Here is a 287,758-nt window from a genome sequence, read left to right on the forward strand (position 1 = left end):
CACACAGTGGAAGGGAGCTTCCTGCCTGCCATCCAAGCACAAAAATTTTGTTTGGGAATATAAACACCACATGTTCCCTGCTTTGCAAACTGATGCTGCATTTCATGGTAACAACAGAAGCATTTTGGCTCTTTCCAACTTTATAAGTAGGGAAAGCAAAGAAGAGAGACTTAGCTTAAAAAACATTTCAGCAGTGGAATGTGTGAGATGTGAATTCCTGGCTCTTGTGCCCTTGACATTAAGCCAAGGTGGTCTTTCCTTCATTTTATGTTTTGGGGTTTTTTTATGAATTCAAGAATCAAGATATCTGCTACTTTGTTAGTTTCTGATGATTATGGGAACTACATGTTCTGGAAAGCCCCATAGTGTAAGTCTTGTTTCATGGGAAGAGAGAGGTGAGGGGAGGATGGGAATGAATGGGCTTCCTACACAGAAAGACTGACATAGAGTGAGAATGCAGAGTACTGTATCCAAATCTTTGGAGAATGTGATATAATCATAGAATCATGAGAATCATGGAATCATTTATGTTAGAGAAGACCTCTAAAAACATCGAGTCCAACCACTAACCCAGCACTGCCAAGTCATTTTGAACAGAGGGAGGAGAAACGGGCATTCTTAAATATTCCTCTGAGTCCCCTTGGATATCAGTGAGGAGAAATTCTGTCAAAAATGAGCCCTTTTTGAAGCCAGCACCACAGGGGAGAGGCACGGCTGGGAGGGCTCCTCTGCTGCACTCACCACTGCAGTGGCAGATTAACAAGGGGCAGATGCCAGGTGTATTTAAGGTTGCCTTCTCTTGGGTTTAAGCTTTACTTGTGTACCCTACAGTCTTGCTCTGTGAAGGACTTCCCCTCTGGGCTCACTAGGATAAAGCCTGCTGTTTGTTTTAATCCTGATTGCTGCTTGAAGTAGGAGAACATGATTCCTCTGGATAGAGGGGTCAAGGGATCAGTGGTTTTTTTTCATCTGTGCTGTACAAGTCAGTTAGAAGGCAGTTAGATGGTCCCATGCCAGAAAAGGGGATGAATCCCCTAAAGCAGGCAGTGCTCTGTGGAGACTCACTCAGCTCCAGTGCCATAAATGCATCTTCCTTTCTTTCAGTACAAGTATTTTTGTCTGTGGTTCACTCGGTGGCTCTGTGAGCTCTGTTTGTCTTCTCCCTGATTTTACTCAGGTAAAATTCACTCTGCTTTCCCTGGCTCCACTTGATTGACACCATCCTTGGGAGGGAGGTGTGTGGGAAGCAAATCCAGGTGTTTGAGGCAGCAGGATATAAAGCCCATCTATGTTACACCTGGCTCCTGGTGTACATCACACTGATAGAACAAGACCTGACAAGGACTACAATCTACTGATGACAACCACACTTCACTTTTTGGCCCATCAGGATTTCTACAAAGACTCTTCCCACGGGAAAGATGTAAAATAAATGGCAATGAAATACAAAATCACAGATAAACCTGGGTTGGAAGAAACCTCTGGAGATGTCGAGTCTCATTGCTGCTCAAAGCAGGGCTGACTTCCAAGTCAGGCTCAGGGATTTTTCCAACGAGGTACAGAAAATCCCCAAACTTAGTTTTCACATACATTAGTTCCCTGTGGCACTGATAGGAACTCTTTGAATCTCTTTTCCTTAAATAATGTAGAATACATTGGAGTTCTTCTCAATTTGGATCAGAAGAGATGTGCTAGCATGGTAAGAGACAACGTGGGTTTCATTCATTACTGCTGGTTCTTTCTGCCTCTGTGAGGGGAATTGCAAGATTTATACTTTCTATGGAATACTGAAAGACTTGGAATTCTTGTGGAGCACCTGCACACATATCCAGACTTTTAATTCAAGCCCTGGTAAGGATGATATGGTTTTGCAGTCCAGTTGAATTTTATCCTCACACCTATCAGAGATTCCCAGGCTGGTGTGCAGGAGCCACTGTTCTCAGGGCATGAGTTGTATCTCTACATCCCACCAGCATCCTAAATTTTTTCATGTGGGTGCAGAGAAGGGTCTGTGCGGTCTGTCTGCCATTCAGACACTAATATTGGCAGCTGCAGTTATTTGGGGAATATTATTCTGCCCATCCTTATATGCTTTACCCAGCTTTTTCAAAGATTTCAAATTACACTGAACAAAGCCTTTGTTAAGTCTGTCAAGCACCTTCTGTACCTGTTCTTGGAGTCAAAAGGAAGTTGAACCATTTTAGACACAAAATTTCAGTCTTCTACAGACTAGAACTTGTTTTGTTGTGGTTTTTTTCTGGGAAGAAACTCAAGATTCAGTCAACTGCTCCCATCAGCTTATTTGGAAAGAGAGTGTCTGGCTTGCTTTCCACCTAAAAAAAGAACACAAGACAAAAATTACACACCCTGAAGCATTTCAACTGCAGGTGTCTTTAGCTTAATCTCTCTACCTCTGTTTTCATTAGAGGGTAAATTGCCTTAGCACTGGCAATAATCTCTTCCTTTCCTTTTCATGCCTCAGGATGTAAAGCAGCATTTATTGACAAACAAGCAATACCCAGAAAACTCAATTTCTGAGCAAAAGGAAATTCTTTATTACCATTTCTCTGATAAATAAACATGAAATGATTCATCCCCTTCCTGCTACCATAACTCACAAAAATGCTGCTATGCAAAGGGTGCTGACACAGCAGCTCAGTACAGGCTGGACTAGAAAAATAGGAGAGGAGATGGATGAAAAGATGGTTTAGAAATGCAAAGTGGCGAGCAACCAGCATAAAAATCTTTTCCTTAAAGTGCTGGAAGGAAATTTCTCTTAAGTGCTCATGTAGCTTCAGCTCTGCTAAGATGAGTAAGTGGTGGAATTTTAGAGGAGTGTCTTCACACTTTTATGAGATGTTTTCCTGGGTAATCCACAGGCTGAGTCCACCCACTTTGCCACCTTCTCTGCAGTGTCCATGGAAACACTGGGGTAAAGCTAGAAATTAATTTTGTGGGCCCAAAAAGCCAAATTGTTTTTACTGACAATGGAGGATCCCCTGCTCACTTCATCCGACCCTTCAGGTGAGAGGTTCCAATCCTGACACAGGATGTGCAGCCTGGAAAAGGCTAAACCACCCTAATCTAAGGCAGTGTGAGCAAGGCCATTATTTCTGTGTAAAAGGAGTTGTGAGCTAAAGAAATCCGATGCAGTGAACTGCTGTGGAAAGGGATTTTGACTGATAGTCAGCAGGGCCAGAGAAAATAAGACAAGCAATCCTGGCTGAGCCACAGTAGGCCCGCCAGCATGTGTTTTAATTAGGTACTGCCTGAGTGAAGCATTATTCTGTAACATTTCAGACTCTTTGAAACTGCTGAGGCTGATTGTTGCAATATTTAGGGGAGTATTAACATGAGTGACTATCAGGTCCTCCAGCTCTCCTCCCTGGAAGAGCTCTCATGTACAATAAGGCAGCACACACAGCTTTGATTCACAGTCTGGGAGCCAGATGTTCATCGCAGGGAAGTGTTGCCAAAGGTGGCACTAATTAATTGCTGTGAACAAGACGGGCTTCAGAAATCAAATGCTCTCATGCCTAAAGCTGGTGCTTCTCTGTGAGGATTTAAGGGTGTGGGGCCAGAGCATCACTCACTGTAAACTGTCATAATCCTGTGGCAATGAGGAACAGCAAAGTGTATGGCAAGTTGTAACATCTGCAGGGTGGTTTCTTCTCTTGTTAAAGATTGGACGGGATTCGTGTCACCTAATTTCAGTTATCTACCATTCCCATCTGAACTCACTGTTTTCAGCTTCTTCCACAGTCAAGGGAAGAAACAGACAAAGGTGGGATGTGAGTCCTCAGATGGATTGTAAACACTGAGTTTAGGGCATTGTGGAGTGAAGCTGGGCTGCTCCGTGTTGCTCAGACATCCACTGACTGCAAAGGGGGAGTGGAGAAACCAGATCATTTGTAGGCACTTTATAAATAATGGCTTTTATTCAGCCCAGTCTTGCCTATGATGGTAATTTGTTGAGCCAGAAGATGTCTTAGGAACTGACATCTCATTTCCTACGTCCTTGTTAGAAGTTTAGGGTCCTATCTTCTGAATGTCTTATGCAGAGACTGAAATGCGAACAGAAACCTCTGCTTAGTATTCAGTCTATGTGCTGGAATTTATTTCTATTTATCAACATAATTGCTAGACTCACTGTTTACCACATGGAGCTTTGTGCTGCTGCTGGCTCCAGTGGCTCACAACACTGAGACGGCTGAAGCACAAGAAGAAAAATCATGATGTGCAAGGCCCTTGTTTCTCCTTTCTACCAGAAGATAAATAAGTTTTTTGTTTAATTATCAGTTTCTTGGCAGCAAGATTTCTGCAAGCAGTTTATATACCAATGGAAATACTGCAAAAGCAAACTCTATGGTCACATCCAGGATAAGTTTTATATCTATGTGTCCAACCTGAGAGTCCTAACTCACAAGGATGCCTAATTCTAATTTATTTAGAACATATAGCACTGGCACAGGCTGCCCAGAGAGGCTGCTCCATCTCTGGAAGTGTCCAAGGCCAGGTTGGACGGGGCTTGGAGTAACCTGGGATAGTGGAAGGTGTTCCTGCCCATGAAGGTGTCATGGCAGGGATTGGAATGAGATGATCTTTAAGGTCCCATCAAACTCGAAGCATTCTGGGATTCTGTGATATTTAGTTTTAAGTCTGAAGTAACACACAAATGTGTTTGCTTCCATGCTTTGAGTCACTTCAGGCACTCAGAACGGAAAAAAAACTGCAGCAAGCACAATCCAAAATAGAAGGCAGCTATTCTTGGGAAAAGAGTGGTGCTTTTCTTCAGGGATGACACAGCACCATTAGGCTAGTGATGAAGAGAGATAAATTATGTTGACAGCTGAATTCTCGGCAAGTGGATGATGAAAATCCCCATTTCATGCATTCTTCCGCTCACTAAACCTGGTTCTCCCGTGTGTACCTCCAGTGTGGATTCACTGAAACCCACATGGCTACAGAGTGTAAAATCAGAGTATTATTGCTGTGACTGACAAATGAGTATTTGTAAAACTGCTTCTGAATAATTTACTTGCCAACTGCTGAGTCAAATTTCCAATCCTCTCCACTAAAGCTGACAGCGTCAGGCAAGAATGACAAGAAATACCATGAACCTTCTTGTTTGTTTGCTGTGCTGTGAGCTCCCAGACACCCTGCAAACGGTTCTTGGGGGACAAAAAGAGAAAAATAAGTGATTTTCAAACCTTTCACTAGAAAAGGTAAGCAAGCAGCATTGTCAGATGATGGCATGAAATAAAACAAACACTGCACTGGCAAAAAAAAGTTTTTCCAAGGAAACTCCTGACATGCTGAGTGATAACCCCACACAAGAAAATCCTAAAGCCAGAAATTGCTGACAGCTCAGCTGCTAAAATAATTGAGACCTCAAAGAATTCAGAGCAGCTTGTCAAGGGAAGGATCCTCTCAAAATTTTGTCTGGTGAAGCTGCTCTTCGGCAGGGAAGTTTCTAAGGCAATGATGAAGCTTGTCAGAAACGAGAGTGAGCCCCAAGAGACATCTCTATTTGGCAGAAAAGTACTTTTTTGGCTTCACTGGGTTCACTAGATCTCCACTGATTATGATATGAGCTCAGCATTAAAATACTGAGACACCTTCAGTTATTTCTACAAGAGTATTTCCACAAGAGAAATCCTGTCCATAATAACATTTAAACTGCAGGACTAGGTGTCCTAGGTGTCTGAGCCTCAAGACAGAATGAAAGCTACTCAGGCTTGTAAGGGGACATGGCAAGCTGAAGATGAATAACTTATTTGAGCCCAAAAATCCAGACATAATAAAGATCCAAAGAGGAAGGGATATGGGAGAAGAGAGGAACAAGTTACATGAATTTCTTTGCAAAGGGGTAAATCTCCCAGTTTTACTTTACGTTCCCAAAAGTATTGTAATAAAAGTTCTTTTTATTGAAGCCTTAACAGTAACCTATAAATGATTTCAAGCTAAAAGGACTGGGGTTTAGACCTTAAATTGTGTTGTTTATTTTATGACTGCTGGTATTAAAAAATCATCCCTTGGAAAGTGAGCATTGTATGAAGACATTGCCTGTCAGGTGGGAAAACAAACATAAAATTTAGGAAAGAATCCCAAAAAACTATGCCCTGAAGAAAGAACTTCAGCAGAAAATACATCAGTCAGATTTTAGTGTAATCACAGTGGATTAAAGCTGGATGCAGGAACTGTCTCAGTCTTAATTTGATTGTCTAGTGCCAGATCTCGTTCAGTGTGGTAAAATACATGTGAACACTGCAATCTAAATGCAAAATGCAGAAGGCATTTCTGGTAAAAGAGTGAAGGAGGGAGGCTGAATCACACATTTCTCTCTGCTATCTGGAAATCCAAGATTTATTTCCACAGAAGTAACTTGAAAGTTATTTGGAAATAATCAAGTTGTACCAAGAATCCACAAAAATATCAGCTCTTCTTAGAGGTGTGGCTCTACTCACTCAGAGTGGGTTGAAATTCTGAACCCAAATTAGGTGATTCCTCTCAAAACACATTTTCCTCCTCCCCCAGTTTTAAGGTGAAACATCTCTTGATAACACATTTAAACATATTTTTTAAATTTATCTCTGAAACTGCTTTGCCAGGGAACTTTGAACAGTGTCCAGGTTGCCAGTTGTCCTTCACAGCCTGGAGCAAGGCACCTGAAAGCCCCAAATACCCAGATCAGCATCCCCAGATGTGGCAGCTTTGCTGTCCCACAGCTGGCTGGGGACAGGGGAACATCTGGCAGGGCCTGCAGCCACCAGAACAGTTCTCCCAGCCCATATGGGCTCGGTGCTCGCTGAGCTTTGTGGTGCCCTTGGGAAGTGAAGAATCCCAATTGCATCTCCCTGGCAATAGGATATGCCAAACACTAAGCACCAGGAAAAGTCCTGTGTTATTCCATGAGAATACAGTGGCCACATGAGTTCCACAGTAAAGAAAGCCAGAAAATCTATTTTATGCCAACGGGGTGATGCTTTCAGTTCATTTTCCTTCTTTCTCCCCACTCCCAAGGTTCATACTACACCCCAGAGACTTCATTATTAGGAACCATTTCAGACAATGGAACTTTCTTTAAATATCACCATTTTTTCCTCCATCCTACTCACATCCCTCCTTCCAGTGCAATTGCAAGTACTGACCTACTGAAGAGGAAGAAGCTCCGTGCTTCTGCTTTGTCAGAGTAATCTCTGTTTTCCTGAGCCGTGCTCGTTACCAACTCTGACCCACCATTATTTCAGGAAACCATCACATTCATAATTAATAAGAACCCTCCAGCTAACTTTCCTCCCTTGCAGAAATTATTCTGGTTTCAAATGTCATCGTGGCATTCAGTCATTCTGCAAGAAGCAGGGAGAACTCCTCCTATTCCTTCTCCCAGCCTGGCCTTTTCCAGGTCTGGCACACCCAGATTAATTCCCCTGCCACTCTGAAACAGCTGAAACCGATGCAGTCAGGAGGAAACAGGGCAGCACAACACTTCCAGAGAATTGTAGCTGTTCTGAGCTGTCACATCTCTGAAAGGGGTCTAACTTTATTCGTTTAGGGGATGAATAAAACATCTGATACATAATTAAAACTGGACTTACTCAGATCCTGCACAAGAGGCCTAAAACCTATCCAAAGTTCCAAATGGGGACCCAATTTGTCCCCAGATGGGGACCCATAGAAGAGGGCTCTGGAACTCACCTGGAGGGATGTATATATATGATATTTTCTGATGTTTCCCTTTAACTGAGAGACATCTCATCCCTCTGAGAGGTCCTCCTGTGTTTCAGACAAAGTTGGCACCTGATTCAGCCTGATTTCACCCTTTGGTTGCTCATGTCTTGTGTGATGCTTGTGGTTGCTGCTGAAACTGTTTCTCAAGTTACTTCATTGTATTGTAGAAATTCCTCAGGGTCATGGACAGGGCAAGGACCTTGCTGTGTCAGATGTGACATCAAGAGCTGGCCATTCCCTTCTTCCAGCATGGATTCTTTCTGTACATCTTCACCACTGAGAGCAGTGGGAATACTTAGACTTTAAGTTCTTTCAGGAGCTTTAAAGAGGAATAAAAACCACCACCAAATAAGCAAAGGGGGTTATCCTTGTATGGGCATGACTGCAAGCCATGTCTGAAAGTCATTTGGGCAAGAATTGAGCAACTGGATCCTTGCCATGCTCCCATGTGGAGACTCACTCCATCCAGCTGATCAGGATTGTCTTCTCCTGCATTCCTGAGTCTCTGAGCATTGATCTCCGTAGTGATCTCAGGGGTCTTGGTGTGTTTCCTGAAAGAACAAGGCTTACATTCCCCATGCCATATCCACATGTGGGTGTGTGGGTATCTGTGTCTGTTTCCATGTTAACCTTGACCAATCTGACCCATAAAGCCAGCCAGTAGGATTAATGATCCTACAGGTTTTATCAAAGGACAAGACTGGGAGAAGATTCCCCTCACTGAAGGAAAAGCTGCAACATGAGCTCTGCCCTAAAACAACTCCAGAGTATCCAGAGGGGACTGACTGTATAACCAACCCAGACAATGAAAATCTTTGGTTGGACTTTGCAATCCAGCTGCAAGGGGAAAAGCCCCAGGCACAAGACTGTGGGAACGATTTGTTTAATCCTTAGATAGTCACAATTTGGGATTGTTTTGCTCTGTTTCAATACAGCTTTTAAGATTACGAGGCTCTGGACAGTGCAATAAACACAGATAAATCATAACAGAAAGTCATGGAAAACCTTCCTGGTTCCAGGGCACTTGATATCTGTGCAGATGCAGCTCCAGGCCTCCTTTACCAATTCCCATGAGTTCATGGAATCCTGTTGCGTGTGAGTTTCCAGTCCCGGAGGTGGATGTTTAAATGCAATAAAAATTTGGGCTGGATTTATTCCTCCCTTTTGCATTTTCATGAACGAACTCATATTAATTGGAAGCATGCAACTTTGGGATATGGCTTTGTTTTCTTTTAATAATGAAAGGAAACAAATGCTGGTGTGCAAGAGGCTGAAAAGGGAAAACTAGGCAAGCTTAAATATTTAAATATATTCAAGCTGTTGAATAACCAGAGGAAAGGGGAAAATAATGCTGCTTTGTGAAAACTTTTACCAGTCTCTTAGGAGGATTCCAAGTTTTCTAGTACATGTAAGTGCCCATCTCCTTGCTGTGATGTTCATGATGTACCAAATGGAATTCCTGACGGAAATTAGGAATGTAAGCATCCCCATAGGTGTTTTCGACAGGGTCAGAAGCTGTTTTATGCCTTTCTGAGCAAATGACAAAAAGCAAAATAATTCAGCAAGGCCTCAGAGGAAGATGTCCAGGTATTTCTGTATCCTGCTAAGCTGTTGTAAACCCTGAGAATTTGTTGCAACTCTTTCCTCTGTGCCACTGTGACCTTTATGGCAATTGATTTTGATTTAAAAAAACCCCAACAAACAAGGAGGGTGGTGGAAAGACACTGCTGTCTTGGGGAGGAAAAGGCCCCATCTCCCTGAAGGAAGCAGCTGGCCACAGGTGACTACACAGACAGTGCATGGCACTGCTCCCTGCAGAAATCCAGCTGGGATGGGAAGGAGCTGGTCCTGTCTGCTCCTGCCCCAGAAGTGTGACAGAGGGCTGTGTGCCTCAGGACACAGCTGGGCTTTTGGGGACAGTCCCAGCTGCAGCTGGGGGAAGATCCTGACTGTGATTCACACACAGCTGGCTGTCCTCTGGGCAGATGGGATGGAGCAGAGGGGAAAATAATCTTATTAGGCTCATTGCTGGCACTGGAAAAAACAGGGTTTGGCCTGATGCCCACACCTAACAATACCACAGACACATCCATTGTATGGAGAGGCCCAACTGGATGTGGAGGGAAGGGAGTGATAACTCTGCTAGACCCAGGAACTGGGCCCCAACAGGGTCAGGCATCCAAATCTATAAGATTCCCATTCTCTGAGCATCAACATCCACCTCAGAGCAACCAGAGGGCCAGAAGTCCCTTGGGCAAGTGGGCAGGAAGATAAGGGGTGACCTTGTTCTGCCTTTGCTTGCACAGGGGTGTAGCCCAGCTAGTATCTGTAGATAAGAGCAGGATAAATGCCTTTTGTTTTCAGACACCAAGTGCACAAGGAGCAGCCAAAAAGGCAGGTTTTACCTGGCTAGAAGGGTGTATGTACTGTTGGGGAGTCTTAAACGGCTTAGTGCTGGGGAAAAAAGGGCTTCCCATGGCAGCTGAGGAACAGCAAAGGAGATGCCCCACCAGCTTGGAGACTTCAGGAAAGGTGTGCTGATGAATTTGGTGACCAATAAGCCAGAACCTTTTCACCCTGGGGTACAGAAGAAGATAGGAGATTTGCTTCTCATTATTTTGGAAGTGGAGATCCTCATCACACCTGGTAATGTTGCATCGTGGGCTTGGGGGGGTGTCCCCTTTACTCCTGGAGGATCAGCAGGTGGTTCAGAGCACACAGTGTCAGGGAGGATTCTTCCTTTTCTTCCCAGGCTTGTAGGGGGTCACAGAATCATAGAAAGACTTGGGTCCTTAAAGATCATCTCATTCCAACCCTCTGCCATGGGCAGGGACACCCTCCACTATCCCAGATTGCTCCAAGCCCCGTCCAACCTGGCCTTGGACACTTCCAGGGACGAGGCAGCCACAGCTTCTCTGGGCAACCGGTGCCAGGGCCTCACCACCTTCATAGGGAAGAATTTCTTCCTAGTATCTAACCTAAAGTTTTAGCTTAAAAAGTGTCCTATCACTATCTGCTCAAGCAAAGAGTTGCTCTCCATCTTTTCATAAAACGCCTCTAACGCACTGTGCGCATAATGCAGGTTGTACCTGGGCAGTGGGGGAAGCCTGTTGCTCCTGAAAGTTTAAGGGCAATGGAGTTAACATTTTACCTAATTCCTGACAGGATGGGGTGTTGGTGAAGGGATTATTAATGCTCCTGGGGGGCTGTGTGGGGGGGTGTGTGTGCACTGCACCTAATTTTGGACAATGATCCCCACTGCACCCAGAGCCTGGGCAGGGAGAATCCTCTTGTTCCTGGAAACTTTGGAGGCAGTGGAATTTCCAGTACATGGGAGGGTGGAGGAGGATCCCCGTTATTTCTGGAAGCTGGTGTGGAAGGCATCCCCATTGCTTGGGGAAGAGGGATCTCCATCACTCTCAGTGCTCGGGGAGGGGGCTCCCCATCGCTCCTGGACGAGTGCGGGCGGTGCGGTCCCGCTTCCACGCAGCTCCCGATGGAGGGGGGAATCCCTCTTGCGCTCGGCGCAGGGAGAGAGGAGGGTCCCCCTCGCTGCTGGCGGCTGTGAGGGTCGCGCTCCCCCGGGGGCCCCCCGCCGCCTCCATCCCCGAGGCATCCTGGGCGGAGGGCGGGCTCGGCTCCCCCTTCTCCCTCCCTCCCTGCCGGGGGTTTGCCCTGGGACGCGCCGGCGGCGCCGGGCTCGGCTCCGGGACGGCGGGCAGGGGTCAAGGGCAGCAGGCGGGGGGCGATGCCGGCGCCGGGGCAGCGCCGAGGGTCCGGCTGAGCCCTGGGCACCCCCCGAGCCCTCATGGCGGGGCGGGCGCCTCAGCGCAGCCTCCCCGCGGCAGCGGCCGCCGCGCTCCTGCTCCTGCCCGTAAGTGCCGGGGACGGGGACGGGGCGGGGGGTGCGGGACAGGGACAGGGACAGGGAGGGAGCGGGGGGGACGCCCCAGGACCGCGGGGAGCACAGCGGGGCTGCCCCGGGCGCTCCGGGCTCCGTGCGGGGACCGTGCCCCGCGCCCTCGCAGGTGCGGCCCCAGGCTCTGGGACGCCCCGGGCGGGCGGCACCGCTCCCGGCCAGGTGCTGCCGGTGCTCGGGGATCTGTCCCCGCGGCCCTTTCCTGCTCCATCACTGGTGCTCTCAGAGATACCCTCTGCCCGCTCGCCTCTGGGTCCCCGCGCAGCTCCTGGGCTTAAGCACAGCCGTTCATAGTGTCCCCTGCCCTGTGGAACAGCCACCTTTCCTTGCCAAAGAGGTCCCAGCACAGGGACCGCACTGGGGTGGCAGCTCCTTGCCCCAGCGGGAAGGGGTTTTCCCTTCATCTCCCCGCTCCCTGCCGGTGCCCGGTACCCCCGGGCTCTGTCCCGGTGCCTCTCCTCGCACCATGTGCTCCAGCAGCGATCAGCAGTCAGGGGTGGCGAAGGGCAGGGCTCAGCCCACGCATCCAGCCAAGCATTTGCTCCGAGTTCCTCCGGAGTGAAACGTGCAGGGAGCTTTTCCGCGTGGTTCTTCTCCATTCACTAGCATCCCCCTGGGTGATGCTGGGATGAGGTGGAGATCAGGTTGGCCTCTGTCGGACTGGACTTCAAAAAGCTTTCCCAGTGCTTTTTAGTGGCTTGTTTGTTTTGAGCGACGGTTTCAAGTGTGGTTAAGTCAGACTTGAAAAGAAAACGTGAGAGGTTAAGCAGGAGTAGTAGCATTGATCCTGTGCAGAATTTGTAAAGGTTGTTCCCACAGCTTTAAAAAAGTGGCAGTGGCCCTTCTGAACTGCAGTGTAATTGGTCTATCTTTAACATTTCCTCAGATAAATAAAGAAAATCTGTTCTATTTCCTTAAGCTCCATCTATTTTGGTTTGGTTTGGGTTTTGTTTGTTTCTGGGGGTTTATTTGTTTGTTTTGGGGATTTGTTTGGTTTTTTTTTCTAATTTACAAAGAAAGAGAAAAGCCAGGTCAACATCAGGCTTCAGAGAGAAGCAACAATTTAAACTCTTTTTTGCAGTAGCTTTCTTAGAAGTGAGAGAATACTTTCTCACCTCTGCCAATGTCTTTTTTTAATCCCCAGAAAAAGAGAGAGATCAGTACACATGGGATCACAGTGGCATGTGTCTACACACTTACTGTTTTCAACCCCAAGCCACTTCTTCCTAATCTTTGTTTCTTAGTCCCTTTTCTCTTCCAGGCTGTGTTTTCCCATATTGATTTATTTTGGTCCATAAAAATATCTCAGTTTGTCTTTAGAGTGTGGGACTTACCAGTGTGGTTATCAAAAGTACTCAGGTACCAAATATTTAGTCAGACTAATTCTTTCTTAATGAACCAAAAATTATCATGTGCTTCCTCAGTGGATATAATCTATGGATTTTCCAGGTTTCAGGTTCTGCTGCAACTTTGCGTTTGAATTAATTCTGCAAATTTTGGTAGGTGTGTCACTGCTTTAAAAACAAAACTGCCTCAAAAGAAAGGGGATAAAAAGGTAGATTAAGGATCAAAATGCGAAATTTCCGTCAAGTGTGTTTAGTCCAAGAAATGTGAACTCTGAGTGTGTTCTGTGTGTTTTTATAGAGGAGCTTGTTTGGCTGGAACATGCTGGTCTCTGGTAGGGGCTCGTGTACACCTGTGTGGGAAATAACATTTTGAATCTTCAGCCTCAGGACAGCTCTGGTTGCTCCAGCTGTAGCAGAAGCTTTCATTGCTCCTTTGGGGAGTGTTTTAGTCCCTGAATGTTGTCAGTAAATCTGGATCTCTGCTTTACAGCTGGAGGAAACCTTGCACCAAGAAGCTTAAGAGCAGTGTTTTAAGACTTTGGCTCAAAGCCAAAGCTCTTAAGTTCTTGTTTAACTTGAGAACACTCGAAAGTGGACTCAAAGTCAGTGACTTTATTCACATTTGTGGATTTGAGGAAAGGAATAGCTGCTTGTGGGAGCAGGCCCTTACCCAATGAAGGGAGTTTTAAGTTCTCACAGCAGCCGAGCAATTGTGTTTTATGGGAGCTGCAGGTTTGCAACGCCCACGAGATGAGGCAATTTTCTGGTACAGAATTAGATCTGCCACATGAAAATGCTGGTGCAAATGACCTGACAGATTTCACAAGGCTGGTCAGCAAAAGGGTGAAGACTTTCACTGAGATTTATGTTCTCCTAAAGCGGTTCTGGACGTATGATACACTTGAAAACACATCTAACAGAATGTGGGTAACAAAAAACAAACCATAAAACCAAGGCAGATGAATCTTACGACATTTTTATATAAAGTCCTTGCTAAGTTCATGTCATTTGGAGAGGGGGGATTATTCATCAAACCCAAAAGCAAAGCCTGCTATAATTTATTTGTTCTCCTGGAGCTGTTAAAAGAGCCAGGGCAGTGTGAGTGTATCAGGCAGTGATGACAAGTTAAATAGTGTTCCTGGTCTGAGGCTGCCAAAATTCAGCCCTATTGTGAATTAATGCAGCATAAACATCTCATCAGGAGAAGCCTTTCCTGCGGCAGTACTTTGTCAGGGTCTGTCTAGTCTGTAACCATCCCATGGCACTTACTGGATGTTGGAGGGAGGTGGCTGTGTGCTGGTGTTGGCTGGCTGTAGTTTTGCCATAAAACGTTTCAGTGATGATGTTCATCGCTGCCCTTAGCCAGCAAGAAAGCAGCTTTAGCTTTTGTGCATATAAGGCATCTGCTTACATATCATTATCCTGTCAAGAGCAGAGGAAAAGTCATGATTAAATCCTCTCAACTCTCTGACCCTCATATTCCAAACCAGAGCGTGGTTGTGGAGGAAGAGAGAGCAGGAATCTCTCTGCAGGCTGCCCATTGTCAGGTGCAGAATTTTAATTTCAGCCTCACAGGTTCTAACTCCACTGGTACATCAGTATCTCCAGGAAAGCTCTCCAGCCTTCAGAAGAAATGCCAGAGAGTGACTCGTGCTCATGTGATTGAGCTCCTTCAGCTTCTAAAACAGGGAGATGCTGTGCAGGCTGTGCATGGAAAAGGTCCATGGTGCTCCCTAGCTCCCAGATCATTCCCAGGAACTGTTTGAGATACCACCAGATTGCTTGGGGCAGAAATGTGGCCAGGAGCCATTCTAAAAATTTAACAGTAGAAATGATTAAGGACTTAAACCAGGCCTTTGCACTGCTTGATTTATTGGCTTAGATGGAGAGTGCTGTGCTGCCATTGCTCAAGGTTCACTGTGAGTGCCCCAGGGAGGGATTTTCCTCTAAGGCCAACTCTTCATTGCTTTCAATTTGGTGATCAGCTCTCTTTGTGTCAGGGATCACTGCAAGTTCCTGCTGCTGATGTCCTGCTCTGAGAGATTCACCAGGAGAAATACAGGGTAGTGGATGATACGGACTTTTTAAGGAAGCGTTTTTCTGTTTTCTTTTTATTTTCATTTTGCCCCATATATTAGTAAGCCAAATATTTTAAAAATACTGTATTAGAACAAACATTTGCACATTTCTAGGTTCTTTTAATAGTTCTGCAGATCTTATTTTTTGGGGAGAGGGGGAGGTGAGGAAATGTGGGTGGCAACAACAGGCTGCACATGCTGCTGAATCTGTTCTTTTTTAGTTTATATCACTTTCAGGTTTTGCAGCACTGTGAACCCAGGAAGGAGATTTGGGGGAAAGGTGATTTACTCCAGATTAAAAGTTTATCCAGGAGATGACTTTTTTTCAGGAATTTTCTTTTCCACACCATATCTATAAATTGCAACAGATCATGTCCATATCCTTCATTCTTTTAATTTAGAGCACTTTTAATCCCAAATGAAGTCTGCTCTTCCCTTAAGTGCAAACATTAATTGTTGGATGTAAAGCTGGAGCTGTCCAGCGAGCCACTGGCACCTCCCTGCCTCCTGTGGATACTCAGTGACCTGTGTTAAGGCGTTGCAAAAACATTGTCTTTGCCTCCTTATCTTTCTATTCATGACAACTAAATACTTTGTGATGGTTTCCTTTATTAAACTATTTCTTTACACAGAATTACGTTTTTTTACTGCTGATAATTCTTTTAATCTTAACATCTTTGAAAATAGCTGTATTTAAGTTGGCAAGTGTGGGGTAAAATGTTTTCATTTTCTACTCTGAGGAGTTGGATAAATTTGGCTGTGATCCTTGTTACAAGAGAAGACAAATAGAAAGTAGATGAGTCAACTGACAGAACTGTCCTTCAGGTGACTGCTTGGATCTCATCAGTCACATCCAAATACGTGAAAATTTCATTTCCAGTTTGTGGTGCCAGCATGAGGATATTTGTTACCATGTGCTGTGGTAAGCACTGCTCAGTTCTCTGGCCCTGGGGTCACCTGGGTTGGCTCTCACAAGCAGATGTTCTGCTGGATCTTCTCGAAGCCTGGTCCGTTTGGAAAGGGCTGTGGAAGGGACAGAGAAAACCACTTCTCAGAGATGGATTTCAACATCCTGTCCTGACTTCTGGCTCACAAGTCCCTCATTGCTGTGCAGGAGAGCCCACATTGAGAGTCAGGTGCTGGGAGTGTGCTGCTCTTTCCCCAGACTGGCAAGCTCTGTTGGGGAGCCCAATGGGTGGAGAACTTGGAATCTGCCTTTCCAAACATCCCTGAAGCCTCATGTGCTTGCACAGAAACTCAGCATGTTTTCATTAAATAAGAAAGAAAATCCATTTGATAATTCAAGAGCTGAAAAGTACTTCTTCCACGGAGCTGTAAGAAAATGAAAGTAATTAAATGAAGCCAATTAAAGCTCTATAAACTTTTGCATAAGGCTGGCTGAGTAACTGTCCACTCTGGGCTGTGTATGCTGGGAAAGTAAATAGTGAGTAATGCAGCTGGAGATTAAAATACTTTAGCTGTCCTCACTGCAATGCTAAACCCTTGCCCTGGTAATAGCAGCTGAAGTGCCAGAGGACTGGAGAGGAGCCGCTTGCCTCCCAGGGCTGTGGGATCATCCCTGTTGCTGTTCCCCCGGTCTCTGGGATGTGGGACTTGCTCAGTGCTGGTACCTCTGCACTGACATAGTTTGGGAAGTTCTGTCCTCTGCCTGGAGTGGCTTTTCCAGCACAAAGGAAGGAGGAAAGGAGGCAAAAGGGAAGGAAAGGAAGTGTGCTGATGGGCCTGGACAGGTTTCCTGTGGGGCTGCCAGCCAGGCTCTGCTCGCTGAGGTATCGATTCCCTTTGAGTGGCAGGAGCAGATCCCAGGGCCCAGGCATGGCTTGGGTTTCAGGGGGCTGATGCCAGCAGAGGCTCCTGAGCCACGCCAGGGCTGTGCTGGGCAGTGTGGCCATCACAGCTCTTCCCTTGCTGCTTCCTCTCTCCAGTGCACAGGGCTGCTGAGAGGGGTCCTCCCACTGCTTGCTTGTTTTGTGGGCAAACATCCCTGCCAGGGACCAGGCTGCTCCTTCCGCTCTCAGCTGGCTCTTTCAAAGCAGAGAGGAAGCCCAGGGTGTCCCTCTGGCTGCTGAGAATGGTGTCTCAGAGCTCAGGAAAGAATTCTGACCAGGTGTGCTTCCAGTCAGATGCACTGAGCATCTTTCCTCATCCTGCCTCAAAACCCACCTGCTGGGAGATCAGCTGTTTAGTCCAGCTTGAACTTGAGACACCTTCCAAGGTGTGAGAATCCCCTACTTTATCAAAACAAGTGTGTTCATGAAGATTTTGAAGTCTTGCCAGGCTTGCAGTATTTCTTTCCTTCAGGCAGAAAAGAATACTCTATCTTTAAATACAGAAATAGTTTTAAAATGTCTTTTCCTAGTATTTGGTATAATATTTTAATTATGATTATGTGAATAGAGTCAATAATCTTAGAAACGTGAGTGAGAGCAACCCCAGAGCCTCTGGATTGCTGATTATTGTTCAAGATACAGTCTGTAAGCTGTTTACTACATTGCCAATGGGAAGGTTTGGGGAATAATTGTTATCTGTGATTCTTTTTGCCATAGGGACTATAGAATCAAGGCATGAAAAAATAATTTATGCTGGAAGGGATTGCCAGAAGTCTCTTGTCCAGTCATCTTCTCAAAGCAGGGTTGATTCCGAAACCAAATCATTCTCCTCCAGTTAGGCTGTAAAAATCTGCAAAGATGGAGCTCTCACAACATCTCTGAAATGTCTTTTTACAACTTCTCTTTTCCAGTGCTCCGTCGTTGTCATGGTGCATAATTTTTTCTTTATGTTCTGTGAGGTTTTCCCTCACTTCAGCTTGTGAATGATGCCTGTCTTGTTGCTCTGCTGTCAGCTCCTGAGAGGAATCTGACTCCTCGGAGAAGAGTCTGTGAATCCCCTTCACATAGTGAAAGATAATTCCAGACCTGGAGTTGAATTTCACTGTGATACTTGGTTTTCAAATCTAAAGGTGGGCTCCAGACCAAGAATTAGGAGTTTAAGGAAAGATGGAGAGAAAGTTCACTGCTGATATCCAGTGCCACCTCACTGGCTCATTTTTAAATCACTGTCAGGAAATCTTGGGTCAGAGGAACATTTTGTGGAGGATACAGAGGTACCACTGTTGGCATTCCATGGAAAGCTGAGCAGATATCATTAGCTCATAAAGTCTTGATCCAGATGGGTTTTTTACCTTTTTCGGGTGGCAAAGACCTGACAAGCAAAGATCAGGAGCTCAGATTTGTTGAGCTGCAGCTGGGAGAGCCTGTGAAGGGAGGGCATCCTTGGACATGTAGTGGCAGTGGTGACAGTGGATGGGTGAATGATCCTTGCAGAGGCTCTGCATGTAGGTAGGAATTAAATGAGGTACTGGCATTCGCTTGGGTAAAAATGGCTTTTAAACTTGAGCTGGTCTGGATTCCTTGAGTGTTTTGTCTCCAGTGCATGAGTTATCTCATCCTGAAGTACATGTTTAAAGCACAAGTGATGGATTGTTCCTTGGCAGTGCTTCCCTCTTCCACTGAGCATTAGGGAGCCTGAAGCAAAGCCTGCTGGAATAGTGGGGTGAGGTGAATGGTATTTGAGCTGCTGAGAGGATTCATGGGAATGGGAATGGGAATTGGGTGGGAAAAAATTACTCACAGGTTTGGTGTACAGACCTAAGGAGAGGGCAGACATGGAGGCAGGAGCGCTGTGAGGGGCTTGCTCCCCTTCCAGACTCTGAATATGATACCCACAGGTGTGGGGAATGAACAACAAAACCTTTCAAGGATGTGAAATTGAAAAGTCCTTCTGTTAAACAATTTCATTTAAAGAGAGCTGCAGCTTATCATTCAGATGCTGTTATGATCATTTTTATAACACCTCAGGTTGCTTTGGAAGGGCTTGTAGTCCTGGTTGGACAAATCCAGCACATGGGTGGCCTTAAACAGGTTTGGTTTGTATCTTGTGACTCAGAAAATCCCTCAGCACCTACGTGGCTTTCAGTGGATGAAGAACCTCCCCTGTAAAAGCTTCTCCAGCAGAGAATGTAGGCAGTGCTCACTGAAGGCAGATCTCCAAGTTTCAAAGACAACACTGAAGTTCAGTGGTGGGCTCAGTGTAGCAGATGCTCGAGGGTTTTTTAATTTATTTTTGCATAAAGATTGATTTAATTTCATGCCTTAGAACCGAGCATGTGTTTAGTTGCTTTTTGCTTTATTGAACTGGGGTCCTAATTCCCATTCCATGCAGACTTTTAGTCTCTTTTTCCAGACTTGCTGGAAGAGCTGCAGAATACATCTGGCCTCTAAGATCATGGAGCAGTGTCTCCTGGAGCATTTGGTGTTCTCTAACAAGTAGCAATGTTTTATGTGGCCACTTGGATTAACTGAGAGGGAGTTTAAAGAGCTGAAGGATGACTTGAAAAGGAGCCTGTTTTTCTTGAGCTGTGCTCAGAGTCTTTCTCTCTACTGTAACCTTAGCTGGCTCAGGTTTCAGGTTGCAGGCTCCTGTGAAAACTTGTATTTAGACTTTCTATCCCAAATGGAAATTATTTTTATGGTGAAGCAGAGCCAGCCAGTTGTACACTGCCAAGTGCTGCTGCACGAGCGATTTTAAGTTACTGGGTTGAGAAAGGCCAAAAGCATCTTAATGCACAGGGCTGACCTTTTTGGGTCTCTGAAAAGCAAAGTATTTCCAACACACAAGCCCTCTTAGTACTGTTCCTTAATAAGCATCTCTTTCACATGCATCTTGTGGATGCAGTAACCTCATGGCAGTGGATATAAATCCATTCTGGCCACTGTAAAGATGACCTTCCCCTCCTCTCCTGTGCTAATCTCTGTTTTTCTCCTGAAGTAGCAGCTTTCACTCTTCTGATTGCTCATATTCCTTCAGGTGATCAGTAGTCTGCAAATATTCCAGATCTCCTTGTTCTCTCCCATGTGTTGCCATCTCTTAGAAGGAAAGAGCTGCTCACATGAATGCTGGCATTTGTTACAAGAGCATTCCAAGGAATATCTGATGGTTTTTTCTCCCAAAGCATCTGTTTCCCCACACCAGTGATGTAGAACTTGCCAGATGCCCACCTGCCCTGGAAACTCCTCAGCTGTGTTCAGAGTATGGATTTTGTCAAGGAAGTGTGGGATTCTCTTTGATTTTGCTGCGTTGAACTCTTTTACTAATTACAATTTCATTGTGAAGTTAGAACCTTGTGTTTCCCAAAAATGAGCTTCTGTGGACACAAACTAAGAATTTTTGCATTTAATAGGGCCACTGCTCTGAGCATGTCCATCCCAGAAGCTGGGGTGAGAACTCAACCTCATTGTGGAGATGGAGTTAATTTATTTGCATTGCCTAATTGAAGAGCTAAAAATTAAATGCAGGTTTCCCTTTTCTCTCTCTCTTTTTTCTCTCTCTTTTTTTTTCTTTCTTTCCCCTGAGTTCTGGGGCAAAACTACTAAGCAGCAGCTTTTTTGTGTGCTGAAGACAGTTCTGCTGCAATTTTGATGCCAAAACGAGGTAGCATTTGCAGCCTCAGATATTTTAAAGAGACCCATGGGAAAAGCTGAAGCAGGAGTCTTAAGAGCAGTGGAGCTTCCCAGAGATGAAGGGTAGGAAGAAGCATCCTCGTGACATGATCCATGCCAGTGCCAGAGGTGGTTTCTCAGGAGTGGAAAATGCTTTGGCTTTGTAGAGAACACAGTGCATAGTTCAGGCTGAGACTTCACTCTTGTGTGGCAAAGACATGAGACGGACCCTTCTCTTGTCAGCTGTGGAGTGAGCACATTTTTTGGTTGATAACTCCCAAATTTTTCCATGTTGGAAGGTCACTTCATCTTGCTCAGTAAAAGAAAGAGCGCAGATGATTTTATAAGATGGTGATGTCCTTGTGTCTTCTTTAGCCGTCATCTAAAGGAATGTTGGAATGTTTTTACCTCTCCTTTTACGTGTAGTGTCTAAGGAAAACTTAGGAAGGATTCTTGTCCTTACAGTGGGCATGACACAGCTGACGCAGTCAATGGAGGTTATTCCAATGTAAGGATTTAAAGTACTCCAGATGAACTGCATCTGGAAAATTCCTGCTTCTCTTCCTGAATTCCAAAGGAATCAGTGATCAGCTCAGCTGCTGCTCTCTCTGTTCTGAAGTCTGAGCTATTCAACACAAATCCCACTGCTTTTCTGGGAGCGGCTTTCTGATGAGATGCTGTTGTACATGGGATGGATTTCTCTGGGACATCGGGAGTACTAGGAACTACATTTTTTAAGAGTTTTTGCTCTGTTGCTTTGAGGCTGTGTCAGATGTCAGCATCTCGCAGCATGCCACCAGCAGATGTTTGACAGGGAGGCCTAAGAACTGGCTTTTATTAGACCACTGGAATATGGCATCTGGGAATTCTTGTGTGGGAATGGGAAAGGGGAGTGTGTGCATCTGTCCGTGTTGGGCAGCACTCACTGCCTCCAAACTCACCTCCACCTTGGCAAGGGGTGTTCTGCTGTGGTGGGTCAGCCTTTTCCACTTCAGCCCTTCTCTTCAGCTTTCACTCCTGATCTCTTCTCCCACTCTCCTCCTACCTACTGTGAGATATTTTAACTTAGCAAATGCTCCATTGTGTTTCTGTGGTAGCCCCATGTCTGTATTGGCATTTTTGGATCCCATCCTTAGCTTTGAGGGCTGGTTTCTATTCCTGTAGCCATTTCTTCCATGTTTGAGAGGAGAAAACAACCTCTCCCATGCAGGTGAATTTTAAAGCACCAGTGTTCATTTGGTTTTATATTTCTATATTGCTACATAGTGGAACTCAGTATTTCAAACCAGGACTCTTTGTTAATTGTTCTTAAAACTTACAAATCCTCTCTAACGTGGATGAAATAACCTCAAATTCTGGTGGGAACTGAGAGTGGGCAACATTTGTGTCTCGTAATTGATGTCCTCTGACAGAGATGAAGATCTTCCATGAATTAATGAAGAGCCGTGACCATGTCCAAGGGGAAAGGTCCAACAAAATGCCCATGAGAGAGGCAGACAGTGATGCACCAGAGTAATTCATCCACTCCTTTTCCCGAAGTCCTCTCAGATGTGAATGGGCAGTTGACCAAAGGCTCTGTACTGTTTTCTGAAGACTCAGATCTGGCCTGCTCTTAGTTGGTGTCCCTGCTTTGGAAAGGAAAGGATTCATTTCCACCTCAATCTTTGGCTCAGCACATTAGTTTTATTTGTTCATAAATGTCCACAGTGGCTCAGAGGAATTAAGTTGGACATTTCTGTGCATGATTTAGGTAAATTTGCAGGACAACAAAGAACTGATTTGGCGGTCAGAGGTCATGGAATAGCTTTTTTTTAAAAGAAATGCAGTTTGAGTAAAGTAGTGCATTAGTAACCCAAAGTGATCATTTTAGTACTTCAAAATATAATTTCTGTGCTGTCACAGGCCCAATTATTTATCTTTACAATTCTGCATTACTGAAATGTTTCTCTTTTTTTGTTGTTGCTGTTTTTTATTATTGTAAGAGGGCTTTTTAGTCTTTTGGGGTTTATTTGCTTTAAATCCAACTGTTTTTTCAAAAGTTTCACGCACAGCAAGGCTGTTGACTGTGGTTAGCGGAGAGAAAATGAAACCAAAAGTAACATAATATGTGGAAGGCACTTTTCCCCCTAGCCAAATTAACCTGAGCTGACCCTAAAGCAAATGTGACATTTAACCTTTCTTGTTCCTGCCCAAGCTGTGCTGAGCTTGACCTCTGTGCGTTCTTTCCCATCATCTTGGTGGGGAGACAGCTGAACACGCAGCGTATTTACAGTACATGGGGAGGGCTCGAGTTTCTTCTTTGAAGTGAGGCAGTGCTTTGGCCTGGGAGGTGGCAGAGGGGTGAGGGATGGAGGGGAAGAAATGCCTCCGCTGTGTCGACTCACGTGACTGGGTCTGACATGAGACATGGCCACTGCAGAGCCTGGGTTTTGGGAGCTCTGTGCCTCAGGAGAGGGAATCTGTCCTGGCTGCACAACAGCCACCGCCTTTTTCTCCTTGACCTGACCATTCGTGGAGGTTTTGATACGGGAGGCAGGAGTTTTGGGCCTCCCTGGAGGAGAAATAGCACCTTCGTGGTGTTTGTATGAAAAGAATAAAGTCTGAGAAAGGCTTTCTGTTTGTATTTCAACACTTCCTATTTTGTAAAATAGCAGCAAAGTGAGAAATAGGTAGAAAAAGGTGCTGTACAAAGAACAGTTGTTCTTTAGAGACCAACATTGCTGATGGGTTCTATTGTCATGAGCATTTACCCTCCTTTTTATTAAGTGACAGAGAATTCAGTGACATGAAATGGGATCCTCAATCACTTAACACACCTTAAAGCACTGAAATGTAACATCAACATTCAAGGAGTAGGGTTGTTTCCCTGTGTAAAAGCTGCCTGAATTGTGTTGGAGTCATTCTGTGTAAATAGAAAGGCAAAGGCATTTTGTGTGTTACCATGGCTTTATATCCCCCTCAGAAACAGTCAGGAAGATTTTGATTCATAGTTTGAAAATGGAATTTTCTGTCATTGATTTGTCACTCCTGAATTTTCCTGCCATGTTTCGTTCTGCCTTTCTTAAAGGGCTTTCCAAGAGCTCCACGCAGGATCCCAACTTGGCTCTGTATTTTGATGTACAGCTCTGTGGGCTTCTCTCCTCTGTCTGCAATGGGCACTTCAATAGTTTCAGTTTGACTGTGAAAATTAAAATATCCCCATTGATTTTCAACTCTGTTTCCTAAAATTTACTTGGGGATTACTATTGTCTTGTACTGACTGCAGCTTTCTCTAAGTGTCCGTGTTGGCATTACTGCTCTTTCTCACTGTTATTTGCCCTCTGTGGAAGGCTCAGCCCTGAATGCTGAGGGTCAGGAACTTGTGTGTCTTTCACTGGCTAAAAAGAGCCACGGGACACCTTACAGGAGTGCCCAATTATCCTGTATATTCCGTGGAAACACTCTTCCTCCAGCCCTCGGAACTGCCCTTTGCCAATTGCTATCTCTCTTGGATGTGCAAGGATCTTTAGCACCCAAGTGCCAATTAAAAGTTCACTGAATCAACATATGATATTTAATGGGATGTGATTCAGCCCTGCTATTTCAGGCATCTACTTTTAGGTGAGACAAAGTGGATCCTGAGCTTTGTTAAAGGTATTCAGCAGCTCTCACAAGAAGAGATCCAGAATAGGTGGTTAATTTGTAGTTGCCTGCATTAGTCAGGTGAATTCCACCTGGAGTTGAGCAAGTATAAACACAAACCTTCTATGTCAGGGGGTGTCTGTACCTGAATAAATAATGAATGGGAACTCTTCTGAGAGTGCTGGGGGTTGTTGTACTCGTGAATGAGAAAATCTGTTCTAGGTTGCTGCTTTACCTGCTTGGTTTCTTTCTGTTTATCCAGATAGTTCTGCACTGTGAGTCCTCTGTGAACCTGCCCTTGTCTGTTCTGCTGGAAAAGTACTGCGAAGCTTTGTCAGCCCGCGCCAATGTCACAGGTATTTATTCCTCCGTTTCTTGGTGGCTTCTCGTTACTGGAGGATCCGTTTTCAAAGTGTCCTTGCTCCAGGAACATCTTTTCCTGCTGAGATAAACAGTGTCTCCAGCCTTGGCTTTTGCTTGGTGACAATGTGCAGTGGTGTGACAAGGACAGAGAACTTGGAAGTTTACACACCTGGAGAGAGCTTCAGGGGAACTAATGACAGCCTGCTCTCATAGTTTAATCTGTTGAATTTGCTGTATTTACTGACTGATATGATAGTTGAAGACTGGTACAGTTGACATGTCTTATCCATTTATCCAGACCAGTTTTTAGAAGCAGGGCAAAGCACTTGACTCTTGTCTAAAATACACCAGCACAAAAGGGATTCTTTAAGAGATGTGAAACTGGATCCAGCTTTGCTTCAGAAGTAGAAGAAGCACACTCAGAGCCACTCCTCTTCAGCATTATTTGGGGGGTGTTTGCTGCAATGAGTGGTGCTTCTGGGGGAAAAATTAAATTTCTTCCCTTCCTCCTCATTTTTTTTCCCCTGGTGAATCTTCATGGAGGGAGGAGTTTAAAATATAATGCAGGTATTATCATTCAGGCAGTTCTCCAGCCCTGGGAAATGGCAAAGGAAACGAAGCTCAGGGAATTAAAAATCTTTCTGTAAAGTATGTCGGATCAACGGTGTTTTAATCTGACTTTATCAATTCCTTAAGGACAGTAAGCTGATCTAGATATCAGACTGAAGTGTGAAAGTTGTGGTGCCTTAACTGCCTCTCAATTTGCATATAAATGGGTGTGTTGACCTGGATTATGAATCTGGCCCAAGCTCTGCCCCTTGTGCCATTGTGTTCCAGGGAGCAGCTCTGCCTCGTGTAGTAGATTTGTTTACATCAATTTCGTAACCATCTATTCCATTCTGAAGCTGGGAACAAAGGGAAGATAAATGAGGTTCTATACTTGGACCTTTCCTTTAGGTGTTCTTTGCCTTTTGAATGTGTTTGTAAATATTACCGTAAAACTTGCCATTTATTCATGAAGTGTTTTTCTTTGTGCAAAGCTTCTATTTTAGAAAAAAAAAAACCAAACACAAAACAAATTTCACATCAGGCTGTCTTAGAAGTCAGCAAACAATTTCTTTTTCAGTTGTTGACAAAATATCATTTTCTGGGCTGTTTACATGATGCATGAACACAGGGCATCTTCTCCAGTGGAGTGTGGCTACTGGAACAGAATTTTAATGGGAAAAGGGAAGGCAGAAGCCACAGAAGCCTCTCTTCTATTCCACTATCGTTGTAAGGTATCACTGATAAGAGGTAAAGCAACACTCTGAAGTTGATTTTTATAGAGTCAGTCCAACCTGCAGCTTTTTTAGAACAAACCTTCCTAAGATACTTCAAAATCCTGTAAACCTGTACTGTGCTTTGAGAGTGGGTTTATACACATAATAAACCCCAAATATAGTAAACCCCAAATCTGCTTCATGGCCAGCCTCAGGCATAAGCATGAGGTGAACTTTGGGACATCCTAGGGACAAAAATTCACTCTTTTTGCTTAGCACGGACCAATGTTCTTTTCTCAGTGTGGTGGATCACCAACAAAAACACGGTGATTCTAACCCTTACATGTTGGTTTTGTGCTCCATGAACGTTGGAACTTCCGAACAGTCTGGACTATTCAGCTATGAGCCTTCTCATTAAAAATGGAGGTCTGCAATATAATCATCACCTCTTCATGGTCAGTAAAGCTCTGGTTGGTACAGTTAAAGACCAAAGCACGATTTCATCCTAAATTAAAACCTAAAATGGAGAAGAAATTAAATGCTTTTTCTTTATTGAGATCCAAGGATAATGAGTTCCTGTGACTAAGTCTGCTCTTATATTTCAATGTCCCAAATGAGGTGAGCTGTGTTGCATCCCTCATTTTGAACCCTGGTAATGACAAGGTTGTGTCACACGGGGACATTGGTGTCATTCAGCAGCGTGGATGGAGAGAACCAGACCACAGAGCCTGCAGTGTCTGAGTCTTTGGCTGCTGTTCTTGGACACAGTGCAGATACCATATTTTAAAAGGGAAAAAAAAATCCGGAAAAGAAACCCAAGGAGAGCCATATTGAACAATCTTTATTTAGCTGGGAGAACAGTAAACATTAAGCTTTGTAATTCGTTATCTTCCCTGTTTCCTTTCCAGAAGATGCTGTTAATTAGTCCAATATGTTAATTTCCTCCTCTTATAATTACTAATTTCACCCCCCAAATATGTTCACACTAAGTATCCCAAACAGATGGCATAAAATGCTTTTGAGAATGTAATGCATGGGTAATTTCACAGAATGGCTGAGGGAATAACATTGTAAACTCATTCTGAAGCAATTTAAATCAAGAAATAATTTTTCAGAGTTGGAAGGCAGCATAACTCATTCTCTCTTTTGGGCACCATTTCCTTGAAAAATCCCTGGATGGCACCTTCCGGATTGCTTGGATTCAGTTCCTGAGCTTGATGGTGTTGTCGATGAGTGGCTTAGGTTGTTAAAGAATCACCATCAAGGCTACTAGCAGAGGTATATTCAGCCTGAATTTGTAAAAGTGGGAGTTAGCAAAGTTCAGCATCAAGGTCCACTCCATCACTTTTTACATGGATGAAACACACAAAGGAAAATCAAGTTAGGATTGAGATAGAATTATTTAAACAGAGATGAAAAATGCAAAAGGGTAAGAGGCACCCTGTCGCTGTTGGGGTGGTCATGACACACATGGACAGTGCCTCGGACAAAGTGCAAAAAGCCCTTTATTAAACAAAGCAGCCTCTTTTATACACCTTTTGTATGTTATCATTCGTGTTACAGAGTCACTGGCTGCTACACTACTACAATAGACTTACTGGCTACTGTTAACTAAAACATATAGTCATTGGCTACCATGGCATAAGTGTTCAAGCATTCAGGAAAATAACAGGTTGTTGGGGTTTTAGGAGCTCTCCTGGTTTTTGGGGTTTTTTTTTTTTTCTGTTAAAGGAATTTTCCCCATACATGTTGCTAGGGGGACAAATGGCTGGGTACTTCAGAAAAACAAAAGAGCTGGCTACTCTTTTGTTTCACCTGGGTGTGTGGGCAATCGGTCTCAGCATTTGGACAGAGAGGGAGGCTGCTTTCTTCGGCTGCTTGTCCTTCTGCTGGAGAAGCCCCAGGATCCCAAGCCCGCCTTCCCTGCCCCACTGTTGCTTCGAGCCTTCGCTGCGTTGTAGCCGTGCTCGCCCTGCCTGCCCAGACCTCTGGGTGGTTCCCCGTTTGGATACATCTCGTCTGTCCTCCCGGGATTTGTGCTCGTCCCTGCCGTTCCAGCCTGCTGTTCCCGAGGGTCCGGCCGGACACTGGGATCGGCTGCCCAGGGGTTTGTGAAGCCTTTGTCCCATCCCTTCCCGGATCCCAGGGCACCGGTGCCGCGTGCTCCCCGAGCTCGCTCCGGAGCGCCCCCTGCAGCCGCGGGGGAACCATCGCACCTGCCCTGCTCACCGGGAGCCGCCAGCGCCCCTGCCGGCTGCGAGCGGAACTGCACCCGAGGGGAAAGGGCCTGACAGCCGAGAAGGCTGGCACTGGGTTTGTGATTGTTTGCTCTTACTGCCATGGTTATTGCTGTTTGTTTGACTGGTTATACACATACAGATATATAATAGTAAAGAACTGTTATTCCTATTTTCCACATCTTTGCCTAAAAACCCCTTGATTTCAAAGTTATAGTAACTCGGAGGGAAGGGGGTTGCATCTGCCATTCCAAGGGAGGCTTCTGCCTTCCTTAGCAGACACCTGTCTGTCAAACCAAGACACAGGTGCAGATATGTTGCTGATTTTCTCCTTCTGTTGTTTAACTTTCATGCTTCTGTTGATACTACATTCTCATGGGCAAAAGCTAACTGCTTTTATTTTCACGGGATTTTCTCACGAATAGAAGTTAACCATGTCCAAATTAGAGTCTGTGAAGCCTCCAGACCTGCTGTCAACAGCACCCTTCTGCTGAGTCACGAGGGTCAGAGTAGACCCCCTCTTGCTTGTTAAACTCTTGATAGGTCTTAGGTGCAGCTCAGTCCAATCTTAGTCCCAGACCAGGTCAATGTTTTTTATCTAAAGGATTACACATGTAATTAATTAGCATCACCTTAAGCACCACCATCAAACATATCAGTAAAAGGGGATCTCAATAAGATGCTGTAAAAACACCAATTCAGCACAGATGGAATTTTTACACGGCTTCTGAACCAGCAGCAGTGTGAGGTTTGTTCACAGCTTTTAGGTGGATCACAAGATTTTTAGCAGCTCTTAATCACTGACTAATTCAACATTTACAGAGGGAGTTAATAGAATTTATTGCAACTGCAGTAGTCAGTCACAGAGCCAAGATGGCAACATTGCTGTAGGTATCTAACTTTCCATCCTGGCCACAATCTGGGCAGGTAATTACTGGAATTTTAAAAATTCCAGTAACAATGGAAGGTAAGGAATCTCCCAAGGCTGTGAGGGAACGACTGAATATTCCCACTGTCTTTCCTCACCCAACTGCTCCCACCTTGGCCACACCAAAGTCCTTGGTAAGGGTCAAGGGACACTTCACCACCAAACTCATTTCACAAAGGCCACAGCCTAGCAGGAATTCCCAGGATCATAGAGCAATCCAGAGGAGAGCTGGTGAATGGGGGAAATGCACCAGTCCAGATGGGGATGTGTGTTTGTGAACTTGAAGAAAAACTGTGTTTAATTATTATTTTGCCTTTGCATATAAGAGGAATTGGTTGAAATATCAGATTATTTTTTTTAGGTGACTCAGCTGAAGATGTTTCTGATGTTGTAATCTCCTGGTCTGGTTTGACTAGAATTACAGTGATATCCAGGATGAGCAGGTGGCTGTAAGTCTATATATCTGTATGATACAGGCACTGAGTTATAGCTTGAATTTTTATAGGAACTTAAGAGACATGGGGTCCTCAGTTCATGCTGATATTCCGTGTGTTTTTGCATTATTCCCTTCACATCCCTTGACTTTCCCATCTTAATGTGTTTCCACAAGAGACTGCAAGTCTCGGGTTACATCTGATCCTACCTAATTTTGATCTGCATGGAAATCTTTTGATCCCCCTATTTGTTCCATTGACACATTTGACCACACAATCTTTAAGATCTTCTCAAAAGGTCTGAAAACAGGAATTTTGTCCAAAAAAGTAGACCAGCATGTGACTGGCCAATGCTACTGTGCTGTATCAGTAAAAGAATTACATTCTCTGATTTTCTTCCTTCTCCCCCTTCAGTCACTTTGAAGGTTGCAGTTTGCATTTATGGTGTTTAGGTGTATGCAGACAATCCACTAAAGGAGGGGCAGTAAACTAGATGTTGTGCATTTCATTTCCAGAAGTCCTGGGATGCACTGAAAGGAAAAATGATTTGTTTGTCCTGGTGACTGGATCCTCTTGAGGTGGGGCTTGGTTCCCTGACCTCATTCTGGTCACTCTGTAGTGAAAGGCTGTTGTCTCACAGAAATGGTGTAAACATCCTGATTCTAAGTGGTGCGGGATTGCACCTGCACAAATTCAGGGTTACACTACTGCTGTGTTGTTTCCTCAAGTCTCTGGGGAAGCTGTGGTTTAAGGAAGTGTTGGTGGGTGTGGGAGGAATGTACCCAGGGATGGATCCACAAGTTATCAAAGATGCTCATCAAGTCTCCAGCTAACCTGGAGATTGCCATCATTTTCCCAGTTGCTGGGACAGTGTTTTATACTAGAGGCTCCTCCAGCACTTACAGAAGCACAAAACTGAGAATGTATAAATAGTGTTCCTCTTGGTTGACTTGTTAGTTTGAAATAATCAATTTCAATCATTCTTGAGTCAATCATTCTTGAATCAATCATTCTTGAATCAATCATCCTTTTAGTGGATGAAAGTTTTATGACACACAAGCGTATTTGATACCTTGCTTTCCATCCTGAACTACGAAGGTGAGACCCTCTCTGCTCCAGGGCTTATTTATACATCACACTGTTCTGTACATCACACTATTTGTTTCTTGGAAACAGAAGTCTGGCATCATTACACCCCTAAATATCCCTCCAGAGTAATGGCATGGCAGCAGTTCTCGCTGCTTCCCTTCTGCTTTTCCCAGCAGGTCACATCAATGAGCAGTCCCATTTAGAATGAGACTTGGATGAGCTATTTATTTTCACATATGCTTTCACTCCCTTGGCGTCAGCCTGCTGGCTGCGGCTCCCCACGCTGCTCCTGCAGCTGCCTGGGGGACAGGATCACATCCACAGCACCCAGTCACTGCTCCCAGGCATAAAGATAACCTCAGACATCAGTGTTTGCATGGTCACCACTCGAGCTGGACACCAGCAACCTTCCCAGCACTTCCTATTTTCAGAGGTTGCAACAGCACTATTTAAATAGAGGTGATGATGTTGGTTTACTTTCCCACTGCCCCAAATGACATACCAGGCAGTCTGGCTCTGCTTGCTTGTGCTTCCCAAAATAAAGCTGACAACGCTGGGTGTTGTTGAACAATTTGTATTATTGCCCTTATAATTTAAAAAGTTGGATTTTTTCAAGTCTGGTGTCCTTCCAAACTGAGGGTATGGAAATCCCTCGTGTATTAGGAAACTGTAGACATCCCAGCAAGTTCTGTGGTCCACTAGAGAGGATTATTAGAGTAATAGAACAACTTAATAATGCCAGGGTTGTGGGTTTGATCCCTGTATGGGCCATTCACTAGAAAGTTGGACTCGATGATCCTTGTGGGTCCCTACCAAATCAAATTATTTTGTGATTTAGGTTGGAAAAGGCCCTTAGTATCATCCAGTCCAACCATTAAGATAACACCTCCAGGTCTACCACCAAACCGTGTTCCTAAGCACCACATCTATTTCTACATTTGCTGCAGAAACAAAATATTTATGAGGAATTTGGGGTATGGGGGTTTATTTTTTTGGTAAATGATTTCTGGATGAGATAGATGAACATATCTAAAGGTTATCCACATTTATTCTAGGTGTCCAGAGGCTGACAAGTTCTTCCAAATTTACAACAACAAATCTTTAAGCTGTGTAAAGGAGGCTGTAAAATGCTCAGCATGAAACATGCTTCAGTAAGAAGTTGCTCCAGTGTCTTGATCCCATGGAAAGATGCTTTTGCAGAATCTCAGTAAAGCACCAAAGGAAGTAATCTGCCCTCACATTTTACGTTATACAGGAATGTAAAGACTCTGGGAACACACTGCTGAGATTTCTTTCATATTTCAGAAGAGTGGCACACCTCAGTCGTGGCTGTCATTTCTGCCTGGTGCGTTCCTAGCAGACCCTCAGTAGTGACTGTTACAATGCCCCACTCTATCAAATACACTTAAATCCTTGAATTTATACAGTTGGTACAACAAACACCATTTGCTGAATGTGGTTTCTAAATTAGATACCATTTTTTCCACACTTGAAAGATGATAATACACGCTGTAGAAGCTCTCATTTTGTCGAGTTCCACAGAACAGATCGAGTGCCTTTTCTTTTCACACAGAATCATGTCAGTGTGTCTGCTCCTAAATGAAAACACCCCCTGTCCTTTAAATCAGCATTTCTCTCTGGTTTTGGGGGATGATGAGCCCTCCAAGCATTGAAATAACGCTGTGGGCAATCTAAGAGTAAACCCACGAGTGGTACTACAGACCACACTGTTCTGAAGGATGGGTGGTTCAAGAGGATGTCCAGCATCTACAGTGGTGCAGGATAACTGTTACCAGGAAATGGGAGAAATTGGGTAAAATAGGCAGTTTTTTTGTTGTTTCTGATTTCAGTAAAATGCCCAAGAGCTCATGAACCCGTGGCTGAGTTGACTCTCCAGGTCAGGAATGAGCATCTGGATGTGCTCTTGCTGACATGCAGTTGTGGTCTCGCCTTTGTCTCCCTGCTTTGGACAACATGGATGTTTCCATGCTTCTTTTGGAGGGGTGTCCTGAGCCACACTCAGAGCCAGATTCACCCCAGAGCCAGACCGAGGTGAGGCTGAGCTCCATCCATTTCTTTGTGAGGATGAACTCTGTGTGTCTTAGGCCTCTGTGTGTAAAATTGTACCTGGGGGTGCTGCCTTTCTTCACTAGCAACTAGTGACAGCAAAAAAAGAGGGTAAGCTTCCACCATCTGTTCTTGGTGTGTTCCAAGATGTGCCCAAAGCTGTTTGAGAAGCCAGCAGTGGCTGGTTTGAGGAAGAGAAGGTGAAAGGATGCTCCGTACTTGCAGGTGCTGTTCTGGCCTATCCTGGACCAGAATTTGAACACAAAACAGATCAGAGATTCAGCTTGAAGAAATCACCTGCTGTAAAGTTGGAGCTGACAGCTCATTGTTTGAGTTGCATCACTCAGTTGAACTTTTAGGAATAAACTCTGTTATGCAAGGAATTAATTGGCCTTGGCCTTCAACCCTGAGATGAGAACATCTTACTGTATAGTCACAGAACCACAGAACAACAGAATTGTCTGAGACCTTTAAAATCACTGAGTCCAGCCCTTAACCCAGCACTGCCCAGTCTACCACTAAACCCTGTCCCCAAGTGCCACATCTACACCTTTTAAATACCTCCAGGCTGGTGACTCAGCCACTTCCCTGGGCAGCCTATTGTCCCGTGTACACAAAAATAGTTAAGCACCAAAGCTTGTCAGAATGGAAAGCAACCTGTAAAGCTCCAGCTCTATACTGTTCAGCTTTCTTATTCCATTACCAAATAAGAACGATGAGGGTTGTTTTTTTTTTTTACCTCTGGGCATTCATCTTACTTGTTAAACTGTCAGAGGGTGGACACTGCTGTGTAAGAGATAGATAATGGAAAATGTTAACATGGTTTATGTAAGCCACTTGGACTTGAGCTCTTCAACCTTCGCCCTCTCTGCATCTTTATTTGTAGCAGATTCATTCTCTTTGTGGTGCTACTGCTGTGCATAAATGGTCAGACAAAAGGATTGTTTATGAATGCAGGTATTTCAAATTGCACATACTAGTAGCTAAGAGGTGACACAAATGAGAAACAGATTCCTAAGGGTATGAAATGCTGGGTGGTGTCTCAGCTCCACTGATGTGGGACAGGAGTCTGATTTCAAGGCTCCCTCTTCACCCTCTGGACTCTCCACCTTGTGCAGATGTCCCTGGTACATCAGGCCAAGCATTCAGAAGCTGATCTCTTGCCTGCTGTTACTGTAAAATACACAGGGGGTTATTACCATGCCAGAGGAACCTGGTCCTGTTAAGGAAATCCTCTGGGATGAGCATGGAGCCTGGGAGAGTGTTCATTTATCTCTTGTCTCTGTGTTGTTCCCTAAATATCCACTGCTGGAGACTGGAAAATGCAGTAGGTAGACCCTCAGGCAGAACCAAAAAAGGCTGCTCTGGTATTTTTAAACAAGCCTATTTTTCTTACTTATTGAGTTTAGCGGCAGCCTAAGGCCCGCTCAGCTGTAGATGCCTACTTTGCAATATCCAGAGTTACAGGAAATTAACCATTCCCCTAAGAATCTGCTCTTTCTTTGAAAGTATCCCTGAGGTAATTCCACAGCAGGTGGGAGACTGTCACTCCCTGCCTTCTGTGCAAATAAAAGGGAAACAGTTAATACCAGAAGCGAGATGTATTTGCAATTTTGCCATTAATCTGTTCAAGGAGAGTGCTGGCGAGTTCAGCCCTGTGAGCGCGGGTGTGAAATCTTTAGATGAATCCTCAGTGTGCAGCCACACCTCAGTGGGCATCAGGTGTTTGAAATTGGTATCAGCTAAACACAAGACTTCTGACTGAGGTGGGTGGCTTCTTATCTGAGCAATTACTTGTGGGTCGTTAAATATACCTATACCTATATATGTATAAAAATATACACATACAAATATATGTTGATAGCTGATTATTTTAGAAGTCAAGAGTGTCCTTATGCTGAAACTGTCCTTCCAGTAACCACTGGGTAAACGTCCTAGTTCTAGGATTTAGGAGTATCATTGGTATTTTTTGCTGTCTTCTCTCCAGAAAAATATATCTGTTCTCTTGTTCTAGTTAATTTAAAACTTAGCACAGATCTCCATTTTCTTCATGGATAAATAAACTCAATTTACGCATTTATTTATGCAGGATGCTCATCAATATTTTTTCCCGTCATTCCTAGAGGTTTTAAAAGTCTTGAGTTTTAGAGGAGGGAAATGCTGTTTTAATGCCACAGTTGCCACCTAAAGTGCTTGTCACTTCTGCTTGGGTGAGTGCCCAGTTCACTCAGATGTGGCTGGTGTTCTCTCACATTATTTTGATGGATTACTCTTCTTCTTTTGCTGAATTTCTTAAGAAACCTTCTCACATCCAAACATAAAATTCTTACTAGCAGAAAAAATACAGTTTTTTAGGTTGCTATAAAATAGCTTGTTGTGCTACGAATCTTTGAGACAAGTGAGACAGAAATTCACCCAGCAGATGTACTTTTTACAAAAGCAATTATTTTTTACAAGATGACAATGAAAACTAATGTAGCTATGCATGTTAATAAATTTTTGGCTATTATTTCCCCAACCTGAAGGATAAGATTTTATGACCATTTTCAACAGGGAGACAGAGAGCTCAGGGGCAGCAGTGGACACGTGCACAATAAAAATTGTTACGTCTTCTATTTTCCTGTTACAATCATCAGGATTTTATCAACATCCACAAGACTGCAATAAACGTGTCTGTTTGATTGGGAAAACACACAGTAAAGGAAAAATCTATGCAGCATTACATGGTATCTGTTACCTTGTTTTTCTGCAGTCCCATAGTCCACAGACAGAACAAGCAAAGAATACTCGATTTTTGATCTGCATTGCAGATTTCAGAGCACTTTGTAACTCTTTATCTCATTCCAGGAGGCCTGACTGGAGTGGGTTATTTTAAGTCAACAATTTTGCAGTTACTTCTTGCTTCCAGTGTTACAACAAACAGAAATACTTTGTTCTGGTTAACTTTCCATAGTTTAAGATTTTGAAAACACGTAGCCAAAGCAGAATCAGTGGAAGCTGAGGGGTGTATATTTTTATTTCTGTTCTATGTGTGGTGAAAGATAAAAATGAAATGATTTGCCAGGAATTCAAAGCCAATCACCAGAGGAATATCAGAACTTGAGGCGTTCCCGCTCTGCAGGCTGCCTGCAGTACTCGGTTGGGACTGAACCCAGAGCAATTAAAAGCAAGCAGCTGACATTTTTGCATTGCAAAAGTTTTAAATACTCCGTTGTAGCCTGGCAAGCCCACACCCAACCTGAGAGCTTTCTAATTGATTGGTGCAACTGTTCTTGCTTTTAGCTGCATATCTTAAGTGTTGATATCTTCATTAGATCTTCCTCAGAAATGCTGAAGGCCCTAAAGGTGAAGCTCATAGTTATAACTCCACGCTAAAAGAATGGATTCCATTTGAATTTTTGGTGGCTGGTGTGAAATTCCAGGGAATAGAAGTAATGGTTCTGGACAAGGGAGTGCTGAGGTGTTCACAGAGAATAATTCAGTGACTATTGGAAGCTCAGGTAAGGGCAATGGAGATAATTTGCCCAACATCCCAGCATTAGCTGGAGCTGGATTTGAAATTCCTGTCTCTCTCCCATGCTCTAATAACCACTCTCTTCCTCTATGAAATGTGTCACATATTTTGATGTGGAGAAAATAGGATATAAAATGTTACAACACTGACAGTGCCTGCCTTGTTTTGTGCTGTAGAAACACCTTTATGCCCTACAAAAGATGGTATTTAAAGGTTTTTATGGAGCAAGGGTGAGGTGATCAGCGTTATAAAAATATCTGTCCTCTTTGTCTGTGCCATGGATACAGCTGGTTATTGATACAGAAATGTTAATGGTGGATGCTCTGGATTGCCCTGGCTGCGGGTGTGGTTAGTGGGTAAATATATTTGCTTACTTAATTAATGGTCAAGGTGGGCAAGGCTGTCACGGGAGAGAATAAGGATGTGGGCAAGGCTAAAGTCTTACATGAGCATTTCCAGCCTTTGATCTGAGCAGTAGCTGGAAAGTCTCAAACACGTGATTAAACCTGACAAGGCAAACTGAAACCCAGTCCAAGTGAGTTAAAGAAAGTTGTTGAGTCACTTGAGTCCTGGCAGACCCCACTGAACTGTTGCAGAATATGCTGGCACAGAGCCTAGGAGGGAGTCAGCTATGGGCTTTACCTCAAAGAGAATTTGCCCAAACACCTCAGCACACACAATTGCAGGGTTTAATGTGTGACAGAAGTGCTGCTAACCTTGTTACCATGACAGCCTTTGGTCTCTCCAGCACTTCTCTTCCCGGAATCTCTCAGGGTGTCCGTGAATAAGCAGCAGAAGTGCTTCATTCCGAAGCTCCTTTTTTATTCCTCCTCGTGTTAGTGCAGTTTGAGTCAGTGTTTTTCTTCACCTTCTATACCCTATTCCTGAGACAGTAAAGATTCAGTGCTCATTTGGAATTTTCACTGGATAGGGAGGGGCTGAGCAGTTGGGGGACAGATGAGTGTCTGTCTTTCTCCTCCAGGCTTTTCTCTACTCTCCACTTTTCTCCTGCTCCTTCCCAAACTCCTGAGATAAGAGACATCCATCTCTCACTCCATCCTCCTCTTTGGACCCTCAGGTCCTCCTATACATCTTGTTCAGATTTCTAGACGTTCCCACCAGTCCTTATTCATTTTACAGAGCCTGCTGGGCTGTTAGAAAGATGGGGGTGGTGGAGATGAGGAGGAGCAGGATCTAGAGCTGGACATTGCTCTGAAGATCAGGGAATGGATGGGCATCTGGGACTTTTTAAGGTTTTCTTCTCCTGCTGCCATTTCTGCACAAGCTCAGTGGTTTAAGACTTAATGGAGAAGCAGCTGCCGTGGGATATTCCAACGAAAGTTTTCTTTCAGTTATCCTAATGCACTGAGGGATTCCCAAGCACTAAATACAAGTACAGCCAGAGCGTTTGCTGCTCCTTTCTTTAGGAATTTCCAGCACAAATTCTTAGGGCAATGATAATATAAAATTACCCATAGGCAAAAAAAAAATTAAAAAAAAAAATTCTACTTAAAATCTTAATACTTCTGGCTGCTAGTAGTTGTCTATGTGAGAGTAAACCAATTTTTACCTTTAGGAAACTCCAAATCATACAGATTTAGGAATGTGTTTCATTTTCAACAATTACTGCTAGAGATTAAAAAAAAATCTTGATTTCCATAAGTTTAAATGTTTTCCTTTAACAAGGTAAAAATTTTTACATGCCTGGAAAATCCATCTATGCAAAAAAAATCATACTAAATACATAAATGAAAAAATGGCCTTAAAATAATTTTTTTTACATTGTTTCTAATCAGAAAATTATTAGAAAATGATTAGAAAGTTAAAGGCTTGTCTGAGTAAATTCAGGCATTTCCACACTTTAAAATAATGAGGATAAAGCTCACTCTCCACTGTGGATGCCAAAAATTAGGAGAGAATAATTCTACCCCTCTTTTTTATTGTCCTCTTCTCTGCTTACGTCCATTTTAGTGCAATTAAGGTATTATCAACATTTCGTAGCCCTCGGCTTGCATTTTTGTGTGTTGTTCTCATAAACTGAATATTAAGTATCCAGGGAAAATGCTGCTCTGAACAACAGGGGTTCAATTAGGGAAAGCAGCAAATGCATTTCTAAGAATGATCCTAAAATTATGGGAATCATTTGAGTGGAAAAGGCCTTTACAATCATCAAATCCAGCCATAAATCCAGTACTGCCAAGCCCAGCACTCAACCACGTCCCCAAGTGCCACATCTACAGAATGACTCCACCTCTTCCCTGGGAAGCCTGTCCCAATGCTTGCAACCCTTTGGATGAGGAATTTTTTCCTAATATCCAATCTAAACCTCCCCTGGTGCAGCCTGAGGCCGTTTCCTCTTGTCCTATCACTTGCTACTTGGCATGCAACATTTATTTTCCATTGCTGTGGGCTTCTGCTTCCACAATTTGTGTGCCACTGAAGACCATTTTTGGTGATTCATAATGAAGGAATCTACTTCAACGCTGAAAAGACCAGTTTTTGTGTCATCAGCACGCTTTGGTGTAGATGATGTAGTTCAGAAACATAAAGGAAGGGGCTGTTCAGACTTTTGGCTCCTGAGAACTGGAATGGTTGTTAAAGTGCAGAATTCTTTGAAAACATTTCAAAAACCATTTTGTCAGGAGTGAGAGGGACAATTTGAGTCAGGTGCTAAAGCCACGGAGGGCTGGTTGTGTTGCTGCAGCTGGGAGAGGAGGACACCTCATGTCCAAAGGCAAGGGAACAGCCTGTAGGCAATGGAGCAAGGATGAAAACGATGCAGAGTCTGTTTCTGGCCTGTTCATGCTTCAATTTAAATATTTTGTCTACCTGCAGAGGGCCAGGTGACCCAAATGTCTGCCTGTCTCTTAAGCAGCCACTGGTCTTTACTGATTTACAGTCAGTATACAGAAACAGGCATCTCCAGAGGGATGGCTCCTGTTAGGAGCAAATCACAGGATAAAATAAATTCATTCATGAAGGCATTTGTATTCCTTGCTGGAAGGTTACCAGCTCTTCTTGGAAATCTTAATTTTCTATACCTGGTTCTCTGCAAATCCATGTAAACTCTGCACTCATAGACTCCCAGCTGCTTTCTATTTTAATAGAAATAGTTTTTCCTTTGTTTTTACTATTTCAGCCCACTAATGAAAGCTTTTAGGAGACCAATGAGTTCTCATTTCCTGGGGCACTTCTAATCTCAGAGATGGAAACTCCAAATCTGTCTCATGGTTATAAATCATACTTTTATTGTTAGGATTCATTTTCTCATTAGGATAGGATCTAGAAGCTAAACCAGATCAGCAAATCTCTTGGGATAAACACTGCAGATCTCAACATTATCAGAATGGAGGAGAATTTATCCTTTAAACAGTAACAGTTTATAGTTGCTCATTTGCCTTCTTCCTTCCCTTTGTATTTATTCTGGAAAGGATGTGCTTTAATGAGATTTTTCTTCTCTTAACTGCTGCTCTTAAAACTACATCAGTCCCAAACTGATGGGCTGGATTAACAGTACACGTGTTAATGCTGAAAAAGTAAAATCTCTTTGCTATGCAAATGGAAGAGACTCAGCAGAAAATCCCCAAACTCAACACTTTGCAGTAGCTGGGTATTTCTTGAGTGCTTTGTAGGAACCTGGCGATGTTTAGTTCTTAGTCCTGAGCAGTTCAACTCCCACTGGGTCCAAAAAATGGGGCAGAATGGGTTGTTCCAGTGGTTGGTTGTTACAGCCTCCCACATGCTTGAACACAGACCATGGATTTGTGAAGTCAGCAGGTGCAGTTATAAGACACAGCTGGTTATTTCTAATTATTTCTTCATTTCCTCTTAGTTGGTCCTGTTGGTTGGTAAAAACAAATTGTAGAGTCCTAGAATGGTCTGGGTTGGAAGGGATCTTAAAGACAATTTAGTTCTCCCCCTGCCATGGACAGGGATAACTTCCACTATCCCAGGCTGCTCCAAGCCCTGTCCAACCTGGCCTTGGGCACTACCAGGGATCCAGGGGCAGCCACAGCTTCTCTGGACAACCTGTGCCAGGACCACACCACCCTCACAAGGAAGAATTTCTTCCTAATATCCAATCTAAACCTTCTCTCTGCCAGTTTGAAGCCATTCCCCTGTTTCCTGTCACTCCAGGCCCTTGTAAATCATCTCCCTCCATCTTTCTTGTCAGCTGCTTCAGTTACTGCAAGGCCACTGTTGGGTCACCCTGAAGCTTCTCTTTTCCAGGCTGAACAATCCCAGTTCCCTCAGCCTTTCCTCCCAGCAGAGCTGCTCCATCCCTCTGATCATCCTGGTGCCTCCTCTGGCCTCTCTCCAGCAGCTCCATGTCCTTCCTGTGCTGGGGACCCCAGAGCTAGATACAGGACACCATGGGTAGGAACAGCATTCCTGCACAGACACCATAAAGATCATCACGGAAAATTGTACAAATAAAAGGAAAGCCAAAGCAAAGCCTCAGTGGAAGCATTCAGCTCTGCACAAACTGAGGCTGTTTTTGCAGGAAAGACCTTCCAGGCCTGATTTCAGTTTTATTTTCCCTACAGATGGAATTCCTGTCCCTCAGTTCAGACATTTATAGCACAGACATGTCCCAGGGAGCAGGTCAGCCCAGGTTGTCTTTATTGTTAATGGCAAGAGAGAGACACTTTTAGAAGACAATTTATCTGATCCAATTTAAGTGTCTTCTTTATGGTGACAGAAATCATCCCAGAGAGTCCACTGACTTCACTGAGTGGATCCCCCTTGACTTTTAAGGGAACCTAGAGAGTTCTCTGCCCCTGACAGCTCCTCTGCAGACCATAAATGATCCCAGCCACATCAGCTGCAACTCAGAGGAGTGCTGGCAGGAGCAATGGCCATCTATCAATTTTTTATGGACTGTTTGGTTTATATTTTCTGCAGGTTTTGCCTCCAGCAAAGACTTTTAGGGAACATAATCCATAAAAACCAATGTAATTCTTCTGAAGAGGGGCAGTGTTTTCTTCTAAAAACCATAAATTTCTTCTTATTCTCAGAAGTTTCTTATAAGGACATGATCATTTTTCATCTGAAGAGGGTAAATTGGGCTGCTCTTCCATCTCCATAAAATAATCAATTATTTCAAATGAAACCATGGCTTCCATGGTGTGAGGGAGCACTCAAGTTATTGAATTCTGTGGAGAGTGGAATTTTAATGTTAAACTCACAGGACTGTGTTGGAGGAATAATCTTTGCTCATAATCATAGAGTGGGTTGCAAGGAACCATAAAGTTCATTTAGTTCCAATGCCATAATAATAATAATAATAATAATGTATATAAATAAACCAAAATATATAAATAAACCAAAATATATAAAATAAGAAATAGAGATGGAAAAGGAATTCAGCTTAAAAAAGTTAAATAGACATAATGTAGACAACCACAGTTAAGTCAGACACCTCAGGCTCCACTTGTAGGAAATTGCAAATGTTGGATCAGGTCTCCAACAGGTCCAACCTGCCCTTGAACACTTACCAACATCTAAAAGTTAGGGATCCCAAGTATTTATTTCATTTGGGAAGCTGCAGATTTCAAAAAAATCTAGGAAACTGATGTAAATTCCTGCTCAAAATTTTACACCTTTGTTCTTCTGTCTACATTTTCTGTCACCTGGCAAACTAAAAATCCAGTACAATTCAGACTAAATAATTAAGGTGTAATTTAAATGACCCCTAGGATGTTTCAGCCCAACTCTAGCTAATTTTATATTCAAAGACAGAAGCGGAGTCACAGAGGCCAAGAAAATCCATTTGTCCATTATCACTGGTATTTTTTCTATCTGTGTTAGACTATCTCAAAGGATTTGGGATAAAATGACCACAGCCAGGGCTCTTCGTTCAAAGCTACTTCTAATTCATGGAAAATAAAGTATTTTCTGCCATGCCTGATGGGCTGGCTGGCTTATATCTATCTCACTTGGAATTAAAGATACTCAGAGTAACTCAGAGAAGCCATACCAGGATAATGGCAAAGTCCACATCCCTCCCTAGCTGGTAGTGACAAAATGGATTTTGATTCAGGATGTACCAGAGAGTTTGGTGAGCTGTGAGTGACAGAGGTGAAGGGAAAAACTGAGTGAAACAGGGCTCTCCAGCTGGCTTTGCTTCATCAGAGGGGAAAGTTCATCCCAAATTGTTGTTCTGGGGTAATCAAAGCTACTTGTCTTTTATTTGGGTACTCGATGTGGCCTTAAGAAAATACAGAAAAAATCGTTCTGTTTCCACAAAACAATTTAGGTTTAACTAACTGAGCCCTTTTAATCAAAAAGAAGCAGGGGAAAAGGAAACAGTGAGAAATTTTCATTTGGCAGTAGTCTGCAGGTACTCACAGCAGTGTGGACAGAACATCCCTCTTCCCACACAGGAATGGAAAACCTTAAACAATCTCCTCTTTCCACAGGAGCAGCACTAATACGGAAAGGATAAAGATGATTGATCCATCAAGAGCAAATTGAACCAGCCCAGGAAATTGGTATTGAGGTGGGATATAAGTTAGAAATGAGCTGGCAGAGGGCTGAAATCACACTTAGTTGAAAAAGGAATTGAGTTGTGCAGTGATTTCAGAGTGAAACGATGCGGCGTGGGGAGGAATGGGGGATGAAGGCAAACACTGCTGGCCATCTTAAACCCATAATCTCTTGTGCAGTTGATAAACTGGTGTGGAAAAGGAAATTTTCTCTTCAGGGAAATTCATCTCTTACTGTAGCAACACTTTTTGCTGCCACAGACAGGGCAGTAAAATGCGTTTTTTTCCACATGTGGATCTCCGGATGAACCAGTGAGCTCCTCCTGTTTTGACAGCTGCTGTTTTTGCATGCAGGTAAGCACGAGCAGGTTTTCTTTTGCAGTGTTTCTGTACTCCGTCAGACGTTTCCTTTGGAGTAATAAAGAATTAGGAGAGCCCTCCAGTGGCCGAGGGGAAGGGCTGAGCTCTGGCAGAGAGCCAGACCAGCCCAGAAACCAGGGACAGAAATATCGGCCGCATATTCCAGAGGTAGGAACTTCCAGCCCTGTTAAGGATGACTTGTACCCTGCTTACATTAGACCTTTGATCCAGAGGAATTCCACAGCACTTGAAAAACTCTGTGAGTGAAATAATATGTGTGTATTCCTTCATTATTTCCATCTGAGAAAAAAAGGCTAGTTGCGTGAAGGGGATAAACTTGAGAGATAAAATAATAGCTTTTATATCTAATAGCTTTACAGGAATTGAAAATGAAAACAACTTGGTCCTCACAAAATTAATTTTTAGTATTCAGAATGCAATAGCTGCCAAAAAAAATCTCTTCAAAAGAAAATTAATAATTATTATTTCTTCATTTTGTAGCCCGTGAAGGTAAAGCTGTGATGACCAGGTGCTTGTTGTGCAAAATATTGTTGTAAATGATGATTCTGATGATCTTATTAACTGGGAAAGGGAAGAAATGCTGAAAAATAACCTTTTCTCCCAGTCATTAATCATGGATTTTGACATCTGCTTATGATAACTGGCAGTTAGCAATGTCATGGATGGGCACTCTGAGGAGTGGTAAGAGATTTTGGAAGGTTAACGAGGAGATTTGAGTCCAGAAGAGAAGCAGCGCTTGCTTAGCACTAAGATGTTGTTATCTTCCCTTTTCATTGAGTGTGAGAACTTGTGAGTGACAAAATGTTTAATCAGAATGTTACATGTTTTCCCCAGACTCATTCTTTAATATTCATTGGGGTGAGACGTGCAGTTTTCCAAATAAAAAACACATTAACACATCATGGGGAAAGAAACCCAGCTGTGCTGTCAAGCAGATTGGGAGTGCCACACTTCCCAGGATTAATTTGTTGCTGCACCTGTTATTAAAATATCTATCCTATTATCATCTACTTGATGATATTTACCCATGTTTTACATCTACGCTGAAATAAATCTGTTTCAATGTTGGTGCTTATTTCAATTTTCAGCTGTTTTGCTTTGAATTCTTGTGGATTGATCCATGGCTTTTGTGAAAATCCACTGTAACCAATGCTGTTGCAAGCAGTTATAGATTGAGATCTGAGTATCCAAAGTCTTGATAAGAACAGAGAACACTTGGGTTTTGAGGCTTTAAATTGTTTGCCAAGGTTTATACTTACTGTGAAAGTTCTTTCCCATAAAACGGACACAGACAATTTACAACTGGCTCAAAAGGGATGATTTAGAATAACAAGGTTCTGTAAGCTTTATACAGGGTCAGTAAAATTCAAAGGAAAGCACAGTGTTTGAACAAATATGTGTGCATTTCAAAGCAGCATTAAAGTCCTAGTTCTCAATTTCTTCCTGACATGTAAGTAAAACTCCAATACCCATCTCAGATACGTGATGTGTTGGCAGGTGAGAGCACTTTGCAAAGTACAGATGTATCTTGTGGTGAATAACATCCTACTAAGTATAATATCTAAGAGTTGTAAATTTGAAGGAGGTATTTGTCTCCAAATTAAATGAATCATCATTCTCTGAAAGTGGCCGTTTTCCTGGAGACTGTTAGAGAACCTGGTTTAGTCTAGACACCCAAATTTTAGGTGGCTGGAATTAGGTGAGATGAACCCCTCTGCCTCTGTGGACCTCTCAAATACCCTAAACTGTGCAAGACCTGAAGTACCTTGAGCTGCAGAATCAGAAATACTGGCCCTGGTGGTAAAAACATCAAAGGGTAGTGAGCCAAGCTAGGGAGGAGATCTAGAGAGAGGTAGAGGGATTTTTTTATCCCAGGAGGTATCCAAAATTATGTGAGGTCACTGATTCCAGACACAGGCATAAATTATTGCAACAGAATTATTGTTGACATCCACTCTGTTCTTCTGGGGCTGCAAATGTGTACGGTAGTGGTTTGAAAATCACAGATCAGGCATTCATTACATTCTTTTTCCTCAGTTATCATGGCCATAATAATATTATGATAATCCATTTTCATGCCTAATCATTCCAGCTGGTGTCTGGTGTGACTGGATCCTCCCCACTGTCTGTTGAAAATGATGTGTTTGAGAACCACTGTCTCAATTCTCAAAGTCAGTATTCTGCTCAGGATTCCTTCCGTTTAATTTCCAGGGCTTTTCTTTGGTGTTTGCTGAGTGTCCCGGAGTCCTTACAATAATCAGGTGGCTGGCAGAGAGATGCAAATCTATTATACAGTGTTTGTGTTGCATTGATTTCCTCTGGTAAATAATTACATTAAATCTAAGACATGGAATCTCTAAACATAATGCTGCTGGCATTGTGATAGTCCTGTCCTAACAGGACATTTTTCTTCTCATATTTTTTCCTGATGTGTTTAATTTCAAGTATTTTTGTTTGCTCTCCCATGAAATGATAGGCCCAAAGTCATGGGATTACAGTTACCAAACGCTCCAGGGAGATGAGGTGGGCCAGTGGGGAAGAGCTCAGCAAACAATTTGATCTTTGTTCTGGGCATCTGGAATGGGATTAATCTGATTAATGCAGACATTTACATCAATCCAAGTTGGTTTTCATCTTACAGACAGCAAAGGTCTACTCAGGATATTGGTTAGAGCTGGGGACAAAATCAATCTCATCAGGTGAATCACATTACAAAAGTTTTTGGTTTTTTTCTGATGGCTGCAAACCTCATTTAATCGGCATCTCTGGAAACATTTGCTCTGGAGACACCATAAGAGATGTGATGTGTCTAAAAATTGTTTCCTCTCTGAAGATGTTATAAACATAACAGTTCAACCAAGGGAAAGAAAATTGTCACGAAAACTTCAGTCGCTCTACAAGGCTACTGCTTGTGCTACTCTTTGTTTTAGCTGCTTTCCCATATTTATGAAGGATTTAAATTAGGTAATCCAAGGAATGAAAATCTACTACATAGAGTAAAGCCTAAGTAATAATACGAAAGACTCCCTGTGGCATGCTTCTGGTAGGATTCTTCCCTTTTATGAGAGGCCCAGTTTTTGCCCAGTCTAATATCCACAGGTGTCCCAGAACATTTGAGGTGCCTCAAGACAAAATGTTTGCCCTGTGGCTGCTGCTTCAGAAGGGATGGATCTTCCCAAGATCCTGAGTTTCTCTGCCAGCCTCACGTGGCTATTAAGAAATGCTGGAGTATCCCAGATCTTGCAGGTCACACACTTTTGGGCTGTTGAATCAAAGTCTAGATCCTTCCATCCTCATGGAAAGCAGAGAGTCAGAGCACTCTTGAGAGCTGGCAACTCTACAGTGTTTCGATCTGTTACAAGTCCTCGATTTTTCACTTGATTTGGGCCCAAAGGAGTGCAGAAGCCATGAGCCCAGGGTCCCAAAGCCAGACTGATGGTGCTCCCCCAAAAAAACCTGAGCAAATATGAGTTGGATGGTTTAAAACTGGGAGTCAAGACACTGTAGCTACCATGTGTGCTGGGCCATGAAGGCAGGACCCAGATCCCAAAGGATTAATTCTCTTACTGCTTCTGTCAAAGTTCCTTATGAAGCTGTACTGATTTAATCATGGCAGTTTGGAGCAGGCTGGTTTTGTTGGTGGCAGCTGATCTGGGTCACTGTCAGAGCTGGGATACTGGGCAGCATGATCATGTGTTGTTTCTTTCTGTTTTCTGAGCTACCTGATGTTTCAAAATCAGTCGCCGTGCAGTGCCTGTGAGTTTCCAGAGGAAATGAGGGATTGACTTCTGAACCTTTTGGGGCCTTTTATTTCTGTACATCCTCCCAGCTTATGATGCATGGGATGACTACTCAGATCCTCCCAGCATGCACTGAAATGCAGCACAACAAAGCAGAGTGGGAGGCAGGGAGAGCAACAGTTTGGCATATCCTGAATTAAACCACAAGGAATTTTGTGGCTGATGTGCTGTGAGGAGGAGAACAGGACAAGGCCCCTGAATCTTCACCTCTTATTTGGCAGTGGTCCCATTGTCCATAACAGAAAGAGTGGGACTAAAGACACATATCATCATGGTCACCATCTGTTCAGATGGGACTTAATCCCCCTTTATTTTTTCTATTTTTTGTGCTTATGCTCTAAACAGAGCACCAAGCCATTGCCAGGCGTAGATAAATATATCAAATGGGTTCCTTTGTGTTCTTGTGTGGCTGTGAAGCGCTGACTCTGAATTTGACCGTGTATAAAATCAGGAGTTATTCTGGGGTGCTGCTGTGCTCTTACACAGTAGATGATGTTCTGCACATCCATCTGAGACCGCTCACTTCAAGAAAAATAACTTTGGCAGTTTATTAGTATGTCAAGATTGGTTCTTTTGTGTGTTTTGTGTTCTTGTAATCTCTCTGCAGTGTCTCATCATTTGTCTCATGTAACATGATTCACTCATGCAGGTTTTATAGCTGAAGTGAATGACAAGTGTATTAATGTGCCAAAACAAATATATTGATGTTATATTGAAATACATTGATTTGACAGCATAAATAATAAATGACTAGCCATTTATTATTTATGCTGTTGGATCTTTTTACACCCCCAGTAAATATTTTCTGGTATTGATGTAGCTGCAAAGACTCATCACCACAGACCTGCATTTATTCATTTTATCTTTGCTCAGTAGAGTCATACTTCATTTCTAGCAATAAGGGATGTCTCCTGTTTCTAACAAATGAGTCAATCAGCTGAAACAAAGATCTCTGTTTATCTGTGTCTGATCTTCCTCTCCACATACAGCAGTTTTCAACTCTGCATGTTCAGTGTAGGTCTCAAGTACATGCATAAAGGACCAGATTTTGGTTAAAAGTGTAGTCCTCAGTTTGAGAAGGGGTTTCCTCTAGCAATCTACTCCTGGAGCAGAGTGAAATTCATTGTGAGGAGCCACAGTGTGGTGTGGCAGAGAAATCAGCCATATATGACATTCCCATGGCAGTTCCAGAGCTGTCTGTGGAGATCTTTAAGCTGTCCTCAATCTCTTGCTGCTTGAATTACCTTGCTCCCTGTGGTCTGAACGTGCTCCCACTCTGAAAATTGCATTTACATACCTGGAATGGGAAGGGAAGATAACTGTTCTACCAGATAATGGTCACGTTGTCACTGCATTTGAAAAGTGCTGTCAGAGCAGTTTTGCAGTGCAGGTTGAGAAGGAGGACCTTGAGCTTTGTGGTCCAGAAGCCACTTTGGTAAAGTTGTACCTTCCTCAAAGTCTTGCATTCCTTACCAGGCTGAAGAGTCCCAGTAATCTGAAAGTCAGATGCTGGAAGGGCATTTCAATAATACTGGGGGATTACTGGGGGACACTTTTCAGAGAGAAAAAGGAGATGAGAAAAAATTTACTGTGCTATTTGAAACCCTCCTCATATTTAGAAGTAATAGATCCATGACTGAGCTAACAGACCAGTTTATACATTAGGTGATGAGTCTGGATGTGGATATATATGTATATATACACCTGGGTTAGGAGGAAGAGACCTAAAGAGCCAACACTGGCACCATGACTCTGTGTGACACTTCCACACTGATGAGGTAAAATTCCTGGAAGCCAATGGCACTGGTGTTCAGAGGACTTTGGTGTCACCAGGTTGTTTGATGGATGATGTGCATTTCCTACCCTGAGCCTTGTGTTACAAAGCAGAACAGAGGGGTGACTGCTGTGCCTGGAGAGCAGGAGCTCTTCACATTGAGAACAGAGAACATGAGTGATAAAACTGTCTCTGTGGTGGGAAGGGAGCCTGAATACAGTAGCTTTTCTTCCTCTGAAGAAGGGAAATGAGGAGAGAACTGGTCTTTTTTATTTCCTTTTTGCTTTTTTTTTTCCTCCCCTCAATATTCATCCTGGGTCTTGAAATACACAGTGGTCTCTTGATTTTGTGTCGATTGAATATCTGAGGAGAAGTGAGAGGGTTCTGGAGCTCCTTCCACCATTCTCAAACACACACAGTGGCTGTTTGAGTTTGCATAGGGCTTTGGTGTTGCTGCATAAGCAGAGCTCATCCTTGTTACTCACTGCTAGTGGGGCAAACTAAAAGCTGTGCTCTGGCTAATTCCATCAGCTGTGGCTTGGAGTGGGTTGTAGATTAAGAAAGCAGCTGTGTAACAGTGGTGTGAGGGCTGCCATACAGAGGTTTCCATTGCCATTTATGAGCAGAGCTCGTTCCTTTCCCAGAAGAACTGTAGGTGACCTTTTAACATGTCCTCTTGAAAGGGTCTTACTGAGCTGTGTGAGTGCAGACAGCTTTATTTGTCTGTCTTGTTCACTTCCAGAACCTTGTACGTGCGCCCAAACCAACCAGTGAAGCAGCACAAGCCTGCTTTGAAGCTGGCAAGGTTTTTCTGCCTGCCAAGCACCAAATGCCAGCTTTCTTGGGATGCTGAGGAATTCCTAAGGCAGATCTCTGCTGCCTGCTGCCTGGCAAGGTCTGATTTGTCTCATGTGCACCATGGCATCGGCAGAGAAGCAGCAGTGTCAGCAGCTTCAGGATTTCTGTCAATCTTTCATTGAATTGAATTTGCTTCTTGCATAAAGAACAACCTTTCCACATGAAGTGAGTTCAACTAACACAGTCAGGGTTTGACTAGATCCAGTCAGAGGGAAACTTTGATGAAGTGATTAATTGTACCCAGGGATAGCTGCAAAAGTAGTTCTTCATCAAGAGGTTACAGTAGAACTGGGATTATTAAAAAATGGTGCTGATTTGTGGACTGGGGAACAATAAATTACTTTCCTCATTCAGACTTACTCCTAAGCAATTCCTTCATCCCCTCTATATTTATTTTTAAGTGGGTTTTTTTGATTATTAAATATATGGAACACAACAGGATTATCTGTACAATGCGTACTGCTTCTGGTTTTCTAAAGTTTGAACTGAAAACATGGAAATCAGTTCAGACTGAAGATTTTCTAGCTCTTCTCACTTAAATGGAGAAATCATTCTCCTAATCCTGAAAAAATATTTAGTTTAATTCAGGGCTATTGTTTCAGGTGTTAACCACTATAAAGAACAGAATTGAAATGATATCCAGCTTAGTGTTCAACTCTGTAATATTTGAACCATCTTTGAAAAATCTTCAAGTGTTTATGCTGGAAGACACAGGCCAGCATTTAGGAACGTGAAACATTTACCAAATTTAAAAGTAGTTACTTTTTTTTGAAACTGTCATTCTTTTTTGTAATTTATGAAGTGATGCATTCCTCAAAAAATTCAGGAAACTCCAGTGCCCAAAGCCTCCAACCAGGATTTTGATTCCAGTGTGCTGAACAAACAATGTGAAAAAATAGACAGGGCAGACAGTAGGTGAGAAATGAAGACTTTTGGCTGGGGTGTGTGATTTTTCTCCTGCAGAGAGGCAGCAGAAGCAGAAAAAAAAATAAATTTACAACATCCTGGACCAGTGTCCTGCTGACTGCTCAGTCCTGCCTGTGTGGGAGTGGCCACTGGGCTCGGTGGTGCCACTGGGTACCTTCAGATGCTGTCCTGTGAGGTCTCAAAGCCACCACTGAGAGGCTCTGCTTGAGGAGCAAAAAGGAGTTTTATGAGCTCAACTGCACTGTCAGGAAGGAGAAAAGAAAGTTTAGAGCACCCTTTATCCCTCGCTCTTGAAAGTTCAAGAAGAAGGGTTTTCTCCTCAAAGCCCTGTTCAAAGCCAACCAGCCAGGTTACATGACTGATCTCTCCTGCTTTTTGGGGTTAGAGGTGCATAGCGCAAAGATCTGGTGGTGTTGGAGAGGGTTAATTTGTTGCCATTGAGATTTCTCAAGAAGGGCTGCAGTTTTGGGAACATTCACTTGGGAAAGAGATCAAGGCTCCAGAGAGAGAAGCAAAGAGATGGATTCACTTGCCTCAGAATATCACTGTGTCTAGAGAGTTAGTGCACTTGTTATTCTTGTGGGTTTTTACATATTCCAAATAAAAATACTTATCCCAAAACCGCAGTGGCACTCCTCCCCTCTCTGCCATTGCAATCTGAAAATGTTTAAAAATCTCCAGATTCCCAGATGGCAGAATAACATCCTGGCTAGTTCTCTCCTCTGTGCATGTTGTTAATTTATTTGTTGTTCTAACCCAGTTATTTTTTCTTTTTCCTCTCTTTGGATGCCACAATTCTTTCAGTCCTTCAAAAGTAAAGAATAAAGCCCTTCAATCTTAAATATGAATAAAGGGAAAGTCCAGGCCTTTGCAGGGTGGGAGACAGATGTTATAGGAAGTCCTTTACCACTGCTTTGAGCTCAGTGTAAGCACCATGTCCAATCTAAAACTCTGAACAGACTGTAAAAATTTCATTTTGGGATCCATTCCTGTCTGTCAGAGCTTCTTTGCTGTCCTTGCCTTCTGTTTCTGCATTCCTCTCTGCCACTTCCATATCTACTGATCTTGGTGTACTCCCTTACAAGTCAGTTTTCTGTTTGCTTCCCAAAATCCTTCTGAATCTGTGATCATTAATGATCCTCCTTAGCAACACTATTTTTTAGGGATTTCCTCATAGCATGATGTAGCAAGTCAGAAAGGCTGGTGAGGTCTGAGCTGCTCTCCAGCATGTCCCAGAGTGTGGAACTTCACCCAGTTCCCACTCTACTGAGCTTTGATTTTATTATGGCCAGCCTTCTGGGCAGCTCCTTCCCGACTTCTCCTCCTTGCCCTTCACCAGACCCTTCTCATCGTGTCCCATATTGACCTCAGTTTGTCAAGCCCTTTGCTCTTCCCTCTCTCCCCACACCAGGGTTTCCTTGTTCAGAGGTTCCTCCTCTTGCTCCTGGTCAGTCTGGGTGCTCCTCCCTTCTGAAAACCTTGCTCTCTCCTACCCCTGGAAAATGAGAGGGGCATTTCTTTTCTTCCTTATCCCCATAATGATCCATCCTTTGCTTCACAGCTCTCAGTGCCTTGTCCTGCTCTACTGTCCACCCCATCCCATCCGTGTGAGTGGCTGAAGGATGTGTTCCCTCTGTGCCTTCTCCCCGGCTGTGTTCCCAGCCCTTCCCTACTCTCCCCACTCTGCCTCTTCTGTGGGTCATTATTCCAGATTTCTTTATCCCAGACCAGGCTGGACAGGGCTTGTAGCAACCTAGTCTGTTGGAAAATGTCCCTGCCCAAGGTAGTGGGGTAGGAACTGGATGGTCTTTAAGATCCCTTTCAACCCAAACCTTCTGTGATTCTGTGATTACTCCAGATCCCCTTATTCCAATGCCTCTCTTCTCTCAGATCATCTCCTTCATCCCTGCTTTTATTATTTCTCTTCTTTCTCAAGGCCTGCACAGCATCCAGCACTGCAGCTCCTGGACTGGGTCCCTCCTTCCCCCTCCCTGCCCAAGCATCCCTGCTCATCCTCAGTTCCACGCAGCAAAGGCAGGAATTACTTTGCTGCACAAAAAAACCCGAGGAGTTCTATTCCTTTGATGGCTTTTCCTGTTCTCCCTGGCTTTAATTTGCAGCGAGTATTTTTGCAAAAGTGCTCATCCCTGGAGCTAACAATAAAACTGCCTCTGTGTGTCAGAAAGAGGGAGGGAGAGGGAGAAGAAGAGGGAGGAGATGCAGCAGCATAGCGGTCTGGCAAAGTGAGGCGGCATCTGCGAGCCCAGGGACACCGAGGAGACGTGAGCCCCTCACTCCGGGCTCAGCCCGATCCCATTGGCTCCCGAGCCGCTGGATTTAAAGGGAAGAAGAGCTCGGAGGGCTGAACTGCACAGGCAGACGCAGACTCTCAGCCAAGTTGTCAGCACGCTGCGAGCAGGAGAGGCTCGCACACACGAGACTGCAGGGTGCCCGCACCTTGATGCTCGCTTGGCTCCAGAAAGGGAAAAAGAAGAGGGGACAAAAAAAACCCAAACCAAAACAACCAGAAAGGGGTGAAGGAGCCTGATCCAGTCCAGCAGTTCCAGGGGGAATAATGGATGTGACCATCTCTCAGTTCATCTTAGAAGAATTTGATGTGAACTGCAGCCTCCTGGATCGTTTACACGAGACTTTTTTAGAGAGTTCCTCTATCCCTTTCCTGGGCTTTGATGGTAGGAAATGTTACCTGGTGCAGGGCTCGGGGAAAGCTTCAGAAGTGCTGAGATCTAGTTTGTTTTGTGATGCAAAGTGGGTGGCTTTTGTGCTTTCTCAAGTGCTGCTTCTTCCCTTTCTGTGTCGTTTTTCAACCCCAGGTCCGTACTGCAATGCCACCACGGATCAGATCGGGACCTGCTGGCCCAGAACCTCTGCGGGGGAACTCGTGGAGAGACCCTGCCCGGAGTTCTTCAATGGGATCAAATACAACACCACGAGTAAGTACAAACTCCTTGCCTTCTCCTGCAGATCTCGTGTTCAGAAGGCGCCTGGGGACACCCAAAATATATTTCCATTAAGGAAAAAAAAAAGTAATAATAAAAGAAAAAAAAATTGCTTGCTTGGGAATCAACATTTCCTCCACATTCCAGCCTGTATATTCAAACTTCTTGCCTGGAATGATGCAGATTTCTCAAAAGCGCAGACTTGTGGACACTGTTTCCTCTTTGCTGAAGTACATTTAGGGAGATCTGGGCAGAAAATATCCTCTGCAGTCTGAGGAGGGTATGTTGCGCTTTGTGTTTGTGCTACGTACAGCTCAGTGCGTTTGTAGCAGTGCTTCAGACACCTGGATAATTTAAGATCCTTTGGCTCATGAAATACTCAGTCCTAGCACCTAAAAAGTGTATTTTGCTAGGACAGTCCCTTTTCCAGGCTGGCTGTGTGAGCAGGGGTTCAAACCGTGCTGGGAGTTGTATCTCACAAACAGAAAGAAGGCTGAGGTCTGGAATCTGTTTCAGCAACTTCATCAGGGACTGGCTGCTGAGGCTGGAGCTGCATCAGCTCTGCAAGGGAGACAGGAGAGGAAATTAGGAGGCAAATAATATTCAAAGCAAGGGAGCACGGGGGCTCCTTAGAAATCTCTTCGGTGCTTTATTCTTCGAGGTAAACAATCACGATGACTCACTGCAAATTTATTATTCAGGCTGTGGGACCCAGGCACTCATTTCCTTTTGCTTATCTGTCAATACTCTTTGGACCTTTCATGAAGAGTTTTTAAACATATTCGTTCCAAATATGTGCACCCACTTGTTTGTCACTCATTTTTTCTGTGTGGTTTTTGACTGTAGGGATATTTCATTCCATGTTTCACTCGGAGCTGTTGCTTGGGTGTTGGTGGTCTAATTTGCAGGTAGCGTTAATCTTGTGGGGCCAGAATTCTCCCTAAGTCCCGTAAAAGAAGCACCCTGATATTTTAGGTCTTATTTTTCAACTTGTAGAAAGTGAATTCATTCTTTCCCTAGCTCTGGGTGTCATGGTCAGATAACTGGCCAAAAGTTTGGTACATTTGCTCCGTGAAACAAAGTCCTCTGCCAGGCTTGTTCTTAGGGACCAACTTCTGTCACCCCAGACTTTGAGCAGAGTAAAAGGTTGCCTCAGAGAACTGCAAAATCATCCTCAAGCCCTCTAAGCTCAGACCTGGGCTCTTTGCAATAAAATAGGTGGGAACCTGGAATGGGCTGGGCAATGCTGGCTTTGATTAGAGCAGGTAGTTCACTATTTTGACAAGTCTCAGTTGAGACCAGAGGAAAATTTCTGAGAATTAAGGGCAGCTCAGACAAGAGCAAATGTAAGAATGGATCCTAAAAGAATTTTGCCTTTCTTTTTTTCTTTCTCTTTCTTTCTTTTTAGTGGGGAATGTCAATATTTTACCACCTGATTTTTGTTTCTCCAAAAGACAGGAGGAAAGGAAGCAAAAAAAAAAAAAAAAGCATTATGACTGACTCCTGTCACAAACATAGTGGAGAGAAATTAAATGTTTTTCCTGTGTATGGAAGGAAAAAAAAAAATGCTGAATACTCCAGTTTGGTTTTTATAAACTCTGTTGATGCTTTCCAAGTTCATCAATGACTTGATTTAAAGTTCTTCCCAGCTCCTCTCCTCACTGGTGGCTGATGCTTGTATTGCAGTGCTAATAAGAGTTCTTAAATTCTCTGCTCTTAAAACAATGGCATGTTAATTAAAGACTGATGGAAATATGTTATTGAAATGCTGAAGCATTATTTTCTGAGGCAATGGATATTTTTCTCCTTTCAGCATAAAATGTGAGTAGCTACCTCCAGTTGATCTTAGACAGTTCCATGTGTGTAGTTCCTCCAAGCTGTAGTGCAGAAACCAGAGGCAAGAATTATATCAAAATCTGATCAACTTTTGCAATCAGTAGCCTCTTGGGAAATAGCAGTTAATGATTAAAGCTGGGGAAAGCAGTAGGAGAGCAGGTTAAGGTTTGAATACACAGGTGCAATCTCTTTTGGCATTGAAAAATATAATTACTGCGTGCAGAACACATACAGAATTTGGGAAAACCAAACAATGACACATTCTGACCACTTGCATGATTTCCCTGAGTTGATTTGTGGGCTGCCTCGTTTGTGAAGAGGCTCATTGTGGTGAAAACCTGGGCTGTGTTCCCTGTGCAGATGATAAAATAAGCACAGACAACTGATTAAAGAATGGGAAATGGATCTTGCAAATCTCAGAGGTGAATAATACAGCTCAAAATGAAGGTCTGATAGGAGAAGGCTTGAATCAACATAAGGTTTCAGCCTAGGACATGAAGTTTTGTTCTCTTTTGTTTTGCATTTTGATGAGGGAGAGGGAGAAATGATGGCTTGTTATATTATACTGGTTTTGGGGGGTTTTTTTGAGAGCAAAATCAGACCAATTTAGAAAAAGCACCTTGCACTGCCTTTCTTCTACTGAGAGCTTATCCAGCTCTAGGTTGTAACTCAGCTATTTATTGTACTGTCAGGCATCCCATGTTCGTGAGCTGCCACCTTGTAGCAACTACAGCTTCTCTTTGCATTGATTTGGTATATCTGAGAGTGTATTTTGTGTATCTGTGAGTATATTTATCATTTGAAAGCGTGTAAAAGTTTTGGATCCGTTTCAGTGATTTCTTTTTCGGTTTTAGAAATCAGGCTCTCAAAGATTCCAATTTCCCACCAATTTCCTAAAAGCAGCTCGTCAGCTGGAGGGAATGAACTCAGTTGCATTCCCTGTCAAGGAAAGCTTTTGCATTGTAGACATTGGCATATCCAGACTGGGAAGTGCCCAAACTGTATGAAAAGCTTATGAAAAACTCAGAGAAGCACAAGACACTGATCCATGGCCAACTTTTGGTACTCGTGGGGCTATTTCTGCCCCTCCATGTAGTCTCTGTGCATGTAGGGATGGAATTCAAGACAAAATCAGACACACAGGTTCCTCCACACATCAGCTCATCAAAGGCTTTGGATGCACCTCCCCTGCTTTGTGTCCATCTTGTCACCTCTCATGCTTTGATGTTCACTCTAGCTCGGATGGGGAATGCTGTCAAACCCTGCCAATGCCAGCAAATCTAATGAAAAAGCATTTGAGGCAAAAAAACCCCCTTAAGAATAAGAACTTGTGCTTAAAAAACTCCCCTTCTGTTTGCCATGCTAGAATAAACTGTTTGCATAAAATATTCCCATCCTAACTGCAAGAAATTCCCGTGGTGATTCTGTGCCTGGGTCTGTGTTTCTCTGTGTCTCCTGGGAGCTGCTGAGTGACTCAGATAAGTTTCAGCTGCATCCGTAAAACAAAGTCTGTCAGTCTGTGAGGATTTTTCATCTTGGACACTTTGTTATTTTGGTGATATATTGGGTTTTTTTCCTCCCTCTTTATTTGGGAAATAAAATTATGTTGACAAATCATGCTGTGGTTACCCTGCAGTATCATTTGTGAATATGGGCAAAATGCTCTTTGACCAAGGATCTGAAAATTGTACCATCCACTTAAAACGTTGCAATTTTATACCAAAGCTTATGTATTATCCTCAAAGGGGAAAGAAAATTAAAAGAAACAGGAAAAAAATAATCTGTGTTGGTGCAGTGTGTGACTGTGCACTTGTCTCTGCTCAGGTTCTATATTTAGCGAAAATAACAATAGCATTGCTGCCCTCTAGATGTGTTTATGCTTTGACAGTGTGAAGCTTGTAGTCTTGTTTTAGGAAACATATTAATTCACTTATTAGGATATCCTAAAGCTTGATTAATTCAGCAAATGGCCTGTAATGAGTCTGGTTTTGCTGCTTGCTAAAAAGCAGTCGTGCAAGCACGTACTTAGAGCGTGTTACAGGCTAAAGTATGGTAACACTTCCCCTACAGATTTCCCTGTGCAAGGGGAAAATCCAGGGTTAAATGTTCATCTGATGGACAAAAGGTGTTGACTTTTGTAACCTCAACTGACTGGAGTTTGCCTCAAACACCTGGTGTGGCAGGGGGTGTCCTGTGGTGACACCCGTCCGTCATGGGCTGCTCGCTTTGCTCTGGGCTGCAGGCAGGAGCTGGAGGTATTGGAAGGTCTTGCAGATCAAAACACACAAATCTAGGTGTTTCCAAGTAATATCAACAGCTAACTTAAGTATTTAAGCTCCAATACAAGTCAGTGGAGCTCTGATTGACAGAAGGAGTGAAGCCTAGGGAGTTTCTGAGCTCAGCCTAAATGTACAGCTCAGCTCAGCAGCTCCTGCAGAAGTGATAGTGCTGTTTGATATGCCCAGGAGTATTTTATTCCTGTTTCAGAGGGCCCAGCCTTGTTGTAGGTTTGTGTTTTATCTCCTGGGCCACACAGGTGTTGCAGATGCTCAGTGACAAATGATCCAATGCCCATGTTCAGGCAGCCGAATTCATCCCTGGGCATGCGTTGTGCTGAACTGATCCCACACCTGGGGATTGAGATCAAACTGCTTTTGTGATCAACAGGAACAAAAGGTCTCTGTAGCTCCAACTCCCTGCCTGCAAATCCCCCCTCTCTCTCTCAGTGAAGGGAAGCTCTTTGACTGAAATAGCCGCTTCACAGGAATGTTTTGGATATCACAAAAAGCATCCTACTCACCTTCTCCAGGGACTGTGCTGCTGAAAACGGGCACAGAATCGCTGCTAACCTTGCCCTGATGGGGCCTTGGTTCATTCTTGTTCTGAGGGGTGTGCACCACCTTTTCCTTGGCCCTACAACAAGCTGCCTGGTGGGAATGCTTTGGAGAGGGTTGGTGGCTTAGCAACAGGGCTGTTGTTCCCGTGGGTGGGCACGGGAGAAGGAGCCCCTGGCACACGGGGCACACCTGTACCTGTTAGCAGGCTTGCTCCACACTGAGAGAAAATTCCTGCAGCTCATGGTTGCCTCATCTTGAACACAGAGAAATAATCTTTTGTGCGCTGAGGGAAGGGTGAAGAAGTGAATTAATTGCTCTTCTGGTTTGCTTTTCCCCTCTTTTGAAAGGGTTTAAAGGGATGATTCGATTGTTAAAAGAGCTAATTTTCACAGGTTAAAACCCCATTCTTTTATGGACATCTAACCTTTGCTGCTTTTCCTTCTGATTAATTGTTGTTCAAAGTTCTTCTGGAGATGTGACTCCAGCCTGCATATAAAACATGAGCCTTGCTAGGAAATCATTGGTGTCAGAGTCTTGTTCGTATTTTGTGGGCAAACCCTGTCCTGATAATTACAGAAATGTGCACTTTTATAAGTGGCTGGCCCAGAGGCTCAGTTAACATTTTCACTTGTGTTTTATCTCATGTATTTTAGTGACTTGACCACTTCTGTTGATCACATTCACGTGACTTGTTCCCCAGAGGATTTTCCAGCTTGATTTCTAAAGGCCGCATTTTTGAAAGCAAAGTCCTGCTGTAAAAGACAGAGAACCCTTAACTTCTGGTGGCCTTTCATCATTACTGGAGAGAAATAAAATGCCCATCACGGGCATGCATGTGTGTTTCCAGACTCAGAAAAATTACTATGAAACCCTAAAACTACTCTCACCTCATCTGTCTTCTGTAACCTTGTTGGATGTCCAGAAGGCTTTTATCCCACTGTTGAATGACAGGGGATTTGGGATAAAAATTAATGTTTTGTAGTCAATTTTAGTTATGGAGCCACTAGGAAAAGACCTTTTTTTTGTTATAAAATGTCTGCAGCCTTGCAGTAGCCATGTATTAGCCATCCTGGGGGGTAAAACACAATATTTTCAGCTAGGAAGTAAAGAGTACGTGAAAGTTAAAGGAAGAGGACTGATGAGAAATGAAACAAACACGACAGTGGAAAAAAAGAAGTCCTGAACTGGAATTCTGGGGGAGGAAATAAAACATTATTTTTAAGCTCGTAAAGGTTCTCTCTGAGGAGATCAAATCTGCAGCTGATTAGGTCAGCTTGTCTCCAACAGCTCTGTATCCAGATTAAGATTTCAACCATTTTTGTGCATTTTCTCTTGCTGGTTTTGCAAGAGAAACACAAATACACAAATACACACATCTTCCGCAGATACAGTGGGAGGCTCTGGATTTCAGTCGTGCACAGATGGGAGAGGCTTCACTTGGTTCCCCTCAAGTTTTTCTTCTTTTTTTTTCTTTCCTTTGTGAAGTGTAATTTGTGGTACGAGATGGCTCTGATTTTGCAGTTTGGAAGAAAAATATTGGAATGTTGGAGTGTTGGAAAAAACTATTTACAAGGAGGAATGAAAAGAATCCATTTTTCTTGCTCCCACTACTGTCATCGTGTAAAACATGTGATTTCTTCATTAAGCACAGAACACAAGTTAATTGCTGTAGTAAAATGAGGAGATTGTTAATGTTCCTTCAGTCAACATTCAAGGACCTTTTCTCCAGCCAATTAAACACTGATTAGTACTTTTGTTCTTTGCTGATAAGTTAATGAGGTGGCTTTGCTGTGGTCCTGTTGTTCCTGATTTGGGTTCTCTTCAGTTCAGGCTTGACTTTCGAGGCAAGCTTCACCCCCACTTTACCAGAACTGGAAATGCAGCTGCCATTCTGCACCAAACCTTCCTGATTCTCCACCAAAGTCAGTCAGACCTGAGCAATGGCACATCTTGGAGAGGGCTTTTAACCTTGGGCCTTCGGGAGGGTCAGCAAACAATGGGTTGCCCACATTATTTTGGAGGCTTCTTTGTGAGTCTTTCTTTCCCTGAGGCAGCTGCCCCATCCGCTTCTCTGGAACTTGCTGTTGTCTAAGCTGGCAGTGACTGCCAGCTGGCAAACAGATGGACTGAGGTCTGTTTCTTTCCACAAGTTTGGAATTAGATGATACTTGCAAAATTGTGTGCTTCTGAAGCCGGGGAGGAAGAGGGAATGGCTCAGGAGTAGATGAGGAAGGGAAAGAATTAAATATCTTATAAATCCTCATCTCACCATATCAGAATGAGAGGAGAAATCCCACCCAGCTGCATCCAGTGTGGGAACTCTCTCGTGGATAGGGATTTCTCATTTTACTGCGCCTTATGACCCCTTTTCCATCCAGACAAGCTGTGAGAGGCTGAGGTGAGGCCGTGAAGGTGGAATGGGGCTGCTCTCGCCGGTCGTGGAACACCTGAGATCCTCTGTGACTCGGTGGGTTCCAGACTCTGTGGTCACAGCACCTCGGGGACAGTGCCACCGAGGGAATGGCCACCCGCCATTCCGCCTGCCAGCCACAGGGTGTCACTTAGAGTGCAGGTAAAGCGAGTGTCCCCGCGGCTGCTCCGAGTCACCTGCGGGGGATGGATGGATGGATGGATGGATGGATGGATGGATGGATGGATGGATGGATGGATGGATGGATGGATAGAGGGTGACCCTGGGCTTGCTCTGGGACGGAGCTGTTCCCATCCTGCTGCATGGCAAAAGAGCCTCACTGAGGAGAAGCAGGGACAAGGACACGTCGGGGAGGGATGTTCTGGGAGGGATCCTGTGTCCCCTCTTGTGTGGAGTGTTAGTGGAGAGCAGGTCACTGCCTGAGGGTGGGTGGTGCCTGCTTTCACCAGGGCTGCTCCGAGAGGCCGAGGGAAGGGCAGTGCTGAGCTTTGTTCCCAGGCAGGTGAGGGTTGTGGTGAGGATGTGGAGCCATTCAGGGGTGAAACAAATCTATCAAAGGAGCTTCACCCACCGACAAGAACCTGCCCTTGGGTGAGGCAGGGATCGCTCCTGGCTGGACACACCGTGTTCATCACTGCACTGCTTGCCTTTGCATCCATCTGATCTCTCCTGCCTGGGTGCTGTCCCCTGGCAGGAGCTGTTGGATTTTCCCTCAGCTGCCTGACAGATGCTCCAGGTGCTCCCACTTGACAGGAATAACTCACAGGTGTGTTAACAGTGGGGCAATATCACCTCAGCTGTGACCTGCCTGTTGCTCCTGTTCTGCAGAACAATTAAATCAGTTAAATTAGTCACATTTAGGTTCTTTAAGTTTCCCTCTGTGCTCTGCCATGACATGAAAGTATCTTTGCTGTTCATATAAAGGTGAATCTGTGCAACTTCTGTGGCTTGGAGGAACAGAACTTCAAGCTGCATCCTCATCCAAATAAAATTCTCCAGCTCTTACAGTCATTCAAGGCTTTGCCCAAGGTTTGCTGTCCTGGGAAAGGGAATCTCCTGTTCAGTTTTGGACCCCAACATCCAGACTTGACACCCAGATTAGAACAGCCATTCTTAGCTGCCTGAGAAGTGGATGAGAAATAAGGTTTCCCATGGAAATTGGAGGGGAATGGATTTTTAGTAGATATTTTCTTTTTTTTTTCAGTGTGGTTTTCATTCCCCTCAGATGTTATTCTTGGAGTTTGTAATTGGTAGCTCTTGGGACAAATTCATAAAATCAATAAAACTCAAATTGCTTTATGCTGACTCCTTTCTCTGCAGTGCTGGGAATAACAGAGGGCCAGATGCTGCTCCATATGAGACTTGTGCAGGGAGAAGCAATAGTTTGAAGCAAATTATAGGAATAGAAACTCAGTATTAAAAAAAAAAAAAAGGCAACAACAAAACCTCAAGTCTCATGAAGAGTTTTCCCTGGGAAAACAGAAGAAGGAAGAACCTTTCCCAATGTGGTTGTATTGTCCCAAACCCCTGGTGTTTGGAAAGCACTGACCATGCTGTGACAGAAGAATTAATGCAGAGGAGCTGCATCCTCCTCAGGCAGCCAGGGAGCAAAGAGAGCTTTGGAAACCAGAAAATGTGTTATGGAAATGAGACAAACACAGAAAATAGGAAATTACTTTGCTAGTGCATCATCACCATTTTAACTAAACTTAGATGTGACTTCCTGGGGATTCTTTTTCTCATTTCTAGGAATTTTTATTAAACTTAAGAATTGCTAAATTATGCCAGTAATCCCTGAAACATCAGCATTTGTGTATTTCAGAGTACATGATGAGCAGTCAGGACTTGTTGCAGAATCTCCAGACTCCACATTGATTCCTTCTTTGCAACTGGAGGAGCAGATGCAGAGTTTGGAAGCAGAAGGATTTCTAAGATTGTTGTTTCTGGGCTGATCTTAACACACTTGAACATGAAAACTCCAATCTCTGTGTGGGAACCAGTGTGGAAAACAGGAGTTTGGTTGCTGGAAATGGATTTCTAGGATTCATAAGGGGGGACACCCTATTCCTTTGCAAGACAGCAGAGTAAGAGGCTGGGAATGAAGGGGTCAGTGAGAAGCAGGGCCCTTCAGAGAGATTTCCCAGTGTCCTCCCAGAGAAAGCTCCTCACAGGTTCCTCCTGGTGGGAGTTTCTTCTGTTCCAGGAGGTCTGGGGGAGAGAGGGACCCCTGACTTAGGAAGGTCTTTTTCTTCAAGGTCTCATTTTTCTTTTCAGGATGTAGATGGTGACACCTTGTGTGGGACTGCAGGGATTTGGACAGGGGCGCACCTGTCTGGGGGAGTGGGACTGTGTGGGGACAGTGACCCCATCACCAGCTCACAAGGCCTTTGCAGAGAAAACCCCTTTCATTCTTAATTGAGAACACTTTGTATTAAAGAAAGACAGGATCCCACAGACCCACATTTTGGGTAATTTTGGCCATCTAATCCAAACTTCTGAATTTCCCACTCCACATAAATCTCGTGTATAAACTCACCCACTTGCCCCTATGTCATTAATTACCAAATCTCTCCCTCCCATTTGGCCTGTCTGAAGATGCACATTTCCACCAGAGCTGCCTGGGACTCAGGAAGCCTCTTGTGCAGCCCAAAAATCAGGCAGCTTTTGTTTTGTGTGAAAGTGAGGGAACAAAGTCCCGCTTGGATCTGCTTTCTGTTTCCAAGCCTGTCTCAAAAGGGACAGGGATAAATCCAAGTGCAGCTGTGGTGGTTCACTGCATTGCCCAGTTCCAGAGAGAGGCTGTAGCAATAGAATACTGGATTTTGCTGCTGCTTATTCCTTTTTGGGGAGAGCTAAAAGATCCCCACAAAGGTCTTTTCACATAGTTAAGTCATCCTTGTCCACCTACAAACCCATTCTCAGTGTGGATTTATTTTTTTCATCCTGTTCTGTTTTTAATCCCTTCATCTCTCCTGTGTTCACTGCATGTTTCTCCTAGGGGAAAAAAAAAATCCATCAGCAGTAATAACAGCAGTTTTATTCTCTGTGAGCACTTTGGTTTATTCCTTCTGTGAATGCTGAGGAGGAATGAAGGGTCTCTGAGCTGACCCAGTGAGGGGAGTGTGACAGAAGAGCACAGACATCACAGCAGAGTGGTTCAGTTTATCCTGGGAATACGTAAAAAGCTCTCCTGAAACTAGAAATCTGCTAATCAATAGCTGGATTTTTCAGCAAACAGGTGCAAAGTCTTTCCCAGAGATTCCTATTTTACTGATTCTCTGTTAGATCTCAGCTGCAAATCCATGGCTGAGTTCCTGGGATTACAGATGAGCACCTGACCACACTCACTGTAACTACAGGGCTTCGAGAGAATCTGGGGGGTTATTTTTTCATCACTTCTTGGACTGGTCACATTTCTGCCTGTCTCCTGTCTGCCTCCAGTGCATTATCTCTTCTAGGCTCTTTATCCAACCCCATTCTCATTTTCCCAGTCCCTGAGCAGGGACAGAAAGAGGCACGAATGAGGTAGATGTGAATGAATCACTGATGCTCTGGGACCAGATGAAAATCAACTGTGTGTGCACTCAGCTTCTGGTGCACCTGAGCTAAAATTCACCTCCTGAAATCTCAGGGAAAGAAATTGATTTTTCTGCGGTAGGTCAGTTATGTGTGTGTGAGTCTTTAGGTTCATTAATAGCTTTGAAAACTGCACTGGGATTTTATCAGTTCCTTCTTGAAACTGAGCATTTCTAGGGATTTCGAGTGCAGAGCTGAAGAAGCTCTGGCTTTGCTTGGTGAAAATAAACCTGGTGTGGCAATATGATGTTGCAGTTTGGACTAGATGAACTCTCCTGCTCCTTCTAACCCAGCATTTCTGTAGTTCTGTGATATCCCTACAGATCTCAAATGGATCCTTTTGTGGCCTCTCTCACCAACTGTTTGTTTTTCATGGTCACCTGTGACTTCGTGATGGTGGTTTTTATATGAAGAACTTGTGTTACGAAGTGTGCAACAGAGTGAGAGTCATCTCAGGCTCTCGTTTAGATTCCGTTTACCTGTTGATACGTGGTTTTTCTGCACCATTAAAATAGTTTAGTTCATCCTTTGCTTGCTTTTAGGGGAGTAGAGTGATACTCACGGGCCACTGACCTTTGTCTAGTTGCCATGTTACCTCAGTGACAATCAGCTGGAAAAGGCAGGGCTAATTGCTTTGATTTAATCCTGAAATGTCAATGACTCAGTGATGGCTCATTCATGGAAGCTCTCTGCTCGAGGCAGAAGGACTGGATAAAAATAGCTTCCTTGGGATGAACTTTAAGCGCTGGAAGTTTCAAATCATAGCATCAAAGAATGGTTTGAGTTGGAAGAGGCCTTAAAGATCACCTAGATCTGACACCTCTGCCATGAGAAGGGACAAGGGAATGGGGCAAACCTGTGGGAAGCATGCAGAAAGCATATGTGCGAAAGAACTGCAGTTGCCTCATTGCCAGCTGTGGCACGTCAGGCAAAAATCTGAGTTGCCGCCCCAAAGAGCAGCAGGTGAGAGAAGGGAATTGAGGGTTAAATACCAGATGTAAAGAATAAGGGTGATACTGTCTCACATCCAAGGCTGGCAGCAGAGAATAACACAGACAATTCCTGATGTCAGGGCCACCAGATCCTCTGAGCAAACTAAAACTCAACAGAAGAAAATGTCAGACCCAAAGTATTTGTCTTGTAAATGAAAAGGGGATGTGCAGCTTGATTTTTCGTGTGTTTGGCCCAGCTACCTTCTCTCCTCCCACGTCTCAATGGGCAAGGGATGCTCATAAACTGATTTGCTTCATTATTTTTCTTGCTGCCTCTCCTCTGGCATTCTTGTCCCCTGATGTGGTGGGCAGGCACATGACACGACCCCAGCCATAGAAGCACTCTGGTTCTGGCTGTGTTGCCTTCAGTGTGAATTCCAGGACTTCCCTGGCCTCAGCTGGCACGGATCCATCTGGGGCATCCACGTGGGGTAGTTCTGGAGCCCTGCTGCAGCCAAGAGGCAGCGTCTGTGGCTGTGCCAGTTTGAAGGGGAAGGGATGGAGGCAGTTCCATGCTGAATGCAGCTTGTTTCAGTCAGAAGAGACAGCAAATGAGACCTGTTCATACCCTGCAGCTGGCCCCGGGCGAGCTGCTTCAGGCTCCCGTCCTTCAATTCTGCCCTGTGTAAATTAACTCCAGTATATCAGGGACTCTGAGGCTTTCCAGCTCTGTAAAGAGTTCTCTCCTCCTTTTTTTGGTTTAGAGTGCAAGAAGTTCCTTGTTAACATGCCACCTTTCTTCCTCAGTGTCATTAATTTCAGCCAGGAGAGTTTTGAGGAGAGAATCTGTGTTTTGCAGTGCTTCGAAAGAGTTTTCATACAAAGGCTTTTGGGTGTACAAAGTGCTAAGCAGGCAGCTGGATGTCAGTGTCTTAATATTGTTCTCTCCAGGTCTCTCTTTCAGCAATATGGAGACGTGAACTGAATGGAAATCATCCCTTTGTGGGGTCTGGGAAAACCAGAGATACTTTCATTAACATCTTCAGAACTGCAGAAATATCCACCGAGAGCTTGGATATTTAATTTGTGTAAGTGATGAGTACAGTCACCAATATATTTGTGAGTTTAGCCATAAGATCTCACAGCTCTGTATCTCTTTTAATGCCTTCTTGTCTTGATGCAGACCTGCTGGTCTGTAGCACCTGCAGGTTTTCTGTGTGCCAGATGAAGTGCTCAGTTATCACAATCACATTTATTCAGCTATTTGCTGCTCTTCTCTGCAATGCAGGGTTGTTTCCTAGGCTACATTTTCTAGTAGAATACATGTCCTGTTGTCAGATCCCATCCAGTGGATTTGGCTTCATTCCTTGATCCGGTGAGGATAAATCAGTGAACCATCCTGCTTTATCAGTGGAGATTGGCTTCGTTTTCCATGAGCTGAGTTTTATTTTTTCAACTTTTTTTTTTTTTTTCTGAAAGCACACTTCAAATACATGGTGCAACTTTGTAGCAGAGATGAAGAGGAGTTTCAAACTCTCCGGCAAAATAATGTGAGACGAGGGAAGGAGGAAGCAGCCTTTGATCAGGCTCTGCATTGCCTTTTTCTTGCTGAAACCTAAATAACAATGGATTGATTCTCTAAAAGGTTCTTGGTGTCAGCCCCATGGGTGCAGGGGACACTTTGGGTGCGAGCAGTGCAGGGTGTGACAGGGCCAGCAGCCCACAAGTGCAAGAAATGGAGCAACAATAAAACCAGCAGCTTAATTCTGGGTCCAAAAAGTGCAGCAGTAGAAGTAGAAGGAGAAACAAAGCTGCTGTTAGGACAAGGAGGGGGAAAAAGAGGAAAACAAAATAGGAGAGGAGAGGGCTCAGGTTTTCCTGTGCATTGTGGGGTTTGGTGCCTCAGTGAGTCTGACAGCCTGACTCTGGAGCTGAGGTTTGTGTCTCTGCTCACCCCAGCTCTCATACACCCATCTGTGACTCAGCCTCTGCTTTGCTCAGCTCACAGCGAGCACTTGCAATAAATCAGCGTCTTTTGAGTGCCTCCGGTTAATGTTGATCTCAGCTGTGCTCTGGGCCACGGCAGAGGGCTGGAGCCAGGCAGCTTTACAGGTGCAATCCTTATTCCTGAATGGGTGTCATTAGCTCTCCCCTCTGCTCAACCTTCACAGCTGCTTTCATTGCACTGACTGAGATGAGCTAATTACACAGATTATGCAATTTTGCTGCACATAATACGTGTAATTTTGTAATGAAGGAGTGGTGCTATGTAATAACAGTTCACACAAACCTGCCTTTGACACAAGGGTCTGGCAGGAAGCTTGGCACGAGAAACTTTGCATAAAAGAGTTAAATAAGACCATCAGATCATTGATAGGGAAAAACTCCAGACGTTTCTGTGTTCTTTTGGAAGTGCTAAAATATCCACAAAGATTGATTTTTTTTATTAATAAGTAGGTTTCAGCTGCAGAAGTAGCAGTGTCCTGAATGCTCAGATGAATCTCATGAATACATGCAAATAAATGATTCATAGAAGACTTGATTTCTTTTTTTTGCATGATCAGGCAAGAGATTTTTTTGCTTGTTGCCCTGGTGGTGTTTGTTGCAGTCTTTTCTTCATAGAATAATAGAATAATTAATGTTGGAAAAGACCTCTGAGATCATCAAGTCCAACCATTAAACCAGCACTTCTTGTTTGCTTCTTTCTGTATGGACAAGATTATTGATTATTGATGGTAAAATTAGCTTCATTTTGCTGGCACTGCTGTGGGGTTGAAGAACCAGATTTATTTTTTCTCTAAGTTCTTAACAAACTCTGGAAAATATTTGCCCCAGGCAGCTACTGGGAGGCTCTAGGAGGCCAGAGAGGAAAGAGAGGAGCTGTACTGGTTTAACATGGCAAAGGTTTGATAGCAGGGGAATGCAGGAGTGGTTATCCTGAGAAGAGGTGGTCAGGGGCTGTCCCCGTGTTTGAAAGAGCCAAATTAATTAATTAAACTGCTAATTACTCAGTAAACTTTTTCTCATCCTTAGAGTTTTCCATCGTATTTTATACCCCTGTCCTGATGAGGAGAGGTGGAGAACAAGAGGTCTGGTGGGCACCTAGCAGTCAGCCAAGGTCAACCCACCGCAGAGGGACATCGAATTAATGCAGGAAAATTCATCCCGATACATTTTACTCAAAATTCCTCAAGCTTGGGAATACGGGTATGAGGGCTGAACCCTGCAGAGCACAGGCTGCTGTCCTAGGGAGAGGCTTCCAGAAGGCAAACTGGAGCATTTGAACGGAATTTTGAATTGGAATTTTTGTTCAGTCTGATCTCTGACTGTATTTTACAGCAGGTGGAAATGTTTTAAATCCAGCCCGTGGTTTATAGCTAAACGCACTCCCTGCTTTTGAGTCTCAGAACACAGTCAGGTTTCAGAGTGCTGACTCAGAGACGTTTTTATCTCTCAGTGAAATCATGAAGAAATTCTCTCTGCCTGTAGCAGATATCCTTTCCCAAAATAGGGACACCAGACTAAAGTGATGTTATTTTTACATGAAATTCCAGCTTAGTTGTCTCACTTCAAAGAATATCAAAATCAATCATTTTTCATAGAAACAAACGCAGTGCTCTGTGGTATCATCATCCCCTACCAACATTTTTAAATTTCCCTGAAGTTTCTGATACCATTTGCCATGACATATCCTGTTTGGCCTGGTCCTTAAAATCCCACAGGCATGTGTGTTTCTGCCTTCTCTAACGTGGCTGCAGAGCTGAGGATCTCAGTTTCCAGTCCGGTGCCATTGTTGAGGAGCTGTGCCATGACACCTCCAGGCTTTCCTTCACTAACTGCTCTCCATTCAGGAACTTCAGTTTGGACCATTTCAGCAGCATTTGTGAATCAAATTCCCTCACAGTTATCACAAGGAAAGTTGTCTGTTAAACTGCTGCTCTCTGGCTCCCCAAACCCTCCTACAAGTGCATTCTGTTTAACTCAGTGTTTCCGTTCTGAGACCAGTCACTTCAGCAGGTCACGAGCAACGCTATTTCAGGGTGGAAGAAAATGTAAGTGGAAAGAAAGTGGTAAAGGAAAGGAGAAAATAGATTGAAAGGAGGGTTTGTAAACTGGCTGTGGTCACTTGTAATCAAGCAGCATTTCCTGCAGTCTGAAGCATCCTGTGAGTGGTTTTGGTAAGTGATTTTGGTAGGAAGGTAACAGAGGCCCTTGGAGTCACTGGCATATGCATTTTGCACTGTAAATCTGTTTAAAGAGATAATGAACTGTATTCTTCTCTCAGACTGAACTAAATCCTCAGTAATCCTCTGAAGGAAATGTTTCTTCCTGACATATTAATGAGGTGCAGTTGTGCAAGGGCTAATTACAGTGATTAACTGCATTTCACAGATGATGACCAGAAGAAACAGTTACATGATGTGTATTGCATCTTATTCGTGTTTCAAAAATAATGAGAGGAAATTTTAATTACCTTTGTACTGTCATTAGAAAAATCTTCTAACCATCTTCTGTTGATTAATCCAAAGATAAATCCTCCAGCACAGGAAAGGAACAGACATTCTATTCTACACACTTCATGGGTAATTACTTAAAGAATCTTCCATCTATAGAAAGATTTAGATTCTATTTTAAGAGGAGAAGAGTTTGAGGGTGGTGCATCAAATGATCTCATTTCACATGATATAATTAAGATCAGATAGCTGAGGAAAAAAAAATCTTGGTAATCATTTAATTTTAAAAGCCATTAATGGGAACTACTCCAGCAGTTGTAGCTGCATGACAGTAAAGTCATCTTTTACTCACTAGCATTTCATTTGGGAACTGTTGTGTAGCAAATCTCTCTTTGTAAGGCACAGCAGGGGAAATGAAGGTTCAGCTGTGAACTCCCTCATCAGAGAATCAGAGAATAGTTTGGGTTGGAAGGGACCTTAAAGATCATCCAGTTCCAACCCCCTGCCATGGGCAGGGACACCTTCCACTAGACCAGGTTGCTCAGAGCCCCGTCCACCCTGGCCTGAAACACTCCCAGGGATGGGGAATCTCTGTTTTTGTTATGGATAGGATTTACAGAATCATAGAATCAGAGAATATCCTGAGCTGGAAGGGATCCACAAGGATCATCAAGTCCAACTCCTGGCCCCACACAGACACTCCAAAATCCCACCCTGTGCATCCCTCAGAGTGTTGTCCAAACATTCCTGGAGCTCTGGCAGCCTTGGGGCCGCGCCCATTCCCTGGGGAGCCTGGGCAGTGCCCCAGCACCCTCTGGGGGAAAACCTTTTCCTGATACCCAGCCTAAACCTCCCCTGACTCAGCTTCAAGCCATTCCCTCAGGTCTTATCACCAGAGAGAAGAGATCAATGTCTGCCTCTCCACTGCCTGTCATGAGGATGTTGAAGACCACAATGAGGTCTCCCCTCTGTCTCCTCTTCTCCAGCTGAACAAGCCAAGTGCCCTCAGCCTCTCCTTGTATGGTTTCCCCTCCAGACCCTTCGCCATCTTCATTGCCCTCCTTTATATGAGAGTCAGGAGCACTTCTGTAAAAGCCATCCTTGCTGTGCTCGCTGTGGTCATCACTCCTTTGGGCTGTGATGTGCAACTGGGGGTTTTTGTTGTGCTCTTTGAAGTCTCCTCACTGCCTGGCTTGGATCCTGCACTCAGCCTCCAGTTCCTTGTTCCTACACTGCTCCTTCCTAGCCATAGCTCACAGCAATTTTGGAAAGGTGCTGTTTTCAGTCACAGCACAAGGGCCTGGGTCTCTGCCTGAGGCTTCTGCTACTGCAACTGAAGCCAGCGCTGTAGAAAACCTCCAGATGCCACTTCAGCAGAAAGAATCGAATTCCTAAGACCCAAAATGTTCTCTTGTGGGTATTAATCCATCACTACACCTGCTAAAATCATAGAGGGATCAAAGCCCAGACTTAGGAAGTATTGACTTCTCTTCAGGCTGTGGCTTTCTGCATGGTCTGTGTGACCATGCCCCATCACAGGTGACCGTGCCCCATCACACCCATCCTGAAAGAATGCACATCTTCATTTAGATTTTATTACTTTCGAATTCTTCTAAGCCCAGTGCTAGGAAACTGTACCAGTGAACCTCAAGATCCAAAATAAGGGGGGTTTTGTCCATGTGAGGTGGGATTTATCTCACTGAGCTTGAGCCATCTGTGAGTGATGACTCCTCAAAGCCTTCTCAACTCCATTTCTGGTGAACAGAGAAAGGTGCAGAGACCAAATCACCTTCTGAACATACCCAGTTTTAGCAATAATCCCAAAGGTTTCCGCATCTGCACTGTTTCTGTGGCTGACAACAAGTGAGGAAGAGTGGCACCACTGCAATCCAAGCAAAAGAGGAACCTTACAGAAATACTTAGGTGTATTTTGTGAACAGATAATTAGAATGTAGCACTATGGACCTGTGTATCACATTTTATTACCTTCTAAAAAGTGCTTTTTTTTTGCTTTTTTTTTTATTCCTCTCCCCATATCTTGTCCAGAGATAAGGTCTAACCTACCTCTGGAATTACATTCCTTCAGGAGGGGCAAATGCATTCCTGAAGGAAGAACCACAGGTATCCCAGAAGGTCTTTGCCATTTGGCATTGCTCTGGGAAGGGGAGGTGACAGAGCAGTTGGACACAGACTATTGCACTGTTTTCAAATAAAACTCATAGAGCAAATCAGGAACAGTGTTAGAGCTTGATAGAACAGCACTTACTTAGTCCCTTGAAGCACTGATCCAAAATGAGCATTTCCAGTGGAACTGTTAAGTAATTGCTTATTTTTCTTAGAGAAGAGGCTTCAGGATTTGGATGCTCATTTGTGCAGAGGTTTTATGTTGCACTGCAGACCTTTTTCGTGTTCACATTAAATTAAAAGTAGGTCTAAACTGTCAAGCTAGCATTGATGCCATGAAGATTTTTTGCCTTTTCTTTTATACCCCTGTTATACCTTTTTACAACTTCTGTATTCCTAGTGCTTTTTGCCTACATTCTTGGACTTGTTTGTCAAGCTGAGAGACTAAACATTTTAGAAGCTTTGTAGGTAGGGATCAGTGTGCCCCAGACCCCAAGGTTCTGGGGTCCAGAACATATTCTGTAAGCTAAGATAGAACCATCCAGGGGAAGGTTCCTTGGGGAGGGGGGCTCACTTGAGCCTCTCATTGGGGAATCTTTGATAGATATGATAATTAGTAACACCTATAATGTTATACCCGATCTTTTGGGGGGTGCATTTTTGCGGGGTGCATTTCACTGCATTTGACCTGGACGTGTGCACCTAAGGATCCTTAAAATAAATACCAAGGTAAAATTCCTTTTCCCCTTCTAACTGTGTATGACTCTTGATTTTAAGACCAGGAAAAGGCATCAGCATAGTTTTCAAAAACATTGTGTAGCTTTTCTTTACCCCATTCATGATGTGCACGGGACGGTTTTATTGTCGTAAAACATAATTCACTGCTTTTCAAATGCAATCCTGAATGCTCGTTTCCCCCTACCTTTACAAAAACAGTGAAGTTACCTTTAATTCATCTATTAAAGAAAACAACTCTAGTATCATCATATCCCCTTTCCCACATTTGATATACAAGTCAGTAGCTCATTATTACTTGGCAGAGGAAGTCTAAAGCTGCGTTAAATTTGAAAAATGTTACAAATTTAAGACACTTTTTCATGCACTTTGGATTCTGTGAAGCCCAAAGCAGTTTATCTGCCCATTCAAGCATCTTTGTTGTTGTTTGTTGGGGTTGGTTTTTTTTCTTTTTTTTAATTCTACACCACAGTCGTTCATGGCTAACTTGGGATTTAAGGTTTTATGGTTTGGTACCAAGGAGAACTTCAATTAAGCAGTCCTCACTTGACTACCTAGTGCTTAAATATTGCTCACTCAACTTGCTCTTGGGGAGCTTGTTTTGTAGTTGAAAAGGAAATGGCACTGAGGATAAATCTGCCTGGGTTTAAGAGATGTGATGTATGAGTTTTCAGTAGTTTTTCTTTTCATAAGGAGAAGATCTGAGAAAATCTGTTAACAAAGTGTCTAAATGGGAGAGTCTCAGCTAAGTGGAAGTGAATGATGAGCACTGAACACTTCTCTGAGGTGAATGAGCACTTTCAAATATATTTGACCTGATCTAATTGCTGTCTTTGTTGAAAGGAGATGGTAAATCTTTTTCAAGAGACCTTTTTTCCCATCTAGTTTCTGAAACTCCTCTTGCATTGTCACTGTAAACAACCAGTCTTAGTGCCCAGCTTCCATGTCAGCATGACAAGAAATCAGTGGGTATTTAAAGAGCAAGGAAATTCAGCTCTGAAGGACAGGAGCTTTCTGAGGCATCCTCCCTTACAGCCCTTTGTGCAGTTACCTGTATTAAACTAAATCTGACATGTGCTGAAGCATCACCAACTCTTTTATCCTCTTTGGAACACCTGGAACGTTTCCTTCACCTCCAGTTCTTGCCTAATGTTCTTGCTGGATGCAGCTTTTCTTTAGGGATGGTGTTGGCATAAGAAGACTGCCTTGCTCCCCTCTTTTGTTGTTTAATTTCAGCCCAGATCAAATTTATTGTGCTGCTTCCAAATCCCTGGAGCCAGTGTTTATGTCCCAGCAAGGTGGTACATAAACCTGTGGCTGATGAAGCCAGCAAATTTGGGGTTTGGAAACTTCACTTCTGGATTTGAAGAGAAGATCTTCATATCAGCTTTAGGAAAAGAAGGGAAAAATTGAAATATGGGGAAAGAATGTTGAGGAAAACACTGAGCTGAGTGGAAACAGTGACAAGTGTCGTTTTTAGTGCTCTGAGAGGGGTCCAGAATGTTGGGGGGGCTGTTCTGTCCTTTTTTGGATTGTGAGGAGATTTATATGACAAAGCCTAAGATAAATGCCCTGAATGTAAAGCTGTGCAAGGTGTGCAGAGTTCGGTGCCAGCATGAGATGATGTATTCTTTCCATCCACACCCTTATCATCATGGAACTGCATGGAGAGTGAATACCCCTGTTTACTGCAGTTCCCAGAGCTGTTTGAGTGGTACAGACAGCGCTGACATCACAGATATGTGGGTCTTTAAAAGATGCGTGTGATGATGTTGGAGCTGCCACACCACGTTTGCCAGGCTACAGAGAACCCAAAACCACACGGGATGGTTCAGAGATGGCCCACTTATCATTCCTGCTTGAAATAAGCTCCAGATCTTAAGATTCATCAGGGAGTTTAGCCAAGAAATGAAGCTGGTGGAATGCTTTTCTTAGACTGTCACAGCATGTGCTGACAGCGTTTTATGCGCTATAAAATTAGAAGAGATTTTAAAATCCCCTTTCTCCCTCCCATGCCATTTCAAACCCCCAAAGAGACAATAATTACCAGGTGATAAGAAAGCACCTTCCCACATAACAGCAGGCTTTCCACATGAGAGATGCAGTGTATTAATCAGGTTATGGCAGGGGAACAGCCTCTTTTCCTCTTTTCCAGCTGCCTTTTGCAGAAGATTATTCAAGGTCTTTCTGGCCAACAAGTGATCACTCGGCTCCTTGTGCATGGAGGAATCTCTTGTGGAGGATCACTTGTGTGCGGGCTGGGAGATGTCTTGGGAAGCTGGGCTAGAACAGAGACCCAGGAGCAGTGCACAGTCCCATCTTGCTCTCAGCGAGCCAAAGGCGTATCTCTGATCTGCCTTTTCTGATTGATAAGGTGCTGTGAACATGAAAACAACCCTTACAGAACAATATGGTGCTTCACAGTTCCCTCTCAAAATTAATCTTGTACTTCTTCACTTCCTTTTTGATATCACTTGCAAACCCAATTTCCTGGTGCCTGTCCAGCACTAGCAAACATTGTATGAGATATTATTTCTCTCATGTTTCTGATCTCACTTAAAGTTTCAATACGTGCTGTCCTAGAGGGAAGGACTGGTACATGATTCATAGTCCATGCTATATTTTGGGAAAGGGTAGAAATGCAGCAGTGGAAGCAGCAATATAAAGCATGGGAAGGGGAGCCCTGGGTGGTTTAAGCAGTTGGTGAACTTTTAAATCCAGGCTTTAGCAAGGAGGTGCATCATCAGCCTAGCAATTGCTTATCTACAAACCCAGCTATTGCCTGCTGCCCTTCTTATCAGGTAAAAACATCTCTGGACACTGAGTTCCCTGTAGCACTGCTGTGCTGGGTGATTAATTCAATAAACTTTTTGGCACTATTTTCAAGGATGGGAAGAGAAAAACTGAGAGGGAGGCAGAATTGGAGCTCAAAAGCCCAGTACTCTATGGTAATTGCTTTAATGAAAGTTTCCTGTTCCTCATTGTGGCTGTGTAAGAAAGAAGATCTGAGCTGGGTGTAGCTTTTCTCCTGGCAATAGCTGTTTTTAAACCTTATTCTTCACCCAGTGGGAGAAGGAATTTATGTGGAGGGACAACCCACAGAAAATGTAGCACTGTTAGTGTCTGTAATAGGCTTTTGAGACTTAGAATTATTGTTGTGTTTCCCTGTATCTGCAGGAACTTTACTTTCTCATCTCAAACAAACCTAATCTGTGATGGCCTAAAGGAGCTATTTATAACCTCCACATCTGCAATCTCCACAGTCAAAATTCAGCCTCTTGATGTTGCTGAATATTTTGCTCATCCTGTAAAATTGTGTGATTAGGGAAGGGGTTCTACTCAGACACCTCAAGTTCACTTCACAGAAATTGGGAGGGCTTGCCCATTCTCATCCCCTTTTTAAACTTACATTATTAGAAGGGGAAATGTGGTTCAGCAAAACGAGCTCATATCTGCCAAGAAACATCTGGAATTTCTTTATGTTCCTTTTATTAGGCTTAGCTATGAAAGCTGGCAGGGGCTGCTTTGGCAAATGGTCACCCGTCTCATGTTTGCAGGCTTTTTTTGTCTTGCAGACAGTCTGTTTCTTCCCTGCCTTCTCCTGATGAATATTTAGGCTTGGGGAAGACACGGTGCTTCCTGGCAACCACACACAGCACGAACTGACAGCAGCGTATGTTGTGTTTTTGTCCAGACGTCCCAAGACGTGCAAGTGTGACAGGATCTGTCTGAATCATCCTGGAGGGCTGTGATTTTCTAAAAGACGAGGATTCTTACAAAGTGCTGGATGTATGATCTGGACAACAGTTTGAAATGGGGAAAAAAAAACCCCAAAAACCAACTAACAAAGAGAATCCCTGTCAGGCCAAGCAACTATTGTGGTTCCTGATGGGCGTTCCTGTGGTGCAGGCAAACCCCCAGTGCTGACTCAGGAATAATAATCAGGTTTTGCAGATCCTCCTGGCCTGTTAGCCCAACTCCTTCCCTGTGTTGTGTGTGGTGTTTTCTCTCACCTTCCTGGGTTGCTCTTATTTTCTGTCTCTCCCGTGTGGTGCTTTCCTCTCACAGCCTCTGCTGCTGGAGCAGAGGTTTCATCTGAATTCCTTGTCAAAAAGTGTTTGGACCCTACCAGGCAAACATCCCATTTTGGGTGCATTTGGGAGTCTGCTCTCATCCCTCCTTTTCTCAGCCACCTTTCCCATTATTTTTGCAGAGTTCTGGGAGCAGGTCAGGATTATTCCCAGTGAACATTGACTCTGTGCCATCTTGAACCATTCCTATAGCTGCTGTGCTTTGCTTTTGTGACTGTAACTCATAGATTCCTGAATAAATTCCAGGCAGCAGAGGCTCTGTGAGAAGACCATTGCATCCCACATTCCCCCTTTGCTGAGGCAAAAACTAGAGTAGAGGGAGGCTGCACACACTCATTTCTTTCAAGAGCAAAATTGTCTTCTCAAGTCATCTGTCCTGCAACCCCAGCCTCCAGCTCCTTTCCTCTCCCTCTCCCTCCTTGTTAATCAGATCTTAGTGCTTCTCAATTCCACAGTGCTTTACTACAGGTAATAAAGTACAGTTACACCTCTCATTATCATTGCTGTCTCTGTGCATTCAGTAATTATGCCAGGTGACTAATTGAATTCTGAATTTCAACTAAGAAGCAATTACCATAAAGATCAAACATCATTACCAGACTGTGCCCTTCCAGCCTTCCAGAAGGGGGTTAGGGAGGGAGTTTCGTGGCTCTGTGCTCTCCTGGTCAGTCAGGCTCAGAAACAAATTGTGCTGCAGCCCTGGGTGATGCCTTTCCTCCTCCTGGTGCTCTGCAGCAATTCACTGCCACTGCACAACAAAGGGAGAATTAATGACCTGTTGGACTAACCAGCAGAAAAAGCATTTTCTTTGGTTCTACCTTTCTCCCTCGTGTGTTTTTTAGGTGGCTGTGTAGGTGGAAGTTCCCTTCCATGTGGGTGGAAGTGTTCTGGCCTGGGGAATCTTCCCTAGTAACTTGTGCATGATCAATGCAAACACGAGTTGGATGATAGCCTGTTCCTTAAAACAATTGCATCACCCAGAATCAAGTGAGGGAAGTCTTTAAAATAAACATAAAGTGTTTGTTCCACACCAAATTACAGGCCCACCCAGGCCAGTGTTTTGTTTGGCCCAAGCACCTAAATTTATGTGTGAAGATGCTTCTATTTGCCGTAGTGATTAAATCCCTCCTATTATCAATGTGGGGTCTATGGAAGAACAACTCAGCTCCATAAAGTAAATGGCCATGCATCAGGTGAATCTGTCTAGACTGTGCTGGCTGTGATCTTGACATCAACTAATCAGCTTAAATTTAGGAATTTAAGTATGGTTTGATGGCCTGGATTAAGTAGATACCGTGGACACTGCAGGTGACCTCAAATAGTGCTGGATGTCTCTCTGTCAGCATGGACATTGAGTCTTCACTCACTCATGAACATCTGCATCAGGACATCAGGATTTAAATGGCTTAATCTTGAACTAGAGAGGAGTATAAGAATAGGAGCAGTATGAAGAAAGACTCTTCTGGGTGCTCTTTGAGTTTCCAGCAGTCCAAGTTTCTGTGACTTGCTGAAGTACAAGTGATGTCTGTGTATCTTTTTGTGTGTGTGATGCCTTCTCCTGGTCTTAAAATCAAGAGTCAAACACGGTTAGAAGGGGAAAAGGGATTTTACCTTGGTATTTATTTTAAGGATCCTTAGGTGCACACGTCCAGGTCAAATGCACTGAAATGCACCCCGCAAAAATGCACCCCCCAAAAAATTTGGTATAACATTATAGGTTTTACTAATTAGCATATCTATGAAAAATTCCCCAATGAGAGGCTCAAGTGAGCCCCCAATCCCCAGGGAGCCTTCTCCTGGATGGTTCTATCTCAGTTTACAGAATGTGTTCTGGAGAGCACCTTGGGGTCTGGGGCACACTGATCCCCAGCTACGAAGCTTCTAAAATGTTGAGTCTCAGCTTGACAAGCAAGTCCAAGAATGTAGGGAAAAAGCACTAAGAATACAGAAGTTGTAAAAAAGGTGTAACGGGTATAAAAGAAAAGGCAAAAAATTTTCATGGCATCATGTGTGATACCTGGCCTTTCAGGAAAGATTAATTTGAGTAACTGGGTGTGGAAATAAGCCCAGCATGAATGCAGGGCTTTTATTTTGCAATAGGTTTTTGGGGAGTCATGTACTTTCTGTTTTCTGTTCAGCTGGAAGTGAAGAGGTTTGGGTTGGGGGTTTGGTTTGTTTTTTATATTTTGTTGGGCTTTTAAAAATCAGTTTATTTTTTTGCCTTGTGCTGAAAACCAGGTGAAGGGAAAAGATGATAACTTGAGGAATAGAGCTTTGTAATCTCCCTCTTTCATCTTTCTTCTTGAAGACACATGGAGGTCTGAGCTGGAAACCTTTGGGTTCTGTGTGTGGTCACAGCTGGGGATGTCTCAGGGATTTACCTGCAGACTGCACAAAGCCCTGGGAGGCTGCAGGCAGGATTAGCCAAGCATTTATCTAGTGCTGCTGAGCCTCTTCACTGGGATTTCTCTCCCTGTCTTCTGGGTGTTCCCCCAGCTGTTTCTGTAACAGCCCAGCCCTGAGATTTCAGAACAAGAGTTTCCTCAATCACAAGCCGTGAAATAATTTCCTAAGGAAATTAATATTATATAGAGATAATATATAATTGAATAATTATTATTTTTGAGTTATAATAGGAAGCTTATCACAGGAGCTGTAAGCAATTTGGGATGAAGAAGGCAGCTTCCAGGATGATTCCCCAGTCATCCTTCTGAGGAGTGATTATCTTGGGAAAGGGCAAGTTTGGGAATTGCATACCACTGCCCATGCCTCAATCCTGAAACAATTCAAAATTAAGCTGTGAAGAAACAGAATATTACTATAAAAGAGTTATATTTTATGGAATTTATGTTTTGTTAACCCTGGAGGAATGAAAGGAGTGAAAAATATTGCAAGAAGTTGTGTTTCCTGCGGTGAGCCATGTGGGATTAACTTTCCAGGAATCAGAAAGTCAAACGGAATGTGTGTTTTCTTTTGTGAAAAGTTTTATAGAAGCAGGTATTGAAGGACGTTGAAAAGAGCCATTTTTCTGACAGTTCTGTACAATTCAGTCTATAGGATTTTTCTAATGGCACTGCTTGCTGCCAGGAGCCCCAGCCTGGGGCAAGGAGAGTTCAAGGCTGGGTTGGTTGGGGCTTGGAGCAACCTGGTCTAGTGGAAGGTGCCCCTGCCCATGGCAGGGGGTGAGCTGGATGATTTTAAAGTCCTTTCCAACCCAGAATATTCTGTGATCCTCTGTACAAACAGAACTGAGAACCTCAGGTACCCTTAATCTTTGTAGGTCCAACGGAGAGTGCCTTGGGCTAGAAACCCAGAGAAATGTTTTTCTGAACTCTGAAGGAGCCTGGAGCACTTCTAAACTCCTGAAAGGTTCTGTTCCTGCCTTTGCTTTTGACCTGTTCTATGATCTGGGTGAAACACTTGAGCTCTTTAGCAGCTGGGAAATCAATGCAGCAAGTGAGCATAATTAGGCTGCTCGAGCTTCTCGTAAACGTTTTTAGGATTTCTTGGCAAAGGAAAACAACAGAAAACTCATCAAAGTTTCTGATGTGCTTGAAAGCCTGAAGACACATCGAGCTGAGCCAGACAGAGCCTAGTTTAAAATATTTTTCAAGGGGAACATTTCTTGCCTAAAGTTTGATTTATCTGCCTTCCAAGACTCTCCTATAAGTGCATTATATTTCTGTACAAATGTAAAAAAAACCCCAGCTGTGACATCTGGAGAAAACCTCTCGGCACAACGCTCGGCTTTCAGGTTGATGTTGGCTGATGTACAAAGCAATAAGCCTTGGTTGGGTAACTGTTCTTGCCTCTCCTTATTTTTGTCAGAACATCCCTCATTCACAAATAAAATATGTGGAGACAGATTCTTTTTGTTTTTTCCCAGTCTCCTGGATGTCACAATTATGCCACTGTCACTTATGATTTCTAGAAATAGTAAGCAGCTGTCCTGATGCTTTGTGAATCCTACCTGGCTCGAGCTTGTCACTGCAACAATCAGAAAAAAATAAAAAGCACCAAAGAGGGAGGGTGGCACATGAATAAATAATTTATAGCCCCATGATTCAGCCCCTATTTTTAGAGGCTCACTGTTTTTCTGAGACTTTGAAAAGGGGCTAAGAATAGTCTATACATGAAGTGATGTGTCCCTTATGCAACACAGGGTTTTTTCTGTCTCATTTGATCTGACTCCTATGAAATCTGGGCAGCCAATCTGAGGAATTTGTATCACGCAGTTCCCGTTGGATTTATTGGGGATCATTGTGGATAAGTACCCAAGAGAAAAATTTTTTGCTTAATACCAAACAAAATGTCTTATTTTGAACTTTAAATGAATAAAAATAATTTGGAGGAGATGCTGGGAGAATCTTGCAATGTCCCAGCATTTAGAATCCCCTGAAAAAAAAGGAATCTTTTAAGCTGGATTTCATAATTTCATGAATTCCTCATGAAATCCAATATTGGAAAGACCTGAGTTGAACTCCATGTTGTGAGCAACTGAGCAATTGTCTTGGGATACAATATTCAACACTGGGATATTTTGGGTTGTTTTACTCCTGTTTTCTTTGAATTTATCTAAGTTTTTTCTTTGGGGGAGTAAAACCTGGGTCCAGTTTCCATTTACCAAACCTAGCAAGTGATTTTTGCTGCCCCAGAACTGTGTGTTTCAAAATCCATTTATTCAGCTCAGAAGATGTCATCCAGCTTTAATTGTGGCACTGTGACAAAATGGGTTTTCTCCACTGTCTCTTCTGATTTTGCAGGCCAGCATATCACAGAAACTATTTTAATGTATATCTAAGGTGAAACCTCACTTATTTGAGCTTGCTTTCCATTGGAAAATTTGGGATAAACATCTTCATATTGGGGGCACCATGGACTGGCTGCTTTGCTGTGCCCTGAATCCAGAGTAGGAGGGGATTGGTGAGATGTGGACAAGACTGGCTACAAGTTGATATTCTAAAATTACAAGATTGAACTCCACCTGTGGCATATATTCAGAACTAACCTACCTTGAAAAGGAAGCCAAATTGCTCAGCTTGGTCAGAGGGCAGTACAGGGGCAAAAATAGTTCAATAGTTGTCTTAAAAAGTGAAGAAAAATATAGATACAGGATATCAACAAAAAAGAATCCCAGTGGAGAGATTTAACATACTGTCTGTAATAGTTTTACAGAGTAATTACTGAAAATTCTAGGGGTTTCCACTTTTTAATGTGGACTGAAGAAGTCCTGTGGGTAGGGGGTGGATGACATGACCCACTATGCTCTTGCAAGGTGTTCGTTGCATCTGTGGGTCTCTTGAGACTGCCACCGTCACTGCTAACTCCACTTCCCAAAGCCCTGTGTGTTCTAGGGAGTGTGTTCAGTGGGGTTCTGGTGTTCTGATTGATGGACCCTTCATTTCAACCCAGCTGACAGCTGACATGGATCAGCAAGCTGTCAAAGCAGTCACACACCCTCAGCTCAGGGCTTAGCAGGCTGTTTTATTTATTTACTCATTTTTCTGTTTTTTCCCTTCACTCCAGTAGCTGATGAACTTGTCTCAAGATTCCATGGCCACTCTGTGTCCGTGGAATCCAGGAGATGAAAGTCATAAATAGCCAGAGAAGTCAGATTTCCATTTTAATGATAACTGGAAATGTAAACCTTGTCAAAAATCATCTACATGACACATGGCAAGACAACTAAAATCTCATTCAAAACCAGCTTAGTTCCAGTTGCCAGGGACAAGATCCATTATAGCAGTGCCTGCGTGCAGTGTCTGAATTGTCTTTCACTCACTAAGGACTGGGAGGATGTGGTGAACTTCCTGCTGAGAACGACATCCACTTACCTTTACCCAGTGCTCCTGTCTCCTGTTTGTGTTGTGCTTTTAGTGGACTTTCAGTGAGTAAACACAAGCCTGCCACCAGGCCAATCCATACAGATTGAGTTAGCACTACCTGAAGGGCTTTGTTTTCTTCAACAGGGTCAATAAAGAAAGAAAAACGCAAAAATACCACTCATCAAACGTTTCCCCTTCACAGATCCCATTCAGAAATGCAGCATCATTTGCAGTTAGGAATGAAATTAAGGACAAGGTTTTACCTCTTAAACTGATGTCAAACATTGTACCTGAGCTGTGTTTTAAAGCTGTTTCAGAAGATAATTTTATGTTGTTAATCACAGAACCGTGGTGTTATGATCCGGTTTAAACCCAGAAAAGCAAAAAAAGCTAAGTCTCTGTGCATAAACGGAAAGAACTTAGAAGGTTCAAAATATTCCCAGAAACGAGATTAAAACCAAACAAGGTTAGATGTTGATGCCAAAAAATGGATGTATTTTATTTAATAGTAAAAGAGGCAAAGAGAAGGGAAGAGAAAAGAAAGAGAGAAAGAAATGGAAAAAAGAAGTGTGTGGGGGAGTGGGGGAACAGGGAGAGGTGACAGGGGTTAGGTGGAAGCACATCACCCATCCGATGACCCAACGATGTCTCGTTGCTCCTCTCCATCTGCTCTGCTCGTGGTGAGGGTCCCCCATCACCTCCATGGCTGTGCTGCCACACGCCACCACACGCTGCCACACGCCAAAGAGTACAGAATCCCGTGGATTAATATATGGTGTGGGCCAGGTGGGAACGCCCACGTGCCTCCTTTGCAGGGGCTGGCTTGACACTGTCCCTTGCAACACTGAGGGTCTGCTGCATCACCTCTGGTGCTCTGGTGCAGGGTCTGGGCACCCCTTTGAGGGGGGCCCCTGCAATGGGCCATGTCACCCCCTCCTGAGATGGGCCATGTCACCCCCTCCTGCTGTGGATAAGCTTTCCCCTCCCCTGGTGAGGATCCCTCAGCTGGGCTCCTGTGCACAGTGGAGGATGGGCGGTCACTGCCCCTCTGACCAGAGGCTTCCCAAGATACCCAAAGCCTCTCCTCCCCCCGCCCTTTGGTTCCAGGGTCTGTTCGAGCCTGGCAGCTGATAGGCCTGGGGATGTGGTCTCCACCTTGGAGGCGTTAAGCCTGTGCTTTGTGAATGTCCCCAGCCCTGAGTGGTTACTTTATCTTATCTTCATCATCGAGCGGTGTAAGGCCTCAGTCAGGGCCCCATTCAGGGTTCGTTTTCTCTGCAGCTTTTGTAATACAGTTCTAAAAGTCCTTCAAGAAAATATTGAAGTCATAAATTACAATATTTCAGTCTCTGACACACGGGATGGCTGAGGTCTGGTCCAACACCCCGCAGGGCCACCTGCAGCCCAGGAGCATGTCTTTAAAAGTTTTTAAGTATCTCCTAAGAGGGAGACTCTACAACCTCCCTGGGCAACCTGTTCCAGTGTTCTGTCACCCTCACAGTAAAAATGTGTCAGTGGATTCTAAGGAGCAGAATTGCGGTTGGGATGGCAAATGTTGGATGTTGCTGCTCCGTTTTCTGTTCAGACACTCACTGAGGGCTCTTTAGAAGAGTCTCTGGCAGTGTAGTTAATGAAGTATAATGAATTGGGGTGGAATTCATTTTGCATGTGTTTAGATGACTAAAAGCCACAGTTGTGTCTGGGATAAAGGTCCTTGGGTTTATTTATGAAAAACTGCTCACATCCCGCGCACGTTTTCCCAGAGGTAGTCTGGTAATACTGGTGCTGAGTGGCAGGGATGCTGAAGAGGGTTATGGGAAAACTGGAAACAGAATTTGTATGTCTCCCCCGTTTATCAAACACCAGAGTGTGAGGAGTCCTACAAAATGAATAAATAAAGTTGGTGAGTTTCTCTCATGTCCTTCCATGTCAAATGAAAATCATTTTTCATTATTATTGATGTATGGGCTCGAATCTAGGTTGATCAGATTCTTTTTATTGAAACAACAAATATGCTGGAGTTACTTAAAAATCCTGTTTGCCCTGAAAACAGACAGAGTTGTGATTATCACAGTCTGTTTTTTTGGATAAATGCAACATTGATTTTCTTCTCCATTCATGGAACTTTTGCTCTCCACCCAGGAATTTCTCACTTGCTCTTAAATGGTTCTACTCCACCAAGAAAAGTTCAGGCTCTTTGTAGTGTGCATGTGTGGGCATGTGGGTATAAATACATAAAAGTGAGACATTCCTGTAGGTGTTTCATTGTTTATCTGGATCTGTTCTGTGAAGATTTATAAAATAATAGACTGAGCTGGACTTTCCCAAAAGCTGGAATCAGGGAGAATTGGGTATCCCAGTTGTATTCCTGCCAAGGCTTTGCTGTAGTCATGCTCAGATCTTTTACCTACTTATTTGTGATGTGGAATGAAGTTTTTTTTCAGGGGTGGAGACCCCTTTTACATCACCTTGGAGTCCATGAGAGCTGCAAATGTTGGTGCTGCTGCTGTTGTGGTGCCTCTGGGCTCTACCTGCTGTCCTTTTTGGTGGAATATGACTCTGATCAGCACCCCTGAGTCAGCCCTTAGGGGAAATAGGCATTTGTAGCCTGGAGGGGTTGAAATACGTTTTCTGAAAGATAGAAACCCTGAGCACTCCTGGATATTCCTTTGTGTTCAGGCAGTTCCCTTTTACCTCCCTGCCTGTCTCCTGGACTGATGATTAGGCAGAAAAAAACCAAGAGCCACGAATCTACAACAAAAGGAAATCAACCTTTTCAGAGAGGAAGAAGAGACCACAGACTGAGGCCCAGAAATGGATATTGGATGATGTGTCAAGAGCTCTGTGCATAAAGGCTGAGTGCTGCCTGTGCCATCCTGAGTCACCTACTGCTCGTTACTCATTTGCATGACCATTAAATCTCTTTGTCCAGTTGTGTTATATGAGTGCAAATGCACACAGAGCACAAATAACCACATGTTGTAACCACCAAATCTCTGTTTCGTGTATTTCTTCTTTAGAATAAAGTCAGGAAGGAAGGGGAAATTATAAGAAAAGTATGCTGAGTTCTTCAGTGTGTCGTTTGTCTAGGAAAATGAAATTTTACACAATTGTTTTTCAACTAAAAAAAATAGTGCTAATAGCTGCATTTCTTTCTTTTTATGATTAGCTCTTGTTGCCCTAGAAAGATCATGTAAGTGTTCTTTTCTTCCTGGGCATTCATTGTTTGTTGCTAAAATGGAGTTCTCCATTATGATTCTTCCATTTTTTTCTTATTTTTTGGTGACAGTCATTAAGAAAAACTGAACTTAATCCAGGGTCTTTCTGCACACAGTGCATGAACAGGAGCTGCTTCCTCCAGGTGCCTGCAGTGAGGTTCTTACCCTGCAGTATTACCTCACTCAGTAAATGAGATGTTTTGCCTTTAAAGCACTGAGTAAAAGAGCTGCATTGTGTCATTAAAAGATAGAGAGACAGAGAGGGAAGGAAGGGATGGAAGGGAAGGAAGGGATGGAAGGGAAGGAAGGAAAGGAAGGAGAAAGGGAGGGAGGGAAAGAGGAGAGACCTTTGTTGTAGGGTATAAATTAGTAATGGCAGCTGGAGTTTGGAATGAGATATTCCCAGAAGCCAGATCTGCTTGCTGCTGTCGTTTCTGAGAAGTGACTGCTACTGGAGGAGATCCTGGAGTAGAGAAGTTCCGAGTTTGATTTTACCCCCTCCTGTTCATACACTCACCATGTGGGAGATCTGCTGTGACAGCTCGAAGAGCTGCACTGATGTGGGTTGTACGTTCCCAGTGCTGATTGTGTTTGTGCTTTCTCCAGCTGAGCTGGAGGGATACAACCAGGGAAAATGAAGAGTCAGAATGAGTAAAACAAGGGTTTGAATGAATAAAATAGGGGTTTCATAGGAGCACTATTCTGGACATGGGACTCAACATCCGACTAAGCATCAATTCATCTGGAGTTAGGAGTTTGCACAGAGAGCTTCAGCACTGGCCAAAGGAGAGGACAAATGCAAGGGCTTTTAGGGATGTAGATCGGATCCTACCACCTAAACCCCACTCAGACTGTTTTGTTTTGTTTGGCCTCATCACTCCAAAAAGAAGCAGCAGAAAAGTGCAAGCAGACAACAGCAAAATGACATTCGGTGATGTGGGTGGATACGGTGTCATCTGGAGCATCTACAGGAACTGTTATTTGTTGACTTCCCTTCTCTGTAAGAAAAAGCACCTTTTCAAAAGCCTCTTTACCTTTTTCCAAGGCTGGTGTCAGCAGCACATTTAGGACCATTTGATTTTCCTGGACTAAATTACCATGGCAAAGGCCCAAAAAGAAATTGGGTAAAGGGCAACAGCAACATCATGAAGAGTCCATCAAGAAGTTGCCTGTATTTGTCCTTTGGGGATCCTTCTGGATTTCCTGTTTTATTTTAATTATCTTGTTTCTAAGAAACATTTCAAAATAAGAATGGAAAAAAACCAAAAACCTCTTGCTTGGAATTGGATGTGCTTTTGATGAGTGGAGGAAGGTTTGTACAGGAAAACTGCAGTTTTCTCTCGTAATTCCTCGGGATGAAGATATTGCTTGCCAGAAACTGAACTTCCCTCTTCACCCCAGTATTGCCACATGTAGTTCCCAGAGCCCTGCATGGTGACATTGAATTTGGACATTAAATCTCTGCTTCAGTAAAGTCATTTGTGATTTTACTTATGCTCTGTGAGAACTGGCACCTTGGGAAAAGACCAGGAGTGGTTTCTTTTCCACAGACAATGGGTGAACACATCCTGACCTCGATGTCCCCATTTCTGAGATAATTTTGGAGAGACTGTTGTGTGCCCCCCACCTTGCCTGCCCCAGGGCTGGGAGATGTCCTTCTCTTGCTCCTTCATGTTTTTGCCCAAGTTTTACCAGTGACAGTATTGCACAGGAAGATTCTGGAAAATGAGGATGTCCAGGAATTTTTCATCTAGCTTACAGTAGGATAAATGGGAGAGAATAGAGCAGTAAGTTTACCTTACACATAACATTGTCCTCCATGGAGCACTGAACATCTAAACCTTTCTGGGTTTGAATACATCATTTAACTGCTTTTTAAAAGACTATAATAACATTAAGCTTTCTCTTGCAGTGTTCTCATACCTTTGCTGTCTTTTGAACTCATATTCTGTATGAAAAAAACTATTAATAAATACCTTTAAACACTCATAGCTTGTAGATGTGTTTGTTATTTCTTTCTCCTCTTCTCAGTGGGCTGCTCCAGTCCTCACGGAGGTGGGATAAGTTGATTTGCCTTGTAAATAATCTGTTCTGTCAATCTTTTCTTGAACCTGTGAAATGTCTAGGCTGTTTAAAGTCCAGCACAGAGTGTTCATCTCTCTTTTATTTTGGTCTGTACCAGGAAATGCCTACAGAGAATGCCTGGGCAATGGGACATGGGCTTCCAAGATAAACTACTCTCAGTGCGAGCCTATTCTGGATGACAAGGTCTGTATTTTTCCCTTCGCTCTTCTCAATGACATTTCTCAGCATAAGGGAATGCAAAGCAAAATGTAAGGTTAACGTGCTAATTTGGGACTTCCGAGAGAGATTCCATTTCTGTCTCCACAACAAAACCTCCCTGTGAATTCAGGCAAGTCACTTATCCTCTCTCCATGTCCCCTACTCACATGGTTTTTAAAAAAGGATGCTTTATCTCACTCTGTGAGATGTGTGTGTTTATGCAGATTTTTCCTAGCTTTGTTCAGAGCCTACAGCTGCTACAGTAAATGTTAGTAATAATAACAATAAGACCAAAAGCCTCTTTGGCACTAAAAATTCAGTTCAACCAGCTGATTCCACCCTATATCTGCCCATTCTAAAGTGTCATCAACAACTGACCTTTACAGATCTCAATGTTACTTCTCCTTAAGCAAATATGTAAAGGGGCAGCAGCAGAAGAAATGCATAAAAAGCAGATTTAGGTCCCAGCTGTCTTTAAGAGATTGAACCAGTCTTGCATGATAGAGGAGTTCACAGATTTAAGTTAGTGTATGGGGTTAAGTTCCTTCAGAAGGGCTGTGAGGAATTATGCAAAGCCCTTTTCTTGTCAGATGTCTCAGAGACATCATAGACATTCACCCTCGCACAGTTTAAGCCTTCAAGCCCTTCATACTCTTCCTCCTGTGTTGAGTGCTGTGGTGGGACACAAGCCCACAAAGACTTTGTGCTGTCTCTGCCAGGAGTGGCTTTTCCCTCTAGGAGCCAAGGTGGAGCCCAGCAGCTCAGACTGATCTGTTTTGGGGTTCATTCAGCTCATTCTGTCCTTGTAGTTGTGCTATGCCACGTGCAGACAGAGAGGAGGAAGACGAGATCTTCCTCTCCACATTTAGCGCTCAGGAGCTCTCTGGAGTGGTGCTGCACCCCAGACAGCCAGGATGTCCTTTGGCTGTGGTCCAGCATCCATCCTCTCAGATCCACGTGGTTGCTCAGTGTGGGTTTTCACTCGTGAATCAGAAAACAAATAATGACACACCAGCTGCTGAGGAGGACCTGCTCTTACCCCCTGGCTAATTTAATCCCCCCTCCTCTTGCTAGAGGCTTCTAGGAATTAAGAAAAGTTGTACCAGTACCTGACTGCCACCCAGGGGGACATTCAAGGTGTTCTAGCACGGTGGAGACGCTCCCATGGCAATTTAGGCCAACCTAAGCTGGGACTACCCCAGTGCAGCCCCTCCTTACAATTCATTCCCACTTAAAATGAAAAGCTAACTTGTTCTGGGTCATTTTTGTGGATGAATCAGTTCCCTAAACCATCTCAGTGCATCGTTGCAGGAGTGCTGGGGCCAGCACAAGCTGGAGGGACAAACCAACCATCTCTTAAAAATGAGCAAGAGAGGGGATGTGGAGCAGCCAGTGCTGATTTAGAGAATGAGGAGCAGAGCTGGGCAAAGACTCGATGTCTGTGGTGTGGTTTAGGTGGTACAGGAAACCTGAGCTGGCAGCAGTGAGCTGCACCCACTCAGGACAACACAGCTGCATTTTAATAACACTCATTATGTGTTTGCATGACTCCCAGCAGTTGCTGTCTCTGCACGAGCAAATACAGAGGGGTTTTATCTGAGGAGACTGGAGAAGTGTTGTGACTAGGGGACAGGATTATTCCCTTTACTCTGTTTTTGCTTTTAAAAACTTTGCAGCTATGGTGATAGCTTAAAACTCCTTAAATAGCACGTTTCTTAGACAGATGGAAGTGCAGATGTTCCCCCACCCTCGCTTACAGCGGCTTAAAAACTCATTTATTAGATCTTTAAAGATTTGTGACAAGCTTTGCAAATATTAATATTTGTGGATATTTTTGAAATCTCTCATAATGCTCAGTGTGACCGATGAATACTTTGTGATCTCAAAAAAAAAAATAGAAGAACAAAAACCCACAGATTTGCTCCATTTTGAGTAAAGGTGAGATTCAGGCACACAGGTGGTCTATTGTTATTTATTGAGTTTAGCAGATGCTAAACATCAGCCAGGAGGTAATGCCCTGTGATTTATTTTTAATCCAAAAAAACCAACACTGCTTTTAAGCTTGACCACTCACAGGCAGAGTGATAAAGAATCACATGGTTTGATTTTTAATGTGGTGAGTGATAACAGGGGATAGAAGCAGGACTTTTCAACATCAATCCCATGCTTTATGGCAGAGTTTGGGGAATGTAGCAATGGAAATTATAGGGTTTTTTCAGCTGTGGGTCAGTCTTGGGGCATCAGCTCAGTAACACACATTCTCTGGGTTATATTAATGCATCATTGCTCTGCTTGTGGTTGAGACCTGTGGCAGTAGCTGATAAAACTCTGCTCTGGGACTGATTTGCTGCTAGATCTAGTTCTGACTGAGATCTACTTCCTTAAATGTAGTTGTGGGGTGTAGTTTAAAATGTCCCAGTGAGTCTTCATGCATCTGGCAGGTGACAGTCCTTGGGAATATGTGAGTCCTTCATGTCCAGTGGAGGGAGTGGAGCTGGGGAAGGGTCTGGAGCAGCAAGAGCAGCTGAGGGAGCTGGGAAAGGGGCTCAACCTGGAGAATTAACAGGCTTAGGGGGGACCTTGTGGCTCTGCACAGCTCCCTGACAGGAGGGGGCAGCCAGAGGGGGGTCGGGCTCTGCTCGCAGGGAACAGGGACAGGACCAAAGGAAATGGCTTTAAGTTGCACCATAGGAAGTTTAGGTTGGATGTTAGTGAAAATTTCTTCACTGAAATGGTGGTCAGACATTGGAACAGACTGCCCAGGACAGTGGTGGAGTCACCATCCCTGGAGGTGTTCAGAAAACTTGTGGTATGGCACCTGGGGACAGAGTTTAGTGGTGAACAGGGTGGAGCTGGGGGAATGGTTGGACTCGATGATCTTAGAGGTCTTTTCCAACCTTAAAAATTCTGATTCAGCAGCAGCAAGACCAGCTGGGAATCACAAAGTGTCCCCAAGGCACCTGTGTGTGCACAACTACTTCTAACCCTTGCTTCAGATGCTGGGTGGACATCCAAGTGTTGGTGTCCTCATGTCAGACTGAATCTCACCCTCTGAACAAATAATTGCCTCCTCCTCCAGGCACAGGAACAAGGTACAGAAATAGTTTTGATCCAGCTGGCTGTTTGGTGGCACAATGTGTGACAAATGGAAAGGTCCTCCTCAGCCTACAAGCTCCTGTGTTGAAAGGGCCTTTGCTGCATCCGGCACAAATCTCTGCTCTTCTGAGAAGAAAAGTGAGCATCTCAGGCAGCAAAAGATACATCTTAGCCTCCAAAAAGAGCTGTAAATCAAGAACTCTGGTCTTGTGGTCTGTGGCAGCTGGATGTGAATGTGCTTCTGCTGATGTTTTGAGGTGGCTTCAAGCTGAGTAGCTGAGTTAGCACCACGCTGGGCTCAGACTAATGTATCCTTTATAGGAGCATGGTCACATCAACCACAGCAGCTCCCAGCTGGCTCAGAATGGGAAAGCAGAGTGAGTTCAGAGGTGTCTGGGATGACAAAGACACTTCCCGGTTGCTTCTGAAAGTCTTTGGAGAGGTGTGTTTAAGCTGTGCTGGTGCTGAGATCATCCTGGCAACAGGAGGAAATGGGAAGTGACTGAACTGGCAGTGGCGTGTGGAGCCTCCCAGGGAGACATGAGCTGTAAACACTGGCAGGACCTGTCAGTAAGTCCTGTTAAGAGGAAGCAAGATCCTTGTCAGCTGGTCTAAGAGTGCTGTTATTAGGTGGTTATTGATTCAAACCAGTAGCTGAATTGTTTAGGACAGGTTAGCAGTCACGTTCCAGCTGAAGCAAGGGGAAAAGTCTCTAGACAGAATAACTCTGTCATTAGCCTGAAACATGCCTGTAGATTTGCAAAGCAAGTGCAGGTAAAGACATTGTGCTGTGCTTCCTCAGTTTACCTGGTAGAAGCTCATGGGAAACATCTCTGCACTGCCTGGTGTGACATGGTTGTGGTGCATAAGGTGTGTCATGGAACCGGATTCCAGTGGGCAGGGAGTAAAACCATCTCTCGATTCCCCATCCCTGAATTCCTCATCCCTGGAAGTGTTCCAGGCCAGGCTGGACCAGGTCAGAGGCTCTGAGCAACTGGGTCTAGTAGGTGGCATTCCTGACCATGGCAGGAATCATTGTTAAGATGCCTTCCGACCCAAACCATTCCAGGATTCTGGGATCTCCTTTTCTAGCTCTTTTCTAATCTAGCAACCCTCCTCCTAAGCCTGAACAGAATTTAAATCTTTATTTTAGTGAAGTGAAGCATCTTCCTGAAAGCAGGAGGATATTGGGTAACAAACAGGAGAAGGTTGTTGACATTTTAACTGCATCAGTGTCCAAGAGGGCGAGCCAGAAAAGAGCTGTGCAAGTTTTTCACATGAGCTGAGCTTTGGGGAACAAACATGTGATTTTCTGGGCACGTGATTTTCATCCCTGAAGGTGTTGCCTCCCATTCCAGCAGAGATGAAGACTGCATGTAGGCTGGTGGAAAGTGATCTTGCCACCCTGTCAGCTTAGTTTTTCATAAGCACCGAGGCAGTTCTTGTTTCTATGATACTTGAATTTGCCTTCAGGAAACCTTGTTAGTGTCAGAAGCTGGCAATGTGAAAGTCGTGCCTGTTTTTTCTTCAGCATCAGTGCATCAAACAGGAGCTTAAGAATTTTATTTTTCCAATTAATCTTCTCATGTTTTGAACCACACCTTCTTAAAACTTGAGTGAAGTTAAAATAGCGGTCAGGAGACAAAGGAGGATCTGACTTAAAGAGCAGGAACCTTGGAAAAACACAAGGTTTGCCATCTTCCAGGAGATTTCTAGCACTAAATGAGCAATTCTGAGAAAAGTTCTTAGTCAGATGGTTTGAGTTTTGACAGTGCTTCGAGAAGCAGTGAGTTGGATTCAATGATCCTTTTGGATCCTTTGAGATGTTCTGTGATCCTCTGGCTCTGTGAATTAAGCAGGAGTCAATGAGCCCTGCAGTTTGCCAGGGCATTGTTGAATAACACGGCATTGCACAGGTAGGCACATCAGGTCAAGTGAGTTTTCTTTCCCTTTAGGTGTGCCCTCGACTGAAGGATAAATAAAACACAGTGTGGAATTTGCATTTCGTAGCTTTGTTTTGTTGCTTTTTTTCTTTTCACCTCCAAGCGATTCAGAAAATGGGCCCATGGATGGGGAAGTTTATTTTAGGGGATTTTATAATAGGCTTAAAAATACTCTGCATGGTTGAGTTCTGTCCAGAAATAGCACATTACTCTGTGAGCTGAAGATACAGGCAGGTTTCGTCACAAAATCGATTCCAAGAGAGCTCCCTGGCTCTCTGGCAAAGTGCTGGAAGATGCTTATCTTCACAGAACAATGGAACAGATTAACTACAGCTGCTGGTTGTAGTTGCAGCCACACATTCATTCACTGACAAATTCCTTTCACTGGAGTAAAATGTTAAGGGAAATTGTTAGGAAAAAAAAAATAAAATAAGTTCAACCAAAATTTAAAAAAAAAAATGATGCCATTTATACGATTTTACTTTCATATTTTATCACAAGGGAGGAAATGTAGGTGGTTGGTTTTTAAAAGCCTCGTTCTTCTAAAGTGGGGAAAGATCTGCTTAGCTTGAAAAGAAATAAATGACAAAACTAATGAATAAATATATTTTTCAGGGAGATTTAGTCTTCCAGTAGCAAACCTCTGTCCATTTTTAGCCAGCTTCAGTATTTATCTGAATAGTGTCTTTCTACTTCTTCCTAGCCAGGCAAAGAGAGAAGATGCTTCTCTTCTCTCTAAAGCCAACAGCAGCCCACCCGTAAAGGTGTTTCTGCAAGGTCAAATTTTGGTCACATCCCTAAATTCACTAATTTAGATGGGAGCACTTTTGTACTTATTTCTTTGTTTTCAGGATCCAGAACCTACCAACAACCTCCCCTACATGCTAGGAAATAGACACTGATACAGGAAATTTCACCACATATTTGGGTTGCTGGTAGAAACAACAGGATCTCTGGTTTGTCCGGCTCTCCCAGAATTGAAGGGACACCACTGAAACATAGATTTAGAAGAAACATAAAGATTTTAGTTATAGGCTAGCTGTGTTGAGATTAGTTGGAATAGGAAAGAACTTGGGCCCAGTAACAGGTAATTAAAATAGTTAGGAGAGCTGGACCTGAAATGGGTTTTAAGATGTTAGTAACTGATTGCCAAATAACTGATGATCTGTCATTTGCATGTTTGCTTAGCTGTGCTTAGAACGAGGAATAGAAACATTGATAAGTTGGTGTAGGGAACAAGGCCAATTACCAATTTCCTCCCTTGGGGGGAACCCCTTCAAAAGTCACGCAAGAGGAAACTTACAGCTCACTAAAGTAATTAGGATTGTTAAAGTCCAGAGAAGCAAAAAGGTCAAAATGAGGAAGATGAGTTCCTTCATCTTTCTTGGGACCACTGACCCAATTCGAGACCACCGACTCCATTCAGGACACACACTACACATGCTTAATGGCATTTAAGCTCATTTCCATACAAAGCAGAGAATGGGAGGTGTTAAGGTTATGAATGTGCATTTGTATTTTGGATATTCATAATATTTGGAAATAAAAGGTATTGTGTTTGCTTGTGTCGGGGCCCTGTGTCTTAGGGAGCTATCCCACGCAGTGCCTGGCACCAATAAAACATTCACTTTCTAACTCTAAACTCTTAGAGAGCTTTTGTCCGACTCAGTTGGATATCGATATTAGATCCATATTCATATTTTGGTAAATCACCACCAGGTTCCAGCTTTTTCAGTCTGCGTTGGTTCTGCCCTGGGTTTGAAGGATTAAGATCATAGCCTGCAAGAAAAATCCCTCAGAGGAAAATCTGCCTGTATGAGAAGGGCTTGTTGTTTGTTCTTAGTGACATTTTTGTGTGAAAACCAAGCCATTTGAGTAGGAAAGTGGCATAAGCTAGCTCATTAAGATCGTGCTGTTTCCTAAGAAAAGAAAGTTTTATTTTGAAACTCTGAGGAGATGTGTCTTTGGTAGGTTTGTTGCCTAAAATGACAAAAGGTTTAAAATAAGAAAACCCAAGGAAATGGGGAAAAAAAAAAAAAGGGAAAAAAGTGGGGACAAAATAACATTTTTTTTCAGAAATTTTTAAGAAATTGTGGACAAATCCCAAACTGAAGTGACACCAAGCCTGTACTTGTGTGCCTGGGCAATACGTCTGCCTTACACAGAGGCATCAGCCCTGGGGCTGTGATGGCATTGTAAAATTGAGAAAAGTAATTGCTGTTTTGTGAAGTGATAAACTGTTCCTGAATGCCAGTGCTTGGAGATGGATGCTGATTTAATCCTGTTATCTCTTTACCTCCAGAGGAAGTATGCGCTCCATTACAAGATTGCTCTCATCATAAACTACCTGGGGCACTGTATTTCAGTAGGGGCCCTTATAGTTGCCTTTATGCTTTTCTTGTGCTTGAGGTGAGTAATGTGTTTGCATGTTTCTAACTTGGTTGGGTGACAATTTCTGGGCTGCTCAAGCCCTCTCATGGCTCTGTCCAAGTTGTGGATGGTCCTGAAAAGTGGTCGTGGCTTTTATATTCCTGAACACATCCATGGTTTTGCTGACTAATGTGCAGGATGAGTTCCTCCTGAGCGTAGGAGCTAAAGCCTGTTTGTGTTCAGGGAGAGAACTGAACATGATTTATTGATGCAGAAAAAAAAAAAAAACTTTGGTTAGCACAGTGTTCTTCGTTTAGGGAAATCAGGATCTGAGTGTGTCAAGCTGTAAGTTTGGGGGGCAAGTTTTGTTTTTTCACAAGGCAGAACATGGTAATGTTTTGCATTCCCTGACAGCTAAAACCCAGATCTAAACCAAAGGAGACAGAACGAAGTCTTTCCATTCTACTTTGGGCTAATTTCAGTTTTTCTTCCATTAAAGGGCTTAGAAGTTTTCTTAAATAAAAAGAGGAACATTGTTAATGGAGCTTAATCCCCAGCAGTGCTCCTGAGATGATGAATGCAAATCAAGGAGACTGCATAGAAACCCTTCCCTGGTCCAGGGTGCAGAAGGGAGTTTGGCAGATGGAGATGTCAGTGAAAGCAGAGTTAGGGCTACAGGGAAAAGGAGGAAAGGAAAATAAGTGGAAAACAAGAAGATTTGTATCAGTCATCATATATATTGTATGTCCACAGCCTGAATCACAGGAGTATATTTTCATAGGAGTGGCCTGGTGGGTTAATTCTGTATTATTTCTTGGATTCCCTGACTGGCATTTCTGTACTATTTGTGCTGTGTTGTCCAGGAGAGTTCAACCTGAACTTAAAACCAGCTCCACTGAGTGCTGTGCAATGATAATCCTTGAGAAAAACCTTGTCCTAGTAGCAGAGGATAAACTGTGGATGGAGGACATCCTCCCCCTGTCCAGGATTACAGCAGGATGATTGACAGTGACCTCAGTGCAAGAATTACTGGAGTGGAGCATCCCTAAAGTCTTAGCTAAGTCTTCTGAGCATTCGTAACAAGGTCTTTTCTAATAACAGTAGGAATATTCTTGCACTCCAGCATTTGTAAACAGAATAATCTATGCTAATGGAAACAGAAAGACACTTTAAAACATTCGATGGGAACTTTTATGATGCATCAATTTAAACTTCCATTTCAAGCCCTCCATAGTGAACATGAAGCTAATTCCCACAGTACTTCGAGACCTGAATTAATTTGCACTGAATAAAGAATGCAAATTATTCATTGCAATAACTATATTCCCTGCTTTTATGCTCAGTCTTTTATAAATGTTTGAGTAATAACACAAAAACAATTAGGTGGGATGGTATAAATGTATCAGCTTCCAACACAGAGGTGGCTCAGCTGATCTCTTCTAAATTGTTCTTCTGTTATTTAAACTTTAAAGTTTAGATTTTGCAGTCAGCTTCAACATTAAAAACAACAACTGAGTAGTGGCAATTAAGTACTCCCTTGATATGCTGTGAATTAAGATAGTCCATCTTTTCAAATTCCCATTGTGTCATGCAAAACATGTCCAGTGTCCAGCCAGAGTTAACCAGCATGTTTTCCAAAATTCTAGAGATGTTCCAGTGAAGGCAGCCCAAATTCCTGTTTCATTACACGTTGTCCCTACCCAGATTCTGGGTTATGCGCATCTTCATCACACTTACCTCTATAAAGTGCCCCAAGGACAAATCAGTTTAAATAATCAATTTATTTTATTTGGGGCCTTTTAAAATCCTGTTTCATTTTGGATGGAAGAAGGTACAATGGAATTGGGTGAAAGGAGAGAATTTAGGTAATTCCTGGCCAAAAAAAATACAATCTGATAGCTCCTCATCTTGACCTAAAGTAGAGATCTGCCAGTTCCTTGTTCCTGCCCCTCTCCATCCACCTCACTCCATGAGTCCCTGCTGAGAGTGAAAACAGACGAGACCTCCAGGAAGATTCCAGTTTTACATCCACTCCTTATTTTTATGCTTCTCCCTCATCACCTGCTCGATTTTCCTTTGCTCCGTCCGTGCAGGTGGATCCCAAAGGCAGCCCTGTCTCAAGGGGGAGGCTGGAGCACAGCTGCTCTATTGGAACATAACTGCTAGGAAAGCTTTGGGATGTCGCACTCTGGGGGTTTTAGGAGCAGGTGGAATGTTTGGCTGCCATGGCAAAAGGTGTTGCTGTGGTGCTCAGCTGGTCGGGAGGGTGTTCTGCTTTTGGAGATGAGCTTCACCATCGCTGGTGCTGCCCCAGCCCATGGTGCTTGGTCCTCAGTTGTGTTGAAGTGGGAAGGGGAGAGAACTGGATCCAAACCTTATAATTCCAAATTTATCCTGTCACCTTGTCCCCAGCTTCATTCTTCCTCAGTTCCTTAAACAACTTCATCCTTCGTTCACAACCTACCCTCCATTTAGCAGGAAAGTCCTTACTGCCCTAAACACTGAGGAATCACACAACTGTTTTGAGGTCTCAGATGTAGCAGGATGTGATGAAATCATCTGCCATTTGTGTCCATGAGACCCCAACACATCTGGGAAGGGATGAGAGCTCAGCCAGGGCCCCCTTTTTCCTGTGAAGACTCATTTTAGCCTTGTTTTCTCCAGTTCTGTCACATCTCAACCTGTGCAATGACAAACAAGCCAGTAAACATTTCATTTAGCACCTAAATAATAAAAAGTGAAGGACAGGACTTGATTTTTGCTGGCACACTGGCTGAATGCCAGTGAGTCATCAAGGCAGCTCCTAAAGGTCGAAGTCAACTTTAATTTCTCAAGGTCTAAATGTAGGTGGTCTTAAAATTGTGAGAGCTGTGCTGTCTGTACTGTGCAACACCAAACAAACTCACAGACAAAAAGGAATACACCAAGAAGGAAAAAGAAAGAATTTGTGCACAAAGTGTGCTGTTGAGGTGGATTGATCTCCAGTGCAGGACCTGGAGAGATTTGCTCAGGGCCCTTCACTTGGCATTGTTGAATGGATCTGCACTGCTGGGAATCTCAGAGTCTGTTTGTTCTCATTAACAGTCAAGGTTTTCTTCCTCCCTCAGGTGCACACAGGCAGCTCCCACTGACTCAGCCTCATTGTCCCACTGAATCACAATCTCACACTGCTAAAGCAGAAATTTTCCATAGGAGGAATCCTGCTGTCAGTAATACCAATCAAGCTGAAGGAAAAAAATAACAATAATAAAAAAAATATATAAAGGATTAAAATGCTTCTTTTGAATCACATTTTTCCTTTGCTGTTGCTGACAATGCAGAAACCCAAATTGCTTTGTCCTGGATTTTCCCTTGTCACTGTGCTGTTAGAGCAGCCTGTGAGGTGGAACAAGAGGCCTTTGTAAAACTCCTGACTTGTTATCAAACAAAGGTTGGCAGTGGCCAGCAGTGACCTGAGTGGATTCCATCAGATGAAGTTTTATTTGTGCAGTGGTTATCAAAGAAGAAGTAGGGGAAGAAAGGTATTTGTTCTGGGAAGCATCTATGTCCCTGCTGAGTTTTGAATCCAATAAAGGTCGGTGCTGACAGGAAGATAGGCTGGAGATTAAAAGTGGCATGTCCTTGCTGGATAAAGGCAGCTCTAAAAACAACCAAACCCACAAACATTGTCATAACATCTTTTGTCACTGCTAGGGTGGCAGTGAAAGCAAATTGAGGTTTTGAGGGAAATTCTGCTTTCCTGTTGCCCTTAAATTTAGCTCTATTTCCCCAGTAAAGCATCTGAATTGTTTTTTCTCATAGGCTTGAGGCAGTGTCCCTGTTCTTTCTTATGATTACATACAGATTTCCTAAATCCCACATAATATTTCTCCCCAGAAGACTGAAACAGTTTTTCCTAGAACAATATAGCCATTTTTCCCCCTTTTTTTCCCCCTAGCCATCTCCTATCTACTTTCCTTTATCCTCCCCTGTTTCAAGCTCCTTTGAATTGCCTCTTACTCTTCAGTCTGGTGTGCAGTTGGCAGGATTGCTGCTGCAGGCTTCTGTTAGTAAGAATGGAAGAGTTTGATTAAATGATCTGTAGAAACCTGTCAGGAGAAATGTAGAGTATCAATAAGGGACAGCTTTCATAGAGCAGTGATCCGACACCTCTCAGAACCTGCAGGCTGAGGATGTCTCAATCGGGGAGGAGATCTGTGCAATTAGTTCTGGTTTTCACTTAAAAAGGATGAGATTTCTGACGTGATTAGAGCAGAGCAGGCTCCAGATCTAAGGCAAGGTCCTTTCTTGTGGTGAAACAAGAAGAAAGAGCAAGTCCCAGGTCAGAACATCAACTAACAGAGTTCATCTCCGTGCTCCATGCCCCCACCCCCTCATCTCCTGCCTTCCCACCAGCCTAGTTCAGTCTATTCCATCTGCCACTTGGAATAGCAGAGCCTTCATTAATGACTCAGGCACGTGGCAATTTTAAAATTCCCCATAACTCCTGGGGCAGGGTGGGTGCAATGGCTGCAGGTTTGAAGACAGCTCTGTCCCACCCTGTCATAGTCCACAGTAAAGTCCACAGAGAAAGGCAGGAATGAAAATGATGGAGCTCTGTAAATAAGAGCGAATCCAATGAGAGGGCCATCTTCGAATACAAAACATCTGAAGTGCCTGTACTGCCTGAATCCCTGTGAAGCGTCTCATCTGATGAACTCTGATAAAGGCCAGAAACACTTCTCCTATTGATTAACCTCAGGCCATTGTCTTTGCTTCCCACTGCCTTTACTCGCCCCCTCTTCATCTCACATCTGTAGGACTTGTTCTTTAGACTCTTTGTATAGAGCCTACCCCACACAAAAAAAATGGAGAGCAGAGCCCTCATGAGCTCCTGGAATAATACCAGTAATTAAAAGTGTGCCTGGAGAGCTCTGTTCTTAAAATGTGAAAGGTTTCATAAGCTGCATCTGAAATCGTGGTATTGTAACCTCTCACAATGAGAGCCACTGAGGAGAGTTGTTGCTGCCTATCAATACATCACCACTGGATAAACATTGGAAACTGAAGAGCTGCTTACAAACAAGGACGGTGTCCGTGTAAGAAGAAATGGATATAGGTGTTCTACAGACAGATTTGTCAGTGAATATGAAAGGATGACTTCCAGCCCACAGAGCAGAGGAGTCCTGAAGCAATGTGGTAGAGGAAGAAATTTAAGTTGGAGTTAAACTGGAGTATCAGGAATTTATAAAATGCTTTTACTCAGTTCCTTTCTTGACCTGAGATTTGGAAGCCGCTCTTGTCCTGTGCTAGAAATATGTTAGTGCTGGTGTATTTCTGTTGCTGCCAAGATTTTGGCTGTGAATCTTTGGAGATGGACACGAACTTGTTTGAATTCTGATTATAGAACTGCTCTTAGAAGATTTAGATCTATGTTGACTGACAAGCTAAAACTTGTCTGTGTTCTATTTCTGATGATGATGGAATGGTTTTGGGAACAGTGGAGAAAACCTTGCAACTTTTCCAAGATTTCAGAGAAGGGAGGAAAGCAAAGTTGGGTCTTTGCAGTTTATATATGAATCATGCTCAGGAATGCAATTTGATTGAAAAAAACTACTTCCTGAGCCATCTCTGGGAAGAAAAATCAGAGAATATGCTTTCAAGGTGATGTTTAGAGTTATGAACTGCAGATGCACCTGCAGCTGTTCAAGTGCTAAATGGTTCCATTTCAATTTTCATCCCTGGAATTGCACATGCAGGTCCCTCACTAACGCCACAGTAGTTGTCCAGCACTCAGGAACCTTCTCTTCTATCTAATCTAAGAGATGATTTAGGTGCTGAAGCATGTCCAGGGAAGGGAACAGAGCTGGGGAAGGATCTGGAGCACCAGGAGCAGCCGAGGGAGCTGGGAAAGGGGCTCAGGCTGGAGCAAAGGAGGCTCAGGGGGGACCTTGTGGCTCTGCACAAGTCCCTGACAGGAGGGGGCAGCCGGGGGGGTCGGGCTCTGCTCCCAGGGAACAGGGACAGGACAACAGGAAACTGCCTCAAGTTGTGTCAGGGGAGGTTTAGATTGGGTATTAGGGAAAAATTCTTCCCAGAAAGAGTGATCAGGCATTGGAACAGGCTGCCCAGGACAGTGGTGGAGTCACCATTCCTGGAATGTCAAAAGGCACGTGGATGTGGCCCTTGGGGACAGGGTTTAGTGGTGCTGGGTCAATGGTTAGACTTGATGATCTTGGAGGTCTTTTCCAACCTAAATGATTCCATGGTTCTGTGAATTCTGCTGCTTCACATTGCTCTGTCAGCTAATACACAAGACATGGGAGAGGTGAAAGTTTCTGTCACCCCTAAATGGGCCATGGACACTCCTGGCAGCATCTGGGCTGCCTCTGCCTATTATGGGAATGGAGCTTCCCTGGGGAGGTGCCCAGACTGAGCCACTGGACACATAACCTACTGCCCAGTGAGCACCATGAGGCCGAGCAATTTAGACCAAGCACAGGAATGATTATTTGGAAGGTTTCCAATCTTTCCTGAATTCCTGGCCAAATGCTCCAAAATAATTAAATATTTCACACCATGTCTTGGTGTAAATGAGGCCAAGGAGAGTGTGAACAGCAGCATCAGCAACTCAGACTTTCCTCCTTGGTTTATCCCCACAGTATCTGCAAATGTAGATAATGTAATCAACTTTGCTAATTGTGTAATTGTATTAAAAGAAAAAAAAAAAAGGCGTAACCTTTGAATTCTCTAGCTGGTGATTTAAATTAATTTTGTTTCAGATTTTTTTTTTTTTTGTGTATAATCCCACAAGGGGATTGTGAATGAGGACATGATGTGCACTCATATTTCCCAAACAGTAGTTGTAAGCCAGATCAACTACTCTGAGCTCTCAATGTCAGTCTTCTGAAGTCCTTCCTCGATTTGTGCAATCCAGCTGCAGTGGTCACTCTCCATGGAAAACACTCACCCTTCCACCGTGTGGACTGATAACTACAACCCGTGTCAGAAAACCTGAGCTGCAAGGTGTTTCCTGCTCAAAAAGATACTTTGCATCCCTGTTTTCTCTTTGTACAAAAATTACTGATATCTGACCACCGTTCAGCGAAGCAAATTAGAGCAGAGTCCTAAACCTTTTTTTTCAGCCACAATCACAAGCTCCACTAAACGAAGTCATCTTTATCAGTCCTGTGAAAATAACGGGAATTTCCTCCAGTGCAAGACTTGATGGCACAGTCAAGGTTGAAGCTGTGTTCTTGGAGTATTCAGGGGCTGGGTTTCAGTTATCCCTTGATTAAGCAGTGAGCACAGCCAGTCAGGGGCTGCCCTGCCTGTCGAGTGTTGTGTTGGCTGTATCCTTCCCACCCCAGGAACATTAGTGCTGAAAGCCTTTGCATCTAAAGCAGGCAGGATGCTCCATGTCCTGGGATTAAAAACTGGCTTGAAGGCAGGAGAGTGAAATTTTGGGAAAGACAGATGCACAGATGGTTCCACAGTGGGTTTATTTTTAGGGTCTCTGCACATCCTAAATACTCATGGAAACTGCTGCTTCGCCTCTTCACCTGAGTATTTCACTCCTGTCCTCGTGATAAAGATGTCACTTCCTTCCCAGCTTTTTTTCTTCCCTTGCAACTGCCCCTTGCTTTTCCTGTGGGAATATTTACATTCCCTCAGGCAACTGCCACCAAGAAACTGATTTTTCCTGCCAGCCTCTCCAGCTGCTGTTCCCATCTGGAAGCATTAGGAATTCCAGAATATGTGCACTGATTGAGCATGGGGGAAAACCGTGGGGACCTCAGGGGAGGCTTCCATGTGGGTGAAAGCAAATAGGCCCTGACAGGCACAGAGGCTGGGAAATAACTTGCTGTTAGGTATTCTTCCCACTCTGTGCCATTTATGGGTTTGTCCACGTGCTTTGCCTGCCCTAGAAAAGACTAAAGAGGGGAAATAATTTTTTAGGTGTTGTCCATGATTCTCCTTCTGGCGTGTTCCAGTCACAGAATGGGAAGGGCTCTAGCAAAGTGCATTCCTGTTTCTCCTACCAACTGTTTTCACAGAGACTTTGGGACAGCAGTCCTAATTAAACATCATTATTAATGGAATACTACATGAATTAATAGAAGGTTTCTACGCTTCTTTAATAAAGTTTTCATTTGCAATTATTTCTATGCAGATGATTCAGCTAATTCAGCAAGCTTTCAACCACACTGGCACATTATTATGATTGTTAATGTTAATTGTTTGCCTCATGTTATGAATCAGAAAACAGTAGCTCTGTGCATCCCAGAGGAAAAATACCACTGTATGGATAGAGTGAGAAAAAACCCAATAAATCAACAGAAAGCTACTTCGAGCTTTACCAGTGCTATTTATAGACGTCCATTTCTGAATCAGTGAGGCCACCTCTACAGAAAGAGTTGATGTGATTTTCTTTCTGCTTTTCCAGATCTCACAATTTTGCAAGTCAAAAGAATGGGGTTTATATTTCTCTGCTTTCTCTGTCGAATCACACAATTAAGGTCATTTTGTGGAAATAATTAGCAGGACGTCCTCTCTCTACCAACAACCAGAAGCTCTTTCTGCCCACCCCTGACCCAGGCTGCAGTCAGCTGCTGGAGAATTTCACTTTTTTCCTCCTTTGCTGCTGTTTTCCTTGGTGGAAGCCCAGCTCTGACACCCTGCACACGAGGCAGTTCAGGATGCCGGTGGTAGGAGATCGAGTCAGGGAACAGCATGGTCTGTTCTCAGACCAGATAAAGGGGTTGTTGTGGGGAATTTCTCACAGTACACCTGGCTCTTGATTTATTCATTAGGAAGGCCAAGGAGAAGCATGTTGGCTTTCACCTTAATTGCTTCTTCATGTCCAGCCTCCTGCAGAGCTGAGCCGAGTGCTCTGTGTGTGTGGTGAGAGGGAGGCTCATCCCAGATCCCAGATTATCTCATCTAGTTTGGCCAGCACAGCCAGAGATGGGCTCTGGGACTCTGGATTCACTGGAATACACACATTTTCCTATAGACCCAGAGAACCACTGAGGCTGGAATAGACCTGTAAGATCATCAAGTCCAACCATTGCCCCAGCACTGCCAGGTCCACCACTAAACCCTGTCCCCAAGTGCCACATCTGATTGTTTTTTGAACATTTCCAGGGATGATGACTCAATCACTGCCCTGGGCAGCCTGTCCAATGCCTGATCACCCCTGCAGTGAAGAAATTTTCCCTAATATCCAATTTAAACCTCCCCTGGTGCAACTTGAGGCCATTTCCTCTGGTTCTGTCCCTTGTTTCCTGGGAGCAGAGCCTGACCCCCACCTGACTGCCCCCTCCTGTCAGGAGTTCTAGAGAGTGAGAAGGTCCCCCCTGAGCCTCCTTTTCTGCAGACTAAACACCCTCAGCTCCTCAGCTGCTTCTCATCAAACTTCTGCTCCCGACCCTCCCCCAGCTCTTTTACCCTTCTCTGCACAAGCTCCAGTACTGTTGGCCCCAAATTCCTGTAAATATAAAACAAGGCACTTCATAACTCGGTGTCCCATGAGAGTGTGCTGTCACTTGCTACACTCCTCTACCCAAAGCCTCACATCATCAGCCTTTGAAACAGGTTTGGTGTCACATAAACCAACCCGTGATGACAAAACCACAAAATTCTCCTGGTAGCGCCGTGCTTGGAGGCAGGTATTGATGATCTGCTGCTCTTCCTGTTTCTTCCTTCAGCATTCCCTCCAGCTGGAAGGATAGAGGAGAACAGTATTCATGCTCCTGATTCCTAAACCAGGTGTCTGGGTCATGAGGACATGAAAACATGAGGGCATCTCTGTGCAAGCCCACAGCAGGACTCTCGTGCATCAGGCCCTCATCAGAAACTCCTGCCCTGTCAGGGGGAGGTTCTGGATACCATTCAGCAGGGAAAGCTCTGGTTCTTCAGAAATCATGAGGAACCAATGAACCCTTTCACTTCCAGAGCCAAGATGCCTCCAGTGGCAATATCTTCTCCCTCCACGTCAGAAACTGTCTGTCCTTCTGTTCTCTCCTCAAGGAAATCCTTTTCCTTCCACCCCCTCCTTCACTCAGGGTGCCACACAACCCCTGAATGTGCCTCTCTGACCTGCTTGCTCTATTTCAGGCAGGTATTTCCTGCCCAAAATCTGCTTTCAGTCACAACCAGAAATGAAATTTCTGCATGAACTGTGTGACTCCAGGACGCAGCACCAAGCACTCCTCCCAGCTTGCTCCCACAGCCCATGGGCGAGCAGTTTCCTGCTGTCCAGATCCAGGATTTTTCTGTTCCTTCACCTTGGAAGTTTTGAGGAAATGCCTCCACATCCAGCCCTTGGGAAGTGGGCAGACAAGCAGAGAAGAGGAACCCACACAGACAAAGGGGTTCTGTTGTGAATAACGGGTTATGAGCTCTTCAATCCATCATGTTAGTGGAGTAATCCATGGTCTGACCCTGGTGAACATAAACCACAGAAGGAGTCCTGTGACTCCTGTGGGGAGTTGGGGCCACCAGCGAGGTCATTTAATGCATTTAAATGTGGTCTCTGAATCAGGAATATCTTCTGACTGCCAGAAGCAAGGAGGTAAGAGCAAGGAACAACTTGCAATCCAACTCTGCTGTTTCCAGTGCTCTTTCCCAGATTAAGTTTTACTGATCCCCAGAGGGACCGAGTCCCAGCCTAAATGGCACATTGGTCTGAGTGAACATGGAAGTTCTTATGTCTTTATGTTCTGGCCTCTTTAAGTCTGTGGTGACTGAATTGCTGCAGCTTCTCTATTCCGTCTATCCTCAGACCCATGCACCAGGGAAGAGCTAGAGGAAAAGTCCAGCCAAAGCCCTGGCCAGTTTTCTTTGTCTGAAAAGGATTAGAGTAGGAAGGAAATACAGGAGATAATTAATTTCCCCTCAGTGGAAGCCCATAGCCTCCATCTGTGAGGCCTTGTGACGTGCCTGCCTTCAGGATCTCTGGGGTGGTGATTTGTGCTGCTGTTCTTGGAAGCTTGCACCATTCAGCACACATCAAGGCTTGTAAAACAAGTGGAAATGGCATAAACGATGTTCCCTGACATGAAGAGGAATAGGAAACCTCCTATTGTCAGATCTTTTGGGCTAGGGGACTCTAAGTGGCTCTGTAAGTCACAATCCCTTCCCAGCAGTGCTGTAATTGTGTCCAGAGCAGCAGTTCAGCACCCAGTCCCCTCAGCTCCCATTTCTCCTCTCTCACATGACTCTTTCCCCGTTGAGAGGCAGCTCTCTGCTCTCTGTGCTCTCATTTTCTTCATGTTGCCACTGCCACAACCCCCAGATTGTGACATCCCCCTCCTGAGGTAAGAACAACCCTAAATTTCTTACCTTCTGGATTTTGAGGGAATTCATTCATGCCAGCCCCTGTGCCTCCAGGGAAGCTCAATTCACTAACTTGTAACACAGCTTAATGGGTTTTAAATTCCACCACCTGCCAGTTGCAGCGTGATGGGAATATTCTTTTTCAGTGCTGCCTGTGAGGGCAGTTATTGCTGCTCCTGGAGCACAGTCTTGGTTACTTTTCCACTCCACAGAGCAAAGCCAGCAATTAATCAAGGAGAAATGAACTGTGGGGCTCATTGTCATAGAAGACTGATATGACTGTTTTAAGTTTTCAAAATGGGACAGGTCATTTTCATGAATAACAGGAGTATTTACATTTAAATTAAGGCTTATAAATTTAAGCTACCTTCTATCTACAAAGAGCCAGGAAAAGACCTGTGGAGGACAAATGACTCCTATGAGTATTCTGAGATTTTTTCCTCAGGCTTTGAGATGAATATGACAAGGTCAGCTTTGTCCTTTCCGCAGACATTAGCTGTGCTGCAGGTCTCTTGTTGTTCACCACTTTTGTTGCCCAGTTTGGGAAATGTCCTTTGTTCAGTGCCCACCTCAGACTCCAGCCTGGAGTGAGGAGACCCTTACTCAGTACCCCTCCAGATGCTTTACACATACTGAATTACAATAACCCCACTCTCCAGCAGTGCCTGAAAATGAGAGCAGCTTCCTCAGGAGGCTGCCAAGAGAGTGTTCTCTTGTCTCATCCACTGCAGCCCTGCACTGCTGTGCCCTGCAGCCTCCACACACTCCATTATCCTGCTGATTCTCCCTCCCCACCACAAACCTGACACAGTTATTTCTCAAGCTTTCCCTGCCCTTCGCTGTGAATTGCATTCCTGCCACTGTGATTTCTGTGCTGGTGGTAGTTAGGAGACAGAACCATGGGCTCTGGGCTCTTTGTGAACAATAACAAACTTTCAGCCTCCAGTTGGGACTCTTATTAAAAAAAATGAAAGGGAAAAACAAAACAAAAAGAAAAGGCAAAAGGTTAAAACCATTGTGTGCCTGGGGTCACACCACTGTCTGAGCTATTTAAAAAGGTCTGTGGCACTTTCAGACATCTCTCAGATTTATCTTTCATGGTTCTGTTATCCCCAAGACAGGAAGCTTTTTAGCAGGTGAAAGCATCTATTTACCAGCCAAGCTACACACACAGTGTCTCCAAAAGGGAGTGAGGCAGTGGTATGAGGTTACTTGTACCCAAAATACGGATTTTGCTAAAGGCAGTGGGACAGGGGAGCCAACTCTCCCTGCTTCATGTCCAAAGCCAAAGCCTTCAGGCTTCATTTTGGTCAATTCCAGCCGCAGGCCACATTTATACTTTACTTAATTTTACACCAGGAGTACAACTTCCCTCAACAAATGGGGCTTTTGGAAAAGAAGGAGTGTTTTGATAATTATCTGTATAGATCGGGAGTTTCCAACACAGACCCGACCCTCTTGCTCTGGATCCTGCACAGACCACTAAAAGTCTGAAGGATGCAGAGTGCTGGGCAAAGAATACAAACCAATAGGAACCAAGAAGTAGTAAGGAGGGCAAAGACCTTACCAGCAAATAAAAACATTGAACCATAGAGTTGTTAAGGTTGGAAAAGACCTTTGGGATCACCAAGTTCACTGAATTTGTCTTAAAACACAGAAGACAATGGGTTTTTGATGATTGGGATCCTCCTGGGGGGAAAGCTCTTGTTAATGAACCAAAAATCTGCAACTCTTTATTGGATCCTGTTTGCCTGTGTGCCCAGTCCAATGTCCTGCTGTAAATCTTGTGGCAATAAGATTTCCCCTAGCCACATTTAGTGGTGTTCCAGCCTATGGGATGTTTAAACTACAGCTAAATGGATGCCTGCAGCAAGGATTTCTTCTTTCTCCCCCCACTCTTTTATCTTATCTTTGCCAAGAAATACATTCAGGTGGCAAGCGTGCCTGATTTGTTTTGTTGTTAGAGCTCTCAAAAGCAATTAATTTCATCTCAATACCTCACAGTTTGACCTGAATTTCCTTAGTTTTAGTCCCCTGCCTCCTTCTCTCCCTAGGAGCAACATTTCAAACTCATCCCTTCATCTGCTAATCCTTGACCTGGAGGGAGGGAATAAAACATGGAGGTGAAGAGCAGCTGCAGGACATTTATGTGCAGGATGATCAACAGAGGACAGACCTTAGCAGGATGTTTCAAAGCCTGTTCGGAGCCAGGTGGGCTCCTGGGGCTCAGCATGAGCAGCTTGGTTGCCTCATTTCTTAGAAAGTCAAACCCAGCTGAACCTCAAAGCCAAAAAGCTGAACCTCAGCCTTTTGTTAAAAGTGAAATTCTCGAAGTGAGACGTGTCTGACATGTCCAAGAGCAGCGTTTTGGGAGTTTGTAAGTTAAGTTTGTAGCTTAAATAAAAGAGAAAGGGTCTGAGCAGCTGGAGATTTGTTCTCCAGATTAACTCATCGTGAGTTACTGAGGCGTTCAGAACCAAATACCAGTTTCATACTGGTGGACTGAGTTGGTAAACTCAGAGGCTATTTTAACATTGGCTTAGCAGGGTTATACCTCAGAGCGTTCTCTCTGTAAGTATCTCAGATGTGGGAGGTCTTGTCTTTGGTTTTTTGCTGGATTGCTTGAAAGCTCTGAGAGATTTGTGAGGCTGAAGGACATAACAGAATTTCTTCTGGCCCTACAACTGACTAATTTAGTCCTAGGAAAAGTACAATGAGTGTTTTATGGTAGGAAAATAGTGTTTGTTGTTAAGAAGAGTGGCTTGTTTGCCTTGCAAAAGACCTGAGGCAACAAAAATTTGGTTACTGGATTGTGCCTCTCTTTTTGCTGTCCCTGGGGTGAGCTCAGTCAGTTCCAGCTGAGCAGCTTTGAGCCACTTTCTCTGTTTGTCCCACATTATCTGGCAGCTTCCTTGGCAAGCAGGGAGCCTGATATGGCCACTGCCAAATCCCAGGAAGTGCTATGGCTGTTTGAGCCTCTGTGGAAGTGATTTTCCTAAATGGAGTGGTTTGCATTTAGCCAAGAGATCATTTAATTGAGGACTCTCTAACTGCAGCGCTGCAGCTTGGCACCTGCCATCCTTTACCAGTTCACAGAGAATCAGAAGAGAAATGTTCTGGTCTTAAATGACTGAACCTGTCACGAGTTACTCTGTCTTGCTTCAGTGATGCTTTGGTTTCTGGCAGTAGCATCGTGCACTGGCTGCCACCTGGAGCCATTTCCAGCAGCAAATATATTTCAGATCTCCCCTCTTTTGCTTTATGGCACTATGTCCCAGCTTGCTGTAGCTCATATTTTACATTGTGCTCATGATTTACATCGCATCTGAATGGGAGCTGGCAAGGGACTGAAAACTGACACAAATATTTCCTGATGAAGGAGGATGTGCAGCTCTACCTTGTTTAAGGTACAGCCAGCTAAGCCCAGGACTGAAAACCAGGAAGTCTGTGCTCTCCTGTGGCATTAATTCAAGCTCACACAGGTGAGCCTGTTCAAGAACTAACCAAATGTAAACTATTCTAGCTTTGCCACTCCAGCACAAATATTTGTCACAGAATCTTCTGTAAGCAACTCAGCAGCCTCTAGGGCAGCCTGGTTGTTCAGAGGCTTTTCTATCAATTCCAGTTATTCTAGAGATGGAGGGAAGGGGAGCAAAACTAATAACCAAGGATGAAATGACAGCTTGAATATTGGATTTTTTTTTCTCTAGTAGATCCTGTTTCACTTGTTTGAATTGATTTTTGTCAAAGGGAGCTCCCTGTGTTGTCCACACAAATTGTTGTACATGGCTTTGCAGAAACACAAGCCTCCTGTTTCATAGAGTAAGAGAGGGACTGCAGGGGGATAAGGCATGCAATGAACAGAATTAAGTAGATTGTTTTACAGAGTTATTAATGTGTGTGTGTGTGTATATATTCACTGTATATGTTAACTAAAATGTGTTTCCCTGCTCAGGAGTATCCGATGCCTGCGGAATATTATCCACTGGAACTTGATCACCACGTTCATCCTGAGGAATGTGATGTGGTTTCTGCTTCAAATGATAGATCACAACATCCACGAGAGTAATGAAGTGAGTACTGGGAGGTGGCAGGGCCCTGCCCTGGAGTTTGGGGTGTGTGGGAGCCCAGAATACAGAGAACACTTCTCTGCCTGTTCTGAAGGGTTCTATCCCTCTGGACAACACCGTCTTTGACCTTCGTCCATGGCCTCTGGGAAGAATTATTGCCTGGCCTCTGGGAAGAATTAGAATCTGGTGTGAATTAGGTGATAGAATACTATGTAAGATTGTCACAGGGTGAAAAATTTAGAGGTTTTGGGTTTATTAATATAGTAAATAGATAAAAGCAAAAAACTTCAAAATGGAGGATTGTTGTTGTTCTCCAGACCTTCTTCTTCTTCTTCATCTACTCCATATTCTGCAGTAGAAGTGGTCTGGGATGATTGGATAAAGAATTCCACAGTTCCTGCCTGGGTGATTAGATAATTTATTAGACATTGGTAGAAAAGTGAAAATATCTTGCATTTTAAGTTTTCATTGTTTAATTTACCTTTAAAAGGGCTGTGCAATCTTGATAATTTGGCTTTTCCTGCATTATCTGCTTCATGCTATGTCTGGGTCACGTCAGTGGCCTGTACTTTCTAGATAAGATTTAATGAACAACTACAGAAGAAAGAGAAGGCTGAAAGTCCTGTTCAATTCTGACTCCTGGAACAGACTCTAAAAAGCCTCCCCCATCAGGGGAGACACAATTAAGGCACAGACCACGTCAGGGGTGCTGAGTTTGTTGGTATAAATATTGCAAGGGACACTTATCCACATGCTCAGAGTGACTTCCATGCTTCGCTTCATTTTAATGTCAGCTGGGCACTCACCATCCGTGATTAGCTCTTCAGACGTAAGGTTTGACATCTGAACTTCAGTCCCATGCTCTGGGAGAACAAATAGAGGAATCATTAGTGCCCAGATAAAGAAGATGTCCATGCATAAATCTCTATTATTGTTCATCCAGATGCTCCTTTGAGAAAATGGAAATTCTGTTAATTCAGTGTTCGCTCTGTCTGTGTTTCTGGCATTCTCACACTCCAGAAGATGGGGGTTTATGAGCTTCATGGTCAGTGGTTTCATGCTGTGTGACTTGCTCGCATGACAATGCTGCAAATCTTTATTGAGATTTTTAGTTATTTAGGAAAAATCTGTTGGAGACTGGCACTCAAATACCTTTTAAAATGTGAGCACAAAGTGACAATGGAAATATAAACCTGCAAATATAAGGACAGGTCATCACATGCCCCAGTTTTCATTAACTCATCTTTTCTCTGCAGCCTTTTTGGGAAAGGTGCTTTATACAAGCTCGGTGATAACTTTGTTACATGATTGTGGGATAAGTCAGTCAAAATAACACCACCAAAATGAATGGGAACATCATTTATTCTAGATCTTCATATGATCTCTTCTGTGCTGATCAGTGGAGATTAAATAGCACAGATACAGCGGCATTGATGTGGAAATATTTTGCATGAAGTTTATAATGCTTACAGAAAATTCCAGAAGGAATTGGTTATCTGGAGCCTAATGGTGGGTACATGTGGGGATCAAGAATCCTCAGTCAAATAAACAGAATGGCTCAAACTAATGAGCTCTGCAAATCTGGTTTACTATTCAATGTTGCTAAATCCACAATTCCCAAAGGACTTGCTCAAAATTCATTTTATTCTGGTCTCCTAGGGAAGTCATGCAGGGGGAGTTTTCACCACCGTTACTTGTATTTGTCTGTATCTACCAGAATCTTCCCAATCCATGGGCCAGTTCCTCTCAGTTCTGACACAGGAAAAAGTGACTTGGATATAATTGCTTTTTACAATTCCTGTAAAAACAGGGAAGGGAAGGGAAAGGGAAAGGGAAACTTAATTTGGTTTAAACTTCTGAAAACAAAATGTTTCGTCTTCTTCTGGGTTGTTTTGGGGTTTAATCCTATTTTAAGGGTGAAGCCAAACTAAATTTCAAATATTAATGAAATAATACAGTAGTGAAAGCTTTAACACATCAAAGGATTTCTTTTTTTTATTTCCATTCCATAAACAGAAGCAATCACAACTTGTGGATGGGCTGTCGTTTTGTAATTGTGCTTCTTGCCCAATAAATTCCTAATCCTCAGAATTTTACTGGGTTTCATGGTGCATCTGCTGCTCTGTTGGCTGCCTGGAGACCAGCAATATCTCCTGCATGTGAAGGCTAAGATAAAATTAACTGAGGGTCAAAAGTTTCAAATTATTATGCAGAGTTAATTAAAAGGCTGGAGAATGGTGAGACCAAAATGACCAAAATCAGTGACAGCAGAGAACCCAGGTAATTAGAGTTGTGCTTCAAGAAATACATTCCATGTATGGTAAGAAAGAAGTTTTCCCAGACTTAGGTGAGCAGCACTGTGGAAATTACCACCAGTTCCTTGTGATTTATGGCTGGGATGTTCCCATCTGGAGCTAATCGTGCTTCCCACAGCTGTGCTCTCACTGCACAGCCATTCTGAGGAGAGGCCTTTACTGGTAGACCAAAAATTCCTGTTGAGGTTGTGGCAAAATTCAGAGGTGACCCGTGGCATGGTGTGACTTAACAGAGTTGTAGTACTGACAGCAGGAACAGAGGGGATGAAGTGGCTGATAAAAACTTGCCTTTAAAGTATTTTTTTCTAAATATCAGTGGTGCTCCTTCCTTTCAGTGGAAAGGAAGCAAGATTGTGGCACTAACAGAGATCACCTGTGGTCAAATGAGCTGCAGCTCTTGGAGGCTTGTTCTGGAACCTGAATTTTCCAGACGTGTTTAGATACAGCAGACCCTGGTCGAAGCCAGCCTCAGCAGAAGGTCTCAGATGGAGCTGTGAGTTCCTGTCAGCACCTAAAATACTGTGATTCCAAGCCACAGGATAAATCTGCATCCCATGAATAAATTCTACCAATGATTTTTTTAAGGGGATAACAACATATAGAATCTCTTAAATGTTCTCACCATGACTTTGAAATATTCTTTTCTGTTCCCTTTCCAGCCCTGGTGTCGATGTATTACCACTGTCTACAATTACTTTGTGGTGACCAACTTCTTCTGGATGTTTGTGGAAGGCTGCTACTTACACACTGCTATAGTGATGACCTACTCCACAGATAAGCTGAGGAAATGGGTCTTCCTCTTCATAGGATGGTGTAAGTGCCTTTTGTGGTTAAAATGGTGCTCTGTGGTACCTGGCATTAAAGTGTTAAAGACAAGAGAGGCAAGAGTAAATATTACAAATCCCACGGAGGTGAAATCTGGATCTCTCAGTCTGAACAGACACTTCTAAGTGAGGAGCTGACTTGAAAAAAAGCCTAATTATCTGCCAGTCCAGCCCTACAGCTGTCATTTGGACTGCTGAGGGATTTGTTCCTAGAAAACAGCCTTTGGCAAAGAGTCACACGTCATCTTTGTACTGTCCTTGGGGCTACTCAGAGACTCAGCTGTGGTAAAGCTGCCTTTGGGATGCTGTGGTCACGTATGGCCTCTGAGGTCAAAAAGGGATGTGGAAAACTGGAGATTCTCCAGGTGAAAATGTGATCAGGGATCTGAAGGGCATGAGCTGTGATATGAGGCTGAAGGAGCTGAGTTTTAATCTGGCAAAGAGGAAGATGAGGAGGGATCTGTTTGGTACCAGGAGTGATTTGAAAGATAATTAAAAAGATGATGGAGCCAAATTCTTCTTGGTAGTAGCAGATGTTATAAGGAGGGACAAATCCATAAACTGCAGACTGGGAGGTTCCAGTTGGACATAAAGGAAACAGAAAATGTACCAGGAGATGGTGCAGCACTGGAATATGTGACTTACAAGCTGTGAAACCTCTGACCTTGGGGATATTGAAAATACTGCCAGGCTAAGCCCTGGCTGAGGTGGGTGAGTGTTGATAGTTCTGCTCAGAGCAGGAAATTGGAGCAAGCAGCTTCAGAGGTCCTTCCCAACCAGTATGTCCATGTTTTGAACTTGGCCAGGAGACGTTTGGCAGGACAGGCCCCGTGCAGGCAGCTTGTTCACGTGAAAGGAAATCTGAGGTCCAACTGAACCAGTGAATCTGGCAGTTCTTTTCTGTTGAAGGAAGAAAGGTGGGAAAAAGTCACCAATATTTTCTTTTGTGAAAGCAGAATGACATTTTGTTCAGAAGTGCCTCTCCCTCTCTGCAGAAGTAATTGGATTGCAGTTCTGAAGGCAGAAACAGCCTTTGAAACAAAATACGTCATTCAATCCAAAATCAAATGGGAGGAAAGAGGAGTTGTAGTCGAAAGAAAATGTTTATTTGGGGAGTTGATTCAATTTTTTCCCCAACAGTTTCCAATTCTCTCAGCAAACTGGAAAATCAGCTGCTTACACAGCTCTCACAGGTTGGTTTGATCCCTGGTGTTTTCCCTCCCTACCTCTGTCAGAACCCTCTGGGTCTCTCTTTACTAATGCAGGAGTGGTGTGAGCTACACATACCTTTCCACCCACCTTTTGGGTGCATTCTGGCTTTGCTCTGCCTCCCCATACACATTTTTTTACCAGTCTCATTCTCAAATCCCTGTTCTTCACTTCACAAGGAAAAGTAAAATAATTTCCTTCAGGAGAGAGGACGTGGCTCCATTTTCTCTGTCCATTCCTCACAAGAACATGGGAACATGAGTGCACCAGACCCTTTGAGACTGTGGTGAACAGAATGAAAGACAGCACAATCATTTGGAGGGCCACCCAGCCCCTTCAATCACTCGAGGAATCACCAGGGATGTTGGGGCAGGAGATCAGAGCACTCCTTGCTGAGGTTAAAGATGACCCCTCAGCAGCTCAGGCCCATCCCTTCTGTGTCGTGGTTCTCTTTCCATCTCTTTAAAGCCTCCATTTCCCACGAGAGATGCAGCAAATGCGAGGTTAAAAGGCTGTGTTAGAAACAAATCCACCTCTGCTCCTCCATGAGGCTTTAAGTCACGTTGCTCACACAGGGGTAGAAGCAGATACTCGTGAGAGTCACTGGATCTGGGCCCTGTCCATGCACTCACCTCAGCGATTTCAGAGGGACATGAACCTGGAGTTTGGAATGAGGGATGGAGCTGGCAAGGCTGGACTTGTTTGGGTTTTCCTGAGGTGAGGAGTTAAAGGGGGAATGGAGAGGGAAAACTCTCCCCTTCTAATTTTGACATCAGTCTAGTCCTTGCTTGAATGTGAGTCAAAAGGCCAGTTCCATTTACTCTTCCTCCCTTCCAGATTCCTCCTCCAGCAAATCCCCTTCAAACCAGCTGGTTTGGAAGGCCTAACACAAACGCTTCTTAGGGAGTGCAGTGATGTCTGTAAAGTTAAAAGTAGCTGGATCCTTCAGAAGGAGAAAAAAAACAAGAATTCTGATGCTGCAAGATATCAAACTATTCTTTCTCACAACCCTGTTTCATAGGGAACACTGAACTCAAAAAACTTGTTGAAAGTTTTGCAAATGTGCTTCATCCAAAGATCCCATTAAGTTTACAAGCTTTTTGGAGCCAGGGAAATAAAAACCTAAACACCCACTCCCAAGTACTGTCTTTTAAGATTTTGCTGTGTCAGCTGCAGGAAAATGATAAGGGACCAAAACTGCCTTTAAGTCAGCCAAAATTGTTCTGGTCACTTCTATGGAAATACAGGTATTCGTGTCTGTGTTTGTTAATATTTTTATTCCCTTCCCTTATTGGTATTGAAGTTTTGTCAAGATTATCTTTTTTTTTTTAAATTTTTGAACTAAAAATCTTAGCAGTTGTGATGTCTCAAGCAGACCAAGATAGGACCACTTGTATTTAGAGTCTCCCAGTTCATTAACTCAGACTCTCCTTGCACAAACCTGAATTTACTTTGGTACCATGGATACATCCATCCATCCATCCATCCATGATTAACTCCTGAGTTTTTTTGCTCCTGCAGGTATTCCCTGTCCAATCATCATTGCCTGGGCCATTGGCAAGCTGTATTATGAAAACGAACAGTAAGTGACGTTGTTGTTTGTGTTTGTGTGGCTCTCTAAACAAATTAGGACATGAATACACATCCAAACCATATCCCAGGGCACATATTCCTGCTTCCACTGGCTGTGCATTTCCTTCTTCCTCAGTGTGAGGAGCTCAGCCATGCCCATTCCCTGCCTGTCCTGCCTGGTTTCTTACACATGGGATTGGAGAGCTCTTGTTCTCTAAGAAAAATGTCCTTAAAGAGCTGCCAGGTCTGATCAGTTCCTCTGTCCCTAAGGACAGGTTCCCAGGGGGATTTCATCCACTAATTATTTAAACAGCTGCAAGCTCCTCTTCTAAAATCCAGGGTCCTGACGTTGCTCCTTGCCAGGGCTGTTGTCCATTTGTCCTGAGCACTGGGGGAATCATGTGCCGCTCCCAGGAGGTCAGACCCAGCCAACTGGGCATGGACAGCAAACGTGGATTTGCCTGCAGCTTCCAACACTGTTTGGGACAGCCCAAAATTCAGGAAAAAATGGGAAACTCCTCTTTCTCCATCTGAGTATCCATTTAAGTTGTTTGGGTTCAGGTTGTGTAGCTCATCGTAGTTTAAAAGCTCAAAATAGCACACAGAAAGAATGTTAAGGAAATGCTTCAACCAACTTCTTCACTTTTTAGTCTTTGTACTTCATAGAGATAATTTTTTGCACTGTGAGGCAACTATAATTGGTACTGTGGCAAATATCCTGTCTGGGGTTTACCAGTTCTTTAGCAAAATATGGCAACTCCAAGAAAAAAAAAGTACTGTCAAATCTCAATTTTAAAAAACCCACACAAACTATTAAGAATTATTGCAGTAATTTCATTGATGGGCATTTGTTAAGGGGAAGAACATTAGGGAGATCTAATGAACAATAGTGATAAAACCAGTGGTGGGTTTGGTTATATAAAGAGCTATTGGAGAAGCCTGTAGAATATTAAGTAGTGCTATTCAACAGAAATGTGTTCTATATATCTGAATCTTATCACAACTGTCTTCCTAAATTGTCCTCTTCAATATTCAGGGAGTGTTTGTTTATCCTTCCAGAGGTAAAAAAAAGAATAAAAAGTGGTTAAACGGCTCTTATTTCACACAGATGCACCAAATAATTGTCAGTGATTTTTCTCTTTTTGCTTTTAAAGAAATTATTTTATTACAGAAACAATGGTGTGTGCTGGATTTAAAGTAAGACTTCAGATGATTGGCAGAACAGTTTGCAATACCTCAGCTAAAGGTCCCAGTTAGAACAGTTAAGACTCTAAATATGAAATATTGCTAATCAAATGCAGACATTTATAGTGTCTCTGGCAAATAGCTGTCTCCTCTCGGCGTTACTCACCAGATTTCATCAGAAATATTTAGATTATAATGTAGCAGAGCTGGTTTACAGCCCATTGGGAGCAACACAGACCTAAAAATGCTGATTTTTGTTTTTTCTCCACCACCTACAAAAAGAACCTGGAGCACCAACTCCCCTGGAGAGTCCTATGTTGCAGAGTCTGCCTTTGGCCACAACGTTGTTTCCTCAGAGTGCGTGGAAGTAAATCCACATTAATTCTTCACTCAGCACAGCCTTGGTCTAATACTGGACTTCAGATAATAAATTTCATCATTTTGGTCTTCCAGCTAAGTAACATTTAAATTCCAGTTAGCAGCCTTTGCCCTGGAACCTCGTTTGTGCTCTACCAGCTCTGTTCCAAATTCTTTGCTGACTTTTTCTAGCCCACTAAGTTCTGCCACATGCCTCAGTCTGCTTCTTATTAGTCCCTCTGCTAGATCAGCCAGCTTCCCAGGAACTCTGTGCTTCTCTTAGTTCTCTGAGTTTCAGGCAATAAAAAATAGTTCTCCCAAAATACCCTTCAAAATCTTCTCTCAAATGTAGGTCTTGCGAGTTCTGGAGAATTTTGTTTCCTGCCCTGGCATATCTTGTAATTATTTTTTCTTCATATCTTTCCAGCTACATAAAAAAAAATAAAATTCAAAAACCCAGTTTCATTCATTTAAGGCTGCCCTGGGGATTCTTCTTGGATGATAACTTGGCTGGAGGAAGTACCTTATTCCAAGTCTTGCTCTCATGCCCAAATTTTGAAAGATGAGTTGCAAAATTATCAATTCACACTTATTTTCGCCAGGGCACCAGGGAATAGCAGACATCTTTCAGATTTCTGAAACATTCAAAGCTCCCTCATTCGTTTGGAACTCAAAGGATGTAGGAATTGAGCCAAGAAAAGGCAAATAATTGTCAGGTACTGAGCTGTGTTCCTGATTCCAGCTGCATACCTCAGCTCTCCTGTCCACTCAGAGCATCTTGCAATGGGCAACCAGCTCCTCCTGTTTCAGCAAACAACACATTTTGGAGGGAGGCTTTGAGGGCGTGGTGTGATCCATAAGGGTCCCATCTGAACCAGAGCTTTCCTAATCCCAGCTCATTTCCCCTGGACCTGTGAGGTCGTGTCTTACAGACTGCAACCTCTTGGAGGCAACACCTATTACATCTCGCTGCTTGTAAAAGTGCAAATCTGGCTCCATGGTCTCCTTAGCTCAGAATTCTCCTTGTTTCCATGTCTCCAGTGGCACTAAATTATCTGTTCCACAAAGCAAACATGGGGAAGGCATAACTTCTGCTGTATCGACTTGTTGTGTGGTATCCATGACAGGGAAGAAAACTCTCAGACCCTTGGACTCCAAAATCTACTTCCTGAGGGATCTGGAGCTCCAATGATCTAAGCCTTCAGGAATTATGAACGCAAATCTGTCTTTGCTTGGTGGAATCCTGGATCCAGACCCCGTGGCTGTATCTGTAATGCTAAATGAGTTGGGCCTGGATTAATTCCTGGGGCTCAGCTTCCAAATAGCATGGAATCATTCACACCCGTATTATTAAACCTTCTTGGCCTCCAAAATCAGGGGAGCTGCAGTTCGTGGACTATTGGGAATGTCCTCTGGCTGCTGATAGCTTCAGATATGTTCCCCAGGAATAGTTTTGGACTTGATTAGTTTTTGGCCTGGTCCAAAACTACCCCAAGGAAAACGGAACGGTGCGAGTTCAGACCTGAGCCCAGTCTCTCATTCATTTACCAGCATGACAGATTTATTATTCCCAGTGCAGAGGATGAAGCGAGTGTCAGTGTGGGTTGCTGTGAAATCACAGGGGTATTTTGTTGTATAACACAGCAGGGAGAAAACACTTGGAATTAGTGGAAGAGGAAGTCAAGCCAGCGCTCGGTCGCGTGCGACACCTCCAGGCTCTCTGCTGCTCTGAGGCCACTCAGTTTATCTGTGATTTCACTTCACCTGAGTCCATTTCCCTGTCCATTTTGGGTTGTGCCAGACAGTTTGGAAGGTGATGTTGGAGCAGAAATTTGGTACCATCAAAGGATGGCTCTGTTCTGCCTGCTGGCTTTGGTGGCCATGGAATCATTAAGGTTGGACAAGGCCTCTCAGCTCACGGAGCCCAACCACTCACCCAACTATGCCAGGTCCTCCACTAACCCATGGCCCCAAGTGCCACATCTACATGGTTTTTGAGCACTTCCAGGGATGGTCACTCGATGACTGGAGTCTCCAGTGGTCCCCAGATTCATTCAAAGCCAATGGGGTGACTCCTTATTCTTTCAGTATTTTATTTAGACAGCATTTCCATGCAACTTGAGATGTTTTAAGTTACAGCCCTTACTTTGTGCAATGTGTCTTCGGGCGCTGCAATGGATAACAGGGTTTTTTTTCTCTTACACAGAATATTTCTTTGATCCCTTTCTCAGACATCTCCTGCATCCTCCTTATAGCAGGTTCTCACATTTCTTGGAAGTATTTACGTAGGCAATAGCCAAAAACATAGAGGGAACATGAATGTTCTAATGGGAGGGGGAAATGGGGCTCAGATCTGTGTCCAACAGCAGGTGATTTGCAGCAGAAAACTCAATTACTTGCTGATAATTTATATATGATTAAACAATACAGTGAAAAAAGAAACGCCTCTCTATATCCAACATATTACAGTCTAAAATAAGTGAATTTACCTTTACAAATTGTTTTCTTACTTGTTTTGTTTTTTACAGGTGCTGGTTTGGAAAAGAGCCAGGGAAATATATTGACTACATATACCAAGGGCCAGTGATTCTTGTTCTCCTGGTAAGTGTTTATGTGGGTGGGAGGACACTGCCATCTCCCACTGAGAGGAGATTTGATCTATGATGCTCCACATCTGCTTTTATGGAAAATAAGATGCAAACAAGGCCAAACATCTTCAGGTGTTCTCTGAAGTGGCCACAGTAGATAACACTGCAAGAATTGAAATTAGTTGGTTTTGGCTGTTTCTTTGGTTTTGGGCCATTCTTTCCTCCTCCTGCTGCAGTGCTGTTTGCCTTTGTACAAGGTTTTGAGATGTGGGAAGGAAAAATGTTCAAAACCAGGAGGTGTAGTGCAATATCTGCTCACCCACTTGGGACTCTGGACAGCTACAGCAATTCTGTCACTCACATTATTTAGAAAAGTGTAATAATCATGGTCAGGAATTGCATCTTGCACAGTCATGTCCATTTTCTGCATCACCATCACTGCTGTGTGTTTGTTTCTAGATTTCCTTTTGTGAAGTTTCCTTCCCTGTGCTGCCCACAGTTACCAGGCTGTTTATCTGTTTACCCAACAGTCCGTCTCCTGTGCCAACCAAGAGTAGGCAGAGGGAGAAGGAAGCTCATTCATAACCCATTTCGAGCCTTCAGCTGAAGCACACTGGTGCTTTCCCAGAAAAAATCCAAAACTGGCTGTGGATGGAAAGCATTAGTTAGCTATTAGTAAGGACAAAGCTGAAAAAAATTATTCTTCTCCTCCAGGCAGATGAACCAACAGAGAATTCCCCAGGCTCAGTGGGTTCCCCTCTTTTAGGGAGCCGAGGTTTGCTGTTCCTTTTGTCACTCCAGCCCCCATGGGGAAGGTGCAGATGCTCCAGAACAGGCACCACTGGCAGCTTTCTCAAGGCTAAGGAGCCTCATGTTCTCACCTTGTCAGTGCCTGTTCATGGGATTCAGTGTGACTAAAGTTCCTGTGTTGCCCAGGAACACAGCTTGCCCAGCAGCTGATGTGAGTGTGTGCCCTGAGAGCAGGAGAGTTCATTTCTGTGTTAACTGTTAAGGTACAGCAAAAAAATCACCTGAAAAGAGGAAAAGACCCCCATAATAGTAGTATATTTTTGTGTAAAAATTCTTTTCTTTATGTTCTAAGAAGAGGAATAGCAACGGGTGTGATACACACAATATAATTTGTGTTGCTGAGGGAGCCGTCACAAAACCAGAAACAACCTCACAGTAAATTGACCTGACTGATACAGAGACTCCCTCACAAATAAATCCTATTTAGACAACACAAGGTGGGAGATTTGTGATACTCGGAGCACTTGGATTTCACATCATTGGCTGGAAATCTGTGGCTGTGAATTTACCATAAGCCTTTAGTCCACAGGACCTATAAAATCCTTGGGTAGCATCTCTGACAGATACCATAGTAATGAAAATAGCTTTTTCTCCCCAGAACAGCACTTGAAATATTTAAAGACCACAAAGAGCCACAGAAGATGGAGGTGTAGTTGGGGGCTGCCTCTTTCTATCCAGGTCTCTGCCTCTTACTTGGGGCAGCCTTGAGACCCCTCTAAACTGGGCCAGTGACTGAAGAGCCCAGACCTGAGACTGGGAGTTGAACCTTCCTACCTTGGCCTGCCTGCACGTGAGCTCTGATTAAAACACTAATGAGGTAACAGCAGTAATTGCACTGTGCAGTGGAAAGCAGCTGATAACATTTAGAGAAGTGACATAAGGGTGAGCTCTTCCTCCCCTCACTTTAGGGTTATTCCCCTCAGAAAGCACTGCTGGGGGAGGAAAATACCTCTCTGCAAACAATCTAAACAGAAAATCTGAAAGTTCCTGTTACAGCACACTCCTGATTCCTAAAATCTGCTCCCCCACTTAGTTTTTTTAATTTGCACTGTCATTTCACCTTTGGAGTGTTTCTAATTAAAACACACAACTCCACGGTGTCTTAAAGCCACTTGACTTGCTCGTGTTTTGTTCCTTATGTGAATAAATTCAAACTGCATGTGATGACTGAAGCATCACTTGCTGTTATTGGAGTCACTGACCCTTTCAAGGGTGCTGTGAAAAGTGCTGGGCTAAGAGCCCTGCCATTTGACATCTGCCGTGCACTCAGGGCAGCACAGCCAAGCTCAGATGTGATTATGTCTCTCCCTTAGCACAGATGGGGACAAAGTGCCACCTTCCTCTCCTCTCTAGTGAGCAGTGGTCACCACAAGTGGAAAACACAGAGATTTCAAAAATAGGACGACTCTGTGACCTCTTTCAGTCACAGCTCATGAGTGGGGTTTGAACTAAGGAGGAATTGAAGTGGAGCTGTGTTTTGTGAAAGAATGTACAGGACAGGACAAAGTCCTGATGGGACAGGGAGGAATGGCTTTGAGATGATGGAGGGTAGATTAAGATGGGATATTAGGAAGGAAAAAATTCTTCTCTGTGAGGGTAGTGAGGCCCTGGCACAGGTTGCCCAGAGAGCTGTGGATCCCTGGAAGTGTCCAAGGCCAGGTTGGACAGGGCTTGGAGCAACCTGGTCCAGTGGAAGGTGTCCCTGCACCTGGCAGGGGGGTGGAACTGCATGATCTTTTAGGTCCCTTCCAACCCAAACCATTCTGTGACAATTCTGTGAGACAGCTATCCCAGGACTCGGCTGAAAAAATAAAGTTACAGGAATGTTACAAGAAGAAATTAATGTTATTTCCGAAAGGGCACTAACACTAAAAGCTGAAAGTCTAAATACTCCATGAAATTACAGTTCCTGTACCCCTGGGAACACTCAGCCTGGGGTGGTTAAAATTGGGTTCACTCACCTGAGTGAAGAGCCAAGAGCTCAGTGTCCAGCTCAGGTGAGCTTTGGCTACCTCTTGGACACATCTTTGTGTATTCCAGGAGCATCATTACACCAACCAGTGGCAGTATGATTAGAGTACTAAACATTTTTAGAGGGATAAAAAATTGCTTCTAAAGATGCAATTCTGTTTAAATATTACTTTTTAAGGATTTTTTTTCTGTCCAAAATTACTTCCACTGGTTTCGATTTCTCATTTTCTTACATTGAGCTGCTGCAGCACAGGACGGTGTAACACAAGGAGCCGGCCATGCTGAAGCTTTAAGCCTCACTGGGAAGTAAAGATTGGCCTAAAAAAGGCCTTTGATTATGGCAGCAGCCCTCAAGTCCATCTTTAGATCACAATATTGTGTTGTATGTCAGGGACAAAAACTTTGAACGATGCAGTTGAGTTGTTTGATTGATTTTCTACTTGTCTGAAGAAGGAGCTTGGAGATTGACTTGGGCTGAAAACAGGGAAACAATTGCAGAGACAATTCCAGAAAAGAATGAAATGGAATATAAGTGCTGATTCTGTATATTGGGCAAGAAACCTGTATTTTTAATGACAAAAAATCTAAGGGAGAAAATGTAGGTTATCATCCTTTTTTTTGTTTCATTCCTGAATGGATTTTGGCTTGAGCACATCCCTCAAGAGATATAATAATTTAGCACATTGGATGCTTTGAAATTTAATTTCTGGTAGCACAAGGAAAACACACTCTATTAGGTATTTTCTCTTCAAATTAATGCATTGGGGTTTTTTAATTCTGATCTGTTTCCTCAGAGTCACGGAACCGAGTTTTAATCACACACCCCTCTCTGAAGCTAAACAAGGGGCAAAGGGTTCGAAAAAAACAACAGGGAAGTGAATTTCATCCTGATTTTATTAAAGAAAATACATTTATTGTGTTCAATTTTAAATGTAAACTTGCCAAAGAATTGGTGAACCACAAAAACACAGCAGGGTCAGAGGACAGACCTCAAGAGAAGAAGCACCAGAGGCAGTTACCTGAGGCTGCTTTTTCCCTCAGTAACTTCTGCTGTGAATTGACCCCAGCTATGAACCGCTCTGCAATATTTCTCAGAGCTAAGATTGTATAAATCTGTAATTTTTCAAATAAGCAGATCAATGTTTTTCCCCCCAAACCTTTCATTCAGCTTTAATAGATTTTTTTCCCCCTCTTGTGCTTGAGAACTGAACAGTTTTGCAGCCTCTGCGTTTTTATGTGTCTGTTTGAAAATAATTCACCACAACCAATTAGCTGCTGGAGTGAGTGGGTGTATGAGGTGGGGGAGGATCTGGAGTTCACTTCTGCCTCTGCCTTCATCAGCTGTTTAATTTCGAATAAGCTATATTGCTGCTCAAAGCTCAGCTTCCCCAGCTATAAAGCAACTTGAATGATTATTTTAAAATTATCTTCCTTTGCTTTGAGATTCCTGGAAGACAAGTAGAGGAGTTAAGTGTCCTTATTGCAGTGTGGAATTGTGCTCAGGAGAGAAAACCACAGATACCCAAAAGGTCTTTATGATGTGCTGGTCATTAAAGATGTCGCATTTTTGTGGTGGCAAGATCAAATCAATCAAGGTGTGACCACACAAATGGATTTTTACAGCAGCACCCTGTTACCTGGTTTATTTTCTTTTACTTTCTCAGTAATTCCAGACATTTTTTTGTTTCCTTTCTTCCACTGGCAACTGAGATGAGGCTTTCAGGGAGCCAGTGAGTGTAATTGCAGCATTTCTTTTGTGAATGAACACTCCCGGAGCTCATAACTCTCTGTGTAAAGCTGAGATTGTTTGTCTCCCCCGTGGTGTTACCTTTACATCATGTGATTTCCTGTGCCACATTATTGCCTGATCACTCAGTCCCTGGACAGCTCTTTGCAATCAGTCTTGATTTTTGCTGTTCTGAGCAGTTTGATGCCACTAAAAACCGGTCAGCCTGTTCTTCAATCCCTTTTACAGATCACTGAGATCTGTGTGAAACAGCACAGATCTGCTGGTAGCCTCTTTGCATTGAGAAATCAGAATAATATATGTGTATATATACACATATACATATGTATTCCTACCCTTTTTTCCTCATATGCATAGTGCTCTTCCCTCCAAACCCCCAACAGCCAAATTTCTGTGGGAACCTTTGGAGTTTGGAATTTGAGCTCCTTTCAAAGGATTGTCCACTGGATCCTCCTTGTCCTCATATTGACTCTTTCAGAGGACTCCACTAACCACGTCATTCTTCCCCTTCACACCTTGTTTCTCTTCTCTACAAAGAATCTGCCCAGCCCAGCTTCAGGTTATGGGATATGCCAGTATCTCAACGTAGCAGCCACTGGCTGATGCTCTGGAAGGCCATGACAGAAAGTAATTTTCAGTTAAAAAGCTGAGTTTATTCAGTTTTTCAAAAACCAAGGCTGTGGAAAGACAGGGTTTTTAAGTGTGTCACATCAGAGGGTGGAGGTGCTTAAGCTTATTAACAAAATCAGCTGATTTATTGACAGAAAGGAAGCTTTCATAAATGAGAGTTATCCTTCCATTATCCCAGGTTGCTCCAAGCCCCATCCAGCCTGGCCTTGGACACTTCCAGGGATCCAGGGGCAGCCACAGCTTCTCTGGGCACCCTGTGCCAGGGCCTGCCCACCCTCACAGGGAAGAATTTCTTCCTAATACCCAATCTAAACCTACTCTATTCCAGTTTGAAGCCATTTCCCTCTTGTCCTGTCACTGTCTTCACTTCTTGCTCCATTTAAAACACCACAGTCCACATTGCTGAAGTTCCTTTCTTCTGATCTTCCAAAGAAACAAAAGTTTGCTCACTTGCCGTTTTATGTATAGCAGCATCTCACCTGGGTATGTGGCTATAAGCATTTCATTTATGGGGGTTTTTTTGTTGAAAAGCATTCCCTGGTCCTGTGCAAGCATCCTCCTTGCTGATGCAATTGCTTCTCTGAATATTTTCTTCGTTTCTGCTGACTCTCTTCATGCTTCTGCTTCCACTTCTGCATTGTTGTGTTCAGAGACTGAGATTTTATTATTATTATTTGTATTTTTTTTCCTTTCCCCTTCTCCTTCCTAACTGAATGGCTCATGTTTTTCCTCAAACACTGATTAAATTAGTTTTCCTATTGATTTTTTTAAATTTTCTTTTTGCTCTAAAGATGAGCAGTTCCTCCACTGCTGCAGGTTTGCAGTTCATGACCTGTTGACATCCCCGAGTTCTTCTTGCAAGACTTCTATCACAACTTTTGCTGGTTTGCACGCAGGCTGTGCTGGCTGCACAGAGCACAAAGATAATGTGCTGGTTTGATTACAGTCCATCCAGAATTTATCTCAAATTTTTCCACCATTGCTGTTACTGACTTCCTGCTGTTTACATTCTGTAGTTGTGGAGTCAATAGGTGCCCAGCAAGGTGTCCAATACCACGTACATTCTACAGATTTTCTGAAATTTCTACTTCTGTTTGTGAAATAGTCATTCTTCTTAATCCCATCTCGTTATTTTTGATTGTATGTGAAAGTATTTTCCAGCCCTTTGCCCAAAGGACTCATTGTGGTGCCTGTGACCTTTGAAAAGGAAACTTTTGTGATAAAAGGCCCCGTCTGAGGATCAGATCAGGCCAGCATGGTAGAACAATTAAAACAAAGCATTAATTAACTGGCAGAGTGCTCATCTGAGGTCAGGATGGCAGCATCCAGAGCTCCCACTAAAATGACTTCTCTGATCCCAGTTTGGGTTACTTAACCCTGAGGTGATTTTACCACTTTGCATAAAAATACAAATTCTAAATAGAACAATTTTTACCGTTCCTGGGAGTGAAGAGGAACAAACATTCTGGGAAGCACAGGAGCACAAGCTTTCTGTGAGGCATGAAATAAAAGCTTAGCAGAAAATGAGCAAAATAAAAGCCAGTTGTCCATTGAATTCCTAAAAGAGAAAGAGCAGAGCTTAATGACCTCCCTTTTAAACTCCTGGGCTTGGGGAAAACTGCAGAGAAGCCTTCAGAGTCAGCATTGCCTCTTTTGTGCACTTTGGCTATTTCATCTTGCTAAGGGAGATAAATTTCCTCTCAAATGGAGTTTGGTTTTTATGAGAGAAAAATTTTATCACCAAAATCATTTACTGAAAAGTTTCTTTTGGTTCAGAAGAGTTTCTGGGCTCGTGTGTTCAGGTTATAATAGAACGGTGCCAAAACAGATGGCTCAAATACTTTTTGGATCACTGGCTTGTAACTCCATTTTGGGGGTCTGAATTTTCATCCCCATTTAGAAATGAAAAGACTAAACTTCTGGCAAGATAGGAGAACTTTTTCTCTCCCATCTGTAGTTGGAGAGCATCTTACTCCAGCAATAAGGACACTCTTAGCATGGAATAAATAAAGGAAAAGAAGAAATAATTTTATTCTGTCTTCAAGACTTTGCCTTTGGATTCATTTCATCCACCAGTAAATGTCAAGGTAAAATTCCTTAATTATGTTTTCCATTAGGAAGCAGAAAACAGGGATAAACAGAAATGAATGAAAATCTAAAATGAGCCTAAAGAGAAATAAAAAGGATGCACTGCCTGTCATCATTACCTCTCTTAAATGACCTTTCCTCGGTCTCCATTTATGGACCTGATGTGTGGGTTTTGATAGAGCTGCCCAGCTCTGAGGAATTAATCTGTTGATATAGAGCTCCAGTAATGACAAAGAAGTCCTTGACAAATAATTGTGTACTTTGCTCAATGCAGCCCTGAGGCTCTTTTCTAGGAAAACTCACTTTGCAGTGCAGTGAGATCCTTCTTCTTTTGAAACACTGTGATCTGTCTGAGGAACAAACACCAGAGGCTTCTCCTCTGCCTCTAAGTCAGGCTCAGTCTGGTAGCCACTAGAACTGTGTGGATTCTCTCCAGCTGAGAAAACAGCTCCATTTTCATCTCCAAGCCTTCAGCTCTTGCAGGCTGTGTGCAGCTGCCTGTTCCCTGCTTGATTCCCAGATCGTGTCCTCTCTCCTGAGCAAACTCCCCCCATCAGCCCCACGAGCTGTGGTCTCAGGCCCAGCAAGGACAAGCAGACATTAAAACCCCATCTGATTATGCACTGAAAATTGATCTTCAGATCAGACTTCTCTAAAAGGTCCTACTGAGCCAAGTGTCTTTCTGAAATGGAGTGAGTTTTGGGTTTTTTTGATCATTAAAAGTGAACACATTGAAATGTGCTTCTAGAAGGCAAAACCAAAAATAAGTACTTTGCTGTGCCCACATTTTCATCTTTTCCCTTGGAATTTTTTTCTTCCTAAGATGTGCATTTTAGGGGTGACCCTATCTGAGTCTCAAAGATCTCTCAGAGAAACCTTAACAGAGACAAAATGTTGGTGCCTCAAAATATTTTTAAGCTTCCACAGACTGAAATGTCACAGAACCTCAGTAGATACAGCCACGTTCATTCCAGTGAAGATCACATGGGATATCTTGGGCAACCTGAAGATCAGTGGAAGATTTGTGTGGGCAGCTGGTTCAAATCCAAGCCCTATTAGTCCAAAAACACTAATTTAAAGTATGTCAAATGAACCACTGTTGAAAAGTTCCCATTTCTTTCCACTGAATATACATAGATCCTGGGATAGCCAACTGCTTAATCTAACAAGAAATGATGCCAATCCAACTCAGTCTTATGCTCTTGCTCTTCTTATCCTCACTCTGGGATGGAATTGATTTATAGTCAATGCCAAGTCACTTGGCTTTTCTCTCTTAGCTACTAAATCTAGAATGGGGAAGAATTAGTTATTCCTTTTCCTGGAGAAACTGTGGGATGAAGCCAGCAGCAGGAGCTGTGTGTGTAACAGGGCTGCACTCATGTCCTGTCCTGCTACAGCACAGCTGGGCAGAGAAACTTATGAAAAGGTGCAAAACCAAGCCTTGAAGGAGCTTCACACATTATTCAGAGATTCTAAAGCCAGAAGGAGCTGTGAATTATTTTTGTAATCTCCCTTTATGCACTTGAAAGGCCACAGGATTCTCCTGACTTGATGGTCCTCTGCATCCAAGCCATCGCCTCTTGGACATAGACATGAGACCCTTTATTCCAGCACCTTCCATCCAACTCAGGATAGCCTCCTGCCACCTGTCCCATTTCCCAACGCTTTAAAAAAAAACCCAATTCTCTGGTTTTCAGGGAAAGGCAGACTTGTAAAAGAAGACTGCAACATTAATGGAAGAAGCAGGGTGACACTCGCTCCGAAGTTCAGACTGAGATTACTCAGGAGGAGGATTCAGTTTGAGTGGCCAATGTCACTGTTCCCTTCTCCTAGAAAATAGAATTAGAAATAATGTCCTGGCAGGGTTTTCTCAGACACCTGGGCAGTTTGTTAAAAGTCAGCACTGATGTATCTGCCTTCCTGTTGCTGAGGTCTCTTACCAGCTTTGTGTCACGTGTGCCAGTGCCGCCCACAGGCTTCAGCTGTGCAGGGGTGCCTCAGGTCCTGCTCTGCTCTGGGCTTGGGCAGCTGAACTGGGAGAATTAAAAACAGACTTTCATAGAATGAGAGTGTTTCTGGCGAAATAACTCCCAGAATTTTCAGCTAGCAATTCTTCTGGACTGATGAATCACGCTTCTGCAATTGAATTTCAGAAAAGGCCAGAATCCCTAATTTTCTGATGCAGGCTGTGGCAATTTGAATTTCCAGTTCAGATGGCAGGATGCTGTCACATCGAAGCAGGACTCGTGAAACTTGAAATGCCTTCTTCAGCCCAGTTCATCACATTAACGCCATGTGATCTGTCCTACTGATATTTGGAATTTGCTCTTACCTAGGGGTCTGTAATTCAGTCTGGCACTTTCTGATTGCAAAGTTGGCACGTTTTGGATTGGTGCCTTTTTTGCACCCTTGGTAGAAATAACCCAAACATGGCCCTGAGCTGATGGAGAACCTCAAGATTTGGCAGCAGAATATCAGAGGTGGGAGTTTTCTTTCTGTGGGTGAAGGTCACCTCCATTTACCTGCCCCTGAGCAGAGGCTGCCTGAGTATTTCTCTTTCTGTGACTGAAGAACAGTGCAATCACCAGTGTGAGGAGTTTAAGATTCAACTCAAACCACTGATACGGAGCTGGTTTTGTCTCTGGTAAATGAAGCATGAACCAGTTGACTTGAAGCTCTTAATATGACAAAAACAATGCCAACAAGAACAAACACACAAGCTGCACTGTTTTATTTACTTCTTGTACTCCCTAGGGCCCTGCTCTGCAAAGAAAATAATTTCCAAAAATGCCGTATTAACTCCTAGAGCAGCGTTTTTGTATCTCGTGTAATAAGTGTTTGCTCAATTCCCAGTGCTGCCAGTCTCCCAGTGTCTGCTCAGGTGCTTTATTGCTCCATTTGTTCTAAACCATGTTCCAGGAGCCACAGGGAATGCTCTGATGGATGCCAAGATATGTAAACATTGAAATACACCCACAGCACGGGGCAAAAAAAGCGTATTTTGAGAACACCTTTAAATTGTCAGCTCTGCTACGGTGTTTGTAAATATTCAAATGTCAATGACAGAATTGTTCAATTCATGGGCTGAAAAATGCCAGGAGCCCTGAGACCCTGGAACTGTGTGTGAGGTGAAGATTTTCTCACAAGCTGTGCTGGGACCTCAGCAGTTGTGTAGTTCTGACAGCTTTGGGGCACACCCATGTCTTGTAAGCTGCCCTGCTTTATGCTCTGAAAGCAACTCAAAACCTGCTCCTAAGAGCCAAATCCTTCTCCTGATCACAGTCTACAAATCAATCTTCTCTTCAGTTTTTTGTTTAATTTCCTGTTTATGCTATGCAAGAAACTCGCTGGCAGATGCTACAACAACAGTAATTAGAGCAAATCTCAACTCTCAGTGGTGAGGCTGCAGCCCAAATAATAATTACCCAGCTCAGCAGATTGAAAAGGTGAGTGGTAAATCCATCAGTCTCACCTTGAGTTCGTCATTGCACCCAGAAAAGGGGAAAAGGAAGTAAAAATAAGCTCCTTTCTAGGGCCAGTAATGATGCCCTCCATTTTCACTGCTGTTTTGGAAACGATAAGAGCTGTTGGATGTTTGCTGCATAATCTGGTATTTCTAGTAAACTTCTGAGTCTGTTGCAATCAATGGTAAAGCCAAAAGGCTGTTTTCAGTCAGATTGAAACTGTAAAATGTGCCTTTTAGGGTGTATCACATCCTTTAAGCCCTTATTTGGCTGACTGGTTGTATTTTTTTCCTCTCCCTTTTTTTTCCAGATAAATTTTGTATTTCTATTTAACATAGTTAGGATTTTAATGACAAAGCTGAGAGCTTCAACCACTTCAGAAACAATACAGTACAGGTAAGTCCGCTGTGATTCCTGCTGCTCTGGTGCTAACAAAGCACTGCCTTGATTGTCCTGTTCTTGTCCCATCTTTCTCTTTCCAGGTGCCACTGTTGATGGAGCTCACAAATTAGGCCCACAGTATTTATCTGTGCAGGCTCTCCATAAAAGCTTGTCTGCATTTTTTCTGTCCACTCCATTTCACTTTGGGCCTGCACGTGCCCCAGCACACACATGAAATCCCTCCCCTTTCCATGAAATCTGAAGGATTTGATCTCATGTGAGGACAAATTTATCCATTTCTATATGTACACAAGTATATATGTAATAAGTGCAGCCTCCAGCTCTGGGATCCCCAGCACAGGAAGGATGTGGAGCTGCTGGGGCCCATCCAGAGGAGGCACCAGGGTGATCAGAGGGATGGAGCAGCTCTGCTGGGAGGAAAGGATGGGAGAGTTGGGACTGCTCAGCCTGGAAAGGGCTTTGGGGTGACCTAATTGTGACCTGAAGGGAGCCTGCAAGAAAGATGGGGAGAGACTGTTTAAAAGAGCCTGGAGTGACAGGACAAAGGGAGATGGCTTCAAACTGACAGAGAGTAGGTTTGGATGGATATTAGGAAGAAATTTTTCCCTGTGAGGGTGGGCAGGCCCTGGCACAGGGTGCCCAGAGAAGCTGTGGCTGCCCCGTCCCTGGAAGTGTCCAAGGCCAGGTTGGATGGGGCTTGGAGCAAGCTGGGATAATGGAAGGTGTCCCTGCCCATGGCAGGGGGTGACACTGGATGATCTTTAACCTTCCAACCCAAACCATTCTGGGATTCTGTGATTAATGTGTGCATACAGGTATTTAATGCTCTATTTAAAGTCTAGGGGATGGGAATGAAGGGTGATTGTGTCCCTTCCCTTCAGCTGATGCCAGAATTAGAGTAACCACTCATTGGGTTGCATCACAGAACTGATCCTCAGCTAATCAGTACCTTTATTTGGGGGGTAGATCAGTTCTCATACCCAGCAGAACCCCACAAGCACTGGGATGGCAGAAAGGAAAAGTCAGGAATGTTTAGCCCAGGACAGCAGAGGGAAGGTGGCCTGGCCCCTTCAGGCACCAGTGTGGGCTGAGATCAGCATTAGCAGTCCAAAAGCAAATTTTCAGACACCAGGAGATGCTGGGTGCTCTTCTCTTACCATTTGCAGTATCTTGCAAGATATTTGGAGGACTTGGGGACGGACAGGTCCTGGCAGTGGGAAATAGCACAGGTTTTGTGGAGTGAGATCTGTTGCTCTGACTCATTTCTGGATGAAATCTCAGCGTATCATGCTAAATTGAAACTTGATGTTCTCAAATCAGGCTGCTCTTGACTTTGGAGGCAGTTTTGCTGCAGTAATGGGCTTTGTTGTTTTGCCTGATTCCTGCCTTTTACTCGTGTTGGGGTTTTGGGAAAAAGTGAAGTTAGCGCAATGGTCTGATGTTCCGACCCTTCTCTGCACATTTCCTGAGAAATGAAGGGAAAAATAGCCCTTTTTCATGTTCAAACCTCTTGCCATAAAACTAAAACTGGCCTGAAAAAGCCCTGATTCAAACCTCAGTACATTTTTATCCCTTCTGCAGCTTGCAGGGGAGCATTAGAGATATTTGAGGGAATCAATCTACAGCAACTGCCGTTGTTCTTGAACAGATGACAGTGGTCTTGTCCTTGCAGGCTCTGGGAGGGAATTGTCTTTTCCACAGCCTAAATGGAAACCTTTAGAATTCAGCAAAGCCTGGGGCAAGCCTTGGTGCTCTACAGCAGAGCAGTGCAGTCTTTTGGTAAGCAGGTATTAAATCCTGTGGCAGCTGGTTCATTAAGGCTGTCACTTTATCCTGGTGGTGGTTTTGTGCTCCCCTGCCTGTCTTCATCTACCCACTAGGCATTATGCAGAGATTTACACAGGCTTAGCCAGACTGCAGCCTTTGTGTTTGCACAGTGTCTAGCACAATGAGATGCTGCTGTTGGTGACACCCCAAGATGCTGTTAGACACCAGTAATAAGGATTAGCCCCTAATAATTCTGTTAATAATCACTGATGCTTCCCTGTGCACCACCTGCTTTGTGATTTGTGGTTTCTAAGACAGCCCTGAGCAGTTGAGTTGCGTGTGCAGGTGTTGGAGGGAGAGAGAGAAAAGTGTTTACACTCCAGACAAAATCCAGTGATGGGCACAGAGCAGATCTCAGCTGAGCTGTGCACTGATCACATCTCCCTGAGGTGTGAGAAATCACTCACCAAACCTGCAGAGAATCCCAAGGCTTCAGCCTAATGCAAGCCCCGCTGATAGGAGGGAAAGGGAAAGGTGAAAGGGTGAAAGGGAGGGACATAAATAAGGTTCCCATTCGTGCTCTGGACTTCAGAGTGTGGGGGGAAACAGCAGGATTCAAAGGCTTCCCCAGGACACCTTTCCCCAAATAAATGGACAGGCACTGGGCAGTCAGGGGAGGCTCTCACTCTTTCCATGCTCCTCCTTTCCACTCTCAACTCAGTTGTTCTTCCCTGTGATCACTTGTTTTCTGTTCCCTGCCCACAGGAAGGCAGTCAAGGCCACGCTGGTTCTCCTGCCTCTGCTTGGCATCACCTACATGCTTTTCTTTGTCAACCCTGGCGAGGATGACATTTCCCAGATCGTTTTCATCTATTTCAATTCCTTCCTTCAGTCTTTTCAGGTAAGAGACCAAGTTTACAGCTGGTATCAGCTGCTGCTGAAAGGATCCTCGGTGCTTTTCAGCCAGGGAACTTCAGGCAGTGAAGTGTGTGATATAAATATTAGTTGCAAATAGCTCAGCCTAGTTCACATGTGCACAATAGATAGACAAGTGTGTCATGTGGAGTGGAAAATCCTCTCAGGTGTGGGCTGGAGGGATTCATCTCCCTTAACTCAGCACTGTGTTCAGCTCCTCACATAAAATCAATGGAGAGAGAGAAGATGTTTCATTCCACCGGCCTGAGAGAGGTGAGGGATCCCCCTCCCGAGGTGCCTCTCTCTTCCCAGAGCACACAGTGGGCTGAGACTCGGACTCCATGTTGCTAAACCAAAGGGAAACAGCTCCTACCTGTTGGAATTGCTGGTTTGTGCAGCTTATAAGAGCGTCCAGACAAAGGTTGATGTGCTGTTCTCTGTCGGCTGCAGAGGACAATTTGTAATCAATATTAGATGCTATGTAATGTGGTGATTTCTTAGAGATGATAGGGATGTATTTCTGTTTTCTCTGATTCAGGAGAAAAACCCAATTGTGAGTGTAAGTTTAGAACCAGTTGCTTAAAAAGAAAGTTGAGGCAAAGACTCCCACAGGAAGACAACAAAACATTAACCAGCTGCTTCCAGAGAAAATTTTAATATTTTGCCTTCAAAGATCCACCTTTCAAAGGTGGATGGATCACTGAAGAAATTTTTGGTAGAACTCAGGAATTTAACTGGGAGGACAGGGACAATGTTCCAGACACACTTGAGCTGTGTTGCCCAGCCTGTTCTGGCGCATTCCCTGAGCCATCAGCCCCATCTCCCCTCTCCCCTGAATTTAACTGGAGTTCTTCCAGGATGGAAAAGGCAATGGAATGTGAGCAACTGCCCCACCTCCCTGAATCTGACACAAACCCAAAAGTGACTGAAGGCCCTGAAGGATCTTTAGCCACTCCCTTGTGTCCTACAGCTTTACCTCTTGAACTAGCATGGGAATTGGTTTGACACTGATGTTTTACCTCCTGTGTGCAGGAACAAGTGCTCTGGTACCCAGGATATCAGTACAAACCTACATCTGGCAGGCCAAATCTACAGTAGTTGGGTTGCAGTTTTTGCTGGTGGAATGTTTATCTTAGAAACACAGAGCATCCCAACAGAAATCCCAGCTAAACATCCAAAATGAAGAATGTCCCTTCTAACCTGTGAAGGAAGGAGCCTAAGCCTTTACCAGGGAAGAAACCCACGCTTTTCATTCCCTAAAACTGATTGTATTTTTTATCTGCTGATGCTCAGTGTCTCAAAAAAATGCTGCATTGCTCATTAGTTCTATGAAGATGTGTGTAAGAAAGCAAGCACAGGGAGTCTCTCCTTAATGGTGACAATAATTCCAGCCCTAAAAACAAGATGGGCAGAATTCCACTCACAGGAATTCCAACCTTTGTGGTCTTTACAGGGCTTTAGTCACAGCATATTCCACAGAGCCATTGAGCTCAGGTGAATTTAAGCAATCTGATGATGCACTGGCCCACATAAAACCATCTAAAGCCATTTAACACCCCCTGTGAGTGCCTGGGACGTCCCCCCAGAGCTGTCAGCTATGACACAGCTCCTCTGAGGGGTCTCAGGGACTGGATGCTGTAGAGATGTTTGTTGTAGCCCAGCAGCAGGGGCAATCCCCTCTATCAGTGGAAGTGTTAAAATGTTTTCCTAATAATTGACTGCTTTCTCTTCTTTCCAGGGTTTCTTTGTGTCAGTATTTTACTGCTTCTTGAATGGTGAGGTAAGTAATTAATCCTTGGGAGGTGGAACTTGTTTGAGTGCCTGATTACAGAGACCTGAGATGTTTTTATAGGGGGTCACAGTCCCATCAGTCTCTTGTAGAAGGCTCTTAATGTGTCCCTGAATTCCCCAGCCCTCTTTGCTGGTGTCCTGTGTCCTCAAAACTTTATCAAATTCAGGCTATTACCTGTGAGGTCAGGGCAGAGGGAAAGAAGTTTTGTCAGATTATAAAATTTCTGTTCTTCATCTTAAGACTTCTTTGAAGTCTCTCATTAATTAAAAATACGATTTCTGGGCATAGCTAATTACTGCTGAGCTGGACTCTTGTTAAGGATATGCTGCAGGTGACCCATTTTTGTCTTGCCATGCTGGGCTGAGTGAGTTTGTCCATGCAAGTCACAATCTCTGAGTGATCAGTGCCTGTTGTATTCAGAAAAGAGGGTTGAAAACAGATTTAATCAGGATTAATTTCAGGTACTGCTACTCAAGCAAGAAATGTTTCGCTGATATCCCTCAGTGTTTGACTCCCACCCCACTGTGTGAGAGATTTGTATCTTTCCCCTGCTTACATTGCCAGTGTCTCATCTACCTGCATTAAAGTGTGTCATCTTTGTCCAGCTAAAATTTTAGTCTCTGCAGAAATTCATTCCATATTTCATTATTCCTGCAGTGTTGGCACAAATTTTGTTTGTGCTGCTTCTTAATTTCACTGTGGGCTATGAGAAGGAATGGGCATGGCTTCAAAGCAGCCACATTTTAATTTTTTAAAAGTATTTCATTTTCTTTTTAAAATTTTATTTTTAAAGCTTTATTTTGTTTTTATTGTATTTATTTTGTTCTGTTTTACATTAGTAACTTCCCCTCTTCCTCATTAATTCTGAGGTGATGTTAACAAGAAGCAGCTCAGCTTTCTCACGTTAAGCATGTGCCACTTTTATATCCTGGCAGCAGAGCGTTCTCAGTTCTCCTTCCAGCTTCCCTTCCATAAATTCTCACTGTTCCATTTGCCTCTTAAAAAATAGGGAGTTTAAATCTTCCTCCAAAATACAGGTGCCTGTAGAACTACATTTACCTCAGGCTGTGTCAGGGGGAGGTTTGGGTTGGATTTAGGAAAAGGTTCTTCCCCCAGAGGGTGCTGAACAGGCTCCCTGGTGAATGGTCATATTCCCAAGGCTGCCAGAGCTCCAGGGGCACTGGGATAATGCTCCCAGGGATGCACAGGGTGGGATTGTTGGGGTCTCCCATTCAGGATTTGGACTGGATGATTCTTGTGGGTGCCTTCCAGCTCAGGATGTTCTGTGATTTCTGCTTGTCATATTCACCAGGTCTACACTGTTAACGCAAGAGAATCTTCCTGCAGACAGCAGGCTTTTTTAATGGGCGGTGGTGTTGGGGTTTTTGTGGTTTGGGGTTTTTTGTTCACTGGTGTCCCAGTAACCATCACGATTTGGAACCCAGGCCATGTGATTTCATAGCCAGTCAGGATTTTCCGTCACCCCACTTCCATTTTGTGGCACTTAGACTTGGAGCTGTTAGCTGTTCACAGCAGGTTTTCATTCCTTTGGCTGTTCTGGCATTCTTTCAGCTCTTTTTACTGGGAGAAATATCCAAATATCCCCTTCCCTACAGCAGTCTGAAGTTGTCTGTCCACAGCCATGAGCCAATTTCCCACCTCCTGTAACTTTGATGAGTTCAGACATAATCAATCCTGTCAAAAGAGGATCATTCACCTCATGCACTTCTGGGCCTTGATAAAAATGCCCTGGGAAATCTGGAGTGATTCCAAAACTGATTTTCCAGCTGTATTGTGCTGCTGTCATGGTGGGAATGGGCATTTCTGAGGGAGTCAGTCCAAGGTTGAGACACCCAGCTTGGGATGTTGATTCATTTCCCTAAACTCAGATATCTGGTGCTGCTGGAGAGGCTGCAGCATATCTGAGGCATCCACATGGCTCTTACCAGCTGATACAGGATCTGGAGAAGATTCACATCCGAGTGGGAAGTGGGAAAACCAAGTGGGATGCAATGGGGCTTCTCCAATGGCTCCATGTCAGTCATTCAAGCCAGTCAATACAACTTTTTGCTTTTTAAGCTTTGCATCAGCTTAGTCTACAATAGGCACCTCATCTGCTCACCTGAGCAGCTCCAGGCTTTGCTGGCAGTCTGGGCTGCCTCTCCACTGCATGCCCAGACACTCTGCTGGCATGTGGACACCCACAAAAGCTGAGCTTGGGAGGAAAACCTTCCCTGTAGCCTTTTTTTAACATCTAATGTGCAACTTCCACTTGACCAACTAAACCATGGCAGCTCTCTGGCTACTTCTTTGAGGTAAAACATAAGTCCAAAACCGTCAAATATTACAGTATTGTCTACTTCAAAACTGTGAAAAAAACTTTGGGCTCGTCTTAATGTACTGTGAAAATGTTTTTTTGAAATATCATAAAGCTTTTAAAGGATAAAATTTCCTGCTCTGTTCCAGCCTCAGCTTTGCACCGAGGAAAGTAGCAAATGCAGTGAGTTTTCAGAGCTTTCTGCGTGTGTAATCACATTGTCCAGAAAACAAATTTGCATCTTACAGTAAACTATTATAAAAGCTGAGCTGCTCCCAGCCAGGCATCCCTACTAGAAGTGGTGATGAAGGCAATGCCACTCAATCCCCATGAGGTGCCAGATTTTACTCTAAAAGAGGAAAATAACCTGTGAGGAGCAGCCTTTCAGTAGCCATGGAATCACTGAAGCCCTGTTCTTATCTCTTCAGCGAGCCTGATGTTCCTGTCTCGGTGACAGCTGAGCTGCTAACTTGCTGTCTCAGAAGCTTTGAAATACTTCAGGTTTTCCAGTTACAGCAGAGTTGGGTTCTTTAAATGCATGTGATGGTCTTTATCAGGTTACTCATCCCCCACATTGCCAGGCTCGCTCTGAATGATGACACAAGCAAAAAGCCTGGAAAATCCATTTATTTAAAGCTTTCGTAATGCTGTGATCTCAGCTGCATCTCTCCCATCCCATATTTGATACACATCCCACTGGGTACTCACAAACTGCCAGTAACTGTCTGTAGCAGAGCTCAGAAATTATGGATTGCTCTCAAAAAAACCCCAAAATATCCTTCATAAGATCTTCAGTGAGTGCTTCATGTCCGGGAGACTCGTCCCTTCCCAGTTTATGTATTTCCTTTTGCTTTTGGACTCAAAGCTGCTGTATTTAGTGGAAGACAGAGGAAACACCACTGTGGGTCCCTCAGATGTGAAGGAATGGCTGTGGAGATGTTCTACTCCTTAGGTAACCACATTGAAAATCGCCCATAACCTGATTTGGGTTTTTTGCTGAGGCTCAGTGTGTGATTTTACTGAGTTTTCTCATCAGGAGGTATTTTTGAGAAAGAAGGAGACTTAACAGGAAGTAAAGGAATGGAGGTGATGTTTTCAGCAGCTACCAAGGGACCCGTGCAAAATTCCTTCCCTGTCAGGGCTGGAATTGGATGCAGCCTTTGCACAGTTGTGCTGGATTTTAATGTTCTCAGAATAAGGAGAGGCCACACTTAACCCCAGTCCCTTCTGAGGAAAGGAAATTGTGCAATGAATTTAGTGCCTGTATTTTAAAGTGCTCATAGAGATTTTGCAGTGAGATTTAGTAAATGTTGAGACTACTTCTCAGTCTGATGTGAAAATCACTTGGTTTGGGTACAGGGCAAGCATTAATGGCAGTTACTGGAATCTGAGCAAATGGCAGAATTATTACTTGAGACTGCATTTTGGTAGAGTCACAGGAAATAGAACCGTGTGTCCTGACAAACCTGCATGAACTGAAAATAAAGTGGAAAATTCTGCTGGCTCTGGTAGCTTTATGCTGCACCCCTCAGTCCAGCTCCCACAAGATCTGAGCATCGCAGTCTGTGTAGCTTCAAAACTTCTGTACAACTAAAACTGGGCTTAAAGATCAAAATCAGCATCTTAAAAACACTCAGGATGCGAGAGGCTGTTCCAGAGAAGAGTTTGCCTACAGAGTTGGCAAGGGTTGGACTCGATGATCCTTATGGATCCCTTCCAAGCTGAGATATTCTGGGATTCTGTTAAGTTTCTGTCCCTTTGTCAGAGGTCTGTCTGTGAAGGTTGGAAAATGAAACAGAAAAGAGTTTTTCCTCTGTAGCCTCCCGTGATTTAAACAACAAACCTTGAGATCTAACCAAAAATGACACCTTGGTAATAGCTGATGCCGCCATAAAATGTCCTGATTTTCAGTGATTTGGTCTGACAGATGTGGCATCACTGAAGGGAAAAAGTGAAGCTATTAAATTGCAGTCCGTGCAAAGAATTTCAAACAGGATGATTTTATTTCCTTCATTTTTGAGTGGACATTTGACCTGGGCCTGCAGTCACGTCCCTTTCCCTCATTTCCACAAAACACAGTGTTTCACACAGCTCCTGGACTGGCTTTGTTGGCTGCAGTGAGAGAGGGTGTGTCAGGCCCCTCAGCTGTTGATAAAAAAATCATTAAGTCAAAGAACCAATCTAAGATCATCAAGTTCAACCATTAACAGCACACGGCCGAGCCCATCGCCAAACCACATTCCCATCTACACGGTTTTTGACCACTTACAGGGATGGGGATTCCACCACTTTGGTTGTCAGCCTGTTCCAATGCCTGACCACCCTTTCAGTGAAGAAATTGTTCCAAATATCCAATCTAAACCTCCCCTGCTGTGATTTGAGATCATTTCCTCTTGTCCTATCGCTTCTGACTTGGGAGCAGAGCCCAATCCCTCCCTGGCTGCTCCCTCCTGTCAGGGAGTTGTGCAGAGCCAGAAAGTCCCCCCTGAGCCTCCTTTTCTCCAGGCTGAGCCCCTTTCCCAGCTCCCTCAGCTGCTCCTCATCAGATCTGTGCTCCAGACCCTTCCCCAGCTCTGTTCCCTTCCTTCTTTCCAAGCCAACACTTTATACACAAATTATTGCAGTGAATCCACGGAGGAGGAGCAGTTCAGATTAAAAGTTTACAGTTTTTTGTGTTTTATTGCTTCTGAAGTGTTCTGAAGCTGTTTTGCATGAACTGTGTGTGCCATGGATGGGCACAAGAGGCACTTGTTGGCACTTGACTCATTAATTTGTTTAGAGACTTTATGGAAAAAGAGTTATATTTTTTTGGACACAGAGAAAATCTACCAGCACTAGAGGGCAAAATATGCAAATGTCATTTAATCCAAATGGAAAAGAGCATCTCTGGACTTCCAAGAAAATTGAGAATGAGAGGTTTCTGAGAATTGAAGATGTTATGAAAACGGGCATAATGAAAAATCTGCATGCATTTTTGTTGATTGCCACTTCAGAAGAGTGAATGCAGCCTGTGAGCTTCCTTTTCAATTACTGCAAAAAAAAAGATGCTCCTCAAAATTTTTTCAGTCAACTCACAGATCACAAGGCTGAATTTAATTTCAGATAGTACTGGATTAAAAAAAAAAAAGAAAAAGTTGAAGATGGAGATTTTTGGAACAAGGATAGATAGAATTTACAAGAGCACATAGTGACAGGACAAGAAGGAATGGCTTTAAACTGAAAGAGAACACGTTTAGATTAGATGTTAGGAAGAAATTTATTCCTGTGAGGATTGGGAGGCCCTGGCACAGGGTGCCCAGAGAAGCTGTGGCTGCCCCTGGATCCCTGGAAGTGTCCAAGGCCAGGTTGGACATTGGGGCTTGGAGCAGCCTGGGATAGTGGAAGGTGTCCCTGCCCATGGCAGGGGTGGCACTGGATGAGGTTTAACGTCCCAAGCCAGGCCATGTGGTGATTCTGTGATTCTGTGAATGGCTTGAAACTGTGCTGAGGGAATGCATTCCCACAAAATCCCTGCTGCACAATTTCTCCTGCAGGTCAGTTTCTCCTTCCAGTTCTTCAGCGTGCACCTTCTGCTCACGGGAAGATGGGTACAGCACTCCCAGAATTTCTCTTCTACCTTTGACTGATTCCAGACAAAACTTCTCTAAAGGAAGATGGATCTTCCATCCAGTTCCCTTTCTGGTGTGGTGTCTACCTTTCAGCCAGACCTTCTTAATAGTGATGGTTTTCTCCTGAGATAAACTGAAGTATTTCAGAGAGAGAGGGAAAGAGTGCATTTATAGTGTTTCATATTCTAAATAAGGCTGGTGTTGCTCCTGCTACCTCAGCAGTGATGACAGAAACGAGTGTAATGGAGGAATCAGAATCCCTGCCTCCAGAGATCACTTGTCCTTGTTATTAGGTGCTTCATGCAATTTCCAGTCACCACCAGATCCCTCAGAGAGTTCTCTGATCCTTGGAAACCTTGCAGCTATGGTGGGAGATCCCAACACAGCCATCCCAGAGCAGGGGCTTGGGAATGGGGGTGGCAGTGTTTGAGAACAACCTACATCTGTAAAGGGATGGTGCCTGATGAGGGGCTGCCCAGGGAGAGCAATCTGCACTCTGAAACTGAATGAAGGGAACAAGGCAAATCCTGGTTAAACAGGGCAGAAAAAATATCATTGTGAGGATGTTTAAGCACTGGAAGAGAGGCTCAAAGGTGTTTTGAGATCTCTGTTGTTGTTTGTGCTCAAAATGAGTGGACAAGACCCTGGCATAATCTCAGAACTGGATGAAACCACTATGCTGGATGTGCTCTGACCATGGCACTGGACCAGGGGCCTTCTGAGGTCCCTTCCAGCTTTAATTATTCTGTAATTCATGAGTTCTGTGTCCTTCATTTCTGTCCATGTCCTGGAGGGATCCATAGCTAGCCAGGCCTGTGTCTGAAAACGTCCTTTTAGAGCCTGAATTCTTAGCTCAGGACTCAGATTCAGTGTTATCTGATCAATATCAATAACCACATTATCTGATCAATATCAATAATCACCGATCAACTGACATTTCAAATGGAAAGCAGCTAGCTGGCTTAGAGAGAAAACATGATCAGAGAGGAATAGATCAGATGCCACTGTAAATTTTCCTTACAACAAGGTGCGAGGCAACAATAAATATGTTTAATTTTTTTTCTGTTGACCTTTAGCCAAGCACCATCTGTCTCTCAAAATCTGTTAAGCTCAAAGTGGCTTCCTTTGATCTGATCACCTTGGGAGGCTGTTCATTAGAATTGCCAGCTCTGAATCACCCCTGGAATGGTTACTCATCCCCTGCCCATCAGCCCAGGCAGGCTCCACATTAATCATTCCGAGCCCAAAGGACATGCATTAAGCATTCCTTAAAATCTCTGAATAAATGTGAATGTGGAGGTGGACTAGAGGGCTCAAGTTTAATTCCATCTGCTCTGAGGGTCCTTCCCCACCCCATATTCCTTCTCATTCCACCACTGCTGATGTCAGGCTGACTCCAGAGCACCCCACAATAAAATCACAGGGGCTTGAGGTGGGCTGGGTGCACCCATGGCCTCCCTTTGCTGTGGTTAGTTCTGGTCCTTTGTGGCCCAGAAGAAATGAGCAGCATTTGTTTCCACCCAAAAATGTGTGGCAAATCTTTATGACTAGTCAGAATTGTTCCAGCTTCTTGAACTGTTCTCTGTGATAACAAAATGGCACTGCTGTGATCTTAGAAATAAACTTTGACGTTCCAGTCTGGCAGGTGCTGTGAAAATATCCTCCTGTTAAGGGGTTATATGGAATTGCTGCAAAAGACTCTGGGGAAAAAAAAAAAAAAAGAGGAATTGCAGACCAATTAAGCAGGATAATTTTTTTAGGGAGACAAAAAACCATAACAATGTTACATAAATAGTGGTGTGATGTAGGGTACCTGGGGGAAAAAAAAAAAACCCAGAATGTTTTTACCTGAGCTTTGTTTTTGTTTCCTTTGAGCCCTACAGGTTGTTTTGACTACATCCCTTCCTGACCTCAGGAGGATTGAATACTGATAATGGCACCTGTATGAGGATTTCAGTTCAGTATTTGGTGTGATGGTAACAGGAGCACCCTTGGCCCCAGGGGTTGGGTCTGTGGGAGCTGGGCAAAGCCCCACCAGCAGGGTAGGACACAGGTGCAGTTGCTCACTGATGTAGTTTATTTACAAAACACGGATGAAACCAATCCTGTCTCTCTGGGAGCATTAGAACTCCTCACCTGGACATCCACAGGTCGGTCCAGGGGTCTGTGTGCTTAGGCCACTCTGTTTCTTTGCTTCAAATCATCCTGTGCTTAATCCTTCCAAGGATCTGGAGAGGTTTGACTCACAGCTGCTTCACAGAATTTTCTATTAAATCCAGCATTTGCCATCCTTCCTCCCTGAGGGACACCCTAACCCCTCTGGAAAACTTTCCAGGTACCATCTAAGGCATCACCTTACATTAGTTTAAGTATTAAACAATTAAGTAATGGATGGGATTTATTCCCCTTAACATTAGACAGCTGATGGATGCACATAACCAGCTGAGCTTATCACCTTCAGCTTCATTTATGGGCAGTGATTCACGCAAATGAGGGTAGATTCCAAGTGATCTATTTTGGCTGTCTCTTTTTGATGAGCTGTTGCCAATACCTTATGGCCTTGCCCCTGTCTCTGATGGATGCAGGGAGAGGCCAGGACTTCAGAAACCTCATGGAAGTGAATTTCTCTGCAAAGTCAGACACAGTGAGACCAGTGTCTTGAAATTTAAAGTTCCATTTTGCTGGTCTGGACATTGCTTGAAAGTCCCTCTTGTTCATCTGTAGCTTACAAAAACATTGATTCAATCTTCATCCACTTTCCACAATTTGCACTGCTGTTCAAAGATGTTTAAAGCCCAAAGTTATTCTCCAGTCACCTCCAACTGCAGCACAGAGATCTGAAACGCAGCACAAAGGTGCTTAAATGTAGGTGGAAGTTGTTGAATTCACCACTGAAACCGTTTTCAGAGAAAAAAAAATCAGACTGTTTTAAAGCCTGTCGAGATCTATGTAAATACTACTCATCTAATTAATTTGCCTTCTTATCAGGATTTCTGGGAATAAAAAGTTGCATTTGAGCAAAGCAAGAAGTTAATCAGTCACAGACTACTGAACACCATGAATGTACAGATTGGGTATTGGGAAGAAATTGTTCCCTGTGAGGGCAGTGAGGCCCTGGCACAGGGTGCCCAGAGAAGCTGTGGCTGCCCCTGGATCCTTGGAAGTGTCCAAGGCCAGGTTGGACAGGGCTTGGAGCACCCTGGGATAGTGGAAGGTGTCCCTGCCCATGGCAGGGGATAGAATGAGGTGATTTTTAAGGTTCCTTCCAACCCAGACCATTCTGGGATTCTGTGCTTACTCTACAGACAGGGAGGGCCTGCTGTCCCCCTGGCCCTCACTTGTTAGCACTGCCAGGTGAGGGATGTCTCCTGGGGACAGAGGATGATGGCATCCCAATAGTCCTAATTCCAGCTCCCATTTCCATGGCAGCTCATTTATTCCTACTCTTCTTATCAGACACCTACATAACTATTGTATTTTAGTGTTATTATGTCAAGATTCCCCTGGTGAATGGGCCCCTTTGTTCTGTGTAAGATCAAAACTTCTTCCTCTCTGCTCATGACACATGACATTTCTTCAAAAATCTGATTTTTAACGTTGCTCTTTTTTCAGCTCATTTCTAATTGATGGCTGCAAGAAATTAGCCAGCAGCCAGTGTCTAGCACAGGTAGTAGCCGTCCAAAGTTGATGTCTACTTTGTCAAAAAAAAAACCTTCTCTGAATGTTTTCATCCTTCTCTCCACCTCTTTCATTCTTCTTTGTTGTTCTGCTGTGGAGGAGGGGGAAAAGAGGTTTTTAACAATATTTCTTATCAGATGTGATCTAAAAGTTTGACAAGTCCCTGGTTAGGTGATCCAGTCAGAAGAGAAAAACTGTCACCCACTGATTGCTTTTCATCCCATTATCCAAATCCTTTTTCTTGGCTGTTCCAAAGCAGTGCCCACACTCTATAGGCACAAACATGTTGGCAAACCTGATTTGAACACATACTCAGAAACTGTGATTATTCACAGTACACAAAGCTCTGTGCTCAGAGCTGGGATAATTTCGGTCCTCTCAAGCAACTGAAGTTCCACAGAGGTGAGGCTGATAATTTGTGTTCCCAAGACTCCTTGTTAAGCTCTAACCACTGATGGCAGCAGCATCCTTGGGCTGTTACAGGCCAGTGCTGGTAACTTCAGGTTATAAACGTGCTGATGCGGACTCTGGGGCATGGTTCTGACTCTAGAAATGCTTAATAAATAGAGGTAGCTGCTCTTACAGAGATTAACAGCCATGTTTGAAGTTCCTATTTTGCTTTCTCTTTTTCTTTTACTCTTCCAGTGTGTAATAGCTTTTTCTGGTGTCTTTTTTAACACATTATTACAGCAGCCACAGCCAGTTTTTTCTTTTCTTACCTGAAGTTAACCTAGCATTTTGTTTCTGAGTTCAAGTACAAGGTATAAGTTTTATCTTAACCTTTTCTGCTTCCACTCTGTTCACCTAATTGCAGTTAATTATTCTGTCATTAAAAAATGCTTTGCCCTCACCCTTGAAAGTGCAGAGCCCATTTCCATGTGCCCAGTCCATTAGGAATGGCTCCAGCTGTACAAGAAGACAGCATTTTTGTTACTACTTTTTTATTCTGTCTCAAACCATATCACAAAGGCCGGCTGCTTGTTTAGACTCACATCTTTATCTCCAGGTGGCTCTTTTTGACCTGGTTGGCTTGAAGCACAAATGATAAATTTAATCTGGCTTCACTGGCTGAGTAAGTATCTCTTCACACTGGTTTCTCAGAAAAAAAAGCCAAAATTTCAGTGCAGAAGAAAGGAGGAAAATTTTCTCTAACAGTATCTCAGCATTCGGTGACATCTGGGGAGAAAAGAGCATTTGAGAGGCAACATCCCTCTGCATATCAGGTCTTCATGGGACAATTTCCCATGATCTGACACTTTATGTGTTACTTAAACCACTTGTCTGAGGAGCCCAACATTCAGTTAAGCTGGGTTTGTACCCAGAGGAGCAAGGACTACTTCCTTCCACATGCCTAAGTCCCATCCTGAGAGGGATTGTCTCTTTCTCCACTGTCTGTATTGGAAGCATAAATAATGGATCCAGTAATTGGACGGGGCTTGGAGCAGCCTGGTCCAGTGCAAGGTGTCCCTGTCCATGACAGGGGGTTGGACTGAGATGAACTTAAAGGTCTCTTCCAACCCAAACCATTCCAGGATTCTGTGATAATTGGCCAAGACTGGGTGTGAGTCTTTCAGGGGAGGTGCCTCCCCCCTTGCATGGACTCTGGCACCTGGATTTGCCTTTGGGTGCACATTATATCCTCCCTCCCACCCAGAATCAGGAGCGAGGATCCCTCTGCCTCTCCAGCTGGAACCATGGTAGGTTTGCAGGTAGTGAATGTCCAGAAAAGTGCAACACCCTGGCACAGCTTTCCCGTGTTTCTCCTGTTTTCCCAGGAGGGTTCAGTGAGCCACAGAGGTCAGTTTGATGAGAAGGGGATGGCCAGCAGTCCAGGCTGCTGCAGTCTGTGATTGAGTCAGTCCATCCCGACTCTGCTATCCCATATAACTGTGTCATTCACCTCATTTTATAACCTGACCAAACCCCATCCTGAAACTGGTGGAGAGATGCTGTAGCTACTGCTTCAGAATGAGAGGCTCTTCCAGAAATCCTCTGCACTGTAGTTTAATCACATTATTCTCATTCTCATCTCCAAATCATTCATGACAATCCTGCTCTTCCTGACAGTTCTCTTAGTTTTAGTTCTCCTTTCATTGGGTGTTCTCTTTCTCCAGTCCTATTACCTCATATTATTTGTTTCATTAGGTTCTGTTTGAGCCCTACTAAGTGTAACAAACATTATTATTAATATAGATTATTATTATTAACATTATTATAAACATTATTATTTATATAGATTCAGAATCAGAAGAAAGAAACCCAGTGTGGCTTTCTCCTCACCTTACTGTAAAAATCTGCAGCTGTTTGTCTTAAACCACAGAATCACAGCATCAATTAGGTTGTTAAAGACCTCTGAGATCACTGAGTCCAAGCTATGACCTAAAACCACCATGTCAACCCTGGCAGTAGCACAGACCACAGATAGTCGAGAAAACACCCAAAGAAAGGAATCTTCTGGTCTGATTTGCCCAATCTCTGCCTTCTAGAAGGGCTCTGATAAAAAAGCCACACTTCCAGGTTCAGGCTTCACCAGAAAAGGCACCAAAGAGGCAATTGCAAAACTGTTTTCCAGGCTGGTACTCACAAACCTGTGGTGGAGTGTATTTCATGGGCAAAGCTGTGATGAGAAGGGATTGTCTGGTGCCAGACCACAGTTTCTCAGTAGCAGTTCTACAGCCCAGGGGTCTGTCCAAGTCCCTGAAAGCTCACCCAGAAATGGGAAGATTGAAACCAGCCAAGAGAAGGAGCGCAGTTTCCCCCTTTCTGTTCCTCCTTGTGAACTCTTGTATGTTTTAACCATCAGGCCTTCATCCTGTTCATCTGGGGCACCTCAAACTGACAGGGTGTGGTTTTGGGTTGGAAACATCTGCACTCCTGGAACTCTTCGACTCATCTGAGCACCCTTAGCACTTTGGAGCTGGTCTGAAGTGGGCTTGGAGGCTGTGTGTGTTCCTTGTATTTTGAGTAGACCCCACAGAGCCCCTGCAGACATCCCCAAACTTTCAAAGAAACGAAGAAAAGCAGTGACTGTTCATTTCTGGGCAATTCTTTTTTTTTGACTCCACCTTCCCTGCAGCGCCAGTGGTGGTGACAGACACACCCAGGGTGGCTTTGATTGACCTCACCCACATGCTGGTAGCTGAGAACCTGTGCCAGCATGGGCTTCACAGCCTCTGCAAGCTCCTCCCAAGCCATGTGCAGTTGCCAGGGCAGCTGATCCCTTGGAGGTCTTCTCCACAACCTCATCACTGCTGATAATACCCAAAGTTCTCCTTGTCTGTGGTAAAATTGGGCTAAGAGCAATCCTTTTTACTTTTGAGGGATGAAGTACAATAATAATGTACTTTTTGAAATACAAAATAGGTACATTAAAGACTAAAAAATACTCAGGGTTAGATACCAATATTGGCTGAACTTAGCTACATTTGTAATCCAGACATGTAAAATAGAGCTGGTTGTCTCGACTCATTTTATAACCAATTAAAGGAAATAGATATTTTTCATCTGATCACAAATATCTGGCCTGTTTTGGACACGTACTTTAGAAGGAGATGAATCATCCCCTTTGACCACACTGACTGGTCCCCTCTTGGTCAGGAAGAGATGTATGGGTCAGTAGTTGAGGTGCAATGTCTAGATTACATTATTTATAACCTCACCTTCTAAAAAATGTGGTTTTGGCAAAGGAGGCCCTGGCTTGATATGGAAGTTTTACGTAACAAAGCTTCTTTCACGGTTCACCAGATTTCAGGTTGGCAGCAGAACATCAGCATCCTTTCCAAGTGTCATGAATACATCAGGCTTTTGACTCTCCAGGAAGCTGGGCCCAGATTCATCTCACCTAATTTTGTAGGCTTATTTATTTCCCTGGGGTCTGAATTGCTTTTCTCTCTACAGAAAGCAGAGATCAACAAGAATATCCAGAAACTGGTCCAAATGCTTCATCCAAGATTCTGACTTTGAGTCTTCTCTGCCAGGGATTTGGCAGGAATTGTTTATGGTCTATATTAGGAGTATCTCAAGCCTTCCCTCCCTCTGCATTTGAGGTTTAGGGTTCCTTTCTCCTGTTTTTCTCTTGCTTATGTACAAATATATTTGAGCCAGAGTTCCTGGGCTCTCTCTGTGCTCCATGGAAAAAAAAATTACACTTAAATTCAAGGTTCATCTGACCTGTTTGTCAGCACCTGTTTGAGGATGACCTTCTGTTGGCGTGGAGCAGCTTCCACTGCCCGCACCAGGAGCACACGAGGGCTGGGTGATGTGTGCCTGCGTTGCAGAACCAGTGCTTGGTTACACCACCAGTGCTTCTTCACACACAAGGGCAGCAGGGGCAGCTGTACCCCTGGGATGGGGCTCTCTAAGAATTCCATCGGGTCTTGGACAGATCTTGGATGCACCATCCATCAGGTCCACCCATCCTGAGGGCTTGATTCAGTTGCGTTTGTTTAGGCCTGTTTGAAATGCTCTGGGGTATTTAAGATAGCAGATATGAGACACGAGATGTGTAAAAGTCATGTTTTTTCCCAGAGTCAAGTACCCAAGAGAACAGCAATGAATTAGAAGCTCCTCTTCAGGCCTGTGAATCAACCCTGTTTCAGTGCCTTGACAATATGATGACTCCTCTCAGCACTGTCCAGCACCCCCTCACAGAGGACACCTGAAATTCTCCCTTCACGTCCTCTGCTCTGTTTTTCCCCAGGTCCGTTCTGCCGCCAGGAAGAGGTGGCACCGCTGGCAGGACCACCACTCGCTGCGGGTGCGCGTGGCACGGGCCATGTCCATCCCCACGTCCCCCACACGGATCAGCTTCCACAGCATCAAGCAGACCGCGGCCGTGTGACCGCCCCGCACGGACACCGCCCACCACCATGCCGTGGCCTTCGGAGTTCTTCTGTCTTCACTCACACCCAAAGCCCCTCTCTGCAAACTTCCCTCCTTTGTCCTCACTGATCTCTTTCCAGTGAGGGGCCCATCCTGTTTCGGCAGACTCTCATCTCCCGCATCCGTGATGCTGCTTTGAGGCAACCCGGGAAAAGCCTCTTGGAGCTGGTGGTGGTGAAACAGATTCAAAGAAGGAGCAGGTTCAACCCTGACTGCATCCTGTGGAAGTTCACAACGCAAAGTCTAAAACAGCACACTGGCAGGAATAATCAATTTTTTTTCCTCCTTTCTTTCTTTTTTTTTTTTTTTTTTTGTTTTGTTTTTTTCCCCCTTTCATATTGCGGTGAACAAAGACTATTTTTAACACGCTGCCCATCTCACCCTGTACATTGATTCCTAATGATTTCAGCAGTTTGGTGTATAATAGCCCACCCCTTTCTTGTTTCCTTTGTAAAAAGTTTCTTCTCTGCAAAACTGTCATTTGAGAACTCGTGGCAGCAAGAAAAAGAGCATCTGAAAGGTGATGTTAAAAGCCCGAATTTATCTGCCTTCCCCATTTCTCCCTTGGACAGACTGGGAATTGTCAGGGCATCGCTGGACTGTTCATCCACACAGGGCACTTAGCCTGGCAAGCACCATGCCCCTGCTCTTACACAGATTTTCAAAGGACAGGAGTAGCTCTAAGTAGCTCTACAGAATACCCTCATTCCTCTTAGCCCCATGCTTCCAGCACAATGTAAGTGGAAAGCCTTTGGAAAGTGGGTTTTTTCAGCTCAGAGGATCGGGGTGGGGAAGGACAACTTTGCTGGGTTTAAAAAAACACAAAAGGGAAGCACTGTAAAAGTAGCAGTGATGAGAAGAGGATGTTTGCGTTCTGAGGATAACGCTACGTGCTGCACAAAAGGTATCCATTGAGCATTTTGAACTAGAGCAGTTGTATCTACCAGGCTTTTTATGTGATGTTCAAAAATACTGTATATTTTCAATAATAAACACTACTCTGGGTTGGTTTCAATAAAACCAGGCATCATTTATTTTACTCTGGAAAGGAAGAGGACACCTGTCTTGAGAGTGGTTTTGTAGCTGAGATCAGGGAAGGAAATCCTGTTTGATAATGAGTCAAGAAGAAGAAGAACAACCTCGTGATAAAATCCTAACAAGGGGGCATTTAAATGCAAGAATTGCCTCCCTTCTCAGCTCATGGTCTTACACTGGATCCCTGTCCCTCTGCGCTCACTCCACTGGGCTTTGCCACAGCAGGATGAAAAAAGTTGTGTAATATATTCTGCATCACCTGTATCTCAACAGAGTTGGAGCAATTTCTCTTTCCACTTTTATCAAGCTTATCCTGAATTTTCTTCAGATGTTTTATAGGACTTCTCAGCACAAGCTCGATTTAAACCTCCAGATTTATGTTGCTCTTGTTTTCAGGGGCTGGAAAATCTCTTGGAAGACACTGTTATAAATCCCCTGCTTGTGGAGGCATCCTGTCCTAACAGCTCAGTCATATTCAGCTTTGAGCTTGCTGGCAATGAACAGCAAATTTAAATAAATGACATTTTGTAACTTTTCCCTCTCCTAACTCATTTGGATTCATGTGCCTCAAAGAGATAACAGAGGGAGGAGGGAGATTTGAGTGCCTGACGAGTGAGGACCAGGTCAGTGCTTTTACTCATCACAGTAGCAAGGCACAGCCCCTGGCACCTTGTGTTTGCAGGGTGGGATACATCTACAGGTTAGAAATCTGTCCAGTATCTCTGTGTTTGCTCTGGCTCGGGGCCATGCTGGGATGAAAAAGGGATTTGCAGCAGGTACTGTCAGAAATTGCAGGTTGTTGTAGCTGCCAGGAGCGCAGCAGATGTCCAGACACTGAGCAGGTCTGAGTAGAGGAGAAATGTGGCAAATGAAGCAGTGAATTAATGGTTAACTCTGAGGTTCTTTAGAGCTCAGAGTTTCCCTCAGTGAGCCACTGGAATACATCAGAGCCAAGGCACCGACTTTGTGCCACTGTTTTTGGGCTATTGCTGCAATGCCGTGTTTTCACTTACAATAAATACTCACTGGACATTTAAGACCAATAAACAGGTGAAGACACTGAAATTTGGTGTCTGTCTCAGTAGGTCAGGTGTCTGATGTCTCATTGCACCTGGTACCTGCCCAAGGAAATTGTGCAGCTTGAAGAAAATAAAAAAACCCTTTTCAACTCTGCAAGTTCTCACGCACAGGACTTTGGAGGAAGTTCACAATTCACTTGCCTGACAGCAGTGGTGCTGCTCCTGTCTCTGCTGTCCTGTCTGGTCCCACAGGTGGAGAGCTGACATCTGTCCCCAACAGCATTTGGCACATCCAAGCTGGGGTGACAAAATGTTCACCTTTCCTGGAAACACCAGCCAAAGTAGCTGCTGATCCCATCCCAAGGCATGGGGCTGCTCAGAAATGGATTCATTTCAGTTTAGCTCTTTAGAAATCCTTCCAGGAGAAAAATACCTGGGAGCAAAACAGATCAGGAAGAACTTCCATTCCCCCTGGGTAGCCCTTGATAAAAATGCTGGAAGAACTGGAGATGAGCCACACACACGTCAAGAAAACAAACATTTCTGAATTTGCACTGAGTGATGTTCATCCTGTCTTTTAACAGTGAGTTAATGATTTGATGATTATCCAGGATACCTGTGAGCAGAGCTGCTGAGATGTTCCCCAGATGTCTTGGGCAGCAAAGGGGAGCCCCTTGGCTGTGTGTGCCCTCTCCTGAAGGTGAGGACTTGGCTGAGGAGCAACAGTGTGGAAAAGCACCCAGGGCGCTCGTGGATGCTGAAATGAACCCAAACCAGCCGTGTGACCTGGCAGCAGAGGTGGCTAACAGCAGGCTGGGATGTTTCTGAGGGAAATGATTATTCCCTTCTCCTTGGCTCTCCTTAGACCACAGCCAGGTGCTGTGCCCAGTTTGGTGACCCCAGTACTAAAGATAGTAATAAACTAAAGCAAGGTCAGCCACAGGGACACCAAGATGCTCAGGTCTGGAGCACTCTCCATGTGCAGAGATGCAAGAGGAGGTGTTTCAGAATGATGAAAGGATTTTGGATGGAGATAAAAACAACCTGCCAGTACCTCTGAGGTAGCTGACAGACACAGGCCCTTCACAGTGGTTTGAGGCAAGAGGACAAGAGACATAAACTGTAATAAAAAAACGGCCAGATAAGATGCAAGGAGAAAGTTTCTCCTCATGAGGACAGTCAAGCAGTGGGACAGGTTTCCCAGTGAGGGTGTGCAATCTCCATCTCCAGAGATGTTTCAAGACCCAGCTGGATAAAGCCCTGAGCAACATTCTGAGCCTGCTGTGAGTAGGGGGTTTGGACTGGAGACTTCCTGAGGTGCCTTAACCCCTGGATTATCGCGACATCCTAGCACTGATACTGCCAGTCATGCCTCTAAGACATGGGAAGAATGAGCATGATCAAGGTTTGGCTGCTGCCTTTTTTTCATGTGCACCTCAGGGGTTTTGGAAACATGCTCGTGTCCGCTCTCTTCAAAAGAAGCTTCTTCCTTTGCTGTCTTCTGGCAGGAACATAAAGATGAATAAAGTCACATCTCTTTAGGGAAAACTCTCCTCTTTACTTTGTGATGCCTTTTAAAGCCGTATGTCCCTTTCAACAAAATAATCGTTCATGGCACAGGTCTGGGATGATTCTGATGTCCCTTTTGGATCAGCAGGAACAGTCTCAGCTCAGCTATGCCAGGAAAATGACTGTGGATCTGCTGGACTGACAGCATCCGTGCACGTGTGTGTATCTGTGTGTGTTTAAGCGCACGTGTGTACGTGGCCTCTTGTGTGTTTGAAGAAAATTGATGGAATTGCTCTGGATTTATATCTTATCGTGTAGGAGGAAAACAAAGTTGCTTGTGTTCGGTGAGTCATTATGGAAATGAACATCTATGAGCCCTCAAGTGCTTGAAACAGGACTCTCCAAAGCTCTTCCAGGAAAATGTTTGCAGTGCTGAGCAGTGCAGACCACGTGTGTGCCAGCTGGAGTGGGGCAGCAAGTGTGAGCTGACTTTGGATCTGGGCTAATTGCTTACCTCTGACACTATTTAAATCTTTTTTCCCCCTCCTCCTGTGCAATAAATCCCCAGTTCCAGCTAGCAGTGGAGACAGCTGTGCTGCAGTTTCTTGGATGCAGGGATATCAGTTTAGGATTGCGTTTTGGTGCCATCACACTGGCACAGGACAGGCAGAAGATTGGGAGCTGAGCACGAGGTCTGGGGTACCCAGCTCCAGCTGCCAGCAGGGCATCACACCACTGCTGCTGGGCTCTGCAGTGAGAGAAGGTCGTGTGCTCCAGCAAAGGGGCCTGGGGTGGAAAATGTGTTTTGAATGTCGAGATGGAGTCGCTCAGGACAGTGTGGAGCAGGAGGCTGGGCAGAGAAGAGCTGTGAAGGGACAGAGCCATACTCTGAGCACCCTGGTCTCTGGTCAGACTCACTGTCTGTGTGGTGTTGGTACCTACTCCTGCAGACAGCCGCCACAAGGCTTTCCCCTTAGTCCATGGAGAGAAAAAAAGCAATTTTGGGATTACAGTCCTCTGAGTACTGAGTAACCCTACGTGGAAAGGATGTTGTAGGTTCATGAGTGTGAAGGTTTCACGTAAATTTCTTCAAATTTTCATAGATAAATTCACTTTATTCCCTTTCTCATGTAATGCCATAGAGCTGGAAGAAGCATCTCAGGAGAAACTTTTGGAAAAGAGATAGTATCTGTACATTTACTGATGGTAAAACACGTAGTTAAAACAAAAACCTGCATCACCTGGACGATCCTGTTGGATTGTACAACGGTTTCCTAAGATTCCTAAGGATTGCTAATTTGTGTAGGAGAAAGAAAATCCTTCTGGTTGGTTAATTACCACAGAGCAGTGCTATAGTGACCTTGTGCTCTGAGGGGCCAAAGCTTTAAAGAAGAACTCCTCAAACTTTAATGAGTGTCCCAGATGCTGAGGAGCCTCCACGAGGGCTGAGTGTGCTCAGCACTACCCAAAGGCTGTGAAAAGACCCTCCTGACACATCTCCCCCCTGCACTCCCAGGCTGCAAGGGCTCCTGTCAAAGGCTGAGCCAATTAATTGCACTCTGCTGATTGGCATGTGCCAAACGAGTGATTCAGTCTGCTGAGGTGGGCAAATGACAAATTGCAACGCTGCTGGCGAGGTCACAGGGGGGTGGCCTCAGGGTCCAGCAGGCTGTGTTCATTACTGGCACGGTGCTAATGAGCAGGGAGCAGTGGTTAACATGGCTCTTCCCAACCCTGGCCAGCCACAGCCAGCCTAAAAGTGCACTTCCACAGTAGGAATTCTGTGTGTCCCTCAGCTGGCTTTCCCGGGATTTAGTGGCTGACTCATTCTGACCTTTGCTGGTTGCTGACTTTCAGCCTGGCAGTTCAGCCAGAGGCCAATGGATCAGCAGCCGGGACAGCCCAGGGATCCTGGCACACCAGGGATCACCTCCGACATCAGAAACAGGGATTGCTGCTTCCTAGCATGGCAGAAAAGCTGACCCTGTGTGCAACAAAGCTATGCGGGCCACAAGGGCAGCCCAGCTGCTTGTTGGGGAGATCTGAGGTTGCCATGGTTCTGTGTCTCCCTGCAAGTCTCCTTGTTGAGCAGCCAGGCAGGGATTGGCCTCAGTTCTGTAAATCACAGGATAATTTGGGTTGGAAGGGACCTTTAAAGGTGATCTGGTCCAGCCCCCTGCACTGAACAGGGACATCTTCAACCAGGTCAGGTTGGTCAGAGCCCTGAGCAGGTACCTGTGCTCAGGTACTTCAGAAAGGTCATCAAGTCTAGAGCAGCCTTGCTTTAAGAAAAGGATTGTATAAGCTTTTGGGGAAAAACCCACACACAAATCATAGGATCGCAGAATTACCCCTTTGGGGTGCAGACTTCTCTCAGTGCCTGCCCACAGAGCAGCTAACACAGTGTGGGCTCCTTTTGCAATGTACAACACCAAAATGTGCAAAATCCCGTAACAAACTGACAGGTGCACAGCTCAGTCCACATCTGAGACCCGGTGTACCCATGGATTTGTGGTGAAAATATACCAGGCTCAACTGGCTTTATAAATACCCTTACATGTGCTTGTGGGTTTGTCAGTCTGTATGAACTTCTTTGAAATATTTCTGACAGATCTTCTGCAAATATCACAGATCCATCAAAACACAGAATGGTTTGGGTTGAAGGGACCTTAAATATCATCTCATTCCAACCCCCTGCTGTGGCTGGGACACCTTCCACTAGAAGGAAAGTAGTCCTGGGGTTGGAGAGTGATGTTTTCACTGGTCCTGAGCTACGTCCTGTGCATGCAGGTGCACTGTGTGCACAAAGTAGCTCAACACGAGCATCCATTAAGTTTGCTTGAAGGTTTTGTTCCAGCTTTGCTGATCTGCATTTTCTCCTTTTAATAAAATTATTCATTTTGCCTGTTTTACAAACTCACTGGTAAAAATCTGTGCCCAGCAATATTCCTCCACATTTGTGCTGTGCTCCAGGCTCACCTTCGCCTTATTAACAGCAGCTGCGTCTCTCATCCTCATGGTTTTCCCCTTCTTGGTGTGCACAGGCTTTCAATATGTGCACGTATTTGCTTTGCTCAGCACTGACAGGCACTGGGAAGTTGCTTGCAAAGCAAAAAAAAGAGAAAAAGCTGCATAAAAACATTTTCTCAAAGCTGCCAACATCATAAATTTTCAGGAACCATGCAGTTCCCTCTCCTGCTGAACCCGTAAAGGCAGGGATGTAAAACCAAGGAGATCCAATCTGCAGCCTCTCCAGCTCGCTGCACTCCCAGGGGTTGGGAGGAAAGCCTCAAGCTTGTGCAGCCCCACAGCTCATCGTGTGACTCCTTCCATAAATCAGCCCTTCCCACACGTTCTGCAGCAATAGGAGCTCCCAGCCACGAGGCATTTGTGGCTCACATGGGACGGGCTCCTTGCGAAATGATCGCAGCAGTCCCAGCTGCAGCATGAAGCTGAAATGCTGGGCAGTCCGAGTCAGTTAAAAACCAAACACATCAGACCTCCTGCTAAGGATCACATGCCTTCCCCCATCACTTGCACATCAGCATCTTTTTGGGTGGTGTTATTTGTCAGTTGTTCGTAAATGAATCAACAGCCTGAGCTATCAAACCGTCTCAGCTCGATTATTTTACTGTTCACAGACACTTTTATTGGCACGACAGTGTGTGTACCCCTGGAGTAGGCTCATGCATCCCATCTGTGTCACTGCTGAAATGAGAATATTTTGTTTGCCAGGACCAGATTAACATCTGCATCCAGGATCACGTGGAAGGCTCACCTCAGACCCTGCAGAGACCATGCCAAATGTGTGGCTGTTGCCATACAGGGAGCCTTTGGTGTGTGGGATTCAAAACAGGCTTTCAAGAGGTGGGGGTTTCCCAAGTATCTTTTTGCTTTGTGACAACTTCACAGGATTCCTGGCCCACCTGTGTTCCAAGCTAAGGAGAAATCTCAAATCTGCTGCAGGAGCAGGTACCAACAGCTCGATTCCTGCCCCTCTCCAAGGGCAGGTGAAGAAGCTCACACCTCTCCATCAGGATTAACCTCACTGAGAAGGACAACCAGGCTGAGGTATCCCCATGCATGTGTGTGCTTTCTACATCCCCTGTTTTCTGGGAGGATTAAGCTGAGAGGGGGGGGAAAAAAAAAAAAAAGAGGAGAGACATCAAAAGCTATAAAATAATTGTAAGGCACACAAAGTGCCAAGGAAAACATTCCCAGCTTACAGGGCGGTTTTCCACTGGAAAGCTGCTGGTTTTGGCTGGAGAGCTGAAGGAGGAAAAGTCCATCAAAAGCAACTCTGAGGCTTTCCTGACTCAGCTTTGGGACTGGGATGTGCTGTAACCTCTGGAGCAGGCACGTGGCTGGTAGGCAGGCTGGAAGGAAGTGCCTGCTGTGGAGATGGAGATGGGAGCAGCCAGGGCTCCTATATCCAGCAGTCCTGGGATACATCAGCCCTGTGAGCAGTGGGTGGTGGGGGGATGGCTCCTGTCTGCCCAGCCAGGGAAACCAGCAGAGTTTGCACACATGGAAAACCTCTCCTGTGAGGAAAGGGTGGGAGAATTGTTCAGCCTGGAGGAGAAAAGACTCCGGAGAGACCTCACTGCAGTCTTTTAGCACCTAAAGGGTCTACAAGAATCCCAGAAAGGGACTTTGGACAATGGCAGGTGGTGAAAGAATGAGAGGGAATGGCTCTAAACTGACAGAGGGAAACTTTAGATTGGATATTTGGAAGAAGTTTTTCCCTATGAAGGTGGGGAGGCCCTGGCACAGGGTGCCCAGAGAAGCTGTGGCTGCCGCTGGGTCCCTGGAAGTGTCCAAGGCCAGGTTGGACAGGGCTTGGAGCAACCTGGGATAGTGGAAGTTGTCCCTGCACGTGGCAGAGCAGTTGGAAATGGTTTTAATACCCTTTAATACCTTTTGCATATGAGATCCCTTGTCTCACCAGAGAATTTTTTACCATTTTTCCATGTGTTGCAGAAGAGATTTTGCAGTTTTGGGGGAATTTATCTGCCTCCTTCATGAAAAATAAGATAAACAGAGCAAGGTTTCACATAGTGCCAAACATGATTTATCTCCAGTCCTCTGTTGTGGTTTATTAGCTAATTCATGCACAGCTTGGATCAAGAGTCATTATGGGCTCATGTTTTTCCAGCACAAATACACTGTAAGTAAAGAAAAATTAGCTGTTCACATTAGTGCTCAGCATCAAATTAAAAGGGAATTATTCAAAGGTTTGCCATGAATTAGTAAATGCACAGGCAGTGGCATTTTGGAGTCAGGCACGGCAAAGTTAAAAACCCCTCTTTTGCCTTTTTCACAGATGCACATTTTATTTGTAGCTGTTTGGAGAAATTGGTGAGTTTAACAGACTCGTGGCCATTTCATACTTGTCTAATTCCACAACAACAGTCAGGAGCTTTCAACAAGTGCCCAACTCTCAGATGGAAAAATCCAGGATCCTCATGTCCCAGTACTACAGCTTTTCCCAGATTTTTCTTCCTTTCGCTACTGATCAGGAATATTTGGTTAAATATCTCTATGTAATCGATCCATCACCAGGTTTTTCAGACTCTAGTAACCTACCCAGAGAAGTTCAAGGCCAGGTTGGATGGGGCTTGGAACAACCTGGGGTAGTGGAAGGTGTCCCTGTCCATGGCAGGGGAGTGGAACTGGATGATCTTTGAGGTCCCTTCCAACCCAAACCATTCCGTGATTCCATGACAGTGGTGAAAGGGGCATTAATTGAAGTAACATTTTCCACACTTGTTTTCTTTGTGCTGTTCCTGGCAGAGGGTGTAGCAGTAGTTGATTTTTAAGCAGCCAAAGAGCCCTTCCATATCCCTGAAGCTGGCAGCAGCCTGGGTGAGAAAAGTTCTTGCGGGAAGTTCATCCCAGGGTTTTAACAAGCTCTCAGCAATGTTTGCTCTTCCAGAAAACTGTACCCTTATTACAGAAAGTTCCCCTTTGCCAAAAGTTAACCCCTGGATGAGATCTCAGATATTTTCCTCCAGTCCTTGTTCTTAGCACTCGTGAGAGATCAGAAATGTGGACACCTCGAGATAAAAACTATGAATCTTGTAAACCAGCTTTTTTCAGACCTTTCCACTCTCAGGCACCACTTTGTGGCTGAACTGGACCAAGCCCCAGTCATTCCAGGCTGGGGGCAGAATCATTCCTGCTGCCACAAAGGGTGGATTTCACTCTCAGCCACTTCACTGGGGAGAAAGCAAAACCTAAAATCCTTTCACTCCTATGGCTACAGCAGCTCTGTCTGTCAAGAGTTCACAGGAAATCTGTCATGGCATCACAGCACAAATGGTCTTCACCAGGACCATCTCAAAGGGAGGAAAAAAGTGGAAGAAAACATGGATTTTACAAAATGTTCATGAGCTTGTTGGAAAAAGAAATTTCATTTTGATGTTAGTCTTCTAAACTTTTATCACTTTTAATGAATATTAAACCAGACTTTGGAACCAAGAATGATTTTCAAGATGGAAAAAAAAACCAAAACAAAAACAACCACCATGCAAACATGGGCAATGTCAGGAATGTTATAACAAATTAACTTTTGCTATTAATAGCTGTTATCCCTTGAGAGTTTACAAAACTAATGAGTTCCATCAGTCAGCTCTTCTTTCAAGTGCTTGCTATTTTCTAGAGTTTGATCAGAAAATTCAAGGTCTCCTTTTCAATCTGTGGTCATTCTGTAATTTAGCCCTGTCTTAATTTAAGCCTTGTCCAGGAGAATCTGGTTAACATTGAAATAAAACCCTAAATAAATTTGAAGTGCAGATCCTGCAGTCTTCATTCAAAAAGTCTTAGTGCCACCCCCCTAGTGTTTGATTTCCTCTTTTTTTTTTTTTTTTTTTTTTTTGTCCTTTATGGATAGAATAAACTAAAATCAGTTACTTTAGCCCCATTTTGTGTTATTCTTGGATGTGGTCTTGCCCTGTGGATGACAAACTCCAACAGCTGCTGAAGGTACAATGAGGACACATCCTCTGGTGCTGGATAAAGGGATTCATCCCAGCTCATGTGGGATGTCCATGAGGCAGAAGTGTTTCTTTGAGCTTCTCACTCCGTAAAAGGGAGAGGAACAGGCACTGTGAGGCCACGACTCACCTGTCCTCTCACAGGCACAGATGAGATGAATTCCCCTTTTATCCCTCAGCACAGAAATTACCCACATTCTGAACCTGCTTAAATCCACCGGCATTATTTCACTGGGGTCTCACTTCCCTTTTGTTTTAGTCCAATGTAATGATGAATCACATCTATTGTTTTCCGTGGAGCTCCTTTTGGATCCAGAGTGGCGTTAAGTGGGAGGAGAAAACTGCTAATGATATCATCATCATACTTTTAGGGGAAAGCAGCTCCTGAATCAGACTGTCACTACAAAATTCACTTTGCCAAGTTGAACATTTCAATATTTGTTTTATACAGAAATTCTACGTGGGGAAAATACATAGAGAAAAAAAAATTTAAAAATCTGTCCTCAATGGAAGCAACAGAGGTAAAGCAACCAGTAACTAAAAGGAGAGAAGAAATCCCTTCTTCTGAAGGGATAGATGATATGAAATGAAAGAGATAGGATAGAAACGAAGATACTCAGAATCTTCATTATTTGTAGTTTCTTTTTCATTCACTTTCAGAGGAAGCAGCCAAGGAATACCTCAGGAGATCCTAAAGGACAGGAGATGCCTGAGTGCTGGTAAGGGAATGAGACCCTTGGACAATGCCTAGGACCATTCCCAGTGTTAAAAAGGCCTTCACAGATTATGATAGGAGCTGGAAGTCCCCACCAGAGGCAAATGTCATTCTCATAATTACTCTGCACTTACACAGCTCTACTCCATTATAACCCCAGTGAGTCCTGCTGCTCTGATTTATATCAGTGTACACCCAAAACATTCCCTGAACACCCACAAGATTATTTCCAAATCATTCTGGTGTGAACCACGGGGGAATTTGTTTGTGGAATTAGCCCTAATCTAAAGAACACACAGGACTAGAGTGACATCTAGCACAAGAAATGCTCACTCTGTCCTTTTTGTGTCCTTCCACCCATGCTCCAGTAAAACAAAGCAATTCTGTGCTCTTTTGGAGCTGCCTCCTCCCTTATCTATGTCTACATCTTCATCTACCTGAGGCACCAAAGAAACACAGCACACACAGGTATCCCCTGCAGGGATAAGAAAATGCCAGGTCAGACAGGGCTTGGAGCAACCTGGGATCATGGAAGGTGTCCCTGCCCGTGGCAGGGGGTTGGAACAAGATGAGCTTTAAGGTCTCTTCCAACCCAAACTATTCTGGAATTCTAGGATTTTAAATTTTCCTGGAGAGGCCATGGAGACGGAGGTACCACTGCAGAAATTCCTCTCTGCACAATCCCTTCTCCTGGGCTGGAAGAGACAAAGCATAACACAAGTGAGCACCATAGCAACTCAAGCACCTCTTATTTTTCACTTTTTTTTTTTTGTAAGAAAGAGGCAACAGAGTGTGGAGCGAAGCCAAATCAAAGAAGAAGAAGTCAGAACAAAGAGGTGACCTTGTGTTTCTTCTCTGATTAATGCAGGTTATTTATTGTGAATAGCACCACTAGAGCCTGTACCTTGTGCTTAAGGCACTTTTCTGTCTATAAATAGACAGTGCTCAAGGCTGTTTTAAAACACATATAAAAAATGAAGAAATAAAATGTCCCAATAGTTCATGTTTTGGACGGATTAATCTAAGGGTGACTTCCACTGGAACTGAGGTCACAGAAGAGAAAGTGCACTGAGATTTAGGGGTGTGACCTGCCTCATCCCGGGGCTCTGAGATTGCTGGTGTTTTACTGGCGAAAAGCAGTGTCTGTGGAGAGATCCGAGATGATCTCTATATTGTAGGCAACTTATCCTGTGCTGAATTCCCTCCTGGAACTGGGGGGACTCACTGGATCTGAAATACCCCAGGGTACTGGAGACCTCCCCATGGAGCTGGGAGATAGGGCAGGTAACAGCCAGCTGGAATAACCCAGGTGGGCTTCCCTGGGGCATAGAATCATCAAACTGTAGAATAATGGATGTTCAAAAAATCTCTCAGTGCCAGGTCCACCACTAAACCATGTCCCTGAAGAGCTCCAGCAGCAGGAGATGATGTCTCGGCAACTGATCAAGGCTCCTGTGTCTGTGTAGTAAATGTTCTCAGTGTCCTCCTCATGACATTTTCCTTTTCCTCTGAGCCCCAAAGAGCCAAAATCTGATAGGATCTGTGATCTTGGCTGATTTGTCATTGTCCCCAAGCATGTCATCACCTTTAATGTGTTTCTCCAAGGAGAGGAAGTGGTGCTGTTTCCCAAATGTTGCAGATGGACTCGGTGTGTCAGGGACCTGTTTCTGTCTGGATGAAGGCATTTGATGTGGAAACACTGAAATACAGAGTCTGAGCAAGGCTGATCTTCTGCAGAGCCACTTTTCCCCACTTTCACCTCTGCAATTTTGCCCGTGCAGTGTAAAACTGTGGCAATTTGGGTGTGTCTGCTGCACTGCAACGACTCCACTTCCCAGTCACTGCTCTCACAGAGAGAAATTATTTGTGTGTTTGAGAAGGAGGTAGGAGAGGCGAGGTCACATTAAGGTATTCGTTATCTGGAGATAGCACTGTTAATTGGGAGAAAACCAGGGAAAAAACAGAAGTAACAAAATAAATAATAATTTTTTAAAATAGCAAGAAAAGAAAAAAGCCTCACTGAGATTAATTCAGTCCTGCAGACAAGGCAGACCAAGCCATGGTGAGCAGAGGTGGAGATCACAGCTTTCTTACACACTGCTCACACACAGATCAGCAGAGCTGTCCCTGCTGGCCTCACCTCTCTTCCATGGGGTGTTGGGCTGCTCAGGCACAGGTTTTGACTTGCAGGTCAGGTGGGTTGAGAGAAAGAGCACAGGGTGACCACTTATCAGCTGGACCCTGCTGCTGGAGCACCACGATCCGCCCTGACAGACAGCTGAGCTCTGCCTGCTCTGCAGCACTCAGGGAAAGGCTGGAGCTGCTTGAATCAGCAGCAACAAGGCTTCTTTTTTATGATCAAGCTTGACTGGAAAAGCTGCCTCTGTCAGAAATCAGCCATTTCTACCACTCCGGACACAAGTTATGTTTGGCAGTGAAATCCTGCATGAGCATCCACAGCATCCAGTCCTGGCACTGATCTTGGGTAGAGAAGTCTCTTGTATTTAATTGCTCTGTGTTCCTTCTGTGGTCAGCAGAGAGCCAGTTACCATCAGGAGTCCAGAGCATGACTTATCTCATCTAAAAGAGGCATTTGAAAGAGATTTTTGGGCCTCTGTAAGTGTCTTTTTCTCTCTGAAGGTAATAAAGTGAGCTAAGGGGGAGTGGGCCATGTTTAAGCAGAAACCCATTAAATCACAGAATAATTTGAGATGGAGGGGACCTTTAAAGGTCACAGAGTCCAACCCCCCTGCAAGGAGCAGGGACATCTTCAATGAGATCAGGTTACTCCAAGCCCCGTCCAACCTGGCCTTGGATGATGGGGCAGCCACAGCTTCTCTGGGCAGCTGTGCCAGGGCCTCACCACTCTCGTCCTAAAAAACTTCTGCTATCTACTCTAAACCTACCCTCTTCCAGTTTGAAGCCATTGTCCTTGTCCTGTCACTCCAGGCCCTTGTCAAAAGTTCCTCTAAATCTGTCTTGGAGCCCCTTTAGGCACTGAAAGGGGCTCTGAGGTCTCCCTGTGGCCTTCTCTTCTCCAGGCTGAACAATCCCGGCTCTCCCAGCCTGGCTCCAGAGGTTGCCAGATGGATTTTGCCTGGTATGTTTTTCCCTGCCCACAAGATCTGCTGCAAACCCATCTGAGGATCCAAGACATTTACTGAGGACAAACCTGTGGCAACAGCAGCCACCACCACAGCACGGCCTGGTCTGAAACAGCCCCGCTGTAACACACAGGCAGCATGTGCCCGAAAACTGTGAGTAACAGCAATTTTCTTGTATCAAAATGTTTTGCTGACTTCAGGCTGCAGTAAAAGGAGGGAAAATAGTCTTGAAGGCCTCTTTTTGTCAGTTCAAAGTCCTGTTAAATATCTCCAGTTCACGAGTGCGTCTATGCAGCCGGGAAATTGGTCCTGAAAACACATTTTCCCTGGAGCATCAACACACTATGATCTAAAGAAAGAGGGCAAGAGTTCTCAGCAAAAATCCCAGCCTCTTTAGGTCTGGCCGTATGTGCAATTTCAAATCCATTATCCACCAATCTACCAGCTGTGCTTCTTCCACCACTTTTTCCAACAGGAGTGTTATATCAAAGGCTGGCAGCTGTAGTAATGCTTTGATCCATCTTCAGATTGCCATTCTGGATTTAATATGATGTTGTTAGCTGAGTCAAAGCAAGAGAAATTTCTCTAATTCCAGTGTTCAACAACCTTTCTGTGTGCTAGCCATCCTCGGCCATGGGAACAGACGAATGTCTATCTTGGGTTGGTGCTCCTGTGCTCTGTGATAGGCACTGGCCTAATCTTTGCATTTCAGGCAGAAAAGTAAACGCACAGCACGAGCCCACCCCACCTTCTGAGGCTGTTCCCTGGCTCATTTTTGAAAGAGAGGAGATAAACAGCTTTGACAAGAGGACCCTATCCAATGAAAGTGAAGGAGCTGATGAAGACAGAGCCAACGTGCCTGAAATGATCCCTGTGCCCCCAACACCCAGTTCAGGGACATCTACAGAGCAGTGGCAGCATTCCACCTTCCAGCACCTCACAGTGATGGATGTCTGCATTTCCCATGATGTTTTCCCTGTGGAGGAGGAATCAGGAGCCCAGAATGAGCTTTGTGGAAGCACTGGCTCAGTGTAACTCCACGCACTCGTGTGCACACCTACAGTTTGCAGGGCAAGCCCTCGGCAATCCCTGCAGAAACATTGGGGATTCAACAAAGCCACTCTTAACTGGAGCTTTCCAAAATTAGCAAACTCACTCCTCACCCACAGGGGGCCGTCCCTGGCCAAGCTGTGAGGACTTTTTTGGAGTAAAATACCGTTTTTGTAGCCTGCAACAGCTCCAACACAGTGGGGAAAATCCTGCTTGTTCAAGCACCTTGTTCTGATGTATAAAAATAGATGGGGTATTTGTTGTCCTTCCATGTGAATGGGAACAGTGTGGGAAACAGGACCCATGAAAGGAAATTATGGAGGAATTGTGTTGTGCTTTAGTCCTTTGAACAGCCTGGGCTGGAACACCAGCTGAGCTGACTCTGAAGCCACAGCAGGAGCATGGACATTTCCTGGGAATCATGAGGGATGGATGGGTCAAGATCGGCTTCCTCAGAGATGTCCGGGAGCCAATCCCAATGAAAGCCCACAGAAGTCATGGGATGAGGCAGTCACCCACTGAGGCTAAAGACTGGGCCTGTCTTGATGTCTAGCTATTAAAAGACAGCAGGAGTTTCAGAGGAAACTCCTCTGTCTGTTTACTGGCTCCTCTCTGGTTTATGCAGCAGACACATCACCCATTCAGCTGTCTGGAGAGAGTGCTAAACCTTCAGAATGCAACATAAATCAGTTTCTAAAAGGAATCAGGGTTAAAGGACCCAAATAAATGCATTAAACTCCTGGGCACCAAGTGAAAACGTGAAATGCTCGACACAAACTCCAGATGTGTACAGAAACCAGCCTCTGTCCCTTCAGAAATGCCTCAGGGAGAGCAGGCCATTCCCTATAAACATCCCTTTCTCAAGCTGGACATGTTACACTCCTGACTCTTCACCATCCAGGGGCTGTTTGTTGCCTCTGTGAAAATCCCAGGGCAAAGCAGAACAATCGTGGAGTCCCCGCTCAGCCTGGTTTCACCTCACAATGCTGCAGAATTGTCTTCTCCTGATCCTTCTCTTACATCTTCCAGGAGACAATAGCTGCTCTAAGAATCCAGGGAATGCAGTCTGAGAAAAGATCCATCCTACTCAGGTTGGGCTCATGCCATGAAAGGTTTGAGAAGCTGTTCCCATTCTACCTCTGAGTCTGAAATCTTTGCTGGATTTGCAGAATCTGGGCTCAAGGGGCCGTCGGATGCATTGGACTGGTGGGGACTGAAGACTTCTGTTCTCTCCCCATTTTCTTGCAGACACAGAAGCCAAAGTTCTGCAAGTACAAGCAGGGATTGATCTTCCTGTTCCCAACCCTCATCTCCCCTTTTAACCTCTCCAAAAAGACGCCTGTAAGGCCTCCTTAAGGATAATCCTATTTGGCATCTTCTCAAAACACCTTGAAAAAGTCATGAAGGGACCCCAGGTCACCAAGAAAGCACCAAAGATAAAACCCCACAGCTCTGGGGACAGTTCTCCTCTCTGCAGACCAAAGAGCTTTGTGAGCCACCCGCTGCTCTCCTGAGGGGGTTTTGGTACCCACAAACCAGCACTGGGAAATGTCCCGTGTGGCTTGGATACTGCCACTGCTGGTTCTGGGGATCTGAGGAGGGTCAGCCTGGCTGTCCCCCAGCTCAACATGCTACCCCTGATGTACATCCAATATGTCTGGGATGTCTCTGCTGCCTGTCCCTGCTCCTGCACCCCTGAACCCTGACATCTCCCTCTGCTTTTGCAAGCCCTCTCATAACCTAAGCTCTCCTGCAGGTCATGCTGGCTCCAGCTTTTCCCCTTTCTAGAGAGCTATTTCCTCCTCCACGTCCTCTCAGGCCTGCTGAGGAGCTCTCCAAGGAGTTTGCAATGTCAAAACACCCTCGTAAATCAGTTCTCTGCAGCATTCCCAAGAATGAGCGCACAGGCGCCGCCGTGTCCCTCGGAGCCATTTCCCACCGTTCTCTTTGAGAGACTCCAAGCTGCTCCCTGGATTCTCAGCCCCCAAAAATTCCTCCAATGTTTTTCTCATTGCATTTCAGAGTGCACAAGTAGGTGTTTGCAAACAAGCCCAGCCAAACACGAAGCCCCACACTCCCCCATCCTGACTCAATGCAGCATCAACAGGGAATTTGACGAGCTGTGCAATGCATTATCTCATCCCTGCAGCAGCTTTCACCCATGCCTTGTCCAATCAGGAGCCACTTACCCCACTAAAAATGTCAAACCAGCTCAGAAAAGGATGCTCAGAAAAACCTCATTGCTTTACAGAACCTTATGCTATTCATAAGTCTTTTCAGCAAGGTTTTGTTTGGTGGGGTTTTTTTGATTGCTTCAGCAAGCTGGCAGCTCACCCTGCCCTGTGCCACTGGACAATCAGCTGGGTACTCAGCAGCAATGAAAGGAACATTTCTAAACTTGCCATCCCAGCCTTCAGGGCCTGATGGCTGTTGGTAGCAAAGTGATACCTCACACTGACACAGCTGAAATCCACTAATAATCTCCTGCTGGGATATTGCTTTCTCACCCATCTAGCAGCAGAACTATTGAGAAACTCCCTGCCAAAATAAATGCCACTGAGAACTCTGTCTGTCCTTCCCTGGACTTTTCAGCACAGAGTGCCTTGAGCAACAAAAAAAAGTGGCGTCAGGGGAGGAAGAGAGTCTGATAAAAAGCCCATCTCTGAACTTACGATTGCAATGAGAATTTTGTAATACACAGGAAAGCCAATTGACACTGGAGAAGACAAGGAGGGAAGGAGGACCATATGTCTCACCTCCACGGCTGTCAGCACATTTCTGACTTGTTAGAAAACCTGGTTCTCAGCCAAATGCTCTGTTGTCACTTTTCTGAGCAAGGCCTGGAGGGCACATCCTTGCACTGCCAGTCCTTGGCTGTGAGATCCATGCTGACTGCACAGCAGCAAAATGCCCTCAAGAAGTGCAGTCAAAAGAGTGATGTGGTTTGGAGTTGCTTTGATGGGAGAAACCCACTGAACACCCCAAATCCTGCAGTCTGGAGGCAGTGCTCTCCAATACAATCCTCAGAAATGTCAGCAGTGTCTTTGTGTCCATCCCTCTGGGCTCCAAATGTATCTCAGATTTTAGTGCAGCACCAGCACAATAGGATGCCTAACGCAGACTTGGTGTCCCCCTGTATTTTCATTCTGGAAAGAAGTACCCAGGTTTGAGACAGTGTGCTGGAATGTGGCTGGTCTGTCACCCAGGTCCCCAGTCTCTTCCAAATGCCAGGGGTCCCAGGAAGAAGCAAAAACCCACTCACCTCTAGATGGTAAAAGGCATCCCCAGAATGTCTGGATGTGCCTGGAGGAAACTTGTGCCATCCAGCTCTGCCAGAAAGGCTCCTAAAGCTTTCCATGGGATAATCCCACCCCAGAATCCTTAGGGTAAGGCAGAATTTGGTGCACCTGCCATGGCTTCACTGCAGGATGCCTCCATACCCCAATCATCCAGGACAGCAGCTTTGCTTTCCCTCACTGGAGCCCCTCAGCTTGGTGCCAAATATCTGCTCTACCACCTCCCTGTTCTTCATGCACAGTGTCCATCCTTGTGAGCAGCCTCCTGCCTCCCCATCTGAATTGCTGAAGATCCTGGAGTCTGTAGAGCCCCCAGGGATTTTCCCTTTACCAGACCACAAATAAGAGCCGTCCTGGAGCCCTTTCCATCGTGCTCACCTCACCAGTTAATAAACCCCATCAAACTCCTCTCTCTGTCACCTCCTTCTGCTTTTCCTTCCCCTGGACCCACTAAATTACACAAACCTGCTCCAGCCACAGGTTCACAGCTGGATCTTGGGATCAAAGCCTAACCAAAATCCATGAGGTAAAGCCAAGCATCTGGATTTTTATCCTTATGGCAGATCCAGGAGCCATAGCTGCTCTTTAGCCAGGGAGAATATTAAGGAATAAATCTCTGGACAAAACAGCTTTCAAACCTGACTTGAACTACGATGTCACATTGTCTGGACTGTGAGCTGTGGCTTTAGCCTTTTAGTACAGGTAATAACTTCCCACAAACCCCAAATAGTTATCCAGACACTGTGAAGGGGTCCCTGGCCTAGGCTGACCCTCTGTTAGGACAGCCAGTACTTCCTAGGAAAACACTGACTAAAATTAGCAGTGGGAAATACAGAAGGGCTATCATGAATAAGGTTCATAGGCAAAAAAAAAAGCTGGAAGTAGAAATAACTTTGATTAAATGAACTGGTGCGTCTATAGAAAGTAAACAAGCTGTTGGGGGCACAGGATGTTCCTCCAGAAGCAAATGCCTCTAAGCTGCTACTCAGCCTTCAAAACTCAACATGATTTTGAGCAATCACACAGATTATAACCAGTTGCTAAAGCTGGCAGAAAAGCGAGGTTTCCTTGTTGTCCCAAGTGCATATGGAATGCAGGATGTTTGCCAGGGAAGGGAGGATGTATGTCTGGGAGTGTGATGTGTTTGAGTGACGGGGAGAAAGCAACATGTTTCGTGTTTATTTTTGTCCAGGGTCAGTGTTGGCTCAGAAGGAAGGCAGCAGAAGCTTGGGCAAACAAACAGAAAATAACCAGGTTTTCTGGTGGTTGGAGCTGCCTGTGTCTGCAGGTGCTGAGGGAAGCTGGCATGATCCTGGCCTCACGAGTCATTTAGAGGTGTGAGGACACAAAGCCCTCGGCCCCTTCCAAACCAGCAAACCAGCACGGGGCTGGGAAACTCACAGGGAGAGTTCATTGAAACCTGGATTAAATATTCCAGCCTTAGGCTGAAGATATTTTTAGATTGAACTTTGTTTCACTGTAGAATCTCCCACAAGCTCCTCTTAGCTTGATCCTTCATTGGAAATCACCAAAGGAGAAAAGACAAAGCCAAAACTCCCTCCAGGGTCCCTAAGGCCACATTTGTGCAGCTCTGCACAAGGTGAACAGCATAGACATACCCAGGACAAGGATGAAAGACCAAAGAAATCCACAACTGGGCACCTTATTCCAACCTATTTGTCACAGAATTATAGAATACCAGGTTGGAAGGCACCTCAAGGACCATCTGGTCCAACATTTCTTGAGAAAAGCAGAGTCCGGACAAGATGGCCCAGCACCCTGTCCAGAGAGATCATGAAAGAGTCCAGTGCTGGGAATCCACCATTTCCCTGGGAGAGATTATTGCAATGGCTCACAGCTCTCATTGAGAAAAATTTTCCTCTTGTGTCCAGTTGGAATCTCCCCACGAGTAACTTGTACCCATGACCCCTCATCTTTTCCATGTGGCTCACTGTAAAAAGGGAATCTCCATCTCTGCAGCCACCCTTTCAATACTTTGAAACACCAAGAAGACCTTGATTATTTACACTGAGATCCATGGAAATGGTCACAGACCTGTACTCCAAAATATCTGTGTTCCTGAGCTCCAGACCCAGAAAGACAGAATTATGAAGGAAAATAAGTCAGCCTGGGAAATGCTGAGCCCATACTGCCCCTGACCTGAGCTGCAGACCTAGATGGTGTTTCTCTTTTCTCCCCTGGAGACACAAAGTTTTCAGGTGTTCTACCACCTTCCAGACTGCAACAGATCTCCCTTGCCAGGGAAAAAGAAATCCATGTTCACCTGCCTGTAAAGGTCCTGGAGGCGTCTCCTTGGCAGGCAAGCAAAAGTCCCAGGGTAAAATTTAATCCCTAACGTAAAATTTAATCCCTGTTCTTCAATTAATCACTTCACCTGCAATTAGGCTAAAGCAGGCTTATCAGCTGTCTGGGTCAGACCTCCCAGTTCCACTTCCCTCTACCAGGCTTCACCTTAACCAGACACAGAGAGTGATAAGGGCTGGTCTCCAGTGAAGGTAACTCATTTCTATGTGGTAATTAGTGATACCTGCAGTAACAGTACTGTTGTACTTCCCCTCACAAGCTTATTTCTCCAAGTGGCTGTATTCCAGTAAACCCAATAAAACCCAGTTTGTTCATTAGTTCACAGGATGGATTTTCAGAGCTGTGACTGTGCATGAGGCTCTTCTATCTCACATTATGCTAATCTCTGGTGTGAAAATGTGAGAACAGCACACATGGCCACAGCGTCACAGGACTGGAGAGGGCTCCACGTGATGCCACTGGTTTATTTATTTCTCTTGCACCTTCCAAGGTGTCTGGGATCAGAGCTGTGCTGTGCTGAGTAAGCACCATGCAGGAATCAGGAGAGCCCAGAGGCAGGAAGAACACAGGGCAGGATCTGATAAATTGCAGGTGGGTGAACGAGATGGAATGGGAAAATTATAGAGACACAGTACTTGAGCAAATAAAACTTCTCTAAGAAAAAAAAAATAATGTTGCAGGAGGCAGCAATGTCACCACTGCCTCTCAGACCATCTCTCACCATCAGCACTCTGGAGATGGGATCAGTATCTTTTAGGACAATTGCTGGTAGACTCCCAGCAGAGCTTATCTTTCCACATTTCCAGAGCTGCTTTAGAGAACTGGAGGGAATTTCACCTTGTTAGGAGCAAAACTTCTGGGAAAACTTCTAGGCTCCTCTGGAAAAGCATTTGCCCAGTATCCATCTCACTGTATTGGGAGGACAGGCTCAAAAGCAGAACAGAGCAGGTGAGGGATGCGCCTTGCACAAATCATCCCCTCTTGGGAGCAGAGAGATCAGGGACTGGAGCTGCTGGGAAGCTGCACAGCCCAAATTCTGACTGCAAAGGGCAGGTGACTCAGAGGAGAAGACAGCAGGTCCTGTGTGCTTCTGCAGAGTGGCTCATCCCACAGGAGGGATATAACGAGGTGTTCACCATTACTGGTTGTTTTATGAATGGGCCAGTGACAATTTGGCTCTCTTGTTCTTATATACCACAAAATGCATACATTCAGAACATATAACAATATTTATTTTATGGGGTGTTTTTATATTAAATACACTCAGAACACCTAAATATCAGCACAGCCCAAATAAACTCTAATCCCAGGACCCACTGTACCACTACTGGCACAGGCAGAGGTGACAAGCACCTTGCTTGGCAATTGCAGTTTCCAGCTCTCTGCTGAGTCCTCTACTTCTCTGAGTCATCTTATACAATATTAATGGCACACAAATTACTCTTTGAAATGCTCTTCACAAGCTGTCCATGCCAAAACCAGGGAGGAATCCAACAGTGTCACAATGTTTAGGATGAAACTGCCCGGGCTGGAAGGGGAGGGAGGATGTGTCAGCTCTGGGGCTCCTCTCCTGCTGTCGTGATTAAATTTATGTGGAAAGGCAATTTCAAAAATTGACCAACTGGAGTAGATTGCCAAGAGTGTGACAGTGCAGGTGGAAATATTTCAATGGCAATATCCTCTGTAAAACTGGCCAACCACACCTGGGCAAATCACAACGAGCTCTACCAAACCACACATAGCTCATGAGAGCCTTTGCTGAGAAGCAGCACCAGCTGGGGACATAGCAGAGGAATGAAATCTGGGGTGAAAAATCCTGGAAAACTCCATGTTACAATTCTCCATGGGTCAGGTCAGTTTGCCCTTTCCCACACAATTCCCAGACACCATTTGGAGGTTAGCAGGAGGTGGGAAATATACACCCACATCATGCCTGTGAAGAAGCTGCACCAAGATGATGTTCATCCCTTTTATCAAAGACACAGAAGGTCTTCCTCTCCAGAAAGAGTTAAATTAGGAGCTTGTTGCTTTTTTCAACATATCCGTATCCTTTAAACACAAAGGATAATACCTGCAATCACCTAGCACAATAGATGTTTTCTGCTAGTTAGGATTTTGCACAATAAGGCTTTTTTGTTTGGGAAGGAAGAATTATTCTCTGCTTTAAGAAAAAGAAAGGAAGAAGAAAAAAAAAAAGTATCTTCCATTTAGGCTTCTGTTGAGAGAGATTATAATGGAAAAATACCCCTTATTTTAAGTGCAATCATTTCTTTCAGCTCATTTTAACTATTTGACGCTAACAAGTGAAGAACTTGGCTCCTTTTTCATCCCTTTCTTCCTGTGCTTTTATACATTTGTCAAGATCAAAGCAATTAAGCTTTACTCTTTCCACATGATCAGCTGGTCAGAAGCCCAGCAGAGGAACAGGCTGACCAGACAGAATGTGATCCCAAAGGCAGGATGCTGAGGAGAGAGAGAGAAAAGAAGAAACCCTTGGGTGCAGTTTCTTCACATGAAATATTATGCTGGGGGAGATTCAGCCCTTGCTCATTGCAGAAATGTGTGTGAAACCTGGTGAATTTTATGTTTATTGCTTACTTTTAATGATCAATATTTTGATCAGCACAGCACTGACCTCAGGCACACTGGAGCATTTATGGGGCCTTCTCTGAACACTCCAGTTCAAGATTGTGACAGTCTGCAGAGTAAAGTGACAGAGTGGCTCATGACCAACATGGATTTCTCTCACCTGAGTGCAGTGATCAGGTCCATGGCTCACCTGCCCAGCCCATGGAAACCTCAGGGCCATTTCTCTAATCTTATTTTTGGGTGTTATCTGAGACAACTTGGAGCACCCTGCCTGGCTGCTGATGCAGGAGGTCACAGGTGATGACACCATTAGAAATCTCCAGCAGCTCTCATTAAGCTGACTAAATCATGCCCTTGTACTCCAGGGACAGGCACCTGGACACCTAATTCATGAATAAACTGAATTTGGACTTTGAAATGTCTTTGCCTCCCCCACAAGTTGTCCTGTCACCTCCAAAGGCAGCCACCTCCACTTACCACCTGAGTCAGACACCTCCAAGGCCGTTTGTTGTCATCAGAGAGAAACTGGCTCTTCTAGATCACAAATTACCTGCCCTGGGTTTGGATGAGTGAGATCTTCTTCTGAATGCCTAATCCAGAAAATATAAACTTAGGAGCAGTTGTCTCTAGCTACATGAAAATGACATTTTGTCTTCTCCTTCCCAGTTATCATCAATGATTTAGGCAAACCCTTCTGACATTTCTGTTCCCAGTGGGAGGGTTCATTAGTGCCTTTTATCCAGGGCTCAGTGTTCCTTGGCTCAGGAGACCTGTAAGTCACAAGACAGGATTTCCAACCCATCCTGTTTCTATGTGGAGTAGGTGGCTCAGAGGTGACCTGAGAAAAGCCAGCACCAGGTCAGGGTTGTGGAATAGGGGATTTAACAGGATGGTTTAGAAAGCGCTCTGGGCTCCCCACCATAAAATGGAAGTGTGAGGGAAGCAGAACATTTTGGCCAAGGGCTGGAGCTCCCCTCCTGGCTCTTTATGGCCTTCAGCATTATATAGGTGGGTCCTTCTCCTCTCTTCTCTCTTCTCTCTTCTCTCTTCTCTCTTCTCTCTTCTCTCTTCTCTCTTCTCTCTTCTCTCTTCTCTTCTCTTCTCTTCTCTTCTCTTCTCTTCTCTTCTCTTCTCTTCTCTTTCCTCCCTTCCCATATGAGCTGTCCTTCCTGGAAGGAGAGCAATTGTTTCCCACTGAGATCTGCCTCCCTTCCTGTGGCACTCCCGCTGGAACCTAAAAATGTCATAAACTACAAATAATGAAAATATGCCACAAAGGCACAGAAGTCTAACACATCATCTCATCACACAGACTCCTCAAAGGATAATGCAGAAACCTTCCCCAAGTAATTCCACCCCCTCTCGTCACTTCTTAATATCTCCATTTTTCATCAAAACATCCTGTTTGCCTAAATCCACAGATCTCACATCTGGGCTAATCCTGTAGCAGTGGATCTCATTTGTATGTAAAAAATATATCAAAAGATGCACCAGTGTTTTTAAAGAAGCTTACTGTGTTTTCATCCTAACAATTTTCCCCTCCTACTGTCAGGCAGCTCTTACTGTCACTTGTTTCAGTCAAGAATAAAAAGTACTGATAAAAGGAAGAAAACTTGTGAAGTGGCACACTGCCAAACAGCAAAACTTGTATTTTCCCCTTCCTCCAAAACCATATCAAACCCAATGGCTTCTCACAAAGAGGGATCTACAAACTGAGAGAGTTCCAGAGACACAAATAATAATGCCAGGGGAGCAAAGGAGTAGAGGCCATGGACAAGGAAACCCCAAGGACAAAGGCGAGAGGGAGAAGGGCTTCTCAAGACAACGTGTGCTGGTCTGGGAGCCACTGATCACCAGGAACCACAGGCAAAGTGTGTCAGAAACATTGTCATTTTCCTCTCAATTAAATCCCTAAGTTCTGCCAAAAATTTCTTCAGTGATCCATCCCTTGAAACATGAATGATCTTTGAAGGCAAAACATTAGAATTTTCTCTGAAAGCAGCTGGTTAATGTTTTGTTGTCTTCCTAAGGGAGTGTTTGCCTCAATATTGCCTTTAGGCAACTGGTTCTCAACTTATACTCATTATGTGTTTTTTTTCTGAATCAGAGAAAATAGAAATACACCCCTATCATCTCTAAGAAATCACCACATTGAATAACATCCTCTAATATTAATTATAAATTGGGCTGTTGGCTGCAGAAAGCAGAACATCAACTTTTGCCTGGAGATTCTTACAACCTGCATACAACAGCGAACATCCCTAAAATTCAATCTTTCAACTTTCCAATGCATTCACTTTTTCAACTGCTTTCTTTTTCAACTCTTTCTGTGTGTTTGTGAGCTGGAATGATTGACCCTCTCTGCAAACATCACTGCCAAGACAGACACAACCTGCTGAAGTTGTCAATTGGCTCCTGTTGTGTTTCTGTCTGGGGATTTCACAGGCAAAACCTGCCAGAATGAACAGTTTTCTGTCTTATCACAGCACCACAAGGGTTTTGCAAGAGGAAAAGTGAGCTTTCCATGCTTTCCCTCTCCTGTGTTACATGGTATAACTAACTCGTGTTTGGGGAATTGAGCTCATCCTGTGAAGATTTTAGGACTTTAGCAGTGGTAAAAATCTAATAAATGGTGATTTCCTGATGATAATTAATTACAAAGGCATCTGTTAAAATTACAGACAGTTAAATTTGAGCATCACTTTTAGGCATTTAACAGGGTCCTTTCTGAAGCAGGGTTTAGTCAAGCCCTTGGATGAAATCTGAACCCACAAATTCCCGTGGATGGCTGAAAAAAAGGATAGGTGATGATGGGGGTTTGATTTTTGCAGAAGGGGGCTGAATCTGAGTCTTTCTCCCATTTATTCAACTGCCATGGGCGATGGCAAGGCAGAGGGGCTGACTGTGATTTCTAGAATGAATGAATGTAAAGCTTGATAAAAGGGCTGACTGATTCGAGGCACTTCTCAGCTAATGACCATCAATTAATGCTGATTTCCAATGAGCAGCAGAGAAAAGAATGGATTCCTGCTGGCTACACTGAGCTGTCTGCACAGATCAAGTGATTTCCTTCTCTGCATGGCTGCATAAAGCAAAGAGTGAAGAGTCTCAGAGCATAATTCAGAGAAAAGGCTGAAGGATCTGGAGCATCCTGGCTGTGTTTACACTGTGCATACCTGGTCCTACTGCTTGGATTTTTAGGACTCAACATTCCAGTCTGCCCACACCACTGAAAAATATATCTTGGTGATGCTTTCTTCCCTGCATCCTGTAACCCAGAGCTGACTATGGCATTGGCATCTCCTGGGCTGGTGGGCTTCAGATTTTGTCTTGAACAATTCTCTGACTTTTCTTAGTAAGTCTCAGACTCCCATCAGACACTCACAGGACAAGCACATGCAAATACCTTCCTCCCTTCCAGAGGATGGCTCTGGCACAGCAGAACAGTTCTCAACTAGACCAAGGAACAGGGATTCAGCTGTTTGGGGCTTCTCTTCACCCCCTCTGAAACACAAGCAGAGCTTCAAGGCAGGCAAGGCAGGACCCTTCAGAGAAGGGGACACAACACTGTCACTACTTGGCACCAGCCATGCAGGGCTGGCACTGCTGGGATGCTCCAAGAGTGGCTCCAGAGGCTCCCAACAGACCCTAAAACTGGAGACTGGCAGGAGATCCCAATCTCCAATCTGCAATCCCCAGTGCCAGGGCACAGTTTTATGGTCCAGAAGTTGCCCTCCTCAGCTGGAGTCACTCTGGGCAAAGCTTCCCACGGACAGGCCTTGCCTCTCACACTGCCTGGGCTTTAACAAGGGAGGAAAGGAGGAGACAAGAGCTTGGCAGATGGATGGGAATGGGAGGTGATGGAATCACCATCCCTGGAAATGCTCAGAAGCTGTACAGGTGTAGCAGCTAGGGACTGGGTTTAGTGGTGGACTTGGCAGTGCTGGGTTAATGGTTGGACTCGATCTTATAGGACTTTTCCTACATTAAAAATTCTGTGATTCTATATTTTTCCTAAAAAAACTTCCCCTCTCAGCAGAAATGTTGTCACCAGCACTGAGAAATTTTCTTGGAGGTTTCTGGGGGAGCCTCTGAAGGGATTGCTCCTCATGGGTTCTGCTGTGTTGAGCGTGTCAGCTGCAATCATCACCTCCTTGGAGCGTGGATCATGAACCCACCAAGTTTGACAAGCAGCCTTTCCCCCCACAAACTGCCTGGCATATGCTGCTTGAAATGAGAAGGAGGAAACTGGATAGGGATCTTTTCTGAGAGAGCCTTAGGTGTGTGAAGGAGGCCAGATGGAATGAAATAACCCAGAAGAGCTGAGATGTCACGTGTTTGGGAGCTTCTTAATTTTTTTAGCACCATGAATTTTGCACAGCCCTTTGCTACAAAAATCTCTGTGTTGATCACACATCCCCCAGAGAAAAGAATGGGGAAAAAAGCTTCACATTTCTTGGTCATCATCAAACACAGATAACCAGAATAGCTCCTCTGGAAAGATTAGCACAGCACACTCCTCCCTGTATTTCCAGCCTACAAATTGCCTTCACTTTTCCCCCGTCAGCTTACAAACACATCCATTACCATGGGACACGACTTTTGCTGCACAGTGTCAGTACATGAATGAAGGAATTCCAAGATGAGGCAGGAAAAGTAGATTTGGCAATATTCTCCTTCCACATTGCTGTAATTGCTGTGGGCCAAGATAAACAAGAAACATCCAAACATGGTTAACTGGGACCTGCAAATGCAGGAACAGAGACATGAGGGGCTTCTGTGCAAAATGTCCAATGCAGAAAGGATGGGACAGCTGGAGGGAGGAATATTCACTCAAAAATCAATACCTGGCCAGTAAATACCTGTCAAATTCAGCCAAAAATAAATACCTGGGCAGTGTCTTCCTCCATCTGAGTTAACCCCCTTCAGAGCTCCTGAAATCAGCAGAGATCTGGTCAGTTTGGGGAGGGCACAGTTCAGACATGAGCTAAAACAGCCCAGATAAATCATAATGTGAAAGAGACAGTTTTCTCTTTTACAGCAAAGGACACTACAGTGATTAACTCAGCTGCCTGCTTTCTCAGGATGGACAGTTGCTATTGGCTTTGTTTTACTGGAGCCTTGATTTTTCTCACTCTCTGGACACTCAATTGCTCTGTGCAGTGTGACTAAATGCTTCTGATATTCCTGAGAGCCTCAGTTATTCTGTTTCACTCACTGCTGCACCACTTGAAATCACGTTATTACAGGGGATCTCAAGTTTCAGAAGATAATTTTTTTTTCAAAAGATAAATTCAGAGCAAACCTCTTTTTTTTAAACATCCTCTTTAACAGATTTCATTATTTTAGAAAGAGTTTTAACTCAAGTGTTTCAACTTTGGCATGTTCAACCAGCATCTCTAAGGAGCAGCTGACATGAGCTCCAATCTGACTGATTTCGCAGGTCCTGTTATCTTTGCTTTGGAGAAAAAAAATTCTCCATCTACTGATAAAAATATACTGAGAATTCTAAATCCTGACTTTCTTTATTTCTCACTGATGTTTTTTCTCAAAAAAAAAAGAGGTCAAAGCCTTCAAGTTATTGGAAGAAGCAGCTTTCCAGAACAAATGTCCTCCCTTGGGTGAGGAAAACTCTTTTCTGCACCTCCTTTGGGGAGCAGAGTGGCCTCCAGACTGCCCCTGTGAAAATATCTGTGAGGACATTTGGGTCACACAGAATTGGCCTGTTTTTGTCAAGTGCAAGTTCACCTGCTCTAATGTGGAAGAATATTCAAATTAGGTGCTTAAATTTCCAACCATCAAGGCCCTTGCACAGCCTTGATAGCAACACAGGGAAGAGAGACATGAGACAGAGCCTTTAGAGACTTGTGCTTCCCTGGGGCAAAGGTTGGAAGATGCTGGGGCAGAACGTCTCAGAAGTCATGAACTATTTCTGTTTAATCAGCTGAGCCAAATCCACATTGTCTTTCTAAACCAACCTCACAGATATCAACAAGAACCTCTGCAGACCAAGGATGGGATTTATCTCCCCTCCCTTTGGTGGTCTGGGTGTCTCATCTAAGGCAGATGTCCCTGTACAGCCAGAGCAGAGAAAAAGGATTCTCTAGAGGACAGCTTCATCCCTTTTTCTTGAGGTGGGCTAAATAACATCATTTATTGACAACAGAGGGACTGTAATGAGCAAAACTGCCTCAAAAGTCTGAAGTTAGCTCAGATGGGATGTATCCCAACGTGCTGCTCAGCATGGGTGAGGGTTTTGGGATCTGCTCCACAGCAAGATGCAGCAGAGCTGGGAGGAGGAGCCAAGGCAGCAGGCAGGAGAAATGTGGAGCTGAAACTTGGAAATGATCTCCAAGCACATGGCTGGGATTGTGCCACCTCTGTGGATTGCTGTTGGATAAACAGCCCTGTTTGTTTCAGACACACCATGTTTCCACTTTGCAAAAGCACGCCGAAGCACGCTCTACTAAATAGACACAATCCAGCAGCCCTCACAAAGGGAGATGTCAGGAGCTCATTACCCAGCATTAGAAAGACTGTGGCATAAATTCTGCTTCCTTCTGGAATGAAAACACTGGGATTTATTGACTGAGAAGGCTGGAGCTTCTTCATCCCTGGAGGTTTTTGAGCAGGTGTTAGACATCCCTGGATGATGTGACCACTTCATTTCATACAAGAAAGGTTTGAAGTTTGGCTCATTTGGATAAAGCTGTCTTCATGCAGGCAAAAGAAATGCAGTGACACTGCTTTCTAAGCAGAACTGTGCCAAAGTAACACAGAAGAGAGGGATGCTCCCAGCCAGGATGAGTCACTGATTTCTGTTTAGCTTTTCAGAAAGCACTGGTCACTAACAACAATAAAAAACCCATTTAAAATCATTCCAGGAGTGAATTAAAGCACTGTAGCCTAGGTGTCCTGTCCTCCCTTATCCACCATCTAGGAAAGTGGATGGAAACTTGGGGTTTATTCCCAGCAGTTCATTCCCAGTATAACATGGGATAAAATTGCTCTGGGCCTGGTTTTCCCCACTGGTGAAACTGGAGATATTGGCACTGACCTTCACGTCCCAATCCCTGCCCGGGAGCAGCAGGAGTGAGGCATCCCTGCAAGAGCCTCCAGGAGGATCCAAAGCTGACTGAGGGCTGAAGCAGTGTGAAGTGCCACCACTTTGGCCCTGGAGGAGTGGCTGAGGAGAGGGAAAGTGCACTGGGATGTTTTCCCAGGCCACAGTGACCTGCAGGGCTGGGGTGCCTGAGGGCTGCTCTGTGTGCAGCTGCCCTGGTTCATGTGACAGCAGGATCTCACTGTCCCATGCCAGCAGAGCAGACACTGCTGCCAAGGATGGCACATCCACAAGCAGGTTCAACTCATGCTGTGCTGACTCCTGGACCATAGAATCATAAAATTATAGAATGGTTTGTGTTGGAAGAGGCCTTAAGGATCATCTCCTTTCAACCCTCTGCCATGGGCAGGGACACCTTCCAGTAGACCAGGTTGCTCCAGGTCCCGTCCAACCTGGCCTGGAACACTCCCAGGGTCAGGTAGGAAGGGAAACACCTGCATTTCTGGGGCTGGAGGCTGAGCAGATTCCTGCCCGGACGATGCTCCATGCCCTGGGTCAGGACTCAGCACAGAGCAGGGCAGACACTGGTGCTAACCTGAAACACAGCACAGACGCCCCACAAAATACCAGGGCAGAAGAGCTCTGACCTAAGCAAATTTGGGGGCCTGGAAGAGCAGACTCTCAGAATGGAGAGAGCCTGGTTCCACTCCAGCAGGAGCCCCTATTAAAGTTCCAGTGACTCCAACAGCAGAACAAAGCCCTGGCACTTCAAAGGTTTCTTTTATGGTGCTCATCCCGTTAATAGGCACCATCTGCTCCTTTCAACAGGAGAGCCATCCACTGCTTTGCTCCCAGCACTTTGCTCCCCAGGGCCGTGGCTGTGTTTATATAACCATGGCAGTTCGCCTAGGCAGGCGGAGAGGGGCCTGACAGCTTCCCAGAGCGCAGGAGGAGCCCCGGCGTAACAACGGGGGATTTGGCTCCCAGCAAAGGCGTTGTGCTTGTGTGGAGAGTCCTCCTGTTTTCAGTTCTGCAGCACAAACCACTAACTCAGCCCGCAGAGCAGGAGATGAGTGCTTGGGTTCACTTGAGATGACTTACTGTCACATAACTAGTGATGGTGTCGGGGAGTTGCAGCAGTTCTTTCTGGAGTCCACAATATGACAGATTTTTTTAAGCTGGGAAAGCTCTTAGAGTGTAAAAGCAGGGGTTTTGGACTAAAAATTGCAGAATTTGGAGGTATTCAAAAGTCAACTGGACACAATCTTGGGCAACCAGCTCTAGGTGGCCCTGCTTGACAGGAGGTTGGGCCAGAGGTCCCTTCCAGCCTCAGCCAGTCTGTGGTTCTGTGTGAAATCCCTTTAAATGCAGGAATAATCTATCTGCTGTGCTTCATTCACTTTTCCTGGAGAACAATTTGGTATCGCCACGGACAGCCCAGGGTGCACACCCAAAGTAAATCTATAGATGGCACAAGACAGAAATGAGAGAAGAGGTAGGAAAACAAGTGTTGTTGTGAATTCCTGTTCCAACCCAGAGCAACACCAGATTCCCAGGGACGTGAGACAGATCCAGATGCCAGTGATGTGCTCAGATGCTCCATAAGGCTTCTCTTCAGTGAGGGGGAAGAAATACCCCTGGAACTTGCCCCTAATTTTGCGTCATATCCTGATTTTCTGAGCATAATGCTGATACTGGCTGTGCCCTTACAGTAAAATCTTGGAATCACTGAGGTTGGAAAAGACCTCTGAGATCATGGAGTCCAACCATTAGCCCAGCACTGCCAAGTCCACCACTAAACCCTGTCCCCAGGTGCCACATCCACATGGATTTTCAACACTTCCAGGGACAGTGATTCCACCACTTCCCTGGGCAGCCTGTTCCAATGCCTGACCACACTTTTAGTGCAGAAATTTTATTAAACATCCAATCTAAACCTCCCCGTGTATGACTTAAGGATGTTTCCTTTTGTCCTACCCCTTGTTACCTGGGAGAAGAGACCCACCTGACTCCACCCTCCTGTCAGGGAGTTGTGCAGAGCCACAAGGTCCCCCCTGAGCCTCCTTTTCTCCAGGCTGAGCCCCTTCCCCAGCTCCCCCAGCCTCATCAGACTTGTGCTCCAGACCCTTCCCCAGCTCCATTCCTTCTCAGGACACTCTCCAGCCCCTCAATGTCTTTCTTGTTGCGAGGGTCCCAAAACCAACCCCAGGATTTGAGGTGGATTTAATGTGAGGCCTCACACTGCAGATTAGCACCACCACCCCACCACCCCCTTTTATTTCTCTTGCTGTTTACTGCATGATAACAAATCTCTCACTCCACTCTGATGGTTTCCAGCCAGCTGATTCCAAGAGTTTTGAACTGCACAGCAAATGAAATCACCCCTTCAAACAACAAAGCTACTTGTGCTGTTCTCATGTCGACTCTGCTCTTGCAAAAGATTGGTGTTGAGTGTCAGGAGCTTGTTAACTTTGAAGGCCAGTGCTTGCTCGAGGTTTTGCTTCAAATAAAGGATTTGTCTTGCTCCAAAGAAAGAGGGAGAGCACAAGAGATGAGTGAAGGTGTTTCTCATGCCACGCAGAGCCTCAGCTGCCTGACAGAATGTCCCAGCCCACACTGGCTGAGTGGAAAACAATGAAATGGGGCTTTTTTCATCTCCAGCCCTCTTTTCCCTCCTTTAAAGCCTCCTCTCCTCTGAAGTATCATTTAAAATACAAGAACCAGGATGCCACTTATTTTCTCCACCTCTAAAGGGAGTGTAAGAAGACAAGACAAGAAACCTTTAAATGTCAAAAATCTCTTCTCTCCTGAGCAGGCACCCAGCAAATCCCTGTGGCTGCTGCAAGCTCACACTGCTGGCTCCTGAGCTCTGGGAATGTGGGCATTTCACCACAGCTCCTCACCCGGGCAAGATTCTAAATATTTATAAACAGCTTTAAGAGCCTTCCCTGCTGGGTTTCTCGCAGAACCAGCAGAGATGTGAAGCTTTGGGGATGCACAAGGACCAATAATGCTCTGGGTTTCTCAGGGTGGTGACTGAATCAGCAGGAGCATGAGAGTTACTGACCCTAAATATCCTGGAGCTGAACGGCTCATAGACATTTTTTCCCAAACCACTTGGCTTCCATGTCCTCCTGGAAGGATTTCCACCCCGTTTCTTCACCAGCAAGTTTGGTTTTTAAGGCTTCTTGGCTGGAATCCAAAGGTTTTTCTGGCTATGTTGGCTCATGTTCACCCTAAACATGAGAGCAGCTGGGCTTTGAAGGGCAAAGATGGCTTTCCATACCATTTAAAAGAAATAAATCTGTGAACTACTCTCAGGCCTTTGAGGAAGTCACAAAAAAGGTGATGAAAGGTCCTGCTTGTTTTATTTTCTCCACCAGCTTGCTGGTGCTCTGTAAATAGTTACAACCACTTAGAAAATGTGTTTCTACCCTCTAAAAGTGCATTTATTATCCTTTTTCAGACTTGTAGACTTTATACATAGAAATCCTGACAATCCTTTCTCAAGTGGAGGAGAGTGAAGGAGTCTTGAGGAGGGTGATAGAGGGGATCAGAGAGATTAAACCAAGCAGAAGCTGAAAGAAGAAGCAATAACTGCCCTGCACCAAAGAAAACTTGTCTTTTTAGCACAGGCTGAGCATTTCAATTTGGGGTTACTCTTCTCCTTGGTCCAGGGAACTGAGTGGTGCTTCTCTCCTAGGGTGTATTTTTACTCTATGGAGGATGTCTTTAAGAAGCAAAGCAGGGAGGAAGGAAATGTTCTCTACTCTAGAAGGCAAAGCAGGAGAAAGATCAGCAGGGCAGTGAAGTGGAGGCTCTCAGTCAGGCATGAGAATGGAGCACAGTGATTATCATATCTGGATGATTATGATTGGATTTATTGCTAATAACAGCACCTAAGTATTGCCGGTGCAGTATGTAAAGAACTACTCTATCATCTACATAGTTTAGATTATAGATTATTTTATTTTAAATGGATTATTACAGATCAAAGTTGGGTTATGGTTCCTCCTGTTGAGTCACAAGTTTTTATGAGACCCCCTTGCTGTCTAAACTTCTCAGAGAAGTCTAAGCCACTTAGTCTCAGACTTGGTCAAAAATCTGTGTCTAAAGGGTTATAGTATGAGCAGGTTTGGCCCAAACCACACCGGTTTACACTCTCTGGCCTTGCAGAGAACTCACAGTTACAAAGCAACAAGGCACCTATGGAGCTGCTTTAGGATTTCATCTCTGTATTTGATCAGATTTTAGTGCTTTTTATCACCCATCTGAAAGTGAGGGTTCCTCATCTTGGGCATACCCTGGCTTCCTTGTGAGGGTGGGAGCCACCCAGAAGCAGCCTGGACACACCTGTTTGCCCAGCTGGCCCAGTGTCCTGCAGCATTTTGTCCACTTTTTCACCAATCACAGACACCTCAGCTCCCCCATCCCTGGAATGCATCAATTATAGGAGCATCCAGACAGCCCCTTCTGCAACACCCACTTGGTATTCATAGAATCATGGAATGGGTTGGGACCTTAAAAATCACCTCATTCCACCCCCTGCCATGGGCAGGGACACCTTCCACTGTCCCAGGCTGCTCCAAGCCCCATCCAACCTGGCCTGGGACACTTCCAGGGATCCAGGGGCAGCCACAGCTTCTCTGGGCACCCTGTGCCAGGGCCTCCCCACCCTCACAAGGCAGAATTCCTTCCCAATATCCAATCTAAACCTGCTCTAATTCAGTTTAAAGTCAAAGTGTTCTTATCTTAGGATAAACCACAGTGCCTGTCAGAGAGTGTGGAGAGGGAGATGACAAGGGTGTGTGGGATGTCACAGACTCAGCTCTGTCCCACGGCTGTCACTCAGGGCAGCCCTGGGCATTTGGTCACGCATTCATCAGAAGCTCTCCCACAGCTCTTCACAGCTCCCAGGGCTGTGGGCACCAGGGCACACCGGGCTTCCCCCAGGCCCAGCACCCTGTGACATGGCACACCAGAGGAGGCACAGCACCTCCCTGGCCTCCTGGAGAGTAAATTCACACAAGCCTCTTGCCCTTAGATGTCTGGGGCAGATCCCAGAGAGGAGAGGGGTTGAGAAGAGTCAGGAGAAGAGGGAAGGCAGTAGTACATGGGGGTTTGGTCCTGACAGCAGGATTTCCATGGCAATATCTGCACATCCCTGCCTGAGCCAGGCTTCCCAGGTAGCCTGCAGAAACCAGCTCAGGGGGGCCAGGGGTATGATCCATCCCAGCCTGAGGCAGATGTCTCAATTAGAGCAGTTGATTCATGCCCTTGAAATCCCTGCACTGAATATGAGCTTCTCTCACGACCAGGGAGCCTGGCTGTGCTGCAGGGATTTTTGAGAGCAAGGGAAACTGAGGCGCCAGCACAGGACAGGATCATGCCCGTACTCCATTTTATTTCTCTGGACTTGGGAAACACCTGCCAGTCCTAGGAATACATTAATTTCCCTCTCAGTGGGGTGTGGGGGCTGAAAGACAGCAGATGACAGGCAGCACTCACTGCTTGAGTAGCCACAACTTCATTGCAGGCGGTTGTTGGCAGGGAGGACCTGTGGGGTTTGCTGTGGAGGAAGGACGAGGCCAGGAGAGGAAATGCACTGGGAAGGCTGCTCTGTTCACAGCAGGGCTGTGCTGTCTGCTCAACCCTGTGCACGTCATTTAGACATTTATAGTTGGAGGTTTTTATACTGTCTTGTAATGGGGCTGCTATAATGGGGTTTTGGGATAGAGAGTTGCAACCAGAGTGAAGAGAGAAGGACCAGGGCAGGAAGGGTGACTGGTGCAGGGCTAAGGATCAAGGTCCTTGAGCATCCCAGTTCCCTGCTCACCACTTCAGACACCTGGAGATGTTTGATCCGCCCCACAGTGGTGACAGCACATGGGGCAGGGTGAGTAGGGCAAGGAGAGGTTTCTGATCTGGGGGCATCACAGCCACAATCCTTCCTTCTCCCTCCTCACAGAGCAGGAGGGACTCACTGGGAGCTCTCTCCATGAAAATAAAACCAGCTTCAGGTTCAAGAAGCCCATTGATTGTAGGACAGAGAAGCAGATAAGTCACTGTGATCTGTCCAGGCTTGATATCAGCGCTGGGGCCATTTGTGCTTACACCAGTTTTTCATCTTGAGCTCTTATCAGATGAATGTGATGGATATGGAAGCAGCCACAGACACTGCAGTTGTTTTCATGGTGGCAGGAGGGGAAACCGTGGGCTTGTGGTGCACAATGAAGCTGTAAGAGATGCAGGCCAGAAAAAGAAAAGCTTTCCTTGCTAATCAGGCACTCAACAGCAATTAAAGAAAAGCAGGGGGTTGGAATAGCATAGAAAATTAGTTGGATTCTGAACACTTTATTATCTTGTATCTCATTTGCCTTACTGTGAAAGCTGTTTCCTAAATTAACAAAAACAATCCACAGTGTAACACGGCAACGAGGGGCTCCCTCAGCCTCAGCTGGCACCTCTCGTGTTTGCAAATCTCAGCAACAATCACAGGCTCACCTGAGCAAATAACTGGGCTCCCTGCTGCCTTATCTCCCCACTCCCAATTGTCCATCCCTCCTGCATTGTGAGTACCCAGCACAGCATCCCACCTCTTGCTCTCAAGCCCCCTGACGTGATTAACTGTGGCATCTTTAACAAAACCTGCGGCAATATTTCCTTCTAAAGCAGAGTGAATGTTTCATTTACCCATCCTCCTTTGTTTTGCCAAATTCCATTTTTATTCCACTGTATAATTAATCAGGCACTGGAGCATATGACAGCCTGGTTTAAATTTAGTTCTCAGTTCCCCTCTGTAGCCTTGTCAGATACAGCTGGCCGGTCAAACATGGGGTTGGGGTTGTCTGAAAAAGCAACACAGAAATTGCCAGCCTGGATCAGATCTTTCCTCCATCAATTCTAACACCTTGTCTCCAATGGCAACCAGCACCAGGCACTCCAGAGAGTGAGGAGTGCACAGGTGCTGGAGGAGAAGGATGCACCAACACCCACCCTGCCCAAAGGGGAAGGTGTTCCTGAGCTGGGGGTCCTCTGCCATCAGAGGGTGGAAGGACACACTCCCACATCCCTCCTGCAGTAGCTGCTGATCCTTGTGCTCACTCTGAGAGCCCACGGAACAGCCCAAGCCACTCAGGGCTTGCCCAGCCAGGTGAAAAAGGAAGGTGTGTGCAAAGCCTGGAGGCTGCTCAAGGGCTTGGTCCTTGTGGAAATGTCAGGGGGTGACATGGGACAGATGATTTTCTGCAGAGTGCGGCACTCCAGGCACTGTAAGGCAGAATGTGAGATCATTTCAGGGCTATACTGATCTCTCACCAGGGAAGTGCAGCACAGAACTTGCTGGTGCACAGGGCTGTGAGATTTATGTTTTACCCTTTCTCCATGCAGGCTTTCTTTCCTAGTTTCATTCATTTCACCTTCCCACCAAACACCAAACATCTACTTGCTGGTTATAGGCACCACTGCAATAACTTGCTTCTACTCCTTGATCCCTCCCCAACTCTGTGCAGGTCTGTCCTTCCAGGTTATTATTCCCAGAGCTGGGTAAGCTGGGCCTATGTCTTGCCTTTTGCTGACCTGGTATGAAGAATGATCTCCCAAAGGAGGACAGGGCTTGGACATGCCATGCCAGCACCGCTGTGTTTCTTGGAATGACTGTCCATGTCAGGACATCAAGTCATGATGCAGTGGAGAGAGGATTTGGCAGGTGAAGGTCTTGGAGGATTAGGGTGTTTCATGAGGAAAGGAGCTTGGGGGTGAGAGCCTGGTCTGGGAAGACACTGGGAAATAATTCTCATTTAAATAAGAGCAAACAAAGGCAAATATATAATGTGTATTTGGGAAACAGAGAGAGAAGTGGAGAGAGAAACAGAGAGGATGTGAGCAAAACACATTCACACATTTATTTATACATACTGCCCAAATGCAAGAGACTTTATTAGACCAGAAGTGAAGCATTACCTTAAAAAAAAAAAAATCAAACAAACAAACAACAAAAACCCCACAAAATCCCCACAAAATAACAAAGCAAATTGCCCCAAGTGTGAGGTTTCCTAAGTGGGAGGACCTGGCAGCGCTTTCACTGGCATCTAGTGGTGCATTGCAGAGGCAGTCGATGGCACAGCTTCACTTCCAAAGTGGATTTCCCTTCAGGCTGGGGCATCACCACTTCCAAAATGGGTTTACAAAGAGGTGGTTTTGGACACAGCCTAACTCTGCCCTGACAGCTTTGTCTGTGAATCACTTTTGGGCATGAACATAAAATGCTTGGAGTCTAGTTTTGACCACATGAGCAAAATCTTGGCATCATACCATTGGGACCATTTGGTCTCTCTTTCCTTGGATTTTGGGGCTTTGCAGGAGTCTGAGGGGACATCAGGCAGATCTGATCTGTTTGGAGGAGAGGCTGAGCTGGGGCTGGGAAAATGCAGATGTCAGTGGGGAGCAGCAGGAACTCTGAGGGCACAAGTCCTCTCCCCTGCTGGAGGTGTCCCCTTTGGAATAAGGTAAATGGTGCCCCAGTGGACAAATGGACACTGACACAGCTGGCATGGCATGATCCTGGCGCCTTCCTCCAGAACCCTCTGGAAGCAAAGAAGTCACAAAAACAGTCTCCACCCCTCCAGGGCTGAGATTCATCTCAACCCTCATCCATGTCCTGTCCCAACTCTCTCCCTCCAGGGTGGCACACCCCCGTGTTTGATAGAGCTGCTGACTGGCACCAGGCAGGGTTTGTGGGGAGGTATTATGGAAAAAGGAAGGATGGAAAGGGGAAATGTTAGCCAAGGAGTCCCCAGCATGACCTGGGGTCTACCGTGGCCCTACACCGTGGTCTCTCCTGCCTGTCCAGGACCTCCTGTGGGATTCTGGTGCATCAAAGCAGAGCAACTTGAGTAAGGCAGACTGAATGAGGCTTGTGTGTCTTCTGCTGTGCATGTCCTGCTCTAGAGATGGTTGAATTTGCATGAATTCTTTCTTCACTGGATTGGGGTAAAACTGGAATATAGGTGCCTCTTCAAACTGGTGCTGCTGTCTCACACTGGTGGTTTGTACTGGGGTAAAAAATATATCAGCAGACTTTAGCTTAGTTTACAAACAGTGTGTAGAGTAAATCTGAACTCCAGGGAATATGTAACTTTAAATTTCCCTGTGTGATCCAAGCCAGACACCATCTCCTGCCTCAGTTTCCCTGAGTCAGAGAGGAGAAGAACAGCATGTTTGCAGCCTTGAATCATATGTAGGACAGGTTTGGAGGTGCTGGTGCATGCAGGAATAAGTGTTATTGTCCAGCCTCAGAGGCATGGGACAATCCCAACTCTGCCCCAGGGAAGAGCTGTGCTGCAGCAGCTTTTCCTCATTCCCATGCTCCTAAAACCTTCCCAAGGAAGCATCCCGGGCTAGAGCTTCCTGCAGAACCTCTAAGCCTCATTGTGCAGGGCAGATCCAGGATGGTCTGGGTGCTTTCCATGGGATCCAGCTGAGGCTCAGCCTCTCCCAGGCAGTGCTCATCCCTCTGCTAAATCTACTCCACATCCCTCAGTGTCCACCCTTGTCAAATCCACCAAGTCACTGAGTATCAAAGGGATCCTTTGCTGGTAAATGGGCACAGACCCTCCCCACTCCGCCAAGGGGGATTGCAAACTGCTGCACGCACAGGAGTACTCCCTGGAATGCATCCTTCCTCTCTGGATACAGAAATACTCCCTGGGATGCGTCTTTCCTCTCCTGAAACCTCCTGGAGCCTGGGAGGGAAGAAGGATGCTCGCAGTGCCGCCAGATGTTTTCCTCCCCAGAACAACAAAAACTAAGGGAACACTCTCAGCTGGGACAAGCGGCAAATGTCCCGAAGCTGCCCCAGTGGCTGCCAGGGCAAGGGAGGGCAGGATCGGGACCAGGGATGCAGGGAAGGGGGACTACAACTCCCAGAAGGCAGCGCGGGCCGGGGACCCCTCCAACTTTCCACCAACACGGCGGAGAGAAGAAGGACACCCCGGGGACAAATCCCCCTGCGCTCCCTCCCGGCGCTCCCGCCGGCACCTTGGCGGTGCCTGGGCATCCTTCGGGGCGCTGCCAGCGCGGAGCATCGGCCCTGCCCGGCCCTGCTCCGCCGGGCTTGGCTCTTCGGCTTTGTTTGGCTTCACCCTTCCTCCGGTAGCTCTCGCTGCTCTTTAGGTCAGACTTCCTTTAGGTCAGCCCGGCTGCGGCCACCACACAATTTCCAGCCGAGTCTGCGCCGCGGCGGTGCCGCCGGGGATGCTCCGGAGGAGGGAGATGCCAGCGCGCACCTGAGGGACCGCCCAGGTAAGGGGTGCTCGGCCACCAGCCCTTCCTGAGTCCCCGGAGCCGAGGGAAGGACACAGCAACTCCCTGGGATCTGGTTCTGCCCTTCCTTCAAACCCCGAGCCCCGGGGATGGCGGAGCTGGAAGTAAAGGGTGGGTTGGGATGTGGAGGATCTGGAGAGTGGAAAGAGGAAGAAAAAAAAAAAAAAGGTAGAAAGAAGGCAGGAATTTCTTCTTTGGCGTTGATCTGAGTTGAGGGATTTGTTGCTTTTTGCCGGAATTCCTGGCGATTGAAACGCTGCTGCCAGGGCGGTGTTTCCCTAAGGGGCAAGTGTGAGCATCCCTGGTGAGGGGAGAGGCCGTGGACACTGCAGTGACCCACTGGCACCTGCGGCCCCCCCGGGACCCCCCAGCATCACCCAGACCCCAGGAGGGTACTTGGTGCCGAGGCTAAATCCACTATCCACTCGGGGTTAATGACTTTCCTTAATAAAGATGCAATACTGAACTTTTCTGAGTCCTCTTTCCAGCCTGGCTGCTGCTGAGGCTTTGTCTGCTTTGAGATAAAACCCGTTGTGTTGTCACACAGCTCCTCCCCCCCGACGAAGGAGTGCTGGGGTGTCTCCCCTCCAACAGCAAACACTGAGCCCAGTTCCTGCTCCAGGTGGGTGTGTTTTGTCTCTCCTGGCTCAGTATAACTTCGCAGGTGGTTGGTTTTTGGGATGTATTATTAATATTAATGTTATTAATATTAATATTAATTATATTAGTTCTATTAACATTAATATTAATAATATTATTACTATTAATGTTAGCATTAATATTAATAATAATATTAATGTTACTACTACTAATATTGGTTTTGTTTTCCTGTGGTTCCTCTGTACCATCATGAAGAACTCAGCTGGGATGGGAGCACCATTGTGTTCATAGCTCTTACCAGCAACAGTGGGATCCAGATGGATTGGCTGGTGGGGAAACACATGGCATGACCAAATCTGAAGTAATTTTCCCCATTATAACCGAAATAGCTGCCCAATTAATTTACCACACTGACCCCTCTCCTCTGATGAACTCAGAGCTGCAAACTCTGCATCCCAGTTGTGCCTGGATGTTTATCCTCCACATCTCCCACTGCCTGTCCCCTGATCCATGGCAAGCCCCCTCCCCAGCCCCTGCACCTCAGCTCCCCAGGGACTCATCTTCCCAGCCACCGCCCTGCTGGCCTCCCAGACCTCCTGGGATGAGATCTCACTGGCAGCCTGTGTCCCTGCTGGCCTCCTGCCCCATAACTGGAGATTTTGGCAGCCTCGGCCTCAGCCATCAGTGCAAGCCTGCCCAGCCACATGTGCTCCTATTGACAGTCATCCCCACTGCCTTCCTCCCCTCAGCCTTTCTGGCTCCTTTTCCAGCTGCAATCCACCCTCCTGATGGGAGACACTGCTCACATCTCTGTTGGCCCTGATTTATTTACTTTTCAAATGGAAATGCATAAGGACCCACACCCTCCTGCCAACTGGACCCTCTTGAGGAGGACAAAGTCACTTTAGCTTCCAGATTTCCCTTCTTCAGCTTCCCACTGAGGACATCACTGACCTGTCCTCCCCTGTGCATGGAGATCTGTCCATCCAAAGCAGGGCACCCCAGTTTTGCAAGTGATGACGAGTTTGGGGTTTCTTCTCAGTTCAGGGGATCTCATTTGCTCTGCAGCCACTCGCCAAAAATGAGTCTAATTACAATAACTACTGCAAAGTGCATTATTTAATTAACTTACATATCTTCTTGGTCAAAGGACAGAGGACTGTTCTGAGAATAAATCACTAGCATTGGCAGTAGTAGAGCTGATACCTCAGTGTCATTGCGACAGCAAATGCATCACTGACCCCCCAAAACTTTGGGAAATCATCCCATTCCTGCCCTCTCTGCCAGTGTCCAGTTGAGCCTCTGGCTTTGTTGGCCTCTGGTTCAGTGTTTTGTGGAGCAGTCAAGGTGCCACCCATTGTGTTGACGTACTGAACACAGGAGGTGGAGAAGAGATAACAACCTAATAATTTTCCCTTTATTTTTTCAGTCTGGCAGTTTAAGTCTCCAGGAATAGCAGAGAAGCCTTTCCAGGAATGCCAGGGAAGCCTCTCCAGACAAAAGGAGGATGGAGATGGAGCTATAAGCATTTCATCTACAAGCTGAGGTGTCAGAAGGCCAAGGAATGAGGAAGAGCAGCTCACTGTGTTGGCCCTGAGCTGGCATAGAGCAGCAGCACCCCGTTCCCACGGGGAATGCATCCATTCCAGCACTCTTTGATGTGTGTCCTGGTGGTTTTTGCATCCCCACTGTGGCTCTGTTGTACCCATGGGCTGCCTGGCAGCTATTGAGGACCTGCCATGAGGGATGTGGTCAAACCCAGGGTGCCACAGACCCACCCGTGCGAGGAGTGCAGGAAATCCTTCAGCAGGCAGGGGAACCTGAGCGGGCACCAGCAGATCCACACAGCAGAGCAGATCTTCCCTTGCGGGGCGTGCAGGCGGCGCTTCACCACGTGGGCCCACCTGGCCACCCACCAGAGCATCCACACGGGGCAGAGACCCTTCTGCTGTGGGAACTGCAGGTGCTGCTCCTGCCTGGGGATCTGCCTGGCTGCCCTCCAGAGGCCTCACGCCGGGGCCGGCCCCTTCGGCGAGAGCCTGAGCTCCAGGGTCTCCCTCAGCGCCCACACGCGCACCCACGGCGAGGGGAGCCCGTCCGCCTGCGCCGAGCGAGGGAAGAGCTTTGTGGAGAAGGGCACCCTCACGGCCCACGGGGAGGTGCACAGGAGGGAGAAGCCCTGCGAGTGCCCCCAGTGCCGCAGGTGTTCTGGGCAGAGGGCACGCTGCTGGCTCAGCAGAAGGGGCACCTCTGGGGGGCCCTTTCATCTGCATGGAGTGTGGGAAGGGTTTGAGCACCAAGAGGTGCTTCAGTGTCCACCAGAGGAACCACGCCAAGCAAAAAGGGCACAGCAACAGTGTCGTCCAGATTAAAGAGGAGCCTGATTTTGGCTTCAGGCCAGAGGAGAGTGTGCTGGAGAACATGGCCCGTAAAGGAGATGTGGCCCAGGAGTGTAGCATACCTAGAAACCCATCAAACCCAAGAAACCCTCCTTGGAAAATCCAGGTGAAGGAGGAACCAGAACCACCCACTGATGGCACAGCAGGCACTGCTGCAGCAGCCTGCCAGAAACTTCACATCAAGGAAGAGCCACCAGAAAACCCAACCTATGGAAAGCTCTTTGATTCAAAGATCCCACCACCAGTCTTACAGGGGAGACAGCCTAAAAAGGAAGAAGATGCAGATGGGCAGCACAAATGGGAAGTCCCAGTGGTCAGTAAACGCGTGCTTCATGTGAAGGAAGAACCTGAGGAGAGCACTGATTTTGGGATGTGTTATGGACAGAAGCCAAACCCCAGTGCTGTCCAGAGGATCCAAATTCAAGACGAACCTGGTGTGGTGGCCAACCACCAGGAGAGCCAGAGCCCAAAGAAGAAGCAGGAGAAATGCTGCCAGTCCACCAGAGAGGAGATGCTGGAGAAGCATAAGAAATCCATGTCCAGGAAAGATCCCTCAGCAAAAGGAGACCCCCGGGGCGAACGGACATTCCCCTGCCCCGAGTGCGGGAAGAGCTTCAACCAGAAGTCGAACCTGACGAGGCACAGGAAGATCCACACGAGCGAGGGGCCCTACAAGTGCAGCGAGTGCGGGGAGAGCTTCCGCATGAAGCGCAAGCCGCGGCGGCACCAGCGCGCCCACCTCAGCGAGCCCTTCAAGTGCCCCGAGTGCGGCAAGAGCTTCAGCCAGCGCTCCAACCTGCTCCGGCACCAGAGGATCCACACCAAGGAGGAGCCCTACCGGTGCCCTGAGTGCGAGAAGACCTTCAACCAGAAGGCCAACCTCTTCCGGCACCAAACCATCCACGCCCGCATGGGGCCCTGCAAGTGCACCAAGTGTGGGAAGTGCTTCCCCCACAGGCGCCACCTGATCAAGCACCAGCTGCTGCACTCTTGGGGGGGAGCCCACAAGTGTGGGGTCTGTGGGAAGCGCTACCGGCTGAAGAAGTACCTGAGGAGGCACCAGAAAATCCACACGAGGGAAGGAGCTTCTCCCTGCTCAAAGTCTGGGGAGAACGCGCGGACTGGACCCCACCCTGCTGAACAGAGGGCACTGGGCCCTGTGAGGAGTGATGGGGAGAGCTGAGCAGGTGGTGTGCCTGCTCCTGAGGGAAAATCCTTTGGGAAGGGCAAGGGATGGAGACAAACTCTATGTGGGCAGGATCTGGGGGTGGGCAGGTCAACCTGCGGGGCAGTGAGGCCAAGGGGACACAGGACAGCTGAAAACCAATCCTGTACCGATTTTCTGAGTACAAACCTCGGGGTATCACTTGCTCACAGCTGTGGGATGGGGCTGGAGAGCCAAGCACTTGGAGATGGAGGGATAAGAGCTTGGCATCCTTTGTAGTGGTGTAATGTGCCACTAAAGGCTGCCAAAGTTGTGGATGCCAAAATTACCTTGTGTGGACAGTATAGAACCAGGAGTGTCAGGCAGGGTTTATTTTTGTTACATCACTGTGTCTCTAAAAGATGAAGGGAACCTCTCCCCTGCAGGCAAGGGTTTAAACCCAGTCTCCTCCCTCATGCGTCTCTGATCCACACCTTGAGGGAGCTGATGGACCCTTCCCAAGTGGGTGATACAGATTTGGGACAAACTACTGCCAGCTAAATGAGGGTTTTAAGCCTTGAATCCCCCAAACCAGGCTGCCAGATTGGTTTAATCCAGGTCCCTAAAAGTGAGTTATGCAAAACTAATGACTGTTTTCCCAAAGGCAGCCCAGAAGCCAGGGGATTGTGTTCTGGTTTGTGCTCCCACAACCCCAATCCGTGGGTGTAAATCAGAGAGTGGCTTTCCTTACATCGAGTTTCACATCCCTGATCAGCAGGTGGCTTTGCCACCACGAGTCCCAGAGGCATCGATGACTTCAGCAGCTTGAGAAGCTTGAGCTGGCTTTCAGCACCTGCTTCCCTACCTCTTACTGTGATGCTCTTGGTAGGGTATGGACTCCACTGGGCATTCAAATTTATGGATTTAGGGAATTCAAACTGAGCAGCAGGAATAGGTGAAAAACTTCAGACTTTGTGGACCAGAGAACTGGAAATTATTTCCCTCTAGGGATGTTTTCCCTTCCTTTCCCTGGTGTAAAGGGACTGTGCAGCTACTCAAAACCGTGGACAGTCAGCAGCTGTTATAACTCACTGCTGATGGTTTGTTTGAGTGCTCCCTGGTCAGGTGAATCTTTGTGTCTTGAAAGTCCCTGGTGAAGCAGAGATGTGGATTGAAATGTAAGGGTGAAAACAAGTTTCGGATGTTCCAGGGAAATCTAAGGATCACCCTTGTTAGGAAAAATGGGTCTCTATGCAGGAGAAACCTCTCTGCAGGGCTGGGAACTGTTCCTTGGCAATAACATGGCTGAGCCAAACTGGACAAAGCAAAATGGCCTCAGTAGTAGGCCAGTAGGGTACAGCAGAGCCTGTCAGTGGGGACAGAATGATGGACAGCATTTATTTCCTTTCCATTAGCCAAGCTGTAGAGACTTTTGCCAGGAACAGGAACTGCTGTGAGAGGATTTCCAGCTGTATCATTTTGTCCCTGCGCAGGGACAGGGCAGTGAGTCAATGCCAGCAGCTCTCCTGGACATCACTGGGTCTTCCACCCTTCACCATGGCCAGTCCTATCTTCTGGGGAAAATCAGGGCTGGCAGTTTGTAATATCTCCTAAATAAATAAGTATTCAAAGAAAATAAGAAAACAAACTGAGCCTCTCTTCTGGTTTTTTTGGGGGGGTTTATCATAAATATCACCGAGAGAACCACACTGTGTCCTACCCTCACTGCAACAGGTGAGTGGTGCCAGAGCCAGATGTGTACCAGTAGCAACCACGTTTAACTGGGTTTAACTGGGGATTGTCACAGAATCACAGAATGGTTTGGGTTGGAAGGGACCTTAAAGATCATCCAGTTCCATCCCCCCGTCATGGGCAGGGACATCGGGATTGAACAAAGCCAAATCCTCACAGTAGCAAAACAGCCTTCATCCTTTTCTCCCCCATTAAAAAGGCTCCCAGATAATAATAAATATTTTTATTAATAAATAAAATAATATTTTGCACTGCATAGATTTTATTGGAAACCCACCTGTGTACGCATTGCCTGAGCAGTCTCTGTCACCAAGGAAAAGGATGCCCACAAGGCCTGGTTTTACAGTGAATTGAACGGAGTAAAACTGAAACCAATGCAGTTAAACCTAAGTAAAAGTCATGTTACTGAAGAGACATCCAAGCTCTGATGACTTTTAAAAAGGAATCTGGTTTTGCACTCTGGTAAGACTTGTCTTAAAGCAAGTTAGGCACAATTTTTGCCTGGATTTCAGGGGGAGTTTGGCCAAGCATCACCTCATTGACAATCTTTGTGTATGACCTCAGCATCAGTTCTGTCTCCAGCTTTCAGCATGGCCTGTCTGGATGGAGATGGAGCTGGGGACAGGCTGTGGTGGGCAGTGTTTGAGCAAGATAGCTCCTGTCGTGCTCGATGGGACACAAGTGGTGCTTGGCGTGTTCTGCTGTGGTGGGAAGGAGAGGGTCCTTGGCTCCAGAGCAAACATCTGCTTCAACAGAAGTGCCTTGGGATGTTTACTTGTCCTTTGAGAACAGGACAGTTCCCATGAGAACTGCTTGGAGAATCCCAGGCCGTGGAGAGTCTGGTGTCCCCAGAGACAGGGACTGAGGGAAGGAAAAAGAGCAGGGTGAAAACTGGGTGAGCCCCTGGGTACTGAGTATCACACACTTCCACACGAGCTTTGTCTGCTCAGATTTGACTCTCAGCTCCATGGGGAATGAATATTTGCCCACCACCACTACCTTGGCTGCGTCTCATCCCATTCAGGGCCAAGGGGATGCTGCCAGGTGGCACCAGGTTATCGAGCTCAAGGTGTGTGTGTGTGGAACCAGGGCCTCCATCTCCAGACCCAAAGCACAGCCCCGCCCTTCAGAGGGATTTCTCCTGCTGGAACAAAGCCATGGTGAGAGATCTCCATCAGAGCACCAAAGCTTCTGCCTTGGCCCCCCCTGCAGATCTGAGTGAGGCCATAAAAACATCTGTGACTTCAGTCAGCTTTAAGGTCCCTTCCAGCCCAAACCATTCCACAATTTTATCCCCAGGAAAGGTACCTCGTTCAACAGCACAAGGTCACAGCTGAGGCTTCTCCTTCAACAAACCAGCTCTTTCAATGTGTAACCTCACATCCTTAACCACAAACCAACAGAACCAACCAAAACAAAAAGAGAATGTGGAACATCCACTTCACCCTGGGTTTTGTCTTTCTTCATTTTGTAACTTGGAAAAGAGAACCAAAGAGGATGTCAATGTCACTCCTTTTTGTGGTCACTTGGCAAGCCCCTGGTGAGCCACAAGTGTGACAGGGCATGATCCAGAGAGAAGAAAAGGAAAACTGGAGCTGTGTTTCCCAAGATTTCAAAATTCAAATATAACAGCATTTCTTTGCCCTGAGGATACTGAATTCCTGTAGAAGACAGGTATTGTTTTTCAGACTAATTTTGGAAATGGAGAAACTAAGGGAAACTTTGGATCTCAACAAAATCCCACAAGCAAGCTATGTCAGAGGCACACCCTCATCCTTCTGCTCCTCCATGACATGCTTTGAAACAGTTGTGGACTCATTTAATCTGAATCATGACGTCAGTTGAAATTGGTTTGACTTCTAAGTGACACACATTAGAAATCAGAAAACACAAGCTGCACGAAATATGCAATGCCCAACACAGGCTGAACTCCTATTTTACAGTACTATTATTTTTTTTAATTAGTAATGAATTAATTAATAATATTTTCTTTAAAACCTCCTAATTCTGAGAGCGTGTCCCCAGCATTTTGACCTGTACTGCCAGAGCTGCTGTCAGGAAGGTGCTGCTGGTAAATAGCCAGGCAGAGTGGCTGTGTCTGTGTAATTCAACCAGGCCAAGGACACTTCTCCAGCCCTGAGGGCTCCCAGCTGCCCTGCATCCATACGGCTACACTCCATTTGGGATGGCATCATCCAGCTCTGCCATGGGACCCACCCCTGGCTCCAGCTCTGGCTCAGGCTAAAAGTTTCAGCATAAGAGTTGAGAAAATTGTGCTCTGGTGTACAGGAACATCATTTTTTTTATCAGTGACGTGGCTTAGGGCTCCCTTCACCCTGAATCAGCACGTCCAGCAGCCACCAAATGCTCCAGGAGCTGCTGTGTGACCCAGGCTGGCAGGAGCGTGGATTTGCTGTGTGTTTCTGAGGGCATCAGCACTGCTGGTTGTAGCCACAGCCTAACCCAGGCAGGCTGCTGCAGAGCACCCAGCTACAGGCTTCCCTGGGAGCTGGGGGTTCACAGGGGGACTCCCAGCCACAGGGGGGGAACAATTTTCCTGGACTCTACCTCACCCTGTCAGGCAGGGGGTGCTGACCTGGGCTCTGCCACTGTCACACCAAACCTCCTCTCTCAAGTCACCTCACTACATTTTTTCCCTTTTGCAAAGAGTTTTGAGCTCCACAGACAAAAAGGTCATGGAAGAGGAGAGCAGGAGGGCTCATGGAGTGATTTTTGGGGGTGTCCTGTGCAGGGCCAGAAGCTGGACTCGATGGTCCTTGTGGGTCCCCTCCATCCCAGAATATTCCATGAATTCTACGACTCTTTCCTTGCCCAGCTCTAAGGGGCTCAGCCACATGAGCAGAGTGAAAGTATCCACATGGACAACACAGAGGTACCTGCTGGGGATTTAGGATGCAAAGCAGCTCAGTTTAGCTGCCTAAAAATAGCAATTAAAAAAGACAACTATTGTAAATAAAAAGCTGTTTCCAGCCTGCTGCAGCACTGGGCTCTGCATTTCCTTAAAACAACACCTGGACACCAGACTTTGGCATCCTGCAAGGAGCATCCCCACCAAGGACTACGGCTCCTGGGAGCCTGCAGCCCCGGCAGCCTGCAGCAGGGAGGCTGGGGATCCCCCCACCCATGTCCAAGAGGTTTTTGGAAGTGTTCAAGGTCAGACTGGACAGGGCTTGGAGCAACCTGGGATAGTGGAAGACGTCCCTGCCCATGGCAGGGGTGGAATGGGGTGATCCTTAAGGTCCTTCCAACCCAAACCATTCCAGGATTCTCTGATTCCATGGTGTGACGGCCAGAGCTCACTTCAGCAACAGCAAGAGGGGGTTCACCCTCCTCTTCACAGAGCCGAGGATCCTCGTGCCCAGGGCAGCATCTTCCACCCTCCCACTCCCTCCTCAGCTGCCAGATGTTGCCTTTGGGATTGCACAAAGGTGCTGAGACACCACCCCACGTCCATACAACACCAGCTTTCAGTACCTGCATGTGTCTTTGGAGCTCAAGCAGGCTCCTTCCCCACTAAAATCACCTGGTGGGGAGTGATCCCCCCCCCTCTGTGCTTTCGGCAGTCCTCACTCTTGCAGGATTTCGTGTGTGCCCTGTGCTCCATCCCCCCACTTTATTCTCTCCAAGTAGATCTGTTTGATTTTGAAGATTCCCTTCAGCATTTCTGTTCTTTAAATTGGCCTGTTCTCCCTACATTCGTTTCGCTGGTGGTAAATTCATCAGCCCTAAATAGGCAGAGCGATAACAGGCCATGATAACACAAATGTACACAAAACAATTACATGAAAAGCAGGGAATTAATCCATTCACTTGAAAACAGGCTGTGGTGGAGGACTGCTGCTTCCTGAAAGCTTTGTAGCCTTTTTCCTTTGTGCAAGATGTTCTTGCTCCAGTAATCTTTGCATGGCTCTGCCCTATTTCTGCAAGCTACAGACACAGCCAGGCTGGCTCAGCCCTCGCCACCCAGTCCCCCCCTGCCTCACCCCTGGCTCGGGGATTTGCTTTCAGGAATGAAATGACAGCGAGGAATAAATTACCCAGTGCCTCTTTCCTGACTGATTTCTTTTGCCCACGTTAGGTCTTTGCTAATAACCCCTCTGCACACAAACAAACCGGAGCCAGGACGGTGGAGAGGCAGCCACAGACATCACATGGCAAAACTCCTGCCCTGATGAGGTGATGGCTTTTCCAGCCAGGGGATTGTGAGTGATGAGCACCAGACTGCGTTCCTGGAGCAGGGATACAAGGAGAAAAGGCTTTGCCTCAGCGTCTTCCAAATGAGAGCCTGGAGGACAATTAGAGAGCGAGCACGGCCTGGCTGGACACAGCTTTGGAGGAGAGAAGCAGCTCCGTATTTATGGGCTGTGGTTGGGGCTTTCTAGAAAAGTCGGACATGGGGTGGATGGAGATAAATTCTCATAACAAAGCCTTCCTCACCTGCAAATCTTCCCAGGGTCGAGTGAGGAAATAAAGCAAGTTTGGAATAGATGTGTTTTGCCCTATCTCAGCGGTTGCAGGTCCACAGGGTGGGATTTTTGGGGGTGTCCTGTGCAGGGCCAGGAGTTGGACTCGATGATCCTTGTGGGTCCCTTCCAGCTCAGGGTATTTTGTGATTCTGTGATTCTGTACTTTATCTCACCTGATGTAAACACCTGAGCTGGTTCAAAACCAAAGGAAAGAAACAGATGGGGAAAGCGATTTTTCTGCTCCTTGTAAATTACGACTCTGCGATCAGACTCCAGGACTCTTTCTGGCTGTGTCTCCACGAGCAGCAAAGGGGAGCCAGGCTTGGAGCAAGACATCCTCATCAGTCCATGGTGCTTTTACCCTACAGCATCCAATCTATTTGGGAAGAACAGTCAGGAGTTTTTAGTTATTAGACAAAATTGGTGCACGGGGTCAGCACTGCAGATGTCTCTGGTGCAGAAACTCCCCTCTGGCAGTGTTGGCTGTGCAGATGGAGCTCTGCCTGCAGGCTCTCTGAGGAGGTTTGTGGGGCAGGCAGGAGTGTGGAAAGGCTGGTATAACCCACAGAATTTCCCAGTCATATTTTTTTAAAACTTTGTTTTCATTTAGTGGTGGGCAGAAGGTAGCTGGGCAGGACATGGAGTAACCAGCAGGAGTGAAATAATAATATATGATCCAGTGTTGTTTGCTCTTCACAGAATGAAATAAACTGCATTTTGTACTTATCCTTCTTTTTAACATCACATCCCAGCATGCTTTTGCTGCACGGGATCCTCCAGCTACGAGACTCACTCTTCACCCTAGATTTTTTCTGTATCTGCTCTGATTTGCAGGTAATTTGCCTCTATTTTTCTCCTTAAAAGCTATATTACAGAAAGATGTGCATCAGTGCTGTCAGATTCAAGTCATCCTGAATGGGATGAGGGTGGGGGAGGTAAGAGCTCAGGATGGAAGCATCCACCTGGGGCCAGGGAACCATCATCCTCATCTTGATTCAACCCTTCATCCCATGGCAGGTCTGAGGGGGAAATAGTGTGAGGCTGAGGTTTTCCTGCAGGAATCACTGAGAAAGGACTTAACTCTCCCTCTAAACATCTGGAAAAGCACACTCAGGGTCCTCACTCATCTTGGTGTAAACCAGTCTGAAAAAATCTGTCACAAACAGAGGTACCTGGGATAGTCCCCTGGGGACATCTCTGAGCCAGATGTGTGTCACAGGCCACTTGGTGATCCAGTGGGATGTTTCAAGGCCAGGTTGGATGGGTTTTGGAGCAACCTGGTCTAGTGGGAGGTGTCCCTGGACATGGCAGGGGATTGGAACTGGATGAGCTTTCAGGTCCCTTCCAACCCAAACCATTCCATGACTCTGTGATCCTTTCCTTAGCTATTTTCCAAGCAACTCTCTCCAACCAGGTGAATTTCTGGATTCTCCAGCCTCCATCAATCCCCATTTCCATTTGCTAGTCAAGAGAGCAGCTTTGCTCCTTCTCCCCCACAGAGGGACATTTGTTATTCTGAACAAAAATATTGCATTGTCTCATTATTTAATCAAGTCAAAATTCATAGGCAGCTTCTGTGCAGAAGATAAAATGTTTTGGGACAGTTTAGTCCTTTTCTTATCTGAGTGATTAGGGTTATGTAAAGTCTTTTCTCTCAAACACAGAGATGGAGTTTCATAAGCGATGGACCAAAATAGTGCCAAGTATCCAACCACCTCCCCTTGATCACACAGGATTAGTACAATTAATCTGTGGGCATTAGTGGCCAGCAGGGTTTTGCCTGGAGGATATAATATATATTTATTATTTCATATCTGATTTCCCCCAAGAGCAGACAATTCAGCCGTGGGCTTTGCTCTTCATCGTTAATATTTTTTGCAAGTGGCATGGTGGGATTTGGGAAATTACTGAGGGGCTCCTGCTCAGAGGGAAACAAAGCTCAGGGATATTGAATTAAGATGGGAGGTGATTCTCCCCCTTTACTCCACTCTCCTGAGACTCCAGCTGTAGAGCTGTGTCCTGCTCTGGGGTCTCCAGCGTAAGAGGGACATGGATCTGCTGGAGCAAATCCAGAGTAGGTCACGGAAATGCTCTGCTCTGGAGCCAGGCTGGGAGAGCTGGGAATGTTCACCTGCAGAAGAGAAGGCTCCAGGGAGACCTCAGAGCCCCTTCCAGGGCCTAAAGGGGCTCCAGGAGAGCTGGAGAGGGACGTGGGACAAGGGCATGCAGTGATCAGGCAAGGGCCAGACCAGCCAATGGCCAGCAGAAGACACGAAGCAAAGAGAGGAAGAACAGCGCAAACACACAGAGATCTTTCCTCCTTCCTTCCTTCCTTTCAAAGCTGTCACCTGCTAATTTTATTAATTATTCACCACTTCTTGTATTAGAAGAGAAAATTAGCCTTTCTATTTTACTCCTCCTCTTTAAACACTTCCTGAAAGTGGGGGTGATCCTAAACACTGAATCCACAGATGATCCAAGTGATGCAAGTGGAGATACTGAGGGGCTGGAGCAGGTCCAGAGAAGGGCAATGGAGCTGGGAATGGGTCTGGAGCACCAGGAGCAGCTGACAGAGCTGGGAAAGGGGCTCAGCCTGGAGAAAAGGAGGCTCAGGGGGGACCTTGTGGCTCTGCACAACTCCCTGACAGGAGAGAGCAGCCAGGTGGGGTGGGTCAATATCTTGTCCCAGGTAACAAGAGGTAGGATAAAAGGAAACAGCCTCAAATTGAGCCAGGTGAGGTTTAGATTGGATATTCGAAACAATTTCTCCTCCAAAAGTTTAGCGGTGGGCTTGGCAGTGCTGGATTAATGGTTGGATTCAATGATTTTAGAGGTCTTTTCCAACCTGAAGGATCCTGTAGTAACTTAGAAAAGACCAGTGGGGTTTGCCAGCACTTTTCATTTTTCTGAGCTTTATAAGATGAATGGGCAGTGCTCTCCTGTCCCTGTGCAGGGAGATGGCTGCAGATTACAGCACGGTTACATGATCAGCCCGGATGGGAACATGGAAATGAGGGTGGCAGAGCCACGTGGAGTTAGACTGGGGCTTATAAATACTAAACTCTGCCTGTGTGGCACAGAGGGTGAACTGCAGGTCACAGCAGAGATAGGAATCAAAAAGGTTTAAGCTGAGCTTCCAAAGTGCACCTGTTGGAGCTGAATTTGTTAGGACAAGCCTGTCACCTTCAGCAGTTTTTATTTTTTTATCAGGGCGATTTTTGCAACACACCAGCAAGGTAAGGTCCACGTTCTTAACTTCAGACTCCCCTCCACAGCATCCCATTCCAGCAGCAGAGCAAGAACAGAGGGGTTCATGGCATCTGTTTGCAAAGCCCGCTTGAGTCTGAGGCAAATTGTGTCCCAGACTCTGCTGATCAGGAGGCTGCACTACAGCCATCCACACTCGGGATGGTTGGATGGGGCTTGGAGCAACCTGTTCTAGCGGGAAGTGTCCCTGCCCATGGCACGGGGTCAGAACGAGACGGTTTTAAGGTCCCTTCCAACTTGGACCATTCCATGATTATTCCAGGCTGTGCACTCCCCTGAAGGTGAACGACCACGAACTACGTTTCTAAGCCTGTCACAGGCTTGTTGTCCCACCTGCATTAAAATCCACGCTGCAACAGCATTTTCAGCCACTGAATTAACCAAGAGCATTGGAGCCACGCAGTGCTGGAGGGTCAGGGCTGCAGCACAACCGAAACACCCAGGAGAGTTAAAGATAAACAATTTCAGAGCCTAAACACCTGCCTTCTGCTCGCTATTTTCTGCCTGACAGCACCCTCTTCTGGGAAGCCGGTGCTGTGCTGGCTGAAGGATGCTCCCTGCTCCGTTCCCATCCGTGCTCAGCACCAGCTGGACAAGGGCAGAGCCTCCCAGGGTGAGTTTAGGCAGAGAGGCATCAGACAAGGCTCTTCTGAGCTATTTTTTGCAGCTGCCTTTGGAGGAGGTTGGAGATTTCTGCATGACCGAGTGCTGCTCAGTCACAGCACCCAGTTCTGGGGTACCCACGAGGGGATGGGAGCAGCACCCAGCACAGGCACTGGGAAAGCCTGGCAAATACTGCTGCTTTGGGGTGCTGGAGTTAAACCCTCACTGTCCTGGCAAGGACTGCCCCAAATTTATGCCCTCAGATATGTCCCAGCCCTTTCATTTGTTTGAAACACAGGTGAGCCATCAACTTTTTGGAAACCATGTGTGTTTCAGAACACTTGTGTTCAACTGGGTACATCTCACAGGCTGTGAACTAAGAGGGGATGAACGGCCCAGGGATGCTGGGCAGGGCTGGGGCACCACCATCAGCACTCATCCAGCAGGGCTCCAGGTCCACCTCCTCCAAAATCCTCATCCTTTGCCCTCTGCAACACCAGGAGCACCTCGCTCGTGGCTCACATTGGTCTGGTCCCCACTTGAACAAATTTAGCATCGTGCAGCTGGCTCAAGAAATTGTTTTCTATTTTAAATAACAAGGTTTTTAAGTACAAACTACACGCAGGGCTTGCCTGCATCCTGGGCTAACATTCCCCTTTGAAGCCCAAGCAGGGAAGTCGGGACAATTTGCTGTCTAATTAGTTCCCTGGTGATGGTTTCCCACCCCCAGTGAACTTCCCCAGTCACTGCAAAGTTTTCTGTGCTCTTCCATGAAACATTCAGTCCTGCTGCATCTCCTGGGATGTTTAATTACCTTTATCAAGCATGGACAGCAGCAGGGGCTGGGAGATGGATGAAGAGGAGTTCACCTGACTCTCCAGCCACTGCTCAAAAGGTGGGCAGAGGGAGTGTCTGGCAGTGAGCAGGTCTGACACCTGCTTGGAGGCAGGAAGGTCCTTCAGGGCAGCTCAAAACCCACATCATTTCAGGGACTCCCCAAAAGCAGGGACACCCCAAAGCGCTGATGGCTTTGGAAAGCCCTGCCTGCCCTTCTGTACCCCTGCACAGCACCAGGCACACAGGCACTGTGCCTTGTCTGGTCTTTTACCCAAATTAATACCCAGGCTTAATTACTACATTATCTCTGTCCATCCTGGGGTATTTCCTAAAGCTCATGACCTTTGCTCACCCCCAGCATGGGGAAAACAGAGGCTAAGAAATCCCCTAGCAGGGATCCAGGTGTTCATCTCCATGCCTTGCACACGACAGGTCCTTGGAGCAGCCCCAGGCTGCAGAAACACCCAGGGGACATTGCTTTCTTTGCTCCAGGTCAGGCACTTCTTCAAAGCACAGGACAGGCCCATGGAGCAGCAGTTAACTCCAGGAGGCAGTTTGAGGAGGAAAAGAATGATGGAAAGCAGTGACCACCAGGATGAATTAATGCAACCCAGACATATAAACCAAAATTAAATCAGCAGCAGAGTGATTCAGGGGGATACTGAACCCCACACCTCTGTCTGCCCATCTACTGGAGAAGCTTAGCTGGAACTGAAGGAAATTACTCAGAAACATTCCCTTATTGCTGTTTGCCTGCCAGGCTGGAGAAGGCATCAGCTGCCAGCACAGAGAAAGCTTCCAGTCACATGAATCCCATTGATGGTTTCAAGCATCCTCTTCTGCATCCCTTTTTAAAAGCCTTTCCTTGCTGAGTGTCAGACCTGCTGGTGGCAGGGCCTAACACAGCTAATGCTTCCCCGAGGGGATCAGTGCACCTGCAGCTGACAGAGCCAAATCCTGACCTGGGATGCAGAAAGGTTGGGATCAGTCCTCAGATTCAGTTACCAGGGGCTGACAGGGGCAGGCAGGTAAATTACAGAGGTAAAAGTATCCTGGGCTGCATCAAAAGCAGGGCAAGGGGATTCTCTCCCTGTCCTCTGTCCTTCTGGGACTCCACCTCAGTGCTGTATCCAGCTCTGGGGCTCCCAGCACAGGAATGAGTCCAGAGGAGGCCACAGAGGTGCTCAGAGGGCTGGAGCCCCTCTGCTCTGGAGCCAGGCTGGGAGAGCTGGGGGTGTTCACCTGCAGAAGAGAAGGCTACAGGGAGACCTCAGAGCCCCTTCCAGGGCCTAAAGGGGCTGCAAAAGAGATGGAGAGGGACTTTGGACAAGAGCATGACAAGGGGTGGTGGCTGAGGGAGGGCAGGCGTATATTGGATATTGGGAAGAAATTGTTCCCTGTGAAGGTGGTGAGGCCCTGGCACAGGGTGCCCAGAGAAGCTGTGGCTGCCATTCCTGGAAATGTTCAAGGCCGGGTTGGACGGGACTTGGAGCAATCTGGGCTAGTGGAAGGTGCCCTGCCCATGGCAGGGGGTGGCACTGCATGATCTTTAATGTCCCTTCACATCCCAAACCATGCCAGGATTCACGTTTTCTAACTTGTCTTTAAACTGAGTGTTTAAACCCAAACAAAAACTTCGAGAACACTTCCCAGCCCTCTGAAGGGAAGGTTTCTAGCCTAGGGATTTCAGCAGGAGAGTCTTCAAGACAAGGTATGAGGCCTCTCCTACATGGCCCAGGCCAGGCAGGGTTTAGGGCTCCTCAAACACCAAGGGACTCTGACAGCACATGGCTTTGAATTCCTCCAGTGCCCAGGGAAGTCAAAGGCTCTTCTCCCACCTGCTCAGGGTAGTTAGACCCTGGTTTCAGCCCTTGCTGCCAGGAGACATTGAATGAAAAAACAACCCTGCCAGCTCCTTGCTGCTCACTCCCTCAGCCAAGCAAACCAACCGTGTCCAGCAAGAGCAAGAACTGGGACAGGATTTTCCACCCCTGCTCCCTTCTCCCATCTGCAAATGCTCCCAATTCTGCAGAAACAGGTATTAAACACCTGCAGCCAAAAAAAAGAGCACTGAACCCCTCTCTTGAAGTGGCTGCTTGAACTACAGTGGAGAGATGAGGACTGGCACTGGAGAAAAGAGGACTGTGATCACCCCTTCACAACCACAGCCCAAGCAACTGGTACCATCTTCCACCAGAGTCCAGGATGACCCAAATCCAGACGAAAACCTGTGCATGAACCTGTAACACCCACAGCCCTAAGCAGGAGGGCAAAAATGAGAGACAAAACGGGCATTTTGGAAGAAAGCACAAGGCTGCAGGAACACAGAGAGGCAGGCATATACAATGGTGGTTTTATTCATAACACCTTCAGCTCAGGCTGCAATTATTTCCGTTTTTAAACTTAAATCTGGTCAGCAATTGAGGAAAAGAAAAAAAAAAACAAATAGTCCCTGTGTGCACAAACAATGCAGCTCTGAATAATACACGGTAAGTTTATTTCATATTAACATGAGCAGTAAAAAGTGGACATTTTGACAGGATTTTACTTCAGGTCCTTTTCTTTATTCCTCTATTGTGTCCTTTTTGCCAGTCTCTTGTCCCTCAAACTGTGGATACTTTGCCTCGACATCAGCCCAGGTGAGATAACCGTTGGCCAGGTCTCGGATGATGGCAGGAAGTTCAGAGATCTGCAAGAGAAGCCACAAAGACATAAGGAACACAAAGTCACCAAAATCAAGCTGGATATTTAGGGAACGTGGGCAATTTTTACAGCAGCAACAGAACAGGTACAAGATCTCTCCTGGAAGATCATTCTTGGGGAGAAAACCGTTAATTAGAACACCTTAAATCAGTCTGTTATCTGTTATTAAGGTGATCCAAGAGGGAAATGGTGGACCAAAGCAAGGTAATGTGCTAGAGTTTGGGAAAGGAAAAAACAGAATACACACATCCAAAAGACGCTGTAAGCCAGGATTCAGCCAGACCCTACCTACTGTAAGACCAGTACAAAAGCAGCTGCCAGTTGCCTTGTCTTTGCTCCTCACAGCACACTGTCATGGTGCAAAGGATCAGCCAGAAAGCTCAAAAAGGGCAGAAATTGAAGGACAGCAAAGTCTCATCTTTGGTCAGCAGTGAGAGGTCACCCAGGTGACAGAGAGACAGATGGGCACCCTGAGGAACTGGCATTGCCTGCTACAGCCAGCGAAACCCCAGCCAGCTCAGCAGCTCCAGGCAGTGCAGGTGCTTCTGTGGAGCTACAGCTCAGCCTCACAGCTGAGCACCATCTCCTCCTGTGCCTGGGGCGGGGGCAGGAGGAAAAGGGCATCAGGGCAAGAAGAAAAACCCCCAAACCCCCAAGACTGCAGATCCACAGCTCTGAGCAGCTCTGCTCACAGGCAGAGCCCATCACAGGGAGGTTTTTGCTATTCCAGTCTGCACTATGGCCACACTGGCAGAGCATGTTCAGGGCACACACAGCTTTTGGGCAGCGGTTCATCAGTTCCTCTGCTGAGGATAACAGGCAACACCAGCTGCAAGGCAAACCCCAATGTTCTGTCTTTTGGTGCCTGTGAATTCTGAGAAGCCCTGCCTTTGAAAGCCAGACACAACCCAGGCAATGCTTTAACTCAGCAGCATTCACTCAGAAAGAGCCACTCTGAAGAGCAGTGCAACCAGCACAAGGCATGGCTTTCAGGTAAGATTAACACCTCTGCACGCAAGAAATACAAAAGCTTCTCCTCCCTTTATCAGCTGGGCCAGCATCTTGTCCGACCAGTATCTGTTCCTGGGGATTTCTCAGAACAGCTGAACTGCTACAGAGCTGGAGGCAGCTCCCACAGGGACTGGTGACAGATCAGAATCAGCAGCCCATGCTGTCCCCCAGCCCAGGAGGGGCACACTGGGCCGTGTCAGCAGCGCCGCGCTCACCTCGGCGCGGATCTGGCGCATGGAGTCGCGGTCGCGCAGCGTGGCCGTGTGCGGGGTGCGGTTCACGGTGTCGAAGTCGATGGTGATGCCGAAGGCCACGCCGATCTCGTCCGTGCGGGCGTAGCGCCGGCCGATGGACCCCGCTGCGTCATCCACCTTGTGAGAGATGCCGGTCCTGGTCAGTGCTTCGGCTGCAGGGAGCAGAGCAGGGATCGTCACACAGCCCCACAGAGGCTCTCTGTACCCCCGTGGCACTGAGCACTGCCTGTGCTGGGTGCAAGCAGCATCCCAGACTCCAGTTTGACTCGGGACAGAAGATGCAGTGTTCCAGGCTCTGCAGGAGCACAAGCTCAAACCCACCCTGCTCTCTCAGCCCTCCACATTGCACCACAACTCTCACCCAAAGGGCAAAGTCACCGAGTTCTTCCCCTTGTCATCAGTGCCACAACTCTGCTTTAGCTCCAAACCACCCCAGCCTCAGTGTGCAGGTCACATCCAGCACAGGGAGACAAAGCCCCAGGCAGAACCAGTGCCAAGAGCAAAAGGCACTGTCTGACATGCAACCCCTGCTCCTCTCCTTCATCTGTTCACCTTTTTATTGTCCCTACTGTAGGAACCCAGAGTGCTGAGAATATTCCTCTGCCTGTTTTTAAGGGTTCTTACCCCCCTGAACAACACTGTTTTAATATCCAACCTTGGAAAGAATTACCAAAGATCAGACAAGAACTAGAAAATACAGTGCTGTGAATTAGGTGATAGACTACTATGTAAGATTGTCACAGGGTGAAAAATTTAGAGGTTTTGGGCTTCTCTTTGTAGTAAATAGATAAGAGCAAAAAACATCAAAATGGAGGATTGTTGTTGTTCTCTAAACCTTCTTCTCCTTCTTCTTCTACTCCATATTCTGCAGTAAAAGTAATTTGGGATGATTGGACAAAAAAAATTCCGCAGTTCCTGCCCGTGTTACTGAATAATTGGTAGGAAAGTGAAAATAATACACATTTTTAGTATTCAATTGGTTACATTATCTTTAAAAGGCTGTCTAAATCTTGATAATTGGACTTTTCTCCTTCCTGCATTCTCTGCTCTGTGTTATGCCTGGGTCACACTAGTGGCTCTGTTTCTCTGATAAAACTTAATAAACAACTATCTGGCAGCAGTGAAACTTCCAGGCAAGTCTCTGTCTCTCAAACTCCTTGCAGGGACTTTTAAAACACCCTCTTCCATCAGGAGAGATTTGATTTACGGCACAGTTCAGTGCCACCTATCTTCCACCACAATGCCCACTAGCAGTGGGCAGTTTGACAGACTGGTTGCAGGCTCAGCAGCTCTGGGACAGACTCAGTAAATTAGCTGGCCAATAAAAGCAAAGAAAACTTTAATAACAAAACAAACAAAAACCCCCACTGCTGCAGCTTCTCCCAAGCAACGGGAAAGATTTATTTTTGACACAGAGGGAAAAAAAAGCAATGTCTTTTACACTCCAAACCAACACAAGGAAGGTCACAGTGTTTGGTTTTTTGGGGATAGCTGAAAAGTTTGATGGATACCCAAAGCTTGTGGATTCTCAGCTGGTTGAGGCTGACAACTCTCCCTGTGTACTTTAGAGAGCCACATGATCCTTTTCTCATGCTTTAGCTGAGAAAGGAAAACTTCACAAAATGCTTCAGCAGCTGGAAAATTCCTCTGCTCCTGCTTTTTAGCATCCACAGATCCCAATGCTATTTTCTCCCTATACAAGTAAAGACAGAGCCTCTCTTCCCAGTGCACAGCCCCATCAGACCCAAAGTGCTTAACACACTTACATAATTCCTTGACAAAAGGCATGAATTCCTGATTCTGGCTCAGAGGAAGAACAGAGCACTTGAATGGTGCTACAACAGCTGGGAAGCTGAAGAACTGTGGAAAAAAGGAAAACCTCAAGTAAATACAAGTTTAATGGTCAGATCAGTCTCTTAGGAGGTGAGAATAAGCTCTGACTGAGGCTGGATGCAGGGTGAGTGTTCCAGGGGAGTCTCTGGCCTTCTCTAAGACATCAGCAGAGACACCTCACACCACTGGAGCAGGCTTGGTTTTCTTTAGCCTCCATTCCCCCTTATCTCCTGACAGCTAAATGTCACCTCCCACCAGAAGAGGTCTATTAGAGCCCTCCTGAAGAAATTTAACTTCATATGAATAACAGAAAAATTAAGGGTGAAGGTGTCTTTCCAGGAGATTTAGTCTTATGCACAGTCTAAACCAAACTTCTTGTTTGAGACTCCACACACAGAGCACATACAGCAAAAAGGTTTTTAGAACCCTTCACAGATACCTTCAGAAAACAAAAATGTGCCAAAAGTAGGGAGAAAATAATAACATTTTTCCTGGCAATCAGCAAGGTATAAAAGGAACAGAAGCAATGCATGTGAGATGCACCACAATATAAAGCACCCCAGGGTACCCAGAAAGTAAATGGGTACTAGAAGGAAGGTAAATCCAGTATTTTATACTTCAGGAGCAGTTTATGATTCAAAGTCAACCGTGTCCTAACTCTGGGCTCCTGAACCTTATTCCCCCAGTCATAAATGTACCACATCCTCTGGCACCCAGAGACTCGAAGAAGAACTTTTATTATATTTCTTTTTTATGAACACAGTCCAGGAGCCAGGAACAAGGAGCAGGAAGCAGCACCAAGTTTCCAGCCAGCTTCCCTTGGGCCACCAGCAATGGCACAAGAGCATCACATCTGGGCACTGGCTGGAAGAGGCTGGTGCTCTGTATGTAACAAACCCTTCCCTCCAGCCCCTGCTACAGCAAAGCTTCAGGCCAAGGTTTTAGGGGTGTCCAGAACCAGAGAAGGCTGAATTTCACAGGGGACTGAGCAAACACTTGTCCATTGTCCATCCTGCTGCACAGAAGTATGATTCCAGGAAAAGCAGCAAAGAAAGGAAATTAAACACTGAGGAAATGTCTTTCTCTGAGCAATGGAACACTGCCAAGTGTGAATCCAGAAGGAGGAATTTCTCACCCCCTTGCCAGTAACCCAGCGAGAGCCTCACGCACACATGGCCCAAGAACGCTCTTATGTAAAAATGACACGTACTCTGGCAAAACCAGCAACTCCACAGCCCACCTGGGCTTTCCCATCTCTACTGGGCATTGTGCAGTCTTATTTCAGCCCCTTCCCTGGCTGTCAGGGGAAGGCAGGTGCCTGCAGCTGGCCCAGCCTCAGGGACACTCACCGTTCTCTGCTCGTCTCCTTCCCGGATGCGGAATGTGTGTTCAAACACTGTGTACATGATCCTTCCAATGCCAAATGAGGGCTCAATGACATTTGGGATGATTTCTTCCACTGGAACACAAAATAACACACACCATCATTAAAACCGGATTTATAGACAAGAAAAATATGTGGCTGCTGATGCTTTCTGCTCAGAAGTTCTCGTTATGTGTAGATGAGTACATGGAATTAAAAGATTAAATATTTCTGCTCTAAATACAAACACTTGAAATAGAGATTTGGACTTAGCTCATGTACAGGACATATTTAGGCTGTAGAAAACAACTCAGCCCCTTCTCTGGTCCTGAGAGCAAATAGCACTGCACAACTTGCATCCACACAGATAAAGACTTCACAACAGCAAAGCCTCATCCAAACTAATCACTGTCTACCCCAAGCTACAAACTATGCCCAGGCATTGTCTGGGGGTGCTATTTGGCATGGAAAGCCATTCCAGGGAGTATACCAGCAATTAAACAGCCTGGATGATGGCGTGGCAATGCTCAGTCCCTGGCCCACTTTAATTTAACAGCCTCAGCATCCAGCAGTCTGGGCAGAGAAGCTTCAGATCCCACCCAAATTCCAGCAAAGAATCCCATACCTTCCACAAAACCTCCTTGTGACCTTGATTTGCACTTTAGTTTGTCACTTAACCCTGACTAAAAATGTTTGTACCACCTTGCAGCACCCAGCAGTAAGAAGTGAACTGGTCTGAGTAGCTTAAAATCCATTCTATAAATTTAATGCATACAATGGTTTGGGTTAAGGGATTTTAAAGATCCAACCCCCCTGCCAAGGGACACCTTCCACTATCCCAGGTTGCTCCAAGCCCCATCCAACCTGGCCTTGGACACTTCCAGGGATCCAGGGGCAGCCACAGATTCTTTGGGCACCTGCCAGGGCCTCACCACCCTCACAGGGAAGAATTTCTTATTAATGTCTAATCTAAACCTGCCATCTTCCGGTTTAAAGCCATCATCCCTTGCCCCGTCACAAAGGTCCTTGTCTAAAATCCCTCTCCAGCTCTCCTGGAGCCCCTTTAGGCTCTGGATGGAGCTCTGAGGTCTCCTCAGTGTCTTCTCTTCTCCAGGTCAACACCCCCAGCTCTCCCAGCCTGGCTCCAGAGCAGAGGGGCTCCAGCCCCTCTCAGCTTCTTCATGGCCTCCTCTGGACTCGTTCCAGCACATCCATGTCCTTCTTGGGTTGAGGGCCCCAGAGCAGGACATAACATGGGATGACCTCTTTTTATTTGTGCACTGACCAACCATTTCCAAGACAAGAGAGAGGGAAACTCTAAATTTTGCCGCCTTCTTGCAGACAGCAGCCAAACCACCAAATGCACGAACTTAAAGGAAAACCAGCCACTGGCATTCTACTTGCTGGCTCCCAGCAATACCAGAGTCATTAAAAGCTACAACTGAGACCTTCTTTGAAGTGGTAACAAAGCAAAGTCTGGCACAGCAGCAGCACGTGCTGACCGAAAGGCACCCAGACATCCCAAAGGCTCAGCTGCTGCAGGAATAAATACATTCTGCACAGGCTACAAGCAGCTCTGCTTCCTCCCAGGAACACTGAGGGCTCCACCCAGGGCAGGATGACCCAGAAGCTACAGTAGCATGTAGGGAAAACCCTACCTCAGCCTCCAGCTCTGTGAAACACTTCCCAAAGGACCTCAGGTGAGGCACTTACAGAGCTGGCTGGAAAGACACGACTTCTTAGAGGAACTAAACCCACGCATTTTGTAAAGCCACCTTCTAGCCCCACTTCTCACATCAGGACAAAAGCTCTAGGGACATGCAGTCACTGACTTTTCTAAAGCTTTCTAACTCTTACATTGTTAAATTTCAAGGAAATTACATTTGGTATTTTTCCTATGCTGTGTTACAATATTAACAGGACAATGCTACCAACAAAGTTCATACTAAAAGTGTATCCTGATGATGATCAAACAACAAAGAATCAAATTTACCATGTAATGTTTTCTGAAATCTCTTCACAGTAACCATGTCCTTTGTTAACATAAAAGTTTTCCCTTCAGTTTCAACAGTGAATTCCCTGCAAGAGAAAAAAGAAGTCATTTAAAAGCTACAGCAATAAACAAACAAGTTTTATTTCCTTAATTGCATCACTTGGTTGACTCTAAGAGTGGGATGACAGAAGCCAGGGAAAACCCCAGAGATGAAAGAAACATGTAGCATACCCATTTAAAGAAATTTGCATTAATAATAAAATTACTACATGTACATTAAAAGCAACCATTTTCATAATCACAGTGAACTTAGCAATGGTTAACAGCCTGAAGCAAACTCAATTGGGAAATTCTCAGGATGAAGCCTATACACCAAAGAGAAAAAGGGAGGCACACAAAGCAGGCACTGGACTCAATAAAATCAGGGGTATTGCTTGTAACTCATCTACTGAACCATTTCAGGGAGATTCTGGATGGACTAAGTTCACTTTCTTCTCTGCAGTAATTTCTCTGCCCATTTTGAGTGCTACTGTTTTTTTCTACACTTTCACATCCAGAGAGATGTGAAAGAAGTAAGTTTTAGCTTAGGGGAAAAAAAGAAAGATGCAAATATTGCCATTCTGTAATGTATTCATTGATCCTACACCTTGTACCACTTGAAGCAGGAAATGAAGGGTTTTTTTTTTTTGTTACTGCACCATTAACTTTCTCATAACACAGACAGCTGTTGGCCTGCTTCAGCCAAATTTGACAACTGTAAAGACTTTTCATATTTTCAGTTCCTGCACATTGTTAGGAAGGCAGGTCAAAGAAAATCATGCAAATTCTTGCCACGGTAAATCAAAGGCTATAACAGGTCCTAAAGCAGCTCATTGAATATTGGAGGATACTCAGGCAAGTTTTGCTTCTCATTTAACTATTTTGTTCCACTGGCCACAGAATTATTTTATTAATTTTAAAGTTTTAGGTCTGTCCTGGTCCACTCTCAAGTCAGAGTGGGGAAGCTGGTAAACAATTTCCCTTTCACTGAACTGTTTCTCTTCTGGGATGATCCTACTAAAGCCAGCAGCTCATTCCCACACAAACAAGTATTTGATTTATGTGCATACACCAAGGAAGGTGTTGATGGATGACCAGCAATGCCTGGTGGAAGGGACAGCACTCTAACATCTCAGATGACCCACACAGCCTGCTCTCACAAGGCAACTGGTTTCAGGTGGCTCATTAAATGCAGAGCCCACATCAGGATGTCAGAGGAAGTTACCACACACACACGGAGCCAGCTCACCCTTTCTCATTGAGCAGCTGCTCCATCTCGCTGATGTAGCACTCGTCACACATGGAAAGATATTCCATCACCACCTTGGCATCCTTCTTGTAGGCTTTGCCAATGGCTCCCTTATTTGCCTCAAACTGAACAATGTTGACTGTTCTGTACAAGGCAGTTAAGGAGGTTGTGAGGATAGAAAGCAGGGCCTGGTTCCTTTGTTATGTTAAAGTTAATTGCTACACAACACAAAGACATCTCCTCCACTACTGGATGAAGGAACTGCCCTCCAAAAGAGGAAAGGAATAACAAATGCTCTGTTCTTTCCAGGTCACTTCCCAAGTCATGCTGGCCTGCAGTTGTAGGTTTCCCTGTTAAATATACAGATGTAACTTGAAATAGAGCTGTGCAGAAATCCAAGACATTTCCCTGTCCAATCCCTTTCCACTTGAGGAGGAGCTGTTTTTTTCTGAAAGGATATAGGTTCTTTGAGATGCTTCTCAGCTATAAGAGGAACTTTGGTGGCGCGGGCATGGCAGGAAAGGTCATAGCAGGAACGATCAGCACAGCCAACGATCTCAATCCAACCCTGGAAAAACAAAACTGGAAGCTTTCACCAACTCACTTTTTTGTCCACTTAACCATCAAATATGTTTATTCACCCTTAAGCCCTCCCTGCTCCCATGACTGTTTTTTCTACATAATTAGCTCTGTTACAATAAGCAGCCCTCCCTCACCAGTTGCTCTCTCATTTGAGTGATTCCATTTGTTTCCAGATCAGTCATCTACCCAGTGCCTGCGTTCAGGCCAGCTTTTCCACATGGCTTGGCAGAGCACAGCCCTGTGCCAACAGCTCGGGCTGGGGCCAGAGCACACAGTTCTATCACTCACATGCCACAGGCACACAAGGCATCATGTCCCCAGGGCTCTACTGCTCCCGAGCACAGGACACACAGCAGGGAATCAAACATGCTGGAATGGCCAAAAGCCTGGCTTAGGAGCTGCTACAACACAGATCACATACAAGGGAAGCTCTTAATTCAGTATTTCAGCATGTATGGCATGGAGGAATCTCAAAACACCGTTCACACTGGATTGGTGAAACAGCAAATACAACCTCCTCTGGATTTCCTAACAGACAATCCCATGTAAGAAAAGGCTCAGCAGCTGCTTCCCACTCATTGTCACATCAGTGTGGAACATTCAGGCAGGAAGATGTGTGGTTTTCCAAACTGGAGTGATATAGGAAGGTGTCAGAAAAGGTATGTGAAGAGAAAAAATCCCTGTGCTTGAACATCATGGTGTTCCAGGGTATTTTTGGAGGATTTTTACAGAAATTAAGCTATTAGGGTACTAAAGCTACTTCTCAGAAAACACAGAATACAGATTTATGTGGTTGTTCAACCTGGAGAAGAAAAGGCTCTTCCAGTGCCTAAACAGGCTCCAAGAGCTGGAGAGAGACTTTGGACAAAGACATGGAGTGACAGGACAAGGGGGAATGGCTTTAAACAGAAAGACAGCAGGTTTAGATTAGACATTAATAAGAAATTCTGCCTTGTGAGGGTGGGGAGGCCCTGGCACAGGGTGCCCAGAGAAGCTGTGGCTGCCCCTGGATCCCTGGCAGTGTCCAAGGCCAGGTTGGACAGGGCTTGGAGCAACCTGGGATAGTGGAAGGTGTCCTTGCCCATGGCAGGGGGGTTGGATCTTTAAAATCCCTTAACCCAAACCATTGTATGCATTAAATTTATAGAATGGATTTTAAGCTACTCAGACCAGTTCACTTCTTACTGCTGAGTGCTGCAAGCTGATACAAACATTTTTGGTCAGAGTTAAGCAACAAACCAAAGCATAGTTCAGCTCCCAAGGTGTTCCTTTCATGCTCTCTCCTGGGTTAGGTGGTTGGACACCCTGCCCTGTGAGTGCTGTCCTGATCATCATGGCAAGTTTAATAATCTTATTTACATGGTGTGGCCCACACATGTCCAGTTTTGGGCTGGCTTGGAGGAGAGGCTGTGAACTTGTGGAACTCAGCTATGGATATTCAGAGGAAGCCATTCCTCCAGTCACTTCTCCAGGGCTTTTCCATAGGAAGACAAATCACTCATCTGAACTGCAGGAGAATTGTTGTTTTTCCAATCTTAAGTTTGGTAGAATTTTACTGGCTGCTATTCCTCTAACTTGCTGTAACAAAACATCACTAGTGCTAAGTCTAAATCCAACCAACAATACAAGAGGGAAGAAAGGCATTCAACAAGGCTTGAGCAAAAAAGCTCTTAATGACTCAGAAGGAAGATGACAACAAATCCTTGGGGAATTTTTCTTCCAGCACCAGCTGTCTGAACTGGCAGGAATGAACTCATTTCTCACAGCTCAGAAGAGGTAAAGGAAGAACAAGCATTCAAGCAGGAAGCAATCTGCCCTGGAATAACACCTCCAGCAAAATAAGTCCTTCCCCACTGATGTTACAGAGGTTACAGTCTTTGGAAAGCACCAAGACTCAGTTTCCTTCAACTCCAGATTAAATTTGACCAGTGAAGTGCCCCCAGGCTACTTCAGGCTCCAGCAAAGGAGTCTGGACCTACCAAAGCAGCATGAACAGTTCTTAAACTTTGTGCAGGGAGCTGACCTGCCTCTTGGTCCTGGATTCAGAACATTTCAACTGCACTACATGTGCTCAGACCAACACGGAGTTGGACAGATGCATCAGACTCCCAACCCTAACTTTAAAAAGCCAGAAATAAACCAGATCTGACAGGGGCTGTCCTTTGCTGTTTCCGCTTTGCCCACTTACATAGGAGGTTTTGGACTCTGCATCCCAGCAGTCACAGGCATAATGAGCCATCTCATTCTCCATGTGCTGTCGGAAGCGCAGCTTCTCCGGGGACACACCGACCTTTGTGAGGAAGAGGTAGATTCTGCCAATGAAGTAACCGAGAACCGAGTTATTGATCACACCCTGCAGGGGAAAAAAGCAGGAAGAAAACAGCCACATTAATTCCTAAGGAGCAAAGTCATGATCTGTTGTACTTCTGCAGGCAACCTGACATGTTACAGATAAAACTAGTGGTAAAGTTCTGTCTCCCCTGAAACTGTTACATCTCCTCAAATTCACCTCGTGTCACTGGCATCATCTCCATCTGACCAAAATAGTGACTTACTGTCACTCCAGGACTCATCTCCCACTGTCTCTGAGGATTGCCTACTTGTAAATACGCCACTGTATGCAGCACTGCACTCACTGGCATTACAACAGCTGCACCCTACAGTTCACAGCTGCAATACAACAGAGGGGTGGTGTTCTTTATTTTTTTTGGCTGTTGTTTTGGGGATTTTTTTGCTTTATGTTTTTTAAAGGCAATGTTTTGGTGTTTTTTCAGGGTTTTTTTCATTTGGGGCTTGGAGTAAATGGGTGGAGGGGGTTGGTAAATCAACCCATTCGTAATTAGATGAATCAGGTAGTGATTCATCTAATTACACAAGCCACGTACTGATGAGGGTCAGCAGCTGACTATGAGATTCCCAGTTACTGCTTGTATTAATATTCCTTACTGTCCCTCTCCCAGTAGCTAAGTGTGAAGTTTAACTTCCAACCTCTATCCCAGCACCACCTGCACTCTTCTGGTAACAAGGGCCAGGCCTGGATCCCAGTCTCACTGATTCACTGGAGAGAATCTGCTCTTAAATCTGGGAGCAAACCCCAGCTGGCACCAACACAACACACACTTTGTGCACGCCCAGTGCAGAAAGCTGACCCATCCCCTCAGCCCTGGATTCAGAATATTTCAACTGCACTATGTGTGTTCAGACCAATGTGGGACTGGACAGACATATCACTCAGGGCTCTAATTTGAAAAAGCCAGTTTGTAACTCAGCCTTGAGAGCAATACTGCAAGGAGCAAACCCCCTGTGCCTCCCAGAGGAAGGTTACCTGCTGGACAGCGTCTCCCAGCCGCATGACGTGCGCAGACTGCCCGCTGACCTGCGCCTTGGCCGAGTACAGGAGGATGTTGAGATCTGCCACGTCCTGAAACTTGGGGTGGTTTTTCTCACTAGGGTCCACAAAGTGCTCAATTTCTGCCATGGTGAATTCCCTAGTGAAAACAAACAAACACACATTGAATATTTTATGCATTAGCCCCCAATAAATCATTGTGTTTCAGCCTCTCGCAACTAAGTCAGTAATTTAAAATCATATGCAAACCCAGCCAAGACAATGGACAGACTGGAACACAAACCAGTCTCATCACTGTATTTAGTTTCATCTTCAAATTCCTAACAAAACTTTCTACAAATTCATCTAGAGCTCTCCAGGCTGTGGCTAACACCACTGTGAATCAGAGCACATAATACCACCTTTGGAAGTACTTCCAGAAGTTCTCTGGAGTTCTTCCAGACTGCTGTGATGCCCATATTAGAAGTATCTGTTCCTTACAGGGTCTGCTGATTAAATCAGTAGCTTTAACTCATGTCAGAGGTGCTAAAAATAACCAGGTGAGGTGATGATCTCCTGAAGATAACGATACTGCTGCGCTCAGTAATGGCGTGTATTGTGTTTTAAGAGCTTGTCTTTAATGTTTCTTTACTCAGAGATTGATTCTGAGCCTTCTTGCTTGAAATCACTTTCCACTGAATTAGCTCATTATCAAGAACCTTTAAAAAAGCTCTAGGTAATCATTAATTGTAAATCACAGCCATCAGGGTGTAATTTGCTGTGATTGCATAATAACAGTCTCCAATAGATGTGCCACAAGCATATCATTTATATTTGACTGAAAATGAGTTCAGTGAGAGAAGTTCTCATTTCCAGATGAGCAAAACAGTACAGGAGGACTGAGGAAATTCCTGAGTTCCCTCTGTGCTAAGGATGTCACAGCCTCTCAATGACATTTATGACACCACAAAATAATCAATCAGCAAGCTTACAACATGTACTGCCTGGGCATGGGAGCTCTTGTTCCAAATAATATGCAAGAGACTTCCAATTAGGATAGATCAGTTTAAATACAGAGATTATCCTTAATGAAAGACAATAATCACTTTTTATCCAAAGACAGAACTGAAAGTAATTCCCAATAACCCTGAGCTTTCCTGCTTGACTGATCTTGCAACACAAACACTGAGTCAGGTCATCTCCCAACTTCCTCTCTGGAGCAAGTTGTAGAACTGCAGAATCTGCAGGACTGAGACAAAGAAATATTGCTGCAAGGTCAATCACGTTTTGATTTCAGTTTCAAAGCAAATTGCATTAACATAATCAGGCAAAGTCCTGTAGAGAATACAACTACCTTTAAAATTATTTGTTTAGACTATGATGGAAGCCAAATTCTGTCAGAGAAACTGAGTTTATCTCTAATACAACAACTATTTCAGAGATTCTACTTCTCACAAGCTGATCTCAGATAGAATTCTGTACTTCCAACCTAAGCTATGAGTTCATCTGCAAAGCCTGAGACTCACCAGGCACACAATCGGGATTCCTCTGGGAGAAAGCACTAAAGTGAAACAATCCTGCACAAACCCTGGAACAAAAGGAAGATGCTCCCTGCTCCCAGGTACCCTCCAGTTGAAAGAGAAAGTTGGCAGTACCTCACTCTGATAAGGCCGGAGCGGGGTGAGATTTCATTCCTGAAGGAATTTCCAATCTGGGCAGCAGCAAAAGGCAATTTGCCTTGGTTAAACTCCAGAAGACGTTTGAAGTTGAGGAATATTCCCTGTGCAGTTTCTGGCCTCAGGTAGCTGAAAGGACATGGGGGAAAGGAAAAATCAGGAAGATTTAAGGGTGGGGAAAGCAGGGAGAAAGTCACAACTACAACAAAACTTACAGGTGGAAGTTTTTCTCTTGAGACTTTTAACTCCAAACAAAAAACCGATGAAGCAACAGACTGAAGGAAAAAAATGAAACCTTCCTCCTCAAACAGGTACCCTGAAGTAGGTTTTCTACAGCCATGAAGTCACTGACAATCAGAGACCAGCATTAACTAGCTTTATGGAAACTACTCCCACCAGCAAGGGCACAGCTGGGATCTGTATTTTGGGTGCTTTAAGCATTTTCAGGATTCTCCAACAGCCCCTAGTTTCTCCCGCCTTTTCCTAAGACTCCAAGGAATGCTAACCTGCTACAGGAGGCTGGGATTGAAAAGCAGGGGAAACCTACTCAAGAGACTTCATTTTTATTCCAAATGATCTCCAAAGCAGGGAGAGTGTGAGCAGAATGAAATTAGCACCTACCCAGGCATGTTTCCCCCAGGCCCAATGGAGGTCTTGAACATCAGATTGAAAGAAACAGGAGGGGACAGGTCATTGCCAGTGACAGGTGACTTCACATTGTAGTTCACAAAGAGATCTGCAAGCTCTTGCTGGCCATAATTGTCCAACTAATACCAAAACACAAGAGAATTATTTCAATTACTAGACAAGATAACAGGAATGAATGTCCTCTTTATCTTTTACTGAGCGTGATCCACAGCTCTGAATCACCTGCCCAAAATATTCCCTTCTAACCTAAATTTTCAAGCAAGCTGAAGTTTGAACCAGTGATAGAAGAATACACTTTGCACATTTGCAACCCATTTTAGTAATAGGTCCAGGATTTAGTCATACCACAGGAAGTCTGAGCTTAAGAGTGGGTGTACAGCAGAAGAAAAGTCACCGGGACTGCACCACCACCCACCAGAACAGATTCTTTTGAACAGATTCAGCTAAAACATGGGGAGCTCTCAGTTGGGAACAAAAAAAAAAAAAAATACAGCAATGAGAGACGAGAAAGCTAAAATTTCTGCAGGGCTTTGTTTACATTCATTTCTCTTTCTCTTTCTTCTGCTGCTTGAAACACAATATTAAGCTATGCATTAGATGCTCTTTCAGAGCTGCTCTGCATTTCTGGTTGTCATGGTCTTTCATACATCAGAAAAAAAATCCAAAAACAGAATATAAAAATAGTTTATTAATAGAGAGATTTCCCTAAAGGATGGTCAAAGTTCAGTGTTGTAGTGTGGAAAACCTAATGACAGCTGCTCAGTGATGCAAAACACTGCCAAAAAAAGTTTCTCCTTCTGGAAGGAACATTCATTCACTGCATAGCTTTGGAAGCATTTATCCTAGAAATCATGAGAGCAAACATCAAAAGCAAAGAAAAACAAATTAAAAAAATAAAGGCAAATGTTTGTACAGTTGTTCAAGAATGTCAGCCTGAGCACCAACTATTCTCATGGTAAACACAGGAAAAATCTTTCTGGGGTGCCAGAGGAACAAAACTCAAGTGCTTCAAAGCTGAGACAATTTCAGAACACAGCAAATCAGTGCTAAGCTGATTCAAAAAAACCCTGACAAATCTTGTGATCCATCTCTGCGCCTTTGTATGACAATCTCACAGAAGGGATTGACAAAGGTAAAAGCTTTTTCCTGGGTGTGAAATGGAAGACACACACCAGCTCCAAGACTGAGCTTCAGCCCCACCAACCCAACATTCAAGAGATTAATCAATATAAAAGCAGTAACTCTCCAAAACAATGAGGGAGATGTGATTCACCAGCAAGCTCACAGTATTTATTAGCAAGTTAAGTTTTCAGTATTTGAGAGGATCTCTGAGGTAAAGACTTCTGAGTATCTTCAGAACAGAAGAGGGCCAGTGCCTCTAGACTCTGTCACACACAGCCCCCTCTGAAGCAGCCACCTCCCCGTGCAGCACCTACCTGTGTTAGAACATTTTCCATTTCTGCCTTTTTCTCTGCCGTGCACTTCTTGTCAGACATCAGCTTCTGCAGGTGGGCTGGAAGAAAAGCAGGTGGTGAGTTTATACTGCAACTCCATCTCTAAGCCCAGTGTAAAACAGCTCGGGAGGATCCCCCAGCACAAGTTAAGTGTGTGTCCACAACCTGTCCTGACAGTGTCCACCAGGGTAATTCCAGTCATGTCCTCAGGGCAATGGTGACCTACAGGTCACTGTACTGGTGTGCCACAGGGAAAACAACACATTCTGATCTAGTTCCTTTCCAATATTATTTCTCTAAACCCAAGCAACAGCTTCGTAGTTCCTTTCTCCTTGCTTTCTATTATACAGACTAGAAATTAAATGTCTGATCCCAAGCCAGCAAGCCTGATTTTATTCACAGAGGCAGGTACAGAGCTGGTACAGTGGGGCTGGACTGCATTCCACGTTGCAGGACAACATCCTCCCAGAGACACAAAGGCAGACAGCGATGCCAAGACTTCCCACTCTCGTTTGAAAAAAGCAATTTGACTTTTTAGTCAGTAACAGCTCAGTTTGGCAGGAACAGCAGGTGGCTGTTCACAGGGAGGGGCTGCAGAACACAGGGACACTCTTGTTTATGAGGCTGCTCAGCAAAGGAGCAGAGGTTAGATGGAAAAACCCTTCTTTTGAGGATCTTTTTGAACAACAAAAAAATTCTTAATATCATGAAAACTGCTCTAACACCAATACAGATTGTTCTGCATACTTGAATTTCAAGGAAGAGGCTCAAAAACCAGAGAGCACAACTCACTTAAACAGAGAGTGGAACAATCCTTCCATTCACAGCGGAGCTGTACATGAGAAAGTTTTCAAACAGGCTTATTTCTGAGATTCCTTCACGTGACTTTTTTGGTTTGTTTTTCCAAACAAATTTTAATAACCAGGAAGACAAGTGAGGACTTTGCAAATCGAAGAAATGTCCGAGGTCTATTTCTAAGGTACACATGAAAGTCATCCACTGCCATGTAATTGACCTTGCATAGAAAAAGCATGCTCTGGCCCCTTGCAGCACCAATAAATTGTTTCTCAGTACTGAGAAAGCAACTGAAATTTAAGAAAACTAAGACCAGAATGCAGTGAAGTACAGGAATCTTGTTATATAGGGAGTCCTCAGCTTAGACAACACAGTAATCTTTTGTAGCCTGATGACACTGGGTTTTATAAAGCGGGGCACAACTGTGTTTTCACCAGAGATCCTGTACCTCATTTAAGACACTAACAGAACTTACAGGATTTTTGGTATAGTACGATTAATTAACTGCAAAACACAAGTATGAAGGACTGGCTACACCAGCAGGCTTTCCTTGAAAAAGATTCTCTTTTCTAGTGCTTGTACCACTACAAGAAATCCCCAGGCCCACCTAGCTTGGAACAAAATCAAACCTTTTAAGAGATGATCAGCACGAAAACATTCCCCGTTTTTCACATCTTTCACCATGAAGTCAGCAAACTTGTCTACGTGGCCAGAAGTCCTGGAAGAGATGACACAAAAAAAGGAATGTTACAGCTGCCACCAGACAGCCCCAGGTCTGTGTGATCCCAGTGGACAGACCTTTATCAAAGTGAAATCCTTCAAAAACTGCAGGCTCACTCCTGCTTCAGATCAGTCAAGTTAAGCCGCAGCATCCCACAGAAAGCATGATCTGTGGGAAGTATCAATACATCTAAACCTTAAAATGTGCCACAAAAATGACACTTAGTGCCTTCAGGAACTGCATCATGATCAAAACTAGACACAGCTGCAGTAGTAAGGAGTTACCAATAATTCAGGTGGACACTTTCCCACTATTTTGTACCAGGGATTCATGAAAGCTTCTCCCCATTACACCTTTTTCTTGTCTTCTTAATCTTCTAGAAAAAGGAATAATGACAATTTCTTACCTAATGGCACTGCCAGGAGGCTTTAGACTCTCAAACATGAACGCCAGTGCTTTCCCTGACTTATAGAACAACAGCTTCTCACCGTGGCCTGTGCACTGGTACCTAATTATGGTACGAAATTGGGCGACCCAGACTCAAGATCCCTGTGGATAATTTTACAGAACACTGCAAAAAGCAACTATCACCAGAAATCCCATGCTGCAGGTAAAAAAACAAAGCCCCATATTTACTTTAGAACCGGCTCAGGCGTGAGCATGGTGCAGTCAATCTCCAGGATTTGCTCTTCCTGAATGAAGTGATGTCTCCATGCTTGGATGATGTTGTTCTTCAAAGCACACCCAACAGGCCCAAAGTCATACAGACCACTGACTCCTGAAAAGAGGAAAAGGTAAAAAAGAAGGGTGAAATTGTACAAACCTGCACTGTTTGGAGGAGTTGTCTTCCCTTTTCACTCTTTCCATCAGTTGGTTTCATTTTATGAGCATGAAGCACAGTTCAGCTGCAGAGCACTGAGGCACCAGGTAGTGGCAGAAGCTGAAACTGATAAACTCCTGCAACCAACAACTCTAAAAACCAACTCTAAAATCCACCAATGGATGCTATTTTGTGGAGAATTTTGTGAGAGCAATCTATGTGAAGGAGGAATCTGAATACAGAAGTGACCATGCACGAGCTGAAGCAGAGTTATTGCCAATAAAACCACCCAGAGTGTTATTTTAGTAGCTAAGGTGAAAGAGCAGTAACCAGAGGCATTGTGTGCCTCCTGAGATGCTCATATCAGCCATCTGAAGAGGTTTAACAGCCACATTTATTCACCTGTGCCATAAAGTTCATTGCCAAAGTTCACTGAGGGAACAGGCTCTAAAGCTCACAATGGGTTTGAGCACTATTGGTCCCCTTGTGGACCATTCACTTAAAGAGTTGGACTCGATGATCCTTGAGGGTTCCTTCCAGCTCAGAATATTCTGTGATTAATTTGCCAAGAGAAGCTCAGATAGAGATGAATGGTTATAAATAAGCTGATGATCTCCTTAAGCCCCACTCTTGGGGCAACACTCAGCAAAGAAGCCATCTTCTACTAAAGTAATGCTCAGAACATGCGTCCTAAAGTCCACTCATTTACATTCAGAGAACACAAGACAAAAATTGAGCCCTATCCCAACCCAAACACTTTAGGAAGGAGGAATTTTTAAAAGGTTCACAAATTCAAGCAGGAAAGTTTAAAGCAAAGTTTTTTTTAAAAATAACAATCTGGTATGCTGCATTAATAACATCGCAAGAGTGCAGCATTTCACCCAGCTAGAAAGACCAGAACATTAGCCTAAAGGGATTCAAATGTAAATTTCTTCAAACCCATACCTCCATAAATAGAAAAGGCTTGGTCATAGAAAAACCTCCTTTTGAGAGTGTCTTCCATCTTAACTCTGTCCACAATATCATCTTTGGGCTGTAAGGCCAGCTCCTGTAAGTCAGGCAAAACAAAATCAGTTAATAGCTCCTGATTCTGGCAGGAGGAGAAATCCTCTTCACTCACCACTGTGAGTCAGAAGTCTACAAAGACCACTTTGAAGCAAAGGTATCCTGCCAACATCCTCATTTTCCAAAGAGGAATGTTCCCACTGAGATTCAAGTGCTCAACTATGAAAATCCCTGTCTGAATGCAGCAGTTTAGACACTTGAGGTGGACTCATGACCTAACTTTCCTCAGGTTTCTTCACAATCACTGCAAAGAAATGCCAACTTCCAAAGCAATTCTGACGTTTTTCCCTCTCCTGATTATGAAAAGAGCTTCAAGTGACCATCTCAGACTGCACACATCTAACTCTTGGCATATATAAACCTTTCAGTAAAGTGTTCCTCACATGAAAGAATTCTGAGTATGAAGATTACAAGCACCATCATCCTTGTGCTCTGCCAGAGGGATGATTTTAGGTACTTGTACAAGGAAAACCTATTTGTAAAATTTAGGTCTTCACCAATATGCCCCCCTGCACTCAGAAAAGTTGGAGTGCCTTAATGCCCTGACTAGATACTGTGAAAATGTTTAACAGCAGACTCACTCTTTTATCTGAAAACCTGTGATTTTTGCAATCTGATCCATTAGTGAGGTCAACAGACTTCGAAGATTTTCTTCAGGAAAGATAATTAAAACAGAGTTAAGCCCAGAAATTTAATGAATTCAGATCCTCCCAAGTGGGTCAGACTACCATTTTGAACAGCCTTTTGCTAACAAAAAGTATTTTATGTCCATTTATTTCAAACTTTTCCTTTTCTACCATCTATAAAGACAAATAAACATGGTCTAATTTTAAAAGCACTGTACCTCTGTCCACCCAACTGCTCCACCCTGCTCAAAGCTTCAAATTCAGAGCTGCTCTGCCATCTTCAAGTAGGAACCACAGGACTTGAAAGCCACCAGCAGCTGCTAAAGCAAAGGAGCAGTGGCACTGCTGCCTTCCCCAAAAGCTGGAAGTGACTGTGATCCTTGCTGGGAACAGCAGCAGGAGAGAAACATTCCCAGTACTGGAGTGCTGCACTCCCAAGGGCAGATGCTGCATTTGCAAGGTCACCCTTGCACTGACAGCCCACACAGATTGTGTAAGTGCTAAGAACACCTCCCCACTGCATCCTACAGGCACCCTCCAACACAGAGGTGGGGCTCATAGGGATACCAGAACTCCTAACCTGCCTGGTGACATCCACAGGGACACCAGGACTCCTCACCTGCCTGGTGACATCCACAGGAACACCAGGACTCCTCACCTGCCTGGTGACATCCACAGGGACACCAGGACTCCTCACCTGCCTGGTGACATCCACAGGGACACCAGGACTCCTCACCTGCCTGGTGACATCCACAGGGACACCAGGACTCCTAACCCGCCTGGTGACATCCACAGGGACACCAGGACTCCTCACCCACCTGGTGACATCCACAGGGACACCAGGACTCCTCACCCGCCTGGTGACATCCACAGGGACACCAGGACTCCTCACCCGCCTGGTGACATCCACAGGGACACCAGGACTCCTCACCCGCCTGGTGACATCCACAGGGACACCAGGACTCCTCACCTGCCTGGTGACATCCACAGGGACACCAGGACTCCTCACCTGCCTGGTGACATCCACAGGGACACCAGGACTCCTCACCCACCTGGTGACATCCACAGGGACACCAGGACTCCTAACCTGCCTGGTGACATCCACAGGGACACCAGGACTCCTCACCCACCTGGTGACATCCACAGGGACACCAGGACTCCTCACCCGCCTGGTGACATCCACAGGGACACCAGGACTCCTCACCTGCCTGGTGACATCCACAGGGACACCAGGACTCCTCACCTGCCTGCTGTCACCTCTCCAAGCTTCTGAGGGTTGGTACACAAAACTGGGAAAATATTTACATAGTATTTCCTCCAGGATGACCTAGCTATCAATGCAGGTTTCATGCTGCGGTTTCAAAGTACATTCTCTATGCTGAGTACTCAGTAAAAATGACATTTGCTTGGGTTCAGTGTATGTAAACAGGCAGCCACAACCTGGCACAGAGCAGCACCTGCTCACCCCACATGACTCTGTAGGACACACAGGGTCAATGGGTTTCAGTTCAGGTGGACTCACATTCTCACAGCCAGGCAGCTGCAAGAAGTGCTGTATTTACTCATTAATTCACTTATTTTTAAGAGTACCACCAAGGCACAACTGCAATCATATTTATATGAAATAGAAATTAGAAAGAACCTGGCAGTTCCCTGGCTGAATCTGCATACCCAACTGGTTTTAAGCTTCAAGAGTTCCTTTTTGTTGTTTCAGTCTGGGAAGGGGAGGGAAGCTCACAGGATAAGGAAGTATATTTTACTTGTTTATTGATCTAAAGACAAAAGAAACTTCAAGTTCCATCATTTAATTTGCACAGACTTTTCAGAGCATGACTGTATTTAAAAAAGGGGACACAATTTCACCTCTCCCTAAAGCTGAGGAGAACCACAGGTTATTTGAAACATCTACAAAAACTTTGTTACTGTAGCAAAATGGGTGTACTGTAGCAAAAACAGGTTCTATGAGAGTCTGGGAATTTCAATGCACAAAGAAACTGGAAACCCATTACAGTGACCAGCGCGTGCTCTCACTCTGCACACAAAAAATCTATATGGCAAACAAAGATTAGTGAATATACACTCAATTTCAGCTTTGATTATTGGGCAACCTGAACTCATATTTATTTGTTTGCACACTGACTTAATGCTAAGAGAAATTAGTGTAACAGCTAAAGAATGAAATTGCTAGTAGCGGGAAACCTATAAAAACTACTCCAGAAGTGATTCAGTCCAGGACTGCTTAGGCCAAACCTGCAATGAAGAATTAAGCAGAGATTTCAAGGCTTTTCAGACAAAACTGTGGAGCCCAGAATTTAATATCCAGACTCACCTTTGCTTCTAGGACCCTCTTCCGAGCTTTGAGCTCTGCTACAGCTCTGTCTATGTCCACCTGGGGAGCTTTTTCTTCCTTCAGCTTCCTTACCAGCTCTCCCTAGAAGGAGAAAAAGAACAATACAGATTCATTCTTTGAATGCCACAGATGAGACCTCCACTTCTTCCACCTCCCCTGGCAATCCAAAAGGAGAGTTTTGTCCAGCCTGCACACAGGTCTCCAGAGGCTGCAAGTGAGAAACACATGTTTGAGAGTTAGCAGAAGTGGACTTCATTAGAGAGATTCAACCACTCCACACAACTGTTAAATCACAGACCTGCTATTAAATCTCCATGTGTAAATATATTCCTCTGTGTACATCAGATTTCCACAAATTCCTGGTTTCTGTCTTTGAGGATGCACTAAGTGGATTCTCAGATGCTGAACACAGGCTTTGCGCTCTCTTTCTCCTTCACCAAGGCTTCTCTTCCTTCTGCCCCTTCCCTTTTCTTTAAAACCTACAACCATTTCAAAGTTTTTTTCCTCTGTTCTATCTGATCAAAACCGGCCAGTAAGGACACAAATTTTCAGAAGTAGGTCTCACAGAAGACAGGTATTTGCAGCCCAACGCCTAAGCAAAGAAAGCATTGCGTTTTGTGTGAGAATTATTAGTTTTAAAACCTGTTCAGTAACTTTGAGATACAACAAAGTCAACAAAAAAATTAAAATACCCTTGAAAAAAAATAAAACTGAAAGCCTAAGTATTTCAGAGCAGCAAAACCCTGCAGTGGGTTTACAGGAGGTCTTGAGCTGACTCAAACCACCACTACCTTGTTACAATTCCACAAAGGTCTCGCTGCCCTGTGGAGATGATTCTCCCCTTTCAGCCCAGGGAAGTGCCCAATCCCTGCACACCCGACAGGGTTCTTTTCTGAATATGATCCTCAGCTATCATGCCCAGCTTGGTCCTGGAGATAAATTAACTAAAAGTCTTTCTTTGAGTCCACTCTTCTTCACCAAAACCAAGATCTATCTTTAATCACTCAGAAGGACAAAGGTGCAGGAGGAAAAAGCACAGAGATGCCAAAGCCGCCTCAAGTAGGGTGTTCTAAAAATGGGATGCTCTAAGTTCAGCATTTTTCTTGCACCTTGCATGTCTTGAGCTTCAAAAAAAAAAAAAAAAAAAAAAAGAAAGGGAAAAAGCCCCCCCAATCCACAAAGATTACAACATTTCCATGACACCAGCTTTTCCTAAATTCTGAACTTTCCTGACATTAATGTTACAGGTAACAGAGCAAGCAAAGAGAAGAGAATACACAGATTGCCATTCTGTAATCAGATTAGGAAAGATAAAAGTGCTTCAGAGACTGAGGGGTTCAAAGGCTCATTTTATTAATAAAAGGAAGTCTCCAAGGACTGCACTAAATCACACACAAGGAGAAGAAGGAAAAATAAGAATCCTGTCAGGATTAACCCTGTCAGCTACAAGAACAGAACAAATCTGCTGTTTCCTTCCTGTTCACTACTTATACCAAAACATGAAAGTTTCACTCTGGGACTGAGGACTGCAACTGCCATTCCTGGGTAACGTGGCAGAGGGAGGGATCTGATCTGGTGTTTTTTTCTTTTAAAGTAGTAAGTCCAAACTGCCTTTGTTGAGCCAGGGGGGTCGGCAGTGGAAAAACATCCAGGCAGCAGCAAAGTTGACTCAATAGAGCCCTCACCCTGCTCACTGCTGGGCATCCAAAAGCAGCACACAGCAATTCTTTGTCTTGACCTATAAGTAAGAGTGCTCAGACATATGCAAGGAGAAGAAAAAAAACCAAAAAACACAACTGAAGCAAATAATTACGCCTGCTGACAGGACTCAATCTAATTAAAGCTCCGATCTCGAGCCCTGCCCAAGAGGAGGAGTGCACAGCAGCACTCGATGTGGCAAATTTTGCTGCAGCTTTGTCCCACAGACCAGCAAAGCAGGGAGGGATCCACCCCTGGATCACGGCAGCTTATTGCATCAGGCACTGCTGCAGGAAGATAGGCTGCTCCCTCTCCATAGGCTGAGTCCCTCAGGTCTAATTAAACCACTTCTCCTGGAGCTGCCAGACACAGACCCCTGCATCCAGAGACATCAACTACCCAGATCTTTGTTACTCCCTCCCTTCCCTCCTGTGCAAATTTCTCCGGGAATTACTACAGCCAGTTGTACAACACAATGTGTGTGGCCCCAGCTGGACAGTTTTTTTTCCCTTGGCACCCCACACCCCAGTTTCAACCCCTGAAAAGAAGGGGTGCGTTGGTACTCACAGGCAAATGACAGCACCCAGGATTTTAAACTAAATAAATTGGCTGGTTCTAGAGATCATCGCTTTATTTACAAGCGGCTCTCTTGCCAAGGCATTATGCTGTACAGTGATTCATAATAAAAACTCACTGAAGTGCTGGCATAATTAGAGGGCCATAAATCCACTCATTTAATGGGGAAACACACGCACAAATCTGCGAATACAAGGGACACACGCATAGCTCTGTGTGCAGCTAAGGAGAATAATATGGACTCAGCCACTTAAAGGAGGCACATGGGGGACATACGGGCGCAGGTCTGGCAGGTGGAGAAGGGAGGAAAAGGAACTCCACAAGATCCATTAGCGTACACAGCCAGGGTGCCAAGATTTATTTAGGAAATGAAAAGTCAACTAAATCCTTCTCAGGTAAGAAGGACGATAAAGGTAAAAGGAGGGAGATGGGAAGAGAATGCGATGCAGCCCCAGCTTAAAGGACACATCACCTACCTAGATAAATCAGAATGATGAAATGGAAAATATGCAAAGGAATTACCATCCCTTACTGCATCAGGCAAATATGCAACTCCAGAGAACGTCATTTGCCTCCGAAACCCGGCACAAACTCAGGTCTAAGGGGACATCACCGCGTGACCCCAAAGGGACGAGGAGACCCCACGGGGGCAGTTTTACACGGGAGACACGAAGAGGGGCCGCAAGGCAGGGCACAGGGAGCGCCACCCGGGCACAGCCAGCGCGGGAGGGGACACCCAGGTAGGCTGACGCACACATCCAGCCCAGCCAGGCAGCCCGGCACTGTGGGGAGAGCAAAGAGCCGTGGGGGGAAACCCACACGCGATACCCTCCCGCACCGCCTGTGCCCGAGGGGCCGCCCCGCACCCCGGGACCAGCGCTGGGCACGGACCCCGGGGACACCCATGAGGACACCCGGGGGGCCCCTCCAGGCCGCGCAGCGCCCGGAGCCGGAGCCGCCGCAGCGCCCGGGGGGATGCGCCAAGACCCCTCCGCAGGGCGGGCAACCCCGGGGGGGGGGGGGGGCCGGGGGCACCTCCCACAGCCCGCCCGACCCCCGGGCGACACCCCCGAGCCCCCGCGGCGGGGCGCGGGCCGGGGCGCGTTACCTGCTGCCGCACCGCGTTCCGGAGCGGCGCCAGCAGCGCCTCGGCCTGCGGGCCGTCCATGGCGGGGGGGGCGGCGGAGCGGAGCGGGCGGGCGAGGCGGCGCAGCAGGGCGGGCAGGACGCTACGGGGAAGCGGCATGAGGAGGAGGAGGAGGAGGAGCGGGCGGAGCGGCGCCCGCCCCCCGCATGATGAAATCGCGGCCGGGGTAAAGCGCGGCCCGGGTAGAGCGCGGCACTTTCCGCACTGGGCAGCGCCCGCAGATTCGGCACGGGGGGCGCGCGCGGCCGGCAGGGGGCGCGCACGGGGCGCGCGGCCGGGCACGCAGGCGCGCGCACGCAGCGCCGCCAGTGCGCGCTCCCGCGCGCCTCATGAGGGGAGCGCCGCGCCCCCGCGCGGCGGGAGCGGGGAAGGGCCGCAGCTGCCGCCCCCCGGGGCACACGGGGCACCCCGACAGTGTGGCTGTCCCTGGGGCGGGGGGACACCGCTGAGCAGCCCCTCCGGCCCACACGAGGCTTTGCGTGTGCTGGGGGGGTACTGGGCTCCCCTGCGGTGTGCACAGGGCCGGGCGGTACTTGCTCCCACCCACCGCCCAGGTGACACATGTCACACCCCAAAAGCGTGACTGTCCTTGGGGTTGGGGGCCCCCCACTGTCCCTCAGCACCCCCACCGCAGCCCCACAGCAGGGCTCGCGTTGTGTCTCGTGGGGCAGGGCGGTACCTGTCCCCACCCAGGTGACACGTGTCACCCCCGAAGTGGGGGTGTCCCTGGGTGGGGGACACCCCGCTGTCCCTGAGCAGCCCCACGGCCCCACGGCAGGACTCTGCACCGCCCACCGCACCCTCTCTGCACAGCGTCCCCTTGTCCCAGAGCCACATTCCCAGCGCGTGCCCCCAGCCTTGGGGCAGGGACTCGCAGGGGGCAAAGGGGGATTGCGGGGGGCTGAGGGGGGATGTTGTTTTTTCAATCAGCTGCAGTATTTGAGCTCTAAAGGCTTTGTAGCTTTTGGGCTCGGCGCTGTTTTGCTTTGCGCTGATCCACGGCCGTCCCTCACTGCCCGGGGGTTGTGCAGGGTGGGCAGCACCCGCTGCGGGACCCTCAGGGTGGGTTTAGGGCTGCGGGCAGGAGGCCAAGTCCTGCTTTCCCCAGTGTGGGGGGTCTTCCCTGGGAGTCAGGCCAAGCCCACGTCAGGCAGAGGAGCCATGACCAGCACGGTGCCGCAGGAGAACTTCCCATCCCCGGGAGTTAAACCTTCTGTGAAGGAGAATCCAAACACTGGTTACATAAAACAAAATTTAAGGCAAATTTAAAAAAAATATATATTTCCCACACATGCTTTCCCCACTGCCCTCCTCCTCCTCACCCTCTCCCCTTCTCCCCTCCCACTCCCAGAGCCGGGAGCATCGGCACTGATGCAATGTTGGTGTAATTGGAGTATTCCGGCTGCTATTTTGTACCTGTCTGTTTATTTGAGAGACAGCCTCAACCTCCTAATGAACGCATCTGAATATTTATCTGCTGCTCCTGAATGGTGCATTTGTGTTTCAAATGCTTAACTGTTATTTTTATTTAGCTGCAAATTGCTGTTTTTATTTCTCTGGCGTACCTGCTTGGAAGTTGCTCTAGCATGAGGTTAATGCCGAGCTGTTTTCTATTTCTGAATTTATTTTTTTTTTAATTAATCCTATGGTGATAAAAGTGTAAGGACTGGCTCTGCAGTCCCCTTCTAGCTTGTCATGGAGCTAAGATTGCGGAATCATGGTCGGAAGAAACTAGCTTGTGGAGGAATGAGGAATCCCAACCAGCTGGGATGGTAGAGGAAACATGGGCAGAACCCTGGGAGATGGGAAACCCCAGTGACCAGGAGCAGCTCTGTTCTCTGATGCTATACTTGAAGGTACCTGTACTAAGTAGCAACATTTCTCAAAAATCTCTTTTTTTTTCTCCTTCTAGAAGGTTTCCTCCCCTCCTCAGTGATAGAGGCTTGGTCGTCAGGGCAGCCCACTGCAGGATGGAAATGGGCCAGACTGGTGCTTTGAGCCTTTTTCCCTGGATAAAATCCTGCCTTGCACATGGTGCTGACCCCAGCAATGTCTCACCTTGGAAATAAAACATGCCTGGGACCAGTTCCCAGCACTGTCACCAGCTGGTAAGGGACAACCTCAACACGAGGGCCAAAAAGACCTCCTCCCTGCCCATTCCCAACTAACTGTGGATGCAGCTCTTCACACAAAGGACTTTAAGAAGCATCTGGCTGAGAGCACCTATGGAGCAAGACCTGTCCTTGTGAATAAATCCTTCATGATGTATTTGACTGCCCACGCTCTGGGCTAGCACAAGGTTTGGGCTGTATAGTCAACTTGAACCTCTAAAGTTGTGTTGGGGTTTTTTTTAGACAAAGGAACAAAGCAATAAAAGAAGAAAAAATTGAAGAAATTGGAAGGTTATTTGGAGCAAGGTTAAAGGCAGGTGGGTAGAGAGCCCACAAGGAAACCCCAACTGCCCCTTTTGTGATGGTACTGCTGAAGATGGAGAGTGTGATTCGGAGTCCTTAGATCCAGGGCACATTGCTGGATCTTTGCTAGGTTGTGCAGGATGGGAGAAAAATCGAGCAGGGTTTTGCGCCAAGCTATAGCTGACATGAGAGACCGTGAGCAAAGTGGACCCCCGGAACTGGGTCACATCTGGGGTTGGTTGGACCCCATCTCCAAGCTGATTTCAGTGGGAAACACTAAATATTTTTGAGAATAATCAAAAAATTAATATAAGAGCTAAAAAAAAAAAAAAGGTTGTACATCCACGTGGAGCTGTGTGGAAGGGCTTTGTGCATCCTCTGCCAGTGGAGGGTCTGTGGGCACAAACCCACAGTGTGCCTGTGCCATCTTCCCCATCCTCTTCAGTCCTGGGGTGCTGCCAGACTGCTCTGATCACTCTATCAGAGATGATCTCTGGTTTGCCAGGAGGACCCATTGCTGGCATCATCTTTGACACTCCTCAGGTGGCTGAACCACCAGTGCTCCTGGGCACACCATCACCACTGGCTGACATCTCACAGCTGCCCAGGGCCCAGCTTTCCCCCTCCTTTTAAATCTGATTCCAGCTCTATGCCTCTTTAGACATGATAAGCAACCTGGTAGGGGCTGTTTGAATATATGCCCACGCTAGCTCTCTGCTCTGTAACCCCCAAAAGGTCCCCAAGGGGCAGGATGGGATCTAGAAAGTGCATTACTCCATCCCCTTTTGGGGTAGCCTTTGAAAAACCATCTCCATTTCCTTCCCTGGGTATGAAATGGGACAGTCACCCCCAGCGCAACAGGGGAGATTTACTGCGTGATGGAATTTGCAGGAAGATACAAAGGAAGAGGGGGTTCAGGCCTTGCCCCACCCTTTCAGCTTGCAAACTTTTGGGTGCAGAAACAGAGAGGTGTCAGCATCCCGGGAAAGATCTGAGGGATGTTAAAGATATATGAGAAGGAAGAGAAGAAACGTGGCTGTGTGTCTCCCCCTGCTCTCCATGGGGACCAGCAGCAGTGGGGGAGCAACGAGACCACAGAATGGGAGGCAGGAGGGAGCCTGCAGTGCATGTGAAGGGATGGAGAGAAAGGCAGAGCCCTGCTCCTGCCACAGGCGATTTTTTCTGATGGAGGGAAAGGAGAAACCCTTCGCAGAGGCATAAGGAGGGGGAAAGGTGCAGGAAGGGGAGGGGGAAGGAGCTACAGGCAGGAGTCCATGGCTGCTGGGATCGGCGCGGCTCCTCGGTTCGCAAACACATTCACGCTCCACCGCATTTACGTCTCGGCGCATTTTCCTGGCAGATGCTCCAGCCTCGCTGGCAGAAACCCCTCGGAACCCCCCGAACCCGAGGGCGACTCCCCCGCGTGCAGAGGGATGGGGGCGGGCGGGGGTGTTTCGGAGAGGTCGGGGCTGTGTTCGGGGGTTCCCTCGGCCGGGGCAGGGAGGGACGGGGTCCCGGTGCCACTAGATGGCAGGCGGCCCCGATCCCGATCCCGATCCCGCTCCCGCTCCCGCCGCATCCCGGCCCCGGCGCGGGGCCTCCCGGCTCCCCGGCATCCCCGCTGCGCTCTGCGAGCAGCGCCCGGGACAGGCTTTCCGTGCCGGCATCCCTTGGAAAATTGAGGGGCACCCGAGCCCGAGCCAAAGGGTCTTTCGCAATGCGGGGCGACGGCGGGGACGGTCCTCGGAGGCTCCGTCTCCTTCCCGAGACAAAATCCTCCCTTTCTCTTCCCTCCCGCCCGCGCTTTTAGTTTCCTTCTGTTTTTCTTTCCTTTTTTATTTTCCCCTATCCCTCTCCAAAGGGCTGCCTGCTTTTCCCTAGCTCGTTTCAAGCGTCAGGGTTGCAAAACCAGACAGATGCACCCTCCAAATGCCGGCTGAGCTGCAGCGATGTGCACACAAGGTCCAAGCTGATTTCCCAACACTGGGGGATTTTTAGGCTGGCAGTGAACTAAGCAGGGCCTGAGGCAGTCTAATAAATAGCTTCACCTGGCTTTCCTCTATAGGACTGCATTTTTTCAGCCTTTGAAACTGTGGCTGCATCCAGCCTGCTCCTAGGGTACAGGCCCCAGCTCCTGCCTTCCTCCAAGGAAAAATGGTGAGAGAAATACCTGGGCCTCATCCAAACCCATGGCACAGAGCATGCAGATAACCATGGGATAAATCCCTAGGCCCTGTTGTCATCTCTGGGGGTCAAGTTGGCTGCAACAACCATCTCTGCTCCTTTCGGTGCATCCCTCCTCCTCTGAACCATTCCAAGGGTGATGCTGCTCTGTCCCTGGGCTACCTGCAGGGAAGATGTTCTGAGGGTCCCATCTGCATGTGGAGTTCCCACATGCTTTACTGTCATCATCCTTGTTCTGGATATGAAGAACTGGACTATTTGGGGTGTGTGTGTGGGAGACACTCTGGATGTTACTGAAACTCACCCCCTCCTGGGACAGCGCTTTTTTTAGACTGAAATAGGAAGCACAAACCTCACCCTGAGCTTCCTCTAGGGTTTGGTTCTTCCTAGAGGTTTCTCCTTACTGGAAATTTATTTTCTGCACCTCTGGCCTGGATCCAGCCAAATGCTTAGGCACAGGCTTAGCTTCAAACCTGCATTCCCACACTGTCTTCTTGGATGGGTCAGATTGTCTTGTTCCTCTTCACATTGGGAAAGTTTGCGCCTCTCCACACTCCTGCTGTGAGATGATGGCAGTAGGAAGGAGTATCAGCTTGCTTTGCTTGTGCACCAACCACAAAACTGACCCTGTACCTGTGCAGGAAGAGAGTTATCAAATCTGTGAGGGCATGGGAATGCTGCACATGAAGATCTGGGGTCCCCACGCATGAGCACCTGCAGCCCTGATAGCTACAGCTCAGCCCATCCTCATCCTCTCTGCTCTTCTCACCGGGGGATGGTCAGGTAATGCTTAAATTACCAGTAGTGCCAGTGAATGTTTGATACTGGCTGAAATGGCCAAGCAAAATCACAGCTGCTGTCATCGTCAGGAATTTGCCTCCATACCAATGACAAGCCACAACACCCATCCTCCAGGGACTGGGACCACCAAAAAAGTCTGATCCATTTGGTCACACCCTCCCAGCAGCTCGGTCCCTGATGATCTCCCACGTTTGGCTATGTAAGAGCTCTGATGGAAATTCATTATGATTTCTCGACCCTTCCCCTGCTATGAATTTAAATTTCTCAAACCCTAATGCACAGAATTGAAGCGCATATTGATTAAGGGCCTTTTATGGATGTCTTGCAGAGCATATTAAAAGTTATTTAAAACTTGCATTCCAGTATTAATGACTCTTGTCTCCAGCACTTTGGAGCAATCCAGTCTTGACTTTTAATTGCAAATCTTTAGTTAAGACAAATTCTTACAGCCGGAGAAGATGAAGTGCTCCTCCAGGCGTGTGCCATGGAGGGGCTTTCAACTTCAGGGTTCCCAAGTGGCTGTGACACTCTGGAGGGGAGACTCTGTCCTTCAAGTGGATGAGTCTGGGTTGTTCTCTAGAGAGCCAGGTCTTTGGGCTTCCTCTCAAGGTGCTGCAAACAGGTGTTTCACTGCTCCATCACTCAAAGCAATGAAATGAGAAAGATTAATAACCTCCTTCAAAAGGGCAGTCACTGCATCCATGTGCAGAAAAATGTGGCACCTCAGGGCTGGTGGTGCTCTTACACCCCACTTCCAACAGCACCAGTGAATATCCACGGCCAAACAAATCTGAGCCAATTACTGCTGTCACCAGGTTGAACACCTCGTGCCTCCTTGGTCATGTTTTCTTCTGCATCTGATTCCAGGTGGCTTCTTCCCAGCCATGAAGCTCTGGTCTGAAAGGGCACCTTGGCTTGAAAACACCCCCAGAGAGGATGTGGCGTTTTGTAGAAGGAGCAGCAAGAGATGTCACCTTGGGACTGCCAGCAGCTTGGTGGAGACAGCACCTTATTTAATATTTGCTGGCTCCATGATGGCTGGGGTCTGCCTTGTGGTTTGGTGTACGAAACCAAGGTCTTGCATGTTACAGAGCCTCGTCTCAATGTTATCTTCCTGCTCTGTGCCTGGAGCCTTCAACGTGACAGGGAAAGGGGCTTTGTCTTTGCATTCCCTTTGCCTCCAAGGAGAAACAAGCCCTCAATAAATGTGTCTCTGAATGTGCCCCCTCTGAAAGGAAGTCAGTATTTTCCATCCAGTCTCTGGTGGGACAAGACGTAGAACAGTAATCAGTGCCTTCACCCCCCTGCATGGGCCTGGAGCCAGGGGAGCTCCAAGACCACTGGGATTTCCAGGTCACATCAGCACAAGACAGGAGACCTCCCCGTGCATCAGAGGGGACCTCTGACTGTGACAGCAAGGAATCGGTACTGGCCACAACCTGCTATGATTCTGGTTTGAAAAACCTTCCTCCATTCACTGATTGCACGCTAAATGATTGATTTTTTTATGACTGCATGTAAAACATGAACCAGCTGGGACCCAAAGTGCTTCTCTCCACCATGAGTGGCTTTCCTATAAGTCTCATCAAAGCCACTCGTCACCCGACACTACCCCAGGGACTGAGCTGTTTGTTCAGCCTGTCACATGTGCAGTACAGCTGCGCTTCTTATGCATGAGGGAGTTGGAACTGGTTGATCTTTATTATGGTCCGTCCCAACCCAAACCATCCTGTGACTCTGTGATTTACATCCTGAGAGGAGTCACAACCACCGGCACTATTCAGGTGGTGAATAACCATTACCCCATAGAAGGATACAGAGAGAGAATATTTTGCCAGAAGCTGTACTTTTTTTCCTTAAATATTCATTTTGTTCCTTCTCTGTTTTTAGCTTCTTGGTGTTTTCCTTGTCCCCCCCATTCTGAAGAGAGAGAAATAAGCAGAGCTTTATTTTCACATCCAAAGATGGTTGATGCCTCCTTTCCTCCCAGGTGGTAAAAGTGCTGCTCCATAACTGACTGTGCCATTGTGGTGTTTACAGGGTAATGGAGTCTGCCTGTGTTTCCAAGATTTTTATTGGTCTTTTTGCTGATTTTCCCTTGTGAGTCACGCAGTTATGGGCTTGATTCTCTGGGTCAAGTGCTTGGCTGGAAACCATAGGGTTCATCAGACTGCAAGCAAACCAAGTATTTGCCCCTGTGATGCCCAGGAGTTAAAAATCATGATCTAAACCTCCAAAACCCAATCTGAGGCATCCTCCAGGCCCAATGGCCACATATTGGCCTAATTTTTTCAGATTTTTAACCAACAGTAAGAGCTATAAACTCCAAGGGTAGGCAGGAGTGCATCACCATGCCTTGAGTATCTTAAGGAGAGCGTGTGATGCTGTACTTGTGAGTATGAAGAGGACCTTGCCAAACACCACCCAGACTTCCCAAATTGCGGTGTTTTGTGCATGTGGAGAGACCTGAACATAGCCCTTATGAAAGAGTCCATCAAATAACCAACACATCCTTCTCCTCCCCAGTCTCCAGTGCCCGCAGATGAAAATGGCATTACCACAGGACTATCTGCAGGCAGTGAATTATGATTAAAATGGTGGTTATTTATAATAAATGGAGCACACAGATGGAAAAGTCCAGTTAACTCTCCTAATTGTGCCCTGGGGTGGCTGTGTGCTCAGGGACACCCTCCTCTCACTGTTGTATCACAGCACTGTACATCATCTTCCAACATCATGATGAAGGGACTTTGGTTTTGCTTTGAGGCAAGAGTTTTGTTGTTCAAGGACAAAGCAGGACTCTGGCCTCTTCCCACACCCCTTTCTTTTTTTGGTTGTTTGGTTTTTTGTTTGTCTGTTTGTTTTAATTTGAGTGGAAGGCTGGAGTTGCTTTTCTACATGCAAAATGAGGATGCTGGTGGAAACCTTTGCAGTCATGATACATTTTATGTCCAAGCAGTCTCAGATCTCAAAAACCCAGGCCAAGATGCTTCTTTCCTTATCCCTCAAGTGCTCAGCAGCAGGAGGTGGTAGGTGGGATGGAAACGACCTGCAGCTGAAGGACCACTTGGAGGATGCCACAGCTGAAGCTGAAGAAAACCCACACAACACCATGTGATGCTTCCATCCTGGTGATTTTGAAGGTTGTTTTTCAAAGTCTGATGTGTTTCCTGAGTGGAGACACAGCTGCTTTGCTGTAATATTAGGCTTCTTCAAAACTGAGACCTACACATGCAAGGATCTCACCTTCCCCATGACCCCCGTGAAAATACTCAACCCAGACACTCCTCACCCCTTAGAGCAACTCAGAAGACAGAAGTGAAGTGTTGTAACTTGAACTCATCTCTAATTATCTGGAATTTGTTCACACTAAATCAAACAGAGTGAAATGTCCTACAAGCATAGTCTATAATTCATGACTCTGTTGATTTCTCTCCTAGGCTACAGTGACATCAGTAAATAACAAAAGACTGTATCCTGTCAAAAAAATCAAGGGGGAGATATCTGAGGAACTGGGCAAATGCTCTCCAAGGGACATGAAAACTGCAGCAGCCTGCCATCACCCTGTGAGAAAAATAGAGTGAAAGCACATGAGATTTAACTCATTAAAAATGCGGGTTTAATGCAGATTTGTGTTTATATATTGTAGCATCTGGAGTTGCCAATGAGTGTGACCACATCCTCCTTGGATTCAGCAAGCCTTTAAGAGTGAACCACAAAGGAAGCACAGAAATTACTTATTTAGGGACAAAGAAAAGCTTTTGTTTTCTGTTATTTTACAGAATGGCATTCTGACAGAACCCTGCTTATTCTGGGACCTGTGTTATGGAAGCAGATCCTCCTTGTCCCAAAGGACATATCCCAGTCTTCCATCTTTAGGACATAACCCATTCTCCTTCCTTTAAGACACATTCCATTCCCCTGCCTTTAAGACAAGGTAATAATATTTTCCTAACACAATATTATTGTGTTTTTGTACTTCTGTAGTATCTGAATAATGTGGCAGAATAAGGAGACCAGACCTCACCTGCTTTTTTTTCTCTTCAAGCTAGTGACAGACCATATCACGGCATCCTTGATTTTCCATCTCTCAGCCTCCAGCAGCACCTGTCAGCAGCCCATCTGTTGGAGAGAAAACCCATTTGGCTCTGCTCTGTAGTTATTTAAGGAGAGGGACGACAAATGCTTACATCATTCAGGAGCCTGAGTCCTGGGGGAAACCATCAGGTTTTGATTCTTAACACACACCAAACTTGAGCATTGCCTGGTGGCACAAAGCTGGGGGGATAGGAATGTGTTCCCGTGCTCCCATGGCCATGGTTTTTTTTCCCACAGCTCCACTTCCCACATTCCATGTTCAGCAGTGCTATGTGGGGACAGTGGCCCTTAGAAGTGGCCTTTCCCCTCGAGATAGGGGTGGAGATGAACACCAGGTCTTTGTGCTGGGCCAGACAGCCAAGAAGAAGCATCACCAGCAGGATCAGCAGCTTTTTTCCTAGAGGATGATGAATCAAAGCCAGCGAGCTCCTGGCTCCTGCCCTGGTGTCCAGTCCAGGAAAAGAGAACTGGTGGTGGCTGGGTTGGGCCATGAATGTGGGAAGATCTCTGAAGGAGGGAGAGCCTTGAAAGCAGGAAAGTGAAGCTCAGAGGGATGTGCTGAACTTGCTCTAGACTGGGTGGGGCAGAAAACCAAAACATGAATCAGCTCCTGAGCACTGGAAAGAGGCTGGTCTTGGCCATTTGGAGTTGGCTGCCACTGACTCTCCTCATTGCCAGTCTGTCCAGCACAAGCTGGACAGGATGTACCTGGCAAAGGGCCTGCTGAAGGGGATGAAATCACCATGCTGAGGCTGCCTGAAACTTCCTACACCCCTTTCTGGAGTGGGAGCACTGCTGATCATTTCTCAGGTGTGTTCCATTCTCCCAGATATCCACCCTCCTGGGAAGGGTAGGGCAGCTGAAGTGTGTGCTTGGTCAGTAAAGGAAGATGGACCATTATACTCATTGTTGCTCTTTCTCTGAAGGATATAAGAGCAAGAAGGGCTGGAGCAATGAACCACGGCTGAGGAGAACCAAAACCACCGTGGGCTTCTGTGGCTCTCTCCCTGTTCTGTAGGAACCAGGAAGGATGAATCAGGAGGCAGGACAGCCTGCTTGGTCATGGGACTGTGAGATACCAGATGGAGATGGACCAGTGGAGAGGTGGCCTGGAGGGACAGAGAGCTGAACCCATGGAAGCCAGGAAGCTCTGCCTGGCTCCCAGTGGGAACCTGGAGAACATAAGGAACGAGATCTCCTTGCAGGTCCTGTCCTCTTTCTCCACAGGGGCTGACCTGGGCCCCTCGCTCAGACCTACCAGCTCCACCCCATTTCTCTTTGTGTAGGTGAGTTGGGTTGCTCAGGAGTCCAATATGTGGGAAGCTTTTCCAGTGAGTTTCATAGGAAGGAGCACAGGCCAGGGCAGCCCTGCCCTGATTTTGAGCAGAGAGCTTTATTATGGATATGGGTTACAAAGAGTGGGGAAATGAGGCCATTGGTCAGGAAAAGTTGGGTGAGTATCCAGCGGAAAAGGGCAAACCCAAGACAGTTTGCATGGAATGACAGAGTTATCTAGAGATTTGGAGCACAGAGAGCAGAAAGATGGGTAGACAGCTTCGGGAAGATGAGCCTGGGCCAGCTGCAGGGCATCCCAGCAGGGAGGTTAGAAGAGCAACAGAGAGATCTTATGGTAGGTAATCTTTCAAACAGTGCAAAATCTTTGGAAACAATAAAACAGTCACTTTACATCAGGTTAACTATCTGTTTCTTGTAGTCCTGGTGTTTATATCTGGCCCTAAAACTCAAATGACTGCTGATGGCTTTAGGTGTCTTGAAAATCTCACGTATCTTCTACAGCAGAATTGGTCTAAAACATGTTTTCCATGTTCTTCTGGTGCCAGCGCCAGTCAGAGCTCCAAGTTTTGTAACCTGCTTGTTTTCACTGCTTCAAGCAAATCAGAGTCAAGCCTCTGGATGTTGTGGTGCCTTTCACCACATTCTTCCTGCAGTCTTTTTTTCTGCCTTTTCCACCCCGTCCCTGACAGGGGAAGCACTGTTCTTTCCGTGCTCCTTGGTTCTGTGTTCGGAGCAGTCACAGAAAAAGTGACAATTAGGAAAGAAAGAACCTTCAGTATCTGCTTTGGCAGGCACAACACATCCCACTGCTGAGCTGCAGTGAGTCAAAGCAGCTGCCTGCCTGGGTCAGATGGAGATTTTGCTGCCTTGTGTTCTGGGATCTCCCCAGAGAGCCTGGTGCTCTGCCATGCTGCAGAGGGAGTGAAAACCCAACATCAAAGTCAAGCAATGCACATTTATAGCAGTCCTGCAAGGACCAGGGAGTTGGACTCATTGATCCTTGTTATTTTTCACTTTTAGGGTGGGGAGGCTCTGGCACAGGTTGTCCAGAGAAGCTGTGGCTGCCCCTGGATCCCTGGAAGTGTCCAAGGCTGGGTTGGATGGAGCTTGGAGCAACCTGGGATAGTGGAAGGTGTCCCTGCCCATGTCAGGGGGTTGGAACACAAAGATCTTTAAGGTCCTTTCCAACCCAAACCGTTCTAGGATCCTTCTGGGACCCTTCCAACCTTATATATTCTATTATTTCAGGATGCTCCAGAGCAATTCAGAAAATAATGGTGATTAGAAGCAAACAACAAGGTTAGATAAGTTATTATTTGGGAGATGAAGTAACCTGGGGCAGGGTAACAGACATCAACTTCATCCTTCCCACATTATTGTGCTCTACCAAAATGATTTAAATGTTGCTAAGCAATGTCAGTGTCAGAAGGAGCATAACAGAAGCTAGTGAGTTCCCTGCAGTTTAACTGAACTTACACCACATATAAATATATATATATATATATATATATATAATCTTTGCTACTGATGATTTCTGTTCCTTAAAGCATTCCAGGCAGCTCAAAAATCTAATGAAAGCCAAGATCCCTATTTCCTGTCACTTATAGTGCAGAAGTCTTCTGGATCAGCCAAGGTGGACCTGCAACCTCTTCTCCAGGTCTTATCTGGCCCCAGTTCAGTGTCCAAGGCTGTTGCTAAATGCTGCATGAAGCCCCATTTTCCTTCCATTCCAAATCCAGGGAAAATGAACAGAAATCTCCACCCCAGATGATAAAAAAGAAAATCTTATCAAAGCACGACTTTATGAACGGCAAGGCAGACAAAGAGAGAGAGTGGGAAGAAAGAGAAGACAATTTCCTAAACCATTAAACAAGCCTCACTTTCCCATACCATAGCTTCTCCCTCCTTAATTTTATGAGGCAGCAACCAGCCTCTTCCTGTCAACACATCACCTCTGTGTTTTGTGGGTGAACAGGAGAGTGTTCTGGCTCTGAAGGTCCTTCTGGAGCTCTCTGCTAGTCCCTTCTGTCCCTGCTAGTCCCCTCTCTCATCTCCTCAGGACACTCTCTGATGCCTTCATAGCACCACAAGTCTAGAGAGGACCTAAAATCAGCATTTTCATTTTCATGCCACGAAAGGGAGAATTTCCCAAACAGACTTTTGGGACTATGGTAGAGTGACCAAAGAAGTCTGGAAGGGACACAACAAACGGTAGATGCCGGAGAACAAGAGATGAGGACTTGAAATTGTCCCGTTTTGTCTCACAGGAGCACAAAAAGGAGACAGAGGTGCACAGCAGAAAACTCCCAGTAGGACAGGAACCATCAGCACTTACTGGAGGTTTCACCTGGCTCGTCCAGGTGAGGACCAGCCAGCACTGGAGACATGGAATAATGTGGAGCTGGTGCTGCCAGCTCCCTGCAGTTCATCCGTGCAGTTCATCCCTCCAGATCTCCATTTGTTCTCCTGCTCTGGGAAGAGTCGAGAGCTGCAAGAGGCCCAGCTCACAGGGATGTTTAGAGGGAAGGAAAGTCCATTGTGTGAAAGACTTTGGTATTTCAGGGTTTGTTTTCCTTCTGACACAGAACAAAACACCACCATGTCAAAACCCTCTGCAAGGCAAAACAGAACAACAACAAAAAAACAACAATCAGTGCCATTCAGTTTGGACATGGTCTGTGGAAGTGTTTCTCTCCGGTTTTAGGCTTTTCCATCTCAGGATCTACTGTTGTAGCTGTTTCAGGAAAAGTAAAAAAAAAAAAAAAAAAAAAGGAGAAAGAAATAAAGGGAAATAAAAGGAAAATAAAAGCTGCACCAGAACAGACAAGAGAAGCCTTTCCTGTGCCAGGGTCTGGCCCTGCCTCGGTGGGTTTTCTCTACAGTGGCACCAGGGTCAAAGTGTCTCCCCTCTTTCTACTCTAGGTAGGATGCAGAGCTTCAAAGGAGCCTCCAAGTTTTAAGCAGGAAAACTTGGGAATGGGCAGTGCAGCCACCCCGTGTGCCATCAGCAGAGCTGTTTTGCACCAGCTTTCCTTGAGCAGAAGGACTCGGGCCAAGCAGTCCAGAAACTTTAGAAAGGTGGGACGTAAGGGTCGGTTCCCAGTAACAAAACTGGAGGAAAGCCGCGGCTCTGGGCGGTGTTTTGGGTCAAAGTGCTTTCACACCAAAGGCTTTAAGCCCAGCCTCCCCGCTGGCCCTGGGTGCGCTCATGCCTCTCGTCACGCTTTCAGCCCCTGGGACGGGGATGTTTTGTGGGTGTCTGGGTGAGTTTCGCGGTGGGGCAGTGCCGGGTGCCGATGCCTTCCCTGGCGGCAGAGAGCAGCTCGCCACCAGCTCTCTGGCCGCGCTTCCCTCGCGCTTGGCAGCGCGCCCGGCCGCCTTTCACTGCCGCCTTTTCATTCGCCTTAATTCACTGCGTTTCCTTTCTTGCTCCTTGCGAGGAACAGAGAGAGAGCTTGTTCCAGCAGACGGGCCCCATCCGCTCCACCCGGCTCCGCTGGAGCGAGGGCTGGAAAAGCGGGATGCAGGCGAAGGGGGATCTCCCACCCCTGCGGGGCCCCCGCGCCGCCTGCGCGCCGCTTCCCAGCAAATACGGTAAGCGCTCAGCCTAAAAATGTGAGTCTGATCTCATGACACAGGGTGGCCCTGCATTCCTCACCTCTGACATAACCCGCTGGGAGTGTGCTCCGCAGAAAAACACAAACAAGATGTCCTAGCGGGCTGGCGGCGGGGGCCGGGCGGCTGGCAGATGTTCCGCAGAGCCCCCCGGGTGCCAGAGCTCCGGCACAGGCTGTACCCTCGCGGGGAGGGCACGGCCACAGCCCGTGCTGCCCGCACACAGCCGGCCGCTGGTGGCCGCCCAGCCTCCCCGGCCCTCGGGAAGGTACCGTGCTGCGGTTCTCTATCACCCGGGGAGGCAGCTGGACCTCTTCCCAAAATCTCCCCTGGGATTTTGCTTGGCCGATGCCCGGGGGCATTTGTAAGGACTTTGCGGTGCTTTTGCAGGCGGTAGGCGGTTGTTATTTTTTTGCCTTGTTTTTTGTTTCTTTCCCAGTGTCCCTGGGACGGGCTCTGCTCTGGGTCTGCCATGGCCATGGTCCCCTGTCTCCGTGTGCCTCCCGCTCCTGCAGCAGCTCCACAGCGATCCCAAGGCTCTGTTTGGTCTGTGTCATGCCCAGGCTCACGCTGTGCTCCACAGAGCTTGGGACCCACAGCCCTGGGTGTCGTGGGGCGGTGATTCCTCCCTGCGCCCAGACACAGCGCTGGGATGGGGTGATTCGCCAGGGATCACGTGGAGAATCCGTGTCCCGCTGCCGTAAACACGAAGCTGACTTTGCTCCCAGCCAAACCCTCCTTCAAGCACGGCCTTGTCTTGAGCAGGGGCAGATCCTGCTCTCCCCTCTAGCCCGGCCACGCTGCACCACTTGTTTACTTTCTTCTGCAGATGCCCTAAACCTTGACAACGACCTATTTTTCCCTTCTGTTACGCAAAGCTTCTTTCCTAGAAAGAGGCTTTGTAACACTCGGTCCAACCAGCCCAGCTCTCCTCCATGTGTGTAAAAGCAAACTGTAAGAGCCTGGCAGGTTCAGCTCAGCTCCAGCACATCCAAAACCCACACACAGATGAGTCAGGAGACTCGGGCAGATGTTACCTGAAACCATCCTGCGAGACAGTTGGCCCCGTTTGCAGGGGAATCAGATGAGCAGGAAGGCAGCCTTCAAGTCCACTCCTCAAACTTTGCTTTTTTTTAGTGCTTTTCATCCATCTCCTCCTTCTCCAGCTTTCAACAAAGCTGGGAGACAGCTTTTCTCCAGACATTTCTGTTTCTCTCCTTACCTTTTCAATGGCAGGGAAAACATCTGAGGTTTTGTTTTTGTTTATTTTATTTTCACATTTTTATAAAGGAAATTTAAAAAAACCCTCCTCCTTCCTCCACAATACATCCAAGTTTTCAAGATTGCTACTCCTCTGGCAGAGGATGGTTTGCAAGAGAACACAAGACAAACAGTGGTAATGAGAAACAATAGTAACAAGAGAATAAAAAAATGTTTCAAATTTGCTCCTCCAGAGCACACAACGCTTGATCCCAGAGTGGAAGAGAGCCTTTTCTCATGGGTCCAAGGCTCTTTTCAGACACTCCTTTTATCCTGGGGCTCTGATTCTTTCCTTTTTCTCAAGGAGGTGCTCTGGCCATGCTCAAGCTGTTGGCAGCATGGAGTTGTCTCCTCCTCCCCTCACTGGTGATCACAAACAGCTCCCTCCACAATTTCTTCTCCATCTCCAATCCACAACCCAGCTTTTTAAGCAAAGTCAGGGATGGTTTATTTTAACATGCCAGGCTGTAACCTGAAGCTGGAGATACAAATTCAGCCTAACAAGTTTCCCTTGGCCAGCTAAGAGTGCAGGTTAGAGATTAATCCAACAGCAGCAGATGGTCTGGGCTGGACGCTTGCTGCTTGCCACAGCTGCTCTTTCCTGTCCCCTCAGTACCTGCAGCCTGGCTTGGCTTCTGTCCCTGCTCTTGCCTGGACAGGGACGAGCTGCTTTACACAAAAACAAAAGCAGAATTTGAAGCCTGATGTGCTGGGGGCAGGGTCTGGTTGTGAATGTCTCACAACACCAACACCCACACATGCACACTCATGTTTTCCATCACTTGGAACCATCAGATTTCAAATCACTGCCAGTGGCTCCTTGTGTCTCTGTTACCTTGCCCATGCAGGGCAAGGATGATTAGGACAGCTCAGTTTAAGCCAGAGGAGTTCTTCTGTGGATCTTATCTCCTGTTCAAACCAGTTTGAGATGACAGAGTGAGTTCAGATACTGGGGTAGGTAACAGACTCCTACTCGTTGGGAAGCCACTCATTAGAGGGATGAGTGATCCCATACATGACCTGGTCTTCCCTGGTTGTAAGAGTTCAGGTTGAATCCTTGGATGGGTTCTTGTGTCCCAGAAATAGTAAATCCCCCCTTCTCTCTCTCTCTCTCTCCCTCCCCTCTATACCTGGCTACCTGTTGGCACAAGCCTTGTAGGCTTCAGCTCTTTGGGAATGCAAAGGTACCATCAAACAAAGCTGGAAATTATCCCTTGGTTCACAAACAGTGAACAGGAAGTGACAGAGAAACGGTCTGATCACATCTACCCGTTTTCTTGCCAAAAATGCCAGGGACTACTTAATCCCAAGGTGCTGATGAATACTTTGTGTATGTTGCCCATAACAGTCTATGCCAAACCCCCAATTTTCCATGCTTTTAGACCAAAAGCAGGCAGCTAGAATGTCAGCAGGAGCAAAAGGCATAATTTTAATTTACCTGGAGAGGTATAGATCAGGTGAGGAGGATGTGGACATTCCTTCCCACTGTAGACCTGATAGGATATCCGTGGCCACACAGGAGCCATGAGGAAAGCTTTCCCTGGTCTGAGCATTGCACTTAAAGTTATGGTGGATATAAATGCATTGAGGGGCTGTACAGATCCCCCTTTCCACCTCTGGAATTAAAGGAAGCAATGGAATTAAAGGAAACAATGATTTTCGTGGTAATTCTGAAAAGCATCACATGGGGGCTTTTCCCAGCTAAGGGCAAAACTTGGAGAGGGTCACCAGGGCGTTGTGACTTCCCAAATCCTCCTGCCTGGCTGAGCAGAGCTGTCCTGCTCCTCTCCCCCAGCCCCTGGACAAGGCAGGGGTCTCACACATGCCTGGAGAAGGTTTAATATCCTTGGAGGAGGGAGCAGCCTGCAAGATGGGTTTGTAGGAATTTTTTTACTCATTCCAGCTGACTCCTTTGGGATGAGATGAGCTGTGCTCTAAAAGGGTCATTCCTGGGTGGAAAGGGAGTACAGGGAGATTTACCCAGGGACTGCAGCTGTGACCCAGTGGAGCAACAGACAGCCCTCAGCATCAGCCACTCTTGACTGTCCCTGGGATCAGGAAGATGCAAAAGGACCCAGGTGTCCTGCCTGGAATCTAGTGGTACGACACAAAGCTGCTTTCAGTACCCACCAGTTTTCCTCCCTGAAATTCTTTCCTGAAAAAGAACATGATCCCTACGTCAACTACATAAGCCCTGCCTGCAAACCCCATGGAATAAAGGGCCCTTGACTGGAGCTGTTCTTTGAGCTTCGATAGCCCTGCAAATAATTTCCCCAGGTTTTCTAGTGAGTTTTGAATGTGACACTCAGCTGAGGTGATCTGAAATACAAGTGGTCTTCCAGGGAGTGTTATCCACTCACGCTATTTTACTTTTTGCCTGCTTCTAAATGCACATTGAATGCAAACAAGCCAGGAGCTGGCTGCTAGGCTGGTTCCTGTGCTTGCTTACACAGGGATTATTGGGCACCTGGGATTTCCAGTGGCACAGCATTTGTTAGGGGTGCTAACAATGTGCTGTAGCAGTGGCTGGGTTTTGTAGCTGATGTGCTGGTTCTGGTACTTTGGCCCATAATGATGAGCAGTCAGTGCCAGCATCCCACAGAAACAGAAGCTAAAAGTTGGATGTTATGGACAGAGCAGGGCTGGGAGGTTGACAGGCACCCTTCCCATGGAGGCAGCACCAAGGTATTTCCAGTTTCATCCATTTTCTCCATTGTAAAACTGAAACCCTTGGAATCAGCAAGTAGGGGAATGCCAATGTTAGGATTAAAAATAAAAATAAACTAAACTAAAAAAAAACCACAAGAAAAAGCCTTCTTTTGAGCACCCAGAAGGCACAGCACCCAGGGGGAAATAAACCATGTCCCAGAGTTATTATCTTGCTGTAATTCCGTGCACAGTTACAGGATAAATGGCCTATTCCTGGAAGTGCTCTTTCCATGGTTGCATCTCTGGGCTTGGATTTAAGGTCAGATTTCCTGATTTAACAAATTGAAGAGTGTCAGCTGATCCCAGTAACCAGCCAAGTGCGTGCAGCAGTAATGCTGTGCCTCCAACCTTCCACCTCAGTGTCTGAAACCCATCTCCCCTAAACTAGCAGTTCTCAAACCTCAGTGTCTGGGCTGTGATTCAGCAGCATAAGGAACATCCCAAAATACCACCCTTGAAGTATTCAGGCATCAGCTAAAACCTATACATGGTCCCCATGCTTGAAAATTCCTTTTTCCGAGGCTTTCAACATTTCAAAGCTTGAAATTGCCTTTCACATTCATTTCTAACTAAAGGATGTCAGTGAGAAAACACAGCCCTGTGTGTAGTCACTGCTGGACAGAAAAGTCCCATTTCTGCTTCCTCCATCAGGCAGGAAGGACCTTCAGGCTGATGCTGGAAGGTCACATATTTCATTGCTGTCTTGTTTTCCATGGAACTGCAGCCAAAGCTGAGGATCCAGCCCCTCTGGGCTCACCTGGGAGATGTCACTGACTTGCTGCCATCCCTGGGTTTCCCTGATGAGAAGTTGGTCAGCAAGCTACTGATCCTCATTGCACTGGTGTGTCTGGAAATCTGCTCAGCTTTGCTCTAGATCCAGCACGGCATCATGAGCCCAGGAGCAAAACAGTGGCACTGCAGAAGTCTGCCATTTTTAATTCCTCGTTCTGATTTCCTCTTTCTGAACCCAAATGTGCCGGCAATTGGGTTTCCTCTTCCCTGAGTCGCCCAGAGCCGTAGGCATGCAGCAGTGAGAGTGGGATTTAATGAGGTTTGTGCTGTTGGTTGATCCAGGGATGGACTGATGTGGATGGCAAGGCAATTCCCAAAATCTGCAAGGAGAATTTCATGGGCAGCATCATTGTGTTCACAGAGTCATTTAGTTTGTAATACCTTTATAGAGTATAACACAAACCCCAGCCTTTGGAAGATGTGTGACATGGAGGGGGAGGCCTGGAGCCAGTGACCCTGAGATCCTCAGATGGATTGTGCCAGATGCAACAGGAGGCTGGAAAACCTCAGGAATTCGCTTGGACCACATTCAACTCCCTTCCTGTGGAGTCTGATAAAGCCTTAAACATCAGCAGGGCTGGGGACAGGTACAGGCACTGTCATCCAGAGCAGTGAAGGACCCAGTGTGCTCTGCAGCCTTCAAACAACCCTGAGGTGGTGCTTTTATTCCTCCCCACTGATGAGGTGCAGGACTAGGGGCCTGGCAGCCCTGGAAATGGAAAATTCCTGATGTAACCATGGTTTTCCTGATAACAGCGGGCACTGAGTCTGTAACAAGCTCTGTGGCTGGCAGCTTGAGGAGAGTCCTTGGTTTCACAGTGCTGTATCCCTGCACAGTGGCCAGGACTCCCTGATGTTTGCAGCTGGAAAACTGCAAAGAAAGAAGCCCATAGTGCCCCATTTGCTGCAAAATACAGCAATTAAGGACCGGAAACACTCCTGATCAAAGTGCTACAGAGATGTGATGTTGTTTGTTCTCTCTGGAGCTGAGCCCAGGGCCTGTGACTGAACCTGTTGAACCCCCACACCTTCAAAGCCAGAGCCTGGTCTGTGTTCATGCTCTCCTATCTCAGGGTGAGAGCTTTCCTGGAGCCACCAAAAAAGCCCAAAGCCTTTCTTCTGTAATCTGTCCTGCCTGTCAGGATGCCAAGAGCCATGCCAGACCTGGAGCCTGGGCCAAAATTGCTATGTAGGCATGCCCAGAGAGGAGAGCTGGCACAAGGAGCTGTATAAAGTGAGATATGTGAAGCTGCAGGCAAATAGTTTGGTAATCACATGGGTAGGCTGGGCTTGGCATGTCTGCTCATAGGAAGAGGCAAAACAGCTCGGGAAAGGTTTGGAGCCTGGTTTAGGGGGAGCTGAGGAGAGCTTCAAGGGGTTAAACAATAATCGTCTGAGGAAGGCTGAGGTGACGGATATCAGGGATATCAGGGATATCCCAGTGAGGCCACAAACACCCTTTCAAAAGAGGTTTTCCCAGGGGGGGAAAAAAAAAAAGATCCCATTCCTGATAATGAATCCCATTCCATGATGTGGTTCATGGGGGGAGGAGTGTGTACCTTGCTCAGCACTTGTGCAGGGGGATATATTCCCTGGGAGGCTGTCACTGGTGCTCACGGCCAGCCAGTCCCCCAGTGAACATTTCTGATCAAAGCCTTCCCCAGCTGATCTATTTTCAGCCCAACCCACTCAATACCTTGATTGCCACACAGCTCTTTTAGCTGCTCTTAGGTAAACAGGCTGTCGCTCCTTGGCATTTTGCCTCGCTAAGCCCAAAAATACAAGTGGCACAGAAAATTAGAGAAGCTGCTCTCCCTCGCCAGGAAAAATGATGCTATTTCTGAAATAAACTGGTTTTAATACACCTCACTGGCCATGCAGGGATAAATATGCATAAATACACTTGAACTGGAGGTTCAGCTGTTGACATCTCAGTATGGAGACTGAGGCAGAGAGAATTATGTGTCTCACAGGAGATGAAGCACTGCACAGGACACTTTTCACATGTCCTCCCTCAGCCAGCATCCCTGGGGCTGAGCCACAGGCTTGAGCAGATCAAAAACAGAGCTCCATCCACGGCAGATCTTATTTTTGAGGAATGGCAGGAACACTGGCCAGAGCTGGAAATTGTGTTTTCAGTTTCCCCTTAGTAAGTAAACACAAAAAAGTCAACAACAGATGGAGCATCACATGGAGTTACACAGGTCAGCACAGACTGCAGAGAACCCCTGAGTCTGAAAAAGGAATAATTTGGAGGGGGGAGCAGCTGGGAGATTTTTCTGCGAGAGTGAGAAAGAAAGCAAAAAACAAAAATGACATGAGCAACCTCCTCTGCAAGAAGCAGCTGAAAACCTTGGGTTTGTTGAAGGAGACAAAGATGGGCAGGTAACAGGGTAAACTGACAGCTCCTGGGTAGGATGGGTTTTGGATTTTTTTATTTGGCTGGAGATTAGAGAATGCAAGCAAAAAGGTCCTGATCACAAAACAAGCAGGACTAAAGCAGGCAAAAAGCAGAACAAAACTGGATTTTGTGTAACGAGCAGATCGAAGCTCTGCCAGACAGAGATTTTCAGTAGTTTATAGAGTGCTGTGGAGAGCGTGGGGTTAGAGATGAGGGATTCAGGTGAGTGGAGTGCTGCAGTAATGGGCTGCAGTGTGGAGGAAGATGATAGGGAGGAAAGGGAGCAGAGGACACCTATTAATATAAAAATCCCCATTTCTTTTAAGATTTATTGATACCTCAGAGCCTGAGAGTCTCCCATGCCTTTGCATCTTTGAGCTAACATTACCCGAGAGTGGGCAGTGGCAGGGATCTGTGATGAGCCTTTGAGACAAAGTGGAGAAGAGCTCTCGATGTTAATTTGCAGAAATGAAAATAAGACTTTGGTTATCAGAGATTTCAGCCTGAGAAACCTGTGCTGCAGTAGAAAGATGGCATTAGTGTTTCTGAAAACCCAGCTGGCCGTTGCTGAACATGCACCACCATGCATCAAGAATGCAATCACTCAGCTGGGGACCTCAGGATGGTGGCTGTGGATTAATTCAGCACTGGAGGGAAAATTGATGGTTGCCCTGGGACCAGTGTTTGCTGGCCAGTGACATTCAAAGAAAGGATAGCCCCATCTGGTCATGGGGAGAGCAGTGACGGTGCAAAAGGATGAAGTGATCACAGTGGACAAAGAGCAGGCCATGAACTCACCCCGAAGGAGGGGCAGAAGGGTTTTGTTGTGGAGGTGCAGGGCTGAGTCAATACGAGACAGAGGCAAAGTTTATTCCTTGCAGGGTGTTAATGAAACAGGTACTGAGATGTTCCCGTCAGAAACAATGCTGGGAAGTTGAGGACGGTGAGTCACCAAAATAATGTGATAATAAACGTGATAATAAATATTTATCATGGGGAGAGGGCTAACAAACAAAAGCTAAAATTGGGAGTGGACTTCATTACAGCTGAGGATTGCTTCCGAGGGGAGAGGATACAGGATACAGGGCTGGCTGACCTCTGGGAGAAAAATGTGATCGCAGCAGAGAGCTGGAAAGCAGGTCCAAGGGAATTTGTATAACAGAGGAGGCAGCTTTGGTAACATCGATGCTGACAAATGATTAGGGCACACTTACAGGCCAGCAGGCTCTATTCCTCACACCACACCTTGTGTGCAGCCAGCAGGCCATGGGGGGAAAGAGGCACCTTCAGGGCACTGTAACTCATCTGGTCCATTTGGGATTCCTGCTGGAAATTGGGACAAGATGTTCCTGGTCCCCATCAGCTGCTCCACCAGGATTTCAGTAGGTTTAAGTAGATGAATGCAGAGCCTGATACTTTGAAATCAGTGCTGCTCACGTGGCAAATGGGGCTGTGAGCCAGAAGATGGGCTCCCAGAGGGGTAACTGGTACCTTTAATAGCCTGTGAACCTCCAGAGGTTGGGATTTTCCTGGCTCCAGCCCCAGTAATTGAGTGGCATCCCCACTCAATGCCCTGTGAGACACGCTGGAGGCAATGCCAGGCAATTTTTACCTATCAGCAGGTCTCCATGCTGAGCAAATATTTGCCTTATCATGGCTCTAACGTGCCCATCTCAGCTGTAGCTAAATATCAACCCCAGAATAAAGCCGTGCCACCTGGAAAGACCCCGTGCTGCTTGTGCAGCTCCAGACTGATAGAACATCGGAGCCAAAGTCCGGATGTGAAGCAACACCAAGAAACTCTGTTTCCAAAGGTGGCATTTGACAGGGGCATTGCAGCCTGTTGAGGATGTTTTTGAAGTCCCTGGAGAATTGGTGCTGGGTCTGCTGATGAACGACGATCACTGAGCGCGCTCCTTCTCCCCCCGTTCCCAGGCTCGGTTGTTTCTGACACCGCTTTGCTCTCTCTGGGCTTTGCAGCCAAGTTTCTCGTCCGGTGACCGAGTGTTCCCCCTCCGGAAGGGGCTGCTGCGGGGAGCCGCGGTTCCTCGGGCCACGGTGACATTTGCAGTGACCGGGAGGTCACTCAGAGGAAGAAAACAAAAGCAGCCCCGGAGCTGCCCCGCAGAGGGGAGGGCACAAGCGGGGCATTGAAGACCTGCATTTTGCCTCCCACCTCATTCCTTCTACTTTCTATAAATCATTTTTTAAATCACTGGCAAATCTTTTTTCTTTTTCTCTTTTCTCTTTTCTTTTCTTTTCTTTTCTTTTCTTTTCTTTTCTTTTCTTTTCTTTTCTTTTCTTTTCTTTTCTTTTCTTTTCTTTTCTTTTCTTTTCTTTTCTTTTCTTTTCTTTTCCTTTCTTCCCTTCCTTTCCTTTCCCTTCCCTTTCCTTTCCCTTCCTTTCCTTTCCCTTCCCTTTCCTTTCCCTTCCCTTCCCTTCCCTTCCCTTCCCTTCCCTTCCCTTCCCTTCCCTTCCCTTCCCTTCCCTTCCTCTTCCCCTTCCCCTTCCCCTTCCCCTTCCCCTTCCCCTTCCCCTTCCCCTTCCCCTTTTCCCTTTATCTCCAAAATAAAGCCAGATTCTTCTGGAAAAGTCTGTAAAAACCTAATTCTGTAGGGGGTCCTGCTGTAGGATCCTTGGGGTTATACATGAACTGTGCTGCAGCATGACCAGAGAATGGACTGCAAGGCTCTGGAGCACAAATCTGATGAGGAGCAGCTGGGGGAGGTGGGGGGACTCAGCCAGGAGAAAAGGAGATTCGGGGGGACCTTCTCACTCTCCACAACTCCCTGACAGGAGGGGGCAGCCAGGTGGGGGTCAGTCTCTTCCCCCAAGTTACAAATGACAGGAACAGAGGAAATGGCCTCAATTTGTGCCAAGCCCTGGACCAGGCTGCTCCAGGAAGGGGTGGAGTCACCATCCCCGGAGGGTTTAAAAGACATGTAGATGTGACACTTGGGGACAGGGTTTAGTGGTGGCCTTGGCAGTGCTGGGTTAAGGGTTGGACTTGGTGGTCTTAAAGGTCTTCTCCAACCCAGGTGGTTCTGTGATGTGCAGGTCTGGAGGAAGATGTTCAGCATGGACTGAACTCTTCTTCACTTGCCACATTGCCTTCACCATCCTTAATGCAATCTGTGCAAGGACCCTGGTGAGCTCAATGACTTGTGCTCATAGGATCAGAGGATAAATGAGATTGGAAAGGACCTCAGGAGGTCACCAAGCCAAATAATCTGCCAAGAGCAGGAATCAGGAATAACCGGGCACTCGTTATTAGGCTTCCCTTCTCAGTTGGCAAGAACTGGTTTAAAAATGGTTAAAAAGTATTTTTGAGTGTACACAATGTGTTTGCAGCATCCCCTGAGTCAGAATATTGTTTGTTATTGCAGTCCCTGTCCACATGTCACCTTCCTTTGCCTCCTCTTACGCTTTCTTCCTGTGCCATTCTTTACTTTGGAAAGGGCTCTTCTTTGCACCTGCTCAGCATAAGGAGAGGGGGAAAAAGAAGCCTTGGCAGGTTTTACTATTGGTTTTTTTTGGAAAGGTTGTTGGTGGTTGTTTTTTTAAAACATTAATGGAAAATTTCAACACTGAAGCTTTCCATCCTGGTAATGGGGCTTTTACCAGAAAACAAAAGAAAGGGGAGGGAAGCCTGAAGGAGCAGTTAAATTTAGCTTTCCAACTCCATTGCATAAAGAAACCCTGACAGCTTTTACCAAGATTTGCACTTGCAGAAAGACATTTTGTTAGTGATTTGCAGGGTCTGTTTTTACTTCAGACGAAGACGAATAAAAGCAAAGTCCTTGCTACAACTCAGTTTGTGTTTATCTTTTCCATTCGGGGTCTGAGGACAAGGAGCCACAGTCAGAGCTGCTCCTAGCAGTGAAGTGCTCTGGATTTGGGTGCAGCCTCCGTTTTGCTGAGCCCAAGGAAGAGCACAGGCTGCCAGGAAGGAAGCAGACCCAAAACAGTAAGGAGACAAAGCAGAGTTCAGGGCTTCCAGCCCCAAACTTGTCCACCCAGAACCCTGTTCCTGGTTTTGGGCACCCATGATAAACAGCTGGAGAAGCAGCACCCTTGGATATTTCACTGTGTTGTGTTTGCAACAGCCACATATGGCCTGACCCAAAGCCCTTTGGAGCAAATAAGGAAGAGAGCCTTGCTTCCAGGAACAACCTGGACAGGGTGCAAGCAGGGAGAAAGGGCAAGAAGAGTTGTGCAACCATCTGCCACACATTTCTCTGGAGAAAATAAACGCCAAGTGCTGCTTATTCCCTCTCCTCTTCCCATCCCCTCCTTCAGGGAGATGAGCCCCAAAGCGAAAATCTGGCTAGTTTTGCATTCAGGATGGAGATGGGGCCCAGGGTCAAGGCTGCCAGCTCTGTGCTGGGGACACAGCACGTGAGCAGGTTCAATTAAAATGTTTCACAGCAGTGGGAGTGATGGGGATCACGGGCACGAGGAGCCGGCTGACCTATTGCAGACAAATTGGTCTTATAAATAAAATGAATGTGTGTGGGACAAACAGGGAGCCTGTCACCCAAGCAAGCCATGCTGGGACGCTGGGAAGTATTTTATTGGGATATAAAGCCTTAAATGCCATTCTCCATGCATGGATGGGGGCTGTGTGGCTTTTCATCAGGCAGCCCCGCTGCCTGCTCCTGAATATTGATTCACAGCTGAGTGGGAACCTTCAATTCCTTTGGTAGCTCCAGAAAGCATGACTGACACCCTGCAGGACAGAGGCTGACTGCGGCTCCCTGGTGCCCAGGAACACAAAGAGCAGAGCTCAGGGCTGTAGGGACATTGCTCAGAGAAGTTCTGTCCTCGCCAGGCCAGGCTGCAAGAGCCCTGGTACTCCCCATCACACCCTCTCCTCTCCACTGATGCCATTAGCATGGGGGCAGAGTGGACAATCCCTTGCCAGTCGTGTTTTTTCCCAGCTTCATCCTCATATCCTTCCCTCCTTGGCCAGAATTAGAAAAAAAAATAACCAAGACCAGCCCCAAGCAAAACAACAAACTGAATTCCCATCTTTTCCCCACTGAGTTTATTCACCCTGCAAAGGGCTCAGCCCCTCTCACCTTTTCTGAGGACAAGGGGACTGGGGATGTTCAACAGGGTCAGACCCAATCTCCTGAAACCCCAGAATAGACCAGGTGGGTGTAAAAGAAGCTCTCCAACCCCAGCAGACATTTAATGGCACTTGTACCATTGCTAATTACATCTTAACATTTTCCCTCTGTATTTTGGTGTTTATTTTGGAAAAGCTCCTCCCTGGACTCATTTTCTTCCTCAGCTTTAAAACAATAACACCACCATGCTTGCTTTTCCCTTGGCTGCTTCTCTCATTATTTTAACTCTGCCATTCTGCTCCTGTACAGTCAGCAGAGGAGTTCAATCAGCCTGATGAGTAAAAGTGCATAATTTTATGGCTGCTTATCAACTGACTGTTATTAAACTAATCAATCAGCTTCAGTGCAGCTACCAGTACAGCACGGGAGAGGACAAGGCAGAGGAAATGCTATGCTATTATTTTTCCAAAAGGGGAAAAAAAAAAAAATACAATCTGGCCAACCAAATTCTTCAGCTTGTCCTTCTCTGCAGGGGGAAATGACTCAGTGAGTTATGGCAGAGGTGACCTGCAGCAAGGTAGCGAGGAGGAGTTTGCTCCGTCCTGCTCACGCGCAGTGCTCAGCCATAATGCCCAGCAATTGCCATGCTCCAGAGACCAGGAAAGTCATCAGCTGCTCTCCCATCCCACCTTGCAGTGTCCCCCTGCAGCTGCCTCTGAGCTCCTCCAGCAAAGCATTTAGGCACATGTTAAATTAATCCCATTGGAGCCTGTGAGGTCATCACCTGTGCCCGTTTTTCCAGCCTTAGGGTCAGCAGTCATGGAAGAAGTTAGGGACCTGATTTCCAGTGGCCTTATCCCAGTAGCCCTCTCCCTGATGACCCCAACGAGACTTACAGGCTGGCACACGGGAGGAAAATATGCCTTAACCTCCTTTCCCATAAATAATTACACTCCTTCACATATTCACTGCCAGGAAATGCAGAACTGACCTCCCCATCCTGTTTGGGACATGGCACACAGGCCAAGGTCTGCTCCTGGAAGGTCACCAAGGGACAGTCTGTTCTCCATGTCCCTCAAGGGCAAGACAAGTAAGGGACATGCTACGAGCAAGGGAAATCTGGGATAAAGCAAAGCTTTCTGCTGGACAGGGGTGAGCAGGGACTGGGACACCCTGCCAGGAGGTTGGGGAGGTCTCCTAGAGCAAGCACCAGTTGTTGCTTCTTTTACAGAAACATCTGTCAGGGCCGGACCTGCTGAGGTTCTGCTTGAAGGCACAGGTGGGCATGGTGGCCTTGAGGGTCCCCTGCAGCTCTGAAAGAACAACCCAACTTTCCTTGACTTCCAAGAGAAGGAGGAGAAGATGTAACAGGGCTTTGAACCTCACCACAAGTCAGTGGGATCTTCTTAATAAACAGAAGCAGAGAGAGGAAGGAATTCGGAAGGAATTCGGAAGGAAGGAAGGAAGGAATTCAGAAGGAAGGAATTCGGAAGGAAGGAAGGAATTTGGAAGGAAGGAAGGAAGGAAGGAAGGAAGGAAGGAAGGAAGGAAGGAAGGAAGGAAGGAAGGAAGGAAGGACAAAGACAAGCTGATCACTTGCCAGTTTGTGCCTTTCCCACTGCAGCTGGCACACTTTGTGCTTCCCTCTCTCAGCCATGCTCCCTCCATATCCTACAGATAAAGAGTCAAGTGGTGCAGAACAGAGCAGGCAAAGCTCTCTGTGCTGTATCCTCCGAATGCTTTTAGCCTGGACGTGCATCCTTAGACCCACAGAGGAAAGGAAAGCTGTTCTCAGCCAGTCTGAGAATCCTTCCCCAGTTAACTGCATTCACTTAATCCAGATTGAATTGCACTGGCTCCTGCTTGGGCTGTTATTTATCCCTGGTTTTACTGTCACATCCACAGGTGCAGAGTGCTCTGTGCTGGGCACTCCGGGCCGTACAAATAACTCTGGTCCCTGCGCTGGAGCTTGACACAGTGGGTGACCGGGAGTAACTCGGTGTGGACCCGACCCAAAGGTTTTTCCCGGGCAGGGAAAGCAGCCCTGCAAGCCTCCACGCCATCCTGCTGGCCAGGGCTGACAGCTGACGTCCTCCCCGGCCCGTTTTCCTCCGGCTGCTGCCAAGCCGCTCGCAGAGCACTCCTCCAAATGAATTTTCTGGAAAACAAATTAAAGGAGGGGTTACATCACGCAGCAGACAGCCCAACCCGCGCCGGGCTGCGCCGGCAAACCCTGCCTGGATTTTGGGCTGCACCACATTGCTCGCAGCTGCTGCTGGAACCCGCAGCTCCCCGTCCGAATGTGCTGCAACAATAAACTGATCAAAGCAGCCCAGTGTTGCTGTCTGCTCTCTGACGGGCGGCGCGGAGCGAGGGCTCCCGGAAACCTCCGCTTGCTTCGGTTTTTTCCCTGTGCAAAACCACAGACAAACAAAACCGGGGGGAAGCGAAGGAGACTCCAGTGGGTGTTGCGGCAGCACAGCCGAGGTCTCAGGAGTCAGGAAATTCCAGTCCCGGCAGCCTGATGGTCACAGTACATGGAGGCCAGGGGTGAGCAGAAGGGGACGGGACATTCCGCCTGCTGGGAAATCATCCTGAGCTAGGCTGGGACCTCGGTGAGCTGCGCTCCCTCCCCTGCGCTGCCGCATCCTCCTCGCACAGCCCTGGGCATACCACTGCAGGTTCTTCTGGCAAGAATCATCACCCTCCATCAGCCCATCCATCAAGAGCTTCCCTGGAAAAACCAGTGTGCCCCCAAGCCCTTCCTCCACTGGATACTGGTAAATAAAGCAAGCAGGGATGAGTTCCCAGTGCCAGAGGCTCAGCACAGCCGTGTGAGGGCACGACAGCAGCTGGGCCAGCACCAGGATGCGGATGGGAATGGGGTCTCTGGTCTTTGCCCAGCCCAAAGGGACTGTGCCAGCCCCCACCTTTGCTTGTGCAAAACCTCCAGCCATCCGTTCTCCCCCAAAAATCTTTATTCAGGTGAGCTCATCGGTGCTGCCATGGAAAACAGGCACTGCTGCAAATGAGTAGTCATGAATAATCATGCTGGCTATTTTGAAAAGCTTTTTATGCTTTCCATAAGGGAGCCAAAGAAGATATGCTTTTAAATAGAAGAATAGTCCTTTGAAATGTTTGGTTCAGTCTCCAATCAGGAGATGATCCACAGCATCTCACCCCAGGGACAGCGAGTCCCTGCCATGTACTGCCACAGGGTCAGGCAGGGAAGGAGGGAGGATGGGGCAGCAGTGGCAGCACCAACTTCTGAGTGTCCATCTCCTTCACCGTGGGCTGTCTGCAGGACCTCGGGCTGAACCTGCCCTGCCTCAGCTCTCCAGCCACAGAATGGGGAAAAGAGACACGTGCACGGGCCTTAAAAGGTGATGAAATTCTATCCCAGACAGGCTGAGAGAGCTGGGGGTGTTCAGCCTGGAGAAGAGAAGGCTCCTGGGAGAACTTAGAGCCCCTTGCAGTGCCTAAAGGGTCTACAAGAGAGCTGGAGAGGGATTTTGAACAAGGGGGAATAACCTAAAGATGGAGGAAGGCAGGTTTAGATTAGATATTAAGAAGAAATTCTTTGCTAAAAGAGCAGTGAGGCCCTGGCACAGGTTGCCAAGAGAAGCTGTGGCTGCTCCATCCCTGGAAGTGTCCAATGCCAGGTTGGAGCAACCTGGGAGAGTGGAAGGTGTTCCTGCCCATGGCAGGGGGGTTGAAACTGGGTGGTCTTTAAGGTCTCTCCCAAACCATTCTATGTTTCCATGATTGCATCCTCTACAGAGGAAGCTCTCTCAGTGGCTGAAACTGAGAAAAGCAAATAGATTTGCATAAGAAAACCCTAAACCCCAGCTTCTGCTTGTGCATTAACATGGCTCCAGTTTCTGGAGAGGTTTCTTGTTACCTGTTTCCACTCAAGCTGGGTACATAACACCTATTAATTTAATTCCTTCCCTCCACCCAGTTCCTTCTCTCACTGCCCAGTACACTCCAACCAGGAATTAAGTATACAAATGCAAAATCTCCACTTGTTCTTTAATGTAAGCGCTCAGTCCGGCTCTCCAGCCTGCCCTGCCCAATGCAGGAAAGCCCAAAAAAAAAGGGAGAAAAATGAAGATGATGAAAATGCTTGCCTTGCTGTAGTTAAGCCTGTAGAAAAATATTTCTTTTGCTACCTATTTATTAGTATTCTGCTACACCAGTGAAAGGGTTATCAAAACAGTTACTGGACCATGGGAAACCTCTTTTTTTGCTGAGAATAAGAGATTTTTGGTGAGCCACCTCCGGTAGCTTGATGCACTTCTTTTCTGAGGAATATTTTCATATTCTCAATTTCAATGCCTGACAACTGTTGTGTTGGGCCACATGATGCACATCTGGTCCAGGCAGAGAAGAGACATGCAGGCCATGTTCTCAGTGTGATCTTCTTTCATTACACCTCCCCTCGAACCCAAACATCTGCCATCGTGCCCAGTGGTTTGAGCCAAACAAGCCACCTTCAGAAAACAAAACCAGACCCAACTGATGTTAGCAAAAAGGAGAAGAAGCATGGGAGGGGAAATGAAAGCTGAGAGAAAGTGGGAGGAAGAAAAATGTGAGGAGCAAATAGCTGGAGAATGATCCGATAACCACCACAGAGCAGCAGCCCCTTATTTGTGAACAGCAAAAAAAAACGCAAACAGAAAGCAGGCAAAATTTGCAGAGAAGATGAAAACAAGACTGGTGGCAAGTAGCTGTGGGCACAGGCTGGTTGTGCAGGCAGGTGCTTCTGGCTGAAGTGGGAACCACTGAAAGTTAATTTTGGTGTGGCCCCAGGAAAAGGCGAACGTTCTGGAGCAAGTGATGGGGCTCACACCTAAGGGATGTGTGTAGGGGGGATACATCCTGGAAATCAGTGACTCAGAACCAAGTGGAATGGTCCTGGTAGACAACTGCTGGTGTTTGAACTCCCAGCAATGTCTTAGCCAAGAAGGTTGGAGTAATCCTTGGCTGCGCAGACGGCAAATATGAAGTGGGAGTGCTGAACTGATATTATCTCTGTAAACAGCATTAGTGAGACCATTTCTGAAAAGTTATGTCTAGTCCTGATGTTCACATGTCCAAAAAAATATCTCAAGGAAATAGCAAAGATTCCTGCCAGGCATTGGAAGCCTACTTTAGAGGGAGAAAAACATATCCAAGGGAAAAATGAAGTGACTTTACGGCAGGTTATCAACATCTGCACAGGTATAAACCCTGGAAATGGCATCAAGGAAGGTCGTCATGAGATAGAGTCTGGGAAATTCAGATTAAATCCAAGTGAGAGATCTGAACCAGCTGTGCAGAGGTCAGGTTTCCCCCACAAAGTCCAGATGACATCCCACCATCCAACATGGCTAAATGTTGGCAGGTTTTTATGCCAGCTGCTCATCAAGGTGGCCTTTGGCTTGGTAGTTGGCTGACCCCAACTCTGGAAGAGTAGCATGGCCGGGTTTTGGTGCAAAAGCTTGAGGTCATGCCACTGGTACAACCCAGAGATGTGGGTGGACCTTCTGTTACTGGTGTAGGTCATGGTTTTGGGGAGATTTGGTGGGACTGGGCAAATCACAGCACACTAAATCACTTTGTGTGTGGAACAGAAGGCTGGCACAGGGAGATTTTTCTTAGATTACTCAGCCAAAAAGGTAGGAACAAAGGTAATCAGGCAGGAGAGCCCTTCTTTTGCTAACTGCTAAAAACCACGGAGGAAAACAGATGGATCAAAAGTTGTTGACGTTGATGGGGATCTTTCCAAGCGCCTTCAGTGGGGTTTTGGCTGAGGTACATTTGCTCTTGGGTATCAGGAGGCTGATCTCCACAGCAAATGAAATGGCCCCTGGATGTCACTGCTGTGCTACAGTAGAGCAGCAGAGGAGCCTCATTCTATGGGATGTAAAGAAGATGGAGTTAAGGCCCGGAGACAAGGCCTGGATAACTGGAAGTGTTGGCTCGGGCCCTTGGGCTGCCTCCAGCACAGATTGCAAATGACTGCGAGTTATCATCTGACAGATGCTCTGTTGTGGCTGCAGTCCATTTCCTACTGCACAAGTCTATACATCACAGCCCGTGCTGTCGTCAAGCCTGCGTGGTCAAACCAGCCTTGGCTGCTGCTTTCTCTCCAGTTTCTCCTCTTTCCTTCTTCAAACCCCTCCCTTCTCCAGGGGAAAAAAAGTAAACCAAACCACCCAAACCCCCAGCCAAACCCAGTCCGCTATCCAGCACAACCTGAATTTGTTTCAACATTAAGTCTGAGCCTCATGGTCTCGTAGAAGATGTAGGAACCAATTCGTTGATGTCTCCTTCAGTTTGCAGTGTGAGACATGCTGCAACTCTTAGCAGGCTGATAACAATGAAACCTAATGATGACATTTAAACATATTATTTCTATCACCAGTCTGCCTGGGGTTTAATTTGATGACATTTAAATATATCATTTTATCAGCACTTTGCCTGGGGCTTAGTTTGATGGAAGGCCTTCAGATGAGTTGCTTGTTCCTGGGAAGGCACAGGACTGGATTGTTTGAGGTGGAGGAGAGAGAAGAACCCAAATTCCTCCCATTACCCCCACAATAATTCTCATGAGGGAAATATGTGTAAGTCAGCACAAGAACTTGTGGGAAGTGCAGACTGTTGGGGTGGAATACAATAGTTTGAACTTAATCCGAGAATAAGAAAGGAAGAGTGGGGCGATTGCATCACTCATTTTCCTGTTGGCTGCATTAAAAACCTTTAATTCAGCACTGAGATTTCTGCTGAATTCTTGTCCACTGCGCTGAAGTAAAACAGCCTTGCTTCAGAATTGACTTTGACTTTGCAAACAAGTCTGCAGGAATTCCTACCCAGCTGACTGCTGGCATTTATTTAAGCAGCTCAGTGCAGGATTAAGTAGCCTTGAAGGCTGGGATAGCCTTTTATCTTGAGGAGTGACTGTTCCAGGTAAGAAACAGAGATGGAACAGAGAGAGATGTGGGATTTCTCTCACCTGAATTCATGTATCCACAGTGCAGATGTTTCTAGCAGAGCCGGTCACCCCGGGCTCCCTTTGTAGTCAGCAGAAACAGACACTTTGAGGGCATGATTCATCTGCCCTATTTTCAACATCTGGGTTGGGTTGGGATAAATTACAACCAGGACTCCAGAGCCTGCACAATCGAGGGCCTCAACCAACTGTCCCCAAATATACTGTGCTTGGAGATGTCCTCCTTGTCCACCAGCTTCCCATGGTGCTCATCCCCAGACCCACTGTGGGCACGTTTCTGGTCCCCTGAGAGGCCTGAGAGGGCACAAGATGCCTGCAAGCCTGCAGGGCTTCTCATTTGTGCCTTATTAAAGCTGTGACACCTAAAACCTCTGAGATTTGTCACCTTATACCAGTTGTGAATCTCCAAGGTGGTAAAGATTCAGCTCAGGATTGACAGAGGAGGATATTCAGCTGTTTGGGACTCTCTTTAGGTCAAGCGGAGGCTGTTGCTTAAGTGGCTTGGCACTTTATTCTGTGTTGAGACCCCAGGAAAAGTTTAGGGATATATGGGACACTTTCAGGTTGACTCATAGCTCATTTGGCAGAGAGAGAGAAAGATGCATTACTCTTTGGGAGAATCCATACATGGTTGGTTGGCTCTAAACAGGCCATGGGGCTAAACTAATTCACAGAAAGTTCTGTGGGAATTTATAATTACAACTCCATCTCAGCCTGGTCTGTGGGTTTTGCTCAGTGGGTACCGTTGTTTTTTCAGGCTCAAGTGCCTGTTCCGAAGGAATCTGAAGTGTGCCCTGGCTCATCTGGGATGGGTTTTCAGTCCCCTCCTCATGTATATTCTCTGGTCTGGTTGAAGATGTCCCTGCTTACGGCAGGGGGACTGGACTACATGGCCTTTAAATGTTCCTTCCAACCTGAAATATTCCATGGTTCTATGACATCCCTGCCCTGGTTCTTTGGCTTTCCAGACACATGGAATCTCAAACAAAAAAGAGCAACCGCACACACGCACACACACGGTTTCTGAGCCTTCCTGCCTTAAATGTGGACTATCTGGCCCTTAATACTCCCTGGATGGAACAGCTGGTGTGTGGTCCGACCTACACCAGGGCACCTTCACCTACTCCTTTTTCCAGCCCTCTCCTGGGGAACCTTCCACAAGCCAGGACTTCTGCTCAAGCAGTGGGTTCGTGGGTGCCTCCAGCATCCCTCCTTGTACAGCTCAGGTATTTCTGAAAGCCCCACCGTGTATCCCACACCCTGAGGAGGGTTTGTCCATCCATCTGTTGCTGCTATCTTCCCCTGCTTCCCCATGCGGGAGTGCACACTGGAGCAGAGGCAGGACAGGAGCTTTCTAAAGGGCCAGCAATCCCTCAGAGGCAGAACTGTAATTACACTGCAGTTATATTGCAGTTGCTATGCAAACAGCCGCTTGTTTTGCTTTTCAATACGTAATTATCACTAAATCATCGGGGTGGAGGTTTAACTACCTAAGTCATTTACTTTCCTCACCCCTTGGCGAGCTCTCGGCATCAGCTGTGAGGACTGACCACCTGGAGGAGGCTTGGCAGGGTGCAGCAGTGCCCCAGGTCTGTGGGTATCCAGGTGCTGAAGGAGATAATCCCAGTGAGATCCCGATGGTTGCGCAGAGCTGCCACTGCTCAAAATTCATATTGCTCTGGTTCAAACCCAGCCTGTTTTTTACCATTGCTCAAAATTCACGTTGCTCTGGTTCAAACCCAGCCTGTTTTTCACCATTGCTCAAAATTCACGTTGCTCTGGTTCAAACCCAGCCTGTTTTTCACCATTGCTCAAAATTCACGTTGCTCTGGTTCAAACCCAGCCTGTTTTTCACCATTGCTCAAAATTCACGTTGCTCTGGTTCAAACCCAGCCTGTTTTTCACCATTGCTCAAAATTCACGTTGCTCTGGTTCAAACCCAGCCTGTTTTTCACCATTGCTCAAAATTCACGTTGCTCTGGTTCAAACCCAGCCTGTTTTTCACCATTGCTCAAAATTCACGTTGCTCTGGTTCAAACCCAGCCTGTTTTTTACCATTGCTCAAAATTCATGTTGCTCTGGTTCAAACCCAGCCTGTTTTTCACCATTGCTCAAAATTCACGTTGCTCTGGTTCAAACCCAGCCTGTTTTTTACCATTGCTCAAAATTCACGTTGCTCTGGTTCAAACCCAGCCTGTTTTTTACCATTGCTCAAAATTCATGTTGCTCTGGTTCAAACCCAGCCTGTTTTTCACCATTGCTCAAAATTCACGTTGCTCTGGTTCAAACCCAGCCTGTTTTTCACCATTGCTCAAAATTCACGTTGCTCTGGTTCAAACCCAGCCTGTTTTTCACCATTGCTCAAAATTCACGTTGCTCTGGTTCAAACCCAGCCTGTTTTTTACCATTGCTCAAAATTCATGTTGCTCTGGTTCAAACCCAGCCTGTTTTTCACCATTGCTCAAAATTCACGTTGCTCTGGTTCAAACCCAGCCTGTTTTTTACCATTGCTCAAAATTCACGTTGCTCTGGTTCAAACCCAGCCTGTTTTTCACCATTGCTCAAAATTCACGTTGCTCTGGTTCAAACCCAGCCTGTTTTTCACCATTGCTCAAAATTCACGTTGCTCTGGTTCAAACCCAGCCTGTTTTTCACCATTGCTCAAAATTCACGTTGCTCTGGTTCAAACCCAGCCTGTTTTTCACCATTGCTCAAAATTCACGTTGCTCTGGTTCAAACCCAGCCTGTTTTTCACCATTGCTCAAAATTCACGTTGCTCTGGTTCAAACCCAGCCTGTTTTTCACCATTGCTCAAAATTCACGTTGCTCTGGTTCAAACCCAGCCTGTTTTCTCCCCGTACAAAAGCAGCCGGTGGGTGCATGTCGCAGCCCTCGGCCCTGCCAAGGAAGCACAGAGGCAGGATTTCATCCTGAGAAGAGGCTGAGCCGTGGTCAGTGACCCACAGAAGCCGTAGGATGGACAATGGAGGGTTGCATTCCCCCGGGGCTGCATTAGCTGTAGGAAAATTCTTCCCCAGAGGAGACAGGGTCATCCATCACCTGCGCCCATCTGGGCTCTCGTGGGGTTTGGGCCTGCAACCCCCACACGCCTCCACTGAGCACTTTAATAGCAACACCCCCTGTCCTGGGGGCAAGACAGAGGAGATAAATAATTAACTTTGTGCTGGACAACGACAAAGATCCCCTTAACCGAGGCCTCTTAGCCTGAATATTCTCTGTCCAAGAAGGTTTGAGGTTTGTCAGTGTATAAACCACGCACAAGGACATCGGAGCACCCGCAGCAGCGTTCCTCAGCTCCACAGGACTGAGGAGCCACCACCTCATGCCCTGCACGTGTCCCCTCTCCTTCAGCACGGTGTCTGCCTTGGCAATTATTTCTGTGGCTCACACACACATGTTGAGCTGGCATCAAACCACGGCTCAGAGCTGAACCAGCTCCAGAGCCATTAACAACCTCTGGAATTGTGCAGCCTCCCTGCTGGCTGCCTTTTACGATCCCTTTAAATTGTCAGCTAACAAGATGGTGGGGATGTCAGTTTAATGATCATTAGCAAGACCCAATTAGCAGGGAAGCATAATGAATCCTCAAATGCAGGCTTGCTAATTTAAATACAGATAATTCATGGCACCAGTTGAGTGCTTAAACAAAGATTTCAGAGGTCTTTCTGCGTGTCAATAATGCGGGCACAGGCCTGATCGATCTTCATGAATGACAATGGATTGGAGGCTTTGGCATGTTTGTGAGAAATTTAACACAATTTGTCTGCAGCAGCAAATGCTTCAATAAAGCTCCAGCTAAGAAACAGTCAAACTTCCACAACAATTTATCAGATTATGACAGAAGAGGAAGGAGTGAAAAGCAGGATGGAGGGAGAGAAAAAAGGATCTGAGCACAGCTGCAAAATTTATTGTCTTATTGTACCCTGAAACTGTATTTCTTCTTCCTATTGTGCATGTGACTGGGTCATTTTACCAGCTAATTCCTGCGTCTCAGAAGCACTTAGTATCACAAGGCAGAGGAACTTGGAGTCCAGGCTGTCAGCTGAACTCTGGAAGTTAAGGGGCCAGGCAGGTTGCGTTGGCGGGAAGCGTTCTGGAGAAAACATCTTGATAAAAGAAAAAACATCCAAAGAGTGACAAATGGCCCTATGAGGCCAGAGAGGGAGCAGAACCAAGACAGTGGAAAGAAAATAACGCTGGGAGGAAAACAGACGCTCATAAAAATATACATTTGTGTATACATGTGTGTGTCTAACAGAAAGCACTCAGTGAAAAGAGGCAGCCCTGGCATGGGGGATGCAGAAGCAGCTGTGGTCTCAGGCAGATTTGTCACAGAGTGGGGTTGGGTAGTTTGAAACTTGCAGGAGGAAAAAGAGAGGAGAAGAAGTTGATTTGATGAAATGATTATGAGCGGGACAATGTGAGGGAGAAGGGAAGAGAAGGCTTTACAGCTGGCAGGCAATTGAAAAGGATGATCAGATCTTGCAAAGGATGGAGGGTTTAGCTCCCTTTTTTTGGCTCTTCACGTCTCTCTCATGGCCTGAGTGGTGCGAGGGGCTTTGCCCCCACAATCAAAGCTCTCCAAGCTGGGGAGGACAGTGTCAGACACTGCTGTTGCAGATGCACGGGCTGGTTTGGGCAAGTTGGAGCTCTTTGTCTCTGTGCTCAGCCCCATCTGCTTTCCAGCGCTGCCCTGGATGCCTTGTGCTCCCTCCCCCTCAAGCTGCTCTCGTTGCTGAGGTTGTACAGGTAGTGAGGACTTCCCACATTCCCCCTGGAGAGCACAGGAGGGTGAGGGTGCCGCTCTGGATGTGCGGACTGCATTTGGGATGAAATGCTCACAGTCCATGGCAGACCATCACCATTTGGCTCACAGAGCCCCACCATGGCCAGTGCTGAGCTCTTCATTTCCCTTCTCACATCTGATCCTCGGGGAAAGCCAGGGATGTCCTTCAGTGCTCACACACAAGGAATTATTAACCACAGAGGCAAGATCCAGAGACTCCTTAGCACCAGTTAAATGCTTCCTTGTTCATACTCAGTCCTGAGAGGCTGGATGGGCACATCAAGACACAGGACAGAGGATTGTCCCTGTCAGCTGCAGGCAGCACATCCAGAACAGGTTGACCCTGCCATGGGAGGATGATTCAGTGCTTAACATAAGCAGCCAGTGGTTTTGAGAAGCTCCAGGGCATTCAGGACAGGGGGCTGACAAGTCTGGCCAGGTGGGACATGCTGGGCCACCTCAAATGGCACCAGAAAGCCAGGGGTGGGTTGTGACCCTCTCTCAGTACAAGCATTTGTATCACAGACATGCAGATAGGTGGCTGGTGAACCACCTCACATCTCCTGACCATCAGACCACTCCACAGGGAGGTTAAAAATTAACTTCCCTCAGCAGCTTTGGTGGCCTCGAGCAGACAAAATTCAAGGGCCAGTCCTCAGCAAGGGCCAGTCTTCAGTCTGAGATATTAAATTAGCAATTGTGACTTCTTCTTAGCTTCATCTGTGCTTGCATGTCTAAAAGTCACATTTAGGGCCTTTCAGCTGAAAATGGAGACCTGTGATTCTCACACCCTCGTGGACTCGTGACTGGAGTAAAACATAAAGGAAAGAAATGAGACCTTCGAGAAAGTCAAAGGTGAAATTCTGAGGGGCCTGTTGTGGATTTCCCACCACCAGCATGGCAGCCTGAGATTCCAGACAAAACTGTGAGAAATGGAATGGTAATGCTTTGCAGCATCTTACCCAGCCTTGACCCAGAGCTGAGCCCAAAAAGCTCTCCCTTCACAAGTCCTGGAGATGAAGAAATTTCCCTATTTTCTCCACCCTTGCATAGTTTTCACTGACTTTCTAAGAATCCCAGTATCATTAAGGTTGGAAAAGACCTCTGAGATCATCGAGTCCAACTGTGCTGGCACTTTGTTGGTGCTGCTGGCAGATCAAGGGACCTCTGGGCTGGATTGATTTTGAGCAGTAACACAAGCCTGTAAAAAGCGTTCTCAGACTTTTGGAGGGTTGGCTGAGCTGTTCTCAGAAGCCAAGGTCTCTCATTTTCTCTAGAGACATGTGTGCTCTTGCCCATTTGGAAAGCTTTTATTTGGTCAGAGGAGCAGTAAATAAGGTTTTACTGACAACACCAGTCCTGTGAGCAATGATGGATTGTCACCACAGGAGCATAACTTCTCAGAGAAATAAGCTCCTATTTAGTGAAGAAATGGTCCTGAGAGTGACCATCCGCAGCTGATCCCGAGCCAAGGGTTATCTCTTGGAAAAGGTTGGTTAAATGACAGATATTGTTGGCAATATTAATTGCCAATATCCTTAGATGTACCTAATTTTAAAAACAATTGAAAATCTAATTAAAATTAAACTCTCTGCTTTTGAGTAGTCGTTCAGTCTTGTTGGTCTGGAAGCAGAAAGCTGACACTGAAATTTATTACCCTGGCATGTGATTTATTGATAAAGGTGCTCAAATATGGAAACTGGGCCTTTGATCTTTTCATGAAAAATAGTTTTCCCATCTGTAATACAGGGGCTTTTCTATCAGCTACTTTATAACTATGTAATAGCTGCAAAATATGAAATGAGTCTGAATAACTATTAAGGAGGTGGGATTTTCCTCTCATCAATTAACTTTTGAAAGCCCTCACCCTCCAGCAGCTCTTGTAGCACCAGTCCACAAATGGGATTGCTCATGCAAAAAAAAAAGAACACACAAGTTTTTCCACAAGCCTTGATGCCGTGATGGATCTTCCTTTTCAATTAATTTGGAAAAAAACCCACCATTTCTGTGTGTGTGGTTGGCATCAATGGGACTAAGGACATTCCATTATTTTTCCCCTCTCGTGAGCTATGTTAATAATATCAAGACAAATCTGCTCTTAGGGAAAATTGCCTGGCGCAAGTGAAAGCGAAGCCTTTGATCCATGAACCTTCTGCCCCACAAGAATAGTTCCCCAAGCTTGCTTAGTCTACTGAAATGGGAGCTGGGATGGGATGCAGCTGCTGTCTGCACATTTATCTCAGGGGTAAACATGAAAGATCAAAATTAAGGGCAAATGAGCTGAAAGTGAGGCCATGAGACTGAATGGTTACAAGAAGGTTTCTGACTCCCAGAGCAGAGCTGTCCTGGGGCAGCATCTGAGGAAAGGAGAAGGGGCCAAAAAACCTCTGCTGATTTAACAGAGGCTCCAAGTGCAGAGCAGGAGTGAGGAGGAGTTCTTGGAAACACTTTATCTTGCCAGTTCCTGCCTTCTCCTCTCCCATCCTTACTGTTCGGAGCAGCAGCCTTGGCCACTGGATAATGGAAGAGGGAGGAAACCCCAGAGGAATTGAAGAGAACAAACTGCAGGGGTTAAAAAGCACAGCACAAGTCATTGAGAGCCTCTGGGGAGGGGTTTCTGCACCGTGCCAGGGGTTGCAGGGAGGGATGGATGGATGGATGGATGGATGGATGGATGGATGGGGCAGGGATGACTGTCACTCAAGTGCAACACCCCAAAATACCGTGGCCATCCTCCAGCAATGCCCTGTCCCCCTGGTGCCCCAGAGCTCCACATTTCTCCCCTCCCAACAGCCTCTTCCCCCAAGTCCAGCCCTTCTCCTCCATTTGGAGTGTGGTCCTGCAGCTCTCAGAGCTGCAGCCCCTCACGTCAGCAGCCTCTCTTTGGAAGCTGAATGTGCCTGTGAAAGAGATCAGAGATGCTCTTTGAAGAGTCCGCAGAATTTTTCATTACAGATTCCCAGCTGCATTTTCCTGCTAACCTTGCATTCCTGAAGATGCAAAGTGAGACGGGGACATACGTATGGAGAACATGTTACCCCTCTCACAGGCTACTCCTACAGCCAGGAAAATATGTCCTGTGAGACATATTTCCTTTCCTTCCTGAAGAAGGCCAAAAATCGAATCAGTCTTTCCCCCGGAATTTTCCAAACGCTCCCAGGGCTGTTCCTGACTGCGTAGAAAGCTCCCATTTCATCCCACAGCCCACAGAGGGTCCAGCATGGTTATCTGTCACAATAACACTGCCATCATCTTCCCTACTGCAGCAACCATTATTTAATTCTTATTTATAGCCCTCAGCTCGGAGAGGAGCAGCTTGTGTTAGCACACACACAGAGTTACAATAAGCGACTGGTGACAACCAGTCCCTGGCAAGACTCACCACTCCTGTACTTGGGGAAGGAACTGGCATCTTTTTAGTGTTATTTTTATTATTTATATGTTATTGCAGTGCCCAATAAGGTGCGCAACAATGGATAAGGGTGGGTTTTGAGTATTTCTTTGTAAGTTTCGCTAAGCTCTGCTGTGGGGAGCTCAGACGTATTTGAGTTTGGTGAGGGATGGAGAAAAGGGAGCCAGCCCCAGCAGCAGAACAGGAGATGGTGCAGGAACCCTGGAATATTCCAGTTCCACCTCCTGCTCCCAACACTTGCTCTGCCCAAACCAGGAGCCCTCACAAATCCACAGTTCTTGAAGGTGATGCCGAGGTAAGGAAGGTAAAGAAAGGCTGGATGCAGTGTCAGGAAGGTTTCCCTGTTCCCTCCTCAGGGACAGCCAGGACTGATCCATGCCCGTGACCATTCCCAGAGCACATTCCTGATCCCAGTGCTGTCAGCCCTGTTACTGCCTCTCCACATACAACCCATCATTAATTATTGCTCATTAGCAATAGTATTATCATGACTACTATTGTATCAACACATATAATTAATTATTCACTTTCTTAATTAAATACTTACTGGTATTAATGGTTTAAATCAGGCCGTCAAAGCACTTACAGCTCATATAAAATGATACCAGCGCTGAAAGAGATCCTCATCCCCACCAAGCCCTGTCCATTTGCTTCTGGGTTAAAAATTAATACAAATTCTAAATAATTAATGAAAATAATTAATATAATTTAATACATAATATTAAATATTAATAAAAATAATTAAGAAATTATTTGGGTTAAAACATGTGTGCTTAGACTCACCACAACATCATATCATCACATCATCACTGTCTTGATGTGTGAAGTCATACAAACTGAAAAAAAAATAAGGTGAGATAGACAAATGTATGAAGAGACAGATGTTGAGGGTGCACAGCTGGAGCCACTGCAGCACCCCCAGCCTGTGTGCATCCCATGGGGACAGGGTGTGCCCAGGATCCTGCACAGACAGTGATACTTCCTCAAGGTTGTGGTGAATAAAGGAATTCACTCCATCCAAGTAGCCAGGAACACGCACTTTTTGTTTCACACCTGGCTTAGGCAGAGGATCCAAAGCAGCCAGCAGCCACCAGAGTGGTGAGATCAAATCCTGCTGCTCCTCTGCAAATCCTCTACCCAGATTTGGGGGCTTGATTTTTCTGCTCACGCAGAGTGGTGCAGTCAAGATGCCACCAGGGATCTGCAATATCCCTGTCAGCTCAGTGCAAGGGCTACAGAACATCTCCAGCATCCTGGAGTTCTGGTGGGAGATCAGGAGAGAGTCCAGGGTATCACAGCAATAAGAGATGTCAGTCTGTGTGTGTGGGCCCTCCATGCATGATGCCAAATCTGGAGCTTAAACCTGAATTGAACCTACAGTAACTAACATGCAGAAGGGAAGGTACCCAGACATTTTATCAGTCACAGCATGGTTTGGGTTGGAAGGCACCTTAAAGATCATTCTGTTCCAACCCTCTGACATGGCCAGAGACACCTTCCACTATCCCAGGTTGCTCCAAGCCCCATCCAGCCCAGCCTTGGACACTTCCAGGGATCCAGGGGCAGCCACAGCTTCTCTGGGCACCTTGTGCCAGCGCCTCACCGGGTCATTCTCTTCCTATTGCATGGGAACTTGGTTCACTCAGGACAGGAGCCAGTCATCCAGCTCCTGCTGAGAAGTGAGATCTGACTCCATGACCATCTTTGTAGCTCTTCTGCACTGGATTTCCCTTCTGCCAGCATAAATCTGGGGTCACCCCACCTAAACCCTTGAGTGTTAGTGCTGTCTCCTGGGTCCCTGCCTTCCTGCTCTGCTCAGTGTTGGTTTCTGTACTCATTGATTTCTGCAGCAATTTCTGCTCAGTGTTTTTCAGTGAAGGGGAATGACCTGCTTGCCACCCTGTGCTGACAGATTTAACTCTGCAGCCTGCACTGACCTCAGCTCCCACATCCAATAAAGCGCCTCAATATCTTTTCCCCTGCAGCTTGTGCTGCCTCTCTGAGGTGGCAGCACGTTTTGATCACAGAGTGAGTGCAAAACATTTACAGGTTGAAAACAGTGTGCAGCTACCTCGTGGGAGAGAAATTCCTGAAGGGCAATTAAATGCAGGGACAGCACTTTTGGAAGTCCAAGTGCCACAAAGTGAGCCCAGGGCCTAGTGCTCAAGGCAGTGCCACTGCATGTTTTCCCTGCTCTCACTCTCTTCTCCAAGCTCTTGATCCTCTGCTCAATTCCTTGACTCTTGAAGCCCTGGTGGACACAGGACCAGAGCTAGATGGGCCATGAACCAACATGTGTGGATGTTCTTCACTCTCCAGTGACTCCAGGTGTCCTTTTGTGAAGTACCTCAGCTTGCACCAACCCATCCAAATCCTCTAAAGTCAATGTGACTTCAGGGTGCAAGAAGCAGCCTCAAGGCACCACTGGTCTCCTCTTTCATGTACCTGTGCTATCTGGGCTGCACAGACCACAGAGTGGTGGAGACTGGGGAATGCACCAAGATCGAAAGTGCCATTATGTATGGGTTGGTGTCAATTAACTCTAGGAGCTCTCTGAATAAATTAAATTATGCTGCAATCTGAAACGAAACGGATTCTTAATTAAAAGATAAGATATGTTTTAATCCTCAGATGACTTAAACAAAAAAAAAGAGTAAAGCGTGGGAATCACAGTCACCCTTGTCAGTGGCTGGGCGGTTTCAGTGCTAGGGCCCTGAGCCATTCAGAGTAACCTCAGAGCTGTCCACTGCTACAGCCCTGCTTTGAGCAGGGTGCTGGGCAAGGTGACCCCCAGAGATCTCCTTCACCCCAAATCAAGGGCATGTAGGGATAGGACAAAGGTTAATGACTTTAAACTGAAAGAGGGGAGATTTAGGTTGGATATTAGGAAGAAATTCTTCCCTGTGAGGGTGGGGAGGCCCTGGCACAGGGTGCCCAGAGAAGCTGTGGCTGCCCCTGGATCCTTGGAAATGTCCAAGGCCAGGTTGGACAGGGCTTGGAGCAACCTGGGATAGTGGAAGGTGTCCCTGCCCATGGCAGGGGAGTGGAACTGGATGAGCTTTAAGGTGCCTTCCAACCCAAACCATTCCGTGATTCTGTGACTCTGCTTTACCCTTGCATTGTGAACTCAGCTGTTGGATGTTGAAGGATCAGAATCTGGTTTGGAGACCTTGGTGATGAACAAGTGCAGCAATCAGATGTGAAGGAGCACAGTGTAATGTGTCAGTAAAAGCCTGAATAGTTCCTTTCTTATTTCCAAGTTTCATTCTGGAGAACAGTAGGTGGGTTCCTCTAATACCCAGAGAGTGGTCTCTGTGTGCTGGGAAGTCCTTATTCCCAGGAGCAGGAGTTCCTGTTCCTGTTTCCCACTGAGCATGAGGACTTGGAAATCTTCCTTTTATCAGCCCTCAATAAATTCTAGGAAATATGGAGTCACTACATTCCAGTCACTACAGACAAAAAAAAGGTTCCTGCTTTGTCTTGGTGCTTACCAGGGGATGTGCTACAGCACAAAGGTATAACTTATGGCTAAATAACACGCTGCAAGGGAACATAAATCACCACAAAAAGCCAAGAAGGAAAGTCTTATACAAGCACAATCTAGCCCGTGGGAGGCAGTGGGTGTTGAGGCTGGGAGGAATGATATCTCAGGCCTGAAGGTTTCTTACAGTGATTTAGTCCCACTATCACCCGAGCAACTCCCCCTTTATTTCAGCTCTGTGAGTGAAGAATAAGTCTGAATAGTCATTTTGCCTTGGCAGTCCCAATGCAGGCTGTCTTTTTGTTGACTCAAACTCAGATTTTTTCCCCCATTATTAAAATTATTCTTTTCAGTCATGGTCTTTTATAGGATGCTCTGCTGCAGTACAATAAAGCACACATTTTAAAACATCCCCATGAAGCCGAAAGCACCACCACAGTCCGTGGCTGGGTCTGATCCTTTGCTTCTGGAGGAAGCCTTCCAGACCCTGGGCATCAACAGAGCTGCTCCTGATTTATGCTGGTGGAAGCAAGGGGAGAAGCTGCCTTCCCACTTCATGGCTCATCACCTTGAGCGCCGGCAGGTTTGGTTCCCTCAACAGGAGAATTTAGGTTTTTGCGGGGTGTGGGCTTGGACTCATGCCTCAGCTGAGGCCCTAAAACAGTCTGTCTCCATAAAAACACTGTAACAAACTGCCCCCTCACGTTTCACAAGTCCCTCTTTGCCTCTGCTCCTGCAGTGAACTCTATCGTATTTCACAGGGCTGAGTTCCCATCTCTGAAAACCCGGGGACAGCAATTTTAAGGCAACTTCCCCTGTAAACAGCAGCTTTTATGTTTTTCATAATGGCTGTCCTGTTACATCTTGAAGGCATAATTATTTCTCGAATTCTTTTCCTCTCAGATCCATAATCTGTTGCGATAAACAAAATTCAATGATTAAAGAGGCTGTACTCTTTCCTTCACTGAGGATTTTTTTCAGCATTTTTATTTAAAGGCCTATCCTTCCCCAGCTGTAAGGATTTTATGGATGTACTCACAGAGAGAATCAAGATAGATATGCAAAGTTAAAGCTTTATCAGCTCACATAGAAGTTCTTATTTTCACGCTTCTACTCTGGAAATTGAAAGTCATACCATCTTCTCACAGATACAGTTAAAAAACTTCTTTTCCTTTCTGTGTCAGAAATTCCAAAAGGAAATTTACAAATCTGGCCCAGAAAGTCATAAGGAACCTATTTTATATACAGCTTTCTTCCCTAGAATGCTGTAGGTTTAGGATAATCACTTGTTCTTGCAGTTTTGTGGGTTAAAATAAACTATCACTGTAGTTTGTTTTTCTTACAGCTCAATGTTAAGGTCTTTGCCTTTCTGATTTTAACTGGAGGTGGGCTGAAGGATTAAGAGTTTAACATAATTTAATCTCTTCAAATATTTTAGCAGGAGACTGTGGTTTGCAGATGTTTTTGGTTTTGGTTTTTTGGGGGTTTTTTTTGTTTTGTTTTGTGGTGTAAGCCTGGGGCTGGAAGCTGGAGCTGAGAGCCCAAATGCTGATCTTGCACTGCCACTTATTTCCTGGGTGGTCTGAAAGAAAACGCTCTTGAATTTCTTGCCTTAAGAACTGGGTAAGGATGTTCCCCTCCCCTCATGAACATTCCCACCCCATGGGGCACTGAGCAGAGCAGGTATCGGGGTGGGAGCAGCCTGTGGGGCTGGAGGGCTCAGGGTCTGGAGTCAAGGAATCATAGAATCATAGTGTCATAGAGTCATGGAATCACAGAGTCATGGAATCATAGAGTTGTAGAGTAGTTTGGGTTGGAAGGGACCTTTAAAGGCCATCTAGTCCAGCCCCCCTGCAATGAGCAGGGACATTTTCAGTGAGGTCAGGTTGCTCAGAGCCCCATCCAATCTGACCTCAAATATTTACAGGAATGGGGCATCCACCACCTCTCTGGGAAACCTGTGCCAGTGCCTCACCACCCTCATTGCAAAAAAATTCTTTGGTTTACCCCTTTTTCTATGGAATATTGTATGGTGAGGCCCTGGCACAGGCTGCCCAGAGAAGCTGTACTGCCCCTGGATCCCTGGAGGGATGGGACAAGGCCAGGTTGGACGGGGCTTGGAACAACCTGGGAGAGTGGAAGGTGTCCCTGCCCATGGCAGGGCGTGGGACTGGGTGAGATTTAAGGTCCCTTCTACCCAAACTATTCTGTGCTTCTGTGATTTTAGGACTCGGATAAACGGTGTGGGTTCACTGGGAGGGTAAAGCTCCATCTGGGAAGGAGTTTATTGCAGACACAGACACTCTCCAGAGAGATGGCAGCAGGACTCATTTATCATGCCTGACTGTTTTCTGCCCCTTTTATTTTGACCTCTGTATCCATAAGCAACACCATGGCTCTTGCCCCTACACCCAACCCAGGGGATACTCACAGTCCCCCGTGGTGGGGATGTTCCCTGTCTGTGCTGGCCCCTGAGTCATGCCCAACGTCTGCCCAGGAGGTTCCAAAGTTGCAGACCAGGCCCACACCATGGCCGTGACTAACACTACACCAGACTGAATGAACATTTCCCGATCCAGGCACACATTTCCTTATCTCCTGCTTCATTATGAGCATGCCCACTGCCTCAGCACCTGCATAGTGGAGGATGACTGATCTTGGAAGAGGTATTTAGGAGGCCATTTGTTGATGGGATCTTTCTCTTGCCTGGATGAGTCATCAAAAACCCCAAGGTAGGGACACACAGAGCTTTGTGTCCCCCAAAGCCTCCCATCCTGCTGTTTGGAGAAATGGCCTCACCCTTGAGCAGTTACAGAAAAACCCAGCGGTCTTTGCTCTCCCAGGAAAGCTCTAATGGATGTGGAAAAGCTGAGTGAGGGCATGGTTCCTGCTGCAGGGACAGGAAGACAGAGAGAACATATGGGTAGGACTAAACTTGACCTTAAATGGAAAAACAGGGCTAGATTCCTCATCCCTGGATATCAGGACAGTCTCATGAGGAGGCAAAGGGGACAGTAGCACAACCACCCTGTGCATGGTGTGGCCTTGGGAGGAAAGAGCCCATCCTCCTCATGCCATGGCATCCGTGTTCTCTCTCCTCTTCCCACAGCCTGGGACTGGGCTTATTGATACACCCTCAGAGTGAGCTATTTGCAGTCATATGCAGATGTACAAATCCCACCAAGCTATCAAAGTGAGGATAATTTATTATTCACAGAATCATTGAATGGTTTGGGTTGGAAGGGACCTTAAGAGCATCCAGTTCTCCCCCTGCCATGGGCAGGGACACCTTCCACTATCCCAGGTTGCTCCAAGCCTCATCCAACCAGGCCTTGGACACTTCCAGGGATCCAGGGGCAGCCACAGCTTCTCTGGGCACCCTGTGCCAGGGCCTCCCCACTGTCATTCAGTTTGTCACTGGGCAGTGTCTGCCCTTTGCTAGATGTGGTGCTACCAAAATTATGTCCATGGCTGACCAGCTCTCATTGCTTTTGCAGAGGTGCAAACTCCTCTCTGAGCACGGTGTCCAAACTCAGGTGCACCCCAAGGTGACCTTGCAGGTTGTTGTAGCCGTCCCTTGTTCTGGAGGATGGTCCCTGCCAGTGACACCACCATTCCTGGGGAATGCTGGGGTGATGGCTGCAGGAGCCAGGGAACTGGGGAAGTCTGGAGAGCCTTGCAAGCCACCTTCCCTTCCCCCTTGCCTCCCCAAGCATTTATATCCCTCCAGCCCTTCCTCCTCTAAGATAATTAAGGGCACGGGAGAAATTAAGCTAATTCCTCTGGGGTTGCTGCATGTCTCTGATCACCAGTTCTGCCTTCCCTCCTTGCTATGCATGTGTAATTAAAGCAGGTTTTTCTGCTAGAAGATAAAACACCTTGTTCTTCAAGACCAGTTTCGGTCACAGCAGTGCTTGGCCTAAACTTTTAGTCCTTCTCACGGAAACTCCTCAAAACCTCAGCCAAAATGTTCAGCTCCCTGTGGATTCAGGGTGAATCCCCCTTCCCAGTCAGCCCCCAGGATGATTCTGCTGTAAAGGGCTGTCAATCTGTAACAGGTCACTTCGGGTCATTGACCAACCCTCCCTGCAATCCCTGCCCAGCTGGCATTAAATAACAGCCTGTGCCATTTTTAAATGCTGCCATGGCAGTCACCGTGGCAACCTTAAAACAGACCCCCGTGCCAAGCCCTAGGGCTGCTACAGCCACCCCGAGCCCCAGGGACAGATTTAGGAGGGGCATAAAGCAAAATAGCACCAAAGGGCACAAGGACAGCACAAGGCCTTTCCTGCCTCTGCAGGGGAGGGATGAGCCTCGTGAGATCCCCCCCATGTCTCTGTGCTTGATATTGTGGGAGAAGGGAAAGGAGGGGGAGGGAAAGCTCTCGGCCTCCTCTGCCTGCAGGAAGCCTGAAAAAAAGAAGCAGGGCTGGCAGAGAGCAGGGAAATGCCCTGGCCACCAACAAGCAGAGGTTATGGCCAGTGCTGTGGGGAGAAAAAATGCTGGGTCACCAGCTCAAAGACCAGGAGGGACCTCATCTGAGTGAAGGCTTTCTGCATGTCATAGAACTGCACTTGTGAACTCATCCACCAGGATGGATGAGCACTGGAAGGGTGCTGAGCACTGATGTCCCCCCTGCAGGTGACGCTGACCCATCCAAGAGCTGTGGTTGCCTCCTGCACACCCTAAATCATGGAGTCACAGAATGGGCTGGGGTTTAAGGCACCTTAATGATCATACAGTTCCAAAACCGCTGGCATGGGGAGTTTAATTGTCTAGATTAGGTTGCTCCAAGCCCATCCAGCCTTGGACACTTCCAAGGATCCAGGGACAGTCACAGCTTCTCTGGGCAACCTGTGCCAGGGCCTTGCTACCCTCAAAGACAATTTCTTTTTAACATCTAATTTAAACTTGCCCTCTTTCAGTCATTCCCCTTTGTCCTATCCCCCCATGCCCTTGTCCCAAGTCCCTCTCCAGCTCTCCTGGAGTCCCTTTAGGCCCTAGAAGCGGCTCTAAGTTCTCCCTGGAGCCTTTCTCCTCCAGGATGGACACCCCCAGCTCTCCCAGCCTGGCTCCAGAGCAGAGGGGCTCCAGCCCCTGATGCATCTCCATGGTCTCCTCTGGACTCTGTTCCAGCAGCTCCATGTCCTTGTTGTGTTGAGGGCCCCAGAGCTGGACACAGTTCTCCAGCTGGGATCTGACAAAGTCAGAGTAGAGTGGGACAATCCCCTCACTCTGCTTCCTTGCTGGATTTACGAGACTCCAAACAGGCAGTGCTTTATCAAGCCTTGGATCAGTGCCACTCTCCCTTCTTTCTTACCCTGTTGTCTCAGGTTCAAGGATACAATTCCCACAGTGTAAAGGGTTACAGAGTGATAGCTGAGCCATGGCTGCTGTGTTTTCCAGTGCCAGGTGTTCCTCACAAATGCAAGGTGGCATTTTCACCTCATTTCTTTCATTACAGCCACAAGTGTCCATTCCTTATCTCTTTAAGGCCCATGTGAGTCCCAGGATGCAGACCAAGGCTAAGGGTCACTCAAAGGGGATGTCTCAGCATAAGGCACAGTCAAGTGTCCAGGCAAATAAAGGTTTCAACGATGTCACTGACAGTGAATCCCAAACCTGTGCTAAACCCAGGATCACCCAATGGCCCCATAAGTCAGCAGATTTTTGGGGAGGAAGAAAGTGTTTTCCTAAGTGCTTTTTTTTTACCTGAAAGTTCAGGTTCAGAACAAGTGGGTGCCTCTTCCAAAGATGCTGTGTCAGGTTAGGCCAGCTCTGAATTTGTTCCTGCAGCTGGTTTTTGTGACCATGCTCCCATAAATATGAGCTGAGCAACAATTGCAGGGAATATTGTGGTTGCCCCTGCCAGCACCTTGAGGCTTTACTACAAGGTGGTTATTGATCCTGGTAGATAAGAGCCTTTCCTGTACAAACCAATAGTATCTCCCCCAGCTGATTAGGCTGTAAATTATTGGTGATTATTTTCATAACTTTGGACTTGGCTCTAGTTTGCTGTCTTTTTTTCAGGGGAGAAATAGTCATGGTTTATTTTTGTAAGAATCTTCTTAAGGCTTATTGATGGGAGTCAGTTTCAGGGCTCATTTAAATGAGACATGTCCTCAAAGCCTTTGCCAAATCAAAGCTTAGAGCTCTCACAGCATTTCTAGTTTTTCTTTTTTTTTCCTTTTTTATTTCCACTTCACCTTTTATGTACATGATCCTGAGGGCAGAGATGGCGTGATAGGAGTTTCAGCTGTGAGGCTGGGGGTGCTGTGATTGCCATCAGGATGCAGGCTGGTGATAAGGCACAGCTCCGTGCAATGTGATAGGTGCTACCAGTGTCGGACGCATTTGATCCTGAACCATGCAAAACAAGAGGAACATTGCATTCCTCTGCCTCCCATTCATGTATTTCACCACAAGGGCTGTTCTCTGGCCATTCCACAGTGGGTGTGAAAGATTAACATCTACGATAGCAGAGCCAAACCCTGGCTGCAGATAATTATGCAGAAGGTATCTCATCCTCCCCGGGGTCACTCTTCTACCAAGTGTTTTTACTCAACCTGCCAGTTTTTTGGGGGGGGGGAGATAAGCTCGCTTGAACATGTCTCCTGAGTTGCAGAGCTGTTAATATTGGATAGAGCTGGCTGCTCATTTCCTCTTCTACCTGTTCTCTTCTGTGCTTTTGACACGAGAAATGCTCTGTGCTTCTAGAACTGCAGTGAGGATGTTCCCAGTGGCTCATAACTTGAAAGCACCAGGGCAAAGAGAAGCTCAGCCATTAAAGCTTGGTTTGGAATGCAAAGATGTGCCCAAAACAGCCTCTTCTGTCTCCAGTATTTGTTGGTTTGTTAGGAGATCAAGGGAGCAGTGATTGTAAAATCCTAGAAAGGTTTGGGTTGGAAGGGACCCCAAAGCCCATCCAGTCCCACCCTCTGCTATGGGCAGGGACACCTTTCCACTATCCCAGGTGGCTCCAAGCCCTGTCCAACCCGGCCTTGAACACTGCCAGGGATCCAGGGGCAGCCACAGATTCTCTGGGCACCCTGTGCCAGGGCCTCCCCACCCTCACAGGGAAGAATTTCCTCCTAACGTCTCATCTAAACCTCCCCTCTGCCAGTTTAAAGGCATTGCCCCTTGTCCTATCACTTCATGCTCTTGCCTGGAGTCCCTCTCCAGCTCCCTTGTATCCTGCTTTAATAAAGCCTAATGGCCTCTTCTTTGAGCTGTCCCCTTTCCACAGACCACAGAGGAAACTAAAGTACATGTTCAGATCCCTCCAGTTAAGGGGTGAGACTCATCTCAGCCAGGATTTTCACAGGAGTTGTCTACAGCTATGCCCAGGCTCCCTTTAGAGCCAGGGGTGAGAAAATGGCAGTGCCTGAGGGGACCTATTTTAAAGGTCAGTTTTGGGATTAAATTAATCATGTTCCAGCAGTTCCCATTGCTCTTCACTGTTATGAGTCTTGAACACCCCAGAGAGAGAATCCCCCCACCAGCGCCTGCTGTGAGTGTTGTGGTCCCCTCTCTCAGTGAGATGCAGCCTGTGCTCATGTGAGGAGCAACAGGAGATGGGATTGGGCTGGGTGAAAGCAAGGTTATTTTCTTTTCCCCTCACTGTTACTGAAGGGCAAGGAAGGCAGCTCAGATTATTTGCTCCTCTGAGGGCTTCTGGCTTTGTCTTTTAGCTGCTGTGGTTATTAATTGATCAAATAGAGGAGCAGAAGAGGTTTTGGGATGTGTGGCTCTGCCATCCCAGCTGGTGAGATGAGCAGACTCAAAGCAGGAAATTAGTCCTGCTCCTGCAAAGGGCCCTCTTA

General features: G+C 45.9%; 3 protein-coding genes across 5 annotated transcripts; 2 read left to right on the forward strand and 1 right to left on the reverse strand.

Annotated features, from left to right (window-relative positions):
* Positions 1–11,155: 11,155 nt before the first annotated feature.
* Positions 11,156–154,708, forward strand: CRHR2 (corticotropin releasing hormone receptor 2). Of its 3 annotated transcripts, XM_032095660.1 has the most exons (13): positions 11,156–11,605; positions 24,477–24,570; positions 53,171–53,290; positions 87,538–87,623; positions 94,980–95,086; positions 110,322–110,439; positions 113,411–113,564; positions 116,306–116,366; positions 120,427–120,499; positions 131,507–131,592; positions 134,131–134,266; positions 136,019–136,060; positions 150,375–154,708. In XM_032095660.1, exons 1-13 carry the CDS (start codon positions 11,540–11,542, stop codon positions 150,513–150,515), a joined length of 1,284 nt encoding a protein of 427 aa, XP_031951551.1. In that variant the 5' UTR covers positions 11,156–11,539; the 3' UTR covers positions 150,516–154,708. The 3 variants fall into 3 exon arrangements, with proteins under 3 accessions (XP_031951551.1, XP_031951713.1, XP_031951632.1); XM_032095741.1 differs by lacking the exons at positions 11,156–11,605; positions 24,477–24,570 and adding an exon at positions 52,536–53,029; XM_032095822.1 differs by lacking the exons at positions 11,156–11,605; positions 24,477–24,570; positions 94,980–95,086 and adding an exon at positions 52,535–53,029.
* Positions 154,709–185,953: 31,245 nt separating this feature from the next.
* On the forward strand, positions 185,954–197,364 carry LOC116437765 (zinc finger protein 850-like). Its single transcript, XM_032095956.1, is given in 5 exon segments — positions 185,954–191,558; positions 192,068–192,201; positions 193,617–194,393; positions 194,396–194,428; positions 194,431–197,364. Coding segments are annotated over 3 exon segments (1,839 nt in total). The 5' UTR covers positions 185,954–191,558; positions 192,068–192,201; positions 193,617–193,918; the 3' UTR covers positions 195,762–197,364.
* An 11,635-nt stretch (positions 197,365–208,999) lies between these two features.
* On the reverse strand, positions 209,000–234,677 carry GARS1 (glycyl-tRNA synthetase 1). The gene is made up of 17 exons (XM_032096077.1): positions 234,561–234,677; positions 231,158–231,259; positions 228,083–228,185; positions 226,954–227,095; positions 226,226–226,314; positions 224,784–224,860; positions 223,321–223,466; positions 222,679–222,828; positions 221,021–221,183; positions 219,884–220,048; positions 217,574–217,681; positions 217,114–217,259; positions 215,826–215,911; positions 213,819–213,928; positions 212,403–212,496; positions 210,598–210,788; positions 209,000–209,357 (listed from the first exon to the last, which is right to left on the reverse strand). Exons 1-17 carry the CDS (start codon positions 234,618–234,620, stop codon positions 209,232–209,234), a joined length of 2,058 nt encoding a protein of 685 aa, XP_031951968.1. The 5' UTR covers positions 234,621–234,677; the 3' UTR covers positions 209,000–209,231.
* Between the last annotated feature and the right edge of the window lie 53,081 nt (positions 234,678–287,758).

This window comes from Corvus moneduloides, chromosome 1 (assembly GCF_009650955.1).
Source record: "Corvus moneduloides isolate bCorMon1 chromosome 1, bCorMon1.pri, whole genome shotgun sequence".
NCBI lineage: Eukaryota > Metazoa > Chordata > Aves > Passeriformes > Corvidae > Corvus > Corvus moneduloides.

Coding starts and splice junctions, on each gene's coding strand:
- CRHR2 (XM_032095660.1), top strand. CDS start 11,540: ATGGCGGGGCGGGCGCCTCAGCGCAGCCTCCCCGCGGCAGCGGCCGCC. Junction 11,606..24,476: donor CCGCGCTCCTGCTCCTGCCC/GTAAGTGCCGGG, acceptor CTGTTTATCCAG/ATAGTTCTGCACTGTGAGTC. Junction 134,267..136,018: donor CCTTCCTTCAGTCTTTTCAG/GTAAGAGACCAA, acceptor TCTTCTTTCCAG/GGTTTCTTTGTGTCAGTATT.
- GARS1 (XM_032096077.1), bottom strand. CDS start 234,620: ATGGACGGCCCGCAGGCCGAGGCGCTGCTGGCGCCGCTCCGGAACGCG. Junction 228,186..231,157: donor AGAGGGTCCTAGAAGCAAAG/GTGAGTCTGGAT, acceptor CCTGACTTACAG/GAGCTGGCCTTACAGCCCAA. Junction 215,912..217,113: donor CAGCTGCTCAATGAGAAAGG/GTGAGCTGGCTC, acceptor TTTCTCTTGCAG/GGAATTCACTGTTGAAACTG.